Source organism: Pseudophryne corroboree, chromosome 4, assembly GCF_028390025.1.
Source record: "Pseudophryne corroboree isolate aPseCor3 chromosome 4, aPseCor3.hap2, whole genome shotgun sequence".
Taxonomy (NCBI): Eukaryota; Metazoa; Chordata; class Amphibia; order Anura; family Myobatrachidae; genus Pseudophryne; species Pseudophryne corroboree.
In genome coordinates this window covers 312,145,201-312,419,830 of record NC_086447.1, presented here as the reverse complement: position 1 = coordinate 312,419,830, position 274,630 = coordinate 312,145,201, and the positions used below count along the sequence as shown (strand labels likewise).

Genomic DNA, 274,630 nt, shown 5'->3' with positions numbered 1-274,630 from the left:
ATGCTGCGACCGAGTCCACTTGTGGTAGCGTCTGAGATGGAAGCGAGGAAACAGTTCATGGCGGGAGACTTGACGGAAACTGGTCATGAACCGGGGGGAGGGGCGACCAGGAGAGCGTCTGACTCCTCCTGCTGACATCAACCATAGGGATCGCGGCCTCAGGCTATTCCTGGAGCCTATGATCCCTAAGGCCTAGTGCTGGAGCACCCCTTGGTGGCGGCGCGTCAGCTACTGTTTGGTAGTCTCCTTCCCAAAACAGTGTGGCTGTGTCAGTATTCCTCTTCTAAGCGGAACCGAAGCCTTACATTCTCCCCGTGCTCTGGCCACAGCCTAGTAACGTCTGATGGACCTGCTAGTATTTTCGACACAGACGCCCGCCGAAACAGCACTGTACTCGTGGGTAAGCGTTGTCTCGACCCGGCGGAGAGTTGTTGGAGCGACTCTTTCTAATATGCGTATAAGACGCTGTTTAGAAAGATCACTCAAAAAAATAGTAAGACTATAAAAATAAAATAAGAAAGCTTAGGGCTGCTAAAAAACAGCAGCCCTCTGACTGTGGTCCGGCACATGCCGCACCAAACAAAAAACTGATTTGCCTGAGCCAGGGGGCGGGGATATATGGACGGGCCCATTGCATGCTGGGAGGCCGGAAAGCTTTGACTGATTGGTGCAAATTCACTGTCGCTCCATTATAGCCCATTGTTATCCTGTCGATAACCTGCGGACCCTGCCGGAGAAATACTGTCTGCTTTTACATGTAGCACACTAGTATTGGGAAGCCTTATTTTAACAGAGACTTCAAGGTCTCCTAGGACTCATCCTTCTCCTAAACATAATCATATTCAAAATTTTAATCCCCTGCAGTTCAGCAAGCATTTCCTAGGAAGCAAAATTGCACCTTCTGCCTACATTTCCTTCTAACTCTAAAGTAAACCAATTGTGTACAGTGCAACCGGAAAGTATTCACAGCGCTTCACTTTTTCCATATTTTTTTATGTTACGGCCTTATTCCAAAATGGAATAAATAAATTTTTCCCCTCAGAATTCTACACACAATACCCCATAACGACAATGTGAAAAAAGTTTTTTTGATATTTTTGCAAATGTATTTTAAAAAAAACACACACAAAGAAATCAGATGTACATAAGTATTCACAGCCTTTGCTCAATACTTTGTTGATGCACCTTTGGCAGTAATTACAGCGTCAAGTCTTTTTGAATATGATGCCACATGCTTGGCACACCTATCTGTGGTTAGTTTTGCATGTTCCTCTTTGCAGCACCTCTCAAGCTCCATCAGGTTGGATGGGAAGCGTCCGTGCACAGCCATTTTCAGATCTCTCCAGAGATGTTCAATCGGATTCAAGTCTGGGCTCTGGCTGGGCCATTCAAGGACATTCACAGAGTTGTCCTGAAGCCACTCCTTTGATATCTTGGCTGTGTGCTTAGGGTCATTGTCCTGCTGAAAGATGAACTGTTGCCCCAGTCTGAGGTCAAGAGCGCTCTGGAGCAGGTTTTCATCCAGGATGTCTCTGTACATTGCTGCATTCATCTTTCCCTCTATCTTGACTAGTCTCCCAGTTCCTGCTGCTAAAAAACACCCCCACAGCATGATGCTACCACCACCATACTTCACTGTATGGATGGTTTTGGCCTGGTGGTGAGTGGTGCCTGGTTTCCTCCAAACATGACGCCTGGCATTCACACCAAAAAGTTCAATCTTTGTCTCATCAGACCAGAGAATTTTGTTTCTCATAGTCTGAGAGTCCTTCAGGTGCATTTTGGCAAACTCCAGGTGGGCTGCCATGTGCTTTTAACTAAGGAGTGGCTTCCGTCTGGCCACTCTACCATACAGGCCTGATTGGTGGATTGCTGCAGAGATGGTTGTCCTTCTGGAAGGTTCTCCCCTCTCCACAGAGGAATGCTGCAGCTCTGACAGAATGACCATCGAGTTCTTGGTCACCTCCCTGACTAGGGCCCTTCTCCCCCAATCGCTCAGTTTAGACGGCCGGCCAGCTCTAGGAAGAGTCCTGGTGGTTCCGAACTTCTTCCATTTCCGGATCATGGAGGCCACTGTGCTCATTGGGACCTTCAAAGCAGCAGATATTTTTCTGTACCCTTCCCCAGATTTGTGCCTTGAGACAATCCTGTCTCGGATGTCTACAGACAATTTCTTTGACTTCATGCTTGGTTTGTGCTCAGACATGCACTGCCAAGTGTGGGACCTTATATAGAAAGGTGTGTGACTTTCCAAATCATGTCCAGTCCAAACTGAATTTACCACAGGTGGACTCCAATTAAGCTGTAGGAACATCTCGAGGATGATCAGTGGAATCAGGATGCACCTGAGCTCAATTTTGAACTTCATGGCAGTGACTACTTATGTAGATGTGATTTTAGTTTTTTTATTTTAAATAAATTTGTAAAAATCTAAAAAAAAAACTTTTTTTCATGTGGTCATATGGGGGTATTGTGTGTAGAATTCTGAGGGAAAAATGAATTTATGCCATTTTAGAATAAGGCTGTAACATAACAAAATGTGGAAAAAATGAAGCACTGAAAACTTTCCAGATACATAATTACTTGATTATTGCATTTTTCTAGTTGCTGTTGTTGGCATTGTTGTATTATCAATTTTAGGGCACCACAAGGTGTCTACAGCACTGTAGTAATAACACAATTCCAGAAATATTGCAAAAATATATTAACAAACAAATACAGTGGAGATGTAGGGGACTTGATGGTAGGATAGAGAGCCTCACTACAGCTTGTAAAAGCAAGCAATGCTTGCACAGGAGCAAATAGCACAAAATGAGAGTCACTGGTGTAAAAAATAGAAACATGGGAACATAGGTGCACTGGTGACAGAATAGTGCTGTAAGGGGAGAACAAAGGAAGAGGACCCTGCCCGTAAGGGCTTGCAGTCTAAGAGGGAGATGAGAAACCAGGAAATTGAACTGGAAGAGTATGTGGTTGGTTAGAGGTGCTGAATACAGTTATGATAGCGGATAGGCTTGTTTGAAGATGTGGAGGCTATCTAGAGCAAATAACTTTGTTCCAGATGGAAAAAATCTTGGATACATGAGTGAGAGGAGGTGACAAGAGCAGAGACAATGCAGGGTCTGTGGAAGAGTGGAGAGGGCAGAAGGGAGTGTGAATGGAAATGAGGTTGGAGATATGAGGGGGTGAAGTGAGGCTTCATACTGTAAGTGAGGCTGAGAAGTTTAAAGTGGTATTTTGCAGTGGATGGGGAGCCAGTGAAGCAATTTGCAGAGGGAAGAGGCTGACAAAGTGGTGAGAGAGGTAAATGAGATGGGGGACTGTATTCACTATAAGCTGCAATGTCAAGAGTCTAGCAAAAGGAAGGCCAGTAAGTAGGAGATTGCAACAATATAGGTGGGAAATGATCATGAATACGAGTTTTGGTGGCATCCATGATGAGAAATGGTCTAATTCTACAGATAATGCGAAAGTGGAATTGGCAAGATTGTAAAATATACTGAATGTGGAGATGTGTTAAGTACTTCATCCATGTAGAGGACTTGATGGACAGAAGTGATTGTGGAGCTGATAACAGAGAGTGGGGGAGGTGAGGGGTCCTTGATGGAGGGAATACAATAACTTCGTTTTTAGACATTTAGAGTCTGAGAAAGCTATGGGACATTCTGGAGGTAGTGGCAGAAAGACGGAGACATGAGAGGATTGGGCTGAGAGAGGTCAGGTGACTAAAGATTAACTTGGGTGTCATGAGCATATAGGTGGTATTAGAGCCCGAAGAAGTTGATGAGATCTTCAAGGGAAGAGCTGTGAAGTAGAGAATGGGACAAGAACAGACTTTTGGAGAACACCAATAGGCAAGAAGGGGGGAGGGGGTTTAGTAAGAGGAGGAGACTGAGAAGGAGCTTTTAGGGGCAGAAAGAGGACAAACAAGAAAGGGCAGAGTTGTGAAGACCGAAGGGCAAGAGACTGAAGGAGGATGGTCTACAGTAGGGTGGCAAATAATGCAGGGATTTGAATCCCGGGATTGGAGCCTCCAATCCCGGGATTCACGGGATTCTACTGCGCATGCACACTATTGATTCTTTACCGGGTAGCACCGCTGAGCACTAGTGCTCGGCTCAGCCTCAGACGCTTCCCGGCTGCCCTGATGTGTGCAGCGTGACGTTAGCAAGGTCACACTGCACAGCCCCTTGCCAGCTAGGCCCGCTCCTTCAGCCGCGTCTATTCTCCAGAGCACCTGCCCTCCAGCCCGACATCATTTTAAGCGGAGAACTCTACATTCAGAGCCTAAAAGCAGGTGGACTGCTAGTGACACATGACGAGGTGACAGTGTCAGTGTTACTCATGCTGTGCTGCTTTGCTGCCTGCCTCTAAACCTCTGTGACCCCTCTACTCCATAGTGAATATATTCTTTTATTTTTTTAAATTATGAACTTGAAACGGGGGTTAATTGAAGTACAGTACAATCTCGGAATACCAGGAATCCCACGATTGAGCATTTTTCAATCCTGAATCCCGGGATTGAATAAAAATGGCCCGGGATTGGCCTCCCCAGTCTACAGTATCAAAGGCTGCCAAATAAGTTGCTTGTACAAGGTAATCCTGGTATTGAGGGACTTTTAGTCTTCACTGATAGTCATGCATTCCCTGTTAATGTAAAGCATGATACAGATGGTTGATGCATTGAGTACATATGCATCAATGTGAAATAATACCACTTCCCTTACTTATGAGACTCACAATAAGCCAGTGGTCCCCAAACTCAGTCCTCAAGGCACCCTAACAGTCCAAGTTTGAAGGATAGCCATGGCTCAGCACAGATGGTTAAATAAAATTGGCTGAGGTACTAATTTAGTCACCTGTGGCCAAGGAACGTTAGGGTGCCTTAAGGACTTAGGTTTGGGAACCTTTGCAATAAGCAATTTACATCAGACAAGCTAAAAATGCTAAAATCGACTTGGGCAAAACAACATAACCAAATATCCAGCAAACACAGTGATTTTATTTTAGGTATTCAAATAAACATTGGGGGGGAAAAACACAAAACATTTTACATCATCAGTATTTTTAGTGAAACAATAAATAGCTCAACAAAAGCAAAGATGATCAAAAAGAATACAGAGCATGAAGGAGGAAGGAAATGTGGAGGGAGAGGGCCACAAGAAATCAGAATCAGCTTTATTGGCCAGGTATACTTGCGTATAATAGGAATTTGTCTTCGGTTTGCTATACAACAGCCAAGTAGGTAACATACACATAGGTATACCGTAGGGATACAAGTGAGTTACATGTACGTCTAGTCAGTCAATGTTCAGGAGTTCAGCAGGCGGACCGCGTGGGGAAAGAAACTTTTGAGGCTTCTGGTGGACCCGGCTGGGACGGCCCTGTAACGCCTGCCTGAAGGAAGCAAGTTAAACATGCTGTGGCTGGGGTGTAGCTGTTCGTTTACTATCTTCGTTGAACGCTTTTTAGCTCTAGACAGGTACAGGTCCTGGACTAAGGGAAGGTCGGCCCAGATTATTTCTCTGCGGTTCTGACCAACGTTTGGAGCCCACATCTGTTCCTCGCGCTGGCAGAGCTGTATCATACCAGTATCGGAGCACAGTACAGACTCCACAATCGAGGAGCAGACGTTTCTGTGGGATGTTGTACTTCCTTAGTTGCCTGAGGAAGAACAACCTCTGCTGCACAAGTTAAACATGCTGTGGCCAGGGTGTAGCTGTTCCTCTACTATCTTCGTTGCCCACTTTTTAAATCTGGACAGGTACAGGTCCTGGACTGAGGGAAGGTCGGCCCAGATTATCTTCTCTGTGGTTCTGACCACCTTTTGCAGCCTGCATCTGTCCCTTGTGCTGGCGGAGCCGTATCATACTAGTATCGGAGCACAGTACGGACTCGACAGTCGAGGAGCAGAAGTTTCTGTGGGATGTTTACCTTCCTTTGTTGCCTGAGGAAGAACAACCTCTGCTGCACTTTTCCGACAGTGGCATCAGCGTTGGACCCCTATTTAAGGTCCCGGGAGATTGTGGTACCTAGGAACTTGAAGGAGTCCACTAGCGATACCACACTGTCAGCAATTGTTAGCGGAGGTGCACTAGCTGATTTCTTCCTGAAGTCCACTATCATCTCGACAGTTTTGAAGGGGTTGAGCTCAAGGTTGTTGTATCTGCACCACTGGGCCAACCTTTCTTCTTCCGGTCTATTTCCCGTCTATAGGCCAATTTGTCCCTGTCCTTGATGAGGCCGATGACGGTGGTGTCGTCAGTGGTAAATTTGATGATCTTTACTGATTGCGCCTCTGAGGTGTAGTCATTTGTGTACAGGGAGAAGAGCAGGTGTGAGAGGACACAGCCCTCAGGGGCCCCTGTACTAATGGACTGTGCTTGAGAGGTGAATTCCCCCGCTTTCACCACCTGTGTCCTATCTGTCAGGAAGTCTACTAATCAGGGACAGGTAGCTTCTGAGACCCGTAGGTGAAGTTATTTGGGGTGGAGGATGCTGGGGATGATTGTATTGAAGGCCGAGCTGAAATTGAAAAACAGGACCCTCACGTAGGTACCGGGAATGTCTAAGTCCTGTAGAATGTAGTGCAGGCCCAGGTTGACTGCATCCTTGATCGATAGGTGTACTGTAGGTGGTCCAGTCAGAGTTTTCAGGTGATTCAAAACCAGACGCTCAAAAGTTTTCCTGGCCACAGACATCAGTGCTATCAGCCTGTAGTCGTTCAGGTTCGTGATAGAGGGTTTCTTGGGGACTGGGACGATAGTGGACCTTTGAAGGCAGGAAGGGACTTTCTGTAGCCGCAGCGATTTGTTGAAGATCTTGGTGAATTTGGGGGCGGGCTAACCCTCACATGCTCTCAGGACAGATGATGACACTCTGTCACAATAAATCCGGAGGAGCCCAATTTGCAAACACACATAAAAATAACCAGGACCGAAGTACAAAAAAATAAGCAGTCAGCTGAGAAGATTCATAGAGGCTAAATTGTGTCAGGTAGGGGGATGGGGGTGTCAGGTTGTAGTGGTGGGGTGTCAGAGGCAAAGCGAGAAGGGAGTACTCACCATCAATGGCATATTCATGGTATCTAAACCAGTTCTTGAAGGGAAAGGTAGTAGCAATACAAAACAAAAGGTTAGAATACCAACAGTTTCCAGGTCAAAATGAATCTTTGTGAACACAATTTAGACTGGACAAGCCATATAGTGTAACTGATTGGGTGTGAGGTAAAGGTTACAGAGAAGCTTAACTTGCATTTAAGAGTGACAAACATTTATTCATAATATACAATGTAGAATATTTGAGAGTAAAGCAAAAAATAGGATTTTAATTACCTACTGGTAAATCCTTTTCTCGTAGTCCATAGAGGATACTGGGGATCCATTTAGTACCATGGGGTATACACGGGTCCACTAGAAGACATGGGCACTTTAAGAATTTGATAGTGTGGGCTGGCTCCTCCCTCTATGTCCCTCCTACCAGACTCAGTCTACGAAACTGTGCCGAGGAGACGGACATACTTTGAGAGAAGGATATAAAAGGATAGTGGTGAGATTCTGAACCAGCACACACAAACAAGAGGAAAGCCATGGTAACCAAACTTGAAACAGGAACAGCAACAGCTGAACCAAACAACAATACTTAACCAAGTAACAGTGCAGTAAGAATGAAGCACCGGGCGGGCACCCAGTACCCTCTACGGACTACGAGAAAAGGATTTACCGGTAGGTAATTAAAATCCTATTTTCTCTTACATCCTAGAGGATACTGGGAATCCATTTAGTACCATGGGGCTGTACCAAAGCTCCCAAACTGGGTGGGAGAGTGCTGAGGTTCCTGCAGAACTTATTGACCAAACTGAAGGTCTTCAGAGGCCCAAGTATCGAACTTGTAGAACTTTGCAAACGTGTTCAAACCTGACCAAGTAGCTGCTCGACAAAGCTGTAAAGCCAAGACACCCCCGGGCAGCCACCCAAGAAGAACCCACCGACCTAGTCGAGTGGGCCTGTACAAATTTGGAACCGGCAATCCTGCCATGGAATAAGCATGCTGGATAGTAAATCTGATCCAGCGCGCAATGAACTGCTTTGAAGCAGGACACCCAATCTTATCGGCATCATAAAGAACAAACAGCGAGTCTGACTTCCTGTGACGAGCTATTTGCTTTACATACACCTTCAAAGCCCTCACAACATCCAATGACTTTGAAGTAGCAGAGGGGTCGGTAACAACCGGGACAACAATAAGTTGGTTGATGTGAAACGCAGACACCACTTTAGGAAGAAATTGCTGACTAGTTCTGAGTTCAGCTCTGTCTTCATGGAAAATAGGGGCTTTTGTGAGACAACGCCCCCAGCTCCGACACACGTCTTGCTGAAGTCAAGGCCAACAGTGTGAAGGTCTTCCCCGTAAGGTACTTTACGTCTACCTCCTGTAACGGTTCAAACCAGTCCGATTGGGGGAACTGCAGCACCAAATTGAGATTCCCAAGGTGCCGTGGGAGGCACAAAGGGAGGTTGGGTGTGCAGCACACCTTTAAAGAACGTCTGGACTTCAGGGAGTGAAGCCAATTAGTTCTGAAAGAAAATGGACAAGGCCGAAATCTGGACTTTTATGGAGCCCAGATGTAGGCCCACATCTACACCCGATTGGAGAAAAAGTAGGAAACATCCCAGATGAAATTCCACCGCAGAAAATGTTCTGCTCTCACACCAAGAGATGTATTTCTTCCAAATACGGTGACAATGTTTAGATGTTACCCTCTTTCTGGCTTGGATCATAGTCGAGATAACCTTGTCAGGAATCCGGCTAGAATCAGCCATTCAACTTCCATGCCGTTAAACGTAGCGGCGGTAAGTCTTGACAGACCAACGGGACCTGTTGCAGAAGATCCTTGCGAAGAGGTAGAGGCCACAGATCATTGAGGAGCATCTCCAGAAGATCCGCGTACCAGGCCCTTCTTGGCCAATCCAGAGCAATGAGTATTGCTTGAACCTTTTCCCTTTTTATTTTCTTTAGAATTCTTGAGATCAGAGGAAGTGGAGGAAACACGTACATCTGATAGACCCATGGAGTCGTCAGAGCGTCTACTGCCACTGCCTGTTGGTCTCTCGACCTGGAACAATACTGCTTGAGCTTCTTGTTGAGACAAGAGGCCCTCATGTCGATTTGTGGATATCTCCATCGACTTGTCAAGCACCTGAACACTTACGGGTGAAGGCCCCACTCCCCCGGGGGCAGGTCATGTCTGCTTCCCAGTTGTCTACTCCCAGAATGAAGACTGCTGACAATGCCACAGCGTGTTTTTCTGCCCAGAGGAGAATTCTTGACACCTGTGTCATTGCTGCTCTGCTTTTCATTCTGCCCTGTCGGTTTATGTACGCTACTGCCGTAACATTGTCCGACTGGACCTGAGTGGCCCGATCCTGAAGGAGAGATGAGGCCTGCAGAAGGGCGTTGTATATGGCCCTGAGTTCCAGAATGTTGATTGGAAGGATAACTTCCTGACTTGACCATCTTCCTTGAAACTGCACCCCCCCAACCTCAGAGACTTGTGTCTGTGGTTAGCAGAATCCAATTCTGAATTCCAAACCTCTGACCTTTGACGAGGTGAGAAGTCTGTAGCCACCATAGAAGGGAGATCCTGGTTTTAGGCGACAGACGGATGCTCTGGTGCATGTGAAGATGCGATCCGGACCATTTGTCCAACAGATCGAGCTGGGTCTTGCGTGAAACCTTCCTTACTGAAGTGCCTTGTAAGAGGCCACCATTTTCCCCAGAAGGCGAATGCATAGATGCACCGATATCCGGGTTGGCTTCAGGACACCCCGAACCATTGACTGGATTACTAATGCCTTTTCCAATGGTAGGAACACTTTCTGCGACTCTGTGTCCAGTATCATTCCCAGGAAAGGAAGCCTCCGTGTTGGCTTTAAGTGAGATTTTGGAAGGTTCAGAATCCACCTATGATCCTGGAGATGTTTGAGAAACCAATGCTGTCCAGCAACCTCTCCCTGGACGGTGCCTTTATCAGAAGATCGTCCAGGTACGGAATTATGTTCACTCCCTGTTTTCTGATGAGAAACATCATCTCTGCCATCACCTTGGCAAACACCCTCGGTGCCGTGGAGAGACCAAACGGCAGGGCCTGGAACTGGTAGTGACAGTCCTGCAGTGCAAACTGTAGATAAGCCTGATGAGGCGGCCAGATCGGAATGTGAAGGTACGCATACTTGATATCCAGAGACACTAGGAATTCCCCCTCCTCCAGACCTGAGATCAATGCTCTCAAAGACTCCATCTTGAATTTGAACACTCGTAAGTACGTGTTCAACAACTTGAGGTTTAGAATTGGACGTACCAAACCATCCGGTTACGGTACTACAAACAAGTTGGAATAATATCCCTTGTTTTGCAGATGAGGTGGAACTGGAACAATGACCTGAGTCTGTACCAGTTTTTGAATAGCATCCTGTAAAGTTATGCTTGCCTCTTGCGAAACTGATAAGCCTGATTTGAAGGATCTGTGAGGTGGGAGCTCCTGGAACTCCAATCTGTAACCATGGGAAATAAGATCTATGACCCAGGGATCCTGGCATGATGTTGTCCAGATGTGGCCGAAGAATTTTGGTTGGGCTCCCACCTGCCAGTCCTCCAGGCCTCGCGGTCCACCGTCATGCTGAAGGTTTTGAGGAAGCAGAGCTTGAGCTCTGTTCCTGAGAACCGGCGGTTGCTGGTTTGCATGGATTACCTCTAGCACCTCTGTTGGCTGTAGAAGCACTTCTGGTTTTGCCCTTAAACTTGGCCGTCCAAAAGGACTGTAAATTCAAAGCTGAGTAAGTCTTCCTGGTTGGGGGAGCTGCGTAAGGAAGATATGTAGACTTACCCGCAGTAGCTTTGGAGATCCATTTGTCTAATTCATCTCCAAATAAGGCCTCTCCTGTGAATGGTAGGCCTTCCACGCCTTTCCTGGAGTCCGCATCAGCAGTCCACTGGTGTAACCATAAGCCCGTGCATGCTGACACTGCCATAGCAGTGGTGCATGCATTAAGCAAGCCTATCTCTTTTATGGCTTCCACCATAAAGTTTGCAGTCCTGTATATGTTGCAGGAGTAAAACAATCTCCCCACCTAGATAAGGAATCTAATTTCTCAATTAGGTTACCTGACCATTTCGCAATGGCTTTAGTAATCCACGCACATGCTATAGTGGTTCTCTGGGCCACCCCAGCAGCTGTGTACAAGGATTTGAGTGTAGTCTCAATTTTACAATCAGCCGTGTCTTTCAGGGTGGCTGCACCAGGGACAGGCAATACAATCTTTCGTGACAGCCTGGACACTAATGCATCCACTGTCGGTGGACTTTCCCATTTTTTCCTATCCTCAGGAGGAAAAAGGAAAAGATGAGAGTAACCTTGTAGGGATTTGAAATTTCTTATCAGGATTTACCCACAGTTCTTCAAACAGGGTATTCAATTCCTTTGACACAGTAAAAGTGACTGAGGACTTCTTTTTTACATTAAAATAAGATGCCTCATACACCTCTGTCACCTTATCAGGAATTTTCAGAACGTCTCTGATAGCTTCTATAAGAGCCTCTATTCCCTGTGAAAGAGCAGCATCCCCCTCCCACTGAATCCATCTCCCCCTCCTCCATGTCTTACCCCTCAGCGTCTGAGTCAGACTGCAGGATATGGGCTAGAGTTTGTTTTTGTGGGCAAAAACTCATCAACAGACTGTCTAAAAGTATTACGTCTCTTTCTCATTGCGGGACAATTTATTAGAAATATTGGAAATCATTCCTTTAATGGAATCCAGCCACACTGGTTCAGCCCCGCTATTCTGGGAAGGTGCACTACACTGAGTACATAGTAATGAGCTACCTGGGGAAGAGCAACACTCTGCCATACATGAAACACACTGCTTTGCCTGACATATTGTAAATGTGACAACACACACACACACACACGAAAAGGTTAAAAGCACAATTAACCCACAAAGAGCCCTTCCAGGGAGACACAGAGATATTTTGGAGCCAGCACACAGCGCCCTCATCGCTAATGCCAAGCTTAGCTGGATCGCAGACTAAGTACACAGATTGGGGACTTAGTACACTAATAATCTCTCCTCCCTTGCTATGACCTCCTGGTACCGCTGAGGTAATCTGGAGTCACACCGGAGGAGCTGCGTGTCTCTGTCAGTCAGCGTCTGTGTCCATTGCAGAGGGAAAATGGCGCTGGTGAGCTGCTGGATCCGCTCATAGTGAAGTCCCGCCCCCTCAATGGCGCGCAGTCTTCCCTACTGGCTGAGGTAATTTAGTGCATAAAATGGAGTCAGATCCGCTTTAAGGCTTTGACGCGCAGTCTTTTATACTGGCTGAGGTAATTTAGTGCATAAAATGGAGTCAGATCCGCTTTAAGGCTTTATTTGCCAGTGTGGGTACTGTGTACAGTGTACTTAGACGCAATTGTGTACTGAGTCAGGAGACGCAGTCCACCCCAGGTTGGAAGCCGTGTGTCTCCGTACCCTCATGCTGCCATAATGGCTGGCGACCCGCTAACCGGGATACCAGCTTAGTACTCACCACTCTTCTGGCTCTGTTAGGGGTAGCGGCGTGCTGTGGGAATGTACGCTCGCTGTGGTGGGGCTTGCGAATAGTTCCCTCAGGAGCTAGTGTCCTGTCAGCGGGGAACAGGACCATTAACCCTTCAAGAGGTTGGACCGTCCCCCCGTCCCCTTCATAATTCCACGAAGCAGGCAGGCTGGTACCATCCAGTCCTTCCTGAAAACAACAAACAGATAAAATAAATGCAGAAAAGTCTTCAGGAGCTTCCATAAGCGTGACCAGCTCCTCTGGGCACATTTTCTAAACGGAGTCTGGAAGGAGGGGCATAGAGAGGGGAGCCAGCCCACACTATCAAATTCTTAAAGTGCCCATGGCTCCTGGTGGACCCATCTATACCCCATAGTACTTAATGGATCCCCAGTATCCTCTAGGACGCCAGAGAAAAAAAAAAGCACGTAACTGTGCACCTGGCAAATCATGTTGCAATGCAAGGGTTGCAAATAATTGTATTCTTTCTGCATGCAGTGGAAATACTGGCTGCTTTTGTATGTAGCCCTCAAGTACTGGGCAGTTTTATTTTTACACTGGCTCACATGGTTTTTGCAACATGGTTTTACCAAGGTGCAATTACTTGCTCTTTTACGCTTTACCCTCAACTAGGACGATATGCGATTAGGTAGTTTTTTTATTTTTTTATTGTTTATTTAATTTTCAGATTATAAGGGACAACAATGTCCCCCCACAGCGTGGGGAGAATAAATCCATAAAACAACATCATATATAGAATAGACATACAACCTTAGTAAGTAGGTCATGGGGTTCCCAGAGTAAAAAACATTACACTGATAATAAAAGGAACAGAGAAACAGGCGTCGTGAGTAACAGAAGCAGACCATTTAAAGAGGAACCAAATAATAGTCTCGTAACTGTACAAGTAAAGAACGGAAGGATGAAGAAAAGGCAAGAGAAGAAGAGAGGGGCGGAAAGAAGAGGAAGGTATAGAGGAGAGGGGAAAGAGACAAAGGTGGAGGAACCGCCGGTACGTCTCCGTTCAAAACAAAATCAACTTGCACAACCAATCCAAGGTTTGAGGAACTAGCTGAGATACACGAAAAGGTAATATAAAGAACGTCCTCAGAGCTACTCGATATGTCAGGAGTTAATATATGTCACAGGAGGAGTGCCAGAGAGCTGCTAGAGGAGCGTGATGTATGTGTGGGAGCTTGAGATTTGATCCATATGTCCCATGTCAGTAGAAACTGGAAAGATCTGTTATGGAGGTATGCAGTGATTTTTTTCCATGCTTGCTAAGTACCATGCTTTATCAATGACCCGCCTAATAGGGGAAGCCTCCCTATGTTTCCAGTGGAGGGCAATTTAACATCTAGCAGCGTTTAAGATCTGTGTTGTCAGTTTACAGGAGTTTGGAGGGGTATTTGCAATGGGGAGGGCCAGTAGGAAAGACCAAGGATCTTTAGAGACCTGGGTGTGGAGCACTGTATTTATCAGGTGTGCGACCGAGTCCCAAAATAGCGCGATCTTAGGACAAGACCACCAGATATGGAGGAAAGAGCCTTGATCGCTGCAGCCTCTCCAGCACATAGGCGAAGAGGAAGGAAACATTTTATGGAGTCTAGAGGGGACAAAATACCACCTATATAGTATTTTGTAGGCATTTTCTTTTACCAGGGTAGAAATGGAAGATTTCGCGACAGCAGTAAAGATATCTGACCAATCGTGGTCAGCAGGCGGCGGGCCCAGATCCCGTTCCCATTGAAGCACAAATGACGGGGTCGATGACTGACCCCAATCCATAAGGAGGGAGTATAGTATGGAGATAATTCCTTGAGCAAGCGGTTTATGGTAGCAGTAAGACTCCAGAGTGGATAAGGGTTGAAACGGGGAAGAGTTCTTTAGAGAGGAGACAAAATGTCTTATCTGGAAATAGGTGAAGGGATTTGCCTCTGGGAAGAGATATTTTGTCATGAGATCCGATAAAGGCGTGCAGGAGCCCTCGGACAGAACATCTAGGACAAAGCGGATATTCTTGTCCAACCATAGACGAGAGCAAGTTAAAGAATGACCCGGAGTGAAAGAAGGATTGTCCCATAAAGGGGTAAGCGAAGAGGGGGATGACAGCAGGTTAAAGCGAAGTGTGCAGTAGTCCCAGATCTGGCAAGAGAATTCCAGCACAGGGTGTAGTTGCAAGTGAGAAGGTCTGGATCTAGAGGGGGATAAGAGCAAGGACGTCAAGGAAATAGTGTGGCATATCGCAGATTCCAGCTGAAGCCAGCGAAGGCTCTGAACTGGGGCAAACCAGGCAATAGCTTGGCTGAGATGAATGGCCAGATAGTAAAGGCAGATATCCGGGAAGCCTCTACCACCGTCCTGCACGGGTTTGCGCAAGGTGGAGAAACCTATTCTAGGGGCCTTGTTTCTCCAAACAGAGCGAGCGAACCAGGAGTGAACTGGTGCCAAGACAGAGTCCGGGACTTTCACTGGCAACGTTTGAAACAAATAAAGTAGTCGGGGAATAATGTTAATTTTGAGGGCAACAATACGACCCAGCCAAGAGATAATCAGAGACTGCCACTTATGGAGATCGGCCTTAATATTTATAAGTAAAGGGGAGAAGTTCTCTTTATACAGATCTCCATAGCGGCGTGTAATATAAATCCCCAAATATCGGATTTTAGAGGAACACCAAGAAAATGCATAGTTGGTTTGCATAAGGGTCAGGTGGCTAGGAGGAATGTGGAAGGGAAGAGCTTCCGTTTTAGACCAATTAACTTTATAACCCGACACATGTCCATACTCAGACAGAAAACTGAAAAGCGATTAGGTAGTTTTTGAAGACTTATGTTTACACACTTAAGAGGACAATGAAGACTGCAACTTGACAATGTATTTCTTGGCAATGGAATAAGGAAGGCTACAACATAAATACATCAATTTGTGGAGTAGCTTCAAGAGCTTGTAGAGCTCCAGTCCTCAATCTCTAATACTGGAAGGATGATAACCTCAAAAATAATATCTAAAGTAGGAGGTATCTTTATACCTAGGTAACAGCGGGATTTTTATTTGCAAGCATAACAAAATGTAAACGGCTGTACATGAATAGGAAGAGCTTCAGATTTGAAGGTAAATTTACTAAGCGTTGATTTAGCAATCCTCATTTGTTAAAGGCCAAACCCATTGAGAAACCGATCAAATGACTGACTTTAGAACACAATAGAATACAGGCATATCAAAGTTTTTTTTTTTTTTTAAACATGATTAGAAACCTCTGATTACTATACAAACCTGCCCAAATAATACTGCATTCTGTACCTGCAGACATCTCTATAATCTATGCAGGCACTATAAATAAAAGGTGCAACATTTTAAAAAATAGGTGAGACTCAATGCTGTTTTTGCCCCTAATTTTTAATTATCGGCCTAGACTGAGGGCTGAGGCTGACTTGGGGAGGCCTCAGGCGTAGTGGCTGGCGTGTACGTGAACCTGGGTGGTAAGTATGGGGTTCCTGGACATGCAGGGAACCCTTAGCAGCGGCGCCCGAAGGTGTGACCAAGGTGACAATGTAATAAAAGTTAAGTTCTTTATTAAGCACACAGTTGACTAATCACAACGGCAGTCAGAAGCAAGAATCAATGCTCTGCAATTGGTATTCACAGTACACGTGTAGCAGCACAGTTCCTCTGATGTGGTAATCAGTATGCTGTTTGGTATGGTAAGAACTCAATATGGCACCGTCTTGGAAGACACAGAGGGTAAGTCCATAGAGAGAATAGCTAACCACTGTACTGACAAGATGAACTGATACTGATCATAGATGACTCCAAGGTTGGATTGACCCACAGGGGTACAGGGGAAACCACTGGTGGTCCCCACTGCCTGGGGGCCCAACTCCTCCTCTAGGGGTCAGGTTTCAGACTGTGCACTTGAATTATACATTATAAATGTTACCTTATACTGCACATTACTATGGTGTATTTTTATAGTGCTTTGCAGTTATTAATGTGGTACATTAGCATGCATGCACTATCAGCATTTACTATATCTATTTATCAAGGGGCCCAGAGCATGCACTCGCTAATGGTTAGCCAAGCCTCTGACAGCTGGCCACACCCCCTCTGGAAACTGGCCAAACCCCAAAATATGGGCCCCTTCATGCCCCAGTCTGACACTGGATGACTCACTGGAAGCTGGAGTCGGTGACGGAGCACAGAGGTAGGCTGAGAGCTGGAGGATTGCCGAGGATGCTGGGTAGAACTGGCACAGATGGTGAGGATGCAGTGGAACTCACTGATGGTGACAAAGTTCGATGTTGGAACACCGATGGTGAACTGGAGTTCGATGTGGGGACACCGCTGACGAGTGGAAGTGATGTAGGAACACCGCTGACGACTGGAGACTGTAGAAACACTGCTGGTAACCGAAGGCAATGTGGAAGCACCGATGATAGCTGGAAACGATGTGGGCACACCGCTGAGAGCTGGAGATGGAACAATGCTAGTAACAGAGGGCAATGTGGAAACACCGCTGGAGTGAAACAGGTGCAGGTCTCTTTTAGTGGAGCAAGGTCACAGGAGCTGGAATACCTGGAGACAGCAAGCAGGAACAACCACAGAACACAGAGACATCCAACAGTGGGTTAGACAACCATAGCACTGACAACTGAGAGCTGGAGGACTGTCGAAGATGCTGGGTAGAACTGGCACAGATGGGGAGGATGCAGTGGGTGATGATGAGAATGTTCAATGTTGGAACACCGATGGTGAACTGGAGTTCAATGTGGTGACACCGCTGACGAGTGGAAGTGATGTAGGAACACCGCTGACGACTGGAGACGGTGTAGTAACACTGCTGGTAATCGAAGGCAATGTGGAAGCACCAATGATAGCTGGAAACTATGTGGGCACACCGCTGAGAGCTGGAGATGGTGATGGAACACTGCTGGTAACAGAAGGCAATGTGGAAACACTGCTGGAGTCCGGCAACACCGCAGGATGGAAACAGGTGCAGGTCTCTAAGCGGATCAAGGTCACAGGGTCTGGAATACCTGGAGACAGCAAGCAGGAACAACCACAGAACGCAGAGATATCCAACACTGGGTTAGACAACCATAGCACTGACAACAGGGAGTCTTGGTTCAGGATACTTATACCTGCTGGCTGAGCAATCAGAGAGGATTCTGTGTACAATGGATTGACTGTAGAGAGTCATGTGACCAGAGCCGGCCCTAACCAATATGATGCCCTAGGAAAGATTTTGGCTGGTGCCCCCTAGCACCACCGCTGGTTCTGCCTCTGACCTTGCACGTCTTTCCCATCACCATCACCCCTCACCCATAGCAGTCCTTGTACCCCCTATATTTTAAATAGGAACAGTTCGCACATTTGACGCACAGCCTAAAAAGGGGCATCTTCTTGCTGGGAAGGGGCATGGCCACACAATAGTAACCCCAATTCCAATTACGCCACACAGTACTGCAACTTTATTCACATTTTATCTTGCGATAGTGTCCATAATTCATCCCACAGTAGTATCACTTTACCTTATAAACGTTACTCCTCACAGTAGAGCCCCTTATTCACATTACATCACACTGAATTGCTCCTTATTCACATTACACCACACCTTATTGCTCTTTATTCACATTAGACGACACAGTAGTGCCCATTCTATATGCAACGCAACATAGTAGAGCACCTTATACACACAATTCCACTCAGTAATGCCCCTTACACATGAGACACATTAATGTCCTTATAAACATAATGCACGTTACACATTATGACAACCTTTATTAATGCCCTTTTACACAATGTCCCTTACACATATGCCGCACATTATTAATGCCCTTATACACATAATGACACACATAGCGCCCCCTACACATTTGCTGCACATTATTAGTGCCCCTATACATATAATGACACACATACAGTAGTACCCTGTTACACATATGCCGCACATTATTAATGCCCTTATACACATAATGACACACATAGTGGCCCTTTACACATATGTTGCACATTATTAATGCATTTTTACATGACACACATAATGCTCCTTACACATATTCCGAACACTACTGCACAAACAACCCACTCACATGCACACAACACTCACACTTCCACTAACACTGTGACCTCTGCCTCTGCTTGGATACAGATGTGTCCTCACAAATCTTGCATCAATGCTAATGTCGGGCACCTTTTTTTATGAAAATACATCTTATTTGCATTGCTATGTGCCTAGGATGCACAAGCAGCTTCTGCTGATTAAACGGATATGCAGCATGCCTATATACTGTGTGAGACTGTGGCTGTATCTGCATATGAAATGCTACATACAGAATATAGGCATGCCGCATATCATTTGAATCAGCAGAAGCTGATGATGCCCCTAGGCATATCAAATGCCATAGGCAATTGCCTAGTTTGCCTATGGCCGGCTCTGCATGCGACTAGGCCAAACATGGCTGCTCTCATGTTTGGTTCTGGAGGGAAAAGTCAGTTTGTAAACAGCCTGTGGAAACTTGTAATGATGGCGGCAGAGGCTGCGGAGAACAGGAGACGCCATCCTCCGGAACAGAAGGAACATGCTGAATAGCTGTCATGACAGCGCTGCCGGGATCGCTGAGGAGAGACTGTGGAGATACAGTGCAGCGCGCTTCATGCAGAAAGCACAGATGGAATCCAGGCATGGAGCGCAGGTACAGTCTCAGAAGGCACTTGGATGTAGGTAAGCGTGTTCAGTCACCTGGATCGTGACACAGAGGCCCAGGGTTGGTTAATGATTTTGGGAAGAAACAGGGAGGGGGTGCATGCAATTTTTTAAAATTTTTTTGCACCTTTTAAAATAAAGGAGGGTATCCTATTAGTAGTGGTAATTTTCAACTGCTAATATGTTCACTGGGGGCTATCCAATTAGTCCCGCTAACTGGCACTTATCTGGTGGTATACTTTGGGCTGCCTCATGCACCTGAAGCATAATCTGCAATAAGGAGCCCTCGGAGCTGCAATAAAACATGGGATTGGGAACTTATCCTAGATCCCATGTGTTATAGCATAATTGCGAGTCATTTTTTAACAAATAAAAACAACCTATAATTGTATAGCCTTATAATAACCATTGGTCAGAAAGCACAATATCAGGCTGTATTTATCGGCCAAAAAATGTTCAGGCCTTATTGGATACCGCTAAAGCCTGCATAGATCATAGTGATCTTTGCAGTGCTTCACAATGCACCGCAGGTTGACAACTTAATCGCGTCGGAAACAGGGGCTTCCAAATCGATGCTTAGTAATGCTTGCTTTTCAGGACTAAGCCTTATCATACTGCTAGGGCACATGCCCTACAACCTATCAAGTTACATATCTAAAATCAAATTTAAATCTCTTAAGAGAATTGTAAGACTCTGCCACTGTCCAAAGGCTTTGTGCTTCCAAAGGCCAGGCGATGTGCTGCAAGTTATGCATCATAAGGTGGAGGCAGTGTCTATGAACGCTGGTGACAGTAAGACAGGTCACAACAGACTCAAAATTACTCTTTAGGGTCCAGCACCTAGAATGCTGTTTTGATCAGCTTGGGGATGGTGATGCCAAAAGTTAATGGCAAATATGGGAGCTCCACAGAAACACATCCAATTAGTATGACTACATCAACCTGAAAAATATACATTTCAACTGTAAATTTTTATTTAAGTTTCCAAAAACAGTCAATGTTATTGCTAATTTAATAACTAGTCATAGTACCAATAATCATACGTACCAAATTTAAGTATATAAACAACCATGTGGGTGGTGCAAACTGGGTAATGCAATCAGATCAGCCCTACACACTGTTGTTCAAATCTGTAATTGTGCAGCAAGAGGTAGGGACACAATCATATGATTCAACGTGGGAAGCTGGCCTATTCTCTGTGGAGTCCTGGAATGAACCCATACATTTGGGAGTCTTCCAGACATTCCAAGACCGTTAGAATGACAAGAGTTCCTCAGGAGTGCTAACAAAGCAAAATATTTAGAGGGAATGAAGGAGCTGCTGTACATCGTACGTGGGAGTGGAGGAACTGCTGTACATCGCACGAGGGAGTGGAGGAGCTGCTGTATATCGCACGAGGGAGTGGAGGAGCTGCTGTATATCGCACGAGGGAGTGGAGGAACTGCTGTACATCGCACGAGGGAGTGGAGGAGCTGCTGTATATAGCACGAGGGAGTGGAGGAGCTGCTGTATATCGCACGAGGGAGTGGAGGAGCTGCTGTATATAGCACGAGGGAGTGGAGGAGCTGCTGTATATAGCACGAGGGAGTGGAGGAGCTGCTGTATATCGCACGAGGGAGTGGAGGAGCTGCTGTTCATCGCACGAGGGAGTAGAGGAGCTGCTGTACATCGCATGAGTAATGACAACTCAGTATTGAACACTAGACATTCTGGACATTTTCTGTAATATTTAAAAGTCTGTCCCTGGTTTTGTTTCAGGACAAAAGGCTATGAATGCAGACAGATCAAATATATGTATGTGTGTGTATGCATGGGCAAATGCTGAGTCAGATGAACCTCTGCCATTTCTTGCTGTACAGGAAATGGGCATTTCTAGATGGCAGCTGGCCATGTACACAGAAGAGAACCGTGCCGTCGGTGGCCAATTACCATTCTAAATTGTGCCTATGTAATGTGAATCCAGTATCTCCTACACCCAGCATAGAGTAGGTATAAAACAGAATTAATTATATTTCCACTGGCCAAAATAATTACCAACCTGATATCTCTAACACTGATAACTCATCAATCAACCCTACCCCACAAGCTCGCTGCGTAGATGTCATTCTTGACTCTGAACTGTCCATTGTTCTGTCTCAAAATCATGTTACATACTTCTAAAAAACATATACAAAATACGACCATATCTTACACAAGACACTGCAAAAATAAGATTTTAAACCTACCGGTAAATCTTTTTCTCGTAGTCCGTATAGGATGCTGGGACTCCGTAAGGACCATGGGGATAGACGGGCTCCGCAGGAGACATGGGCACTTTAAGAAAGACTTTGACTCTGGGTGTGCACTGGCTCCTCCCTCTATGCCCCTCCTCCAGACCTCAGTTAGAGAAACTGTGCCCAGAGGAGACAGACAGTACAAGGAAAGGATTTTTGTAATCCAAGGGCAAGATTCATACCAGCCACACCAATCACACTGTATAACTTGTGATATACTACCCAGTTAACAGTATGAAAAACAACATGGCATCAGTCCAAGACCGATGAAACTATAACATAACCCTTATGTAAGCAATAACTATATACAAGTCTTGCAGAAGTAGTCCGCACTTGGGACGGGCGCCCAGCATCCTCTACGGACTACGAGAAAAAGATTTACCGGTAGGTTTAAAATCTTATTTTCTCTAACGTCCTAGAGGATGCTGGGACTCCATGGGGATTATACCAAAGCTCCCAAACGGGCGGGAGAGTGCGGATGACTCTTGTCGAAGTCAGAAAAATATCTCTATGCACACTGCCATATTTGCACCTCACCCTGGTCCGCGCTGCGCATGCGTGCGCTTTCCCGTGATAGCGCATACCCGCTGATGCGTGCACCCGCTCGCATCGGTATGCGTATTTACGGTAAAGAGTATGTAGTCGTAGCGTGCGACCCAATCGTTACATATTTTCACAATTAATGTAGTTTGTAGATCATGGTCCCTTTGATAGATTCTGAAAGTTTGGTTAATATAGAATGTCCCTGAACGGAGGAATCCCTCTTTGTATTGTAGGAAGGGTCTAACAGGAGTCATACAGTAGTGTTTGGTACCCATCGGAAGAGTATTTAAATAGCAATATTCCGGTGTTGGTTTGGAGCGTATTAATCGCTCGTGCGAATAGTTATGGACATAAGAAGTTTATGTCCATTACTATTATTTACTCTTACTCAGGTATGCGGCGGGAAACCTAGTTTCCCACCCACCTGAGCTGTTTGAAATCGTCACAGCCCACCTGTATGAATCACCCTATGACCTTTTGTTATAATGCGAAGCCGAATTCCTGCGTCCAATGGACAATGAGGTTGTAGGAACCATTAGATTGCATTGTGTGAGTAGCATAAAAGATGGGCCTGTGGCATCCAGCTTTCACTTCTCATCAAACGGTTTTCATTGCTGATAATCGGGAAGCTGGATGTCCAGAGGCGCATGCGATCGTTTCCCCTTGTGCGTAAGTTTCTCTCCGTAATCATATTGTCTTACTGTGAGCCATTTCTCTCATCTCTATCTCTCTCTCTCTCTCTCTACTCTTTCTCTCGTATTTTCCCTTGATTAGATTGTATTGTATTGTATTTATAGTGTAGTTATTTGGTTAGGAAGTCTCTGTTATATTGTAGTGTATCATTTGTACTGTGATTCCTTTTTACAAGTATATTAGTTATAATACATTTAATAGGCTTTGGACCCTAAACAAGTATCTGTGTATTTTCTCATAGTGTTAAGTGTTCACAGAGCGTCGGTGACGCTCAAGCAGCTTTGTAGTTAATCAGGTTACACCAGGTTGCACTTACACACTGTCTCTACATAAAGGTATACTGTGTATCTAATAGTTAAAGGTATAGATATCAAGGTATAGCGTTGTGAGCGTCGGCGCCGCTGGTGATCTCCTCGTGGTCTCAAGCGTCCGCTACGCCATAGCGAATCATTACGTTTGTCTGTAGCCAATAGTGTGCCAGTCTGTGATCTCTGGGCCGTGAGCGAACGCGACGCTTGAGCGTCTCGCCTACGGCTGAGCGATCGTTACGCAAGTAGCGTACCCTTACGGTACTTCTTACGTAGTCAGCGTACAGTGTTCTAAGACCTCATAAAGGGTTATTTATACGATAAAGGAATACAGCTTTATCAATTGGGGACTCATCCGGTCCTTCTCATATCTGCACTAGGTAGATCAGCAGACATTATCCCTCAGCAAAGGGCGGGAGGTTGTCTCGTAGTGCTGGCGGGATAAGCGTCTGCTTCGCTTAGATAACGAGTGCTGAAGGAATCCGGGAACCGGAGGTAAGAACAAAACGCTAGTGTCTTTTAAAACTGTTCATTTGTCTTCTGTCTTGCGTACACACGCACGCATAAATACATCTGCATTTCTTTTTCATCTGTGTATTTCATTTTTCGTATATCACTATCCTGTTTGCCAATTTTATAGTTGATAGAAAAGTGCTAAAAGAGACTTGCTGTTATTTCATAGTTTAAGAATAGAGGTAATAGTTAAAAGTGTAGACAAACACACAGGTTTGCCTGGGAGATAAGGCAAAGCCAGTGGGGTACGCGGTGGATGATCAGGGATCATCTACATTGATAAAAGTATATTGTGTTACGGTGGATCTTTGCTTTTCGTACACGTGTCTCTAACAAAGACTAGTGTACGCAATCCAAAGGCTGACGCACGCAGCGTTCATTACGCAACGGAGCGTCCGGTTACGCCCACGTAGCTCAAGTCACGATAAGTTGAAGTAACGCAAAGGCGATAAGTAACGCACAGCGGTAGATAACGCGACGCGGTAAATAACGCAAGTCTATTTTTGGTGTCCGAAATTTAATTAACAGATCCTGCTCCTAATTGGTAACACAGCTGGGCTAAAGAAAAATTTCTGCGCAGAAATAGAAGCAAAAGTGTACATGTGGTGAGTGAGTGTGTTTTTATTATTACAAGTTTATATAACTTAAAGGTTGAACCACAAGAAAAGTCGAGTACTCGTGAGGTACACGCGTGTAAGTGACGTGCACGGTGGCTAGGGAGGCATCCTTGGTTATACATAATATTTGAGCATTAGAGTATAGCGGACCAGTATAGAACAAGACCAGGAGGTCAGACCAGGAGGTCGTACAGAACAAGACCAGGAGGTCATAACAGACCAGGAGGTCATAAGGAGACAAAGAAGTCCGCTATAAAGGTAAGAGGCACAACCCCGGGGGTTGGTGCAGAACCCATATAGGCCATATAAGCTCTGGCTGAAGGAATTCGCAGCCGAAATTTTCGATTCCATTGATCTCTCAGTACATAACAAGTAGTGCTTATGTACTGAACGATTGTACCGCACGTCATTGTGTGCATTAGTAAACCTGATTAGTATCATTTTGCGTACAAAGGTCATAAACGCTAGTTGTACATTCTGACGTGATTTGTGTAATTTTTTATTTTTGGAAGGGAAGTTCGCTGGTCACTCAGGAACTATCTAACAACCCCACCTTTACTGGAAAGCGTAAGTGTCCTGCGGGTAACCCTCACATGTTCCAGTAAACAGAAGGTTTTTGGTAGGTGCTCTAGGTCGAGTACGCCAGCACCATATCGGTGTGACCAGGTCGTATTGGTCGACGTGAGCGAGTGAGTGGGGTACTCGGTAAACCGCCACCGCCGGCCTATTTTGAATAATTTGGTTTGCTGTAAGGGTTCGCTGAAGACCGTGATATAAAGATCAAAGGAGTAGTAAGCAACGCCTGCAGATTATGGGGGCCAGTTGTTCAGGTAGGGGGCGATCAACCTCGGTTCGGGTTGATTCCGTGAACCGACCAGTTGGATCGGCACGATATGTAATGTGTGAGAAATATGGAAGTCACACAGAAGCTTTATGTGATGAATGGGAGAGAATGACTGAACAAGACAGGGAGAAATTCCCAAGAATAGGTAGCTTCAGCCCAGAAGTGTTACAAAATATAAGGAGGAGGATATGTCTCATAAAATCGACAAAGAGACGAATTCAGCATCATGATTATTTACAGTTGTGGCAACAGGAAGGTGAGATACAGAGAGGTTTGGCTCTGGCGGCGGGATCTGGGGCAGTCAGGAAACTGATAGCCACAGCCCCACCTCCACCATACATTACAGGAGAGAAGTTGATTGCGGAGAAAAGCGCACTGGGGTGTAAAACACAAACTCTTAGCAACCCTGTAAATGTTAATGATGTTAACCAAGTAACCCATGCAATTATTAATCCGTGCAAGTTGTACCCTGTTTTGAACTTTCCTCAGGAGTGTGATCAAGAAGACGATTCGGCAACAATTTCAGCGCTCTCTCTAGCGGCCACCATATCAGAAACCACAGTAGGAACTGCTCCACTCACGAGATTAGTGAAGGCCCCTAGCGGAGGGATAGGTGAGGTCGTGTCAACGGGTAAGTACGGCACCATGCATTATGCTGAGACAATTGTACCACAACAAGCTGTAGAATCTACACAGAGTGAAGCTGTTAGAATTAATCCAGTTAAGGTGATAGTAGTTCCCAATGGGAAAACAGATGCATCAGGAGCCACACCCGTTAGGAACATTGCCATGTATTGCCCATTTACTAGAATGGAATTGAGGACTATAGTGTCTGAATTCCCAGACCCCAGAAAAGATTTAGTTGCAAGCCAAAAATACATCAGGGATCTAGGAAACACTTTAGAGCCCAATAATAAGGATTGGCAGATAGTACTAAGAGCTTGCTTACCTTCAAATGTCGACTCAGTTCAATTCTTAGCTGATTGTGGACTAGATAAAGATGTACCGCTTACAGATGTGTACGACAAAGATAATGTAAAAAGGATAAATTTACAGCTAAAAGAGTATTTCCCAGCCGTTGTTAAATGGAATAAAATATTCTCCATTAAGCAAAAGGAGTCCGAAACGGCAGCAGAATATTTTCACCGGGCACTACTAGAAATGGCAAAATACACTGGTATAGAAGACATTAGGACCAACCCAAACCATCAAGAAGTAGCAGTATCTGTACTGATGGATGGTTTAAAGGAAACATTAAAGGCTAGGGTACAGACCACGCAACCATGTTGGCGAGGTCTGTCAGTGTCCACTTTGAGAGAGGCTGCTATTGATCACGACAGAAACATCACCAGGCACAGAGAATCGCAAAGTGATAAGTTAATGTCAGTAAGTATACAGGCGCTGACCACAAAGCAGCCTGCGTATATACCATCGAATCCTGTAAGTAAGTCAACTGTAATAACTTGTTATTCCTGTAACAGACAGGGACACTATGCACGAGACTGTAGAATAAAGAGTGTACAAAGATCTTTTCAACCCCCTAGACAACGACACAACGCACGACATTGGGAGCAGGGTCCACAGAGGCGGAGTTTTGAGCCACATACAGGGGAAACAAAAAGATACCCCCCGAACAGAGATTGGCATGCCTCTGGTAGTTCCCAGCTAACTCCCTCACAAGTAGTTGCTGCCAGCGGGATTCAGGGAGGTCAACATACCCAATAGGGGTGTGGCCATACCTGTAATCTGCAGCCAGTGAAATTGATTGCCAATCTGGGAAGTGAACCTGAGATCGCAATCAATGTAGCTGGTAAAACTTTAAACTTTCTTGTAGACACAGGGGCGGCCAAGTCAGTGATAAATTCGACAGTGGGCATGAGAACCACTGGTAAGACAATTCCAGCCATGGGAGTAACAGGAGTAGTCCAGCATTACCCTGTTAGCAAACCAGCCGAGATTACAATAGGGCCTTTGCATACCAAGCATTCCTTTTTGCTGGCTGCATCGGCACCAACCAATCTCCTGGGAAGAGACTTACTATGTAAAATGGGGTGCGTCATTTATTGTACTTCTGAAGGTGTATTCTTGGACATACCTGAGAATCACGCTCAGGAAGTACGAGACATGTTAGACTCCCCATCAAAATTAATGTCACATTCCATTATGACAAATAGGAATCCGTCCCAAGTAGAAGAGATGACTTCCCAGATACCAGAGTCACTTTGGACAAAAGACGGACAAGACACTGGATTAATGGCAAACGTAGCTCCAGTAGTTGTACAAGTAAAAGATGGTAGGATAGCTCCAAAAATCCCACAGTACCCTCTGAAGCCAGAGGTGGAGTTAGGAGTTTTTCCAGTAATAGAGCGCTTGCTACAACAGGGCATTCTGGTAAGAACGTCCAGCACAGCCAATAGTCCCATCTTCCCTGTTAAAAAGAGTGGGGGGAGGGGTTACAGACTAGTGCAGGATCTAAGGGGGATTAACAAAATAGTTGAGAGTCAGTTCCCCGTAGTGCCAAATCCAGCTGTCATCCTAATGCAAATTCCTCCCACTGCCAAATTTTTCACTGTTATTGACCTCTGCTCCGCTTTCTTTTCGGTACCTCTGCACCCTGACAGCCAATATTTGTTTGCATTCACATACAGAGGAGTCCAATACACGTGGACTCGATTACCCCAAGGTTTCATAGATAGTCCAAGTATATTTTCTCAGGCTTTGCATGATTGTTTACAGTCTTTCCAACCGGAGAGTGAATCAGTATTGATACAGTATGTGGATGATTTACTGCTGTGTTCAGATTCACTGGAAGCATCTCTGAAGGATACGAAACAGCTCCTGTTTCATCTTTCAGACACAGGTCACAAGGTTTCCAAAGACAAGTTGCAATTATGCCAAACTAAGGTAAAATATTTGGGACACTGTCTAACACAAGGACTGAGACACCTGACCGCTGATAGAATCCAAGCAATTAGAGACATGACCCTACCACAAACCCAGCAACAGATCAGAACGTTTTTAGGAATGTGTGGGTATTGCCGTAATTGGATCCCAGGGTTTTCCATATTGGCGCTACCTTTGCAGGAAATGGTCTCCTCAAACAAACCTGATAGGATTTTGCATACAGACGAATCCGAAACAGCATTTGAGAGACTCAAACAGTGCCTAACGCAGGCGCCAGCGCTAGGTATGCCAGACTATGGGAAACCCTTTGAACTATACGGAACAGAAAGTGCTGGTTGCGCAGCAGGTGTACTAACCCAAAAACACGGTGATGCCAGCAGACCAGTTGCATACTACAGCGCTCAGCTAGACACGGTAGCGCGATCCCTCCCCACATGCTTGCGAAGCGTTGCTGCAATAGCATTGCTAGTAACAAAAAGCGAAGATGTCGTGCTAGGCCACAACCTCACAATCCATACACCACATGCAGTGTCAGCCTTATTGAATTCTGCCCAAACCAGACACGTCTCATCAGCGAGGTTTACAAGATGGGAATTGGCACTAATGGCCCCAGTAAACATCACCATAAGGAGATGCAGTGCATTAAATCCTGCAACATATCTCCCAGGTGTGCCTGGTCAGGCACAAAGGGTGGAAGGTGAGAGTGATGGGGAAGGAGGATTTAATACAAAGGAAGATACACATGATTGTATGGAATATTTGACCCAAAATTTTACCGCAAGGCCTGACATCAGTGACAATCCACTGGAAGATGCAGAACTCACGTTCTACACGGACGGTAGTTGTCACAGACAGTCAGACTCGGGAGACTTGTGTACTGGATACGCAGTCGTAGATGACCAAGACACCATAGAAGCGGAACCGCTAGGCCCACCTCACTCAGCCCAGGTTGCTGAACTGGTCGCCCTAACCAGAGCATGTGAATTGGCTAAGGGTAAGTCAGCCAATATCTACACCGATTCTAGATACGCATTCGGGGTAGTCCATGATTTCGGAGCCCTATGGCGCCTCAGAAATTTCATGACGGCAGCTGGTACACCGATAGCGCATGCAGCTCACATAAAAAGACTTCTAACAGCGATACAGGAACCCGACAGAGTGGCTGTTATCAAATGTAAAGCACATACATATAGTCAAGACCCAGTATCACTTGGTAACAGCCGAGCAGACGAAGCTGCTAAGTTAGCAGCTGCTACCCCCATACCGACAGACACCACACAACTGATGGTATTCAATACCATCAACACACAAAAGTTGTGTGAGATGCAGAATTTGTGTTCCACACAGGAAAGAGCAGTCTGGAAGGCAAAGGGATATGGCCAGGAGTCCTCAGGGCTCTGGACGGATGGACATGGTAAACCAGTGGCCCCCAGAGCATATCTTCCATGTCTGGCTGAAGCAGCTCACGGGCTGACTCATCTAGGCAAGGAGGGAATGTGCAAATTGGTAAGAGCATACTGGTGCGCCCCAGGATTCTCCTCTCATGCGAGTAAAAGAGCAATGTCATGCCTTACCTGTCTGAGAAAGAATATTGGAAAGGCAATACCTACAGAACCATCCCATATCCCACCTGCCGGCGGCCCTTTTCAGGTAATACAAATTGACTTCATTCAATTACCCCCTTGTCGAAATTTGAAATATGTACTTGTTTGTATAGATGTTTTCTCGAATTGGGTCGAAGCATTTCCAGCGGCTACAAATACCGCTATGTTTACAGCTAAGAAAATTGTGCAGGAATTTGTATGTAGATATGGTATCCCTAGAATAATCGAAAGTGATAGGGGTACCCATTTTACAGGTGATGTCTTTCAAGGAATGTGTAAGTTGATGGGAATTGATAGCAAGCTGCACACTCCGTACCGTCCACAGGCGAGTGCGAAGGTCGAAAGAGTGAACAGCACTATTAAAAATAAATTGAGTAAAGTAATGGCAGAGACAGGATTGACGTGGCCAGAAGCTTTACCCATTGTTTTGTATAGCATCAGAACCACTCCCAGGTCCCCTCTTAATCTGTCCCCCTTTGAAATCTTGTTTGGTCGACAACCGCATGTCATGATTAACCCTCAGGATGATTTGAAATGTAACAATGAAGTAACTGTAAAGTACTTGATTAACATGAGTAAACAGTTGAGGAATCAAAATGATAATCTGAAGTTAGTGATTCCTGATCTACCTGATAGTAATTGTCATGACATTGAACCTGGGGATTATGTAATGATACGAAATTTTCTACGCTCAGGTTGTCTTATTGATAGATGGGAAGGACCATACCAGGTCTTATTGACTAGCACCACAGCATTGAAGGTTGCTGAGAGAGAGACTTGGGTCCATTCATCCCACTGCAAGAAGGTTGCTGATCCAGAGAAGTCCCGTGATAAGGAACAGACGGTAGAGGTTGTATCACTGGAGTGTCTGTTCCAGGAGGACTGAGGCGGCACCTGAGCCTTGAAGACCGAAAGCAGTTGTCGACTCCCCAATCCCTTTTATTGTTTTTCTCCACTTCCCATCCCCTCTCCCTTGAAATTTCTTTCTCCCCCTTCTCATTCTTCTCCATTTCCTCCTCAAAGATGGACTTGCCCCAAGAGACTGTGATCCGGATTTTCCTGTTAACCATGATGTTGACTAGAGCAGTCTGTTCCGGCGAGAGTACCATGGAGGTCGAGAGAGGTTCTGGAATGGGTTCCGATTATGATGATGGAGGCGTAGTTTTCCAAGATCAACCTAACCAACAAGCAAAGGCGAGTATCAGAAAGCGATCCGATAGCATTGATCATAGAAGAAATTGTGACGGATTGTTAGCTGAAGAAAACTGTATCTGCAGGCTTTGTAACAATGTCATTGAGGATGGGTGCATAAAGAAATGCCAATCCAGTTTTAATATCCATATGGACCGGCATCCATTGAGTGACTATCACTCCTTAGTGGGTAATGTGTTAAACAAAACAGATTGTTGGGTATGCTCTCAAGTACCTCAGGGTCATAGCAAATCAGGGCTAGTACCATTTCCTTTAACGATAGGGGAGGTACTTGAGTTAAATGGTGGGAGACCGGTGGACAGGAGGTTTAATATCTCCAGCCCTCCTAGTTTGAAGCTCCACCAATACCATGTGGATAGGTCCCTCTTATGTTTTAACATCTCCAATCCCCGACAGCCGGGAAATTGGGAAGTGTCATGGAGCAACCTGACCGTGACCTTCTCGCATAGAGCAGATAGAATGCCTACAGATACAGAGCTTGTACGCCACATAGCCAGTAGAGGAAAATCTTTCAGGTATAGATATACCTTAGGAAATAGGATTACTAGAGTTGGAGAAGTATCACCAGGATACTGTGCACATATCGTACAACCTGATACGTGTATTAAGCAGATGGAAGAATTAGGGTCAGGAGATTTCACCTGGAAGGTATGTAATATGGTAATGTCCTACTCCGTCCCATATGTTCTCCCCGATGATGCTTATTTCATATGCGGGAGAAAGGCGTACAAGTGGCTTGCCCCAAACTCTGAAGGATTGTGTTATATTGGAAAAGTATTGCCTGAAGTGATGACTGTAACACATGATAAAATGAAAGACATACACCGTGGTGCCCAAGCTCCTTATACTCACACTCATTACGAGCACCGAGTTAAAAGACAACTGTCAGAAAGGTTAGAGCATCCGGCCTCTGATCTGATCCATGAATCCACCGGGATTCAGGTTCTGGTGGCGTTAGATTTCACTCGCACCGCTCGAGGAGTGATGAATTATAGATACATCTCTGCGCTTGCAAATTTGTTAGATAATATCACTGAAATGTATGATGACACGTTTAGATACACTGGAAGAGAACTCCAAGCTTATAAAACAGAACTGGTACAGCATAGAATGGTTCTTAATTACCTCACAGCAGTGACAGGCGGATATTGTGTTACATTGGCAACACAGTACGGCGTGAAGTGTTGCACGTATATCACAAATAGCACCGAGGATCCGGTAGAGGTCATAGACCAAAAGATGGATGATATTCTCCAATTAAAGTGGGAATTTCGCCGAAAACACAATCTCACTCTTGCTGCTGTAGGTAATGAGCTGACTGGTTGGGTGTCATGGTTGAACCCGCGAAATTGGTTCTCCGGTTTAGGAGACTGGGCTCAAGGAGTCATAATGGAAGTTGGAAAGTTTCTCCTATGTATTTTAGGTGTTGTTATATCTATTGGATTGATATTTAGATGCGGGCAGGCTTTAATGAGGTGCAAACAAAGTACAAGAGTGATGAGTTTGAGGAGTGAGGAAACTGTAATTAACCTGGATTTGATTTATGACCCAATGATAGAAACCAGGATGTGATGAAAATGCGATTATACGGTCCGTTTCTTTCACCTGTTTTTCTGCTTTTCTCCAAGATAACAAGACCCCCTTGGACGAGGAAGTTGACGAGACGCTATACAGACAACGGATGGACCAAAGAAAGAGTTTTTGACAACTTGAGAAATGGACACTTGATGAACTTTGCCATGGATCCCCAGTTTCCCTAGTATTTTTAAACTCACGCTAGCCCAACATTTTTTGTAAATCTGATGGCACTGACAAAGCTTGTTGCTCATGCCTAAGGAGCAAAACAGCGCAAAGAAGACGACTTTCAACTGATACCGAACAAAACTTCGACGACAGATGTACATTTACCTGACATAGAATATCATTGCATTTTCCATAAGTGTTCTTCATCTTCATCTCTACAACCCTCAGGTAATAACACACATAGTATAGGGAATACAGGCACAGATATCAGCAATCACATATTCCCCCATTCATGTATCATCAACTAAAATGTGCTCCCCATTTTGTTCAAAAGCCGAAAAGAGCTCGGTAAAGTTTGACAGCCCATCCACAGACCTGTACCACGGGATAAGAAGGAATTCAAATGTATACTTCGCAATACCTCGAAGCTTGATTTACAACACGTTCGGCACGATGATACATGACCCCCCAAACATGGACTCATACACACATGCTTCTGCTATCTCACTAGGTCATACCCTTTTCACACCTACTCCTCTCTTCTTCCTTACCCAACCATGGAAATGAATTAACCCCTGACTTATATTTTTCTCCTTTTGAAATGTTTTAGAAGGTGGCAGTTATTATTGACTGCCAAAGGGTGGACTGTCGAAGTCAGAAAAATATCTCTATGCACACTGCCATATTTGCACCTCACCCTGGTCCGCGCTGCGCATGCGTGCGCTTTCCCGTGATAGCGCATACCCGCTGATGCGTGCACCCGCTCGCATCGGTATGCGTATTTACGGTAAAGAGTATGTAGTCGTAGCGTGCGACCCAATCGTTACATATTTTCACAATTAATGTAGTTTGTAGATCATGGTCCCTTTGATAGATTCTGAAAGTTTGGTTAATATAGAATGTCCCTGAACGGAGGAATCCCTCTTTGTATTGTAGGAAGGGTCTAACAGGAGTCATACAGTAGTGTTTGGTACCCATCGGAAGAGTATTTAAATAGCAATATTCCGGTGTTGGTTTGGAGCGTATTAATCGCTCGTGCGAATAGTTATGGACATAAGAAGTTTATGTCCATTACTATTATTTACTCTTACTCAGGTATGCGGCGGGAAACCTAGTTTCCCACCCACCTGAGCTGTTTGAAATCGTCACAGCCCACCTGTATGAATCACCCTATGACCTTTTGTTATAATGCGAAGCCGAATTCCTGCGTCCAATGGACAATGAGGTTGTAGGGACCATTAGATTGCATTGTGTGAGTAGCATAAAAGACGGGCCTGTGGCATCCAGCTTTCACTTCTCATCAAACGGTTTTCATTGCTGATAATCGGGAAGCTGGATGTCCAGAGGCGCATGCGATCGTTTCCCCTTGTGCGTAAGTTTCTCTCCGTAATCATATTGTCTTACTGTGAGCCATTTCTCTCATCTCTATCTCTCTCTCTCTCTCTCTACTCTTTCTCTCGTATTTTCCCTTGATTAGATTGTATTGTATTGTATTTATAGTGTAGTTATTTGGTTAGGAAGTCTCTGTTATATTGTAGTGTATCATTTGTACTGTGATTCCTTTTTACAAGTATATTAGTTATAATACATTTAATAGGCTTTGGACCCTAAACAAGTATCTGTGTATTTTCTCATAGTGTTAAGTGTTCACAGAGCGTCGGTGACGCTCAAGCAGCTTTGTAGTTAATCAGGTTACACCAGGTTGCACTTACACACTGTCTCTACATAAAGGTATACTGTGTATCTAATAGTTAAAGGTATAGATATCAAGGTATAGCGTTGTGAGCGTCGGCGCCGCTGGTGATCTCCTCGTGGTCTCAAGCGTCCGCTACGCCATAGCGAATCATTACGTTTGTCTGTAGCCAATAGTGTGCCAGTCTGTGATCTCTGGGCCGTGAGCGAACGCGACGCTTGAGGGTCTCGCCTACGGCTGAGCGATCGTTACGCAAGTAGCGTACCCTTACGGTACTTCTTACGTAGTCAGCGTACAGTGTTCTAAGACCTCATAAAGGGTTATTTATACGATAAAGGAATACAGCTTTATCACTCTGCAGCACCGATTGAGCAAACAGTAGGTCCTCCTCAGCCAGGGTAACAAACTTATAGAACTTTGAAAAGGTGTTTGACCCCGACCAAGTAGCAGCTTGGCACAGCTGTAGTGCCGAGAGCCCTCGGGCAGCCGCCCAAGACGAGCCCACCTTCCTAGTGGAATGGGCCTTAACCGATTTTGGTAACGGCAATCCTGCCGTAGAATGCGCCTGCTGAATCGTGTTACAGATCCAGCGAGCAATAGTCTGCTTTGAAGCAGGGCCGCCAACCTTGTTGGCTGCATACAGGACAAACAGTGCTTCTGTTTTTCTGATCCTAGCCGTTCTGGCCACGTAAATTTTCAAAGCCCTGACCACATCAAGGGACTTGGAATCCTCCAAGTCACGCGTAGCCACAGGCACGACAATAGGTTGGTTCATATGAAAGGATGATACCACCTTAGGCAGGAATTGAGGACGGGTCCGTAATTCCGCTCTATCCATATGGAAAACCAGATAGGGGCTTTTATGTGATAAAGCCGCCAATTCCGAAACTCGCCTAGCCGAAGCCAAGGCTAACAACATGACCCCCTTCCAGGTGAGATATTTCAACTCCACTGTCTTAAGTGGTTCAAACCAATGTGACTTAAGGAAACTTAACACCACGTTAAGGCCCCAAGGTGCCACCGGAGGTACAAAAGGAGGCTGAATATGCAGTACTCCCTTCACAAAAGTCTGTACTTCAGGTAATGAGGCCAATTCCTTTTGAAAGAAAATGGATGCCGGAATCTGAACTTTTAATGGAGCCTAATTTTAGGCCCAAATTCACTCCAGTTTGTAGGAAGTGAAGAAAACGGCCCAGGTGAAATTCTTCCGTAGGAGCATTCCTGGCCTCACACCAAGAAACATATTTTCTCCGTATTCGGTGATAATGTTTAGATGTCACGTCCTTCCTAGCCTTTATTAGCGTAGGAATGACCTCATCCAGAATACCTTTAGGATCCGGCGTTCAACCGCCATGCCATCAAACGCAGCCGCGGTAAGTCTTGGAACAAACAGGGACCTTGTTGTAACAAGTCCTACCTTAGAGGAAGAGGCCACGGATCTTCTGTGAGCATTTCTTGCAGATCCGGATACCAGGTCCTTCGTGGCCAATCTGGAACAATGAGAATTGTTCTCACTCCTCTTTTTCTTATTATCCTCAACACCTTGGGTATGAGAGGAAGAGGAGGAAACACATATACCGACTGGAACACCCACAGTGTCACTAGGGCGTCCACAGCTACCGCCTGAGGGTCTCTTGACCTGGCGCAATACCTTTGTAGCTTTTTGTTGAGACGGGATGTCATCATGTCTATTTGGGGTAGTCCCCACCGACTTGCAATCTGTGCGAAGACTTCCTGATGAAGTCCCCACTCTCCCGGATGTAGAGCGTGTCTGCTGAGGAAGTCTGCTTCCCAGTTGTCCATTCCCAGCAAAGAACTCTGGTGGCTTCCGCCATTGCCACTCTGCTCCTTGTGCCGCCTTGGCGGTTTACATGAGCTACTGCGGTGATGTTGTCTGACTGGATCAGCACTGGTCGATTGCGAAGTAAGATCTCCGCTTGACGTAGGGCGTTGTATATGGCCCTTAGTTCCAGGATGTTGATGTGAAGACAAGTCTCTTGACTTGACCAAAGTCCTTGGAAATTTCTTCCCTGTGCGACTGCTCCCCAACCTCGGAGGCTCGCGTCCGTGGTCACCAGGATCCGGTCCTGAATGCCGAACCTGTGGCCCTCTAGAAGGTGAACACTGTTTAGCCACCACAGGAGAGATACTCTGGCCCTGGGGGACAGGGTGATCCGCTGATGCAATTGCAGATACGATCCGGACCATTTGTCCAATAGGTCCCATTGGAAGGCCCTTGCATGGAATCTGCCGTATGGAATGGCTTCGTACGTTGCCACCATCTTTCCCAGAACTTGAGTGCAATGATGTACTGACACTTGTTTTGGTTTCAACAAGTTCATGACTAGAGTCATGAGTTCCTGCGCTTTTCCCTTCGGAAGAAAAACCCTTTTCTGGTCTGTGTCCAGAATCATGCCCAAGAAGGGCAGACGAGTTGTAGGATTCAGCTGCGACTTTGGAATATTGAGAATCCAGCCGTATCGCTGTAACACATTCAGTGAAAGTGATACGCTGCTCAGCAACTTCTCCCGTGATCTCGCTTTTATGAGGAGATCGTCCAAGTACGGGATAATTGTGACACCCTGCTTGCGCAGGAGCACCATAATTTCCGCCATTCTCGGGGCCGTGGAAAGCTCAAATGGCAACGTCTGAAATTGGTAATGACAATCCTGTACCGCAAATCTCAGGTACGCCTGATGAGGATATATGGGGACATGCAGGTATGCATCCTTTATGTCCAGAGATACCAAAAAATCTCCCCCTTCTAGGCTGGCGATGACCGCCCTGAGTGATTCCATCTTGAACTTGAACCGTTTTAAGTAAAGGTTCAGGGATTTTAAAATTTAAAATGGGTCTGACCGAACCGTCCGGTTTCGGAACCACAAACAGAGTTGAGTAGTACCCCTGCCCTCTTTGAAGCAGGGGAACCTCTACCACCACTTGTTGCAGACACAATTTGTGAATCGCATGTAACACTATCTCCCTTTCCAGGGGTTGTTTCGGTAGGGCCGATTTGAAAAACCGGCGTGGAGGCACTCTTCGAATTCCAGCTTGTAACCCCGGGAAACAATTTCTATTGCCCATTGATCCACCTGTGAATGGACCCTGATAAAGCTGAATTCCTTTATCGTATAAACAACCCTTTATGAGGTCTAAGAACACTGTACGCTGTTTACTTAAGAAGTACCGTAAGGGTACGCTACTTGCGTAACGATCGCTCAGCCGTAGGCGAGACGCTCAAGCGTCGCGTTCGCTCACGGCCCAGAGATCACAGACTGGCACGCTATTGGCTACAGACAAACGTAATGATTCGCTATGGCGTAGCGGACGCTCGAGACCACGAGGAGATCACCAGCGGCGCAGACGCTCACAACGCTATACCTTGATATCTATACCTTTAACAATGAGATACACAGTATACCTTTATGTAGAGACAGTGTGTAAGTGCAACCTGGTGTAACCTGATTAACTACAAAGCTGCTTGAGCGTCACCGACGCTCTGTGAACACTTAACACTATGAGAAAATACACAGATACTTGTTTAGGGTCCAAAGCCTATTAAATGTATTATAACTAATATACTTGTAAAAAGGAATCACAGTACAAATGATACACTACAATATAACAGAGACTTCCTAACCAAATAACTATACAAGAAATACAATACAATACAATACTAATCAAGGGAAAATACGAGAGAAAGAGAAGAGAGGGAGAGAGAGAGATATGAGAGAAATGGCTCACAGTAAGACAATATGATTACGGAGAGAACTTACGCACAAGGGGAAACGATCGCAAGCGCCTCTGGACATCCAGCTTCCCGATTATCAGCAATGATAATCGTTTGAAGAGAAGTGTAAGCTGGATGCCACAGGCCCGTCTTTTATGCTCCACACACAATGCAATCCAATGGTCCCTACAATCTCATTGTTCATTGGACACAGGAATTCGGCTTCGCATTATAACAAAAGGTCATAGGTTGATTCATACAGGTGGGCTGTGACTATTTCCAACTGCTCAGGTGGGAGGGAAACTGAGTTTCCCGCCGCAAGGGTAATAAAGTGCAAATAAAGTAAATGTTCATAAACTTCTTATGTCCATAACTATTCGCACGAGCGATTGATCTGCTCCAAACCAACACCGGAATATTTCTAATTAAATATTCTTCCGATGGATACTAAACACCACTGTATTACTCCTATCTGACCCTTCGTATTAAACAAAGAGGGATTCCTCTGTTCATGAACATTCTATATTAACCAAACTTTCAGAATCTATCAAAGGGACCATGATCTACAAAATACATTATTAGTGAAAATATGTAATGATCGAGTCGCACGCTATGATCGCATAAACTCTACCGTAAATACGCATACCATGCGCCTGCGGGTGCCCGCGACTGTGAGTATGCGCACGTACGGGAGAGCGAACGCATGCGCAGCACGGACCTGTGTGCGGTGCAAATATGGTAGCGTGCATAGAGATATTTTTCTGACTTTGACAGTCCACCCTTTGGCAGTCAATAATAACTGCCACTTCCTGAAAACATTTCAAAAGGAGAAAAATATATGTCAGGGGTTAATTCATTTCCATGGTTGGGTAAGGGAGGAGAGAGGAGTAGGTGGGAAGAGGGTATGACCTAGTGAGATAGCAGAAGCATGTGTGTATGAGTCCATGTTTGGGGGGTCATGTATCATCGTGCCGTACGTGTTGTAAATCAAGCTTCGAGGTATTGCGAAGTATACATTTGAATTCCTTCTTATCCCGTGGTACAGGTCTGTGGATGGGCTGTCAAACTTTACCGAGCTCTTTTTGAACAAAATGGGGAGCACATTTTAGTTGATGATACATGAATGGGGGAATATGTGATTGCTGATATCTGTGCCTGTATTCCCTATACTATGTGTGTCATTACCTGAGGGTTGTAGAAATGAAGAAAAGACATAATTACGGTAAATGCGGTGGTATTCTATGTCAGGTTAATGTACATCTGTCAGTTGAAGTTTTGTTCGGTATCAGTTGAAAGTCGTCTTCTTTGCGCTGTTTTGCTCATTAAGCGTGAGCAATAAGCTTTGTCGATGCCATTAGATTTACAAAAAATGTTGGGCTAGCGTAATTTTAAGAATTCTAGGGAAACTGGGGATCCATGGCAAAGTTCATCAAGTGTCCATATCTCAAGTGGTCAAAACTTCTTCTTTGGTCTATCCGTTGTCTGTATAGCGTCTCATCAACTTCCTCGTCCAAGGGGGTCTTGTTATCTTGGAGAAAAACCAGAAAAACAGGTGAAAGAAACGGACCGTAGAAATCGCATTTTCATCACATCATTGTTTCTATCGTTGGGTCGTAAATCAAATCCAGGTTAATTACAGTTTCCTCACTCCTCAAACTCATCACTCTGGTACTTTGTTTGCACCTCATTAAAGCCTGCCCGCATCTAAATATCAATCCAATCGATATAACGACACCTAAGATACATAGTAGAAACTTCCCAACATCCATTATGACTCCTTGAGCCCAGTCTCCCAAACCGGAGAACCAATTTCGCGGGTTCAACCATGACACCCAACCAGTCAGCTCATTACCTACAGCAGCAAGAGTGAGATTGTGTTTTCGATGAAATTCCCACTTTAATTGGAGAATATCGTCCATCTTTTGGTCTATGACCTCTACCGGATCCTCGGTGCTATTCGTGATATACGTGCAACACTTCACGCCGTACTGTGTTGCTAATGTAACACAATATCCGCCTGTCACTGCTGTGAGGTAATTAAGAACCATTCTATGCTGTACCAGTTCTGTTTTATAAGCTTGAAGTTCTCTTCCAGTATATCTAAACGTGTCATCATACATTTCAGTGATATTATCTAACAAATTGGCGAGTGCGGAAATGTATCTATAATTCATCACTCCTCGAGCGGTGCGAGTGAAATCTAACGCCACCAGAACCTGAATCCCGGTGGATTCATGGATCAGATCAGAGGCCGGATGCTCTAACCTTTCTGACAGTTGTCTTTTAACGAGGTGCTCGTAATGAGTGTGAGTATAAGGAGCTTGGGCACCACGGTGTATGTCTTTCATTTTGTCATGTGTTACAGTCATTACTTCAGGCAATACTCTTCCAATATAACACAATCCTTCAGAGTTTGGGGCAAGCCACTTGTACGCCTTTCTCCCGCATATGAAATATGCATCATCGGGGAGAACATATGGGACGGAGAAAGACATTACCATATTACACACCTTCCAGGTGAAATCTCCTAGCCCTAACTCTTCCATCTGCTTAATGCACGTATCAGGTTGTACGATATGTGCACAGTATCCTGGTGACACTTCTCCAACTCTAGTAATCCTATTTCCTAAGGTGTATCTATACCGGAAAGATTTTCCTCTACTGGCTATGTGGCGTACAAGCTCTGTATCTGTAGGCATTCTATCTGCTCTGTGTGAAAAGGTCATGGTGTGGTCGCTCCATGATACTTCCCAATTTCCCGGCCTTCTGGGATTGGAGATGTTGAAACATAAGAGGGACCTATCCACATGGTATTGGTGGAGCTTCAAGCTAGGAGGGCTGGAGATATTAAACCTCCGGTCCACCGGTCTCCCACCCTTTAGCTCAAGTACCTCCCCTATCGTTAAAGGAAATGGTACTAGCCCTGATTTTGCTATGACCTTGAGGTACTTGAGAGCATACCCAACAATCTGTCTTATTTAATACGCTACCCACTAAGGAGTGATAGTCACTCAATGGATGCCGGTCCATATAGTTATTAAAACTGGATTGGCATTATTGTTACAGAGCCTACAGATACAGTTTTCTTCAGCTAACAATCCTTCAAAGAAAATGTTTACAGATAACATGGTTGTTAGATCGTGCCCGGTACTCGCCTTTGCTTGGTGATTGGGTTGCTATTGGAAATTTACACCTCCGTCTCAGTCATTAGAACCTTTCTGGATCCTTTCTCGACCTCACTGGTACTCTCACCGAAACAGACTGCTCTGGTCAACATCATGGTTAACGGGAAAATCCATATCACAGTCTCTTGGGGCAAGTCCATCTTACAGGAGGAGAAAAGAAGACATTTGTAAAGGGGGTATAAGAAAATCGGTTTGAGGGGGAGAGAACTCGTTACGATAATAAGTTCTCTCGTCTTGTTGTTCTTCTTGTTCTGCTGTCCTCTCAAAAGGTGCTGTCTCTTCAGTCTTCCAAACGAACATTCTGGTGATGCAATATTCCTTCCTAATCAGCGATCTTTCTGTAAGGAGCAAAAAAAATCTGGCATTACCATTGGTCCAACTGAGGGGTGACATACCATCTTTAAACCATGAAAACATGAGTGAGAAGAGAGAGTCAAAAAAAAACAAAGAGAGAGAGAGAACACTTCATGTGCATATATATATATTACATAACTTAACAACAAACAACAATAGGAAACGAGAAACAAAGCATTTTTATCAAACATTTTTCAACATTAAGAAAACATTGTTAGCATTATCAGGCTGTCATATCTACGTGTCTAATGGTCTCCTTGAGCAGTCCCTCCCCACCAGCACCTGCATTACTCCACTGTTTGTATCTGGCCAGAAATACATTGTGGCGGATAGGTCCTGCTGGGGTTTGGTAGACTTCTGCAAGGACAAAGTGGATATGCAATGTGTGAATTCTTACCGATAATCGTCAAAGATGGGGATAGAGAGAGAGAGAGAGAGAAAAACATTTTTCTTCACAAATACATTTACAACGTTTCACCTGGTCATTCCTGTGTCTTCAGTGAATGACCTCCCACTTTATTAACCGTTACCTCAGGCTTACCATCCGTCGTATGATCACCTTTCTTGACTACCTATCATGGGTGTGGCTCAAAATTCCTCCTATCTGATCTCTGATTATAATGGTGTGTGTTGTAATTTTGCTCATTTCTTGGTCTAGGGGGTCTAACTTTATGTGGGTTATTACAGTTGTTGGCATAATGCCCTTCTCTTCTACAATGGTAACAAATCCTTGGCTTTCTCCATGTGCTAGGGGCCTGGGGTTCCGGTCGACTTGATGCATCCTCTAGTGCTTGGATGTTCAGTGTCATCAACCGCTCTCCCTGCGCTTCCCTGGTTCTTTGGATATTTCGGTCATGCTCGATAGCGGACTCTCTTAATGCCGCCACCGAGATACCTCTCCAATGAGGTATTGAAGTTTGTACCCTAATTTTTAGTGTGTCTTTTAAGTTGTTCGCTAATACGGACACAGCTACCTCTCTGTGGTGTACATTAGTTTCAATGTCATCTATACCTGTGTACCTAGCCATATCCTGCAGAGCCCGGTGAAAATACTCTTCTGCGGATTCACCTTCTTTTTGTCTTATTGTATAGATTTTATTCCACTTTACTACTGTAGGAAAATATTCTTTCAACTGTAGATTGATTCTTTTTACATTATCTTGGTTATACTTGTTTGTTAGTGGCACTTCCTCATCTAGCTTACAATCAGTGATAAATTTCAATGAATCAACATCGGGGGGTAAACATGCCCTCAAAACTGTCCTCCAATCTTTGTTACTTGGCTCTGCAGTATGTCCTAGCACTCTAATGTATCTTTGACAAGCAACTAAGTCTTTCCTGGGATCAGGAAATTCAGACAGAATTGCTCTTAATTCTGTTCGGGAAAAAGGGCAGTACATGGCGATGTTCCTGACAGGAGTGATTCCTGAAGAGTCAGTTTCCCCATTTGGTACTGCAATTACCCTGACAGGATTAAGTCCAGTAATGTCATTCTGAATTGATTCTAAGATATAAGGTACATTTGTTTGTGCGTGATGTATAATACCATACATACCTGTGGACACGACCTCACCTGACCCTCCATTAGGGGGTTTGATTACAGTTTTTACCGACTGGGTCGCGTCCACCTGGACGTCTTGTGTGATGGCTTCTGGAAGAGGTGCCGACATCGTTCTGGGTTCACTTTCTGGTTGGTGTTCCTGAGGAAAGTTTAACATGGGGTGCGACTTGCATGGGTTAATAGTTGTACATTCAACAGTATTACAATTATCTTTGTTACATTTATTACACTTATTCTTATCATCTATACTACAGTTGCTAAGAGCGTTTTTATTGTTCACCCTTGTGCTTTTCTCCGCAACCACAATCCCCTCCATTGCCATCTCTCTCCTCTCAAGATGAAAGTTAGGTAAGTAAGTTACATTTCTTTGCATTTCACCCTCCTGTTGCCATATCTGTAAACAATCATAATGCTTGATTCGTCTCTTTGCTGATTTAATGAGACATATCCTTCTCCTTAAATTATGCAACACCTCTGAGTCAAAACTACCTATCCCGGGAAATGGTACCTTATCCCCCGCAGTCATTCGTGTCCATTCATCACAAAAGGTCTCAGAGTGGGGACCATATTTCCCCCACATTACTAACCGAGCAGACCCTCGGTGTCTGCAAGCCTCTGGAGTCTGAATCCTGACCTCCGACCGTCTCTGTATTGTGCACTTGGCTGCCATTGTGGACCTTTTTAACACAGAAAAACTTCCTAAAATGCACCAAACACAGAACTTCGTTGGAAATCCTTAAAGCTCTTCCACTGAACTTCTTCTGCTCCGGGTATCTCCGTTCCGCCTTCTAGCAGACACGTGTAGCCGTTGCAGGCCCTATTTTTAGAGATTTTCCTGAGAAAATTCCCTTCCTTTTTCTTTACACAAATCACGCTTGCATGTGCTCCCTACAACACGTATGAGGGCAAGATTTACGCATGGATATACGACCTCATATCACGTTGCGTTATTGGTCACACATACAACCGTGAGGTCCAATAGTACCACTTATAGACACTTGTTGCCCATAAATGGAAGGATCATTGGAGTCTCCCTACTGTGCTCCAAAACAGCCAGAGCGTAATACAACGAAAACTTTATCACACTCTGTTGCACGTTTTCACTCAGATCGTGCTCATCACGTTCCACATAGATCACAAAGTTCACAAAGCGGGATTATCACATAGATCACAAAGTCCACAAAGCGGGATTCAATACACTCATACCGTTTTCAAACCAATATCATTCTTATAGTTTTCTGATCAGAAAAATCATTTCCCGTAGTCTGATAGCTCTCCCCAGAGGTATTACAGTAAAGTAAGGTATTTAAACTAAGTTTTTGGAAAGCTGAAATCAATTTGTGCTATTTATCGCCTTGCGCTATTTACCGCGTTGCGCTATTTACCGCGTTGCGCTATTTATCGCCTGTTAAAGTCAACTTGTGGTTTGAGTTACGTGGGCGTACACAGACGCTCCGTTGCGTAATGTACACTGCGTGCGTCGGCCTTTGGATTGCGTACGCAAGTCTCAGTTAGGGACACGTGTACGCAAAGCAAAGATCCACCGTAACACAATTTATACTTTTATCAATGTAGATGATCCCTGATCATCTACCGCACACCACACTGACTTCGCCTTATCTCCCAGGCAAACCGTGTGTTGGTCTATACTTTAACTATTACCTCTATTCTTAAACTATGAAATAACAGCAAATCTCTTTTAGCATTTTTCTATCAACTATAAAACTGGCAAACAGGATAGTGATATACGAAAATTTTAAATGAAAAGGAAATACAGATGTATACGTGCGTGTATACGCAAGACAGAAGAAAAATACAGTTTTAAAAGACACAAGCGTTTTGTTCTTACCTCCGGTTCCCGGATTCCTTCAGCACTCTTTATCTAAGCGAAGCAGACGCTTATCCCGTCAGCACTGCGAGACAACCTCCCGCCCTTTGCTGAGGGATAATGTCTGCTGATCTACCTAGTGCAGATATGTGAAGGACTGGACGGCCCCCACTTGATAAAGCTGAATTCCTTTATCGTATAAACAACCCTTTATGAGGTCTAAGAACACTGTACGCTGTTTACTTAAGAAGTACCGTAAGGGTACGCTACTTGCGTAACGATCGCTCAGCCGTAGGCGAGACGCTCAAGCGTCGCGTTCGCTCACGGCCCAGAGATCACAGACTGGCACGCTATTGGCTACAGACAAACGTAATGATTCGCTATGGCGTAGCGGACGCTCGAGACCACGAGGAGATCACCAGCGGCGCAGACGCTCACAACGCTATACCTTGATATCTATACCTTTAACAATGAGATACACAGTATACCTTTATGTAGAGACAGTGTGTAAGTGCAACCTGGTGTAACCTGATTAACTACAAAGCTGCTTGAGCGTCACCGACGCTCTGTGAACACTTAACACTATGAGAAAATACACAGATACTTGTTTAGGGTCCAAAGCCTATTAAATGTATTATAACTAATATACTTGTAAAAAGGAATCACAGTACAAATGATACACTACAATATAACAGAGACTTCCTAACCAAATAACTATACAAGAAATACAATACAATACAATACTAATCAAGGGAAAATACGAGAGAAAGAGAAGAGAGGGAGAGAGAGAGATATGAGAGAAATGGCTCACAGTAAGACAATATGATTACGGAGAGAACTTACGCACAAGGGGAAACGATCGCAAGCGCCTCTGGACATCCAGCTTCCCGATTATCAGCAATGATAATCGTTTGAAGAGAAGTGTAAGCTGGATGCCACAGGCCCGTCTTTTATGCTCCACACACAATGCAATCCAATGGTCCCTACAATCTCATTGTTCATTGGACACAGGAATTCGGCTTCGCATTATAACAAAAGGTCATAGGTTGATTCATACAGGTGGGCTGTGACTATTTCCAACTGCTCAGGTGGGAGGGAAACTGAGTTTCCCGCCGCAAGGGTAATAAAGTGCAAATAAAGTAAATGTTCATAAACTTCTTATGTCCATAACTATTCGCAGGAGCGATTGATCTGCTCCAAACCAACACCGGAATATTTCTAATTAAATATTCTTCCGATGGATACTAAACACCACTGTATTACTCCTATCTGACCCTTCGTATTAAACAAAGAGGGATTCCTCTGTTCATGAACATTCTATATTAACCAAACTTTCAGAATCTATCAAAGGGACCATGATCTACAAAATACATTATTAGTGAAAATATGTAATGATCGAGTCGCACGCTATGATCGCATAAACTCTACCGTAAATACGCATACCATGCGCATGCGGGTGCCCGCGACTGTGAGTATGCGCACGTACGGGAGAGCGTACGCATGCGCAGCACGGACCTGTGTGCGGTGCAAATATGGTAGCGTGCATAGAGATATTTTTCTGACTTTGACAACCCAGACGTGGCTGAACAGTCCCCCCACAGGAGCTGACTCCCTCAGGGGAGCCCCAGCGTCATGCGGTGGATTTACAGAGGCCGGGGAGGACTTCTGCTCCTGGGAACTAGTTGTGTTGTGCAGGTTTTTCCCTCTGCCCTTACCTCTGGCAAGAAAGGACGATCCACGTGCTCTCTTGTTTTTATTGGAACGAAAGGACTGCATTTGATAATGAGGCGCTTTCTTAGATTGTGAGGGAATATATGGCAAAAAATTTGATTTACCTGCCGTAGCCGTGGAGACGAGATCCGAGAGGCCCTCTCCGAACAATTCCTCACCCTTGTAAAGCAACAACTCCATATGCCTCTTTTAGTCGGCATCACCTGTCCATTGCATGTTCCACAGGACACGTCTAGCTGAAATCGACATAGCGTTGACTCTAGAACCCAGTAGACTAACGTCCCTTTGGGCATGTCTTGTGTATGTATATATATATATATATATACACAACATCTGTTACATATATATATATATATATATATATATACACACATACACTAGGGACAATAACATGGTATCCTTATCTAGGGTTTCAATCTCCACTGATAAGGTATCTGTCTACGCTGCTACAGCGCTATAAACCCATGCCAACACAATCGCAGGTCTGAGTAGTGTACCAGAATGTGTGTAAATGGACTTCAAAGTACTTTTACTGCATGCTATCTGCAGGATCCCTGAGGATAGCTGTAAAGTCAGCGCTTCCTTTTTGGGTAAACGTGTCAATGCCTTGTACACCCTAGGGGAAGATTCCCATCGTATCCTGGCCCCATTAGGGAAAAAATACTCACTGAGAATTCTTTTTGGGAAGCTGCAGCTTCTTGTCTGGAGATTCCCGCTCTTTTTCTTCATGAGAGGAGGGAAATTTACCTCAGCTTTCTTCCCCTTAAACATGTGTACCCTCGTGTCAGGGACAGATGAGTCATCAGTGATATGCAAAACATCTTTTATTACAACAATCATATATTGAATACTTTTCTGCCAGTTTTGGCTGTACTTTGCATTATCGTAGTCGACACTGGAGTCAGACTCCATGTCGATATCTGTGTCTATTATTTTGGATAGTGAGCGTTGTGAGACTCTGAAGGTCTCTGTGACATAGGGACAGACATGGGTAGATTCCCTGTCTGTTCTCTGATCTTTTGTGTAATAAATTCATCTTAGCACTTAATTTCACATATCCAATCAGGCGTCGGCGTTGTCGACGGAGACACCACACACACATTTGCTCCATCTCCTCCTTAGGAGGGCCTTTTACCTCAGACATGTCGACACACACGTACCGACACACCACACACTCAGGGAATGCTCTTCTGAAGACAGTTCCCCCACAAGGCCCTTTGGAGAGACAGAGAGAGAGTATGCCAGCACACACCCCAGCGCAATATGACCCAGGAAAAACACAGCAATTAAATGTTTACCCCGTAGCGCTGTTATTATTATCTGCGCCGAATTATGTGCCCCCCCTCTTCTTTAAAACTCTCTCTTCTACCGTGGTATAAGCAGGGGAGAGTCCGGGGAGCTTCCTCTCAGCGGTGCTGTGGAGAAAAACATGGCGCTGGCGAGTGCTGAGGGAGAAGCCCCGCCCCCTCGGCGGCGGGCTTCAGTCCCGCTAAAAGTGTAAAATTGGCGGGGGCTCATGCATATATACAGTGTCCAGCTGTATATATGCTCTCTTTTGACAAATAAGAGGTTTATATTGCTGCCCAGGGCGCCCCCCCCGCGCCCTGCACCCTTACAGTGACTGCCGTTTGTGAGGTGTATGGGAGCAATGGCGCACAGCTGCAGTGTTGTGCGTTACCTCAGTGAAGATCCATGAAGTCTTCTGCCGCCTCTGAAGATCTTTTCCTCTCATACTCACCCAGCTTCTATCTTCCGGCTCTGTGAGGAGGACGGCGGCGCGGCTCCGGGACGAACTCCAGGGTGAGACCTGTGTTCTGACTACCTCTGGAGCTAATGGTGTCCAGTAGCCTAAGAAACAGAGCCCTGAAACTCAGAGAAGTGGGTCTGTTTCTCTCTCCTCAGTCCCTCGATGCAGGGAGTCTGTTGCCAGCAGGCTCCCTGAAAATAAAAAACCTAACAAAAATGCTTTCTTACAGGAAACTCAGGAGAGCTCCTGAAATGCACCTAGCTCCTCTGGGCACAGTATCAAACTGAGGTCTGGAGGACGGGCATAGAGGGAGGAGCCAGTGCACACCCAGAGTCAAAGTCTTTCTTAAAGTGCCCATGTCTCCTGCGGAGCCCGTCTATCCCCATGATCCTTACGGAGTCCCAGCATCCTCTAGGACGTTAGAGAAAACTCAAATCCATGCTCTCATTATCACCCACACTGATTATTGCAATAGTTTCTTCCCAAAAATAGGCTCTCACCACTATAATCCATTTTGAATGCAACTGCTAGGCTGATCTTCCTCGCCAACCTTTCATTGTCTGCTGATCCGCTCTGTCAGTCCCTCATTAGTTACCTGTATTCTACTATATTCAATATCAAATAATTTTACTTACACACAAGACTATTAACCAAACTGCTCCAACATACATTTCTTCGCTCATCTCAAAATATCTCCCTACCCGACCTCTCCGCTCTGCACAAGATCTGCATCTCTCCATCCACATGCATTACTCAGTCCGGCTTAGAATTACAGGACTTTTTCCGGGCTGCACACACTGTTAAATGCCCTCACACATACAATAAAACTCACCACTAGGGGTCTAATTCAATTGAAGTCGGAACTGCCGTCTAATCGGAAAGACTTCAGTTTCCGACTTTTTTAGGTCGTATCATGATTCAACCTATTCAATGGGGCTGCCGTTTTTCCGACTTGTCGGAAAACAGGTGGATCGGCGGATTAGCTGCGGGGCCACCTGTTTTGTCTGATTTGCGGCCAAATCAGTCAGGTTTTAATCCCGTTTTCGACAATGTCAATCTGACTTTAAAAAAAAGTCAAAGAAAAAGAAAAGGCTGAGGTGCTCTGGTAAATGGTTTCTTATGGATATGTCAGCAGCCACTGGGAAAAGGGAATTGACAATCCCCTTCAAAGAACACACTAGAAAAACACAAAACCAAGTAGCGCTCAACAATACCAGTAAAATGGAAACATTTACTAAAAATGGAAACAATTCACAAACAGACCTCCCGGGGGTACAGTACAAATAAAATAATGAAAAGATATTATAACATATTTGGACATTTTAGTACCAAAATAAGTAGTGGGAGCAGTATTTGTGACACTAAGTGATTAAAAAGTTCCTTTTTAAGGTATGAAATAGAAGACCTCAGGCTGACAGAATGAATGGAATATTCCAATGCTGCACCGTGATGAATTATAATGATACAAACAGATATTTATGGGTAGTAGGCAAGTCACTATCTGTGCAGCTCCAGGGCAATCCAATTCCATTTGTGTGCGTGCCGGGTCCAGCGCTCCAATAGGAAGTGATTCCCAATGTGAGTAACGGTGTGATACAGAATACTCTCCACAGATATCCGTTTTTGGGTGCTATAATGAATTCGGCTCCGGTCACCCTGAGTAGAGCATGCAGCAGGGTGAAATAGTAATCGGCTCTGCAAAGTAGGAGGCGGCAGTGGCACTCGTAGCAATAGGACCAGTGTCCGTGTGTGCCGGACAGTGTCGCACTGTCGGAAAGTTAGCAGGACAGACAGAGGGTGCAGTGTGACTGATCAATGTGCAGTCTCTGTTCACCGTGGCAACCCAACACAAGTTCCACTGGGAGATGAGCCGGGCAAGGGCGATTCCTCAGTGGAGATTGTATCTGTGTCCTTTGTGTCCTTAACGCGTTTCAACATCAGCAGGGCGTCTTTTTCAAACTGTGGAGAGTATACTGTATCACATCGTTACTCACATTGGGAATCACTTCCTATTGGAGCGCTGGACCCGGCACACATATAAATGGAATTGGATTGCCCTGGAGCTGCACAGATAGTGACTTGCCTACTACCCACAAATATCTGTTTGTATCATTATAATTCATCACTGTGCAGCATTGGAATATGCCATTCATTCTGTTAGCCTGAGGTCTTCTATTTCATACCTTAAAAAGGAACTTTTTAATCACTTAGTGTCACAAATACTGCTCCCACTACTTATTTGGACATTTTAGTACCAAAATATATGTTATAATAATATCTTTTCGTTATTTTAGGTGTAATGCACCCCCGGGAGGTCTGTTTGTGAATTGTTTCCAATTTTAATAAAGGTTTCCATTTTACTGGTATTGTTGAGTGCCACTTTTTATTTTATTTTTTTAAATCATATTGGAATTGTCAAAAATGGGCAAAACCAGTCGGATTTGCCCGCAAATTGAATACTGCCGGAGAGGATCCAACATGCATTGAACAGACCCCATAGTCTCCATACCTGCAAGCATTCCCTTAAAACTCACCTATTCAGACAGGCTTATTACCCGCATAACCTTCAATGCTTACCTATCTACTTACATCGCCTCTGTACAGTCCACACATAACTACACATATTTTCTCTTTCTTCACTTTCACATCCTCCTGACCCCTGGTCAACATTGCTGTGTGTCCATATCATACAGCCCATTAAGAACCTTTGCAATCTGACCGGCCCATTATGCAATAGGTAGCACCTATCCTTGTGTAACCATGCCTATTTCCCTATAAGCTTGCAAGCAGGGCCTTCCTACCTCTATGTCTGTCTGTTATCGCTGTTGTTCAATTGAAAAGCACAACAGAATATGCTGGGCTATATAAGAAACTGTTAATAAATAATAAATGTCAAGGGTAGTGATGACTGCTCCCGACAGAGCTAATTTTGTTTTGCAAACAAATTATTTTTCCATGAGAAGGACCCACATAACAATTAAAACAATTAACGTGTGATGAAATTCTTTGGCTTCAACTACGGTATAAATTTGCAGTTAAACCCATACTGGGGAGGCTGGGAATTTATATTTTCAACCAAAATATGCAGTCGAGAAACAGTGAAGGTAAGCCATTTTTTTTGCTTCAGCAATATTCAATCACTTCCAAGTTGCAGTGTGGCACTCCTCAATGGGATACAGTAATGTCCATGTCCGAGGTGATCACACACTCCTCTATTCAGGGCACTGGCACATCTACCGCGACTAAACTTTAGAGTTTCATAATCTGGGCTGTATGTCCTATTAGATAAATCGGATTACAGTCTAACTAACACTGTTATCCTGCAAAAACAATGCGTAATCAATGTAATTATTTATGGCTTACTTGCCAGCAATTTCCATAATACATACATGTCTGTGCCTTCTTGATATTAGCGACTGAAGGACGTTTCACAGACTTCAGCTAGACTAGAAAGATCAATAGCCGAGAAAATGGCAGTGTTCTAATACACCAAAGCTGCATAGATGACCAAGAAAGACATATTGAAGAGATTACATCAGTTTAATTGGAAATGTACTAAAAACTTGTTTTGGTAGTACCTATTAGCTTCACTTTATTTGCATATGCTTTGTACTCTCTTACCAACAGCATTCATATAAAACTCAGCGAGGTTGCCAGGGTTCCTCTGCTGGAAAAAGGTAGAGTCCACTGCAAACCAAACTTGGCAGTTACACCTAACACATTGATGACAGTTGGGCATACCTGCCTTTTCAAGGCAATAGAATGTGGTTATGGATTTTATTAGTACTTCATAAACTGGTGGTTGCATTATTTAATAAAGCAGTCAGAAGCAGATCTAGATCAGGACGGGATCCGGTCTGAAGATCGACAGTGTCTAGGTCGACAGTGTCTAGGTCGACCACTATAGGTCGACAGTTACTAGGTCGACATGGATGGAAGGTCGACAGGGTTTCTAGGTCGACATGTGCTAGGTCGACAGGTCTAAAGGTCGACATGAGTTTTTCACATTTTTTTTCTTTTTTTGAATTTTTTCATACTTAACGATCCACGTGGACTACGATTGGAAAGGTAAAGTGTGCCGAGCGAAGCGAAGGCACCATGCCCGAAGCATGGCGAGCGAAGCGAGCCATGCGAGGGGACGCGGTGCACTAATTTGGGATCCCGGTCACTCTACGAAGAAAACGACACCAAAAATAAATAAAAAAGTCCTCATGTCGACCTTTAGACCTGTCGACCTAGCACATGTCGACCTAGAAACCCTGTCGACCTTCCATCCATGTCGACCTATAGTGGTCGACCTAAACATTGTCGACCTAGACACTGTCGATTTGATGAACCACACCCATCAGGACACACCGCAATATCATAATGTGTCCTGTCTTATAGGAGGCCATCAATATCATACCAGTGGACAGGACACATGATTTTTGACCAGAGGTCACGTGACTAATTGTTTATAAATACCTCTCATTTACTATAAATGGGCCCTCAGACTGGAGTGTGTGCAAATATAGCTTGCTTGCCATTTCATATGCAATACACTTATATTAAGCCTTTCTGCTAACATCTTCTGGACAGAAACAAGACAACAAGTAAGCAGCTCGTCAGAGGTTAAAATGCATTTTCCTTTATTCAGGTTGCAGAACCTGGGTAACCAATATAGACATAATATACATTATGGATGACGATGTATAGTCATATTAGCTAATGTAACAGAAATATGCAGGCAGTTTCTTCATCATTTAATGACCAGCTTACTTCAAGTCAATAACAAACATTAAATAACAGAACATGTTAGCAAAACAAGTCTACATAAACCAACTCCCTAACACAAAAATGAGGAGGTTGTTATGATGACTAAACATGGTGAAAATAGACATTATAAATGTTAAAAGTGTAGTTACAAATGCAAACAAGACAGATTTGCCCAGCCAGCCCTGCTGGGGCGATGTCAAACCTTCCTTACCACCAGTTTTTTGGCAACAGAAATGGAAATATGAAAAAGAAAGAAAAAGAAAGAAAAAGAAAGAAAAAGAAAGAAAAAGAAAGAAAAAGAAAGAAAAAGAAAGAAAAGCAAGCAAGCAAGAAAAAGCAGCAATTCACCAGAAATGTAGGTTACAAAAAACAAAACCCAAAAAGGGCTCATCCACATGTGAGTCTTTATGTGTTTTTTCCATTACAAATAAAGAAAAATTAAAGTCAAATGAGACTGGACATCATTCAACGTTCAAACACATTACTCCCATATAGGACTAAAGTCTGCATGAAATAGACAGAAAACCAGCACTTGGATTCTGCATGACCAGGAAGAAGATTAAAAAAAATGCTCACCAATACCAAGTGTAAACCAGCCCCAAAGACAGATCATGTGATGGGAACAAAACACAGAAATTGGAGAGTACCTGATTACATCATAAAAATATCATGTCGCGTGAAAGCAAAAACAGCTTTTTTATGGAACCTAACTAATGGGTGGTTGTAGAGTGGCAAGTTGTGCTGTGCAAGAATCACCAGTAGGCAACGCATGTCTAGCAGACCTCAAAAAGAAACAGAGCAACGTGTTAATATGAAGTCTGCACTATTAGTACTGTGAGAACAGATGGGGATCTACACAATGGCCTTGATTCAGATGTGGAAGCAAGGCAGAAAAAGCATGTAACTTTGTATCTGGAACAAACCATGTTGCAAATGCAAGGGGAATACATTTATATTTTTTCTGTGCAGGGTAATTATTGGCTGCTTTCGCATGTAGCCTACACGTTAGACAGCTTTATTTTTACACTGCAATTTAGATTTCAGATTGAACACACCCCACCCAAATCTAAATCTCTCGGCACATTATAACATGGTTCTGCCCATTAGTGTGCTTTTTATTATTTGCTTCCACATCTGAATATCCCCCAATGTTCACTATCTTTGATCTAGTAAACATGGGGTCACCTTTCAGCAAACAGCACAGTGCAGCACACCACAGTAGGCTCTACAACCTATAGTTTGTTTCCTTAGCAATGAAATAAGCTGACCTTCATTCTCTAAAATACATTACATTAATTGCTTTATCAACATTTTGTTAAATCAAGGAACTCGCTTCACCTATGTGCATGCATGACAATTAGGATAACCATCTCCTCTACAATGTGATTTTTGTGCCACTACAATGTGATTTTTAAGGAACAGAAGTATAAGAAATATAATTGCATTAAAAATTGTTTTCCCAGTATATACCAAAATAAAGTTCATACAAGCTGGCTCTTTTAAGCAGGATACTATCTCACACCACTTACAGCTATTTAAAAAAAAAAGACATGTTATTAATATATTTTTAATGATGTAAGTAAATCGGATTTTAAAATAGCTCTTATGTGGGCCCAGCCCAAGTGTAAAATGTGTAAAACACTTCTGACTGGAACAAATAGCTACTATATATAGCGCAAGAATGAAACACAATATAGGTGTAAGAATTGTATATGGCTCTCATTCTATATAGGATATCATAGTACCATCAATCCTAGCATACGTTCTGCACACTTAGCAGTACCTATAGGATTGATATTTTAGTCCTGAATATGTAAATACACTCAATCACAGAGGGACACAACAGTATCCATTACTACAATTGAGGTAGCTAAACTGAGGACACAATTTGATCTATGTAGCCAATCTATATTCTAAACTATAAAAAAAGGCACAAAATAAATTGAAGTGATTCTTAATACACAATAATTTAATTTTTTTTACCAATAGAAATAAATCTGTTCGCATTACTATTATTTTTTTTAAATATATATACAGTATATATATATATATTTGCACAAACTGAATATAATTTCTGTATAAATTCCTGTTATAACATTTTGCCCCTAGGCTCACACAATACCTGTAACAGAGACGACAGGAGAAAGCTACAGTGAATGGAGGACAAAATGTTAGGTTTTCATACGTGGTTTTATATTTGCAGATTATTTAACAAAAAAAAAAATAATAATTGTGGTTATATTAATAGTTTTCAGTTTGTGTAGAGTGTTTAGTTACAGGCTAGGCACTAGTTGTAGTAATACTTGTTAGTATTAAAATAATGAAAAAATAATAAATGTATTGATAGTATATTAAATAAAAAATAATTACAAATATTGTGTAATAGTTTGGTTCACTTGCAAGGAAATTTCAAACAGAGTTGTCATCTGTCCCTAAGACACTAATGTGATAAAGACCTGCTCTGTTAAAAAAAAAAAAAAAACAACAAACAAACAAGACTTTGTTAAATACCAGCAGTTTAAAATGTGTTTTTCTGGCTGCAATAGATGGCTAGTCCCAGTTTCTGCGTTCAGAACATATTTTTTCTTTTTAAACAATTTTTCAGGGATTTTAGAGTAGAGTACAGGTAACAAAAACATCCAGTAAACAAAGCTACACCCGTGAAGGTCAAACCATTACTAAGTTCCGATAGAAACTCCACAGTCTAAATAGACATGCACACACCGAAAGTAGTTCCACATTGTATCCTATCCACTTAGTTCCCAAATTGGAGTTTAAAAAACATTCCCAAAATGTCAGAGCTCAATCAGGTAGGCTCCCCCTCGGATACTTTCTAATGCTACACAAAACTACACTATAGCTAAATACAAGCAGTGGTAGAGGTTTCCAACATTTATACCTTAAGGTGCATACACACGGTGAGATTTTGACTCTGCTCGATTTTGGCTATGCGATTTCCCTTGAACTCCCCCAGAGCCCAGAAGAACAGATTTTGACTATCTGTGCTTGAGATTTTGACCATGTACGATTTTGACTATACTTTGCGATTCCGATCCCGCGGGAGTGCGCATCGAGATCGAATCGGTATCGCAAGCTGCCTAACACCTTACGATTTCCACTAACTTTTCTTGCGATTTTGACTATATAGTCAAAATCGAAAGGCTATATCTCAGTGTGTACACACCTTTAGTGTTTGCCAAACGATGCCATGAAATGTACATATGCCTAGAAAATCACAATAATGAACGCCTTGTAGTGTGCTAAGTAAACCACTATTGTGAATGTACCAATGGGATTGACTGTAGATGACTGTTGTCACATGACTTCTGGAAACCAATCAGAAATGGACTGCATTTGCCAGGAAGTGCTAATAGCCCTGTATGTAGTATTGCCTTACAGATGGGACAAGCTCTGACTTGCTAATATAGAAACATTCTGATATCTCTCCCCCCCGTCCCCTCAATAAACAACCCCAAGAAAAAGTCATAAGGAGCACAATTCAACATGCTGCCACAAAGTCATGAGAAAGCTTAATGATTATTTCAGAAATAAAGAGACCATGTATCCAACAATAACCAAACAACTATATTCTCCAAATGTTGCTAAATGTTAGAACAAATGCAGCTGATGGTACCTCCAGTGTTTAGAAATGTATTACAGGGTGACAGAAATTGCACACATTTTTAGAAAGTTCTGGAAATAGAAGAATAATTTCCTTTGGGGTGGTAAAAGTACAGTAAAAATGCCAAAAAGCTTTGCACATGCCCTTTTCTACTCTACCTAAATAAACTACACAGCATAAATCAATCAGCAGTTTTAACCTGGTGTTCAAAAAAAAAAAAGAAGGTCTGTCTGATGCAAATAAAATGGTCTTTTAGTCATGTTACCAATTAGCGTTAATTATATTTCTTAGCATTTGTAAAATGCATGAAATAGCATCTCCCTATGCATTGCAGCTATTACTTGTGATGTCATGCACCTTCTTCTATTCATGTGCCACTGGGAAAATACATTACATTAAATCCAATAACACAACAAACTTAGTAAGATATATTATAGAGCATTATGGTGCTAATGGAAAGCACTAACATCAGTGGTTCTTCCAGTGTATAAATACACCCAACTAGACATTGCACACTTTATCCCAACAAAAATAGGAATTACACAAACCCAGATGTAGGGAACACATGGTGAAATCCATATGTATATATATCTCAACTTTCTAGGGCAGATCATAGAGACAATTACAGATGGCAAATACTACAAAGTTTATTACAATGAAGAAGTCAGTGGAATTCATGTTATATTTAATGTATTTGTTGCTGCATTAGTAGTCTTTATAAAGCCTACATGCTGCTCTCAGGTAGCTTAACAAATAGTTCTGCAACTGTGGCAGCTTCTAGCACTTAATGGACAGATTAATAGAAAGTAGGGTCTTGAATCTCAATTTAAAAGTGAATACAACTTTGGGGCCGATTCTGAGGAAGTAACTGCACCTGGAACCAGCCAAGTTACAATGCAAGGGTTGCAAATTAATTATTTTGTTTGCAGGGTAAATACTAGCAAGTGGCTCACAAACGCTTTATTTTTACATTGAAATTTAGATTTGAGTCTGGACACGCCCCTCTGAAATCTAAGTCTCTCTGCACATTTAAGCCTTCCCCACCTGCAGTGCGACATTTTACTGCCAAGGTGCACAGTCACTTGCTTTTTGGCTTTACTCCTTTATATTTAGTTCCTGTTTACTAACAGTTGTAGCTGGGGGTAGTCTGTTACAATACAATGCATTGCTGTTTGCTCTGGTTAAGAGTAGGTATTTGAGTGGATTACCACTGGGAAACACAATATTTGTATACAATGTCATGTATATGGCTGCATGCATGAGCTGCAATGTAGTAATAGCTTCGGTGTGGCTGCTAGAAGTCCCTATTTTTCTCCTTGGTTGCAAACAAAGGTAAATGATACCCTTACATTAGGCGCCTGTCAATAACCTTTCTATGAGCAGCAATGTACCGATGTTCTGCTTGTGTCCCAACATAAAGCATTTAGACACCAACCCAATTTTTGTGCTGGATTCAACATAAATCTGTACTTGAATCAGTACTTATGAGTAAAATCGTTTAGTCCTGAAATTAAAAAATTGCCAATTTCATATAAATGTAAATACCTAACCAAAATGAATTTAAATGATGCAGTCTGTACTAAATTGACATATGGATAAAAAAACACATCCAGTCCTGGGACATCTGACACTACACAGGTCATATACATTGTGCTAACAGGCTGAGGTTTTATCCCCTTTTGTACATGTGTCATTAACCTATACTAAGTGGAAACCACTATTTTGCATGGTTAGACCAATGGGTAGCCCATCAAGTACACTAGCAGTTGTGACATCTGCAGGGGAAAAGGCACAAAGGGCTGGATTTAACAAAAAGTGATATTCTTGTTATCACTTGTTACAAATGATAAATGGTGCTCCAGCCAATCAACTCCTGTCGTTTTTTTTTTTAAACATGACAGTTAGAAGCCGATTGGCTGAAGCACCATTTATCATTCACGAGTGATAACAAGAATACTGTATCATTCGTTGTGAAATCTGCCACAAAGTGTATTATCATGTATATTAGATCAGCCTACAAAACGCTGCCAGCTGTCTGAGCTGGTAACAGTAACCTTAAAGTACAAAGATAACTTATTAACCAATGTGGACTATACCAATGATCAAATTCCCAATTTAGTTAGTGCAGTATACATGTCACTAGCCAGATCAACAGATCAATGAATGACTGCCCAGCCGGGATGACTTGCTTCAACTAAACTGCTCCATAGAACATAACATACATGTGCCATATTCTGTTGGATTTTCTTTCACTATGCTGAGATAAAGGCTATTGTTGTCCCTTATTGGCCTTTGCTACATGGCGTTTAGATACAGTAATCTATACTGGTATTTCTTGTCGTTTAAGGAAATCGTGGTATGTAGTTCAAGTGTGCTTGGATTTGGAATTAGTAGGTCTAATCATTATGGGTATAGTTGGTAGGTTTTCCTATGAGAATACTGCATTTAGAGACTGCAATGTTATCTTTTGCAATAAACCTTTCCTAACAGGAATATATTACTAATATTGTAAATAACAGAATTTCCTTTCTATAACAAATCTACTACTCATAAACCTCCTATAACTTTTCGGTCACTTTCTAAACACACCTATGCATGTACCATTACATAACACTTCTAAGAATTCTTCCTTGATTAAAGTTATACTTGTCTGTCTCAGTACTTAATTACTAGTGCCACAATGCATTGGTGGTGATTTAAATATCCTGCTGGCTGAAGTAAGTGTACCCCAGGCAGGCTGTGGGAGATGCTTTGCAGACTACAGTAACTTGCCTTCCCTATGAGCAGTCAGCTCAGGAGAGTGCTCTAGCTCCATATGATTGCTTTGGCGGCAGCCTAGAGCCTGAAAAAGGGCAACAAACTGGCAGCAGTTTTCAAATCTCCCGCTGCCTGGCTGACTTGGTTTCAAAGAGCAGTTCATATGCCTCCAATAATTAAGTAGTATACATGTCCCTAATAGAATATTTAATTACATTTCTAAAGAGTAAAGGTGTTACTAATTATTTGGAAAGTAAAGACGTAATTTATGAGAATTGATTATTGGTAAGGATATGTCATAATAAGAATTAGTGTAGCCTAAAGCGAAGCATGTAAGAGAAATGTGAAGCAATTCAGGTTTGCCTAAACTGCATACATAAAAACCCAACATTATTATCTTACTGCGTTCTAGCGGAGACATAACCAGAGTAGCTAAAACACCTGCGCCTTTTCTCAATGTTTCCATTTTATAGAAAGCATTTTCTTTTTAAGCTGGAATTGTGCCATCTCTCATCAAGACAAAACTTTACTAATTATCTGTGATCAAGACAAAAACATAATAAATTATTTGCAGGAATAAAATCTTGTCTGTAGCTTTTCAGAAACTGGAACAAAGGGAAATCTGTTATAATGTCTTATCTTTATAATATGTCATTACTACATGCCCTAACGTATACGGAAAACTTTTGTGCAGTGACAATATCATACCAGTACTGGAAATGCTTAATACACTACAGATATTCCCCACTGTTAATAATAATAGAAGTCAACTTAAGGGTGTGTACACACGGCGAGATAAATCTGTGAGATTTTGACTATATAGTCAAAATCTTATGAAAAGTTAGTGCATATCTCATGGTGTTAGGCAGCTTGCGATACAGATTCGATCCCGATGCGCGCTCCCGTGGGGTCGGTATCGTAAGGCTAGATAGACTGTGCAGACAAGTCAATCTTGACTATCTAGTGTACAATCTAGTACAAAGTATAGTCAAAATTGGCACCTAGTCAAAATCGTACATAGACAAAATCTCAAGCACAGATAGTCAAAATCTGTACAATCTGTGCTATCTGGGCGAGTTCAAGGGAAATGGCATAGTCAAAATCAGGCATAGCAAGGATCTCACTGTGTGTACACACATAAGACTTCAGTACCCCTTGAAAAAGGAAAAGATAAATATTGGCAGTGTATCTATGTAAAAAAAGCAAAACAAAAAAACCTAAAACTGTTAGAGCTAATAATTAAGGTCTTTACTATATAATTATTTATTAATGAGATAATTCTCATTACTGTGTAACGATAGACAGAACTACCTTGTAAAGTGGCTTGTTTATCTAGATGACTTGCATGTATTGTGGTTGGCTGATACTCTTGTGATAAAGTGTACCCAGCGGCAGTATTCATAGAGGAAATGCAAGGCTGGACGCAGTAAGGGGCTATTAGACAGAAGTGAAAATACTGTATTAAAACATTGAAACATGGTGTCAAATGTGTTTATCGCTTCATTATAATTTGGTAAAGATAGCCAAAGGCCATGCACAACACAGTGTACAGGATTTCCAGTAGTCCCTACATATCCCCATCAAAACCTGGTAAAATGTCCTGGGCAGGATAAGGTTCATACACTGGCGAAACACAAGAATGAAGCAAGATAATACAGGGACAGTTATAAAAGAGTAAGTGCCTTAAAAAACTGTATGCATACATATAGAAAATGATGTACACACACAAACTCGTTGTACGCGTCTGAAGACAAAACTAACTGCATAACCTCATGTAAAATAAAAAAGAAAACATTCAAACACTTTAACGTGAATATAGATTACATTTGATGCAACCTCTGAAACAAATAAACTAAATCTGGGATTAAATATCAAGTACACATAAAATAAAGAACAAAATTCCTTAACATAGACTAGGAAGACTATAAAAATAAGAGTTTAATAAGAGCAAAATTCTTCAGTGCAATAAGCGGTTAACTTAAAACAACCCCAGTTTTATCTGGTCTCTCATTTTGTAGTATTTTATGTAAGATGAATAAAAAAAAAAACAGATAAGTAATGATGAGTGTCATGTTCATGGACACAAACATACTCAACACACACATTTACTGTGTGAATTTCACACTTATTTATAACTCCAGGAAAGAATGAAACTGTTCTGTTCTTATGAATGGTGCAACTTTTGCAAACTAAAAAACAAAGATAGAAACAAAATGATGGCGAAAGACCAGAACAAGACCATACTTCTCGCATGACTTACATGGTATCACATTTTGAAAGAACTAAAAAATAAAAATGGACACTTGTCAAGCGCATTGAACATTGCATTGTAGTTGAACAATACTGTGAGGCATTTAGGAAGAGCAGTTAGTTCCCTTCAATCAGTTCCTAGTATATTACTGCACCAAAGGTTCAAAAATCAGCGTTCCAAAACACACATGGGAATCACAAAAATATTTCTCTGTGCCAAACTACTGTTTGTATCAAATAGACCATGACCATACATTGGGTACTAAAACGCAAGCAAAGAGGGTTAGCCTCCTGTTTGACATTAAGGCATAATGTTTGAAATCCGGACTGTAGCTCTTGAAATGTATTCCTTTAGTGTTGTTGTAGACCCTGTTAGTGTTAATGGTTCTGGTGCATTCTTATAGCTGCTGTTGTGATAGTAATGCTCTTTGTGGTTTGTGCAATTCCCATGCAGCCGGTCTTTGCTGCCCTTCCACATTGACAGTGCAGTGTAGTACCCACAGAGTGGGTGACAAGTCTGTAGCCTGCTTCCAGCACCCTGCTCAGTTTAAAGCACGCTGTTTTATTGTGTGGAAGATCCAGTCCACTTTTGTTGTCCAGCCGCCATGATGGGCATCATTCATCTGTTTCATGAAATATTCCAAGGCTTCCTGTTCAGTTTTTTCTAGTGCCAGTGTCTTTCGGATGTAGGCAATGTCATCAAAAGACTGCAGTTCAGGCATCCCAGAGCCAAGCATCATGGAAAACAGGTTGATGAAAAGATTGGCGTGCTGGCGAATTGCCAAATAGGCTTTGTAACACATCTCTTGAAACCTGGTAAAAGAAAGCATCATTGTTTGTGAAATAAATCCATCACACCTCCATATGTCGCTTAAAAACCGTGAACAGTGTTTAGATAATCCATGGCTTTCAAACTAGATTTTGCTACTAGTTGTTTTAAAGCTATGACAAATACTTTTGATCATGCACAGATTACTTTTACAGAGCCACAGTGCTGAAGTGTGCTTTACATACAGATCACACCTGCTAACCATGTGCACAACACTGGAAGTTATACCCACACTGTGCAAATAGCAGTTATGTAGATACATCGGGATGGTATCGGAATCCTGCCAATCGGGATCCCAATTGTTCCTGGTAAGTTTTTTTAACCCTACCCAAAACCTCCCTCCTCCTGCAGCCTAACCCTAACCCACTCCCCTCGCAGCCTAACCCACTCCCCTCGCAGCCTAACCCCTCCCCCCCATAGTGCCTAACCCTAATACTTACTGCCAGGATTCTGACCCTGGGATGCCGCTGTCGCCAATCTGACTGCCAGGATATTAACGTTATCCTGTTACATCAAAAAATAAAAAAAAATTCAAAAGTGCACCCAGAGATTCCTGTCTCTACTGCACATTGAATGCTTAAGTGATGGACTAGAATTTTCATATTTTAAGGATTTTCCTTCTCTATATAAAAAGAAAGGTTCCATTGCTCAAGTACTGTCCCCAACCTCAGCCTTGGCATTGCCTTTTATACTCTGTGAAAATGATGTAATGCACAAATATGCTAATCCTATGTCTAAGTCAAAAATGTCTCTTAAATACATTTACATTTTTCTTGAACCCTCCCACATCAAATCACCTGCAATCAAGGTCACTGCCCATTATCTTGCTTCCCACTGCAAGAATAATGGGCCTAATTCAGAGCTGATCGCCCCTTTGCAAATTTGCAGAGGTCTGCGATCAGATAGTCGCCGCCCATAGAGAGTGAAGACCCGCTCCATGCAAGTGTGCGAATGCATGCGTACGCCGTGCGAAAACTTTGCCAGGCAGTGGACAGCTGTAAATCCGTTCGCAACACACTCACCATCTAATGATTTTTCCATTCTGTGTGTAGCCCAGGACTTACAGTGCGATAGAATCAGGCTGTTCGGGGCTGTAGCCGACGTCACACACCCTCCCAGAAAACGCTTGGGAACGCCTGCGTTTTCCTGACACTCCCAGAAAATGCCCAGTTACCACCCACAAACGTCCAATTCCCGTCAATCACCTTGCGTATGCCCAGCGATCAAAATGTTTGCACCATTCTGTCGCTGTTTGGGCTTGCGCCTGCTCATTGCTGTGCTAACGCATGCAAAGTCATTCAATAATCGGGCGCTGTGTGATTTCGCACAAGAGCGATCAGTTCCGAATTAGACCCAATATCCGATGTGAAGTGGTATTCTCTTTCCAGAGCAACAACTAGGCATACTCCGACACCTGGTCCTTATACTGAAGTTGAAATAATGTTTCTACTCTAACACCAATCTCCTCACAAATAAGTCCATTACCTTCTGGTATGTTCATAATAGTGTTAATATCTGGAATCTATTCATCTCTACTGGTACCTTTCCATAATCATTCAATAATGCAGTAGTTACTCCTGTTACTCACGAACACCCTTTTCCCTTACAGTATGTTCTAGTGACTCTACTGAATAAGGTGATCAACAATTTGGCCAATTTTGAATGCACACTTCAGATTTTCATTGCTCTCGTTGCTGTATTTTACACCATCGACAATTCACTTGTACATACAAATACTGCATGTTAGACAATTCACAAAATACAGATGTGCGCACCCCTGGGGTAGTACGGGATAAGTGTTTGAATGTTAATTTTGTATAAACTTGTCAGACATTGATGAGCTTGGAGACGAGTGGTGGGAGGAGTCAGTAGGTGGCGCAGCAGCTGCTCGCAGCAAAGGGAACGAAGAGGAACCCTGCTATGATCTAAAAGGAAGGATTTGAATGTCTGACAAGTTTATACAAAATTAACATTCAAACACTTATCCCGTACTACCCCAGGGGTGCGCACATCTGCATTTTATGAATTGTCTAACGTTTCTTTGGGAGTGGGGGTGACCACTTCAGCGGACGGTGTAGCACTGCTGTTTTGGAGCGCTGGTTTGAAAAACTTTTCTTCACTACGATACAAATACTGCATACCTGGGACTACAGCCCACTGTATTAGTCAGGATCAGATCCCTGGGGTCACTTCCTACTGCCTTCTTATACAATCTGTTGTACCAGAAGACTCAGTCTTCTCTATGGACATCAGTTATACTGGAAAAAAGCTCCTCTATATATCAATAACTTAGGATAATACCCAAATTTATCTATACTCTCCGGATTTCTGTTTGGCAATACACAGTCTTGTTTCATAAGTCTTCCCAATTATTGGCACTATATAAATGGTATTATTAGCTAGATGTCCATCATATATATTATATATATGTATGTGAAGCGGTTAAAATACCGCCGCACGGGATCCCGGAGATCGCAATGCAGACGCCGGAATTTCGGCAAGGTAGGCGATTCTCCCGCTATGGGTGTCCACGACACGCATAGAGAGAGAATATAATCTGTGGCGAGCGCAGCGAGCCACCGTGACCGCAGCGAGCCCACAAGGGGCAGACTTGTGCTCACCCCGCTGCCAGCATACTGGTGGCCGGGATGCCGCTGTCGGTATACCGACAGCAGACATCCCGGCCATTGGTAATTCATACCGAACCCATATATAGCATCTATCCCATGTTATGCAATAATTTGTACAGTTGATTCAACATTTTTTGTAATTTTTGTTTGCAATGCATCTGATTATGTACGAAGTAATGTGCCGTGACCCTTGACTCACCATAAAAATAAATAACAGTAATGATATACCAGAATGTCATACAGTACATCTGCATGCTCGACAAATACAGCAACACAGTCCCATGTCCATAATATACTGCCCTATTATAACACCATATAGTTGAATGCCGTACTCTTTGATTTCATGTTTCAAAGCATGCTTTAATATTGTAAGCAATCTGTTCTCAGTTTCTGTTTACATTAATGTATTAGGTACAGCCTGGATGCTAGAAAGCTATCTGAGGCTGCTGGTTCTCCAGCTGTAGGTATCACAAGTCCCAGCATGCTGTGCGAATAGCAGGACATGCCAGTACCAGCTACTGCACCACACAGGCAGGCTAAGTGACAATCTTATATCCACTGTCGTTTCTCATAGACTAATTGAGATAACTTTGGAATTCTGGCGCATTTCTCCCTAGCTGCCTTTATAGACTCAGTTTATACATATCACATTAACATAATAAAAAACTGTAGAAAAAAAAAAAAAAAAACTAAATAATTTTTTTTTTATTACAATATTACTGCATGCTCTAACACATAAATCCACACAAAGCATCTAGACCATGCATAAAATGCTCAGATGTCGCTCACGCCGATGGTCTACTTAGACAGAGCAACTCCTGTAAAGAGGAGTGTATGTATGTGCTAAGATAATGGCATATAAGCCCATAGCAGTAAGGCCTATGTGGGGGACCACCACAAGGCAATGGGATGCTGCAGATGAAGGATACTATATTCAGGATCCAATGGAGTAGTATAGCTGAAAATAGGATTTTAATACCTACCGGTAAATCCTTTTCTCTTAGTCCGTAGAGGATGCTGGGGTCACATGAAGAACCATGGGGTATAGACGGGATCCGCAGGAGACATGGGCACTTTAAGACTTTCAAAGGGTGTGAACTGGCTCCTCCCTCTATGCCCCTCCTCCAGACTCCAGTTATAGGAACTGTGCCCAGGGAGACGGACATTTCGAGGAAAGGATTTATTGTTAAACCAAGGTGAGCATCTTACCAGCTCACACCTTAAGCATGCCGCAGAACGTGGCATTGAACAGAACACAAGCCAACGGCATGAACAATTGCAGTAACAAGCTGACCAGAACCGTAACACAACATGTGTGTAACCACAAGTAATAACTGCAGACACAGTACGCACTGGGACGGGCGCCCAGCATCCTCTACGGACTAAGAGAAAAGGATTTACCGGTAGGTATTAAAATCCTATTTTCTCATACGTCCTAGAGGATGCTGGGGTCACATTAAGAACCATGGGGTTATACCAAAGCTCTAGAACGGGTGGGACAGTGTGGACGACTCTGCAGCACTGAATGACCCAACTTGAGGTCATCATCGGCCAAGGTATCAAACTCGTAAAACTTAGCAAAAGTGTTTGCTAAATAGCTGCTCGGCAAAGTTGCAATGCCGAGACTCCCCGGGCAGCCGCCCAGGACGAGCCCACCTTTCTAGTAGAATGGGTCTTCACCTAATTCGGTAACGGCAATCCTGCCGTGGAAAGAGCATGCTGAATCTTACCACAGATCCAGCGCGCAATGGTCTGCATGGAAGCAGGACACCCAATCTTGTTGGGAGCATACAGGACAAACAGAGCCTCTGTTTTCCTAATCTGAGCCGTTCTGGCGACATAAATTTTCAAAGTTCTGACCACAGCCAGAGACTTCAACTCAACGAAGGCGTCAGTGGCCACAGGCACCACAATAGATTGGTTCATGTGGAAAGATGAACCACCTTCGGCAGAAATTGTTGACGTGTCCTCAATTCTGCTCTATCTTCATGAAAGATCAAATAAGGGCTGTTGTGAGACAAGGCCACTAACTCAAACACCCGCTTTGTAGATGTCAAGGCCAACAGGATGACCACTTTCCAAGTGAGGAACTTCAACTCCACCTTCTGTAAAGGTTCAAACCAATGTGATTGAAGGAACTGCAACACCACATTAAGATCCCATGGTGCCACTGGAGGCACAAAGGAGGTTGGATGTGCAAGACGCCTTTCACGCAAGTCTGAACTCCTGGAAGGGAGTAAAGAAAACCGATAAGGCTGAAATCTGAACCTTAATTGAGCCCAATTTTAGGCCCGCATCCACAATCCACACCTGCTTGTAGAAAATGGAGAAAACGTCCTAGCAGAAACTCTTCCGTAGGAGCCTACTTGGATTCACACCAAGAAACATACTTTCTCCAAATACGGTGGTAAAGTTTAGATGTTACCCCCCCTTTTTTTTTTTTAGCCAGAACAAGTGTGGGAAGACTACACTGGGAATACCCTTACGGCTAGGATTTGGCGTTCAACTGCCATGCCGTCAAACGTAGCCACGGTAAGTCTTGATACACGCACGGCCCTTGCCGCAACAGGTCCTCGCGCAAAGGAAGAGGCCAGGGATCTCCTATGAGTAATTCCTGAAGATCCGGATACCAAGCCTCTTTGGCCAGTCTGGGACAATGAGGATTGCTCAAAACTTTGTTCTTCTTATGATCTTTAGAACTTTTGGAATGAGAGGAAGCGGAGGAAATACATACACCGACTGAAACACCCACGGTGTCACCAGTGCATCCACTGTTATTGCTTGAGGGTCCCTCGACCTGGAATATCTCTGAAGATTCTTGTTGAGACGAGATGCCATCATTTCTACTTGAGGAACTCCTCAACGACTTGTCACCTCTGTGAAGACTTCTTGGCGGAGGCCCCACTCTCCTGGATGGAGATCGTGTCTGCTGAGGAAGTCTGCTTCCCAGTTGTCCACTCCTGGAATGAATATCGCTGACAGAGCGCTTGTATGTTTTTCCGCCCAGCGGAAAATCTTTGCGGCTTCTGCCATTGCCGCTCTGCTTTTCGTTCCGTCCTGACGGTTTATGTATGCTACTGCCGTTACAGTGTCCGACTGGATCAGTACGGGTAGACCTCGAAGAAGATGTTCCGCTTGTAGAAAGCAGTTGTAAATGGCCCTTAACTCCAGAACGTTTATGTGGAAACAAGTTTCCTGACTTGACCATCTTCCTTGGAAGTTTTCCCCCTGTGTGACTGCTCCCCAGCCTCGGAGGGTTGCATCCGTGGTCCCTAGGATCCAGTCCTGGATCCCGAACCTTCACCCCTCTAGGAGGTGAGAACTGTGCAGCCACCACAGCAGTGAGATTCTGGTCTTGGAAGACAGGATTATCCTCCGGTGCATGTGTAGGTGGGATCCGGACCACTTGTCCAACAGGTCCCACTGGAACACTCTGGCATGGAACCTGCCAAACTGAATGGCCTCGTAGGCCGCAACCATCTTCCCCAGCAACCGAATGCATTGATGGATTGACACTCTTGCTGGTTTCAGAATTTGTTTGACCAGACTCTGGATCTCCAGAGCCTTTCCACTGGAAGAAAACCTCTCTGTAGTTCTGTGTCCAGTATCACTCCCAAAAACGACAACCGCGTCGTTGGGACCAACTCTGATTTTGGCAAGTTTAGGAGCCAACCATGTTGTTGAAGAACGGTCAGGGAGAGTGCAATGTTTTGCACCAACTGGTCCCTGGAGCTCGCCTTTATCAGGACATCGTCCAAGTACGGGATAATTGTGACTCCATGCTTGCGAAGGAGAACCATCATTTCCACCATCACCCTGGTGAAAATCCTCGGAGCCGTGGACAGACCAAACGGCAACGTCTGAAACTGGTAATGACAATCCTGAATTGCAAACCTCAGGTAGCTTGACGCGGAGGATAAATGGGAACATGTAAGTAGGCATCCTTTATGTCTACCAAAACCATGAAATCTCCTTCCTCCAGACTGGTGATCACTGCCCTGAGAGATTCCATCTTGAAATTGAATTTCTTTAGGTAGAAATTGAGGGATTTAAGATTGGTCTGACCGAGCCATCCGGCTTCGGGACCATGAAGAAGCTTCAATAAAAACCTTCTGACTAAGGCCGATTTGAACAATCGGTGAGGGGGAACGTCTTGAAACCCCAGTTTGTACCATTAGGACACTATTTGTAAAACCCACGAGTCCAGGTCCGAAAGAATCCAGAACTGACTGAAGAGTTTTAGACGTGCCCCCACTGGTGCGGGCTCCCACAAGAGAGCCCCAGCGTCATGCGGTGGATTTGGCAGAAGCAGAGGATGATCTCTGCTCCTGCGATCTTGAAGAGGCTGCGGACCTCTTCCCTCTTCTCCTTCCTCTACCTGCAAAGAAAGGGGAATCTTAACTTCTTGCGTATCTATTGGGCCGAAATGACTGCGTCAGATAATAAATGTGTCTTCCTCCGTTGTGAGGGAACATAGGGCAAGAAGGTTGACTTACCTGCGGCAGCTGCTGAGATCAAATTAACTAGGCCGTCACCAAACAAGGTTTCACCTTCAGGTAAGAGACTCCCTTTCTTCTTGGAGTCAGCATCAGCATTCCCTTGGCGAATCCACAACACCCTCCTATCCGAGACCGCCATGGAATTGGCCATGAACCCAAGAGTCCTATATACCTTGCAGTCTCACGTAAGTATGCTGCAGCGTCCTTGATATGACCCAACGTAAGGAGTATCCCATCTCTCCAGGGTATCTATATCGGATGACAAGGTATCCGACCAATTCTTGAATACTACTACTCATCCATGCGCATGTAATGGCAGGTCTAAGTAACGTACCAGTGGTTGCATAACTAGAAATAACGTAGCTACATACACATATAGACCCCTTTGTCAGGAACAGTAGGGTCCTCAGTGACATTAATACGTCCTTAATATCCACAATCATGTACTGAATGCTCCTTGCCAATATTGGATCTAATCAGGAAACATTATGGTCGACATAGGAATCAGTATCCGTGTCGGTATCAGTGTGTAGTAACTTGGCAAAATAAAATTTTTGCGACCCCGAGGGGCCTGAGGGAAAAGAAGCATAGCCATGAACATCACATCTTTTCTCTACGTCTGTGTCTGGGACACAGATTTATTCAACCTTACTCTGATATTACTGAAATTTTCACCCAGTCAGTTATTGGTGGTGCCGACAGGGCCACCATCACATGTCTGCGTCCCTAATATAGTTTCCTCTTGGGAAAAACATTCAGCCACCGACATGTTGACACACATGTACCAAGTACCCACAGACACACCGGCTTATGGGGGACAGACCCATAGTAAATCTGTCAGAGGGACACAGAGGATTTTTCAGCTCACAACCCAGCGGCAAAAGTACACAGTCTGGGAAATAATAAACTCTATAGTGATAGACTTGCAACGCTCTATAGATTAATATCAAGCACCCATATTGCTGTACACCCCCGCCCCCCACCCCCCCGTTTTGCACCCTGATCATGCCAGCAATGAAGGAAGGACCAGCGGCTCTCTGAGGAGAAAATATGGCGCCGAGCAGTGTGCTGGTGAGGTGAGGAAGAAGCCCTGTCGCTGTAATGGCGCGCTTCTGTCCCGCTCAGAAAATAAGAATTTACTCACCGATAATTCTATTTCTCGTAGTCCGTAGTGGATGCTGGGGACTCCGTAAGGACCATGGGGAATAGACGGCTCCGCAGGAGACTGGGCACACTAAAAGAAAGATTTGGTACTACCTGGTGTGCACTGGCTCCTCCCTCTATGCCCCTCCTCCAGACCTCAGTTAGGATACTGTGCCCGGAAGAGCTGACACAATAAGGATGGATTTTGAATCCCGGGTAAGACTCATACCAGCCACACCAATCACACCGTATAACTCGTGATATTCTACCCAGTTAACAGTATGAATAACAACTGAGCCTCTCAACAGATGGCTCAACAATAACCCTTTAGTTAGGCAATAACTATATACAAGTATTGCAGACAATCCGCACTTGGGATGGGCGCCCAGCATCCACTACGGACTACGAGAAATAGAATTATCGGTGAGTAAATTCTTATTTTCTCTAACGTCCTAGTGGATGCTGGGGACTCCGTAAGGACCATGGGGATTATACCAGAGCTCCCAAACGGGCGGGAGAGTGCGGATGACTCTGCAGCACCGAATGAGAGAACTCAAGGTCCTCCTCAGCCAGGGTATCAAATTTGTAGAATTTAGCAAACGTGTTTGCCCCTGACCAAGTAGCAGCTCGGCAAAGTTGTAAAGCCGAGACCCCTCGGGCAGCCGCCCAAGATGAGCCCACCTTCCTCGTGGAATGGGCTTTCACTGATTTAGGATGCGGCAAACCAGCCGCAGAATGCGCCAGCTGAATTGTGCTACAAATCCAGCGAGCAACAGTCTGCTTAGAAGCAGGAGCACCTATTTTGTTGGGTGCATACAGGATAAAAAGCGAGTCAGTTTTCCTGACTCCAGCCGTCCTGGAAACATAAATTTTCAAGGCCCTGACTACGTCCAGTAACTTGGAATCCTCCAAGTCCTTAGTAGCCGCAGGCACTACAATAGGTTGGTTCAAGTGAAAAGCTGATACCACCTTAGGGAGAAACTGGGGACGAGTCCTCAATTCTGCCCTATCCATATGGAAAATCAGATAAGGGCTTTTACACGACAAAGCCGCCAATTCTGACACACGTCTGGCCGAAGCCAAGGCCAATAACATGACCACTTTCCACGTGAGATATTTGAGATCCACGGTTTTAAGTGGTTCAAACCAATGTGATTTTAGGAAACTCAACACCACATTAAGATCCCAAGGTGCCACAGGAGGCACAAAAGGGGGCTGAATATGAAGCACTCCCTTTACAAAAGTCTGAACTTCAGGCAGTGAAGCCAGTTCTTTCTGGAAGAAAATCGACAGAGCCGAAATCTGGACCTTAATGGAACCCAATTTTAGGCCCATAGTCACTCCTGACTGTAGGAAGTGCAGAAAACGACCCAGCTGAAATTCCTCTGTGGGGGCCTTCCTGGCCTCACACCACGCAACATATTTTCGCCAAATGCGGTGATAATGGTTTGCGGTTACTTCTTTCCTGGCTTTTATCAGCGTAGGAATGACTTCCTACGGAATGCCCTTCTCCTTTAGGATCCGGAATTCAACGGCCATGCCGTCAAACGCAGCCGCGGTAAGTCTTGGAACAGACAGGGCCCCTGCTGTAGCAGATCCTGTCTGAGCGGTAGAGGCCATGGGTCCTCTGATAACATTTCTTGAAGTTCCGGGTACCAAGCTCTTCTTGGCCAATCCGGAACCACGAGTATCGTTCTTACTCCTCGCCTTCTTATTATTCTCAGTACCTTTGGTATGAGGGGCAGAGGAGGGAACACATAAACCGACTGGTACACCCATGGTGTCACTAGCGCGTCCACAGCTATCGCCTGAGGGTCCCTTGACCTGGCGCAATATCTCTTTAGCTTTTTGTTGAGGCGGGACGCCATCATGTCCACCTGTGGCCTTTCCCAACGGTTTACCAACAGTAGGAAGACTTCTGGATGAAGTCCCCACTCTCCCGGGTGTAGGTCGTGTCTGCTGAGGAAGTCTGCTTCCCAGTTGTCCACTCCCGGAATGAACACTGTCGACAGTGCTATTATGTGATTTTCCGCCCATCTGAGAATCCTTGCGGCTTCTGCCATCGCCATCCTGCTTCTTGTGCCGCCCTGTCGGTTTACATGGGCGACTGCCGTGATGTTGTCTGACTGGATCAGTACCGGCTGGTTTTGAAGCAGGGGTTTTGCCTGACTTAGGGCATTGTAAATGGCCCTTAGTTCCAGAATATTTATGTGCAGGGAAGTCTCCTGACTTGACCATAGTCCTTGGAAGTTTCTTCCCTGTGTGACTGCTCCCCAGCCTCGAAGGCTGGCATCCGTGGTCACCAGGACCCAGTCCTGTATGCCGAATCTGCGGCCCTCTAGAAGATGAGCACTCTGCAGCCACCACAGTAGAGACACCCTGGTCCTTGGAGACAGGGTTATCAGTTGATGCATCTGAAGATGCGATCCCGACCACTTGTCCAAGAGGTCCCACTGGAAGGTCCTTGCATGGAACCTGCCGAATGGAATTGCTTCGTATGAAGCCACCATTTTTCCCAGGACTCGTGTGCAGTGATGCACCGATACCCGTTTTGGTTTTAGGAGGTCTCTGACTAGAGATGACAGCTCCATGGCTTTCTCCTGCGGGAGAAACACTTTTTTCTGTTCTGTGTCCAGAATCATCCCCAGGAACAGTAAGCGTGTGGAAGGAACCAGTTGTGACTTTGGGATGTTTAGAATCCAGCCATGCTGTTGTAGCACTTCCCGAGATAGTGCTACTCCGACCAGTAACAGCTCCCTGGACCTCGCCTTTATTAGGAGATCGTCCAAGTACGGGATAATTAAAACTCCCTTTTTTCGAAGGAGTATCATCATTTCTGCCATTACCTTGGTAAACACCCTCGGTGCCGTGGACAGTCCAAACGGTAGTGTCTGGAATTGGTAATGACAATCCTGTACCACAAATCTGAGGTACTCCTGGTGAGGAAGGTAAATTGGGACATGCAGGTAAGCATCCTTGATGTCCAGGGATACCATGTAATCCCCCTCGTCCAGGCTTGCAATAAACGCCCTGAGCGATTCCATCTTGAACTTTGATTTTTTTATGTATGTGTTCAAGGATTTCAAATTTAAAATGGGTCTCACCGAACCGTCCGGTTTCGGTACCACAAACAGTGTGGAATAGTAACCCCGTCCTTGTTGAAGTAGGGGCACTTTTACTATCACCTGCTGGGAATACAGCTTGTGAATTGCCTCTAGTACAGCCTCCCTGCTCGAGGGAATTGTCGGTAAGGCCGATTTGAGGAAACGGCGGGGGGGAGTCGCCTCGAATTCCAGCATGTACCCCTGAGATACTATTTGAAGGATCCAGGGATCCACCCGTGAGCGAACCCACTGATCGCTGAAATTTTTGAGGCGGCCCCCCACCGTACCTGGTTCCGCCTGTGGAGCCCCACCGTCATGCGGCGGATTTGGAAGAAGCGGGGGAGGACTTTTGTTCCTGGGAACCTGCTGCGTGGTGCAGTTTCTTCCCCCTTCCTCTGCCTCTAGACAGAAAGGACCCGCCTTTTCCCCGCCTGTTTTTCTGGGTTCGAAAGGACTGCACCTGATAGTACGGCGCTTTCTTAGGCTGTGAGGGGACATGGGGTAAAAATGCTGACTTCCCAGCTGTTGCTGTGGAAACAAGGACTGAGAGACCGTCCCCGAATAACTCCTCACCCTTATAAGGCAAAACTTCCATGTGCCTTTTAGAATCTGCATCCCCTGTCCACTGCCGAGTCCATAAGCCTCTCCTAGCAGAAATGGACAATGCACTTATTCTAGATGCCAGCCGGCAGATCTCCCTCTGTGCATCTCTCATGTACAAGAGTCTTTTATATGCTCTATGGTAAGCAATATAGTGTCCCTGTCCAGGGTGTCAATATTTTCTGACAGGGAATCTGACCAAGCAGCAGCAGCACTGCACATCCACGCTGAAGCAATAGCTGGTCTCAGTATAACACCAGTGTGTGTATATATAGACTTTAGGATAGCCTCCTGCTTTCTATCAGCAGGTTCCTTTAGGGCGGCCGTATCCGGAGACGGTAGTGCCACCTTTTTAGACAAACGTGTGGGCGCTTTATCCACTCTAGGGGGAGTTTCCCAACGTGACCTATCCTCTGGCGAGAAAGGGAACGCCATTAGTAATTTTTTTTTTTTTAAATCACCAATTTCTTACCAGGGAAAGCCCACACTTCTTCACACACTTCATTTAATTCTTCAGATGGGGGAAAAACTATTGGTAGTTTTTTCTCCCCAAACATAATACCCTTTTTTGAGGTACCTGGGTTTATATCAGAAAGGTGTAAAACCTCTTTCATTGCCTCAATCATGCCACGAATGGCCCTAGTGGACATTAAATTTGACTCATCGTCGTCGACACTGGTATCAGTATCCGTGTCGACATCTGTGTCTGCCATCTGAGGTAGTGGGCGTTTTAGAGCCATTGAATTGCCTGGGCAGGCACGGGCTGAGAAGCCGGCTGTCCCGTATTTGGCCTGTCGTCAAATTTTTTATGTAAGGAGTCGACACTTGCACGTAATTCCTTCCATAAGTCCATCCACTCAGGTGTCTGCCCCGCAGGGGGTGACATCACATTTATAGGCATCTGCTCCGCCTCCACATAAGTCTCCTCATCAAACATGTCGACACAGCCGTACCGACACACCGCACACACACACAGGGAATGCTCTTAAAGGAGACAGGACCCCACAAAAGCCCTTTGGGGAGACAGAGATAGAGTATGCCAGCACACACCAGAGCGCTATATAATGCAGGGACTAACTGAATTATGTCCCTTATAGCTGCTATAATATTTACTGCGCCTCAATCTGTGCCCCCCCCTCTCTTTTTTACCCTTTTCTGTAGTGTAGACTGCAGGGGAGAGTCAGGGAGCTTCCTTCCAGCGGAACTGTGAGGGAATAATGGCGCCAGTGTGCTGAGGGAGATGGCTCCGCCCCTTTTTCGGCGGACTTTTCTCCCGCTTTTTTCTGTATTCTGACAGGGGTAATTACCACATATATAGCCTCTGGGGCTATATATTGTGGTTATTTTGCCAGCCAAGGTGATATTATTGCTGCTCAGGGCGCCCCCCCCCCCCCAGCGCCCTGCACCCTCAGTGACCGGAGTGTGAAGTGTGCATGAGGAGCAATGGCGCACAGCTGCAGTGCTGTGCGCTACCTTGGTGAAGACTGAAGTCTTCTGCCGCCGATTTTCCGGACCATCTTCTTGCTTCTGGCTCTGTAAGGGGGACGGCGGCGCGGCTCCGGGAACGAACACCAAGGACGGGTCCTGCGGTCGATCCCTCTGGAGCTAATGGTGTCCAGTAGCCTAAGAAGCCCAAGCTAGCTGCAAGCAGGTAGGTTCGCTTCTTCTCCCCTTAGTCCCTCGTTGCAGTGAGCCTGTTGCCAGCAGGTCTCACTGTAAAATAAAAAACCTAAAATATACTTTCTTTCTAGGAGCTCAGGAGAGCCCCTAGTGTGCATCCAGCTCGGCCGGGCACAGAAATCTAACTGAGGTCTGGAGGAGGGGCATAGAGGGAGGAGCCAGTGCACACCAGGTAGTACCAAATCTTTCTTTTAGTGTGCCCAGTCTCCCGCGGAGCCGTCTATTCCCCATGGTCCTTACGGAGTCCCCAGCATCCACTAGGACGTTAGAGAAATAAATAATTAATTACGCTGGCGGGGTAAGGACAGTGCCCAGGCACTAATGTCCACTTTTGCCAGCCTTTTGTGAGGAATTTATGCTGCCCAGGGTACCCCGGCACCCCCCCTCCGCGCCCTGCAGTGCCTGTGTTTGTGTGGGAGCATGGGGCGTAGCGTTCCGATCGCTGCGCGGTACCTCAGAATGCAGACACTGGAGAAGAAGTATTCTGTTCTTCTGCTACTCACCTGTCTTCTGACTTCTGGCTCTGTAAGGGGGTGACGGCAGGCTGCGGGAGTGAGGATCTAGGCGTACCCAGCGATCAGCACCCTCAGGAGCTAATGGTGTCCTGTCAGCCAGAAGCAGCGCCATTGAACGCACTAGAAGTTGGTCATACTTCTCTCCCCTAAGTCCCACGAAGCAGGGAGACTGTTGCCAGCAGCCTCCCTGAAAATAAAAAACCTAACATACGTCTTTTCAGAGAAACTCAGTAGAGCTCCCCTGTAGTGCATCCAGTCTCACTGGGCACAATTCTAAAACTGGAGTCTGGAGGAGGGGCATAGAGGGAGGAGCCAGTTCACACCCTTTGAAAGTCTTAAAGTGCCCATGTCTCCTGCGGATCCCGTCTATACCCCATGGTTCTTAATGTGACCGCAGCATCCTCTAGTACGTATGAGAAAGTCAGCTGCCGACCTCACATTCCCAGAACTACTAACTTTCATTTATTTTGTTTACAGTTCGATGATGAAATTGTAGCACACCATGCATTTAAAAGGGATAACCCACATATTGCCAATGTTTTATTTATTTATTGCTACTATCTGCGCACTGAGCGCAGGGAGCAAAACATGAAAACGCTAGTAATTTTGTATGCGGAACCATGTTTTGTTTTAATATTACAGGGCATGTGCGGGGCCAGGGGGCCCTCACCCCCCCACAAATATTTAGAAAGAGTCAGTCAAAATAATGGGTCACGGGGCAGGTACTTTTCCATCATGCAATACACATCATGGAGGCGTCTAATTGGCTCCAAATTTATTCTACAGCAACCCTAAACATAGTCAACGTCATTAAGAACAATCTTCAGTGTAAGGAGAACAAGGAGTCCTGGAAGTGATGTTATGGCTCCTATAGAGCCCTGATCTCAACATCATCGAGTTTGTCTGGGATTACATAAAGACACAGAAGGATTTGGGATGTAGTCAATATCCTAGCGGTCGGGATTCCGGCATTCGGGATACCGATGCCAGGATCCCGATCGCCGCTGCCAGCATTCTGGCGGCTGGGACCTCTGTGTCAGTATTGTGATCTCCGGGATCCCGGCTGCCGGCATTCCATCCCCCAATCCAAGGATTTCAGCAAGCCTACATCTACAGAAGATCTGTGGTTAGTACTCCAAGATGTTTGGAACAACCTTCCTGCAGAGTTCCTTCAAAAACTGTGTGTGCAAGTGTACCTAGAGGACTTGATGCTGTTTTGAAGGAAAAGGGTGGTCACACCAAATATTGGTTTGATTTATTTTTCTCTTTCATTCATTCAATTTGCATTTTGTCAATTGATAAAAAAAATAAACTATTAACACTTCTATTTGTGAAAGCATTCTTACTTTGCAGCATTTTTTTTCTCACCTGCCTAAAACTTTTGCACAGTACTGTATTTCCTATTGATAGAATAGTAAAAAGAAAAATAAGACTAACTACCTAACATTGGAAGGCCAGATATGGCTCGACATGAAAGGCACATGTTTAAAGCACGTAACTCTGAGCCCAGGTTTCACGAGCGGTGGGATAGGTGGTGTTGCTCAAGACTGGGTAGGGAGAGAGGGGCTACCGCAACTTCCTGATGATAAGGGGTGGTAGGATGTAAGTATCGAGTGTAACACCTTAACACTGGCTGGTTCTCTTTTGCTCAAATTGCGTTATGACTTTCTTATCTATTATGTATTGGTTTATATGGATGATTGATGAAAAGTATATTTGTTAATATGTGTACTCCCAATGTACGGGCAACCAAACGAAGATGACATAATATAAGGCACACATATAGATTTGTTTATGGATGTGATTGTTTACTGATGGCAATTCATGTTATTGTTGTTAGCAGAGTTTCTGTATTGTATTTTGTGAAAGTTTTCAATAAAAAAATAAGATTTTACTCACCGGTAATTCTATTTCTCGTAGTCCGTAGTGGATGCTGGGACTCCGTAAGGACCATGGGGAATAGCGGCTCCGCAGGAGACTGGGCACAACTAAAAGAAAGCTTTAGACTACTGGTGTGCACTGGCTCCTCCCACTATGACCCTCCTCCAGACCTCAGTTAGGATACTGTGCCCGGAAGAGCTGACACAATAAGGAAGGATTTTGAATCCCGGGTAAGACTCATACCAGCCACACCAATCACACCGTATAACTCGTGATACAATACCCAGTTAACAGTATGTTAACAACTGAGCCTCTCAACAGATGGCTCAACAATAACCCTTTAGTTAGGCAATAACTATAAACAAGTATTGCAGACAATCCGCACTTGGGATGGGCGCCCAGCATCCACTACGGACTACGAGAAATAGAATTACCGGTGAGTAAAATCTTATTTTCTCTGACGTCCTAAGTGGATGCTGGGACTCCGTAAGGACCATGGGGATTATACCAAAGCTCCCAAACGGGCGGGAGAGTGCGGATGACTCTGCAGCACCGAATGGGCAAACTCTAGGTCCTCCTCAGCCAGGGTGTCAAACTTGTAGAATTTAGCAAACGTGTTTGACCCCGACCAAGTAGCTGCTCGGCAAAGTTGTAGAGCCGAGACCCCTCGGGCAGCCGCCCAAGAAGAGCCCACCTTCCTCGTGGAATGGGCTTTCACTGATTTAGGATGCGGCAGTACAGCCGCAGAATGTGCAAGCTGAATCGTACCACAGATCCAGCGAGCAATAGTCTGCTTTGAAGCAGGTGCACCCAACTTGTTGGGCGCATACAGGATAAATAGCGAGTCAGTCTTTCTGACTCCCGCAGTCCTGGAAACATAAATTTTCAGGGCCCTGACTACGTCCAACAACTTGGAAGCCTCCAAGTCTTTAGTAGCCGCAGGCACCACGATAGGTTGGTTCAGATGAAAGGCTGATACCACCTTAGGGAGAAATTGGGGACGAGTCCTCAATTCTGCCCTATCCATATGGAAAATCAGATAAGGGCTTTTACATGACAAAGCCGCCAATTCTGATACACGCCTGGCCGAAGCCAAGGCCAACAACATGACCACTTTCCACGTGAGATACTTCAATTCCACGGTTTTAAGTGGCTCAAACCAATGTGACTTTAGGAAATCCAACACCACGTTGAGATCCCAAGGTGCCACAGGAGGCACAAAAGGGGGCTGAATATGCAGCACTTCCTTAACAAAAGTTTGAACTTCAGGTAGTGAAGCCAGTTCTTTCTGGAAGAAAATCGATAGAGCCGAAATCTGGACCTTAATGGAACCCAATTTTAGGCCCATAGTAACCCCTGACTGTAGGAAGTGCAGGAAACGGCCCAGCTGAAATTCCTCCGTTGGGGCCTTCCTGGCCTCACACCACGCAACATATTTTCGCCATATGCGGTGATAATGGTTTGCGGTTACTTCTTTCCTAGCTTTAATCAGCGTAGGAATGACTTCCTCCGGAATGCCCTTTTCCTTCAGGATCCGGTGTTCAACCGCCATGCCGTCAAACGCAGCCGCGGTAAGTCTTGGAACAGACAGGGCCCCTGCTGCAGCAGATCCTGTCTGAGTGGCAGAGGCAATGGGTCCTCTGACATCATTTCTTGAAGTTCCGGGTACCAAGCTCTTCTTGGCCAATCCGGAACAATGAGTATAGTTCTTACTCCTCTTCTCCTTATTATCCTCAGTACCTTTGGTATGAGAGGAAGAGGAGGGAACACATAAACCGACCGGTACACCCACGGTGTCACTAGAGCGTCCACAGCTATCGCCTGCGGGTCTCTCGACCTGGCGCAATATCTTTCTAGCTTTTTGTTTAGGCGGGACGCCATCATGTCCACCTGTGGCCTTTCCCAACGGTTTACAATCAGTTGGAAGACTTCTGGATGAAGTCCCCACTCTCCCGGGTGGAGGTCGTGCCTGCTGAGGAAGTCTGCTTCCCAGTTGTCCACTCCCGGAATGAACACTGCTGACAGTGCTAACACGTGATTTTCCGCCCATCGGAGAATCCTTGTGGCTTCTGCCATCGCCGTCCTGCTTCTCGTGCCGCCCTGTCGGTTTACATGGGCGACCGCCGTGATGTTGTCTGACTGGATCAGTACCGGCTGGTTTAGAAGCAGGGGTTTTGCCTGACTTAGGGCATTGTAAATGGCCCTCAGTTCCAGAACATTTATGTGTAGGGAAGTCTCCTGACTCGACCATAGTCCTTGGAAGTTTCTTCCCTGTGTGACTGCCCCCCAGCCTCGAAGGCTGGCATCCGTGGTCACCAGGACCCAGTCCTGTATGCCGAATCTTCGGCCCTCTTGAAGATGAGCACTTTTCAGCCACCACAGCAGAGACACCCTGGTCCTTGGAGACAGGGTTATCCGACGATGCATCTGAAGATGCGATCCTGACCACTTGTCCAACAGGTCCCACTGAAAGGTTCTCGCATGGAACCTGCCGAATGGAATTGCTTCGTAGGAAGCTACCATCTTTCCCAAGATCCGCGTGCAGTGATGCACCAACACCTGTCTTGGTTTTAGGAGGCCTCTGACTAGAGATGACAGCTCCTTGGCCTTCTCCTCCGGGAGAAACACTTTTTTCTGTTCTGTGTCCAGAACCATCCCCAGGAACAGTAGACGTGTCGTAGGGACCAGCTGTGACTTTGGAATATTTAGAATCCAGCCGTGCTGTTGTAGCACCTCCCGAGATAGTGCTACCCCGACCAACAACTGCTCCCTGGACATCGCCTTTATCAGGAGATCGTCCAAGTACGGGATAATTAAAACTCCCTTCTTTCGAAGGAGTATCATCATTTCGGCCATTACCTTGGTAAATACCCTCGGAGCCGTGGATAGACCGAACGGCAACGTCTGGAATTGGTAATGACAATCCTGTACCACAAATCTGAGGTACTCCTGGTGAGGATGGTAAATGGGGACATGCAGGTAAGCATCCTTGATGTCCAGTGATACCATGTAATCCCCCTCGTCCAGGCTTGCAATAACCGCCCTGAGCGATTCCATTTTGAACTTGAATTTTTTTTATATACGTGTTCAAGGATTTCAAATTTAAAATGGGTCTCACCGAACCGTCCGGTTTCGGTACCACAAACATTGTGGAATAGTAACCCCGTCCTTGTTGAAGTAGGGGCACCTTTACTATCACCTGCTGGGAATACAGCTTGTGAATTGCCTCTAACACTGCCTCCCTGTCTAAGGGAGTTGTTGGCAAGGCAGATTTGAGGAAACGGCGGGGGGGAGACGTCTCGAATTCCAGCTTGTACTCCTGAGATACTACTTGAAAGATCCAGGGATCCACCCGTGAGCGAGCCCACTGATCGCTGAAATTTTTGAGACGGGCCCCCACCGTACCTGGCTCCGCCTGTGGAGCCCCAGCGTCATGCTGTGGACTTAGAGGAAGCGGGGGAGGACTTTTGCTCCTAGGAACTGGCTGTATGCTGCAGCTTTTTCCCTCTACCTCTGCCTCTGGTCAGAAAGGACGCACCTCTAGCCCGCTTGCTCTTATTGGGCCGAAAGGACTGTACCTGATAATACGGTGCTTTCTTTGGCTGTGAGGGAACATGGGGTAAAAATGTAAACTTCCCAGCTGTTGCTGTGGAAACAAGGTCCGAGAGACCATCCCCGAACAACTCCTCAACCTTATAAGGCAAAACTTCCATGTGCCTTTTAGAATCTGCATCTCCAGTCCACTGCCGAGTCCATAACCCTCTCCTGGCAGAAATGGACATTGCACTTATTTTGGATGCCAGCCGGCAAATATCCCTCTGTGCATCCCTCATGTATAAGAGTGCGTCTTTAATATGCTCTACGGTTAGCAATATAGTGTCCCTGTCTAGGGTATCAATATTTTCCGACAGGGAATCTGACCACGCAGCTGCAGCACTGCACATCCATGCTGACGCAATAGCTGGTCTCAATATAACACCTATATAGACTTCAGGATAGCCTCCTGCTTTCTATCAGCAGATTCCTTCAGGGCGGCCGTATCCGGAGACGGTAGTGCCACCTTCTTTGACAAGCGTGTGAGCGCTTTATCCACCCTAGGGGATGTTTCCCAACGTGACCTATCCTCTGGCGGGAAAGGGTACGCCATTAGTAACCTCTTAGAAATTACCATTTTCTTATCGGGGGAAGCCCACGCTTCTTCACACACTTCATTTAATTCCTCAGATGGAGGAAAAACCACTGGTAGTTTTTTCTCTCCAAACATAATACCCTTTTTTGTGGTACCTGGGGTAACATCAGAAATGTGCAACACATTTTTCATTGCCTCAATCATGTAACGTGTGGCCCTACTGGAAGTTACATTTGTCTCATAGTCGTCGACACTGGAGTCAGTATCCGTGTCGGCATCTGTGTCTGCCATCTGAGGTAGCGGGCGTTTTAGAGCCCCTGATGGCTTTTGAGACGCCTGGGCAGGCACAGGCTGAGAAGCCGGCTGTCCCATATTTGGTATGTTGTCAAACCTTTTATGCAAGGAGTCGACACTGTCGCGTAATTCCTTCCACAGAACCATCCACTCAGGTGTCGACCCCGCAGGGGGTGACATCACATTTATCGGCACTTGCTCCGCCTCCACATACGCCTCCTCATCAAACATGTCGACACAGCCGTACCGACACACCGCAAACACACAGGGAATGCTCTGACAGAGGACAGGACCCCACAAAGCCCTTTGGGGAGAGAGTATGCCAGCACACACCAGAGCGCTATATAACACAGGGATCCCACTATAATGAGTGTTTTTCCCTTATAGCTGCTTATATTATATACTGCGCCTAAATTTAGTGCCCCCCCCTCTCTTTTTTACCCTTATGTAGCTTGTCACAATGCAGGGGAGAGCCAGGGAGCGTCCTTTCAGCGGAGCTGTGAGGGAAAAATGGCGCCAGTGTGCTGAGGGAGATAGCCCCGCCCCTTTTCCGGCGGACTTCTCCCGCTTTTTCTGGAATTCTGGCAGGGGTATATTTACACCTATATAGCCTTCCTGACTATATATGGTGTAGATTTGCCAGCCAAGGTGTCTTATATTGCCCTCAGGGCGCCCCCCCCCAGCGCCCTGCACCCATCAGTGACCGGAGTGTGAGGTGTGCATGAGGAGCAATGGCGCACAACTGCAGTGCTGTGCGCTACCTTGTTGAAGACTGGAGTCTTCTGCCGCCGATTTTCCGGAACACTTCTTGCTTCTGGCTCTGTAAGGGGGCCGGCGGCGCGGCTCCGGGAACGAACACCAAGGTCGGGTCCTGCGGTCGATCCCTCTGGAGCTAATGGTGTCCAGTAGCCTAAGAAGCCCAAACTACCACCAGTTAGGTAGGTTCGCTTCTTCTCCCCTTAGTCCCTCGCTGCAGTGAGTCTGTTGCCAGCAGATCTCACTGTAAAATAAAAAACCTAAAATATACTTTCTTTCTAGGAGCTCAGGAGAGCCCCTAGTGTGCATCCAGCTCAGCCGGGCACAAGATTCTAACTGAGGTCTGGAGGAGGGTCATAGTGGGAGGAGCCAGTGCACACCAGTAGTCTAAAGCTTTCTTTTAGTTGTGCCCAGTCTCCTGCGGAGCCGCTATTCCCCATGGTCCTTACGGAGTCCCAGCATCCACTTAGGACGTCAGAGAAATACCTGATTTAAACATTGGAAGGCCAAGTAATAAAACATTGATTTCCTATGTAACAGCTGAAATCCCATGAGAAACAGTCAATGCTTACCTCTCAAAATCCCTGGTCTTTGTGCATTCTTGTATTCCCTTGCTGATGACAATTAAAAAGTCCTGTGTTAATACAAAAGGTACACGCTCGCGCTTGTAGCCAAACTTCTTTTTTTTGTGATCCAGAAAGTGCCCAAAATCTATGTGAAAAAGCTGACAGAAAATCAATGTTAATAATTGGAAAAACTTTGCTCCATTAAAGTCACCGCGTTCTATTTTTGGTTGCTCTCACTTCATTAGTACCACCTTTCTTAGCGCTGATCAGAATGTTCCCTACTCAGAAAATAGAATGGATTCTGCCTTCCTGCACTATAAACTCACCTCAAATCTACTCCCAAGCTTCAGGAGGTAAGGGACAGGGGTACTAAGTGGGAGAGGCCGCTACTTTCTATTTTCTACCTGATTGGTTGGTTATAATGAAGGGGAGATGGAGGTTTGCAAAAGGTAGGCCAGCATGTTTTTGGCTTAAAACTTACTTGTCCATTGTCTTTCACCATAATGTTACTGTTGTGGCGGTCCCCTATTCCCAGGATAAAAGTAGCAACACAGTAACCAGCACAAGATCGAGTGAACAAGTCAATGGCAGCATCATACCTAGTAGAAAGGAGAGACAGATGGATTAAAGTTTACATATCTTCCCATGTCCGTGCCACGTACTATAGATAATAATCGCATTTCCCTGACATGGATTATATAGTGACACAGGTGACACCAGGGATCACAGTGACACAGCTGGCCAGCTTAAGCTACTTTGCAATATTAGGAACAAAACAAAGTAACAAGCACCTGTGCCAGACTGCAGGTGCTGGAAGGTAAGGTCTGAAATATTTTGCACGGTTCACCTGTCCTGCTAAACACGCAAATGTTGTCAGAGCTCATATTATTCTGATTATCCTTTATTTATAAGGCACCACATGGGATCCGCAGTGCACAGTTACAGAGTACATAAACAAATAAGCAAAACAAGAAAACAGTGACTTAGTGTTCAATACAATACAGGACAAGTACAGGGTATATAAACATAGCTGCGTCAGCAGACGACACAAATAAATATAAGGGAGTATTGAAAAAATAAGATTTTACTTACCGATAAATCTTTTTCTCGTAGTCCGTAGTGGATGCTGGGGACTCCGTCAGGACCATGGGGAACAGCGGCTCCGCAGGAGACAGGGCACAAAAGTAAAAGCTTTAGGATCAGGTGGTGTGCACTGGCTCCTCCCCCTATGACCCTCCTCCAAGCCTCAGTTGGGATACTGTGCCCGGACGAGCGTACACAATAAGGAAGGATTTTGAATCCCGGGTAAGACTCCTACCAGCCACACCAATCACACTGTACAACCTGTGATCTGAACCCAGTTAACAGCATGATAACAGCGGAGCCTCTGAAAAGATGGCTCACAACAATAATAACCCGATTTTTGTAACAATAACTATGTACAAGTATTGCAGACAATCCGCACTTGGGATGGGCGCCCAGCATCCACTACGGACTACGAGAAATAGATTTATCGGTAAGTAAAATCTTATTTTCTCTGACGTCCTAGTGGATGCTGGGGACTCCGTCAGGACCATGGGGATTATACCAAAGCTCCCAAACAGGCGGGAGAGTGCGGATGACTCTGCAGCACCGAATGAGAGAACTCCAGGTCCTCTTTAGCCAGGGTATCAAATTTGTAGAATTTTACAAACGTGTTCTCCCCCGACCACGTAGCTGCTCGGCAGAGTTGTAATGCCGAGACCCCTCGGGCAGCCGCCCAGGATGAGCCCACCTTCCTTGTGGAATGGGCCTTGACAGATTTAGGCTGTGGCAGGCCTGCCACAGAATGTGCAAGTTGAAATGTGCTACAAATCCAACGAGCAATCGTCTGCTTAGAAGCAAGAGCACCCAGTTTGTTGGGTGCATACAGGATAACAGCGAGTCAGTTTTCCTGACTCCAGCCGTCCTGGAAACCTATATTTTCAGGGCCCTGACAACATCTAGCAACTTGGAGTCCTCCAAGTCCCAAGTAGCCGCAGGTACCACAATAAGCTGGTTCAGGTGAAACGCTGACACCACCTTAGGAAGAAACTGGGGGCGAGTCCGCAGTTCTGCCCTGTCCGAATGGACAATCAGATATGGCTTTTGTGAGACAAAGCCGCCAATTCTGACACTCGCCTGGCCGAGGCCAGGGCCAACAGCATGGTCACTTTCCATGTGAGATATTTCAAATCCACAGATTTGAGCGGTTTAAAATGTGATTTGAGGAATCCCAGAACTACGTTGAGATCCCACAGTGCCACTGGAGGCACAAAAAAGGGGGTTGTATATGCAATACTCCCTTGACAAACTTCTGGACTTCAGGAACTGAAGCCGATTCTTTCTGGAAGAAAATTTACAGGGCCGAAATTTGAACCTTAATGGACCCCAATTTGAGGCCCATAGACACTCCTGTTTGCAGGAAATGCAGGAATCGACCGAGTTGAAATTTCTTCGTGGGGCCTTCCTGGCCTCACACCACGCAACATATTTTCGCCACATGTGGTGATAATGTTTTGCGGTCACATCCTTCCTGGCTTTGACCAGGGTAGGAATTGCCTCTTCCGGAATGCCTTTTTCCCTTAGGATCTGGCGTTCCACCGCCATGCCGTCAAACGCAGCCGCGGTAAGTCTTGGAACAGACCTGGTACTTGCTGAAGCAAGTCCCTTCTTAGCGGCAGAGGCCATGAGTCCTCTGTGAGCATTTCTTGAAGTTCCGGGTGCCACGTCCTTCTTGGCCAATCCGGAGCCACGAGTATAGTTCTTACTCCTCTACGTCTTATAATTCTCAGTACCTTGGTTATGAGAAGCAGAGGAGGGAACACATACACCGACTGGTACACCCACGGTGTTACCAGAACGTCCACAGATATTGCTTGAGGGTCTCTTGACCTGGCGCAATAACTGTCCAGTTTTTTGTTCAGGCGGGACGCCATCATGTCCACCTTTGGTCTTTCCCAACGGTTCACAATCATGTGGAATACTTCCCGATGAAATCCCCACTCTCCCGGGTGGAGGTCGTGCCTGCTGAGGAAGTCTGCTTCCCAGTTGTCCACTCCCGGAATGAACACTGCTGACAGTGCTATCACATGATTTTTCGCCCAGCGAAGAATCCTTGCAGTTTCTGCCATTGCCCTCCTGCTTCTTGTGCCGCCCTGTCTGTTTACGTGGGCGACTGCCGTGATGTTGTCCCACTGGATCAATACCGGCTGACCTTGAAGCAGAGGTCTTGCTAAGCTTAGAACATTGTAAATTGCCCTTAGCTCCAGTATATTTATGTGGAGAGAAGTCTCCAGACTTGATCACACTCCCTGGAAATTTTTTCCCTGTGTGACTGCTCCCCAGCCTCTCAGGCTGGCATCCGTGGTCACCAGGACCCAGTCCTGAATGCCGAGTCTGCGGCCCTTTAGTAGATGAGCACTCTGCAGCCACCGCAGAAGAAACACCCTTGTCCTTGGAGACAGGGTTATCCGCTGATGCATCTGAAGATGCGATCCGGACCATTTTTCCAGCAGATCCCACTGAAAAGTTCTTGCGTGAAATCTACCGAATGGAATCGCTTCGTAAGAAGCCACCATTTTTCCCAGGACCCTTGTGCAATGATGCACTGACACTTTTCCTGGTTTTAGGAGGTTCCTGACTAGCTCGGATAACTCCCTGGCTTTCTTCTCCGGGAGAAACACCTTTTTCTGGACTGTGTCCAGAATCATCCCTAGGAACAGCAGACGTGTCGTCGGAAACAGCTGCGGTTTTGGAATATTTAGAATCCACCCGTGCTGTCGTAGAACTACTTGAGATAGTGCTACTCCGACCTCCAACTGTTCTCTGGACCTTGCCCCTATCAGGAGATCGTCCATTTTCTTTGAAGAAGAATCATCATTTCGGCCATTACCTTGGTAAGGACCCGGGGTGCCGTGGACAATCCAACCGGCAGCGTCTGAAACTGATAGTGACAGTTCTGTACCACGAACCTGAGGTACCCTTGGTGAGAAGGGCAAATTGGGACATGGAGGTAAGCATCCCTGATGTCCCGGGACACCATATAGTCCCCTTCTTCCTGGTTCGCTATCACTGCTCTGAGTGACTCCATCTTGATTTGAACCTTTGTATGTAAGTGTTCAACTATTTCAGATTTAGAATAGGTCTCACCGAGCCGTCTGGCTTCAGTACCACAATATAGTGTGGAATAATACCCCTTTCCTTGTTGTAGGAGGGGTACTTTGATTATCACCTGCTGGGAATACAGCTTGTGAATTGTTTCCACTACTGCCTCCCTGTCGGAGGGAGACGTTGGTAAAACAGACTTCAGGAACCTGCGAGGGGGAGACGTCTCGAATTTCCAATCTGTACCCCTGGGATACTACTTGTAGGATCCAGGGGTCCACTTGCGAGTGAGCCCACTGCGTGCGGAAACTCTTGAGACGACCCCCCCACCGCACCCGAGTCCGCTTGTACGGCCCCAGCGTCATGCTGAGGACTTGGCAGAAGCGGTGGAGGGCTTCTGTTTCTGGGAATGGGCTGCCTGCTGCAGTCTTCTTCCCTTTCCTCTATCCCATGGCAGATATAACTGGCCTTTTGCCCGCTTGCCCTTATGGGGACGAAGGGACTGAGGCTGAAAAGACGTTGTCTTTTTCTCCTTTATACGGCAATACTTCCATGTGCCGTTTGGAATCTGCATCACCTGACCACTGTCGTGTCCATAAACAACTTCTGGCAGATATGGACATCGCACTTACTCTTGATGCCAGAGTGCAAATATCCCTCTGTGCATCTCGCATATATAGAAATGCATCCTTTAAATGCTCTATAGTCAATAAAATACTGTCCCTGTCAAGGGTATCAATATTTTCAGTCAGGGAATCCGACCAAGCCACCCCAGCGCTGCACATCCAGGCTGAGGCGATCGCTGGTCGCAGTATAACACCAGTATGTGTGTATATACTTTTTAGGATATTTTCCAGCCTCCTATCAGCTGGCTCCTTGAGGGCGGCCCTATCTGGAGACGGTACCGCCACTTGTTTTGATAAGCGTGTGAGCGCCTTATCCACCCTAAGGGGTGTTTCCCAACGCGCCCTAACTTCTGGCGGGAAAGGGTATACCGCCAATAATTTTCTATCGGGGGAAACCCACGCATCATCACACACTTCATTTAATTTATCTGATTCAGGAAAAACTACAGGTAGTTTTTTCACACTCCACATAATACCCTTTTTTGTGGTACTTGTAGTATCAGAAATATGTAACACCTCCTTCATTGCCCTTAACAAGTAACGTGGCCCTAAAGGAAAATACGTTTGTTTCTTCACCGTCGACACTGGAGTCAGTGTCCGTGTCTGTGTCGACCGACTGAGGTAAAAGGACGTTTTAACGCCCCTGGCGGTGTTTGAGACGCCTGGACAGGTACTAATTGGTTTGCAGGCCGTCTCATGTCGTCAACCGACCTTGCAGCGTGTTGACATTATCACGTAATTCCTTAAATAAGCCATCCATTCCGGTGTCGACTCCCTAGAGAGTGACATCACCATTACAGGCAATTGCTCCGCCTCCTCACCAACATCGTCCTCATACATGTCGACACACACGTACCGACACACAGCACACACACAGGGAATGCTCCGATAGAGGACAGGACCCCACTAGCCCTTTGGGGAGACAGAGGGAGAGTTTGCCAGCACACACCAAAAACGCTATAATTATACAGGGACAACCTTTATATAAGTGTTTTTCCTTATAGCATTTTAATATATATATAGTCATATCGCCAAATAAGTGCCCCCCCTCTCTGTTTTAACCCTGTTTCTGTAGTGCAGTGCAGGGGAGAGCCTGGGAGCCTTCCCACCAGCATTTCTGTGAGGGAAAATGGCGCTGTGTGCTGAAGAGAATAGGCCCCGCCCCCTTTTCGGCGGGCTTCTTCTCCCGTTTTTCTGAGACCTGGCAGGGGTTAAATACATCCATATAGCCCCCAGGGGCTATATGTGATGTATTTTTAGCCAGAATAAGGTACTATCATTGCTGCCCAGGGCGCCCCCCCCAGCGCCCTGCACCCTCAGTGACCGCTGCTATGAAGTGTGCTGACAACAATGGCGCACAGCTGCAGTGCTGTGCGCTACCTTATGAAGACTGAAGTGTCTTCTGCCGCCGGTTTCTGGACCTCTTCACTTTTCGGCATCTGCAAGGGGGTCGGCGGCGCGGCTCCGGGACGAACCCCAGGGTGAGACCTGTGTTCCGACTCCCTCTGGAGCTAATGGTGTCCAGTAGCCTAAGAAGCCAATCCATCCTGCACGCAGGTGAGTTCACTTCTCTCCCCTAAGTCCCTCGATGCAGTGAGCCTGTTGCCAGCAGGACTCACTGAAAATAAAAAACCTAACAAAACTTTTACTCTAAGCAGCTCTTTAGGAGAGCCACCTAGATTGCACCCTTCTCGGCCGGGCACAAAAATCTAACTGAGGCTTGGAGGAGGGTCATAGGGGGAGGATCCAGTGCACACCACCTGATCCTAAAGCTTTTACTTTTGTGCCCTGTCTCCTGCGGAGCCGCTGTTCCCCATGGTCCTGACGGAGTCCCCAGCATCCACTAGGACGTCAGAGAAATAAGAATTTACTTACCGATAATTCTATTTCTCATAGTCCGTAGTGGATGCTGGGGACTCCGTAAGGACCATGGGGAATAGCGGCTCCGCAGGAGACTGGGCACATCTAAAGAAAGCTTTAGGACTATCTGGTGTGCACTGGCTCCTCCCCCTATGACCCTCCTCCAAGCCTCAGTTAGGATACTGTGCCCGGACGAGCGTACACAATAAGGAAGGATTTTGAATCCCGGGTAAGACTCATACCAGCCACACCAATCACACCGTATAACCTGTGATCTGAACCCAGTTAACAGCATGATAACAGAGGAGCCTCTGAAAGATGGCTCACAACAATAATAACCCGATTTTTGTAACAATAACTATGTACAAGTATTGCAGACAATCCGCACTTGGGATGGGCGCCCAGCATCCACTACGGACTATGAGAAATAGAATTATCGGTAAGTAAATTCTTATTTTCTCTAACGTTCTAAGTGGATGCTGGGGACTCCGTAAGGACCATGGGGATTATACCAAAGCTCCCAAACGGGCGGGAGAGTGCGGATGACTCTGCAGCACCAAATGAGAGAACTCCAGGTCCTCCTCAGCCAGGATATCAATTTTGTATAATTTTACAAACGCATTTGCTCCTGACCAAGAAGCTGCTCAGCAAAGTTGTAAAGCCGAGACCCCTCGGGCAGCCGCCCAAGATGAGCCCACCTTCCTTGTGGAGTGGGCATTTACAGATTTTTGGCTGTGGCAGGCATGCCACAGAATGTGCAAGCTGAATTGTACTACAAATCCAACGAGCAATAGTCTGCTTAGAAGCAGGAGCACCCAGCTTGTTGGGTGCATACAGGATAAACAGCGAGTCAGATTTCCTGACTCCAGCCCTCCTGGAAACATATATTTTCAGGGCCCTGACAACGTCTAGCAACTTGGAGTCCTCCAAGTCCCTAGTAGCCGCAGGCACCACAAATAGGTTGGTTCAGGTGAAACGCTGAAACCACCTTAGGGAGAAACTGAGGACGAGTCCTCAATTCCGCCCTGTCCGAATGGAACATCAGATAAGGGCTTTTTCAGGATAAAGCCGCCAATTCTGACACGCGCCTGGCCCAGGCCAGGGCCAACAGCATGACCACTTTCCATGTGAGATATTTTAACTCCACAGATTTAAGTGGTTCAAACCAATGTGACTTTTGGAACCCAAAACTACATTGAGATCCCAAAGTGCCACTGGAGGCACAAAAGGAGGCTGTATATGCAGTACCCCTTTTACAAACGTCTGAACTTCAGGGACTGAAGCTAGTTCTTTTTGGAAGAAAATTGACAGGGCCGAAATTTGAACCTTAATGGACCCCAATTTCAGGCCCATAGACACTCCTGTTTGCAGGAAATGTAGGAATCGACCCAGTTGAATTTCCTCCGTCGGGCCTTACTGGCCTCGCACCACGCAACATATTTTCGCCAATTGCGGTGATAATGTTTTTGCGGTTACATCCTTCCTGGCTTTGATCAGGATAGGGATGACTTCATCCGGAATGCCTTTTTTCCTTCAGGATCCGGCGTTCAACCGCCATGCCGTCAAACGCAGCCGCGGTAAGTCTTGGAACAGACAGGGTCCTTGCTGGAGCAGGTCCCTTCTTAGAGGTAGAGGCCATGGATCCTCCGTGAGCATCTCTTGAAGTTCCGGTTACCAAATCCTTCTTGGCCAATCCGGAGCCACGAATATAGTGCTTACTCCTCTCCATCTTATCAATCTCAGTACCTTGGGTATGAGAGGCAGAGGAGGGAACACATACCCTGACTGGTACACCCACGGTGTTACCAGAGCGTCTACAGCTATTGCCTGAGGGTCCCTGGACCTGGCGCAATACCTGTCGAGTTTTTCCCAACGGTTTATAATCATGTGGAAGACTTCTGGGTGAAGTCCCCACTCTCCCGGGTGGAGGTCGTGCTGAGGAAGTCTGCTTCCCAGTTGTCCACTCCCGGAATGAATACTGCTGACAGTGCTATCACATGATTTTCCGCCCAGCGAAGAATCCTTGCAGCTTCTGCCATTGCCCTCCTGCTTCTTGTGCCACCCTGTCTGTTTACGTGGGTGACTGCCGTGATGTTGTCCGACTGGATCAACATCGGCTGACCTTGAAGCAGAGGTCTTGCTAAGCTTAGAGCATTGTAAATGTCCCTTAGCTTCAGGATATTTATGTGAAGTTTTGTCTCCAGGCTTGCCCATAAGTCCTGGATATTCCTTCCCTGTGTGACTGCTCCCCAGCCTCGCAGGCTGGCATCCGTGGTTACCAGGACCCAGTCCTGAATGCCGAATCTGCGGCCCTCTAGAAGATGAGCACTCTGCAACCACCACAGGAGGGACACCCTTGTCCTTGGTGACAGGGTTATCCGCTGATGCATCTGAAGATGCGACCCGGACCATTTGTCCAGCAGGTCCCACTGGAAAGTTCTTGCGTGGAATCTGCCGAATGGGATTGCTTCGTAGGAAGCCACCATTTTACCCAGAACCCTTGTGCATTGATGCACTGAGACTTGGCTCGGTTTTAGGAGGTTCCTGACTAGCTCGGATAACTCCCTGGCTTTCTCCTCCGGGAGAAACACCTTTTTCTGGACTGTGTCCAGGATCATCCCTAGGAACAGAAGACAAGTCGTCGGAACCAGCTGCGATTTTGGAATATTGAGAATCCAACCGTGCTGCAGCAACACTACCTGAGATAGTGCTACACCGACCTCCAACTGTTCCCTGGATCTTACCCTTATCAGGGAATCGTCCAAGTAAGGGATAACTAAAATTCCCTTCCTTTGAAGGAATATCATCATTTCGGCCATTACCTTGGTAAAGACCCGGGGTGCCGTGGACCATCCATACGGCAGCGTCTGAACTGATAGTGACAGTTCTGTACCATAAACCTGAGGTACCCTTGGTGAGAAGGGTAAATTTTGACATGAAGGTAAGCATCCTTGATGTCCCGAGACATCATGTAGTCCCCTTCTTCCAGGTTCGCAATCACTGCTCTGAGTGACTCAATCTTGAATTTGAACCTCTGTATGTAAGTGTTCAAAGATTTTAGATTTAGAATCGGTCTCACCGAGCCGTCCGGCTTCGGTACCACAACAGTGTGGAATAATACCCCGTTCCCTGTTGCAGGAGGGGTATCTTGATTATCACCTGCTGGGAATACAGCTTGTGAATAGCTTCCAAAACTGTCTCCCTGTCAGAAGGAGACATCGGTAAAGCCGACTTTAGGAAACGGCGAGGGGGAGACGTCTCAAATTCTAATTTGTACCCCTGAGATATCACCTGAAGGATCCAGGGGTCTACTTGCGAGTGAGCCCACTGCGCGCTGAAATTTATTGAAACAGGCCCCCCACCGTGCCTGATTCTGCTTGTAAAGCCCCAGCGTATACTGAGGGCTTGGCAGAGGCGGGAGAGGGTTTCTGTTCCTGGGAACTGGCTGATTTCTGCAGCCTTTTTCCTCTCCCTCTGTCACGGGGCAGAAATGAGGAACCTTTTGCCCGCTTATCCACGAAAAGACTGCGCCTGATCCCCTTAATAAGGCAATACTTCCAAATGCCGTTTGGAATACGCATCACCTGACCACTGACGTGTCCATAACCCTCTACTGGTAGAAATGGACAACGCACTTAGACTTGATGCCAGTCGGCAAATATTCCGCTGTGCATCACGCATATATAGAAATGCATCTTTCAAATGCTCTATAGGCAAAAATATACTGTCCCTATCTAGGGTATCAATATTTTCAGTCAGGGAATCCGACCACGCCAACCCAGCACTGCACATCCAGGCTGAGGCGATTGCTGGTCGCAGTATAACACCAGTATGTGTGTAAATACATTTTAGGATACCCTCCTGCTTTCTATCAGCAGGATCCTTAAGGACGGCCATCTCAGGAGAGGATAGAACCCTTACAAGCGTGTGAGCGCTTTATCCACCCTAGGGGGTGTTCCCTAACCTCTGGCGGGAAAGGATATAATGCCAATAACATTTTAGAAATTATCAGTTGTTATCGGGGGAAACCCACGCATCATCACACACCTCATTTAATTTCTCAGATTCAGGAAAACTACAGGTAGTTTTTCCTCACCGAACATAATACCCCTTTTTGGTGGTACTCGTATTATCAGAAATGTGTAAAACATTTTTCATTGCCTCAATCATGTAACGTGTGGCCCTACTGGAAGTCACATTTGTCTCTTCACCGTCGACACTGGAGTCAGTATCCGTGTCGGCGTCTATATCTGCCATCTGAGGTAACGGGCGCTTTAGAGCCCCTGACGGCCTATGAGACGTCTGGACAGGCACAAGCTGAGTAGCCGGCTGTCTCATGTCAACCACTGTCTTTTATACAGAGCTGACACTGTCACGTAATTTCTTCCAACAGTTCATCCACTCAGGTGTCGACCCCCTAGGGGGTGACATCACTATTACAGGCAATCTGCTCCGTCTCCACATCATTTTTCTCCTCATACATGTCGACACAAAAGTACCGACATACAGCACACACACAGGGAATGCTCTGATAGAGGACAGGACCCCACTAGCCCTTTGGGGAGACAGAGGGAGAGTTTGCCAGCACACACCAGAGCGCTATATATATACAGGGATAACCTTATATAAGTGTTTTTCCCCTTATAGCTGCTGTATAGTTAATACTGCGCCTAATTTGTGCCCCCTCTCTTTTTTAACCCTTTCTGTAGTGTAGTGACTGCAGGGGAGAGCCAGGGAGCTTCCCTCCAACGGAGCTGTGAGGGAAAATGGCGCCAGTGTGCTGAGGAGATAGGCTCCGCCCCCTTATCGGCGGCCTCACCACCCGTTTTTTTATGTATTTTGGCAGGGGTTAAATGCATCCATATAGCCCAGGAGCTATATGTGATGCATTTTTTGCCATCCAAGGTGTTTATTATTGCGTCTCAGGGCGCCCCCCCCAGCGCCCTGCACCCTCAGTGACCGGAGTGTGAAGTGTGCTGAGAGCAATGGCGCACAGCTGCAGTGCTGTGCGCTACCTTGTTGAAGACAGGACGTCTTCTGCCGCCGATTTTCCGGACCTCTTCTGCCTTCTGGCTCTGTAAGGGGTCCGGCGGCGCGGCTCTGGGACCCATCCAAGCTGGGCCTGTGATCGTCCCTCTGGAGCTAATGTCCAGTAGCCTAAGAAGCCCAATCCACTCTGCACGCAGGTGAGTTCGCTTCTTCTCCCCTTAGTCCCTCGATGCAGTGAGCCTGTTGCCAGCAGGTCTCACTGAAAATAAAAAACCTAAACTAAAACTTTCACTAAGAAGCTCAGGAGAGCCCCTAGTGTGCACCCTTCTCGTTCGGGCACAGAGATCTAACTGAGGCTTGGAGGAGGGTCATAGGGGGAGGAGCCAGTGCACACCAGATAGTCCTAAAGCTTTCTTTAGATGTGCCCAGTCTCCTGCGGAGCCGCTATTCCCCATGGTCCTTACGGAGTCCCCAGCATCCACTTAGGACGTTAGAGAAAAGAAGATAGGTTAAGTCAGAAATGGAAATGCACATGAGGGAAGAGGGCCCTGCTTGTGAAAGCTTATATTCTAAAGGGGAGGGCCACACAGGGGTGATACAGATGAAGTCGAAAGTGAGCGTGGGACTGAGGACTTAGGATGTGAGACAGCTGAATTTGGTGAAGAAGTGGGTCTTGAGAGACCGTTAGAAGTTCTGTATAGAGGTGGAGAGTCAGAGGGAGAGGTAGAGAATTCCAGAGAAAGGGAGCAGCACGTGAAAAATCTTGGAGATATGAGTGGGAGGAAGTAATCAGTAGGCAGGAGTGGTGACGTGCATTAGCGGAGCGAAAAGGACGGGCAGGAGTATAAAGGGAGAGAAGGTCAGAGATGTAAAAGGGTAGAGGAGTGGGTGAAGGCTTTGGAGGAGACTGTGAGAAGCTTTAAATGGATTCTGAATGGGAAGGGTAGCCAGTGAAGGTCTAGTAAGAGAGGGGAGGTGCACGCAGTACGTTTGGTGAGGAAGATGAGCCGGGCAGCAGCATTGAGGATAAATTGAAATGGAGAGAAGGATTTGTCAGGGAGGCCAGATAAAAGAACATTACAGTAGTCCGTCTAGAGATGACCAGTGAGTGGATGAGGGTCTTAGTAGCATCCTGGGTGAGAAAGGGTCTGACCCTAGAAATATTTTTGAGATGAAAACGACAGGTTTAAGAGAGGTGCTGAATGTGTGGTTTGAAGGAGAGGGAGGAGTCGAGGATTACTCCAAGACAGCGCACTTGGGGGCTAGAGGAGATAGTAGTGCCATCAATACATAATGACATTGTGGGAGGTGAGGTAGTGTGATAGGGTGGGAAGATGATCAGCTCAGTCTTAAGGTGCATAGACACGGTGAGATTTTGACTATGCGATATTGTCTATGTGTGCTTGTGATTTTGGCTGTGTGCGGTTTTTACTATGTGCCAAATTGACTATACTTTGTACTAGGTAGTCAAAACTGACTTGCCTGCACAGTCTATCTAGTCTTGCAATACTGACCCCGCGGGAGTGCATATCGATATTGAATCGGGGTCACAAGGTGGCTAACACCTTGCAATTTGCGCTAACTTTACTTGTGATTTTCACTATATAGTCAAAATCGAAAGGCAATATCTCACCGTGTGTACACACCTTTAGACATGTTAAGTTTAAGAATGTGCTGGGACATCCAGAAAGAAATAGCAGAGAGACAGCTGGATACACGAGTGAGGAGAGCGGGGCAGAGGTCAGGGAAGGAGAGGTAGATTTGAGTATCATCAGCATAGAGATGATATTGTAAGGCAAAAGAGGTAATGAGCTCACCTAAAGGTGATGTATAGAGAAAGAAAATTAGCAGACCAAGGAGGTGATTCAGACCTCATTGCTAGGCTGCTAAAATTGTTGCCCTGCGATCAGATAGTCGCCGCCCAAGGAGTGTGTATAGTCGCCGTACAAGTGTGCGATCGCATGTGTACGCTGAGCAGCTAAAAATCACTCAGTCAGTGGACAGCTGCAAATCCGTTCGCACCTCACACCAGTGAATGGTGTTTAGTGTGCGCAATCTGTGCGCAGCCTACAACTTACTCCTACAGTGCGATCAGAACAGGCTAATCGGGGCCGGAGCTGACGTCACACACCCTCCCTGAAAATGCTTAGGCACGCCTGCGTTTTCCCTGACACTCCCAGAAACCACCACAAATGGCCTCTTCCTGTTAATCAGCATGCGAATGGCTGTGCGATTAGAATTTTCACACCAACCTGTCGCTGACCGGCGATGCCAGTTGTTGTTTGCTGACACGCGTGCGCATTGCGGTGCATACGCAGTCAATCGCTGATCGCCCACTGGGCGAAAGCGCACAGCAGCTATTAGGTCTGAATCGGGCCCCAAGAACAGAGCCTTGGGGGCGGCCCTACAGTTAGTGAAAGTGGGGGGCAAGGTGGAGTCATGAAAGGAGATGGAGAAGGTACAGTCAAGAGGTAGAAGGATAGCCAGGAGAGTTAGTATCACACAGACCAAGGGAGTCAAGGATTTGGAGGAGGTGGTCCACAGTGTCAAAAGCAGCAGAGAGAATAAGAAAAGAGTAGTGGCTCTTGGATTTAGCAGAAAGGAGGTCATTGCAGACTTTCGTGAACGCAGTTTCAGTGGAGTGAAGGGACGGAAGCCAGACTGGAATGGGCCAAGCAGTGAGTGGAAGCAAAGAAAGGCAGTAAGGCTGTTGTAGACAAAAAGTTCAAGGAGTTTGGAGGTAAGAGAGAGGAGAGAGATGGGTCTATAGTTACAGTGTATGGATCAAGGGTAGGTTTTTTTTAAGAATAATGGAGACGAGTGCATGGTTGAAGGCAGAGGGGACAGTGCCAAATGAGAGGGAGAGATCGAGGAGATGGGCAAGATGGGAACAGGTAGCGGAGGAGGCGGCTTAGGATAGGGACAAGTGGGGAGGTGGGGGCGACAGATGAGGACCCTGACTTCCTCACCAGATACATGAAGGAAAGATGTCAGAGTTGCTAAGAGGGATGGGAAGGGGTGGTAAGGGAAAGGAGGTGGCTTGTTGCTGATGGTTTGGTTGGGTATAATGTCCTGACGTATGGAGTTAATTTTGGAAGTGAAGTAAATGGTAAAGTCAAGAGCAGGAGGTTGAGAAGTGGAGACGAGGCGGGGGTGGGCAGAGGAGGGAGTTGAAGGTGGCAAATAGGTACTGGGGGTTCGAAGACCGTGAGGAGATGAAGTTCTTGAAGTATGACTGTTTAGCGAGGGAAAGGACAGCACTAAAGGATGAGAGAATAAGTTTGAAATGGAGGAAGTCTGCCTTAGAGTGTGACTTCCTCCACTGTCACTCAGCAGTATCCGGTGCATTTGGTGTGCCAGGGCAGAGGTGTTGATCTGCGAGGGGGAATAGTGGTTGGTGGAGCAACAGAGTTAAGAGCAGAAGTAAGGGAAGCATTGTATAGGGAAGTGGTTTGTTCAGGGCATGAGAGAGACGGTATAGGAGAGAGAAATGAGTCGAGCAGGGAGGATAGGGCAGTGGTGTTGATAGCCTCAATATCACGTTTAGTGATGGTAGCCTTAGGAGATACAGATAGAGTAGCAGAGAGAGAGAGAAATGGAAAGAGAGCAGGTGATGGTCGGTGAGAGGAAATGGGGAGTTGGAGAAATCAGAAATATTAAAGACGATTAAAGGGAATGGGAGGATAACTGGTAGGTTGAAGGTTGAAACGGTCACACTGTCTTACATTGGTCAATATGCTAAACTGTATGTATATAATAAAAAATCAGAGCAATACATGCAATAAAAAAAAAAAGTTATATAGATTTAACATGAATAAATAAACTCACGTTTCTCCTTTGTTTTTATCCCTGAGCCACTGGTGTAATGTATGGCTGTTGAACTGCAGAGCACCTTTTAGACCTCCTTTGCACTGAATTTGCATAATAGTATGAGAACATCTGACCACCTCAATGAGTCCTACACAGTCGCCAATAGACAGGCAACCATACGGCAGCATCCTATAAGGGAACACAATACTGTTATAAATACTGGGCATGAAAAGGTCAAATAAGAATACCAGTAAATTATACATAAATCTATGTCTATCATCTATACGCACTATATTTTCCATAGGCTATTCTATTTCAGAAGCAGCTCTCCAGCAAATAATGTTTGTGGAACCAATTCTAATACTTCTGCCAGGAGTGTCAGTGTACACAATGTTTTTATAAAAAGAAGAAACCGTACTCAATACAATATAATTTAACATGCTGGATTTTGCCGATCTGCTAACAAATTGCCTAAAAGCATCAGGAGAACAGGGAATTAGGCTCGGAGATGAATTTGAATGGCCCACGTAACTCTCAAATGGGTAAAAACATTTTTTTTACATTTAACAGGACCTATTGCCCTGAAAGAACAGGGTCTGTCTGCGGCTTCCGATCTCGTTGTGTTGCCACTGTGTCCAGTGGGGGAGCGGATAGATGATGTCACTCGGTGGGCGCCAGGTCTGCCGGACGGCAGTCTCTCTTTCCTCAGTTCAACCACTAGTCACCAATGCGTTTCGTGCATGTAACGCACTTTCTCTTACGTCCTAGAGGATGCTGGGGTCCACATTAGTACCATGGTGTATAGACAGGTCCACCAGGAGCCATTGGCACTTTAAGGGTTTGAGAGTGTGTGCTGGTTCCTCCCTCTATGCCCCTCCTACCAGACTCAGTTTTAGAAAATGTGCCCGGAGGAGCCGGTCACAGCTAGGGGAGCTCTCCAGAGTTTCTCTAGTAAAGTTTATTTTAGAGTTTATTATTTTACAGGGAGGCTGCTGGCAACAGCCTCCCTGCTTCGTGGGACTAAGGTGGAAGGGGGGGGGGGAATAGTGTCCGCCCTGAAGGGTCTGAGCCACTATCTCCGCTGACAGGACACTGAGCTCCTGAGGGGATAGATTGTTCCCCGCCACAGGAGATCGCTCACCACGGCAGCATGCCGCCACCCCCTTACAGAGCTGAAGATCAGTGGCGAGTGAGTCACCGACCACCCTAGCAAGCGGGGGGCCGGTGTGAAGACGGCGGCATCAGGGTAGGAGCGCAGTATTAACTGCGCTCCGGAGGCTCAGCGGTACATAGTGCTGCGCTGTGAGGGGCGCCCGGGATCTCAGCCAGCATAAATCCTCAGGCCAGTATAATCATATGAAGAGCGGGCAGACAGCGCCATTTTGGGGGGCGGAGTGTCTCCTCAGAGCGGACTGTGTGACCTATTAAGGTGCACAGTCAGCGCTGAAAGGAGGTCTCCCTTTATATTAAGAGCGCTGTGTGTGGGTTGGCTCCAATCTCTGTCTCTCTTTTGCCACTCTTGGGGGTGAAACTGTGTGTGTGTGTGTGTGTGTGTGTGTGTGTGTGTGTGTGTGTGTGTGTTATCCTCTATCAAATCTATGATTTCTCAGATTTCAAATAGGGTTGCACAAAATGAATCTGCAACTCAAGCTTTACAGAACTCTATGGCAGTCTGGCCCAGTTCTGGTACATCAGGGCTCCCCGTTGTATATTCATGTAAATGTGCTCTTGCACAGATCCTGCAGGATGATACCGATACCGATACTGCAGACGGTGACGGGGATGTGTTGCGGGGGGCAGCATTTCTTGCAAAAGGGGTGCAGTTGATGATAGAGGCTATTAGGGATGTGTTGAATATTGCTGATACAACACCCGAGCAGGTTGAGGAGGCTTACTGCTATATTTGAAAAGGCTTGGGAAAACCCGGATGAAAAAATAAGAATTTACTTACCGATAATTCTATTTCTCGTAGTCCGTAGTGGATGCTGGGGACTCCGTCAGGACCATGGGGATTAGCGGCTCCGCAGGAGACAGGGCACAAAAGTAAAAGCTTTAGGATCAGGTGGTGTGCACTGGCTCCTCCCCCTATGACCCTCCTCCAAGCCTCAGTTAGGATACTGTGCCCGGACGAGCGTACACAATAAGGAAGGATTTTGAATCCCGGGTAAGACTCATACCAGCCACACCAATCACACTGTACAACCTGTGATCTGAACCCAGTTAACAGCATGATAACAGCGGAGCCTCTGAAAAGATGGCTCACAACAATAATAACCCGATTTTTGTAACAATAACTATGTACAAGTATTGCAGACAATCCGCACTTGGGATGGGCGCCCAGCATCCACTACGGACTACGAGAAATAGAATTATCGGTAAGTAAATTCTTATTTTCTCTGACGTCCTAAGTGGATGCTGGGGACTCCGTCAGGACCATGGGGATTATACCAAAGCTCCCAAACGGGCGGGAGAGTGCGGATGACTCTGCAGCACCGAACTCCAGGTCCTCCTCAGTCAGGGTGTGCCCCTGACCAAGTAGCTGCTCGGCAAAGTTGTAAAGCCGAGACCCCTCGGGCAGCCGCCCAAGATGAGCCCACCTTCCTTGTGGAATGGGCATTTACATATTTTGGCTGTGGCAGGACTGCCACAGCATGTGCAAGCTGAATTGTACTACACATCCAACTAGAAATCGTCTGCTTAGAAGCAAGAGCACCCAGTTTATTGGGTGCATACAGGATAACAGCAAGTCAGTTTTCCTGACTCCAGCCGTCCTGGAAACCTATATTTTCAGGGCCCTGACAACATCTAGCAACTTGGAGTCCTCCAAGTCCCTAGTAGCCGCAGGTACCACAATAAGCTGGTTCAGGTGAAACACTGACACCACCTTAGGGAGAAACTGGGGACGAGTCCGCAGCTCTGCCCTGTCCGAATGGACAATCAGATATGGGCTTTTGTGAGACAAAGCCGCCAATTCTGACACTCGCCTGGCCGAGGCCAGGGCCAACAGCATGGTCACTTTCCATGTGAGATATTTCAAATCCACAGATTTGAGCGGTTTAAACCAATGTGATTTGAGGAATCCCAGAACTACGTTGAGATCCCACAGTGCCACTGGAGGCACAAAAGGGGGTTGTATATGCAGTACTCCCTTGACAAACTTCTGGACTTCAGGAACTGAAGCCAATTCTTTCTGGAAGAAAATCGACAGGGCCGAAATTTGAACCTTAATGGACCCCAATTTGAGGCCCATAGACACTCCTGTTTGCAGGAAATGCAGGAATCGACCGAGTTGAAATTTCTTCGTGGGGCCTTCCTGGCCTCACACCACGCAACATATTTTCGCCACATGTGGTGATAATGTTGTGCGGTCACCTCCTTCTTGGCCTTGACCAGGGTAGGAATGACCTCTTCCGGAATGCCTTTTTCCTTTAGGATCCGGCGTTCAACCGCCATGCCGTCAAACGCAGCCGCGGTAAGTCTTGGAACAGACATGGTACTTGCTGAAGCAAGTCCCTTCTTAGCGGCAGAGGCCATGAGTCCTCTGTGAGCATCTCTTGAAGTTCCAGGTACCAAGTCCTTCTTGGCCAATCCGGAGCCACGAGTATAGTTCTTACTCCTCTACGTCTTATAATTCTCAGTACCTTGGGTATGAGAAGCAGAGGAGGGAACACATACACTGACTGGTACACCCACGGTGTTACCAGAGCGTCCACAGCTATTGCCTGAGGGTCTCTTGACCTGGCGCAATACCTGTCAAGTTTTTTGTTCAGGCGGGACGCCATCATGTCCACCTTTGGTCTTTCCAAATGGTTCACAATCATGTGGAAGACTTCCCGATGAAATCCCCACTCTCCCGGGCGTCGGAATGAACACTGCTGACAGTGCTATCACCTGATTTTCCGCCCAGCGAATAATCCTTGCAGTTTCTGCTATTGCCCTTCTGCTTCTTGTGCCGCCCTGTCTGTTTACGTGGGCGACTGCCGTGATGTTGTCCCACTGGATCAATACCGGCTGACCTTGAAGCAGAGGTCTTGCTAAGCTTAGAGCATTGTAACTTGCCCTTAGCTCCAGTATATTTATGTGGAGAGAATTCTCCAGACTTGATCACACTCCCTAGAAATTTTTTTTTTTTTTTCCTGTGTGACTGCTCCCCAGCCTCTCAGACTGGCATCCCTGGTCACCAGGACCCTTCCTGAATGCCGAATCTGCGGCCCATTAGTAGATGAGTACTTTGCAGCCACCGCAGAAGAAACACCCTTGTCCTTGGAGACAGGGTTATCCGCTGATGCATCTGAAGATGCGATCCGGACCATTTTTCCAGCAGATCCCACTGAAAAGTTCTTGCGTGAAAACTGCCGAATGGAATCGCTTCGTAAGAAGCCACCATTTTTCCCAGGACCCTTGTGCAATGATGCACTGACACTTTTCCTGGTTTTAGGAGGTTCCTGACTAGCTCGGATAACTCCCTGGCTTTCTTCTCCGGGAGAAACACCCTTTTCTGGACTGTGTGCAGAATCATCCCTAGGAACAGCCGATGTGTCGTCGGAAACAACTGCGGTTTTGGAATATTTAGAATCCACCCGTGCTGTCGTAGAACTACTTGAGATAGTGCTACTCCGACCTCCAACTGTTCTCTGGACCTTGCTCTTATCAGGAGGTCGTCCATTTTCTTTGAAGAAGAATCATCATTTCGGCCATTACCTTGGTAAAGACCCGGGGTGCCGTGGACAATCCAAACGGCAGCGTCTGAAACTGATAGTGACAGTTCTGTACCACGAACCTGAGGTACCCTTGGTGAGAAGGGCAAATTGGGACATGGAGGTAAGTATCCCTGATGTCCCGGGACACCCTATAGTCCCCTTCTTCCTGGTTCGCTATCACTGCTCTGAGTGACTCCATCTTGATTTGAACCTTTGTAAGTGTTCAAATATTTCAGATTTAGAATAGGTCTCACCGAGCCTTCTGGCTTCAGTACCACAACATAGTGTGGAATAATACCCCTTTCCTTGTTGTAGGAGGGGTACTTTGATTATCACCTGCTGGGAATACAGCTTGTGAATTGTTTCCAATACTGCCTCCCTGTCGGAGGGAGACGTTGGTAAAGCAGACTTCAGGAACCTGCGAGGGGGAAACGTCTCGACTTTCCAATCTGTACCCCTGGAATCCTACTTGTAGGATCCAGGGGTCCTGTACGGCCCCAGCGTCATGCTGAGAAACTTGGCAGAAGCGGTGGAGGCTTCTGTTCCTGGGAATGGGCTGCCTGCTGCAGTCTTCTTCCCTTTCCTCTATCCCTGGGCAGATATGACTCTTATGGGGACGAAAGGACTGAGGCTGAAAAGACGGTGTCTTTTTCTGCAGAGATGTGACTTAGGGTAAAAACGGTGGATTTTCCAGCAGTTGCCGTGGCCACCAGGTCCGATGGACCGACCCCAAATAACTCCTCCCCTTTATACGGCAATACTTCTTTGTGCCGTTTGGAATCTGCATCACCTGACCACTGTCGTGTCCATAAACATCTTCTGGCAGATATGGACATCGCACTTACTCTTGATGCCAGAGTGCAAATATCCCTCTGTGCATCTCGTATATATAGAAATGCATCCTTTAAATGCTCTATAGTCCATAAAATACTGTCCCTGTCAAGGGTATCAATATTTTTAGTCAGGGAATCCGACCAAGCCACCCCAGCTCTGCACATCCAGGCTGAGGCGATCGCTGGTCGCAGTATAACACCAGTATGTGTGTATATACTTCTTAGGATATTTTCCAGCCTCCTATCAGTTGGCTCCTTGAGGACGGCCCTATCTGGAGACGGTACCGCCACTTGTTTTGATAAGCGTGTGAGCGCCTTATCCACCCTAAGGGGTGTTTCCCAACGCGCCCTAACTTCTGGCGGGAAAGGGTATACCGCCAATAATTTTCTATCGGGGGAAACCCACGCATCATCACACACTTCATTTAATTTATCTGATTCAGGAAAAACTACAGGTAGTTTTTTCACACCCCACATAATACCCTTTTTTGTGGTACTTGTAGTATCAGAAATATGTAACACCTCCTTCATTGCCCTTAACAAGTAACGTGTGGCCCTAAAGGAAAATACGTTTGTTTCTTCACCGTCGACACTGAAATCAGTGTCCGTGTCTGTGTCTGTGTCGACCGACTGAGGTAAATGGGCGTTTTAAAGCCCCTGACGGTGTTTGAGACGCCTGGACAGGTACTATTTTGTTTGCCGGCCGTCTCTGTTGACATTATCACGTAATTCCTTGAATAAGCCATCCATTCCGGTGTCGACTCCCTAGAGAGTGACATCACCATTACAGGCAATTGCTCCGCCTCCTCACCAACATCGTCCTCATACATGTCGACACACACGTACCGACACACAGCACACACACAGGGAATGCTCTGATAGAGGACAGGACCCCACTAGCCCTTTGGGGAGACAGAGGGAGAGTTTGCCAGCACACACCAAAAACGCTATAATTATACAGGGACAACCTTTATATAAGTGTTTTTCCCTTATAGCATTTTAATATATATAGTCATATCGCCAAATAAGTGCCTCCCCTCTCTGTTTTAACCCTGTTTCTGTAGTGCAGTGCAGGGGAGAGCCTGGGAGCCTTCCCACCAGCATTTCTGTGAGGGAAAATGGCGCTGTGTGCTGAGGAGAATAGGCCCCGCCCCCTTTTCGGCGGGCTTCTTCTCCCGTTTTTCTGAGACCTGGCAGGGGTTAAATACATCCATATAGCCCCCAGGGGCTATATGTGATGTATTTTTAGCCAGAATAAGGTACTATCATTGCTGCCCAGGGCGCCCCCCCCAGCGCCCTGCACCCTCAGTGACCACTGCTATGAAGTGTGCTGACAACAATGGCGCACAGCTGCAGTGCTGTGCGCTACCTTATGAAGACTGAAAAGTCTTCTGCCGCCGGTTTCTGGACCTCTTCACTTTTCGGCATCTGCAAGGGGGTCGGCGGCGCGGCTCCGGGACGAACCCCAGGGTGAGACCTGTGTTCCGACTCCCTCTGGAGCTAATGGTGTCCAGTAGCCTAAGAAGCCAATCCATCCTGCACGCAGGTGAGTTCACTTCTCTCCCCTAAGTCCCTCGATGCAGTGAGCCTGTTGCCAGCAGGACTCACTGAAAATAAAAAACCTAACAAAACTTTTACTCTAAGCAGCTCTTTAGGAGAGCCACCTAGATTGCACCCTTCTCGGCCGGGCACAAAAATCTAACTGAGGCTTGGAGGAGGGTCATAGGGGGAGGAGCCAGTGCACACCACCTGATCCTAAAGCTTTTACTTTTGTGCCCTGTCTCCTGCGGAGCCGCTAATCCCCATGGTCCTGACGGAGTCCCCAGCATCCACTTAGGACGTCAGAGAAATTCCAGATACCCAAAAGGGTTCTGGTAGCATTTCCTTTCCCGGTAGAGGAAAGGAAAAAATGGGAAAACCCGCCACGCGTCAGTATCCAGACTCTCTCAAAAGGTGGTTTTACCTGTTCCAGGATCTACCGCCTTGAAAGAGCCGGCTGATCGTAAAATTGATAATACTCTCAAATCCATGTACACGGCTTCTGGGGCAATACTACGTCCCACTATTGCCAGTGCTTGGATTGCCAAAGCTATAGTAAAGTGGTCAGCCACGTTACTTGAGAACTTGGATACTATGGAGAAATGTGATGTTGAATTGTTTTTACGCAACATTCAGGAATCAGCAGGATTTCTGGTAGAATCCATGAAAGACCTGGGTTCCATGGCTGCGGGTATTTCCTCCATGTCAGTATCAGCTCGTCGAGGACTGTGGTTGCGCCAGTGGTCTGCCGATGCGGAATCAAGGAGAAGTGTGGAGACCCCACCCTACACAGGTCAGGCTCTCTTTGGGGAAGCGTTAGATGCGTGGTTCTCCACAGCTACGGCTGGTAAGTCACCCTTTCTTCTCTCAGCTACACCTGCTCCGAAGAAACCCTTTTCTTCAGTTACATCACAGCCCTTTCTGTCTACCAAGCCCAGAAAGGCCAAGCCGTCCAACACCTTCTTTCGGGGAGGTCGGCCCAAGACCGAGAAACCTGCAGCTGCAGGTTCCAAGGAACAGAAACCTGCTTCAGGTACACCAAAGTTCTCCGCATGACGGTAGACTGCACGCCCCGGAGGTGGGGCCGGTGGGAGCGAGACTCAGACATTTCAGTCATATCTGGGTGTCCTCCGGCCTGGATCCCTGGGTGCAAGATATTGTGTCCAGGGGTACAGGCTGGAATTTCAAAATCTCCCCCCTCATCGATTTTTCAGATCAGGCTTGCCAGCTCTGCTGGCAGACAGGACTGTCCTGCAAGAAGCCGTCCAGAAGTTGGTGGAGGCACAGGTCATTGTGCCAGTACCACCTCATATGCAAAACAAAGGTTACTATTCAAACCTTTTTGTAGTACCGAAACCGGATGGTTCGGTCAGGCCCATTTTGAACTTAAAATCACTAAACCCCCTTTCTGAGGGAGTTCAAGTTCAAAATGGAGTCTGTAAGGGCAGTAATATCAGGCCTGGAGGAGGGGAAATTCCTAGTATCCCAGGATATCAAGGATGCGTACCTCCACATTCCGATTTGGATGCCGCATCAAGCTTATCTTCGATTCGCACTGTTGGACTGTCATTTTCAGTTCCAGGCCTTCTCATTCAGCCTCTCTACAGCACTGAGGGTATTCACCAAGGTGATGGCAGAAATGATGATTCTCCTCCGCAGACAGGGGGTGAACATAATTCCATATTTGGACGATCTGCTGATTAAGGCATCGTCCAAGGACAAGCTCTTTACGGTCCATAGCACTCACAATCCAGATTCTCAGGGAACATGGTTGGATCCTGAATCTTCCAAAATCACATTTGGAACCAACCAGGAGGTTGTCCTTTCTGGGAATGATCCACGACACGGAGGTGCGGGGGGTGTTACTCCCAGAGGAAAAGGCGTTGGTGATTCAAACGATGGTCCGGGATGTCCTGAAGCCAGAACGGGTGTCAGGTCATCAGTGCATTAGCCTTCTGGGGAAGATGGTGGCCTCTTACGAGGCTCTGCAGTACGGGAGGTTTCACGCTCGGTCCTTCCAACTGCATCTCCTGGACAAGTGGTCCGGATCCCATCTACACATGCACCAGAGAATACGTCGGTCGCCAAAGGCCAGGATTTCACTCCTCTGGTGGCTGCAATTACCTCACCTTCTGGAGGGCCGCAGGTTCGGGATTCAGGACTGGATCCTTCTAACCACAGATGCAAGTCTCCGGGGCTGGGGCGCAGTCACTCAAGGGGTAACCTTCCAAGGAAGGTGGTCAAGTCTACGGACTACGAGAAAAGGATTTACCAGTAGGTAATTAAAATCCTAATTTTTTTTACCTAGGTCCCAATTGGATTCCCCCATGGTATTCATGTGAAATGAAAGCCATTTCAGCAACACACTTACTTACATACCGTAAATCAAGCCCCTGAGTTTGCCAAATGTTTTCCATAATTCTTAGGATTTGCAGCGTCAACATATCTTGACGCAAATCTGTGGGAAGAGCAAGAATAACAAAATCAGTCTTGGGTATAATGAAAAATCACAAACCAATTTAGAATAAAGTTTCAAGATGAATGTGAAGTGATGAAAAGCTCAGGCCAATAAAATTAGTATATTTAACTGCTGTTAAAGATATTGTAACCAAATACAACTGCCCTCTTACCCGACCATTTAAATTCTCTTTTTTGAAAATCCCAGTTAATCACGCTCTATTCACATGCAAAACCTAAGCCACCCCTAACCACGTGCATCCCTCAGCCTCTACTAACCACGTGCATCCCCCCAGCCTCCCCTAACCATGTGCTTCCCCCACCCGCCCCTAAACACGTGCATCCACCCCAGCCGCCCCTAACTACGTGCATCCCCCCCAGCCGCCCCTAACCACGTGCATCCACCCTAGCCGCCCCTACCCATGTGCATATCCCCCAGCCACCTCTAACCATGATCATCCACCAAGCCTCCCCTAACTATGTGCATCCCCCCCAGCTGCCCCTAACCACGTGCATCCCCCCCAGCAGCCCCTAACCACGTGCATCCCCCCAGCCGCCTCTACCCATGTGCATATCCCCCAGCTGCCCCTAACCACGTGCATCCACCCAGCCGCCCCTAACTACGTGCACCCACCCAGCCGGACCCTAACCGTGTGCATCCACCCAGCCGCCCCTAACCACGTGCATCCCCCACAGCTGCCCCTAACCACGTGCATCCCCCCAGCCACCTCTACCCATGTGCATATCCCCCCCAGCTGCCCCTAACCACGTGCCTCCACCCAGCTGCCCCTAACCACGTGCATATCCCCCAGCTGCCCCTAACCACGTGCATCCATCCAGCCGCCCCTAATCACAACTGATAGCTGTTGCGACTAAATAGGACGGACCTCTTTCAGAGATTTGGGGGTAAAATACTTTCTTGAAAATCCCAGTTAATCACAGTCTTTCATATGCCTTGTCAAATTGTTTAATTGGCACAACATGTCACAAATAAGAAGAATGCCTCCAATTTTTCAGTAAAGTCTAGGCACCGACACTCAACCATTCAATTAGAATGACTAACCCCACAGTTGAACCATGATAGCACCTAACTGTTGTGCCCTATGTAGACAATTTGTGCAATGCTCTTAGTAACAGGTTACATTTTATTTGCTTTTTGCATAACTATTTGTGTGTGCCTCCATGTTTTTGTAACCCTCACCACTCTCTTTTCTGTACTTCTGAGTTTTGACTGGAAAATATGGTTCTCCATAACAGCCTTTAATCACTCCAAAAGAAAATAAGATTTTGCTTACCGGTAAATCTATTTCTCGTAGTCCGTAGTGGATGCTGGGGACTCCGTAAGGACCATGGGGAATAGACGGGCTCCGCAGGAGACATGGGCACTTTAAGAAAGAATTTGGATACTGGTGTGCTCTGGCTCCTCCCTCTATGTCCCTCCTCCAGACCTCAGTTAGAGAAACTGTGCCCGGAAGAGCTGACAGTACAAGGAAAGGATTTTGGAATCCAGGGCAAGACTCATACCAGTCACACCAATCACACCGTATAACTTGTGATAAACTTACCCAGTTAACAGTATGAACAACAACGGAGCATCAGATCAACCCTGATGCAACCAAACATAACCCTTATTTAAGCAATAACTATATACAAGTATTGCAGAAGAAGTCCGCACTTGGGACGGGCGCCCAGCATCCACTACGGACTACGAGAAATAAATTTACCGGTAAGTAAAATCTTATTTTCTCTAACGTCCTAGTGGATGCTGGGGACTCCGTAAGGACCATGGGGATTATACCAAAGTTCCCAAACGGGCGGGAGAGTGCGGATGACTCTGCAGCACCGAATGAGCAAACACAAGGTCCTCCTCAGCCAGGGTATCAAACTTGTAAAACTTTGCAAAAGTGTTTGAACCTGACCAAGTAGCCGCTCGGCAAAGCTGTAATGCCGAGACCCCTCGGGCAGCCGCCCAAGAAGAGCCCACCTTTCTTGTGGAGCGGGCTTCTACTGATTTTGGAAGCGACAATCCAGCCGCAGAATGAGCCTGCTGAATCGTGTTACAGATCCAGCGAGCAATAGTTTGCTTTGAAGCAGGAGCACCCAGCTTGTTGGGTGCATACAGGATAAACAGAGACTCTGTTTTCCTGACTCTAGCCGTTCTGGCTACATAAACCTTCAAAGCCCTGACCACCTCTAGTAACTCGGAATCCTCCAAGTCACGAGTAGCCACAGGTACCACAATAGGTTGGTTCATATGAAAGGATGACACCACTTTTGGCAGAAATTGTGGACGGGTCCGCAATTCTGCCCTGTCCATATGGAAAACCAGATATGGGCTTTTATGTGACAAAGCCGCTAATTCTGACACACGCCTAGCTGAAGCCAAGGCTAATAGCATGACCACCTTCCACGTGAGAAATTTTAACTACACGGTTTTGAGTGGCTCAAACCAGTGTGACTTCAGGAAACAACACCACGTTAAGATCCCAAGGTGCCACTGGAGGCACAAAAGGAGGCGGAATATGCAGCACTCCCTTTACAAACGTCTGGACTTCAGGAAGAGAAGCCAGTTCTTTTTGAAAGAAAATGGATAGGGCCGAAATCTGGACCTTAATGGAACCCAATTTTAGGCCCAAAGTCACTCCCGACTGTAGGAAGTGAAGGAACCGGCCCAGCTGGAATTCCTCCGTAGGGGCATTCCTGGCCTCACACCAAGCAACATATTTTCGCCATATACGGTGATAATGTTTAGCCGTCACGTCCTTCCTAGCCTTTATCAGCGTAGGAATAACCTCATCCGGAATGCCTTTTTCTGCAGCCGCGGTAAGTCTTGGAACAGACAGGGCCCCTGTTGCAACAGGTCCCGTCTTAGAGGCAGAGGCCATGGGTCCTCTGTGAGCATTTCTTGCAGCTCTGGATACCAAGTCCTTCTTGGCCAATCCGGAACAATGAGTATTGTTCTCACTCCTCTTTTTCTTATGATTCTCAGCACCTTGGGTATGAGAGGAAGAGGAGGAAATACATAAACCGACTGGAACACCCACGGTGTCACTAGTGCGTCTACAGCTATCGCCTGAGGGTCTCTTGACCTGGCGCATTACCTCTGTAGCTTTTTGTTGAGGCGGGATGCCATCATGTCCACCTGTGGCAGTTCCCACCGACTTGCAATCTGCGCGAAGACTTCTTGATGAAGTCCCCACTCTCCCGGGTGGAGGTCGTGCCTGCTGAGGAAGTCTGCTTCCCAGTTGTCCACTCCCGGAATGAACACTGCTGACAGTGCTCTTACGTGATTCTCCGCCCAGTGAAGAATTCTGGTGGCTTCCGCCATCGCCACCCTGCTCCTTGTGCCGCCTTGGCGGTTTACATGAGCCACTGCGGTGATGTTGTCTGACTGAATCAGCACCGATTGGTCGCGAAGCAGGGTCTCCGCTTGACTTAGGGCGTTGTATATGGCCCTTAGTTCCAGGATATTGATGTGAAGGCAAGTCTCCTGACTTGACCACAGACCTTGGAAATTTCTTCCCTGTGTGACTGCCCCCCACCCTCGGAGGCTTGCATCCGTGGTCACCAGGACCCAGTCCTGAATGCCGAATCTGCGGCCCTCGAGAAGGTGAGCACTCTGCAGCCACCACAGAAGAGACACCCTGGCCCTGGGGGATAGGGTGATCAGCCGATGCATCTGTAGATGTGATCCGGACCACTTGTCCAACAGATCCCATTGAAAGGTCCTCGCATGGAACCTGCCAAAGGGAATGGCCTCGTATGATGCCACCATCTTTCCCAGGACTCGCGTGCAGTGATGCACCAACACCTGTTTTGGTTTTAAGAGGTCTCTGACCAGTGTCATGAGTTCCTGAGCCTTCTCCGTCGGGAGAAAAACCTTCTTCTGGTCTGTGTCCAGAATCATGCCCAGGAAGGGCAGACTAGGGTAGGAATCAGCTGCGACTTTGGAATATTTAGAATCCAGCCGTGCTGGTGTAACACTTTCCCGAGAGTGTGCTACGCTGATCAGCAACTGCTCTCTGGACCTCGCCTTTATGAGGAGATCGTCCAAGTATGGGATAATTGTGACCCCTTGCTTTCGCAGGAGCACCATCATTTCCGCCATCACCTTTGTAAATATTCTCGGTGCCGTGGAGAGACCAAACGGCAACGTCTGGAATTGGTAATGACAATCCTGTACCACAAATCTGAGGTACGCCTGATGAGGTGGATAAATGGGGACATGAAGGTATGCATCCTTTATGTCCAGAGACACCATAAAATCCCCCCCTTCCAGGCTTGCGATGACCGCTCTGAGCGATTCCATCTTGAACTTGAACCTTTTCAGGTATATGTTCAGGGATTTTAAATTCAATATGGGTCTGACCGAACCGTCCGGTTTCGGAACCACAAACATGGTCGAATAATAACCCTTTCCTTGTTGAAGGAGGGGAACCTTGACCACCACCTGCTGAAGATAAAATTTGTGAATTGCAGCTAACACAATTTCCCTCTCTAAGGTGGAAGCTGGCAGGGCCGATTTGAGGTATCAGTGAGGGGGCATCTCTTCGAATTCCAGCTTGTATCCCTGAGACACAATCTCTATTACCCAGGGATCCACCTGGGAGTGAACCCACTTGTGGCTGAAATTTCGGAGACGCGCCCCCACCGGGCCTAGCTCCGTCTGTGGAGCCCCAGCATCATGCGGTGGATTTAGTAGAAGCCGGGGAGGACTTCTGTTCCTGGGAACTAGCTGTGTTGTGCAGCTTATTTCCTCTACCCTTGCCTCTGGCAAGAAAGGACGCACCTCAGACTTTCTTGCCTTTTTGTGAACGAAAGGACTGCATTTGGAAATACGGTGCTTTCTTAGGTTGTGAGGGAACATATGGCAAAAAATTTGACTTTCCAGCAGTAGGTGTAGAGACCAGGTCCGAGAGACCCTCCCCAAACAATTCCTCACCCTTGTAAGGTAAAACCTCCATGTGCCTTTTTGAGTCGGCATCGCCTGTCTATTGCCGAGTCCACAGGACCCTTCTGGCAGAAATCGATATTGCATTTATTCTAGAGCCCAGTAGGCTAATGTCTCTTTGAGCATCTCTCATATACAGGACAGCGTCTGTTATATGCCCCAGGGTCATTATAAGGTATCCAGGTATCCAGATCCTCAGATAAGGTATCCGTCCATGCTGCTACAGCACTACACACCCAGGCCGACGCAATTGCCGGCCTTAGTAAGGTACCTGAATGTGTGTAAATGGACTTCAGGGTACCCTCTTGCTTTCTATCCGCAGCATCTTTTAGGGTGGCCGTATCCTGTGACGGCAGGGCAACCCTCTTGGATAAGCGTGTTAGAGCTTTGTCCACCCTAGGGGAGGATTCCCAGCATAACCTGTCCGTTGGCGGGAAAGGATACGACATAAGCATCCGTTTGGAAATCTGCAGTTTTTTATCTGGAGATTCCCAAGCCTTTTCACATTTAGCTCATGTGAAGGGGGAAAGGTCACCACCTGCCTTTTTTCCCCATACATATGAACCCTCTTGTCATGGACTGGGGTTTCCTCTGTGATGTGCAACACCTCCTTCATTGCTATAATCATATAACATATAGCTTTAGCCAATTTAGGCTGTAACTTTGCATCATCATAGTCGACACTGGAGTCAGACTCCGTGTCGGTATCTGTGTCAACAATTTGGGATAGTGGGCGCTTCTGAGACCCTGACGGCCTCTGCGACATAGGATCAGGCATGGGCTGCGACCCCGACTGTCCTAAGGTTTCAACTTTATCCAACCTTTTATGCAAGGAATTAACATTATCATTTAAAACCTTCCACATATCCATCCAATCAGGTGTCGGCGCTGTCGGCGGCGACCCCACATTCATTTGCTCCCGCTCTGCTTCCACATAGCCTTCCTCGTCAAACATGTCGACACAAGCGTACCGACACACCACACACATACAGGGGATGCTCTTTTTGAAGACAGTTCCCCCACAAGGCCCTTTGGAGAGACAGAGAGAGAGTATGCCAGTACACACCCCAGCGCTATATGTCCCAGGAATCACACAGTAACTTAGTGTTAACCCAGTAGCTGCTGTATATAAAGCTGTTGCGCCTAATTTATGTGCCCCCCCTCTCTTTTTACCCTCTTCTACCGTGTTTCTGCAGGGGAGAGCCTGGGGAGCATACTCTCAGCGGAGCTGTGGAGAGAAAATGGCGCTGGTGAGTGCTGAGGAAGAAGCCCCGCCCCCTCAGCGGCGGGCTTCTGTCCCGCGTTTCTGTGTAAAATAATGGCGGGGGCTCATGCATATATACAGTGCCCAACTGTATATATGCTCACTTTTTGCCAAGAGGTACCTAATTGCCCCCCCCCCCCCTGCGCCCTACAGTGACCGGAGTATGTGGGTTTAATGTGGGAGCAATGGCGCACAGCTGCAGTGCGCTACCTCAGTTTGAAGACTGGAGTCTTCTGCCGCCGATTTTGAAGTCTTCTTGCTTCTGTCACCGGCTTGTCTTCTGGCTCTGCGAGGGGGACGGCGGCGCGGCTCCGGGATCGGACGACAAAGGGTGAGATCCTGTGTACGATCCCTCTGGAGCTAATGGTCTCCAGTAGCCTAAGAAGCAGGACCTATCTTCAGCGAGTAGGGCTGCTTCTCTCCCCTCAGTCCCACGCTGCAGAGAGTCTGTTGCCAGCAGATCTCTCTGAAAATAAAAAAAACCTAACAAAATACTTTCTTATAGCAAGCTCAGGAGAGCTCACTAAGTAGCACCCAGCTCGTCCGGGCACAGATTCAAACTGAGGTCTGGAGGAGTGACATAGAGGGAGGAGCCAGAGCACACCAGTATCCAAATTCTTTCTTAAAGTGCCCTGTCTCCTGCGGAGCCCGTCTATTCCCCATGGTCCTTACGGAGTCCCCAGCATCCACTAGGACGTTAGAGAAAGACAGGTTATACAATTTGCAGCAGATTGATTTAGAGGTAAAGTAGGAGGATGCTTGGAATGGAGGATGGAAAAGAAAAAAATGTGAAGTTGGTGTTTGATGAACATTTTGAAATTTGAGTTAGCTTAAATGACTGCCTTTTATTCTGCACTGTGAATCCTCATTAGATGTACGAAATAAAGTTCTTAGGGGTATATTTACTGAAGTGTAGACTTTTAGAAGCGGAGATGATGCTGACAGCAACCAATCTGATTCCACTTATCTTTTGTTAGCACCTTCTAGAAGACAATAGCTAGAATCTGATTGGTTTCTATGGGCAACATCTCCACTTCTAAAACCCCACACTTTAGTAACTACCCCTTAGGCAACTGAGAACATTTCTCAGAGGCAGCAGTGTAAGACTTAAACCTACCATCTCCATTTTTAAAGATGATCTCATTATTCAGAAACAGCATCTCAGACATAATATCTGGGTTTTCCCAGTTTAGCCACAGCGGCCTTTTTGCAGAGGACATTATTCTGCATTCTTCAAGCCTACAAAACAGATCATAGACAGGTCAGAGCAGTTGCATATTTATACAACTGGAATTCATTTAAAAAAAAAAAAAAAGCCATACTTTGTAATACCTGAGATTTCCCAATTGGTGAGCAGGGTTGAGAGGTGAGGTAAAGCCTTGTAATGCGTCCATGAAATCAGGCCTCTTCATTTGCTCAACTAGAAACTTCATCTGCACCTAATACACACACCATTAATATATTGTTAAAAATACTCTTAGCTGCAGGAGTGAAACAAAAGGTCCATGAGAGGTGGAGAAGGATGCATGGTCTTTGGAGGGTGAGGGGAAGGGAGTCTGCAATCTGCGGAAGACCCCTACAAATGAGTCGTATGTATGCCTTTAGCTCATTTAAACATCCCAAACAATGAAATCGCTGCATTGCACTGCTATCATTGGTGCACTTGTGCACCTACACTGCATCCTATCAGTGACGTCACCTCTATTCTGGTCTACACATCTATGCAGCACGTCCCCAAGTAACTAGGTGCTCGTACAAATCTGTGTGTGTGTGTGTGTGTAACATCGCTAAAAAGCATTATATTCACAGCTCATGAACCCTTAATTAGTGGCTTAAATAGCTTAAGGTTTCCTTTTCCTTTACAATAGAAAAGGACTGCTCTCCTATCCATTACAAGTACAGCATAACCACAACAGAAATGGCACAGTTCATGTGGCAGCTGAATATTTTTCTCCCTAGGCAACCATGAACTTGGATGTCCCGGACAGAGAAATCGGTGTTTACCTTGTGAGGCTCATCCTTCTTCTCCTGCTTGAGGATGTCAGTGAGGTTGATGAGTTTTTCCATGGCCTCCACCTGTCTACTCAAATGCTTGAGGTACATCCCACAAGCACGGCAGTACGATTCCAGCAACAGTCCAAACCTCTGACTGACTGTCTTGTTGTGCATTTCGGACCTGATAAGAAGTATTTACAAAAGTCTCAAGATCCAATTACTTTTAAATGTGCATTAATTTCCAATAACATAGGAAGGTAAACATGTACTACAACTACAAACATTTTTTTTAAATAGAATTCTCCTTTTGTAGAACAGATTTGTATTGGGTTTTTTGTATTACACCAAAATTATTTTGAATTAATTAGCTGAATTAAAATACAGGATGGAGGTGAACCAACAGTCACCCCTTACACCTGTGAACCACCTGTTACATATTTGATGTAAGATGTTATAAAGTAATGCTAGATGTTTATCTTTTTACCTATAATAACGTATCTGGTAGTTTTGTGTCCTGTAATACATTTTCATTACAGCACTGCCTTGCTTTCAAAACGATCATCTTGTGATCCCTATTTAACTAATGTACAGTATATCAGGAATCATGGATTTGTAACTTATGGAATTATTAAAAATTCTGTATAGAAGCAATATTCTGGACAACAAGCCTAATTCAGACCTGATCGTTAGCAAGCGATTTTTGCACTTCTGCGATCAGATAGTCGCCGCCTACAGGGGGAGTGTATTTTAGCTGTGCAACCATGCGAACGCATGTGTAGCAGAGCTGAACAAACAGATTTTGTGCAGTCTCTGCGCAGCCCAGGACTTGCATCAGCCGCTGCGATCACATCAGCCTGTCTGGGACCGGAATTTACGTCAGGAACCTTCCCTGCAAACACATGGACACGCCTGCGTTTTTCCAGACACTCCATGAAAACGGTCAGTTGACACCCACAAATGCCTTCTTCTTGTCAATCTCATTGCGATCGCCCATGCGAACAGATCCATCGCACAAACCAATCGCTGAGCGGCGATCTGCTTTGTACCTGCGAATTGCGGTGCATATGCAAGCTCAGTTTGGACCTGATCGCACGCTGTGTGAAAACATATATCCAAAACCATTTCTGGCATATTTTCACTGCAGGCCAAATTAACATGAATGGCTTAAGAAGGGTTAAGAGGGGGTATCCAATTAATCACAATGCAGTTTCGGACGCTCAAAACAGCTGGATATCCAGAGTAATGACCGATGGTCATTATTGCGTTACTCAATTAGAGCCCATTTTGATCGCCTAAAATTGGACCAGCAATCATGCCAAAACACATGGGATCATGGATAAGTCCCCAATCCCACGTGTTATTGTGGCTCTGTCAGGCTACTTATCGCGGATTATGCTTTGGGTGCCTGACACTTAGGTTAGTGGGGTCATCTCTCAAGGTTTACTCTCTGAAGTTATTTGAACGTCAGCCTCAGGCGTTCTTTGCCACGGGCCTTCTGGAGGATCCCGGAAAAGTTGAAAGCTCTACAGGAGTCATTGTGCTCTATGCTGGCTTCCAACGTTATTGTCATGGTCCCCCATTTTGAGGACTCTGTTTATTACATCTTTATTCTGGGAAAGAAGCCGCATGGCTCTTGCGTCCTGTCACCATTTTGAAGACATGTATTTTCTCAAGTTTTGTATGAAGTCTTTTGTCTCCATAGTTCTGGTTGGACCCAGGGGACTTTATAGCATATTTGCACATTCCAACCGGGCCCAGTAATCAATAATTCCGCAAGTGTTTACCAAAATCTTGGTGGACATGGCAACACGCCTGAGTGCAGAGGTGTCAAGATCTTCACTTATCTGGATCCTCATCGTCGACCGTTTTGAATCCAAGTTCAGGTAACTGTGAATCTTCTAGGTCTCCCGGAGGGAAGATGAGTTGGCGCAGCTCGTCTCTAACAGGGAGCACTACTGGATCCTCGTTTCCAGAGAGTCTTCCTCCTGCGGTACAAGATTCTGGCCCTACCTCTGGCATTGCAGGGGGTCCATCCATACTTGTATGCGGCTTCTGGAATCAATGGTGGCCATATTCAACAGGGTGGAGTACGCTCACTTTCACTCCCGTCCTCTTCTACTGCTGGTTCTGGCCAGGTGAAACGAATCCTATCCACACAGCAAGTAACAGTCCATTCACCTCTCACAGGAGGTACGCCACTCCCTCACGTGGTGACTGCTTCAGGCCAATCTGAACCCCTTCTGGATTCCTGACTGGGTCCTTATCACCACCGATGCCTGTGGTCATCAGACATATCAGAGATGCTGCTCGGCTCAGGAGATCTTCATAACACTTTGCTCGGCCCAGCCTCTCCTCCAGGGATGTCCCGCAAACTAAAGCCTAACAATGCGACGGCCATCGCTTACGTAAGAGACGGCACTCTCTGTTGAGGTACCATAAGGGTAGTAAAAACACATCATCCATCGGGCAGAGCATCATCTACTCTCTTTAGGCAGTATTCATCCCCGGAGCACTTAACTGAGAGGCAAACTTTCACAGTCGCCAGGCCATATACGTGCAGGCGGGTGGGCCCTGCATCCAGAGGTGTTGCAGTTGCTGGTCTGCCATTGGGGCCTCCAGGCATCGATATGAATATGCCCTGTCACACATTTCAGATGATGGGTACTTCGATGCAAGGGATCCCACTGACTTATTGACCGCTCCATGGCCGTTCCCACTCCTTTACATCTTCTCTCCAGTTCAGAGGATACTGCGAGTCCTTTGCAGGTTCCAATGGGAAGGCAACACGATTATACTGATGGCCCTAGATTGGCCTAGTTGAGGATGGTTCGCTGATCGTCAGTCTCTGTATCGACACTCCGCTGCTTCTTCCTAGGAAGCTGGATCTCCTATCTCAGGGCCCCTGCCTTCATCCGAATCAGGAAAGTCTAGTTTTGGCGTGGTGGCTCTGGAGACATCGGTCCTAAGGGAAGGAGGTTCTTACAACAGAGCCATACAGACTATGCTCATGAGCCAGAAAACCTCCCTCAGCCAGGATTTATCATCAGGTTTGGAAATCTTACTTTGCACGGTGCTCTCCTCTCTTTTTTTCTAGTCCTACTTCAACAAATTTGCCTGGTGCTCTGCCTGAAGGTTCAGCCCACGAGCATTCCAGCTTTCCTGCCTACTAGCCCTTCTCAGGACTAGTCAGGATCTGGGTCTCAGACTTTCCTTGTTTGCGGACAGGTCTCTGCCCTTCTGTACTGTTTCAGCATCTGCTGGCTCAATTACCAGATGTCCGGACCTTCTTACAGAGGGTGCTGCATGTCCAGCTACCAGTTCAGCCTACTGTTGACCCACAGGACTTGTTCCTGGTTCTTTGGGTTTAAAAAAAAAAATTTTTTACTTACCGGTAAATCTATTTCTCGTAGTCCATAGTGGATGCAGGGACTCCGTAAGGACCATGGGGAATAGACGGGCTCTGCAGGAGACATGGGCACTTTAAGAAAGAATTTAGATTCTGGTGTGCTCTGGCTCCTCCCTCTATGTCCCTCCTCCAGACCTCAGTTAGAGAAACTGTGCCCGGAAGAGCTGACAGTACAAGGAAAGGATTTTGGGAATCCAGGGTAAGACTCATACCAGCCACATCAATCACACCGTATAACTTGTGATAACTTTACCCATTTAACAGTATGAACAATCACAGAGCATCAGATAAACCCTGATGCAACTATAACATAACCCTTATTTAAGCAATAACTATATACAAGCATTGCAGAAGAAGTTCGCACTTGGGACGGGCGCCCAGCATCCACTACGGACTACGAGAAATAGATTTACCGGTAAGTAAAATCTTATTTTCTCTAACGTCCTAGTGGATGCTGGGGACTCCGTAAGGACCATGGGGATTATACCAAAGCTCCCAAACGGGCGGGAGAGTGCGGATGACTCTGCAGCACCGAATGAGCAAACACAAGGTCCTCCTCAGCCAGGGTATCAAACTTGTAGAACTTTGCAAAGGTGTTTGAACCTGACCAAGTAGCCGCTCGGCAAAGCTGTAATGCCGAGACCCCTCGGGCAGCCGCCCAAGAAGAGCCCACCTTCCTTGTGGAATGGGCCTTAACTGATTTAGGCAGCGGCAACCCAGCCGCAGAATGAGCCTGCTGAATCGTGTTACAGATCCAGCGAGCAATAGTTTGCTTTGAAGCAGGCGCCCCAAACTTGTTGGAAGCATACAGAATAAACAAAGATTATGTTTTCCTGACCTTAGCCATTCTGGCTACATAAACCTTCAAAGCCCTGACCACATCCAGTGACTCTGAATCCTCCAAGTCAGTAGTAGCCACAGGCACCACAATAGGTTGGTTTATATGAAAGGATGAAACCACTTTCGGCAGAAATTGTGGGCGGGTCTGCAATTCTGCTCTATCCGCATGGAAAACCAGATAAGGGCTTTTATGTGACAAAGCCGCCAATTCTGACACACGCCTAGCCGAAGCCAAGGCTAATAGCATGACCACCTTCCACGTGAGAAATTTAACTTCCACCGTTCTGAGTGGTTCAAACCAGTGTGATTTCAGGAAACTCAACACCACGTTAAGATCCCAAGGTGCCACTGGAGGCACAAAAGGGGGCTGAATATGCAGCACTCCCTTTACAAACGTCTGAACTTCATGCAGAGAAGCCAGTTCTTTTTGAAAGAAAATGGATAAGGCCGAAATCTGAACCTTAATGGAACCCAATTGAAGGCCCAAAGTCACTCCCGACTGTAGGAAGTGAAGGAAACAGCCCAGCTGGAATTCCTCCGTAGGGACATTCCTGGCCTCACACCAAGCCACATATTTTCGCCATATACGGTGATAATGTTGAGCCGTCACATCCTTCCTAGCCTCTATCAGCGTAGGAATGACCTCATCCGGAATGCCTTTTTCTGCTAGGATCCGGCGTTCAACCGCCATGCCGTCAAATGCAGCCGCGGTAAGTCTTGGAACAGACAGGGCCCCTGTTGCACAAGTCCGGTCTTAGAGGCAGAGGCCACGGGTCCTCTGTGAGCATTTCTTGCAGATCTGGATACCAAGTCCTACTTGGCCAATCCGGAACAATGAGTATTGTTCTCACTCCTCTTTTTCTTATGATTCTCAGCACCTTGGGTATGAGAGGAAGAGGAGGAAATACATAGACAGACTGGAACACCCACGGTGTCACCAGTGCGTCCACAGCTACCGCCTGAGGGTCTCTTGACCTGGCACAATATCTCTGCAGCTTTTTGTTGAGGCGGGATGCCATCATGTCCACCTGTGGCAGTTCCCATCGACTTGCAATCTGCGTGAAGACTTCTTGATGAAGTCCCCACTCTCCCGGGTGGAGGTCGTGCCTGCTGAGGAAGTCTGCTTCCCAGTTGTCCACTCCCGGAATGAACACTGCTGACAGTGCGCTTACGTGATTCTCCGCCCAGCGAAGAATTCTGATGGCTTCTACCATCGCCACCCTGCTCCTTGTGCCGCCTTGGCGGTTTGCATGAGCCACTGCGGTGATGTTGTCTGACTGAATCAGAACCGGTTGGTCGCGAAGCAGGGACTCCGCTTGACGTAGGGCGTTGTATATGGCCCTTAGTTCCAGGATGTTCATGTGAAGGCAAGTTTCCTGACTTGACCACAGCCCTTGGAAATTTCGTCCCTGTGTGACTGCCCCCCACCCTCGGAGGCTTGCATTCGTGGTCACCAGGACCCAGTCCTGAATGCCGAATCTGCGACCTTCGAGAAGGTGAGCACTCTGCAGCCACCACAGGAGAGACACCCTGGCCCTGGGGGATAGGGTGATTAACCGATGCATCTGAAGATGTGATCCGGACCACTTGTCCAGTAAATCCCATTGGAAGGTCCTCGCATGGAACCTGCCGAAGGGAATGGCCTCGTATGATGCCACCATCCTTCCCAGGACTCGAGTGCAGTGATGCACTGACACCTGTTTTGGTTTTAATAGATTCCTGACCAGTGTCATGAGCTCGTGAGCTCTCTCTATCGGGAAATAAACCCCTTTCTGGTCTGTGTCTAGGATCATGCCTAGGAGAGGCAGATGAGCTGTAGGAACCAACTGCGACTTTGGAATATATAGAATCCAGCCGTGTTGCCGTTACACTTCCAGAGAAAGTGATACGCTGTTCAGCAACTGCTCTCTTGATCTCGCTTTTATGAGGAGATTGTCCAAGTACGGGATAATAGTGACACCTTGCTAGGAGCACCATCATTTCTGCCATAACCTTGGTGAATATTCTCGGGGCCGTGGAGAGACCAAACGGCACCGTCTGAAATTGGTAATGACAATCCCGTACCGCAATTCTGAGGTACGCCTGATGAGGTGGATAAATGGGGACATGAAGGTATGCATCCTTTATGTCCAGAGTCACCATAAAATCTCCCCCTTTCAGGCTTGCAATGACCGCTCTTAGCGATTCCATCTTGAACTTGAACCTTTTTAGGTATATGTTCAGGGATTTTAAATTCAATATGGGTCTGACCGAACCGTCCGGTTTCGGGACTACAACATGGTCGAATAATAACCCCCTCCTTGTTGAAGGAAGAAACCTATACCACCACCTGTTGAAGATACAATTTGTGAATTGCAGTTAACACTTTCCCTCTCGTGGGGGGAAGCCGGCAGGGCCGTCGGTGAGGGGGCATCTCCTCAAAGTCCAGCTTGTATCCCTGAGACACAATATCTATTGCCCAGGGATCTAACAGGGAGTGAACCCACTTGTGGCTGAACTTACGAAGGCGTGCCCCCACCGGGCCTAGCTCCGCCTGTGGAGCCCCAGCGACATGCAGTGGATTTTGTAGAGGCCGGGGAGGACTTCTGTTCCTGGGAACTAGCTGTGTTGTGCAGCTTCTTTCCTCTGCCCCTGCCTCTGGCAAGAAAGGACGCACCTCGGACTTTCTTGTTTCTTTGTTCGAAAGGCATTTGATAATGTCGTGCTTTCCTAGGCTGTGCAGGAATAGAAGGCAAAAATATATATTAAAGATGCTGTCTTAAGAGATATAAATATAAAAACATGCCCAAAGAGACATGAGTCTACTGGGTCCTAGAGTTAAAGCTATGTCGATTTCTGCTTGACGTGTCCTGTAGAATATGCAATGGACAGATGATGCCGACTTAAGAGGCATATGGAAGGCTGAGGATTGTGTGGAGAAGGGTTCTCGGACCTGGTCTCCACAGCTATAGCTGGTAATTCTGATTATATTATATATATATATATATATATATATATATATATATACACATACATACACACATATATATATATATATATATATATACACACATATACATACTAGGGTCTCAATCTCTGCTGATAAGGTACCTGTCCACGCTGCCACAGCGCTATAGACCCATGCCGACACAATCGCCGGTCTGAGTAGTGTACCAGAATGTGCACGCTATCTGCAGGATCCCTGAGGATAGCGGTTACGTCAGGGCTACCTTTTGGGCAAACGTGACACCCTAGGGGAAGATTCCCATCGTATCCTGGCCCTAGTAGGGAAAGGATACTCCCTGAGAATTCTATGTGGGAAACTGCAGTCTCTTGTCTGGAGATTCCCGCTCTTTTTCATCATGAGAGGAGGGAAATTTACCTCAGCTTTCTTCCCCTTAAACATGTGTACCCTTGTGTCAGGGACAGATGAGTCATCAGTGATATGCAAATCATCTTTTATTACAATAATCATATATTGAATACTTTTCTGCTATTTTGGCTGTAACTTTGCATTATCGTAGTCGACACTGGAGTCAGACTCCGTGTCGATATCAGTGTCTATTATTTTGGACAGTGATCATTGAGAAACTCTGAAGGTCTCTGCGACATAGGGACAGACATGGGTAGATTCCCTGTCTGTTCTCTAATCTTTTGTGCAATAAATTCACCTTAGCACTTAATTACACATATCCAAACAGGTGTCGGCGTTGTCGACGGAGACACCCTCTCACACACATATTTGCTCCATCTCCCCCTTAGGGGAGCCTTTTACCTCAGACATGTCGACATACACGTACCGACACACCACACACTCAGGGAATGCTCATCTGAAGACAATTCCCCCATAAGGCCCTTTGGAGAGACAGAGAGAGAGTATGCCAGCACACACCCCAGCGCTATTAACCCAGGAATAACACAGTAACTTAATGTTAACCCAGTATCTGCTGTTTATATTGATTTTTGCGCCTAATTATGTGCCCCCCCTCTCTTTTTACCCTCTTCTACCGTGTAACTGCAGGGGAGAGGCTGGGGAGCTCTCTCTCAGCGGTGCTGTGGAGAAAAAACATGGCGCTGGTGAGTGCTGAGGAAGAAGCCCCGCCCCCTCGACATTTTTTTTGGCGGGGGCTCATACATATATACAGTGCCCAACTGTATATATGCAAACTTTTGCCAAAGAGGTCTCTAATTGCTGCCCAGGGCGCCCCCGCCCCTGCGCCCTGCACCCTTACAGTGACCGGAGTATGTGGGTGTAGTGTGGGAGCAATGGCGCACAGCTGCAGTGCTGTGCGCTACCTCAGTGAAGACTGGAGTCTTCTGCCGCCGATTTCGAAGTCTTCTTGCTTCTTTCACCCGGCTTCTGTCTTCCGGCTCTGCGAGGGGGACGGCGGCGCGGCTCCGGGATCGGACGACAAAGGGTGAGATCCTGTGTACGATCCCTCTGGAGCTAATGGTGTCCAGTAGCCTAAGAAGCAGGACCTATCTGCAGAGAGTAGGGCTGCTTCTCTCCCCTCAGTCCCACGATGCAGGGAGTCTGTTGCCAGCAGAGCTCCCTGAAAATAAAAAAACCTGACAAAATACTTTCTTATAGCAAGCTCAGGAGAGCTCACTAAACAGCACCCAGCTCGTCCGGGCACAGATTCAAACTGAGGTCTGGAGGAGGGACATAGAGGGAGGAGCCAGAGCACACCAGAATCTAAATTCTTTCTTAAAGTGCCCATGTCTCCTGCGGAGCCCATCTATTCCCCATGGTCCTTTACGGAGTCCCCAGTATCCACTAGGACGTTAGAGAAAAACCCTTTTTTGAACCTCGGGATACAATAGATTTCCAAAATCTCATGAGGAAGACCCTTTACCTTTTGGTCCTCTCCTCAGCCCGACAGTTGTCGGCTCTCAGTGCCTTTTCCTGGAGCTCACTCTCTCTGGTCTTTCAATCGGACATGGTAGTCCGGCGCACTTGTTTGGGCTACCTACCCAGACTGGTTTCCAGGTTTCATGTTAACCAGGAACTAGTGGTTCTAGCTTTTGCAGATGGTTTTTCAGAGGAGCTCTTTCAGGATGTTACGCAGGCTCTATGCATTTGGGTGAACCGGACTAGAGATTTTCGTAACTCGGATTCTCTATTCATCCTGTAGGCTTCCCACAAACAGGGCTGGATGGCTTCAAAACAGTACTTTGCCAGCTGGCTTTGTTGGATTATTTGCCAGGTCTATTTGGCAGCGAGACTTCCGGTCGCGGCCAGGGTCATAGCTTATTCAACACATCCCTTTGGAGCTCTTTGGACGGCTAGCAGTGGGGCCTCTGCTAAGCAGCTTTGCATGGCGGCCTCATGGTCCCCTGCCCAGATGCGTTTGACACTTTTACAATGCTGCTTTTGGGCGTAGTGTCCTTAGTGCAGTCCAGGAGAGTCTCCGTCCTTCAGGGGACGGCTTTAGGATGTCCCAGCATAGTTCTCCTGTGCCTCCTAGGAGACAAAGAAAATGGGATTTATGGATTTACCTGGTTAAATCCTTTTCTCTGAGTCCATAGGGGGCACAGGACGCCCTCTTTGATGCACCTGACGGGCTTGTCTTCCTGTTACTAGGCCAGTTGTCCTGTGTGTCTGTGTGTGTGTTGGTCTCCCTTCCCCGCTCCTGCCCTGGGCTTGCTAACAAAACTGGGGGGCCGGGACACACAGGGTACAGGAAATAGGGAGACCAAGGCACGCTGGGTACAAAAATGTGACCCTTTAGTGCCTGCTCACTCCCTCACCATATACTCCTGTGCTCGTTATGGACTCAAAGTAAAGGATTTAACCAGGGAAGACCATAAACCCCATTTTTCAACTCTATCCACATATATTATATGGGAGGTAGATTTGGATTCTTTGCAAACCCATCTAGTCTGTCTACCAATAATTACAATAACCATTTTGTCATGTAGTCATTACTAACCACAAAGGTTTATTTTAAGAGCTGACACTCTAACAAGAAGTCTTAGTTGTCTGAGTAAGTGGAGTAACCTAAGAATTTATATACCAGTACCACTACAATTAGACTTTCAGTCAATTAAAACCCAAAAAGGGAATGCTAATTGATCACATTACTTTGCCTCATAAGCATACTTCTTCAGACCAGACTAGGAGACGGCAGAGTGCATGCTAATGGTGGTTTACAACAACCTTTTATGACATCTCCTGCACATTCAATCCACTGGGGAATTCATAAAAGTGAAATATTCCTTCATCATTCATTATAGAATTAATATTTTATTATTATTTCACCACCATCTGTCAGTCACTATGTGACATACAGACAAATGAAATGTGATAAGATCAGTTACATTACTGAAGACAATGTGTTATTACTACATCATAACTATGGTGTCAGTGTTTCATTTAAAAATGTGTTATGGGTTCTCTTCACCGATTATACATACAGACATTGATACAAGTATGAATTGCGAACATTATTATTTTTTTATATGTATAGTGTTCCTTCTAGGCTGTTTTAGCAGGGTGCTGCACCCTGCCCATTTTTGAAATGTGAAAAAGCACCCTGCCCTTTTTCAGTGCACCCTGCAGGATCATAAATCACCCCCTTGTGTACACAAAGCAAAAGTCAGAGTGCATGTTACAATGTAGTTGTCTACTCCTTGCCTACCTCTGAAATTGGAAACAATTCTATCCTTAATGAACTGGATTGCAGAGGAGGCACTGTAAATGGCATCACTGCTGTGGCTGCCTGCATAACACAGCACTCTGATATAGAAAGAACAGGGTAAGCACTGAGCATGTACTGCTTACACCAGTGGTTCCCAAACTGTGTGCCTAGGCACCCTGGGGTGCCTTGAAGTACTTGCAGGGGTGCCTTGGGTTGGTGGTCCAGGGCCAAATCAAATTATTTATGGTCAATAAAACAGGCAAAACCAGTGCTAGTGGCAAACAATCAAGATATATGTAGAAGATAATAGAAGAAAATCCTGTCCCTTAGCACATAACTGACCCTAAGGATGACATATAAACACAATTTATTTAATTTAATATTTGTTTTTGAATTCCTCAATAAGAAATATTTGGCCTAGGGGTGCCTTGATACGTTTTTGATGGTCTAGGGCGCCATGATTCAAAAAAGTTTGGTAACCACTGGCTTACACTATTTCCTTAGTAGAAGAACAGACTTATTTTGTACCTACACTGTATATTTTAACCCTCTGCTTAACTTTTCTGTTTTATAACACATAGGGATTATAACTACTTCAGCAGTGGAGGAAATATTTATTATTATCTACTTATGTATATACTGTAGCCGTTCTTTCAAGAAGACTGGACAAATACAGTATTTTTCTCAGTACAGATGTTGGGTGTTACATGGGTGTCCTATATGTATGTAGGGGTAAATGATACATTAAAAGGGAAAATATATGTATAAAAACTATAAACATATGCGCTATGCTTTGTGCACAGAGCCCCATCAAAAATGTGCCCTCCTCAATGATCAGCACCCTGCCCTTAAAAAATCCTAGAATGAACACTATATGTATTTCCATGGTATCCGGACTCCAGGTCGACAACAAAAAGGTCGACACACCTTAGGCCGACACAACTTATGTCGACATGGACAAAGGTCGACACGAGTTTCACAATTTTTTTTTCTTTTTTTTTTAAAAAAAAACCTTTTCATACTTAACGATCCATGTGGACTACGATTGGAACGGTAATCTGTTCCGAGCGAAGCGAGACACCTTGCCCGAAGCATGGCGAGCGAAGCGAGGGGACGCGGTGCACTAATTGGGGTTCCCGGTCACTGTACGGAGAAAACGTCACAAAACCCCCCAATAAAAAACTTATGTTGACCTTTTTCCATGTTGACCTTGTTCATGTCGACCTTTTGTCCATGTCGACCTTTTTGGTGTCGACCTGGAGTCCCAGACCCATTTCCATTTCTTTTGAAAATATAGGACATACTGGACTTGGTGTCCCATTTGGAACTTCAAACTTATGAAAATGTAATCTGCTGACAACTTTGGCGTGGCTCCTTCACATCAGCCCTCAAGCTGTGGCGAGGCCACCCAGTGAGCCAACTATACAAACATCCTAATGAAACATTCTTGCTAAGTGACCAGACTATCACCTTCATACATAACCAGTGCTATTTTTCAGCAGGAAGCAGCAGAAACTCCGTTCCTGAACCTCTCATATGACAATCAGGAACTGGGTTCCTGAACATGTCTCGGACCAAAATGTATTTTCCATAAGATAAGTTTTTTTTTTATTTTAAAGTTGATTTTAAGCGCCTTCTTTTCTAAAAACTATTGTTTTATTTTAAAGTCCATTTTGAGTGTGTTCCTTTCTAAAAACGCTCTATAACTTTTTTTAATAGCACCACCACCAGACCCAAATTTCCTGAACCTACGTTTCCATATAAATAGTATTGTATATAACATTCAGCTTAGATGAAGCGGTGCCATTTCAGTATTTATGCATGACACGCTAAAACTTAGTAAATGCTTATGCTTTTTGCAATTTATTCCATTGCAAACCAAGGAATACATATGGGTATATAAAATTATTTTTAGAAAATCTGCAATGGCACCAACATTTTTGGCCACACTATCTATCATAATCACTAGCGACCATTAAAAAAAACACAACAGCACACACTAGCTCAGTGGTTTCCAAACTTTTTTGAATCACGGCTCCCTAGACTATCAGATTTTTTTTTCATGGCACCCCTAGCCCAAAAATTTCTAATTGAGAAATTTAGAAAGAAATATTACATTAAGTAGATTGCGTTTATATGTCATACTTAGGGTCAGTTGTGTGGTGAGGGACAAGATTTGCTTCTGTTTGGCCACATATTGTATGACTGGCAGCCACCAGCATTGATTTTGCCTATTATGTTGACCATGAATAATTTGAATTGGTCCTGGACCACCAACCCAGGGCACCCCTGCAAGTGTCCCGAGGCACCCCAGGGAGCCACGGCACAGTTTGGGAACCTCTGCACTAGCTATACACACCAATCAATAATTTACTCTCACCTTCCTTATTAAACCCTAGGAACATTCAATTCATTTTTTTTTAAACTATGCATGCATTACTTCACGATTTCAAATAAATAGGTTTGTGCATTGATGTACTGATAAACAAACCCTTGTGTAAATAGAATGGAGAAATATACTACAGTTTGTATTTGTGGACCTACTTCAAGTGCCAGAAGAAGAAGTGCCCAATTCTTTGATTCGTTAGTGCCTTCTTCAGTAGAAACCTCACTAGTAAATTGTCCAAGTATTGCTCATACTTTAGAACCTGTTCAAAACAGACAACAAACAAAAATTGATACACAACCGACACCCTTGTACACAAATATAAATCTATAGGAATGCAGACGTAGCAGTAAAGAGATTCATTCTACAAGGTTTTTGTCCCAATTTATACATACGAGTATGTATTAACAGTGGCAAATTTCCAATTAGGTGGCACTTGGATGCTTGTGTTGGTACTGTCAGCCCAAAAAAATTGATACACAACCGACACCCTTGTACACAAATATAAATCTATAGGAATGCAGACGTAGCAGTAAAGAGATTCATTCTACAAGGTTTTTGTCCCAATTAATTATACATACGAGTATGTATTAACAGTGGCAAATTTCCAATTAGGTGGCACTTGGATGCTTGTGTTGGTACTGTCAGCCCAAAAAGTACCAGTAACTGCAAAATATTTCCACTGTACTGGACCATATGCCACCTTGAATAGAGTGTAAACAGCTAAGACAAGGGGTTCCCAAAAATTTTTGAATCACGGCGCCCTGGAGTATCTATTTTTTTCATGGCACCTCTAGGCCGAAAGTTTCTTATTGAGAAACTTAGAAAGAAATATTTAAGTAAACTGTTTATATGTCATTCTTCGGTTCAGTTATGTGAAGATTTGCTTCTGTTTGTCCACATATTTTACGATTGGCAGCCACCAGCACTGGTTTTGCCTATTACATTGACCATAAATAATTTGAATTCATCCTGGCCTACCCACCCAGGGTGGGATCCGGTTTATATATCTACACTAAAAAGGTCTACAGTCAATAGGTCGACTACTAATGGCCGACATGCATTAGGTCGACAGCGTCAAAAGGTCACACTTTTTTTTTAGGGTCTTTTACATTTTTACTGTATTTAATATCCATGTCAGAAACTATTACCTTTAGTAATCTTGTGGCGAGCAAAGCGGAGCGAGCCACCGAGCCCCGAAGCGGGCCGAGCAAAAGCAAGGGGACGCATTTCATCAAATTGACTATCCATGTCACAAGCCATCACCATTAGCAACCTTGCGGCAAGCAAAGTGAGCCAGGGAGGGGACGCATTTAAACAGATACGGATTAAAAAAAGGTTAAAAACACAAAACAGCCAAAATTTGTGTGTGTCAACATTTTGACCAGGTCGACCTTTTGACCCTGTCGACCTAATGACTGTCTCTCTTTTTAATGTCTATCTTCTGTATCACAACCCCCAGGGCACCCAAAGCTGCGCTACCACTTAAGTCAAATATTTCATTGAAGTGACCATCAACTTTGTACCCAGGGCTCTGCACAACAATTAAGCTAACCAACTTAAAAACATAACAGTGTAGAAAAAGGAGGGGAAAGGGGTGGAGGGCTGGGCGGGAGGATGACAAACATACTGTAAGCCGCAATATAACGACTGCAGCGTTGGTCACTATAGTCAAAGCTTTTACTAAATGGTAGTGCAGCTAACAAAACATTTTATATAGGTCAGTTGTTTGCTTTATGTCATTGACACTTTATGAAACATTAGCGTCACTCCATTACAACAGTGAACGGACCATCAGAGTGATGTGGTCATATAACATCAACAGGTAAGCATTGTGCTTTGTAGTAAATACATTCTGAAACGTAATTTTTTCATTTATATTTTGCTATACAGTAACATCATGACAAAACAAAGAAACATTTTAACTTGTAAAAATATGCATCTGCATGACAAACACTTTAAGATTTCTTTTCACATACAAGACAGTACACATGGCCACATAACAGCTCCAGGAAAGTACCTGTACTAGTTGGATTAAATACTGTGACAGCTTGTCATCTGTCAAAAACTTCTCCAGGCATGTAACAGCAAACGAGCGTACTACTCGGTCTGGGTAATTAAAATCTAGCAGTTCCATTGCTTGCTCAGGTCGGATTGCGGGCCAGTCTTTAAGCAGACAATACATCTATAAATCAGGAACAATAAGAATATTAAACACACTTTATGAAACCTAACATTTACTTAGCCTAGGGCTTAACAGTTTTTTCTTTTTTACAGTCTAGTTGCGAACAACCAAATAGGAACCATGAAAAATGTGAAGACTTATTATATGGGGCCTGCTAACAAACAGCTCACTAGGCAAATAATGCAGATTTTTTTTGTCTCAGCATAGTGATGTTAATGATAAGAGTATGTGTCGTGCAGTCACCACTAGGATTAGTAATAGTGTAGTGGAGATAATGGTATGTAATGTCTATATGAGGGGTGAACTGTATACAGAAAAAAAAAAAACCTGGTATATTCATAACTGACCTTGCTATTCAGCATCAATATTAACACTCCATCAATAACCAGCCATCCCTCCATCATAAAAGCTAAAGAAACCTAAGATTTGATAGCAGATAAGAACCACTTGGCCCATCTAGTCTTCCCTTTATTTTTAACTTCTCACCCACCATAATTCCTAGTAGGTAACAAATGATGCTGTATATCGCTTCCCGTAGCATGCACCACTGAGCAGGCTTAATCACACAGTAACTAATCTGTGATCAGGTCCCCTCTGAGCTATGAACAATTTGGTTGTAAACAATGCTGGGCCATGCACAGGGCTTTCTGGGGGTCAGTCAGACAGAATGCTCATTACAGAGCTCCCTGCAGCCGCCTACACTATAGGGGGAATTCAATTAGCTGTGGAAAATTACCGTGGCTAACTGATCCCTGGGTGGTAATTCAATTCCTGGCCGGAGGCAGGAAAAACAAAATCCACGATAAGTGCCATATTTTTCTTGCCCGCTATCGTGAAAACACATGAATCTGGGAACTTATCAAATGTGCTGGTTCACACAGGGCAGGTTCCCCAGGAGTTAGGTACCCAATACTTAGTAACCACAGTGACCTGGTGCTTTATGCTTATATAGAATATAAGTACAGGAACTTGTATTCATTTCAAAGCCCGATAAAAAGTTTTTTCCCCATTTCTAAGATCCTTCAGATGGTTTTCAGCAATGTCTTTAGATCGCCAGATGAAATGATTTTATTTACCCAGAAGTATGAAACAGAGCTGTTTGGATAGAAATGTAAAACCTGCACAGGGTACAGCATACAGGACTGTAGGTGCGCCCCATCACAGTGCTCCACATTACAAGCCTGATAACTGCATAAAGCAAAGCATTTACTTATAGTTACAGGTATGTACAAGTCATCTGAAAATGCACAAACCCTTTAAGAACTGTGCTTTTGAATCACAGTTTATGAGGATTTAGTTTCTATACATCAGGGCACAACCATTTAATGACCAGAGGCTCATAATTGTATTTTCAGATAAATAATCTTTTATGTTATGGTAAAAAAAAATCACTCCAAACCTGTCAGAATGAATTTCAAGTGTTTCATTAGCTGACTCATGAGAACACATTTAATAATTCATTTAGATGTGTCTAGCTGCAAGCTCTCTAAACCAAGTAATAGGTATGGCAGGCATGAGATATGATTGCTGACTGCTTCTTCGTATTATTCTCTGGTAGAAAACAATATCATACACTACCTGTGCAACATCATCCCTGCAATTCCATTTCACAGCTAAGAGCAGCTTAGGAAGAATTTCTGGCGTATTCCGACAATAATGCCTGCAATGTAAAATATACTGGAAATCACTAACATATGACCAGGTGAAAAGCTGCCATTGCCTATGACAACGATGTCATAAATCCAGACATGATCAAAGCCCTTATATGGAAAAGTGCCAAGCCTTCTGGATAATAGATCCTGTTCCCTTAACAATATAGAACAAGACATACTCACAATAGGTCTAAAATAACAAACCCAAAAAGCATAATTGCCCAGAAACGTATTTGCACAAATACGTTTCTAATATTAAATTAAACTGAAAGCAATTCAGAAAATGCCTCTACTTCAACTACTGATTTTAATATGAAAACGTGTAGAAGGGATCTTTCGGAGCTATTTCTACTAACTGAGACACTCTACAGCACATGGGGGGGGGGGGGGGGGGGGGGTGTCATTCCAAGTTGATCGCTCGCTGCCGTTTTTCGCAGTGCAGCGAGCAGGTTACTACTGCGCATGCACTGCAATGCACAGGCGCGTCGTACGGATACAAAGTGGATCGCTGCTGGGCGATGGATTTAACGAAGAATCCATTCGCACAGCCGATCGCAAGGAGATTGACAGGAAGAGGGCATTTGTGGGTGGTAACTGACCGTTTTAAGGAAGTGTTTGGAAAAATGCAGGCGTGTCCAAGCGTTTGCAGGGCGGGTGTCTGACGTCAATTCCGGGACCAAAAAGACTGCTCCCGCCCCTGCTGGCCCGTGGCCACACAGCAGCTTCACTGGTGGATCGCACCTCAAATGCGGTGGAAGCCGGCTGTGGGACCCGCTCCGCCTCCGCCACACAGGCCACACAAGCTGTGAGCCTGTGAGAGCACCAAGCTGCAGGTTGGTTACACACTGAAAACGAGTTTTATGGTAAGAACTTACCTTTGTTAAAACTCTTTCCGCGAGGTACACTGGGCTCCACAAGGAATGGACAATGGGGTGTAGAGTAGGATCTTGATCCGAGGCACCAACAGGCTCAAAGCTTTGACTGTTCCCAGAATGCATAGCGCCGCCTCCTATATCACCCCGTCTCCCTGCACAAGATCTCAGTTTTTATTTAACCAGTCCAATGCAGTAGCAGGAAAAGACGACAACGGTTAGTAGCCACAACACCGCATTCTCACGACAGGAGACGTGTCAGCGGCCAAAGAAGCTAAGTGCGTCAGGGTGGGCGCCTTGTGGAGCCCAGTGTACCTTGCAGAAAGAGTTTTAACAAAGGTAAGTTCTTACCATAAAACTCGTTTTCTGCTGCGGTGTACACTGGGCTCCACAAGGAATGGACAATGGGGATGTCCTAAAGCAGTTCCTTATGGGAGTGGATGCACTGTAGTGGGCACAAGAACCCGGCGTCCAAAGGAAGCATCCTGGGAAGCGGCGGTATCGAAGGCATAGAACCTTATGAACGTGTTCACAGAGGACCACGTAGCCGCCTTGCACAATTGTTCAAGGGTCGCACCACGTTGGGTCGCCCAAGAAGGTCCAACAGACCGAGTAGAATGGGCCTTAATGTGATCAGGAGCAGAGAGACCAGCCTTCACATAAGCATGTGCAATCACCATTCTAATCCATCTGGCCAGAGTTTGCTTGTGAGCAGGCCAGCCCCGTTTGAGAAACTTAAACACAACAAAAAGAGAATCAGATTTCCTAATAGGAGCAGTTCTCTTCACATAGATACGAAGAGCCCGTACCACATCCAAAGACCGCTCTTTGGGAGACAGATCAGGAGAAACAAGTGCCGGAACTACAATCTCCTGATTAAGGTGGAACGAAGAAACCACCTTAGGTAGATAGCCGGGACGAGTCCTAAGAAGCGCCCGGTCACGGTGAAATATCAGATATGGGGAACTACAGGACAAGGCACCCAAATCAGACACTCTTCTAGCTGAAGCAATAGCCAGCAGAAACACCACCTTAAGGGAAAGCCACTTAAGGTCAGCTGAACCAAGAGGTTCAAACGGAGACTCTTGTAACGCCTCCAAAACCACCAACAAGTCCCAAGGAGCCACAGGCGGGACATAGGGAGGTTGGATACGCAACACGCCCTGAGTAAAGGTATCGCAATTTTTCTCTGAAACCACACCGACAAGGCATATATTTGAACCTTGAGGGAGGCCAGACGCAGGCCTAAGTCCAGGCCCTGCTGAAGAAAAGCCAACAACTTGGCTATACTAAACTTGGAAGCGTCATAATCGTTAGATGCACACCAAACAAAGTAAGAATGCCAGACCCTATAGTAAAACCGAGCCGAAGCCGGTTTCCGGGCCCGCAATTTGAATGACCGCCTCAGAAAACCCTTCAGCCCTTAAGACGGAAGCATCAAGAGCCACGCCGTCAAAGACAGCCGGGCTAGGTCCTGGTAAACACAGGGGCCCTGAACGAGGAGGTCTGGGCGTTGTGGAAGTAGAATTGGACGCTCTGACGATAGGCCTTGCAGGTCTGAGAACCAGTGCTGTCTGGGCCACGCTGGGGCTATGAGAAGCAGAATTCCTTTTTCTTGCTTGAACTTCCGAATTACCCTGGGCAGGAGTGACACCGGAGGGAACACGTATTGCAGCCGAAACCACCACGGTACCGCCAGCGCATCCACGAATGCTGCTTGAGGATCCCTTGTCCTTGCTCCGCAGACCGGAACCTTGTGATTGTGTCAAGACGCCATCAGATATACGTCTGGAAGGCCCCACTTTTCCACTAGGAGTTGAAACACTTCTGGATCGAGGCCCCACTCGCCGGCATGCACGTCCTGACTACTGAGAAAGTCCGCTTCCCAATTCAGGACTCCCGGAATGAATATTGCCGATATGGCCGGTAGATGGTGTTCTGCCCACTGTAGAATCCGTGAGACTTCCTTCATTGCTAGGCGGCTTCGAGTGCCGCCTTGATGATTTATGTAAGCCACTGTGGTGGCGTTGTCCGACTGTACTTGAACAGGACGGTTCTGAATTAAATGCTGGGGCAGGTTCAAGGCATTGAAGACCGCCCGCAACTCCAGAATATTGATCGAGAGGAGGGACTCCTCCTTGGTCCACCGCCCCTGAAAGGAGTGTTGCTCCAGCACCGCGCCCCAACCTCTTAGACTGGCATCTGTCGTCAACAGGACCCAGTCGGATATCCAGAACGGATGGCCCTGCACAGTTGTTGGTCCCGGAGCCACCAGACGGACCTCCGGAGTCAATGAGATCATTTGAGACCTGATCCGGAGAGGCAGGCCGTCCCATTTGGCTAGAATCAGCCTCTGGAGAGGGCGGGAGTGAAATTGAGCGTACTCCACCATGTCGAATGCTGACACCATGAGGCCCAGCACTTGCATCGCCGAATGTATCGACACTTGCGGACGAGATAGGAAGCAACGAATCCTGTCCTGAAGTTTCAGGACTTTCTCCTGAGACAGGAACAACCGCTGGTTGTGAGTGTCCAATAGTGCTCCCAGATGCACCATGCTCTGAGCAGGGATCAGGGATGACTTCTTCCAGTTGATGAGCCACCCGTGGGCTTGCAGAAACCGGACCATCACATCTAGATGACGCAGGAGAAGTTCTGGGGAATTTGCCAGGAGTAACAAGTCGTCCAAATACGGCAGTATCCTGACCCCTTGACGGCAGAGTACCACCGTCATGACTTTTGTAAAGACTCGCGGAGCCGTTGTTAAACCAAAAGGTAACGCTGAAACTGGTAATGGCAGTTGCCAATCGAAAATCTCAGGTATTGCTGATGAGACACTGCTATAGGAATATGCAGGTAAGCATCCTGTATATCCAGGGAGACCATGAAGTCCCCAGGTTCCAAGGCCAGAACTATAGAGCGAAGGGTTTCCATCCGGAACTTGGAAACCTTCACAAACCTGTTCAATGCCTTGAGGTTGAGAATGGGCCAGGAGGACCCATTCGGTTTCAGGACTAGAAACAGCGGAGAATAGTACCCCCGGCCCCTCTGCGCAAGAGGCACCTGTACTACGACTCCTGTATCCAGGAGGGTCTGTACCACCGAATGTAGAGTGTTTGCCTTTGTCTTGTCCAACGGGACATCTGTCTCGCAAAATCGATGAGGGGGTAAGTTTTTGAAGGCTATGGCGTAACCTCGAGTGACGACTTCCCATACCCAGGCATCTGAAGTGGTCTTCAACCATTCCTGGGTATACCCTAGAAGCCGGCCCCCCACCCTGGGATCCCCGCCCCGTCATGCGGCAGGCTTATCTGTCTTGGAAGCTGGCTGACGGGCCACCCAGGCTCTTTTGGGCTTAGGCTTACCAGGTTTGGAGGTGCGTGCCTGCTTGTTGTATGCCTGACCTTTTGCTTTACCTGAAGGACGAAAGGGGCGAAAGGAAGTACCTTTAGCCTTCGACACAGAAGGAGTAGTACTTGGCAGACAGGCAGTTTTGGCAGTAGCCAAGTCAGCCACAATCTTAGTGAAATCCTCCCAAACAGAATATCTCCCTTAAAAGGGAGTACCTCCAGGGTTATTCTAGAGTCCGGATCTCAGCCACAATATCCGGCGAGCCAGGACTGACGTAGTAGAGGCCTTGGCTGCCAGGATACCGGCATCAGAAGCCGCCTCTTTAATATAACGAGAAGCTGTGACAATATAAGACAAGCATTGTCTAGCATGGTCAGAGGAGATTTCAGCATCTAACTCCAAGGCCCATGCTTCAATGGCCTCTGCAGCCCAAGTAGCTGCAATAGTGGGCCTTTGTGCAGCACCCGTGAGGGTGTAAATCGCTTTCAGACAACCCTCCAGACGTTTATCCGTAGGCTCTTTTAGAGACGTGACGGTGGTGACCGGTAGAGCTGAGGAAACCACCATCCTAGCCACATGCGAGTCCACTGGAGTAGGCGTTTCCCAATTCTTAGTCAGCTCCGGCGCGAGGGGATAGCGAGCCAGCATCTTCTTTTGAGGCACAAACTTCGTACCCGGGTTTTCCCAGGGTTCCTGACGTATATCAATTAGGTGGTCAGAGTGAGGTAAAACTTGTTTAGTTTAATCACCTTCTGATGCTTGAACCTACCTGGTTTCTTAGGAGGAACGGATGGCTCGGGATCATCCGTAATCTGTAAAATTAACTTAATAGCCTCCAAAAGATCAGGAACATCCACATGTGAACCACCCTCCCCATCAGCCGTATCAGAGTCAGAACCTGTGGGGTCAGTGTAAGTGCCGTCTTCATCCGACGGGGTGTCAGTGACAGCAGTGGATTGTGAGGAGACAAGCGCTCGCTTAGAGGACCCCTTAGACGTAGGCGAGCAACGGTCAGAATTTTTAGTAGTCAGGAACTGGTTCAACTTCTTTATTTGAGCAGATAAATCGTCCGCCCATGGCGGGTTAGCTGCAGGGACCACAAACGGTTGCACCGGCATTGGGGGTCCCATAGGGGGTGTTAGTTTATGAACTAGCGTATGCAGAAGCGTGGAAAAAGCGGCCCACGGCGGGTCATTATTTTCCCCCGTTGCCACCGTCCCACTGGGGGGCAAGGAGCCCTCAGAACCAGAGCCCAAAGCTGCTATATTCTCCTCATAGGTATCTGCGGCTTCAGCAACACCAGCAGTGTGTTCAGTCCCAGAACCGTTACCCTCAGAAGCAGACATGATATAACTTGCAGTGTCAGCTAACACAGTACAATTTGTCTGCAGCACAATACCTCTAGCCCAAACCCCTGCGCAGTGTAGTCAACACCAGCAGAGATAAAGGAGAGATATGGTGACTAAATCACAGAGAAAAATACGTAATACAGTATATCTTTGTGAAAATCCTATATTAGATAAAACCTGACGCACCAAGCCCCCTCAGGTTATAGAATATAGGGAGAGCAGGTTGAGTGAAAGATACGAAATGGACACCACTCAGCTATCAAATGCACACACAAATAGTCACAGTCTGTACGATGCAGAGGTTATTACTAACAATAATACTGCACTGGACTAGCGTACACAGCTATATAACAATAGATATAACCAGAGCCGGCCCTAACCAATATGATGCCCTAGGCAAGATTTTGTCTGGTGCCCCCTAGCACCACCGTTCGTTCCACCTCTGACCCTGCACCCCTTTCCCAGCACCATCCCCCCCCACCCATAGCAGTCCTTTTTTTTTTCCTACCCCCTGTAATTTAAATAAGAACAGTGTGCACATTCTGTGCACAGCCCAAAAATGTATGTATTTTTGCTGGCAAGGGGCATGGCCACACAATAGTACCCCAATTCAAATTATGCCTCACAGTAGTGCAACTTTATTCACAATTTATCATGCGATAGTGCCCCTTATTCACATTATATCACACAGTAGTACCACTTTACCTTATATACGTTACTCCTCACAGTAGTGCCCCTCATTCACATAACATCATACTGAATTGCTCTTTATTCACATTACACCACACCATATTGCTCTTTATTCTCATTACACCACACCATATTGCTCCTTATTCCCATTACACCACACCATATTGCTCTTTATTCACATTAGGCCACACAGTAGTGCCCTTTCTATACGTTACGCCACACAGTAGAGCACCTTATACACATAATGCCACACATTCGCAATGCATTTATACACATAATACCACACAGTAATGCCCCTTACACATGACACACATTATTAATGTCCTTATAAACATAATGACACACATAGTGCCCCTTACACATATGTTACACATTATTAATACCCTTATACACATAATGACACATATAGTTCCTGGCGTGAGTCAACTGGCAGCTCTGCTAACGTCGGGTGCCTATTTTTTATGAAAATGCATCTGATTTACATTGCTATGTGGCTAGGATGCATAAGCAGCTTATGCTGACTAAAAGGATATGCGGCATGCCTATATACTGTGTGCGACTGTAGCTATATCTGCATACGAAATGCTACACACAGAATATAGGCATGTTGCATATCATTTTAATCAGCAGAAGCTGCTTGTGCCCCTAGTCATACCAGATGCCCTAGGCAATTGCCTAGTTTGCCTATGGCCGGCTCTGTATATAACAGTACACAGTAAGAACTGGATGTATATCACAGGGTAATTGTACTAGGAAAACCTGACTTAGTGCACTCTTTCTTAACTAACACTGACTAAAAAAGGCAGGTAGAATACTTAAGTGTCTTGTAAAGTCACAGCACTGACAAACAGGCGGCTTTACATAGGAGGATTTGCCCAAGCATTCCCAGGAATAGTGAGCTGAGGGATAATGGCGCCGCAGACACTGCCAGGGATTGAGGGAGAGACAGATATGCAGCTCCAGGGCGGGAACATTTGCAGAAAATGGCGCCCTGGGGCTGGGGGAGGGGCTTCAGGTCCAAGCTCAATCCCCCTGCTGGCAAAACCACCGGGTACTGCGGGCTCTGATAAAACGGTTTAGAGAGAAAACCTGACCTGTCCCATGCCCTGGTGATCTAGTGGGATCGCCTGTATCGCCAGTGTCCACCGCCAGCGTGCGCGGCCTGCCTCCCACTGACCGCGCTGGATTGCGATAAAGACCGGGTCCCGTGAGCGGGACCCACTTACCACCTCCCGAAGCACAGCCACGCGATCCCGGAGAGCCCCCGTCGTGTGTGCCTGACAAGAAGAAAACCGGAGCCTCCTGCTGTAAGTTACCCGGCAACCAGGGCTCGGGAGTGTACAGCGCCGCTGGGGAGAGCTGGAGCTGCAGCAGTGAATGTCCACTGACATGTAACACTGCTGCTGCCCTTGAAGTCTTCACTTTTTTCCTCAGAAAAAAAGCTCTTCTTAGGGCTGCCTGGAGCAGCCCCCTCTGTTAAGTGCCTGCTACTGCAGCACCAACTACAAAAACGGAGATCCTGTGCAGGGAGGCGGGGTGATATAGGAGGCGGCGCTATGCATTCTGGGAACCGTCAAAGCTTTGAGCCTGTTGGTGCCTCGGATCAAGATCCTACTCTGCACCCCATTGTCCATTCCTTGTGGAGCCCAGTGTACCCCACAGCAGAAATGGGGGTTATTTTAGATTGCAGGTTTTTTTTTCCTGTGGTGCTCCCCCTCTCAGTCCCTTTCTCTCCCCACCTCACTCTCTACCCCCAACATCACTCGCTCTCCCCCGCATCTAGTCTCTCTCACTCTCTCCCCCAAGTCTCTTCTGTCGCTCTCCCCCCCAAGTCTCTTCTGTCGCTCTCCCCCCCAAGTCTCTTCTGTCGCTCTCCCCCCCAAGTCTCTTCTGTCGCTCTCCCCCCCAAGTCTCTTCTGTCGCTCTCCCCCCCAAGTCTCTTCTGTCGCTCTCCCCCCCAAGTCTCTTCTGTCGCTCTCCCCCCAAGTCTCTTCTGTCGCTCTCCCCCCAAGTCTCTTCTGTCGCTCTCCCCAAGTCTCTTCTGTCGCTCACCCCCCAAGTCTCTTCTGTCGCTCACCCCCCAAGTCTCTTCTGTCGCTCCCTGTCTTCCCTACGCATCTTTCTCCTCCATGTCTCGTCTCTAGCTCTCTCCCCCACGTCTTGTCTCTCACTGCCTTGTCTTGAATTGGTATTTTTGACCACGCCCCTTCCCCATGAAGCCACTCCCCTACACTTTTGGTGCACGCCTGCAGCGCGCACTGACCCTGTTTTATATTATTTTGGGGGGGCGCTGTTTCTTGCACACAGCGTTGAAATGTCTAGTTACGGCACTGCTATTTAGTATTGAGAGATCATTATAATCAAGAAATTTATTTAGCAGTAGCCACTCTATGTGTTAAGTAGCCCTAAGCTACGAGATGTACAAGTTTCCAAACTTTTTTTTAATAAAAGACTGTTCTTTTGTAATTGATAGTTACTGTAACCACTATTTCCATATATCTGGAGACACCACAATACAATTTAATATTAGCAATTTATTTGTGGATATTATTACGAGGTATTTCTGGCCAATTATGCTTTTTGGGTTTGTTATTTTAGACACATTATGAGTATGAGTATTGTTTTATGGAACAAAGTGGTATATTTATATACTCCTTTTCACAGCTATTTTCTGATTTGTGTGTGGGTTACAGCTGACTGCAGCGCTGCGTCAGCATGTGTCTGTTTAGATGTATAGAATCCGGCTTCTTGACATTTTAGAAAAGTGCATTAGTGCAAAACCCAAAACAGCAAAATAGGCACAGTAGCAAAGGGATTAAAACCGGGGTATTCAATGTGCAGCCCTCCTGCTAACGTGGAACTACACATCCCAGCATGCCCTGCCACAGTTTTAGCATGACCCAATAGCAAAGCTGTGGCAGGGGATGCTAGCATTTGTAGTTCCACAGCATCTACATGGCTGCATGTAGAATACCCCCGGATTAAAACAGTTACAATTTTTAAATAAAAGACAAGCTGAGAAAAAAAAAAATGAAACAACAATAATCAGCAAATGATCTGCCACCGGCACACCCGCCCTAATGCTTCTGCATTGTTAAATGTAAATAATAAGATTTTACTTACCAGTAAATCTATTTCTCGTAGTCCGTAGTGGATGCTGGGGACTCCGTAAGGACCATGGGGAATAGACGGGCTCCGCAGGAGACATGGGCACTTTAAGAAAGAATTTGGATTCTGGTGTGCTCTGGCTCCTCCCTCTATGTCCCTCCTCCAGACCTCAGTTAAGGAAACTGTGCCCGGAAGAGCTGACAGTACAAGGAAAGGATTTTGGGAATCCAGGGTAAGACTCATACCAGCCACACCAATCACACAGTATAACTTGTGATAACTTTACCCAGTTAACAGTATGAACAATAACAGAGCATCAGATAAACCCTGATGCAACTATAACATAACCCTTATTTAAGCAATAACTATATACAAGCATTGCAGAAAAAGTCTGCACTTTGGGCGGGCGCCCAGCATCCACTACGGACTACGAGAAATAGATTTACCGGTAAGTAAATTCTTATTTTCTCTAACGTCCTAGTGGATGCTGGGGACTCCGTAAGGACCATGGGGATTATACCAAAGCTCCCAAACGGGCGGGAGAGTGCGGATGACTCTGCAGCACCGAGTGAGCAAACGATAGGTCCTCCTCAGCCAGGGTATCAAACTTGTAGAACTTTGCAAACGTATTTGCACCTGACCAAGTAGCAGCTCGGCATAGCTGTAATGCAGAGACCCCTCGGGCAGCCGCCCAAGAAGAGCCCACCTTCCTAGTGGAATGGGCTTTCACTGATTTTGGCTGCGGCAATCCAGCCACAGAATGAGCCTGCTGAATCGTGTTACAGATCCAGCGAGCAATAGTCTGCTTTGAAGCAGGAGCACCAAGCTTGTTGGATGCATACAGGATAAACAGTGACTCCGTTTTCCTGACTCTAGCCGTTCTGGCTACATAAACTTTTAAAGCCCTGACCACATCTAGTAATTTGGAATCCTCCAAGTCACGAGTAGCCACAGGCACCACAATAGGTTGGTTCATATGAAAGGATGAGACCAATTTTGGCAGAAATTGGGGACGTGTCCTCAATTCCGTTCTATCCATATGAAAAATCAGATATGGGCTTTTGAGACAAAGCCGCTAATTCTGAAACGCGCTTAGCCGAAGCCAAGGCTAATAGCATGACCACCTTCCACGCGAGATATTTCAACTCCACTGTTTTAAGTGGTTCAAACCAGTGTGATTTCAGGAAACTCAACACCACGTTAAGATCCCAAGGTGCCACTGGAGGCACAAAAGGAGGCTGAATATGCAGCACTCCTTTCACAAACGTCTGAACTTCTGGCAGAGAAGCCAACTCCTTTTGAAAGAAATGGAAAGGGCCGAAATCTGGACCTTAATTGAGCCTAACTTCAGGCCCAAATCCACTCCTGACTGAAGGAAGTGAAGGAAACGGCCCAGCTGAAACTCCTCTGTAGGAGCATTGCTGGCCTCACACCAAGAAACATATTTTCGCCATATCCGGCGATAATGTTTAGCTGTTACGTCCTTCCTAGCCTTTATCAGCGTAGGAATGACCTCCTCCGGAATACCCTTTTCTGCTAGGATCCGGCGTTCAACCGCCATGCCGTCAAACGCAGCCGCGGTAAGTCTCGGAAGAGACAGGGTCCCTGTTGCAACAGGTCCTGTCTTAGAGGAAGAGGCCACAGATCCTCTGTGAGCAATTCTTGCAGATCTGGATACCAAGTCCTTCGTGGCCAATCTGGAACAATGAGAATTGTTCTTACTTTTCTTTTTCTTATTATCCTCAGTACCTTGGGTATGAGAGGAAGAGGAGGAAATACATAGACCGACTGGACCACCCACGGTGTCACCAGGGCGTCTACAGCTACCGCCTGAGGGTCCCTTGACCTGGCGCAATAGCTCTGTAGCTTTTTGTTGAGGCGTGACGCCATCATGTCTATCTGTGGTAGTTCCCACCGACTTGTAATCTGTGTGAAGACTTCATGATGAAGTCCCCACTCTCCCGGGTGGAGGTAGTGTCTGCTGAGGAAGTCTGCTTCCCAGTTGTCCACTCCCGGGATGAACACTGCTGACAGTGCACTTACGTGATTTTCCGCCCAGCGAAGAATCCTGGTGGCTTCCGCCATCGCCACTGTGCTCCTTGTGCCGCCTTGGAGGTTTACATGAGCCACTGCGGTTATGTTGTCTGACTGAATCAGAACCGGTTGGTCGCGAAGCAGGGACTCCGCTTGACGTAGGGCGTTGTATATGGCCCTTAGTTCCAGGATGTTGATGTGAAGGCAAGTCTCCTGACTTGACCACAGGCCTTGGAAATTTCTTCCCTGCGTGACTGCCCCCCACCCCCAGAGGCTTGCATCCGTGGTCACCAGGACCCAGTCCTGAATGCCGAATCTGCGGCCCTCCAGAAGGTGAGCACTCTGCAGCCACCACAGGAGAGACACTCTGGCCCTGGGGGATAGGGTGATTAACCGATGCATCTGAAGATGTGATCCGGACCACTTGTCCAGGAGATCCCATTGAAAGGTCCTCGCATGGAACCTGCCGAAGGGAATGGCCTCGTATGATGCCACCATCTTTCCCAGGACTCGTGTGCAGTGATGCACCGACGCCTTTTTTGGTTTTAATAGGTCTCTGACCAGTGTCATGAGTTCCTGAGCCTTCTCCATCGGGAGATAAACCCTCTTCTGGTCTGTGTCCAGAATCATGCCCAGGAAGGGCAGACAAGTCGTAGGAATCAACTGCGACTTTGGAATACTCAGAATCCAGCCGTGCTGTCCTAACACTTCCAGAGAGCGTGCTACGCTGATCAGTAACTGCTCTATTGATCTCGCTTTTATGAGGAGATCGTCCAAGTATGGGATAATTGTGACCCCTTGCTTCCGCAGGAGTACCATCATTTCTGCCATCACCTTGGTATATATTCTCGGTGCCGTGGAGAGACCAAACGGCAACGTCTGAAATTGGTAATGACAATCCTGCACCACAAATCTGAGGTACGCCTGATGAGGTGGATAAATGGGGACATGAAGGTATGCATCCTTTATGTCCAGAGACACCATAAAATCCCCCTCTTCCAGGCTTGCAATGACCGCTCTGAGCGATTCCATCTTGAACTTGAACCTTTTCAGGTATATGTTCAGAGATTTTAAATTTAATATGGGTCTGACCGAACCGTCCGGTTTCGGTACCACAAACATGGTCGAATAATAACCCTTCCCTTGTTGAAGGAGGGGAACCTTGACCACCACCTGCTGAAGATACAATTTGTGAATTGTAGCTAACACTACTTTCCTCTCTAATGGGGAAGCTGGCAGGGCCGATTTGAAGTATCGGTGAGGGGGCATCTCTTCGAATTCCAGCTTGTATCCCTGAGACACAATCTCTATTGCCCAGGGATCCACCTGGGAGTGAACCCACTTGTGGCTGAAATTTCGGAGACGCGCCCCCACCGGGCCTAGCTCCGCCTGTGGAGCCCCAGCGTCATGCGGTGGATTTAGTGGAAGCCGGGGAGGACTTCTGTTCCTGGGAACTAGCTGTGTTGTGCAGCTTCCTTCCTCTGCCCCTGCCTCTGGCAAGAAAGGACGCACCTCGGACTTTCTTGCCTTTTTGTGATCGAAAGTACTGCATTTGGTAATACAGTGCTTTCTTAGGTTGTGAGGGAACATATGGCAAAAAATTTGACTTTCCAGCAGTAGCTGTGGAGACCAGGTCCGAGAGACCCTCCCCAAACAGTTCCTCACCCTTGTAAGGTAAAACCTCCATGTGCCTTTTTGAGTCGGCATCGCATGTCCATTGCCGAGTCCACAGGACCCTTCTGGCAGAAATCGACATTGCATTTATTCTAGAGCCCAGTAGGCTAATGTCTCTTTGAGCATCTCTCATATATAGGACAGCGTCTTTTATATGCCCCAGGGTCATTAATATAGTATCCTTGTCTAAGGTATCAAGTTCCTCAGACAAGGTATCCGTCCATGCTGCTACAGCACTACACACCCAGGCCGACGCAATTGCCGGCCTTAGTAAGGTACCTGAATGTGTATAAATGGACTTCAGGGTACCCTCTTGCTTTCTATCCGCAGCATCTTTTAGGGTGGCCGTATCCTGTGACGGCAGGGCTACCCTCTTGGATAAGCGTGTTAGAGCTTTGTCCACCCTAGGGGAGGATTCCCAGCGTAACCTGTCCGTTGGCGGGAAGGGATACGCCATAAGCATCCTCTTGGAAATCTGCAGTTTTTTTTCTGGAGATTCCCAAGCCTTTTCACATAACTCATTTAGCTCATGTGAAGAGGGAAAGGTCACCTCCTGCCTTTTTTCCCCATACATATGAACCCTCTTGTCAGGGACTGGGGTTTCCTCTGTGATGTGCAACACATCCTTCATTGCTATAATCATATAACGGATGGCTTTAGCCAATTTAGGCTGTAACCTTGCATCATCGTAATCGACACTGGAGTCAGAATCCATGTCGGTATCTGTGTCAACAATTTGGGATAGTGGGCGCTTCTGAGACCCTGACGGCCTCTGCGACATCGGATCAGGCATGGGTTGAGACCCTGACTGTCCTAAGGTTTCAGCTTTATCCAACCTTTTATGCAAGGAATTAACATTATCATTTAAAACCTTCCACATATCCATCCAATCAGGGGTCGGCGCCGTCGGCGGAGACCCCACATTCATTTGCTCCCGCTCTGCTTCCACATAGCCTTCCTCGTCAAACATGTCGACACAAGCGTACAGACACACCACAAACACACAGGGGATGCTCTTTATTTGAAGACAGTTCCCCCACAAGGCCCTTTGGAGAGACAGAGAGAGAGTATGCCAGCACACACCCCAGCGCTATATGTCCCAGGAATCACACAGTAACTTAGTGTTAACCCAGTAGCTGCTGTATATTATGTTTTTGCGCGAAATTTATGTGCCCCCCCTCTCTTTTTACCCTCTTCTACTGTGAATCTGCAGTGGAGAGCCTGGGGAGCTTCCTCTCAGATGAGCTGTGGAGAGAAAATGGCGCTGGTGAGTGCTGAGGAAGAAGCCCCGCCCCCTCGACGGCGGGCTTCTGTCCCGCGTTTCTGTACACTATTATGGCGGGGGCTCATACATATATACAGTGCCCAACCGTATATATGTGTAACCTTTTGCCAAGAGGTCCTAATTGCTGCCCAGGGCGCCCCCCCCTGCGCCCTACAGTGACCGGAGTATGTGGGTGTAGTGTGGGAGCAATGGCGCACAGCTGCAGTGCTGTGCGCTACCTCAGTGAAGACTGGAGTCTTCTGCCGCCGATTTCGAAGTCTTCTTGCTTCTTTCACCCGGCTTCTGTCTTCCGGCTCTGCGAGGGGGACGGCGGCGCGGCTCCGGGATCGGACGACAAAGGGTGAGATCCTGTGTACGATCCCTCTGGAGCTAATGGTGTCCAGTAGCCTAAGAAGCAGGACCTATCTTCAGAGAGTAGGGCTGCTTCTCTCCCCTCAGTCCCACGATGCAGGGAGCCTGTTGCCAGCAGATCTCCCTGAAAATAAAAAACCTAACAAAATACTTTCTTATAGCAAGCTCAGGAGAGCTCACTAAATAGCACCAAGCTCGTCCGGGCACAGATTCAAACTGAGGTCTGGAGGAGGGACATAGAGGGAGGAGCCAGAGCACACCAGAATCCAAATTCTTTCTTAAAGTGCCCATGTCTCCTGCGGAGCCCGTCTATTCCCCATGGTCCTTACGGAGTCCCCAGCATCCACTAGGACGTTAGAGAAAAGGGATGACCCGAAAGTGGAGTGTTCTGCAGCACTAATAGACCAAGCCTAAGCAAGATCTAATTATAGGCAATATGCTAAATGCCATCTTATCAAATGTACTCAAAATCTAATTGCGCTAGCAATAACAAACTCCAAAGATCTCCCAACGAGTAATTAAGGTTTCTCCTTTGGTAACAAAGTTAATTATACAAATTTGGAATACCTAAACAATCAATTACAGTAGTGAATTACACCGTGGAAGTACATTTCTGTATTCAATGAATGTAAGGAAACGTGGCAAAAATCAAGGCAGTGTGTATTTTTATTTATCTTAGGTTCTCCTTATATACTGCACACCTATTACATATTTATTTACTACGTTACCGAAACACAAACATACTTATGTCTGCTGTATTCAACACCGTGCAAAATGGTGATAATTATTGCTGATACTGAGCGACTAAATAGACTGTCGTCAAGGGGTTAACAATCTGAGACAAATTAACTACAAAGGAGGGGCACAATCTGTATGAGCAACTAATACAAATGCTCTCTCCTTTTAACTGCCTGGTAACAAATATTATTAAATCTGTTAATTGTAGAAAGGTTTTATGTTGTGGTGATTAAATCGTATTATATAAACGGAGCTGTGGCCTGGAGAGTGTATTCACAGATTTACTCTGGGTCCTGGACAAAGAGAAAAGGTTCTGCACTTCCTTACTGGAAATGCAGTTGTTTGCTTGGACCAATAGGGAAGGATAAACAATACCTGTGGCTCCATAGGAACTCTTTTTCTTGTTCAGTTATTTCTGAAAGAGGGTCCCGAGTAGATATGGCTTTCAGCTGTTCTTTATCGCTTTCAAGGACTTCATTATCTCTGGCTATTCTGCTAGTCTGCAATATCAAGTTGTCATAACACATTAAAATGGTAATATTTTCAAAAAAAGAACCGCAGTGTCTTTAATAGTGAAAATACCTGTTTTCTCTGGATATGTTAGTTGTGCCTCATGGCAGGTTGCCACCTACAGATGAGTCCTCATATGCTACGCTGTGTATGATGTGCATGATGCCTGGCGTTAGTGTGCCACCATGTCCTGTTGAACTCTGCTAACATCAGGCATATTTTTTATACTGAAAATGCATCTGTTGCAATGCAATGTGACTATGACGCACAAGGAGACTAATTTGATTAATTTGATATAGGACACTTGTATATTGTGTAGGAGTCTGTGGCTGCTACATAGTAGTCCTTCGTGAACAGATTCAGAGCCTCAGTCACACACAGATATACAAGTGTCGCATATCAAATTAATCAGCACAGTCTCCTTGTGTGTCGTAGCTGCATTGCTGTGCGACTAAGAGGCGTTTTTGGTAAAGAAGAAGCAATAGAAGATTCTCAAGAGGAGCCGTTTGGTGTGAATTGCAGCAAAGATGTATGAGGACATATCTGGATGTAATACAGCCCAGTCAGTGACCCCCATGCCACATCTATATCTATCTATACATATTATCCAAAATGATTGAGACCAGAAGTAATTTGGATATTGGATTTTTCCGTATTTTGGAACAATTGCATACCATAATGAGATATCATGGCGATGGGACCTAAGTCTAAGCACAGAATGAATCTATGTATCATATACACATTATACACACAGCCTGAAGGTCATTTTAGCCAATATTTTTAATAACTTTGTGCATTAAACGTTTGTGTACATACACACAATTCATTTATGTTTCATATACACCATATACACACAGCCTGAAGGTCATTTAATACAATATTTTTACTAACTGTGTATTAAACAAAGTTTGTGTACATTGAGCCATCAGAAAACAAAGTTTTCACTATCTCACTCAAAAAATTCTGTATTTCGGAATATTTGGACATGGGATACTCAACCTGTATGTGCACACACGCACAACCAATGCAGCTTCTAAAAGCACAAGTAACATTAAGTATATGGACTCTAAATGTAAATATCATATGTGACAATAATATAATCAGTGTACTGCAATACTGAGCAAATGTTTAAAGTAGATTATACAGTAGATCCAGTGTTGTCCCCAGGCTTAAAGTTTCGGGCGGTCCACCTGGCAAGATACGAGATGCCACAGGGCACACACGGACTCTGAGTCCCCTACCACCCGGCACTCTTGCTAATTAGACCTTGTTGCAGGTGGACGCTGTTTCCGGACGGACCGCCCGATGGGAAGATCATATAACTGACACGGCCGAGCTACACAGACGTCAGTGTCACATGATCTTTCCATCGGGCGCTACAAATGAGTGTCCACCTGCAACCAGGTCTAATTGGCGAGAGTGACGGGTGTCAGGGAACGGACTCCTTTCGCTACAAGGTCAGTGTTGTGGGCGGCAGGAGGCGGGCACGTGGCCTATCACAGTGCAGGGTGAGGGCTGCGTTCCCTCCCCCGTGAATAAAATCAAGGGAGCGCTGTTCAGGCGGGAACAGTCGCCTGACTGAGTAGCAGTAAACACAGTTTCAGTGTCTCTCTGTTCTGTGTAGTATATGCTTGGAGCTGTTAAAAAAACAACAAAAAAACCAGAAAAAAAAAAAACTAAGTGGTGCCAGAAAGTTAGGGCAGCATCTGGGAGCTGCTTAGCATTCTGTGGTGCCAACTAGTGGGAGGATTATCTGGGAGCTGCTTAGCATTCTATGGCAGGGCAGTAATTGTGTCTGTGACAAACTAATTGTGCAGTATTAAGTATAATATTAAGTATTAGGTCAGGATTTAAACACTTTATTATTGCGAAGACCCCCACCCGGCTACTTCTTGATGCCACCAACTAGAAAAAAATGCTGGGGAGAACACTATGATCTGTGTGCTATAATTTACATGACAGCAGAAATATTACTGTCCAGGTGTTTTTTTGTTTTCTCTGTATATATTTGAAGTAGGTCTTAATATATTTATGACAATGTATGACACAAAATGCAAAAATCAAACAGGACTCTACAACGAATTCTGGAAATAGGCAACATAAGACCACCCAGCACATCAGCACCATTACTAAGAATGCCTCTAGGCAGTTAGAATTATACATATGATACGCTCATTCTACATGTAACGCAGAGGTTAGCTTACAGATAAAAGGTGGCATGCCATTTGCATAGTTTGGAGAGGTTTTCACACATACAAATTCTGTATATTCTCCATAACTGGGCAAGTGAGGATACAACAGAAACCTTTTCCTCTTTATTTTCATATGACCATATAAAGGCTGAATATATTTTAACCCGACAAGAGATGGTTTAGAATTTGAAAAAAATTAAAAATTTAAAAAATTAAAAATAATTAAAAAAAATAAATAAAAAAAAAATCTATAATAGAGTATCCTTTTTCCTTTGACATTTAAAAACAAAAATAATACTACATTTGTTGTGTATGACATCATTTTCCTTACATATATACATATAAAATATTAATATTTACCAGTCCAGAATGGCTGTAATTGTATCCCATTTCTCTATCTAAAACTTTATTTGCGTGATCTTCTATTGCCATCATATCTGGGAACTTCACAGGGCTACTGAAACTGTCAAATTCTAGCTCCAAGCAGGGGGTTTCCTGAAAATAATACAAAACCAAACCGCTGAAAACAATGCCCACAAACATGACAGTGCAAAACAAACGTTAAACTGTGACCAAATTGTGACAAAAGGGTGCCTGTTACCTTGTTTGGGTTGGACCCTGTGACACCAATAGGGTTGAGCAAGTCTTCTAACCCATGAGGTACAGGCCATAGGTTCAAGGCCATTTTTCCAGAAACGAGTGTATCCGTGTAATCAAACAGGTTTATATTTCCCCAGGCTAATGGGCAGTGCTCCTACAGAGACAGAAATGTAAGGAAACACATGGGTATGTTAAACTAGAATGAAACAGATTTCATTATAACTGAACAGCCTAAGATGTTTTAAGTACTTCCCTCTTAGGACATCCTCCATCACAGAGTGTGCAGCTAATTTGCTGGTCTATAAGGGTAGGGAGGGGAGAAAGCTGCAACAGCCAACTGTACAAGCATGGAATTTGCATGAGGCTGTTCTCTTCAAAGTAAAGTGGCCAGTGTTTTTAATGTGGGCATAATTTCTCTAAGGAAATAAGCTCTGTGCTGCAAGGACATTATGGCAGGGTTTCCCTGCTGTAATCCGAGCAGCACAGCTACTGTTTAATTGCAAAAACAACATTCTGTGTCTTTCCCACCATCTTAAACTTCACGTCTAAAACCGAGCTAATCTTCTTCCAGCCCTCCCGCATATCCTCACCTCCCACAATCTTATTATCTATTGATGGCACGACTATCTCCTCTAGCCCCCAAGTGAGCTGTCTAGGAGTAATCCTAGACTCCTCCCTCTCCTTCAAACCACACATTCAGCACCTCTCACAAACCTGCCGTTTTCATCTAAAAAATATTTCCAGGGTCAGACCCTTTCTCACCCAGGATGCCACTAAGACCCTCATCCACTCACTGGTCATCTCCAGACTGGACTACTGTAATCTCCCCCTGACTGGCATTCCTGACAAATACCTCTCTCCACTCCAATCTATCCTCAATACTGCTGCCCGGCTCATTTTCTTCACCAAACGCACTACGTCCACCTCCCCTCTCTTAAAAGACCTTTGCTGGCTCCCCTTCCCTTTCAGAATCCATTTCAACCTCCTCACAGTCACTTACAACTTCCCTCACCCACTTCACTCCCAGTTACATCTCTAACCTTATCTCCCTTTACACTCCCACCCGTCCTCTTTGCTCTGCTAATACATGCTGACTCTTCCTGCTTACTGATTACTTCCTCCCACTACCTCAAAGATTTTTCACTTGCTGCTCCATTTCTCTGGAATTCCCTACCACTCACCCTCAGACTCTCCACCTCTCTACAAAACTTCAAACGTGCTCAAGACCCACTTCTTCACCAAACCCAGCCAAATCTCATCCTAACCATCTGTTCCACGCTATGTACCCCGTCTGTGTCACCCCTGTCTGTCTACCCCTCAACTTTAGCGCTCGCGCGAGTAGGGCTCTCTTCCCTCATGTGCTTCTCCTTTTTCTTACTTTAATAATCTTCAACTGCACCAAATCCAGCAGTCTTCTGCCATCTGATACTTATTCCAGTGTCATCTGCTGATGTAGCAATGTTTATTTACCCTGTACTTGTCCTATATTGTCTTCAACTGTAAGTTGCTGTTTTCCTGTTTGATTTATATACTCTGTAATTGGGCGCTGCGGAACCCTTGTGGCGCCATATAAAGGATAATAATAATAATAATAATAATAATAAAATGTGCAACAATGCTCAATCGCACTGAACTAAAACACAAACCATATGTAACATTTGTGGGAAACGGGTCTTGAACAATGCTACATTGTAGTTTTATGACACATAACACAATATAATATAACATAATAGCTTGTTTATTTTAGCAAGGGAAAAGAACAGTTTCACAAGGACTATAGGCCTGATGTTAAGTTGGATGGCAATCGGCTGTATGTTGCTCTGGCACTGTGCACATGAAAAATAATGTGCATACTAACCCACTTGCAAAGTTGGATACATCCTAGCACACCTCGCATGTACTTGGTTTGCTAGTAACTATCTTCATCATTGCACACTTGCACTTACCCTATACGTGATTTAAAAAGATACGACTGGATAGCTACACTTCCATACAACTCGCATTTCCAACAACATGCCCTATGTTTTTCCTACGTGAGAATTCCATGTCACAACCCTCTTCCGTTTCTTCATTCAGAAGTGGAGAGGCAGAATTACATATGATTCTGCATCGCCTGACTTGTATACGCTCTGTTTTAGTACACGTGCAAGGTGAAGCACACAAGACTGCACCACAAACTAGTGTCAATTCATATTAAAATGCAATGATCTGGTAAAACACTGTACATTAAGGTTTTGTAAACTCTCCACCTCGCATGTACTGTATACTCCTTTTATTGGTAATGACATGCTCACAAAATAAGCATCATCTACAGATAATTCTTTTTAAGTTCATTGCTTTTTGGATTTATGTTTTGCTTGTTTCTTATTTTTTAATAAGGTGTAGTTATTCTCAGCCGCCACTTGTGACCTTCGAATAGTAATAAAAATACTTAAAAACACAACAGTTGTGTTATATAGCTATATAATTTCAAATGTTAGATCGCAATAACCACGGGTAAGCAGAATATAAAGCCTCCTGTTCAGCCTTCATCAGTGGCTCTGTCTAATGAACTCATCACACAATTGTGTGATATAAACAAATATCAGGCCAATTAGCCACCAGTAATGGGGGGTACTAACGGAGCTATCGCTGCTTAAAATCTAAGCAATCTGACTAGATTGCTTAGATTTTAAGCATGATCGCTCCGTGTGTACCCCCAACAGCGATAGCGATGCGCAGCCCCACGCATCGCTATCACTGGTGCTAGATTGGCCTGCCGTGCAGGCCAATCTAGCACGTCGCTCATTTCACCCGCTGGGTGAAATGAGCGGCCCCCCCCGTCTCCCCCCGCACGCTCAGCACACATCGCGCTGTGCTGAGCGGTGGGAGAGATGTGGGCTGAGCGGTTCGCTCAGCACACATCTCTCTCACATCGGGCTGTGAGTACTGGCCTTACCTCAGTAATTTCTCGGATTCCTAGCAAAAAGATAGGCTGTAGAAAGATATTAACATGCTGTGTAGGTGACCGGTGCATTCATAAACAGAATAGTGACAGGAGAAACAGATTATGAAATAAAGGCACTACAGCCACAGTAGCAGACCAGTTCCATAGTAGATGAAACATCACTCATTATTTAGCGCACTTTTTATGACTATTTCATATAACAAAATATAGAAAAATAACTGAACCACTTACTTCTTTAGCTCCTTTTCGCCCCTTCACTGAGCAAATAGAAAGACAGAGACGAGCTGCCCTGGGCAGATCAGGGATGAACATATCATACAAAAGCCATTCACTCCACCTGTGAAGAAAACAATTACACATAGTGAAAAAGCACACTCGTATATGGTTTGTTTATAATACACCAAGTGTGTAGAATACTTGCTGAACTAACAAAACGAACATCTAGGGCCCCATTACTTATGGGAAACTAAATCACTAGTGCGTAGCATAATGTGTATATACATATATACACATACACACACATATACACACACACACACACATAGACATAATGAAGTGCCAAAAGTCAAAGGACAAGTGCCTAGTATCATGTAGGGCCCCCACTAGCACGGCAAAGTGCAGCAACTCGAAGTGGCATCGATTACACAAGTGTATGGAAGACCTCTGGAGAGAGATGTTGACCCATGCCGTCTGGATAGCTTTCCACAGCTACCTGATACTTGTAGGCATAGGTGCAGATTTATGTTTTTGCTGCCCCAGTAAAGGTAGCCGCCACAGCAGCCCCCGCAGTAGATTGAGACGCGCTGGGGGCTGTGGAAGCACTTACGTACTATAGCAGTGTAAAAAAACACCCTCTTAAAATTCCAGCTGCCGAGGAGACAGGCGCTAGAGGTCAAATGTGACATTTAGCGTCTGTCTCATCCTTGGCTGCAGCCATTTTTGGTTGTTTTTTTACACTGCTCTGGTACGGAAGCGCTTCCGCAGCTCCCAACACGTCACAATCTACTGCGGGGGCTGGGGGCTGCTGCGGCGGCTACCTTTACTGGGGCAGCGGCTCCGTGGGTGCTCGGGCCCAGGAGCACCCACGGAATCGGCGCCTATGCTTGTAGGTACAGGATCTTGGGTGTGAAAGGACTTCACTACGTTCCATAAATGCTCAGTTGGGCTCACGTGGTGGCAATGCCTTCATTGGAACTCTCCAGAATGCTCCTCAAAACAATTGTGGACAACTTGGGAACGATTACATGGTGCATTATCCTGCTTGAATATTCCATCATTGTGGAGGTACATGAAGGGCTGCAAATGGTCACCAAGCACTGCAACATAATGGTTACCAGTCAATGACGTGTTCAGGTGGATCAGCAGACCCAACCCATGCCACGTGGACACCCCCCACACCATTATGGAACTACCACCAGCCTACAAAATGCCTTGTTGACAACTGGGGTCCATGGCCTCATGGGGTCTGCGCCACAGCTGAACACTACCATCAGCCTAAAATAAATGGAACTGCGACTCATCGAACCATGCCACAAGTTCTCAGCCCTCAAGGGTCCAATTAGAGACGCCACAAGCCCAGGTGAGGTGCTATGTCCGGTGTCGTAGTGTTAACAAGAGCATTCTGGTGGGTCTTCTGACCTTCTGAATATGCATCTGGTACCTCCTGCTTTGAATGTGGCTGTGATTTGAGCCAGTGTTGCTTTTCTGTTACCAAAGACAATTCTGGCCAGATGCCGCTGGCCACAATCATTAAGCACCCGTGGCCAGCCAATGCCTTCCATGAGGTATTCCCAGTATATACATTATACTGTAAACTGAGGATTATTGAATATCCGCAGAACTTTAGGAATGTCCCATCCATCAGAGGCTACCACTGTCATGCCCTGTTCAACTCCAATAAATCAAGTTGCCCTGCCATGACCAACCTAGCCGGTGTTCAAACAGACTCAAGAGATTACAACCGATACAGGTCTGTCCATTTCCACAATGTCACAGCATGGTGGCACCACCTACCACCATGACTTTTGGCACTTCAGTGTGTATATATAAAATCAAGCTGGATAAGGTTTAAATAGCTGTTCTTGACCCAATTCAAATCATTAACAACAACAATTTGAGTGTGTTTTTTTTTTAAATATTATCCCACTAAGTGGTTAAAACTGTCTAGGGCTGCAATCATTTCTACAATTTGTAGCAGAAAATAGCAATTTGCAACCAGAACACCACATTTTACAACCATTACTACTTTGTACAACTTCAATTTTATGCATGTTTCATAATATACAACAGATTAGTCAACTTTAACCTGAATTATTTTACATCCTCACATAGTGTCAGTGCCACACACACACACTAAAGTCAGACAAAGAAATGAACGGAACGCTGTTCCGCCATTACTTTATTAATAGGGAAAGCAATATTGGAAGGGACAAAGCCTTATGTGCCAATCTCTTTAGCATAACACAGTTAGTAGATTGCTGTAACACAATAAAAGCATAACCTATGGGGAAATAAAGTGCCTATATTGAAGAAGTCACTTATACTGGAAGTTTGCAGCAAACAAGAAAACATTGTTGACCTGAATTCCAGTTAAGAACAAATAACAGATTCCATAAAAGGCAGGTAGCACTTCAGAAGCAAACACAAAATGACGTGCCTATGATAGAAATAAACGCAAAAGGACATTATATAAAGCATGATAAATTAAATCACCTTGGATTCGAACAGGGAACCCTCTGAGTGTTGACATTGTCACACAATGGCTCAACTCCATGATAAATACCAGTTCGGACATAGATCTAAAGCAGAAACATATTAGGTTTGTACATACTTCTAATGTCCGTGGAAGTAAAAGCAAATCACTGCATGCATAAAAATTACCTTATCAATATCTCGTATGTTTACATTGACGTATGTTGCACACAGAATTTGTATCCTTAGAGTGCTGTTGATAGCCCAGAGAGATTTAGCAGATGCTTCTCCATTCATGTATGGTGTTGCTGTCGAAATCCGTCTTGAGTAGGAGGGCATTGTGAAAGTGTCAACCGGAATCTGGTTGTACAAGCTGTCTTTGGCCATTAACATTAAATTGGGCATCCGACCAAGCATTATGCAACTTCTTATATACTGAAACAAATTAAGCATATTTAAACTTCCATACAGTTGCTGCTGGCATATACTTTCTTTTCTCTTTTACATTAAATGTAACAATTGCTGTTAAATATACTGTTGCTTAGAAGAGATTGATCATATAATAAATTAAGTATCGCACATATTTCGAGGAAAAAGACCTATATCAGTGTTTACCAATCTATTTGGTCTGCCAGGAGTTATTTCATTGCTTATACAAATCAAATCACTTTTGTTTTTTTTGTTTTTTTAGGGCAGAAAGGTCTTTTTATGGTATAGCACATTTGACTGTACAGGTTGAGTCTCCCATACACAAAATGCTTGGGACCAGACAGATTTTGGTTATCAGATTTTTACATATTTTGGAATATTTGCATACCATTATGAAATATATTACGGATAGGACCCAAGTCTAAACACAAAATGCATTTGTGTCATAAACACCTTATACACATACACATAGCCCAAATGGTCATTTTAAACAATATTTGTAATAATTTTGTGCAAAAAAAAACAAAGAAAGATAGTGTATATTCAACCATCAGAAAGCAAAAAAGGTGTCACTACCTCCGTCTCACTCATTGGGGGGTATAAAATTGTTATCACCCCTCATCTCCTGTCTAAAGCGACGGGAGATCACATGGGGCGATATTTAATTGATGTCCCCTATTGCACTGATCCCACCCATTAGTGTCAGATTTAGCCGCATAAAGCAGTTAAACCAGACTAAACTAATGGGCAGCTCACCACCCCCGGGGGTTTTGTGAAATGGCAGCCGTCACCACCCCCTCTCCGCCCCCAAACGGCAGCAGACTTTCAATCAACTGACAGTTTGCAGACTATTTGCTACCAGTACGGGTCCTACACATGCACAAAGTACCGAACATTGGTACTTTGCGTTACGTGCTGCACCTACTAACACATCTGAATCAGGCAGGATATCCCAAAACAGATGTGTGAAATGTTTTTGTGACAACAAAAATTTGGGTGAGAATCAATAAAATTATCACAACCCCATATAACTTTGTTTTGGGATTAGATTTTAATTATAACTTCTCGAAACATTGAATATCATTTCTTTATACTTTGTAAAGGGGACTCAGAGACCCCAAGTAATGGACTCTTAACCCACAGGTAAAGCTGTACTAAGCTATACATTTATCTCTTAAGACTTGAACACTCATGTAATGTAAGAAAACAAAATTAGGATACTGAAAAATGCTATTTTACAAGCTACTTCTCACCTTATACTGACTGAGTGGATACTTTTCCAGCAAGTATTCATCACAACCGCAAACTTTTAATATGTACTTGCCCTGGTACTCCAGAACACATAGCTTTAACTGTTCAGTGGACAGTAACATACTTCTTGTCTTCTTTCTGATGGCTTCTGCTATTACATGTTCAGGGACACAATCATGGTTGATCTTCAAAGAGTACTTCTGCTTCTCATTGTTGGGAGATACAATTACCCAAATAACAACAATTATGTGCCCTGTTGCAATAGAGAAGTCCATATAGATCATTCCAATTCTATATACTTAGAGATAGTCCAATTTATATGTTTTAGTGTAATCACCTAAAATGTTTTAGTGCAAAATGTACATTGTAGAAATAAGATGGTGTTTTTCCCCATGAAAAAGTATAAATCTAAGGGGGTTAGTCAGGTTTGTTAGCAAACAAAAATAGTAAGCAGTTGGGCAAAACCATGTTGCACTGCAGGAGGGGCAGATGTAACATGTGCAGAGAGATTTAGATTTGGGTGGATTGTATGGTTTCTGTGCATGGTAATACTGGCTGCTTAAATTCTACACTGCAATTTAGAATTCAGTTTTAACACTCCCCACCCAAATCTGTTACATCTGCCACACCTGCAGTGCAACATGGTTTTGCCCATTAGTGTGCTTTTTTGGTTTGTTAACAAACCTGAGTAAGGCCCTAAATCTGTATCACTGCAACTGTGGTTAACAACTTAACTGACATGGTCAGATCACATGAGACTGCGCTGCCCCACTATGTACCCCAGTTTTTGACGAGGAGATCGTTCTGCAGATGCGCATAATATAATATTTTTTAAAAAGGAGATTTATGGGAGACTTACCATGGTTAAATCTCTTTCTGCGAGGTACACTGGGTTCTACAGGGAAAACATCGGGGTGTAGAGATGGATCTTGATCCAGAGGCACCGACAAGCTAAAGCTTTAGACTGTCCCAGGATGCATTACGGGGCGTCCTCTATATAACCCCGCCTCCAGGCACTGTGAGCTCAGTTTTAGTTAACTAGTCCAATGCAGAAGCAGGTAAAAGAGAAGGCAGATGTTAGTCACGTTCTCACGACAGGAAAAGGGACAAGCGGCTAATGCCATACAAACCCAAAGAAGCTAAGTGCCCTGTGGAACCCAGCGTACCTCGCAGAAAGATTTAACCATGATAAGTCTACCATAAATCTCCTTTTCTGCAGCGGGGTACACCGTGTTCCACAGGGAAAACATCGGGGATGTCCTAAAGCAGTTCCTCAAGGGAAGGGACGCACCTTAGCGGGTATGAAAACCCGGCGTCCAAAGGAAGCATCCTGGGAGGCGGAAGTATCAAAGGCATAGAACCTAATGAACGTGTTCACTGAGGACCACGTAGCCGCCTTGCACAATTGTTCTGCAGACGCGCCACAGCGGGCCGCCCAAGAAGGTCCAACAGACCGAGTAGAATGGGCCTTAATAGCAGCAGGAGCCGGGAGCCCAGCCTGCGCATAAGCTTGTGCAATCACCATTCTAATCCATCAGGCCAAGGTTTGCTTATTCGCAGGCCAGCCACGTTTGTGGAAATCAAAAAGTACAAAAAGGGTATCTGACCTCCGGAAAGAGGCAGTCCTCTCCACATAAACACGGAGAGCCCTTACCACATCCAAAGACCGCTCTTTGGAGGACAAGTCAGAAGCGATGAACGCCGGAACCACAATCTCTTGGTTAAGGTGAAAAGATGACACCACTTTAGGCAAATAACCGGGACGAGTTCGGAGAACTGCGCGGTCACAATGAAATATCAAAAAGGGTGGACGACAGGACAAAGTGCCTAAGTCCGACACCCTTCTGGCAGAGGCAATAGCCAATAAGAAAAGGACCTTAGCCATAAGCCATTTAAGGTCCACTGACTCAAGAGGTTCAAATGAAGGACTCTTGCAGAGCATTCAGGACAACAGACAGATCCCATGGAGCCACAGGAGGGACATAGGAAGGCCGAATCCGCAGTACGCCCTGAGCGATTGTATGAACATCGGGAATAGACAAAAATTTTCTCCAAAACCACACAGACAAGGCAGATATGAGAACCTTGAAGGAGGCCAGACAAAGTCGTAAATTCAGGCCTAGTTGCAAAAAAGCCAGAAGTCTGGAAGTACTAAACTTGTAAGCATCTTAATTCTTAGCAGCACACCAGGTGAAGTAAGAATTCCAGACCCTATAATAAATCCGTGCAGAAGCCAGTTTGCGGGCCTTTAGGATAGTTTGGATAACCGCCTCGGAGAATCCTTTGGCCCTCAGGAGTGAAGCTTCAAGAGCCACGCCGTCAAATCCAGTCTGGCCAGGTCCGGGTAGACACAAGGGCACTGAACGAGGATTTCTGGGCATTGAGGAAGTAGAAGAGCACGCTCTATCGATAAACCCTGCAGGTCTGAGAACCAATGCCGTCTGGGCCACGCTGGAAGTAGTATTTCTCCTTCTTGCTTGAACTTCCGTAGTACCCTGGGCAGGAGTGACACTGAAGGGAACACGTAGGGCAGCCGAAAATTCCATGGAATTGCCAGTGCCTCCACGAACGCTGCTTGAGAATCCCTCGTTCTTGATCCGAAGACCGTAACTTTGTGATTGTGCCAAGACGCCATCAGGTCTACATCTGGTAGGCCCCATTTGTCCACTAGGAGTTGAAAGACTTCTGCATGAAGACACCTCTCTCCAGCGTGCACGTCCTGACGACTGAGGAAGTCCGCTTCCCAGTTGAGGACCCCCGGAATGAACACTGCCGATATTGCTAGCAGATGGTGTTCCGCCCAACAAAGGATATTTTACACTTCCATCATTGCCATGCGGCTTCGCGTGCCGCCTTGATGATTTATGTAAGCCACTGTGGTGGTGCTGTCTGATTGTACTTGAACAGGCCTGATCCGTATCAGACGCAGGGCAAGAGTCAAAGCATTGAACACTGCCCGCAATTCCAGATTGTTTATCGGGAGGAGAGATTCCTCCCTGGCCCACCGACCCTGGAGAGAGTGTTGCTCCAGCACCGCGCCCCAACCCCTCAGACTGGCGTCCGTAGTCAGGAAGACCCAGTTGGAAATCCAGAAGGGACGGCCCCTGCTTAACTGCTGGTCCAGTAGCCACCAGGTCGGTGACAGACGAACCTCCGGAGTCAAGGAGATCATTTGAGACCTGATCCGATGAGGCAGGCCATCCCACATGGAAAGGATTAACCTCCGTAGAGGGCGGGAATGAAACCGAGCGTACTCTACCATATTGAATGCAGACACCATGAGGCCTAGTACTTGCATCGCCGAGTGTATCAACACTCTTGGGTGAGAGAGGAAGCATCTTATCCTGTCCTGAAGTTTCAGGACTTTCTCTGGAGACAGAAAACAGTCTTTGACTGTGTGTGTCTAGCAGTGCCCCCAGGTGTACCATGCTCCGAGCAGGGACCAGCAAGGACTTCTTCCAGTTGGAAGAGCCACCCGTGGGCTTGTAGGAAGTTTACAGTCAGTTGTAGATGACTGAGAAGGACATCTTGGGAGTTCGCCAGGATCAGCAAGTCATCCAGATACGGCAGGATCCCGATTGCCTGACGACCAGATGAGTGGCCATGACTTTGGTGAAGATCCGAGGGGCCGTGGCCAGTCCAAATGGCAGAGCCTGGAACTGATAATGGAGGTTGTCAATAGCAAACCACAGATATTGCTGATGCGATATAGCAATACGTATATGCAGATAGGCATCTTGTATATCCAGGGATACCATATAATCTCCGGGTTCCATAGCCAGTACAATCAAGCGCAGCGAAACTAGGACACTCTCACAAATGTGTTCAGTGATTTTAGGTTGAGTATAGGCCGGAAAAACCCATTGGGTTTCGGGACAAGAAACCGGGTCGAGTAGTATCCTCCTCCACTCTGGGACAGGGGTACCGGCGCTAGGAGGGAACGCACAACCAGGTGTAGAGCTTGCGCCTTCAATGGGTCCAAAGGTATAATCGTCGTTCGGAACTGGCGAGGGGGATGTCTCTTGAAAGAAATAGCGTACCCGTGAGAGACGACTTCTCGCACCCATGGGTCCAGGGGAGGCCCGCCCCGTCATGCAGCAGGCTTGTCTTGTTTGGAAGCAGGCTGATGGGCAGCCCAGGATTGTTTTGCTTTGGGCTTAGTGGTTTTGGGAGCACAAGTTTGTCTCGGGTATGCCTGACCTTTAGCTTTCCCTTGAGGTCGAAAGGAACGAAAAGTGGTACTCTTTGCCTTCTGTGCAGAAGGATTAGTATTTGGGAGAAATGTAGTCTTAGCAGCCACTAAGTCAGTTCCAATCTTACTCAGATCTTCCACAAACAGGATGTCTCCCTTAAAAGGGAGCACCTCCAAGGTCTTTTTGGAGTACAGGTCCACCTTCCATGACCTCAACCACAGAATTCGTCGAGCCAGGATGGTCGTAGTCGACGTCTTGGCCGCCATTACACCTGCCTCAGAGGACGCCTCCTGAATGTAGTGGGAGGCGGTGGCAATATGTGACAGATATGGTCTGGCAGTGTCAGATATATCCTGAGGCAGCTCTTCCACTATTGCCTGAACCTATGCTTCAATTCCTTTTACGGCCCAGGAGGCAGATAAGTGGGTCTATGTACAGCACCTGTAAGGGAGTAAATAGACTTCAGGCATCCTTCGACACGCTCATCTGTCGGTTCCCTCAGTGAGGTGACAGTGGTGACAGGTAGAGTAGATGACACCACAAGACGGGTGACATGGGAATCCACCGGCAGTGGATTTTCCCATTTGTTACACAACTCAGTGGAAAGAGGATAACGAGCTAGCATCTTTTTAGACAGGGAGAATTTCTTTCCTGGAGAAGACCACGGTTCCTGACGTATGTCAACCAAATGGTCAGAATGTGGTAAGACTACTGTACTTTAGTTACCTTCTGATGTTTACATTTATCAGGTTTCTTAGACGCAGTAGTGGAATCTACATCTTCATCGATTTGTAGAATCAGCTTAATAGCCTCCACTAGGTCAGGGACATCAACTTGCGTTGTAGTTTCCATGTCAGAAGCGACTATCAGTGTCTGACGGATCAGTATACTCCGAATCCTCATCAGAAGTATCATCTGAGATATTAGTGGATTGTGAGGAGGAGGCGGCCCGCTTAGATGAACCCTTGACCGCAGAGGGACGTGGGGTAGGTTTTTGTCTAACCAAAGATTGATTCAATTGTTGTATCTGGGTAGACAGAGTATCCGCCCAGGGCGGATTAACCATAGGGACAATATGTGGCTGCAATGGAAAAGGAGGTCCCATAGGCGATAAGGTGTGCCACAAGCGTATTAAGCATATTTGAGAACGCAGCCCAAGGTGGCTCCCGATTGGCTACAGGAGCAGTGAACTGACTGGTAGATGTATGGCACATATTACACAGACCATCATTCAAAGTTTCCCCCTCAGGCAAATCCCTGGCGCATGCGCTGCATGATACAGGAGCATCTGCGTATTTCCCGCCCTTTGTGTTAGACATTTCAGTGAATGTAACCACAGAGCGTATGAGTACGATACAGCCAGACAGAGTATAATACCTACAAATAAATCCTGTAGTATGCGACAGCGTACACAGTACACAACACCTGCATCTAAATTCGGTACTATATGACTGCGTACACAAAACCAGCAAATAAATCCGGTATGATGTGACTGAGTACACAGTAGAATACACTCAAAGGTAAATACTGTGCAGTACTATTTATGAGACCGTGACGCACCTAGTCCTAGGGTACAGAATACAGGGATATACTGAAAGTGAAATCCACACGGCAGATACAGGCATACACAGTCACAGTGACATATACATACATACATTATATATATATATATATATATATATATATATATATATATACACACACATACATACATACTGTCAGTTAGCGGCACTCCTTAGTGTGCAATATACACAAATTGCTAAACGCCGGTGCCCTCCATTGGTGACCATGCAATCACCCATATATAGCAAATTCTCTGTAGGCGGCACTCGCGGCTCCAAGGAAAGGAAGACAGGACACTGTTGATACGAGCCAGACAGTGTCCTGTCTTCCTTTGCTTGGAGCCGCGAGTGCCGCCTACAGAGAATTTACTATAATATTATATATATATATATATATATATATATATATACACACACATATACATACACACACATACACATATATATATATATATATATATATATATATATATATACATATACACACACACACAGGTTGAGTATCCCTTATCCAAAATGCTTGGGACCAGAGGTGTTTTGGATATCGGATTTTTCCGTATTTTGGAATAATTGCATACCATAATGAGATATCATGGCGATGGGACCCAAGTCTAAGCACAGAATACATTTATGTTACATATACACCTTATACACACAGCCTGAAGGGAATTTTAGCCAATATTTTTAGTAACTTTGTGCATTAAACAAAGTGTGTATACATTCACACAATTCATTTATGTTTCATATACACCTTATATACACAGTCTGAAGGTCATTTAATACAATATTTTTAATAACTGTGTGTATTAAACAAAGTTTGTGTACATTGAGCCATCAGAAAACAAAAGTTTCACTATCTCACTCAAAAAAGTCCGTATTTCGGATATGGGATACTCAACATGTATGTGTGTGTGTGTGTGTGTGTGTGTGTGTGTGTGTGTGTGTGTGTGTGTGTGTATGTATGTATGTATGTATGTGTGTGTGTATGTATGTATATATATATATATACATATATATACATATTATATATATATATATATATATATACACACACACACACACACACACACACACACACATATATATATATATATATACATACATACATACATACACACACACACACACACACACACACACACACACACACACACACACACACACACACCTACCTGTCAATGCGGATGTATATATCAGAATACTCGTACAATATATTCTGGTAGAGGTACACTTGTTCTTAACACGGTCTTAAAATGACATGTAGAATACTTAAGTGTCTGTAGGATCACAGCGCTTATAAATCAGGCGGATTTACAGAGGGGACCTTGCCCTGAAGTCCCGGAGACCAGTCGCAGCTACTGTGAGAAGAAGGCGCCCAGCGTCTCAATCAGGGCGTGAGGGAGAGTGTGAGGCAGCTCCAGGGCGGTTACACCAGCAGTAGATAGCGCCCGGAGCTGGGGGAGGGGCTACAGGTCAAGCACCTTATACCCTATGCTGGTCCTCATCACCTGGTACTATGGAGCCTTATTATACATGGATAATGTATTATCCAACTGTGCTCCCCTGCCCTGGTGGATGTAGTGGGGTCCCTGTACGGCCACAGTGTCCACGCCAGCATCACGATCCGTCTCCGGATACCGCGACCGGAACGCGATTTAATGGCGGGTCCTGCCTGGGGGACCCTCTTACCTACTCCCTTAGAAGCAGCCAGTAGAGAGTCTGCGGTGGTGTGCCTAGGAACCGGAGCGTCTCCGCCGCAAGTACCCAGGAACAGAGCAAGCGGGAGTATGCGATGCCGTTAGGGAGGTGATGGAGCCGAACTGACATATGAAGTGCTGCAGCCCTTGAAGTCTTCTAAATAGCTTTTTCAGGGCTGCCTGTGCAGCCCCCCCATGTTAAGTGACCTGCTTATGCAGGCACCAACTCTAAAATGGAGCTCACAGTGCTTGTAGGCGGGGTTATATATAGGAGGCCCCGCAATGCATCCTGGGACAGTCTAAAGCTTTAGCCTGTTGGTGCCTCTGGATCAAGATCCATCTCTACACCCCGATGTTTTCCCTGTGGAACACAGTGTACCCTGCTGCAGAAAATACATTTTATACTATATTAAATAAAAAAAGGTAAAAAAAATAATAAGATTTTACTCACCGGTAAATCTATTTCTCGTAGTCCGTAGTGGATGCTGGGAACTCCGTAAGGACCATGGGGAATAGCGGCTCCGCAGGAGACTGGGCACAACTAAAGAAAGCTTTAGGACTACCTGGTGTGCACTGGCTCCTCCCACTATGACCCTCCTCCAGACCTCAGTTAGGATACTGTGAACGGAAGAGCTGACACAATAAGGAAAGGATTTGGAATCCCAGGTAAGACTCATACCAGCCACACCAATCACACCGTATAACTCGTGATATTATACCCAGTTAACAGTATGAAATATAACTGAGCCTCAGTAACAGATGGCTCAGAACAATAACCCTTTAGTTAGGCAATAACAATATACAAGTATTGCAGACAATCCGCACTTGGGACGGGCGCCCAGCATCCACTACGGACTACGAGAAATAGATTTACCGGTGAGTAAAATCTTATTTTCTCTGACGTCCTAGTGGATGCTGGGAACTCCGTAAGGACCATGGGGATTATACCAAAGCTCCCAAACGGGCGGGAGAGTGCGGATGACTCTGCAGCACCGAATGAGAGAACTCTAGGTCCTCCTCAGCCAGGGTATCAAACTTGTAGACTTTTGCAAAAATGTTTGAACCCGACCAAGTAACAGCTCGGCAAAGTTGTAAAGCCGAGACCCCTCGGGCAGCCGCCCAAGAAGAGCCCACTTTCCTCGTGGACTGGGCTTATACAGATTTAGGGTGCGGCAGTCCAGCCGCAGAATGTGCAAGTTGAATCGTGCTACAGATCCAGCGAGCAATAGTCTGCTTAGAAGCAGGAGCACCCAGCTTGTTGGGTGCATACAGGATAAATAGCGAGTCCGTTTTCCTGACTCCAGCCGTCTTGGAAACATATATTTTCAGGGCCCTGACTACGTCCAGTAACTTGGAGTCCTCCAAGTCCCACGTAGCCGCAGGCACCACAATAGGTTGGTTCACATGAAAAGCTGATACCGCCTTAGGAAGGAATTGGGAACGAGTCCTCAATTCCGCCCTATCCATATGAAAATCAGATAAGGGCTTTTGCATGACAAAACCGCCAATTCTGATACACGCCTGGCCGACGCCAAGGCCAACAGCATGACCACTTTCCACGTGAGGTATTTTAGCTCTACGGATTTAAGTGGCTCAACCCAATGCGACTTCAGGAAATCCAACACCACGTTGAGATCCCACGGTGCCACTAGAGGCACAAACGGGGGCTGAATATGCAGCACTCCCTTAACAAAAGTCTGAACTTCAGGCAGTGAAGCCAGTTCTTTTTGGAAGAAAATGTACAGAGCCGAAATCTGGACCTTAATGGAACCCAATTTTAGGCCCGTAGTCACTCCAGACTGTAGGAAGTGCAGAAATCGACCCAGTTGAAATTCCTCCGTTGGGGCCTTCCTGGCCTCACACCAAGCAACATATTTTTGCCATATGCGGTGTTTTTCAATCACATCTTTCCTAGCCTCAATCAGCGTAGGAATGACTTCCTCCGGAATGCCTTTTTCCTTTAGGATCCGGTGTTCAACCGCCATGCCGTCAAACACAGCCGTGGTAAGCCTTGGAACAGGCAGAGCCCCTGCTGCAACAGGTCCTGTCTGAACGGCAGAGGCCATGGGTCCTCTGAGATCATTTCTTGAAGTTCTGGGTACCAAGCTCTTCTTGGCCAATCCGGAACCACGAGTATAGTTCTTACTCCTCTCTGTCTTAGTATTCTCAGTACCTTGGGTATGAGAGGCAAAGGAAAGAACACATACACCGACTGGTACACCCACGGTGTTACCAGAGCGTCCACAGCTATCGCCTGAGGGTCCCTTGACCTGGCGCAATATTTTTTTTTAGCTTTTTGTTGAGGCGGGACGCCATCATGTCCACCTGTGGCCTTTCCCAATGGTGTACAATCATTTTGAAGACTTCTGGATGAAGTCCCCACTCTCACGGGTGGAGGTCGTGCCTGCTGAGAAAGTCTGCTTCCCAGTTGTCCACTCCGGGAATGAACACTGCTGACAGTGCTAACCCATGATTTTCCGCCCATCGGAAAATCCTTGTGGCTTCTGCCATCACCATCCTGCTTCTAGTGCCGCCCTGCTGGTTTACATGGGCGACCGCCGTGATGTTGTCTGACTGGATCAGCACCGGCTGGTGTTGAAGAAGGGGTCTAGCCTGACTTAGGGCATTGTGAATGGCCCTTAGTCCCAGAATATTTATGTGTAGGGAAGTCTCCTGACTTGACCATAGTCCTTGGAAGTTTCTTCCCTGTGTGACTGCCCCCCCAGCCTCGAAGGCTGGCATCCGTGGTCACCAGGACCCAGTCCTGTATGCCGAATCTGCGGCCCTCTAGAAGATGAGCACTCTGCAGCCACCACAACAGCGACACCCTGGCCCTTGGGGACAGGGTTATCAGCCGATGCATCTGAAGATGCGACCCGGTCCACTTGTCCAACAGATCCCACTGGAAGATCCTTGCATGGAACCTGCCGAATGGAATTTCTTCGTAAGAAGCTACCATCTTTCCCAGGACTCGCGTGCATTGATGCACCGACACCTGTATTTGTATTAGGAGGTCTCTGACTAGAGATGACTACTCCTTGGCCTTCTCCTCCGGGAGAAACCCTTTCCTGTTCTGTGTCCAGAACCATACCCAGGAACAGTAGACGCGTCGTAGGAACCAGCTGCGACTTTGGACTATTCAGAATCCAGCCGTGCTGTTGTAGCACTTCCCGAGATAGTGCTACTCCGACGAACAACTGCTCCCTGGACCTCGCCTTTATAAGGAGATCGTCCAAGTACGGGATAATTAGAACTCTCTTTTTTTTGAAGGAGTATCATCATTTCGGCCATTACCTTGGTAAATACCCTCGGTGTCGGGGACAGACCAACGGCAACGTCTGGAATTGGTAATGACAGTCCTGTACCACAATTTTGAGGTACTCCTGGTGAGGAGGGTAAATGGGGACATGCAGGTAAGCATCCTTGATGTCCAGTGATACCATGTAATCCCCGTCGTCCAGGCTTGCAATAACCGCCCTGAGCGATTCCATTTTGAACTTGAACCTTCGTATATAGGTGTTCAATGATTTCAATTTTAGAATGGGTCTCACCGAACCGTCTGGTTTCGGTACCACCAACATTGTGGAATAGTAACCCCGGCTTTGTTGAAGGAGGGGTACCTTGATTATTACCTGCTGGAAGTACAGCTTGTGAATTGCCGCCAGTACTACCTCTCCTCGAGGGCAGCAGGCAAGGCTGATTTGAGGTAACGGCGAGGGGGAGTCGCCTCGAACTCCAGCTTGTATCCCTGTGATACTACTTGCAGAACCCAGGGATCCATCTGTGAGCGAGCCCACTGGTCGCTGAAGTTCCCGAGACGCGCCCCCACCGCACCTGGCTCCACCTGTGGAGCCCCAGCGTCATGCGGTGGACTCAGAGGAAGCGGGGGAAGATTTTTGATCCTGGGAACTGGCTGTCTGGTGCAGCTTTTTCCCTCTTTCCTTGTCTCTGTGCAGAAAGGAAGCGCCTTTGACCCGCTTGCTTTTCTGAAGCCGAAAGGACTGTACCTTATAATACGGTGCTTTCTTAGGCTGTGAGGAAACTTGAGGTAAATTTTTTCCTTCCCAGCTGTTGCTGTGGATATGAGGTCCCAGAGACCATCCCCAAACAATTCCTCACCATTATAAGGCAGAATCTTCATGTGCCTTCTAAAGTCAGCATCGCCTGTCCACTGCCGGGTCCCTAATACCCTCCTGGCAGAATGGACATTGCATTAATTCTGGATGCCAGCCGGCAAATATCCCTCTGTGCATCCCTCATATATAAGACGACGTCTTTAATATGCTCTATGGCTAGCAAATAGTATCCCTGTCCTAACAGGGTAATAGACCACACTGCAGCAGCACTATCCATGCTGAAGCAATTGCAGGTCCCAGTATAGTACCTGAGTGTGTATATACAGACTTCAGGATAGCCTCCTGCTTTTTATCAGCAGGCTCCTTTTTGACAAACGTGTGAGCGCCTTATCCACCCTAGGGGATATCTCCCAACGTGACCCATCCTCTGGCGGGAAAGGGTACGCCATCAGTAACTTTTTAGAAATTACCAGCTTCTTATCGGGGGAACCCACGCTTCTTCACACACTTCATTCACTCATCTGATGGGGGAACAAAACACTGTCTGCTTTTTCTCCCCAAACATAAAACCCCTTTTTGGTACCTGGGTTAATGTCAGAAATGTGTAACACATTTTTCATTGCCGAGATCATGCAACGGATGTTCCTAGTGGATTGTGTATATGTCTCAACCTCGTCGACACTGGAGTCAGACTCCGTGTCGACATCTGTGTCAGCCATCTGAGGTAGCGGGCGTTTTTGAGCCCCTGATGGCTTTTGAGACGCCTGGGCAGGCGCGGGTTGAGAAGCCGGCTGTCCCACAGCTGTTACGTCATCCAGCCTTTTATGTAAGGAGTTGACACTGTCGGTTAATACCTTCCACCTATCCATCCACTCTGGTGTCGGCCCCACAGGGGGCGACATCACATTTATCGGCATCTGCTCCGCCTCCACATAAGCCTCCTCATCAACCATGTTGACACAGCCGTACCGACACACCGTACACACACAGGGAATGCTCTGACTGAGGACAGGACCCCACAAAGTCCTTTGGGGAGACAGAGAGAGAGTATGCCAGCACACACCAGAGCGCTATATAATGCAGGGATTCACACTACCCACAGTGATTTTTCCCTTATAGCTGCTATAATACACAGATTTGCGCCTAAATTTAGTGCCCCCCCTCTCTTTTTAACCCTTTGAGCCTGAAAACTACAGGGGAGAGCCTGGGGAGCTGTCTTCCAGCTGCACTGTGAAGAGAAAATGGCGCCAGTGTGCTGAGGGAGATAGCCCCGCCCCTTTTTCGGCGGACTTTACTCCCGCTTTTTTATAGATCCTGGCAGGGACTACATATTGTGCTTATTTTGCCCGACAAGGTGTTAATATTGCTGCTCAGGGCCCCCCCCCCCCAGCGCCCTGCACCCATCAGTGACCGGAGTGTGAGGTGTGCAAGAGGAGCAATGGCACACAGCTGCAGTGCTGTGCGCTACCTTGTTGAAGACCGAAGTCTTCTGCCGCCGATTTTCAGGACCATCTTCATGCTTCTGGCTCTGTAAGGGGGACGGCGGCGCGGCTCCGGACGATCGAGGTCGGGTCCTGTGTTCGATCCCTCTGGAGCTAATGGTGTCCAATAGCCTAAGAAGTCCAAACTAGCTGCAAGCAGGTAGGTTCGCTTCTTCTCCCCTTAGTCCCTCGTAGCAGTGAGTCTGTTGCCAGCAGATCTCACTGAAAATAGAAAACCTAAAAATAAGAATTTACTCACCGATAATTCTATTTCTCGTAGTCCGTAGTGGATGCTGGGGACTCCGTAAGGACCATGGGGAATAGCGGCTCCGCAGGAGACTGGGCACAAAAGTAAAAGCTTTAGGACTACCTGGTGTGCACTGGCCCCTCCCCCCATGACCCTCCTCCAAGCCTCAGTTAGGATACTGTGCCCGGACGAGCGTACACAATAAGGAAGGATTTTGAATCCCGGGTAAGACTCATACCAGCCACACCAATCATACCGTACAACCTGTGATCTGAACCCAGTTAACAGCATGATAACAGAGGAGCCTCTGAAAAGATGGCTCACAACAATAATAACCCGATTTTTTGATAACAATAACTATGTACCAGTATTGCAGACAATCCGCACTTGGGATGGGCGCCCAGCATCCACTACGGACTACGAGAAATAGAATTATCGGTAAGTAAATTCTTATTTTCTCTAACGTCCTAAGTGGATGCTGGGGACTCCGTAAGGACCATGGGGATTATACCAAAGCTCCCAAACGGGCGGGAGAGTGCGGATGACTCTGCAGCACCAAATGAGAGAACTCCAGGTCCTCCTCAGCCAGGGTATCAAATTTGTAGAATTTTACAAACGTATTTGCTCCTGACCAAGTAGCTGCTCGGCAAAGTTGTAAAGCCGAGACCCCTCGGGCAGCCGCCCAAGATGAGCCCACCTTCCTTGTGGAATGGGCTTTTACAGATTTTGGCTGTGGCAGGCCTGCCACAGAATGTGCAAGCTGAATTGTACTACAAATCCAATGAGCAATAGTCTGCTTAGAAGCAGGAGCACCCAGCTTGTTGGGTGCATACAGAATAAACAACGAGTCAGATTTTCTGACTCCAGCCGTCCTGGAAACCTATATTTCCAGGGCTCTGACAACGTCCAGCAACTTGGAGTCCTCCAAGTCCCTAGTAGCCGCAGGCACCACAATAGGTTGATTCAGGTGAAACGCTGAAAACCACCTTAGGGAGAAACTGAGGACAAGTCCTCAATTCCGCCCTGTCCGAATGGAAAATCAGATGAGGGCTTTTACAGGATAAAGCCGCCAATTCTGACACGCACCTGGCCCAGGCCAGGGCCAACAGCATGACCACTTTCCATGTGAGATATTTTAACTCCACATATTTAAGTGGTTCAAACCAATGTGACTTTTGGAACCCAAAAACTACATTTAGATCCCAAGGTGCCACTGGAGGCACAAAAGGAGGCTGTATATACAGTACCCCTTTCACAAACGTCTGAACTTCAGGGACTGAAGCTAGTTCTTTTTGGAAGAAAATTGACAGGGCCGAAATTTGAACCTTAATGGACCTCCATTTCAGGCCCATAGACACTCCTGTTTGCAGGAAATGTAGGAATCGACCTAGTTGAAAATTCCTCCGTCGGGGCCTTACTGGCCTCGCACCACGCAACATATTTTCGCCAAATGCGGTGATAATGTTTTGCGGTTATATCTTTCCTGGCTTTGATCAGGATAGGGATGACTTCATCCGGAATGCCTTTTTCCTTCAGGATCCGGCGTTCAACCGCCCTGCCGTTAAATGCAGCCGCGGTAAGTCTTGGAACAGACAAGGTCCTTGCTGGAGCAGGTCCCTTCTTAGAGGTAGAGGCCACGGATCCTCCGTGAGCATCTCTTGAAGTTCCGGTTACCAAGTCCTTCTTGGCCAATCCGGAGCCACGAATATAGTGCTTACTCCTTCCATCTTATAATTCTCAGTACCTTGGTTATGAGAGGCAGAGGAGGGAACACATACACTGACTGGTACACCCACTGTGTTACCAGAGCGTCTACAGCTATTGCCTGAGGGTCCCTTGACCTGGCGCAATACTTGTCGAGTTTTATAAACATGTGGAAGACTTCTGGGTGAAGTCCCCACTCTCCCGGGTGGAGGTCGTCCACTCCCGGAATGAATACTGCTGACAGTGCTATTACATGATCTTCCGCCCAGCGAAGAATCCTTGCAGCTTCTGCCATTGCCCTTCTGCTTCTTGTGTCACCCTGTCTGTTTACGTGGGTGACTGCCGTGATGTTGTCCGAATGGATCAACTCCGGGTGACCTTGAAGCAGAGGTCTTGCTGAGCTTAGAGCATTGTAAATGGCCCTTAGCTTCAGGATATTTATGTGAAGTGATGTCTCCAGGCTTGACCATAAGCTCTGGAAATTCCTTCCCTGTGTGACTGCTCCCCAGCCTCGCAGGCTGGCATCCGTGGTCACCAGGACCCAGTCCTGAATGTGCGGCCCTCTAGAAGATGAGCACTCTGCAACCACCACAGGAGAGACACCCTTGTGCTTGGTGACAGGGTTATCCGCTGATGCATCTGAAGATGCGACCCGGACCATTTGTCCAGCAGGTCCCACTGGAAAGTTCTTGCGTGGAATCTGCCGCATGGGATTGCTTCATAGGAAGCCACCATTTTTCCCAGAACCATCTCATTGATGTACTGAGACTTGGCTCGGTTATAGGAGGTTCCCGACTAGCTCGGATAACTCCCTGACTTTCTCCTCCGGGAGAAACACCTTTTTCTGAACTGTGTCCAGGATCATCCCTAAGAACAGAAGACGAGTCGTCGGAATCAGCTGCGATTTTGGAATATTGAGAATTCAATCGTGCTGCCGCAACACTACCTGAGATAGTGCTACATCGACCTCCAACTGTTCCCTGGATCTTACCCTTATCAGGGAATCGTCCAAGTAAGGGATAACTAAAATTCCCTTCCTTCGAAGGAGTATCATCATTTCGGCCATTACCTTGGTAAAGACCCGGGGTGCCGTGGACCATCCATATGGCAGCGTCTGAAACTGATAGTGACAGTTCTGTACCATAAACCTGAGGTACCCTTGGTGAGAAGGGTAAATTTGGACATGAAGGTAAGCATCCTTGATGTCCCGAGACATCATGTAGTCCTCTTCTTCCAGGTTCGCAATCACTGCTCTGAGTGACTCAATCTTGAATTTGAACCTCTGTATGTAAGTGTTCAAAGATTTTAGATTTAGAATCGGTCTCACCGATCCGTCCGGCTTCGGTACCACAACAGTGTGGAATAATACCCCGTTCCCTGTTGCAGGAGGGGTACCTATGATTATCACCTGCTGGGAATACAGCTTGTGAATGGCTTCCAAAACTGTCTCCCTGTCAGAAGGAGACATCGGTAAAGCCGACTTTAGGAAACGGCGAGGGGGAGACGTCTCGAATTCCAATTTGTACCCCTGAGATATCACCTGAAGGATCCAGGGGTCTACTTGCGAGTGAGCCCACTGCGCGCTGAAATTCATTGAGACGGGCCCCCACCGTGCCTGATTCTGCTTGTAAAGCCCCAGCGTCATACTGAGGGCTTGGCAGAGGCGGGAGAGGGTTTCTGTTCCTGGGAACTGGCTGATTTCTGCAGCCTTTTTCCTCTCCCTCTGTCACGGGGCAGAAATGAGGAACCTTTTGCCCGCTTGCCCACGAAAAGACTGCGCCTGATAATACGGCGTCTTCTCATGTTGAGAGGCGACCTGGGGTACAAACGTGGATTTCCCAGCTGTTGCCGTGGCCACCAGGTCTGAAAGACCGACCCCAAATAACTCCTCCCCTTAATAAGGCAATACTTCCAAATGCCGTTTGGAATCCGCATCACCTGACCACTGTCGTGTCCATAACCCTCTACTGTTAGAAATGGACAACGCACTTAGACTTGATGCCAGTCGGCAAATATTCCGCTGTGCATCACGCATATATAGAAATGCATCTTTTAAATGCTCTATAGGCAATAATATACTGTCCCTATCTAGGGTATCAATATTTTCAGTCAGGGAATCCGACCACGCCAACCCAGCACTGCACATCCAGGCTGAGGCGATTGCTGGTCGCAGTATAACACCAGTATGTGTGTAAATACCTTTTAGGATGCCCTCCTGCTTTCTATCAGCAGGATCCTTAAGGGCGGCCATCTCAGGAGAGGGTAGAGCCCTTGTTCTTACAAGCGTGTGAGCGCTTTATCCACCCTAGGGGGTGTTTCCCAACGCACCCTAACCTCTGGCGGGAAAGGATATAATGCCAATAACATTTTAGAAATTATCAGTTGTTATCGGGGGAAAACCACGCATCATCACACACCTCATTTAATATCTCAGATTCAGGAAAACTACAGGTAGTTTTTCCTCACCGAACATAATACCCCTTTTTGGTGGTACTCGTATTATCAGAAATGTGTAAAACATTTTTCATTGCCTCAATCATGTAACGTGTGGCCCTACTGGAAGTCACATTTGTCTCTTCACCGTCGACACTGGAGTCAGTATCCGTGTCGGCGTCTATAACTGCCATCTGAGGTAACGGGCGCTTTAGAGCCCCTGACGGCCTATGAGACGTCTGGACAGGCACAAGCTGAGTAGCCGGCTGTCTCATGTCAACCACTGTCTTTTATACAGAGCTGACACTGTTACGTCCTAAGTGGATGCTGGGGACTCCGTAAGGACCATGGGGATTATACCAAAGCTCCCAAACGGGCGGGAGAGTGCGGATGACTCTGCAGCACCAAATGAGAGAACTCCAGGTCCTCCTCAGCCAGGGTATCAAATTTGTAGAATTTTACAAACGTATTTGCTCCTGACCAAGTAGCTGCTCGGCAAAGTTGTAAAGCCGAGACCCCTCGGGCAGCCGCCCAAGATGAGCCCACCTTCCTTGTGGAATGGGCTTTTACAGATTTTGGCTGTGGCAGGCCTGCTACAGAATGTGCAAGCTGAATTGTACTACAAATCCAACGAGCAATAGTCTGCTTAGAAGCAGGAGCACCCAGCTTGTTGGGTGCATACAGAATAAACAACGAGTCAGATTTTCTGACTCCAGCCGTCCTGGAAACCTATATTTCCAGGGCTCTGACAACGTCCAGCAACTTGGAGTCCTCCAAGTCCCTAGTAGCCGCAGGCACCACAATAGGTTGATTCAGGTGAAACGCTGAAAACCACCTTAGGGAGAAACTGAGGACAAGTCCTCAATTCCGCCCTGTCCGAATGGAAAATCAGATGAGGGCTTTTACAGGATAAAGCCGCCAATTCTGACACGCACCTGGCCCAGGCCAGGGCCAACAGCATGACCACTTTCCATGTGAGATATTTTAACTCCACATATTTAAGTGGTTCAAACCAATGTGACTTTTGGAACCCAAAAACTACATTTAGATCCCAAGGTGCCACTGGAGGCACAAAAGGAGGCTGTATATACAGTACCCCTTTCACAAACGTCTGAACTTCAGGGACTGAAGCTAGTTCTTTTTGGAAGAAAATTGACAGGGCCGAAATTTGAACCTTAATGGACCTCCATTTCAGGCCCATAGACACTCCTGTTTGCAGGAAATGTAGGAATCGACCTAGTTGAAAATTCCTCCGTCGGGGCCTTACTGGCCTCGCACCACGCAACATATTTTCGCCAAATGCGGTGATAATGTTTTGCGGTTATATCTTTCCTGGCTTTGATCAGGATAGGGATGACTTCATCCGGAATGCCTTTTTCCTTCAGGATCCGGCGTTCAACCGCCCTGCCGTTAAATGCAGCCGCGGTAAGTCTTGGAACAGACAAGGTCCTTGCTGGAGCAGGTCCCTTCTTAGAGGTAGAGGCCACGGATCCTCCGTGAGCATCTCTTGAAGTTCCGGTTACCAAGTCCTTCTTGGCCAATCCGGAGCCACGAATATAGTGCTTACTCCTTCCATCTTATAATTCTCAGTACCTTGGTTATGAGAGGCAGAGGAGGGAACACATACACTGACTGGTACACCCACTGTGTTACCAGAGCGTCTACAGCTATTGCCTGAGGGTCCCTTGACCTGGCGCAATACTTGTCGAGTTTTATAAACATGTGGAAGACTTCTGGGTGAAGTCCCCACTCTCCCGGGTGGAGGTCGTCCACTCCCGGAATGAATACTGCTGACAGTGCTATCACATGATCTTCCGCCCAGCGAAGAATCCTTGCAGCTTCTGCCATTGCCCTTCTGCTTCTTGTGTCACCCTGTCTGTTTACGTGGGTGACTGCCGTGATGTTGTCCGAATGGATCAACTCCGGGTGACCTTGAAGCAGAGGTCTTGCTGAGCTTAGAGCATTGTAAATGGCCCTTAGCTTCAGGATATTTATGTGAAGTGATGTCTCCAGGCTTGACCATAAGCTCTGGAAATTCCTTCCCTGTGTGACTGCTCCCCAGCCTCGCAGGCTGGCATCCGTGGTCACCAGGACCCAGTCCTGAATGTGCGGCCCTCTAGAAGATGAGCACTCTGCAACCACCACAGGAGAGACACCCTTGTGCTTGGTGACAGGGTTATCCGCTGATGCATCTGAAGATGCGACCCGGACCATTTGTCCAGCAGGTCCCACTGGAAAGTTCTTGCGTGGAATCTGCCGCATGGGATTGCTTCATAGGAAGCCACCATTTTTCCCAGAACCATCTCATTGATGTACTGAGACTTGGCTCGGTTATAGGAGGTTCCAGACTAGCTCGGATAACTCCCTGACTTTCTCCTCCGGGAGAAACACCTTTTTCTGAACTGTGTCCAGGATCATCCCTAAGAACAGAAGACGAGTCGTCGGAATCAGCTGCGATTTTGGAATATTGAGAATTCAATCGTGCTGCCGCAACACTACCTGAGATAGTGCTACACCGACCTCCAACTGTTCCCTGGATCTTACCCTTATCAGGGAATCGTCCAAGTAAGGGATAACTAAAATTCCCTTCCTTCGAAGGAGTATCATCATTTCGGCCATTACCTTGGTAAAGACCCGGGGTGCCGTGGACCATCCATATGGCAGCGTCTGAAACTGATAGTGACAGTTCTGTACCATAAACCTGAGGTACCCTTGGTGAGAAGGGTAAATTTGGACATGAAGGTAAGCATCCTTGATGTCCCGAGACATCATGTAGTCCTCTTCTTCCAGGTTCGCAATCACTGCTCTGAGTGACTCAATCTTGAATTTGAACCTCTGTATGTAAGTGTTCAAAGATTTTAGATTTAGAATCGGTCTCACCGATCCGTCCGGCTTCGGTACCACAACAGTGTGGAATAATACCCCGTTCCCTGTTGCAGGAGGGGTACCTATGATTATCACCTGCTGGGAATACAGCTTGTGAATGGCTTCCAAAACTGTCTCCCTGTCAGAAGGAGACATCGGTAAAGCCGACTTTAGGAAACGGCGAGGGGGAGACGTCTCGAATTCCAATTTGTACCCCTGAGATATCACCTGAAGGATCCAGGGGTCTACTTGCGAGTGAGCCCACTGCGCGCTGAAATTCATTGAGACGGGCCCCCACCGTGCCTGATTCTGCTTGTAAAGCCCCAGCGTCATACTGAGGGCTTGGCAGAGGCGGGAGAGGGTTTCTGTTCCTGGGAACTGGCTGATTTCTGCAGCCTTTTTCCTCTCCCTCTGTCACGGGGCAGAAATGAGGAACCTTTTGCCCGCTTGCCCACGAAAAGACTGCGCCTGATAATACGGCATCTTCTCATGTTGAGAGGCGACCTGGAGTACAAACGTGGATTTCCCAGCTGTTGCCGTGGCCACCAGGTCTGAAAGACCGACCCCAAATAACTCCTCCCCTTAATAAGGCAATACTTCCAAATGCCGTTTGGAATCCGCATCACCTGACCACTGTCGTGTCCATAACCCTCTACTGTTAGAAATGGACAACACACTTAGACTTGATGCCAGTCGGCAAATATTCCGCTGTGCATCACGCATATATAGAAATGCATCTTTTAAATGCTCTATAGGCAATAATATACTGTCCCTATCTAGGGTATCAATATTTTCAGTCAGGGAATCCGACCACGCCAACCCAGCACTGCACATCCAGGCTGAGGCGATTGCTGGTCGCAGTATAACACCAGTATGTGTGTAAATACCTTTTAGGATGCCCTCCTGCTTTCTATCAGCAGGATCCTTAAGGGCGGCCATCTCAGGAGAGGGTAGAGCCCTTGTTCTTACAAGCGTGTGAGCGCTTTATCCACCCTAGGGGGTGTTTCCCAACGCACCCTAACCTCTGGCGGGAAAGGATATAATGCCAATAACATTTTAGAAATTATCAGTTATCGGGGGAAAACCACGCATCATCACACACCTCATTTAATATCTCAGATTCAGGAAAACTACAGGTAGTTTTTCCTCACCGAACATAATACCCCTTTTTGGTGGTACTCGTATTATCAGAAATGTGTAAAACATTTTTCATTGCCTCAATCATGTAACGTGTGGCCCTACTGGAAGTCACATTTGTCTCTTCACCGTCGACACTGGAGTCAGTATCCGTGTCGGCGTCTATATCTGCCATCTGAGGTAACGGGCGCTTTAGAGCCCCTGACGGCCTATGAGACGTCTGGACAGGCACAAGCTGAGTAGCCGGCTGTCTCATGTCAACCACTGTCTTTTATACAGAGCTGACACTGTTACTTAATTCCTTCCAACAGTTCATCCACTCAGGTGTCGCCCCCCTAGGGGGTGACATCACTATTACAGGCAATCTGCTCCGTCTCCACATCATTTTTCTCCTCATACATGTCGACACAAACGTACCGACATACAGCACACACACAGGGAATGCTCTGATAGAGGACAGGACCCCACTAGCCCATTGGGGAGACAGAGGGAGAGTTTGCCAGCACACACCAGAGCGCTATATATATATATACAGGGATAACCTTATATAAGTGTTTTTCCCTTTATAGCTGCTGTATCTTTAATACTGCGCGTAATTAGTGCCCCCCCTCTCTTTTTTAACCCTTTCTGTAGTATAGTGACTGCAGGGGAGAGCCAGGGAGCTTCCCTTCAACGGAGCTGTGAGGGAAAATGGCGCCAGTGTGCTGAGGAGATAAGGCCGCCGATAAGGGGGCGGAGCCTATCTCCTGTTTTTCTATGTATTTTGGCAGGGGTTAAATTCATCCATATAGCCCAGGAGCTATATGTGATGCATTTTTTGCCATCCAAGGTGTTTTATTGCGTCTCAGGGCGCCCCCCCCCCCCCCAGCGCCCTGCACCCTCAGTGACCGGAGTGTGAAGTGTGCTGAGAGCAATGGCGCACAGCTGCAGTGCTGTGCGCTACCTTGTTGAAGACAGGACGTCTTCTGCCGCCGATTTTCCGGACCTCTTCTGTCTCTGTAAGGGGGCCGGCGGCGCGGCTCTGGGACCCATCCATGGCTGGGCCTGTGATCGTCCCTCTGGAGCTAATGTCCAGTAGCCTAAGAAGCCCAATCCACTCTGCACGCAGGTGAGTTCGCTTCTTCTCCCGTTAGTCCCTCGATGCAGTGAGCCTGTTGCCAGCAGGTCTCACTGAAAATAAAAAACCTAAAACTAAACTTTTCACTAAGCAGCTCAGGAGAGCCACCTAGTGTGCACCCTTCTCGTTCGGGCACAAAAATCTAACTGAGGCTTGGAGGAGGGTCATGGGGGGAGGGGCCAGTGCACACCAGGTAGTCCTAAAGCTTTTACTTTTGTGCCCAGTCTCCTGCGGAGCCGCTATTCCCCATGGTCCTTACGGAGTCCCCAGCATCCACTTAGGACGTTAGAGAAATATACTTTCTTTTCTAGGAGCTCAGGAGAGCCCCTAGTGTGCATCCAGCTCAGCCGGGCACAAGATTCCAACTGAGGTCTGGAGGAGGGTCATAGTGGGAGGAGCCAGTGCACACCAGGTAGTCCTAAAGCTTTCTTTAGTTGTGCCCAGTCTCCTGCGGAGCCGCTATTCCCCATGGTCCTTACGGAGTTCCCAGCATCCACTAGGACGTCAGAGAAATATATTGTTATGAACAGTTGTGAAGGACAAATTGTGAGTTAAGTGGTTAATACAACTGCAGAATATTGTGACGTTTCATATGCACCCAGCATTATCTGCTTGTGTGGTCTTAAACCCCAGTATGGCCTAAAAAAAGTCTGCAGATATTAAACAAAAAAATATATGAATAGCGCTCCCCAATTGGGATAAATATCACCAAAGCGTAATGTCCATCAGATTCTTACAAGGACCTTGAAAGACTTTATGTTGAAACGCGTTGGTGGATCAAGGCAGAGACTGATACAGCGTGGAACCTTGAAGGGCAGAACAACTGGACCGTGGAGGAGTTACACCCGGGATTAACCCTTTCATGTGCAACACATGCCTTGTATAGGCCCACTCTGGTACGCAGTTACTCTGTATGGTGGTGGATAACTGATTGATTGTTATCATATGAATTTTTAAAGTTTTAGATTAAATGGAAAAATTGTTTTACGCTATGAGAGGCGTTTTTTCTAATCTCATTTGAGGTATCTTGGACGTCTATGTGAGAAGATATCAGAACGTGAATTATTGTCATCATTATTCCTTGCAAGAATCTGATGGACATTACGCTTTGGTGATATTTATCCCAATTGGGGAGCGCTATTCATATATTTTTTTGTTTCATATATGCACTTAGGTTTGTGGTAACCTGTTGAGTAGCTGCACCCCTTGCATTTCAGCGCAGTTGATATATTTCTCTGTTTGCAGATATTAAAGCATACAAAAGATTCAAATGGTGATGAGAGACTAGATGGGGGACCTCCGAGGGTATCTAACCATTAAGGAAGCCCACCTTTTGTGGGAGCCACTGCATCTCACATTATTAAAAGACTGCTAAACTTAAAATACAAGTTGCCTAATACAGAATAGTTACTATTAACAATCACAGACATGTATGATAAAGCTCCCATACTTGGAGATAACCAGTTGTTTTACATTGCAACGTTCTGTCATCAGCAATTTCAGGCCCACTGTTCTTCAATACACGTGAAAACATTAAGGGGGGGGGGGGGGGGGGGTATTTATTAAAGCTCATAGACAGATAAAATTGTGAGAAATAACATACCAGCAAATCAGCTTCTGCCTTACAATTTACAGGCTGTGTTTAAAAAATGCAGGCGCTGATTTGTTGGTACTTTACCTCTCACTATTTTATCTCTCTCCAAGCTTTGATAAATACCCCCCCCCCCCAACTCACTCAAGTATGGTGTGAAAGAGATGGGATCCTGAAGACAGAGTCTGAGTACCACTGTACTAAATTAATACATGTGAATGTTACTACAGGTTGAGTATCCCTTATCCAAAATGCTTGGGACCATAGGTATTTTGGATATGGGATTTTTCCGTATTTTGGAATAATTGCATACCATAATGAGATATCATGGCGATGGGACCTAAGTCTAAGCACAGAATGCATTTATGTTACATATACACCTTATACACACAGCCTGAAGGTCATTTTTGCCAATATTTTTTATAACTTTGTGCATTAAACAAAGTGTGTGTACATTCACACAATTAATTTATGTTTCATATACAGAATATACACACAGCCTGAAGGTCATTTAATACAATATTTTTAATAATTTTGTGTATTAAACAAAGTTTGTGTACATTGAGCCATCAGAAAACAAAGGTTTCACTATCTCACTCTCACTCAAAAAAGTCCGTATTTCGGAATATTCCGTATTTCGGAATATTTGGATATGGGATACTCAACCTGTATTAGATATTTTATATAGGACAGTTTGTTTTTTATTATTTAACTGTCTTTTAAGATTGGAGACATTCTTGGGTACATACAAAACTATTCTTCATTCCTTTTCTGCTATAGTAGAAAAACATACATTAATGAGAATATTCACACCGTTTCTAAGTATAGATTTAAAAACGTATAACCTGCAAGAGAACAGCATAGACAGCCCCATGGACACATTTATTTGCACAGCCTAGCAGAAAATAGTTGATTTTGCAGACATTAAAATTAGATAATGGGGTTAAAAGCGTGTATTTTTGTAAACGTTCTTTGCCATATCCACTTGTCCTAAAACTAGTTTAGAGCAATTACTATATTTTTTATGGGACAAATTTTGTGCCCTAGTTACACTATGGCTTAAGGGCTATACACACTAGAAGATATTTTTCAAAGATCTGAAAGATAATGACGATTGTGAACGATATATCGTTCGCATCGTCTAGTGTGTATGGCCCTCCAATCAACGTTAAGCGCACCCGCGCTCGTTGATTGGAGGTTGGCTGTGCTGCCTGCTCAATGTGAGCTATGTCATTTGTGACATCGCTCCTCACGGCATGTGTTACGGCGCCTCGATGAGCACAATGTGACATTGCTCACTTCCTCTCCAGCGGTTCCCTCCCCTTCAGTGGCTCCGTCCCCACCAGCGGCTTCATATCCGAGCCGCTGATCGCTCAGCGTCTCCGTCCACTGCCCCACCAATGAAGTTATAAACCCACTGTGCCACCAACCCACTGTGCCACCAACTTAATATAAAGTTAATTATAATGGGTTTAATAATAAGAATTTACTTACCGATAATTCTATTTCTCGTAGTCCGTAGTGGATGCTGGGAACTCCGTAAGGACCATGGGGAATAGCGGCTCCGCAGGAGACTGGGCACATCTAAAGAAAGCTTTAGGATCACCTGGTGTGCACTGGCTCCTCCCCCTATGACCCTCCTCCAAGCCTCAGTTAGGATACTGTGCCCGGACGAGCGTACACAATAAGGAAGGATTTTGAATCCCGGGTAAGACTCATACCAGCCACACCAATCACACTGTACAACTTGTGATCTGAACCCAGTTAACAGCATGATAATAGAGGAGCCTCTAGAAAAGATGGCTCACTACAACAATAACCCGAATTTTTTGGTAACAATAATTATGTACCAGTATTGCAGACAATCCGCACTTGGGATGGGCGCCCAGCATCCACTACGGACTACGAGAAATAGAATTATCGGTAAGTAAATTCTTATTTTCTCTGACGTCCTAGTGGATGCTGGGAACTCCGTAAGGACCATGGGGATTATACCAAAGCTCCCAAACGGGCGGGAGAGTGCGGATGACTCTGCAGCACCGAATGAGAGAACTCCAGGTCCTCCTCAGTCAAGATATCAAATTTGTAGAATTTTACAAACGTATTTGCTCCTGACCAAGTAACTGCTCGGCAAAGTTGTAAAGCCGAGACCCCTCGGGCAGCTGCCCAAGATGAGCCCACCTTCCTTGTGGAGTGGGCATTTTAAGATTTTTGGCTGTGGCAGGCCTGCCACAGAATGTGCAAGCTGAATTGTACTACAAATCCAACGAGCAATCGTCTGCTTAGAAGCAGAAGCACCCAGTTTGTTGGGTGCATACAGGATAAACAGCGAGTCAGATTTTCTGACTCCAGCCGTCCTGGAAACATGTATTTTCAGGGTCCTGACCACGTCAAGCAACTTGGAATCCTCCAAGTCCTTAGTAGCCGCAGGTACCACAATAGGTTGGTTCATGTGAAATGCAGAAACCACCTTAGGTAGAAAATTTGAGGACGAGTCCTCAATTCTGTCCTTTCAGAATGAACTATTAAGTAAGGGCTTTTATATGATAAAGCCGCCAATTCTGACACCCGCCTGGCTGAAACCAGGGCTAACTCGTCACTTCCATGTGAGATATTTTAAGTCCACAGTGGTGAGTGGTTCAAACCAATGTGACTTTAGGAAAACTCAACACAACATTGAGATCCCCAAGGTGCCACTGGAGGCACAAAAGGAGACTGTATATGCAGTACCCCTTTTACAAATGTCTGAACTTCAGGCACTGAAGCCAGTTCTTTTTGGAAGAAAATCGACAGGGCCGAAATTTGAACCTTAATGGACCCTAATTTTAGGCCCATAGACAGTCCTGTTTGCAGGAAATGGAGGAAACGACCCAGTTGAAATTCCTCTGTAGGGGCCTTCTTGGCCTCACCCCACGCAACATATTTTCGCCAAATGCGGTGATAATGTTTTGCGGTTACGTCTTTCCTGGCCTTGACCAGGGTAGGGATCTTCAGGATCCGGCGTTCAACCGCCATGCCGTCAAAACGCAGCCGCGGTAAGTCTTGGAACAGACAAGGCCCTTGCTGGAGCAGGTCCTTTCTTAGAGGTAGAGGCCACGGTTCGTCCGTGAGCATCTCTTGAAGTTCCGGATACCAAGTCCTTCTTGGCCAATCCGGAACCACGAGTATAGTTCTTACTCCTCTCCTTCTTATGATTCTCAGTACTTTTGGTATGAGGGGCAGAGGAGGGAACCCATACACTGACTGGTACACCCACGGTGTTACCAGAGCATCCACCGCTATTGCCTGAGGGTCCCTTGACCTGGCGCAATATCTGTCTAGTTTTTTGTTTAGACGGGACGCCATTATGTCCACCTTTTGTTTTTCCCAACGGTTTACAATCAGGTGGAAGACTTCTGGGTGAAGTCCCCACTCTCCCGGGTGAAGGTCGTGTCTGCTGAGGAAGTTTGCTTCCCAGTTGTCCACTCCCGGAATGAACACTGCTGACAGTGCTATCACATGATTTTCCGCCCAGCGAAAATCCTTGCAGCTTCTGCCATTGCCCTCCTGCTTCTCGTGCCGCCCTGTCTGTTTACGTGGGCGACTGACGTGATGTTGTCCGATTGGATCAATACCGCCTGACCCTGAAGCAGGGGTTTCGCTTGACTTAGGGCATTGTAAATGGCCCTTAGTTCCAGAATGTTTTTATGAAGAGATGTCTCCAGGCTTGACCATAAGCCCTGGAAATTCCTTCCCTGTGTGACTGCTCCCCAGCCTCGCAGGCTGGCATCCGTGGCCACCAGGACCCAGTCCCGAATGCCGAATCTGCGGCCCTCTAGAAGATGAGCACTCTGCAACCACCACAGGAGGGATACCCTTGTCCCTGGTGACAGGGTTATCCGCTGAAGCATCTGAAGATGCGACCCGGACCATTTGTCCAGAAGGTTCCACTGTGCGTGGAATCTGCCGAATGGGATTGCTTCGTAGGAAGCCACCATTTTTACCCAGAACCCTTGTGCATTGATGCACTGAGACTTGGTTCGGTTTTAGGAGGTTCCTGACTAGCTCGGATAACTCCCTGGCTTTCTCCTCCGGGAGAAGCACCTTCTTTCTGGACTATGTCCAGAATCATCCCTAGGAACAGAAGACAAGTCGTCGGAACCAGCTGCGATTTTTGGAATATTGAAAATCCAATCGTGCTGCCGCAACACTACCTGATATAGTGCTACACCGATCTCCAACTGTTCCCTGGATCTTACCCTTATCAGGGAATCGTCCAAGTAAAGGATAACCAAAATTCCCTTCCTTCGAAGGAATATCATCATTTCGGTCATTACTTCAGTAAAGACCCGGGGTGCCGTGGACCATCCCTACGGCAGCGTCCGAACTGATACAGTTCTGTACCATAACCTGAAATACCCTTGGTGAGAAGGGTAAATTTTGACATGAAGGTAAGCCTCCTTGATGTCCCGAGACATCATGTAGTCCCCTTCTTCCAGGTTTGCAATCACTGCTCTGAGTGACTCAATTTTGAATTTGAACCTCTGTATGCAAGTGTTCAAAGATTTTAGATTTTAGATTTTAAAATCGGTCTCACCGAGCCGTCTGGCTTCGGTACCACAATAGTGTGGAATAATACCCCGTTCCCTGTTGCAGGAGGGGTACCTTGATTATCACCTGCTGGGAATACAGCTTGTGAATGGCTTCCAAAACTGCCTCCCTGTCAGCGGGAGACGTCGGTAAAACAGACTTTTGGAAACGGCGAGGGGAATACGTCTCGAATTCCAATTTGTACCCCTGAAATATTATCTGAAGGATCCAGGGGTCTACTTGCGAGTGAGCCCACTGCGCACTGAAATTCATTGAGAACGGGACCCCACCGTGCCTGAATTTGTAAAGCCCTAGCGTCATACTGAGGGCTTGGCAGCGGCGGAAAAGGGTTTCTGTTCCTTGGAACTGGCTGATCTCTGCAGCCATTTTCCTCTCCCTCTGTCACGAGCAGAAAAGAGGAACCCTTTTGTCCGCTTGCCAACCAGGACTGCGCCTGATAATACGGCGTCTTATTTTGAGAGGCGACCTGGGGTACATCCCCTCTTTTAAGGCAATACTTCCAAATGCCGTTTGGAATCCGCATCACCTGACCACTTTACTGGAATAATTGGACAACGCACTTATACTTGATGCCAGTCGGCAAATATTCCGCTGTGCATCCTGCATATATAGAAATGCATCTTTTAATTGCTCTATAGGCAATAATATACTGTCCTTATCTAGGATATCATATTTCCAGTCAGGGAATCCGACCACGCCAACCCAGCACTGCACATCCAGGCTGAGGCGATTGCTGGTCGCAGGATAACACCAGTATGTGTGTAAATACATTTTAGGATACGCTCCTGCTTTCTATCAGCAGGATCCTTAAGGGCGGCCATCTCAGGAGAGGGTAGAGCCCTTGTTTTTACAAGCGTGTGAGCGCTTTATCCACCCTAGGGGGTGTTTCCCAATGCACCCTAACCTCTGGCGGGAAAAGGTATACTGCCAATAACTTTTTAGAAAATATCAATTGTTATCGGGGGGAAACCCACGCATCATCACACACCTCATTTTATTTCTCAGATTCAGGAAAACTACAGGAAGTTTTTCCTCACCAAACATAATACCCCTTTTTTTGGTGGTATTCATATTATCAGAAAAGTGTAAACTTTTTCCATTGCCTCAATCATGCAATGTGTGGCCCTATTGGAAATCACGGTTGTCTCTTCACCGTCGACACAGGAGTCAGTACCCCTGTCGGCGTCTGTATCTGAGGTAACGGCCGCTTTAGGGCCCCTGTATGAGACGTCTGGACATGCACAAGCTGAGTAGCCGGCTGTCTCATGTCAACCACTGTCTTTTATACAAAGCTGACACTGTCACGCAATTTCAACAGTACATCCACTCAGGTGTCGACCCCCTAGGGGGTGACAACACAATTTCAGACACTCTACTCCGTCTCCTTATCATTTTTCTCCTCATACATGTCGACACCAACGTACCGACACACAGCACACACACAGGGAATGCTCTGATAGAGGACAGGACCCCACTAGCCCTTTGGGGAGACAGAGGGAGAGTTTGCCAGCACACACCAGAGCGCTATATATATACAGGGATAACCTTATATAAGTGTTTTTCCCTTTATAGCTGCTGTATTGTTATATACTGCGCCTAATTTGTGCCCCCTTCTCTTTTTTAACCCCTTTCTGTAGTGTAGTGACTGCAGGGGAGAGCCAGGGAGCTTCCCTCAAACTGAGCTGTGAGGGAAAATGGCGCCAGTGTGCTGAGGAGATAAGGACGCCGAGAAAGGGGCGGAGCCTATCATCCTTTTTCTGTATGTTTTGGCAGGGGTTAAATGCATCCATATAGCCCAGGAGTTATATGTGATGCATTTATTTTAGCCATATAAGGTTTTTTTATCGATTTATTGCGTCTCAGGGCGCTGCCCCCCCCAGCGCCCTGCACCCTCAGTGACCGGAGTGTGAAGTGTGCTGAGAGCAATGGCGCACAGCTGCGGTGCTGTGCGCTACCTTATCTGAAGACAGGATCGTCTTCTGCTGCCGATTTTTCCGGACCTCTTCGCTCTTCTGGCTCTGTAAGGGGGACGGCGGCGCGGCTCCGGTGACCCATCCAGGCTGAACCTGTGATCGTCCCTCTGGAGCTAATGTCCAGTAGCCTAAGAAGCCCAATCCACTCTGCACGCAGGTGAGTTCGCTTCTTCTCCCCTTAGTCCCTCGATGCAGTGAGCCTGTTGCCAGCAGGTCTCACTGAAAATAATAAACCTAAACTAAAACTTTCACAAAGAGCTCAGGAGAGCCCCTAGTGTGCACCCTTCTCGTCGGGCACAGAAATCTAACTGAGGCTTGGAGGAGGGTCATAGGGGGAGGAGCCAGTGCACACCAGGTGATCCTAAAGCTTTCTTTAGATGTGCCCAGACTCCTGCGGAGCCGCTATTCCCCATGGTCCTTACAGAGTTCCCAGCATCCACTAGGACGTCAGAGAAATTATATATTACAGTGGGTTGGTGGTACAGTGGGTTTATAACTTCATTGGTGGGGCAGTGGACGGAGACGCTGAGCGGTCAGCGGCTCAGCTAGGTGCAGCACCCCTAGCAGCCTGAATGAAGGACAACAGCAGGGCATGCGTGTAGACAACGTTTCAATGCCTTTATTGCGGCATTGTCATCAGGTCTTTTATGCCGCAATAAAGGCATGGAAACGTTGTCTACACGCATGCCGTGCTGTTGTCCTTTACTCAAGCTGCTAGGAGTGCCGCACCTTTGGACTTTATGCGATTATTATTTGTTGAGGCACCCGGCGCAGTAACGCGGTCTTAATGGGAGAGCCGAGCACTCTGGTCTGTATATATTTTATATATATTGAACCCATTATAATTAATTTTTTATTAAGTTGGTGGCACAGTGGAAATTGTGGGCAGTGGGTGAAAAAAACTTCACTGGTTCCCCCTTCTACAGCCCTGCCCACACACCCAGAAATGCCTCCCCAACATTAAAATATGTAAAAAAGGTGCCAATTCCAAAGATATCTTTCAGATTGTTTGAAAAATTGCTTAAGGGCCCTACACACTAGAAGACATGACCAATGTGAAAGATGAACAATGTGGTAGATGAGCAATTTCCCTTGAACTTCCCAGAACCCTAATGGGCCCTACTCACTGGCCGAGGTGCCCGACGGCCGATACGGCCGACGAGCGACCCGGCGGCGGGGGGGGCAGTGACGGGGGGAGTGAAGCTTCTTCACTCCCCCCGTCACCCGGCTCCATAGACGTGCAGGCAAATATGGACGAGATCGTCCATATTGGCCTGCATGCACAGCCGACAGGAGACCAGCGATGAACGAGCGCGGGGACGCGCATCGTTCATCGCTTAAGTCTCCACACTGAAAGATATGAACGAGATCTCGTTCATTTATGAACGAGATCGTTCATATCTTTCAAAATATCGGCCAGTGTGTAGGGCCCATTACAAACGAAATTGAGTATACACACTAAAGGGCCCTACACACTGCGTGACCTGCCACCGATACGGCAGACGGGCGACCCAATGGCGGGGGGGGGGTGAAGTTTCTTCACTCCCCCCGTCACCCGGCTCCATAGCAGTGCATGCAAATATGTCCGAGATCGTCCATATTGGCCACATGCACAAGCGACAGGGCACCAACGATGAACGAGCGCGGGGCCGCGCATAGTTCATCATTGCTGCCTCCACACTGAAAGATATGAACGGTATCTCGTTCATTAATGAACGAGATTGTTCATATCTTTCAGTAATATCGCCCAGTGTGTAAGGCCTATAAGTGTGAACACTCAATTTCGTTTGTCAGGGATCTGGGAAGTTCAAGGGAAATTGCTCATTTTCCACATTATTCATCTTTCACATTAGCCATGTCTTCTAGTATGTATGTGCCTTTAGAAGTTGATTTTGAGTTTGATCTCTGCTTAAGCAGTTAAAGCTAAAATAGAGAGAGTTTAAAAGGCAATGACTAGTATCATGATAAAGTGTGACATAGTGGTGTGTACGAAAATTACTCATGTTAATAAAATATATGGCATGTTTGTAACTCATTTGTGAACTCTTCAAATTTGCAAGAAACCAACAGAACTGGAAGCTCATTTTAGCATTACATCTTAAGAACATAATACGAGTAAACAATGCAGCAGTTAAAAACAGTCAGAATCCGGAGGCAGTTATAGAATGTTCCATATTTACTGTACCTTTGTCTAGTTTGCTTTCTATGTGCTTGGGAAGCTCTGAAGAGGATTCTACATTAGGTGGGTAAACATAAAGTGCTCTACTAATAGGTCCATTTGCATCACGAAGTTCTACTGCGTCTTTACAAACATTGAGGATATTTTTCCTGAAGTCTTGAACCTCTGGATTCTTTACCATGTCAAATTCACAAACAGGCATTCCTATGGCAAAACCTTAAGAAGAAGAAAAAAACAAAGTTGCGGTCACTGAAATATCAGACCTGGGGTTTGAGGTATTTTTAAGGAATACAATCCAATTATCCCAAAAAGTTTTTGAATACCAAAAATACTGGGATTATAATAATTAAAATCCCGGGAATTACGAAATTCCAAACTCAGATTGGATTGGGAGCAGTGGGATAATACTTATGTTCTCAGTTGCTGCTGCATTGTCCAGTCCTCTTTCAAGGTCTCCCATCTGGTCGCCGTAGAATAGATAATAGGATTTTGGTACTTACCAGGTAAATCCTTTTCTTTGAATCCATAGGGGGCACTGGAGTACTCTTGGGATATGGACGGGCTTCCGTAGGAACAGCACTGAATATTTAAATTTAGTAACACTCCACCCCTCCATATCCCCGAGCACATCTCAGTGTTTTTTACTGAGCCGAACAGGAATTAAGAGAGGTTGATAATGGAGTATTACATATAACATAACTGACACTAACGTTGTTAACACATAACGTTACTGACAACTAAACAGTTGACACCCTAACCAGCACTTGTAACTTGAACCAGTCGGTGAAAGTGTGTTACCATAAGATCCTCAGAACTAACCACAAGTAGGTAAAACTGCTCTGGGTGGGCGTCCAGTGCCCCCTATGGATTCAAAGAAAAGGATTTACCTGGTAAGTACCAAAATCCTATTTTCTTTTTCATCCACTAGGGGTCACTGGAGTACTCTTGGGACGTACCAAAGCTTCCCCCGTGGGCGGGAGAGCTGTTTGGCACTTGTAACACTAGGCGGCCAAAGCTAGATGCTGATGCCGCAAAAGTATCAAACTTGTAAAAGCGCACAAACGTGTGCACTGAAGACCATGTAGCCGCCCGGCAAAGCTGCGTCGCAGAAGCCCCACGACCAGCTGCCCATGAAGTTCCCACAGAACGTGTGGAATGAGCGGTTACTGACGTAGGCGGTTGTAACCTAGCATGAAGGTAAGCCTGACGTATGGTCAGTTTTATCCATCTGGATAAAGTTTGTTTAGATGCTGGCCAACCAATCTTGGCAGCATCATAAAGAACAAATAACATATCCGTCTTACGAACTGAAGACGTTCGGGATACATAAATGCGTAATGCGCGAACCACATCCAGAGTTCCAGAATGTGCTGTCAACACAGGAACTACTATTGGTTGATTGATGTGAAAAGATGACACTACCTTTGGTAAGAAGGCGGGATTCGTCCGAAGTTCCGCTCTGTCATCATGAAACACCAAATACGGTGGCTTGCATGACAAGGCACCCAAATCCGAAACACGCCTTGCCGAAGCTAAGGCTAAGAGAAAAATTGTTTTCCAAGTGAGAAACTTTATATCCACTTGTTGTAAGGGTTCAAAATATGAAGACTGTAAGAACTCCAAAACCAGATTCAAGTCCCATGGCGCTGTAGGTGGAATGAATGGAGGCTGTACCCTGAGTACACCTTGGAGAAAAGTGCGTATAGACGGCAATAGAGCCAATCGTCTTTGAAAGTAAATTGACAAAGCCGATACCTGCACCTTTAGTGTAGATAAACGCAATCCTCCATCTAACCCTGTTTGTAGAAACAACAACAGGCGGCATACTTTGAAAGCTGATGTCGGAAATTGCCGAGCTTCACACCAACCTATATATGCACGCCATATTCTGTAATAATGAGCTGCCGTAACCGGCTTCCTAGCTCGTAACATGGTTGGTATAACTGAATCTGGAATGCCCTCTCTTCTTAAGAGGGCGGTCTCAACAGCCACCCCGTCAAACGCAGCCGCGCTAAATCGGGGTAAAGAAACGGACCCTGTTGTAACAGGTCTGGACGTATTGGGAGCGGCCACGGATCGTCTGCGAGTAATCCTCGAAGATCCGAGAACCAAGCTCTCCGAGGCCAATGAGGCGCCACTAGTATGACTGTGAGCGACTCTCTTTTGATCCGTTTTAGCACCAGAGGGAGCAGCGGAAACGGTGGAAACAGATACACAAGACTGTACGGCCACGCGACAGTGAGAGCATCCACCGCGACTGCCTTTGGATCTCTTGTTCTGGACACATACTGGGGCGTTTGATGATTGTGTCGAGATGCCATCAGGTCCACCTGAGGATAACCCCATCGCTGAACCAACATGTGAAACACTTCTGGATTTAATGACCATTCGCCTGGGTGAAAATCCCGACGACTGAGATAATCCGCTTCCCAGTTGTCCACTCCCGGAATGAACACGGCCAACAATAGCACCTGGTGGCATTCCGCCCAATTGAGGATTCGAGCTACTTCCCGCATTGCCATGCGGCTTCTCGTTCCTCCTTGTTTGTTGATGTATGCGACCGCTGTCGCATTGTCCGACTGCACTTGGACAGGCTGAGAGCGAATCATGTGCACTGCTTGTCGTAGCGCATTGAAAATTGCGCGGAGTTCTAGAACATTTATAGACAGCAATTTCTCGTGATCCACCCAGAGACCCTGGAGCTGACAATTTTGAATTACCGCTCCCCAACCTCTGAGACTGGCGTCCGTAGTTAGAATTATCCAATTGCAAACTCCGAACCGTCTTCCTGCGATTAAATTGTGTTCCTTGAGCCACCATAGCAGAGATACTCTTGCTATTGGTGACAACCTCACCCTGTGGTGAATCTGCAGATGCGAGCCCGACCACTGGGCAAGCACGTTCAGCTGAAATGGACGAGAGTGAAATCTTCCGAACTGAAGCGCCTCGAAAGCTGCCACCATTGTGCCTAACAGGCGAATGCACAAGTGTACCGACACTGTGCGTGGCTTGAGCACTAATTGTACTAGATGGCGTAGCATTTGTACTTTCTGTTGTGGTAGGTAAATCCTTTGATTGACCGTATCGAGAATCATACCTAGGAACTGAAGGCGTTGAGACGGAATTAGATGTGATTTCTTGAAATTTACAATCCAACCGTGGTGAACCAGTACATTGTATGTTAGCAGCGCATGTTGGGTAAGTATCTGTTGAGACGGAGCTTTGATGAGCAGATCGTCTAAATACGGAACTATTGTCACTCCCAGGGATCTGAGGTGAGCTATCATCACAGACATTACTTTGGTGAATACCCGAGGCGCTGATGACAGGCCAAACGGCAGAGCCTGAAACTGGTAATGGTTCTGGCGTATTGCAAACCGTAAGAATTTCTGATGAGGCTGCCAAATTGGAATGTGTAAGTACGCATCCTTGAGGTCTAAGGCAATCATAAACTCCTTGGTCTCTAACCCCGCAATCACCGAACGTAGAGACTCCATTTTGAATCTGTAGTAAGTTACGTACTGATTGAGGCCCTTTAAGTTCAATATTGGTCTGACTGAGCCATCCGGCTTCGGGACCACAAACAGGCTTGAATAATAACCCTGACCCTGTTGGTGTACAGGGACCGGAATCAACACTGCCGAATCCAGTAAGGACTGAATGGCAATTTGCAAAACTCTCCTCTTGTCGTCCGACAGAGGCAATCCTGTCTTGAAAAACCGCAGAGGCGGCAGACAGTCGAACTCTATTTTGTAACCTTTTAACACTAAATTGCGAATCCAGCCCTCCGCGGATGTGTGGAACCACGCCCCATGGAACGTCTGAAGGCGTGCTCCCACAATTGGAGAACCGAGATGGGCTGGTAACCCGTCATGCCACTGGCTTGTCGGTAACCTTAGCGTCTTGGCGAGTTGTGTTGGTTTGATGGAAACCACGTCCTCGACCACGTCTAGCAGGCGTGGCTGATCCTCTGCCACGTCCTCGAAAGGGCTGAGGTCTAAAGGATTTGAACGAAGGTCCAGCGTACCTTCTTCTTGGCGCAGGTGGAGGCAATGGTAAGAAAACAGACTTACCTCCCGTAGCCTCCTTAATCCATGCGTCCAATTCTGGACCAAACAACTTCTTGCCATCGTAAGGCAACGCCTCTATACTTCGTTTGACCTCTGCCTCCGCTTGATAAGTACGCAGGTAGAGTGCTCTTCGTGCCGTAACTAGCGAAGATGAAATACGAGAAGTGAGCTGACAGACGTCAGTAGACGCTGTACAGAGATACTCTACAGCCTCAATCATTTGATTTACCAGAACTATCAGGTTTTCGTCCTGTAAAGCAGATTTGAGTTCTGTAAGCCATATTATGAGCGCCTTAGTTACCCAAATGCCAACCAATCCAGGTCTTAGCATCACACCTGCTGCTACATACATGGTTTTTAGCATAGTTTCTATCTTGCTGGCACTGGTATGGTTAATTTCTTGGTAAGCTTTGACACTGAAGAATCAACTATTGGTGGATTCTCCCATGTACACGTTACCGAGTCTGGAAACGGATAACTAGACTTAAATCTGCGAGGTATAGAAAACCGTTTATCTGGATTCTGTCGTGTTTCTACTAACATCTGATTTAGAGAATCCGACACAGGAAAACTTACTGGCGTCTTCCGTCGTTTAGTAAATACGACCTGATCATTGGTGAGAGGCTGCTCAGCTTCAGGAAACCTTAGAGACTGCCGTACCGCTCTGATGAGATCATCAATGCCGGAACTGTTAACATCCTCGTTATCTGACTCCACTTCGCCTTCCTCACCCTCATCGTGTTCCGTGAGGTCTGGCATGGAATCGTCAGAATGCAACATAGCAGACACTGGAAAATCATAAGACATATGAAAATTATCCCGTTTGCCCAAAATGGATTTGGACCTTACGCAAGGCTGAGACGCCTCCGGTAGTTCTGGCGGTCTCACCCTAGACTCAGATCTTAACGTTTCTCGCTCCAGACGAGCCGCGGTCATTTCTGTCTGAAATCTCTCCAGTACATTTACTAACATACCCCACGGAGGGTCCGGTGAGGAAATTGGTTGTAAAACCGGAGCAGAAATGGTATTCTGAACGGAATCCACAAAACATACTTTACATGTGGTAGATGCATCCGGTAACACACTGCCACATACTTTGCAAATATGCTTTTTAGTTTTTGCTGGTGCCTTACTCATTATGGCGACAGACAATACAATACACAAAAAACAGACACCTGCACGACTCAGTAAAATAGCAATAAGGTGTCTCTGTATATATATCTGGCCCAGTGCAGTACACGTGACCAGTACTATGAAATGTGATCCCAAATTCCCACTAACACCCCTGCGCCTCCGGTGGAGTAGAGATGTAGGACAGGAACGTTCTGGAATCACAGCAGGAAGACACAGGAAGCATGGTTAAAAATGGCTGCCCTGCTAACTTATACATATAATCCTAGTGCTGGTTACATTCACTGATTATACTGTAACACTCCCTGCAGCCTCTTATCTGCTGCTGCAGTATTTCTCTGCTTCATTATTATTGGTCCCCCCTGTAATGGCTGCCTGCTCTTTTAACTTAGTACAGCGGCAGCGCAGCGTGTGGGCCCCCAGCGGGTATCGTAGAGCGCTATGTGCCTCGTGTTTCCCAGCGGTGGGCTCCTGTATAATAGCGTCAGCTAATCAAGCTAGCGCTGCGGCGGCCGGCGGCCTGTGAGAGTCGATCAGAGGTGCCCGCACGGAGGTCTGTGGCCGAACGTGCGGGCGCCTGAGCGGGGAGAGCCGCGGTGCCTGCACGGAGGTCTGTGGCCGAACGTGCGGGCGCCTGAGAGGGGAGAGCCGCGGTGCCTGCACGGAGGTCTGTGGCCGAACGTGCGGCGCCTGAGAGGGGAGATCAGCGGCGTCACCAAGCACTATGTACCCCCACGTCGGGGCGGCAGCGGGAGCTGACCGCCCCGTTTCACATACCTTACTCCTGCAGACGTGCGGAGGCTCCGACGGGGCTTCTTAAACAAGCGCCGGCCAGCCTGTGCAGGAGGATGTGTGGGCTGTGAGGGAGCTCTTTCAGAGAGGCCCGACACGCCCGTGCTGCTATCAGCAGCTGCACTATCCCTGACCCTGCCTTTTGGAAGGGGGAAAGGGATGTGTCCAAATAGTAGAAAAAAGAAAAAGAAAAAGAAAAAATAAAAGTTTCTTCAAAAAACCGTGACTTCAGTTATTCAGGTGTTGCCACGTTCAGCACAGAAAAAACACTGAGATGTGCTCGGGGATATGGAGGGGTGGAGTGTTACTAAATTTAAATATTCAGTGCTGTTCCTACGGAAGCCCGTCCATATCCCAAGAGTACTCCAGTGCCCCCTAGTGGATGAAAAAGAAAAGAGTAGTGTGAAGCTGCTGCTCTCAGTCAACGACAGCAAGTTGCACGTGATCACTGAACTGAACAACACCTCCAAGCCAATCAGTGACAGAAAGCAGCCACATCACAGCAGGGTTCCAGCTCACTACTGCAGCAGTGCTGGGGAGAGTCCAGACAATGCGCCGGATGAAGAGAGATCATCTTCTGAGTACCACTATACGACTACGGCAAGTGAAAGAGGGGGAAGGGGGGGGGGGGGGGTGGATAGCATGGAGGACAGGACGGGAGATGCGTGGCAGAAAATCACAGAGGCGGGGTTAGACGGATGGCAGGGAATATGGGGGAGGGGAGCAGGTGGCAGGAAACACAGCTGATAAATCAATTTGGTTCTGACTCTGGACTCACTATCAAACAGGCAAATATCCTATATTCTTCTAATTAAGGGTAAATGAACTGCCTCTTCTCCCCATGACACTTTTCTAGGTATCTGGATATCTAAAATCACACAAGGTTAGGTGGTCCTGAATGTACAGCCCCACACAGATTACCCTGGATCTGCTCCTAAGGTTTACTATAGAGTAAACTGCCTTCAACATTTTACCTTAGTTATAAAGGTAGCATAGCACAAACTGTTATATGTATTTCAACAAGCCCTTATCTTTCCTCTGGATAGACAGCCTAGTTTCCACTTTGGACGGGGTGGATTGATGTGCTCTGCTGAATGTCCTTACTAGTACCTGAGTGTTTGAAGGTCTGGTGTTGTTGTATTGTAGGTTTTATTACGATGCTGGTTAGATGGCCCACAAGTAGCCCAAGTCACACCTATATCAAGGCATTATTAAGTGGGAGGGATCTAGATCGGGCATCCCCTTGGTCACTCAGGCAATACAGGTCTAGAATTCTTAGGGCATGGGAACTGTTCCAGATACACCTCTATTGAATGCTTGGGCAGCTGTCTGAACTTGCAAAGCTGCAGAGCAGAGTGCTATAGTGCAGGTGGGGAGTGGTCTCTATAGGACAGTTACCATACATATCTCCTAAGTGCTCAAATCAACTCCAAATTAACTTTGGAATCCCCTTTGCCCAAATTTTATCAGTTCCTAAAGCTCAGACATGATCTTCTGGTCAGATTCCAAAAGCCCCCTCCATACATGGGAATCTCCTCTCAAGAAATGTATGGTTACAATTTCATTATTGCACCCTGCACCTAATCAGTGAGGTGGGCATACTTTCATTTTTAAGGGCAAAACTGTATACATGATTATTGCTACAGTAGCGATACATTACATCTAAAATTTTTCACTTCAAAATTAAAATATGCCCTCCTCACTAATTATAGGTACAGGGTGCTAGAATGAACATTAGTCACAATCAGCCCCCACCATACTGTATCTTGTGTGCCTACCTTTATTATGCAAGACCATTATATTGAAGAGATGCCTGTCACAGTGTTTAATGAAAGGCAGAACACCACGTTCCTGGGTAATGAGGAGTGGACTCCCCAGGCCTGTACTACTTCAATATGCTTCTAATAACTACAACTGCTTATTTTACACAAAGAATACTTAACCCCTGTTTATTTGTGCAAATTCAAGGGCATGTCCACGTCCACATGAGCTAAGTGTGACGCACCCTAGAGGGCATTTTGGGACCTGCTCTGGAAATGTCCTGTGGGTCAAGACTTTTGGGATAAGGTCATTATAGTGGTTTCATCGACAGAAGCCCCCTGTTCTATATGGACCCCTATGGTTTGCTCCCTGGGTATAGTACTTGAAGGTATCTAAGACAGGTTTACAAGACAATATGTCCTTCATATTTGTACACTGACTAAAGTTAGTATTGCCCGCCCGTGGATGGCTTCTACGGGTCCTGAATTCAGCACCTGGCACTCTCTAGTCAAAGCTACTATGAGCCATGTTATTTGGTTAGAAAGGCAGAAACAAAGTTTGATTGCATTTGAACAAAATAGTTTTTTTTACCCCATATACTAATCGTCAAAATAAGAGGGGAAACGTCCCTATTGCCTGACAGGCCAATCAAGCACCAGCGATAGCGACGTGGGGGGCATACACACGAGAGATCCGTGCTTAATTTCTAAGCAATCTAGTCAGATTGCTTAAATTTTAGGCACGGATCTATCCGTGTGTACCCCCCTTACCTCTTCATATATTGCAGACAGGCAGTACACAGAAGGGGAATGGAGTTAACATATACTTAATATAAGTAAACAAATTATAGCATCAGATTCGTTATTTAATAGCAACACCTCATATTGTGTTCACCTACAGTACATCCGGAAACTATACACAGTGCTTCACTTTTTCCACATTTTGCTATGTTACAGCCTTTTTCCAAGATGCAATAAATTCATTTTTTCCCTTAAAACTCTACACACAATACCCCATATTGACAACGAGAAAAGTTTGAGATTTTTGCAAATTTCTTAAAAATAAAAAACTAAGAAATCACATGTACATAAGTATTCACAGCCTTTGCCATGAAGCTATAAATTGAGCTCAGGTGCATCCAGTTTCTAATAATCATCATTGAGATGTTCCTACAGCTTAATTGGAGTCCACCTGTGGTAAATTTAGTTAATTGGACATGATTTGGAAAGGCACACAACTGTCTATATAAGGTCTAACACTTAACAGTGCATGTCTGAGCACAAACAAGCATGAAGTCAAAGGAATTGGATTGTCTCGAGGCACAAATCTGGGGAAAGGTACAGAAAAATATCTGCTGCTTTGAAGGTCCCAATGAGCACGGTGGCCTCCATCATCCATAAATGTAAGAAGTTCGGAACCACCAGGACTCTTCCTAGAGCTGGCCGGCCGTCTAAACTGAGCAATCGGGGGAGAAGGGCCCTAGTCGGGGAGGTGACCAAGAACCCGATGGTCACTATCAGACTTACAGCATTCCTCTGTGGAGAGAGGAGAACTTTCCAGAAGGACAACTATCTCTGCAGCAATTCACCAATCAGGCCTGTATGGTAAAGTGGCCAGACGGAAGCCACTCCTTAGTAAAAGCACATGGCAGCCCGCCTGGAGTTTGCCAAAATGCACCTGAAGGACTCAAGACTATGAGAAACAAAATTCTCTGGTCAGATGAGACAAAGATTGAACTCTTTGCCGTGAATGCCAGGCATCATGTTTGGAGGAAACCAGGCACTGCTCATCACCAAGCCAATAGCATCCCCACAGTGAAGAATGGTGGTGGCAGCATCATGCTGTGGAGATGTTTTTCAGCAGCAGGAACTAGGAGACTAGTCAGGATAGAGCACAGGTTCTCAAACTCGGTCCTCAGGACCCCACACAGTGCATGTTTTGCAGTTCTCCTCACAGAATCACAAGTGAAATAATTTGCTCCACCTGTGCACCTTTTAAAATGTGTCAGTGAGTAATTAATACACCTGTGCACTTGCTGGGTGACCTGCAAAACATGCACTGTGTGGGGTCCTGAGGACTGAGTTTGAGAACCACTGGGATAGAGGGAAAGATGAATGCAGCAATGTACAGAGACATCCTGGATGAAAACCTGCTTCAGTGCGGTCTTGACCTCAGACTGGGGTGATGGTTCATCTTTCAGCAGGACAACGACCCTAAGCACACAGCTCAAAGGAGTGGCTTCGGGACAACTCTGTGAATGTCCTTGAGTGGCCCAGCCAGAGCCCAGACTTGAGTCCGATTGAACATCTCTGGAGAGATCTGAAAATGGCTGTGCACCGACGCTTCCCATCAACCTGATGGAGCTTGAGAAGTGCTGCAAACAGGAATGGGCGAAACAGCCCAAAGATAGGTGTGCCAAGCTTGTGGAATCATATTCAAAAAGACTTGAGGCTGTAATTGCTGCCAAAGGTGCATCAACATAGTATTGAGCAAAGGGCTGTGAATACTTATGTACATGTGATTTCTTAGTTTCTTTTATTTTTAATAAATTTGCAAAAATCAAAAAAATAAAAATAAGATTTTACTTACCGATAAATCTATTTCTCGTAGTCCGTAGAGGATGCTGGGGACTCCGTAAGGACCATGGGGAGAGACGGGCTCCGCGGGAGACATGGGCACTTTAAGAAAGAATTTAGTTCCTGGTGTGCACTGGCTCCTCCCTCTCTGCCCCTCCTCCATACCTCAGTTAGAGAACTGTGCCCAGAGGAGATGGACAGTACGAGGAAAGGATTTTTGTTAATCCAAGGGCAAGATTCATACCAGCCACACAAATCACACCGTATAACTTGTGATAACAATCCAGTAAACAGTATGACAATAACATAGCATCAGTTCACGCCCGATGCAACCATAACGTAACCCTTATTGAAGCAATAACTATATACAAGTATTGCAGAAGAAGTCCGCACTTGGTACGGGCGCCCAGCATCCTCTACGGACTACGAGAAATAGATTTACCGGTAAGTAAAATCTTATTTTCTCTAACGTCCTAGAGGATGCTGGGGACTCCGTAAGGACCATGGGGATTATACCAAAGCTCCCAAACGGGCGGGAGAGTGCGGATGACTCTGCAGCACCGATTGAGCAAACATGAGGTCCTCCTCAGCCAGGGTATCAAACTTATAGAATTTTGCAAAGGTGTTTGTACCCGACCAAGTAGCAGCTCGACACAGCTGTAGTGCCGAGACCCCTCGGGCAGCCGCCCAAGAAGAGCCCACTTTCCTAGTGGAATGGGCCTTGATCGATTTAGGTAACGGCAATCCTGCCGTAGAATGCACCTGCTGAATCGTGATACAGATCAAGCGAGCAAGAGTCTGCTTTGAAGCAGGGCCGCCAAGCTTGTTGGCTGCATACAGAACAAACAGTGCTTCTGTTTTTCGGACTCTAGGCGTCCTGGTTACATAAATTTTCAAAGCCCTGACCACATCAAGGGACTCGGAATTCTCTAAGTCCCGTGTAGCCACAGGCACCACAATAGGTTGGTTCATATGAAAGGATGAAACCACTTTTGGCAGGAACTGAGGACGTGTCCGCAATTCCGCTCTATCCATATGGAAAACCAGATAGGGGCTTTTATGTGATAAAGCCGCCAATTCCGACACTCGCCTAGCCGAAGCCAGGGCTAATAACATGACCACCTTCCAAGTGAGATATTTCAACTCCACCGTTTTCAGTGGTTCAAACCAGTGTGACTTTAGGAAGTCCAAGACCACATTAAGGTCCCAAGGCGCCACTGGAGGCACAAACGGAGGCTGAATATGCAGTACTCCCTTAACAAAAGTCTGAACTTCTGGGAGAGAAGCCAATTCTTTTTGAAAGAAAATGGATAGGGACGAAATCTGGACCTTAATGGAGCCTAATTTAAGGCCCAAATCCACTCCAGTTTGTAGGAAGTGAAGGAAACGGCCCAGATGGAAGTCTTCCGTAGGAGCATTCCTGGCCTCACACCAAGAAACATATCTTCGCCATACACGGTGATAATGTTTTGCTGTTACTTCCAGTGATCGCAAAAACGCGCCATAGCGCGTTTTTTACCCATTTTTGAAGACACGGGACTCCAGTATGCAAAGTGGGAGGGTCCCCGGGGACGCGCTCCTCATTCCGCGAATCCGTAAGGGGGATTTGTTTGATTGACATGCTGGCCTCGTGGTGAATGCTAGAAAGAGGAGGTGGAGCCAGTTTCCCCTCCTCTTTGGCGCCTGGCTGCTTGCGGAGGCCGGCTGACTTGCGGTGACTGTAAGTGTATCGGGGGGACGGGGGCTGTCACAGGGATGAGAGGTGCTGGCAATGTGCAGGGATCGGCGTCCGTGATCTAGTGGCTAAAGCTGGGCAAAGTGACTGGGGCTTCCCGCGGTGCCGTCTGAGGCAGTGGCCGCGCTGCCGCTCTTGCCTTTGATGTGTTCTCTCAAAGCAAGAGCGGCAGCGCGGCCACTGCCTCAGACGGCAGCGCGGGTAGCCCCAGTCACTTTGCCCAGCTTTAGCCACTAGATCACGGACGCCGATCCCTGCTGACAAGGTGCGCTCGAATCCCGTGAGTATGTCCGCTATGGAGACCCGGTGAACTTGGTGGCGGTAATGTATAGCTGCGGCCGTGACGCGTGTTAGTCACGGCCGTGTCAGTCACTATGCCTGGGTTTGCTGACTGGTGTCCGGGGTTCCCGCCGGGAGACTAAGTTGTCAGTAATTGCAGGCGCTGTAAAGGTTCCTTGGCTGGCTGGCGTCTTCGGTGGGAGGGAGGGAGGAGGGGGGCTGGAGCTGTGGTCGGCTGTGTTTTCCCCCATCACTACAGGTTATGTGGTGAATCACCACCTACCCCCTACTACTACTGCACCCATCCCGCTACCACCACTACTGCACCCATCCTGCTACCACCACTACTGCACCTATCTTACCCCCTGCTACCACTACTGCACCTATCCTACCCCCTACTACTGCACCCATCCTGCCCCCTGCTACCACTACTGCACCTATCCTACCCCCTACTGCACCCATCCTGCCCCATGCTACCACCACTACTTCACCAATCCTGCCCCCTACCACTACTGCACCTATCTTACCCCCTGCTACCACTACTGCACCTATCCTACCCCCTACTGCACCCATCCTGCCCCATGCTACCACCACTACTGCACCCATCCTGCCCCCTACCACTACTGCACCTATCTTACCCACTGCTACCACTACTGCACCTATCCTACCCCCTACTACTACTGCACCCATCCTGCCCCTGCTACCACCACTACTTCACCAATCCTGCCACCTACCACTACTGCACCTATCTTACCCCCTGCTACCACTACTGCACCTATCCTACCCCCTACTGCACCCATCCTGCCCCCTGCTACCACCACTACTGCACCCATCCTGCCTCCTACCACTACTGCACCTATCTTACCCACTGCTACCACTACTGCACCTATCCTACCCCCTACTGCACCCATCCTGCCCCTGCTACCACCACTACTTCACCAATCCTGCCCCCTACCACTGCTGCACCTATCTTACCCCCTGCTACCACTACTGCACCTATCATACCCCCTACCACTGCTGCACCGATCCTGCCCCCTACCACTGCTGCACCTATCCTACCCCCTGCTACCACTACTGCACCTATCCTACCCCCTACCACACCTATCTTACCCCCTGCTACCACTACTGCACCTATCCTACCCCCTACTGCACCCATCCTGCCCCCTGCTACCACCACTACTGCACCCATCCTGCCCCCTACCACTACTGCACCTATCTTACCCCCTGCTACCACTACTGCACCTATCCTACCCCTTACTACTACTGCACTCATCCTGCCCCTGCTACCACTACTGCACCTATCCTACCCCTTACTACTACTGCACTCATCCTGCCCCTGCTACCACTACTGCTCAAATCCTGCTACCAGTACTGCACCTATCCTACCCCCTTCCACCTCTACTGCACCCATTCTATCCCACATACCCACACAGTGCCCATTATAAACACCCCCATACCCACACAGTGCTCATTATTCACAATGCCCAGTATACACAGCGCCCATCATACGCGCACCCATACCACACAGCGCCCATCATACGCGCACCCATACCACACAGCGCCCATCATATGCACACCCATACCACACAGCGCCCATCATATGCACACCCATACCACACAGCGCCCATCATATGCACACCCATACCACACAGCCCCCATCATATGCACACCCATACCACACAGCGTCCATCATGCGCACACCCATACCACACAGCGTCCATCATGCGCACACCCATACCACACAGCGTCCATCATATGCACACCCATACCACACAGCGCCCATCATATGCACACCCATACCACACAGCGCCCATCATGCGCACACCCATACCACACAGCGTCCATCATATGCACACCCATACCACACAGCGCCCATCATGCGCACACCCATACCACACAGCGCCCATCATACGCACACCCATGCCACACAGCGCCCATCATATGCACACCCATGCCACACAGCACCCATCATACGCACACCCATGCCACACAGCGTCCATCATGCGCACACCCATACCACACAGCGTCCATCATGCGCACACCCATACCACACAGCGCCCATCATGCGCACACCCATGCCACACAGCGCCCATCATACGCACACCCATGCCACACAGCGCCCATCATACGCACACCCATGCCACACAGCGCCCATCATACGCACACCCATGCCACATAGCGCCTATCATACGCACACCCGTGACACACAGCGCCCATCACACGAACACCCCTATACCACACAGTGCCCATTATACACACTTACAATGCTCATAGCACCCTCTATACCCACACACTGGCCATCATACGCACCACCCATACCCACACAGTGCTCATTATACACCCCTCCCCCCCCCCCCCAGCGCCTAGCATATGGGTACTCCATACCCACAGTGCCCATGATACATCCCCCCATACACAGTGACCAGCAAACAAACTCCCATATCCATACACAGTGCTCAGCATAGACACAAACAATCCCCAAACCAAAGCAGTGCCCAGCATATGCACACACCTCGTGTTATAGCGGTAAGGCTTCAACAAGGACACAGAGAAGCTGATCTTAAAAGTTGACGGGGAGCAGGACTCACCGAATCCTGGGTACTGATGCCTCCCTACCCCTAACACTGCCTACAGCACTTCCTGCACCTAACCCCCCATTTGCCCCGCAATACTGCCATAACTGCTGTCTACCATGTGGGGTGGTCTAATGCTATGTGGGGAGGCATAAGGGGAGCTCAAAAGCATACATTGCTATGGGACCCAGAAACTGTGAAGTAGGACCCCAATTTTTTAAAGTGAGGGGTCCCCGGGACCCACAATTTTTTCTGCACAGCGCGATCACTGTACTTCCTTCCTAGCCTTTATCAGCGTAGGGATAACCTCAACCGGAATACCTTCTTCCGCTAGGATCCGGCTGTCACAACTGAGGGTTTAGGCTGACGGGAGGAAGCCTCAGTTGTAGGGGCTGAGATGAAGTTAAACCTGGGAGGTTTAATCAGACCCCTGGACATGTAAGTGCAGATTGATTACCCGAAGGTGTGACCATGACAACCAGTTTAAAATTCAAAATAAAAGTTTATTTAACAGACTCCGTGAAATGACAAGCAGCATTCAAAGTAAATCAAAGACAGTGGCAAATAACACAGTTCCTGGAACACGTAACCGTAGAAGGTATTGCAGAGCACTGGTAGGTTAGAACAGATGTTAAAGTCCTTTGATAGAAATCCTTACCAGGCCTGGTTGTAGTAGTGGAGATAGCCGAGGAACATGCCAGTAGTTGTAACAGGTGAATCTGGTAATTTGAGTAAGCTGCTGTATCAGCTGGATGGAACCAGCCAGGTGGTAAAACACGGAGTGGATGCTGAATGGAATCAGCCAGGTAATGAAACACAGAGTGGGTGCTGAATGGAATCAGCCAGGTACTAAAGTCACGGAGTGGGTGCTGGATGGAACCAGCCAGGTGATGAAATATAGAATGGATGATGTGAGATGCTAGTGAGCGTAGAAACAGAATAGCTGATAGTTGATTACCGGTGGTAGTGGATACTGCTGATAAGATAGGATCCGCTGGATCAGCACCGGTGTTTGGTAGAAGCTGGAATCAGTTGAAAGCTGGCTGCTTGGAAGCAGATAGTAGATAGCTGGAAACTGGACAGCCACGGAAGGCTGTAGAGTCAGGCTGCACTGCAAGATGGAAAGCAGGTGCGGGTCTCTTTGTGGATGCTGGAGACAGGAACTGGAACCTGGAGAAACAAGCCACAGGAGAGAGAGACTGGAACAAGGTATGACATTCAAAGCACTGACATCTATCTGGCCTAGACACAGGATACTTATACCTGCTGCTATGCAGGCATTGGCTAGGCAATTATGCAGATTCCAGAGATGGTGGATTGGAGGAATTGGAGCATGTGATCAAATCCAACATGGCTGCGCCCATGCTGGAACCTGGAGGGAAAACTGGTTTGAAATGTAATGTGCAAACATAGTGATAATGGCGGCGCCAGCCGCGGAGGACAGGAGACGATAGATGACAGTTATATGCTGAGACACGTGGAGGACAGCGGAGGCCGCGGCAGGCATAATAAACCACTCTGAGAACCTGCAGCAATATTACAGGAACGGCGGCAGAGGCCGCGGAGGACGGGAGACGCCATGTTGGATTCAAACATGGCGTCGCTGTAGTAGTGTCTCAGAACGACAGGAGGGATGCACAGAGTGTGGACACAGATGAGATCCGGACTTGGAACGCTGAGCCAGTCTCAGAAGACATCTGAACAGCAGGTAATGGCGTCCAGATACCCGGATCGTGACACCGGCGTTCAACCGCCATGCCTTCAAACGCAGCCACGGTAAGTCTTGGAACAGACAGGGTCCCTGTTGCAACAGGTCCTGCCTTAGAGGAAGAGGCCACGGATCTTCTGTGAGCATTTCCTGCAGATCTGGATACCAGGTCCGTCGTGGCCAATCTGGAACAACGAGGATTGTTCTCACTCCTTTTCTTCTTACTAATCTCAACACCTTGGGTATGAGAGGAAGAGGAGAAAATACATAGACGGACCGGAACACCCACGGTGTCACGAGGGCGTCTACCGCTACTGCCCGAGGGTCCCTGGACCTGGCGCAATACCTCTGTAGCTTTTTGTTGAGGCGGGACGCCATCATGTCTATCTGTGGCAGTTCCCACCGACTCACAATCTGTGCGAAGACTTCTGGATGAAGTCCCCACTCTCCCGGGTGTAGGTCGTGTCTGCTGAGGAAGTCTGCTTCCCAGTTGTCCACTCCCGGAATGAACACTGCTGACAGTGTGCTTACATGATTCTCCGCCCAGCGAAGAATCCTGGTAGCTTCCGCCATTGCCGCTCTGCTCCTTGTGCCGCCTTGGCGGTTTACATGAGCCACTGCGATGATGTTGTCTGACTGGATCAGAACTGGTTGGTCGCGAAGTAAGGCCTCCGCTTGACGTAGGGCGTTGTATATGGCCCTTAGTTCCAGGATGTTAATGTGCAGACAAGTCTCTTGACTTGACCAAAGACCCTGGAAATTTCTTCCCTGTGTGACTGCTCCCCCACCTTGGAGGCTTGCGTCCGTGGTCACCAGGATCCAATCCTGAATGCCGAATCTGCGGCCCTCGAGAAGGTGAGCACTCTGCAGCCACCACAGGAGCGACACCCTGGCCCTGGGGGATAGGGTGATCAACCGATGCATCTGTAGATGTGATCCGGACCACTTGTCCAACAGATCCCATTGGAAAGTCCTCGCATGGAACCTGCCAAAGGGAATGGCCTCGTATGAGGCCACCATCTTTCCCAGGACTCGAGTGCAAAGATGCACGGACACCTGTCTTGATTTCAAAAGGTTCCTGACCAGAGTCATAAGTTCCTGGGCTTTTTCTATCGGAAGATAAACCCTTTTCTGGGTCGTGTCCAGAATCATGCCCAAGAAAGGCAGACAAGTCGTAGGAACCAACTGCGACTTTGGGATATTGAGAATCCAGCCGTGTTGTTGTAACACTTTCAGTGAAAGAGATACGCTGTTCAGCAACTGCTCTCTTGATCTCGCTTTTATGAGGAGATCGTCCAAGTACGGGATAATTGTGACACCCTGCTTGCGCAGGAGCACCATCATTTCCGCCATTACCTTGGTGAAAATCCTCGGAGCCGTTGAGAGCCCAAACGGCAACGTCTGAAATTGGTAATGACAGTCCTGTACCGCAATTCTTAGGTACGCCTGATGAGGTGGATAAATGGGGACATGAAGGTAAGCATCCTTTATGTCCAGTGACACCATAAAATCCCCCCCTTCCAGGCTGGCGATGACCGCTCTTAGCGATTCCATCTTGAACTTGAACCTCATCAAGTATAGGTTCAGAGATTTTAAATTCAATATGGGTCTCACCGAACCGTCCGGTTTCGGAACCACAAACATGGTCAAATAATAACCCCTTCCCTGTTGAAGGAGGGGAACCTCGACCACCACCTGCTGAAGATACAATTTTTGTATTGCATTTAACACTATCTCCCTCTCTAGGGGGGAAGACGGTAGGGCCGATTTGAAAAACCGGCGAGGTGGCACCTCTTCGAATTCCAGCTTGTAACCCTGAGACACAATTTCTATTGCCCAGGGATCCACCTGGGAGTGAACCCACATGTGGCTGAAATTCCGAAGACGCGCCCCCACTGGCGCCGACTCCGCCAGTGGAGCCCCAGCGTCATGCGGTGGATTTTGCAGAGGCCGGGGAGGACTTCTGTTCTTGGGAACTAGCTGTATTGTGCAGCTTCTTCCCTCTGCCCCTACCTCTGGCAAGAAAGGACGCACCTCGGACTTTGTTTCTTTGTGAACGAAAGGACTGCATTTGATAATGCGGTGCTCTCTTAGGCTGTGAGGGAACATAAGGCAAAAAATTTGACTTTCCAGCCGTGGCTGTGGAGACCAGGTCCGAGAGACCTTCACCGAACAATTCCTCACCCCTGTAAGGTAAAACCTCCATATGCCGTTTTGAGTCGGCATCACCTGTCCATTGCCGAGTCCACAGGACCCTTCTGGCAGAAATCGACATAGCGTTTATTCTAGAACCCAGCAGACTAATGTCTCTTTGAGCATCTCTCATATAAAGGACAGCGTCTTTAATATGCCCCAGGGTCAATAAAACAGTATCCCTATCTAGGGTATCAAACTCCTCTGATAAGGTATCAGTCCATGCCGCTACTGCACTACAGACCCAGGCCGACGCGATTGCCGGTCTGAGCAAGGTACCTGAATGTGTATAAATGGACTTCAGGGTACCCTCCCGTTTGAGCTCAGCAGCATCCTTGAGGGTAGCCGTATCCTGGGACGGCAGGGTTACCTTTTTGGATAAGCGTGTTAAAGCTTTGTCCACCCTAAGGGAGGATTCCCATCGTAACCTGTCTGTTGGCGGGAAAGGATACGCCATAAGAATCCGTTTGGAAATCTGCAGTTTTTTATCTGGAGATTCCCAAGCTTTTTCACATAACTCATTCAGTTCGTGTGAGGGGGGAAAAGTTACCTCAGGTTTCTTTCCCTATACATATAAACTCTTGTGTCAGGGACAGGGGTTTCCTCTGTGATGTGCAAAACCTCCTTAATTGCTATAATCATATATCGGAGTGATTTAGCCAACTTTGGCTGTAACTTTGCATCATCGTAATCGACACTGGAGTCAGAATCCATGTCGGTATCTGTGTCAACAATTTGGGATAGTGGGCGCTTATGAGACCCCGACGGTCCCTGCGACATAGGATCAGGCACGGGTTGAGACCCTGACTGTCCCAATGCATCAGCCTTGTCTAATCTTTTATGCAAGGAATTTACATTATCATTTAAAACCTTCCACATATCCATCCAATCAGGTGTCGGCGGAGACACCACGTTCATTTGCTCCCGCTCCTCTCCCACATAGCCTTCCACATCAGACATGTCGACACAAGCGTACAGACACACCACACACACACAGGGAATGTCGTTTCTGAAGACAGTTCCCCCACGAGGCCCTTTGGAGAGACCGAGAGAGAGTGTATGCCAGCACACACCCCAGCGCTATATAACCCAGGAATAACACAATAACTTAATGTTAACCCAGTAGCTGCTGTTTATATACTTTTTTGCACCTAATTATGTGCCCCCCCTCTCTTTTCAACCCTCTTCTACCGTGTATCAGCAGGGGAGACTCTGGGGAGCTTCCTCTCAGCGTGCTGTGGAGAAAAAAATGGCGCTGGTGAGTTCTGAGGGAGAAGCCCCGCCCCCTCGGCGGCGGGCTTCTGTCCCGCTTAAATTTTATTTATTTGGCGGGGGCTCCTACATATATACAGTGCCCAGCTGTATATATGTGTTCATTTGCCAGAATGAGGTCCCAAATGCTGCCCAGGGCGCCCCCCCCCCTGCACCCTAACAGTGACCGGAGTATGTGTAGGTGTGTGGAGCAATGGCGCACAGCTGCAGTGCTGTGCGTTACCTCCAGTGAAGGTCACGAAGTCTTCTGCGGCCTGTGAAGTCTTCTTGCTTCTCATACTCACCCGGCTTCAGTCTTCCGGCTCTGCGAGGGGGACGGCGGCGCGGCTCTGGGACGGACGGCGAGGGTGAGATCCTGCGTACCGATCCCTCTGGAGCTAATGGTGTCCAGTAGCCTAAGAAGCAGGACCTAGCTTCAGAGAGTAGGGCTGCTTCTCTCCCCTCAGTCCCACGGTGCAGGGAGTCTGTTGCCAGCAGAGCTCCCTGAAAATAAAAAAACCTAACAAAAAACTTTCTATCAGCAAACTCAGGAGAGCTCACTGAAAAGCACCCAGCTCCTCTGGGCACAGAATCAAACTGAGGTCTGGAGGAGGGGCAGAGAGGGAGGAGCCAGTGCACACCAGGAACTAAATTCTTTCTTAAAGTGCCCATGTCTCCTGCGGAGCCCGTCTCTCCCAATGGTCCTTACGGAGTCCCCAGCATCCTCTAGGACGTTAGAGAAAAAAAAAATTACTTCATGTTGTCATGGGTGTTGTGTGTAGAATTTTGAGGGGAAAAATAAATGTATTCCTTTTTGGAATAAGGCTGTAACATGACAAAATGTGGAAAAAGTGAAGCGATGTGAATACTTTCCGGATGCACGGTACATGATGCCTATATTATTCACTGACAAATTAATAAGTTTGTGCCACATGTTTACTATTTAATATTTTGTGTTGAGGTGGCATGTACTTCTATTGTTTTGTTGCTTTTCTTTTATTGTTCTGTAAGTAGGTTCAATAAAAAATTACTTCATTAAAACAATGACCAAATCTATGCTTTAGTAGGGTACTAGGAAGATACTTATGCCAGAGTGTAAAACCCCAATAAAATACTGCCGGGGCCCTGACAGAGAAGGGGCCTGCACCTGGCTCACAGCAGCATATTTTCAGGGCTAAAATGGTTCGTGTATCTCAGGGGGCTCCACACTGCGGCAAACACTGCCCTGAACACCAGGTCCCTGTACTGGCAATGCAATTCATGTAGGTTTGGTTTCCATCTCTATAGTGAGTGGGCACTACTGATTATTGCAGTCCTGCACCCTCATGGACATAATGCCGCAATTCGCAAGTATATGTGGAAGGGGGCGGGACCTAATGCTGTGAAGTGTCCACCCCCATTATAGACCTGCTGCTATAACAGAGTGTCTCATCTGTCTGTCTCGCTGTCTCCACCAGTCTCCCCCACTCTTCCCCTTAGTCTCCCACTTTCTCACCCTCAGTCTAGTCTCGCTCCCTCCCTATTCGCTCTCTCTCAGGTAGCTATAGATATATACACAGGGCCATAAAGGGGAGTGGACCGGAAGGACTACTATATTCCCATAAACCTCTGTGAGAATCCTCTTCCTCTGTATTAATTACATGACTCTCATATTGCCTCGCATGTGTAGCATGGTGCTTATAAAATGTGATCGCTTCTCATTCTTTTTCCTGTATCCCTTTTAATTTTTGAAACTTCAATAAAAATGATAGAAAGAATACTATAAAAATAAAACAGTGTGGCATCTATCTTTAATGCAGTTATATATCCTTACTGGCTTTATCTCTAGAAACAAAAAAAAGTAAAAAAAAAAACCAATCACTTTTAAGGAAGGTATCCTATTAGCCCCGATACGATTTCAGTTGATGGTCATTATTGAGGTATCCAATTGGAGGCCATGTGTTATCGTGACCCTGGCGGCTGCTTATCGGGGATTATGGCATCCGATGTATAATGCACGATAAGTGCTGGCATCGCATGACAACAGAGCCGGCATCGGAGCTAACAGAAAAGACCCCGGCAATGCTATTAGCGGCGGTATTAAAGCGTAACATTTATCAGATCTTACCAATTTCCCGATTTAGAATTTTCTCTTCCCTGTTCCCTACAGGCTCAATGACTTTGAGGAAAGGTTGGAACAACCTAAGATCACAAAGGCGGCGAGTCTCATCGAAGAATTCTTCTCTTTCTGCCTCTTGTGTAACACTGACAAAAATATAAGAGGACTCATCTTGGAGTAAGTGGTGAAGAGGGTACTTCCTGGCCTCTTTAAACAACTCATGCTTAATGTTCACAAGAGTAGCCTCACGACAACATTCTAATGTCACCATCATTCCATTGGGCAATAAGCAATCCACCAGGATGCTAGGGGGCATCAAGTGCATCCCCCATAATTCTCCGGAGGAAGGTCTTGGTGGCATGATTGCCAAACTTGTTTGGTTATCTCCTCTCTAGAAGACAATTATCACAGCATTGATTCTGCATAAAGAACCTGAAAAAATTAGAAAATATGTTTAGATTTTTTTGCTTCCAGTTTAGTTTTCTTCCTCAAAATCCTAAAGCCCCTACTAGCACTGTCCTATCAGTGCTGCGCATAAAAGGAGTTCTACTTCCAGGGTCAGGATGCTACTAAAGAATACGTCAAACATATGTGACCGTGCAGGATCCTGGTCGAGCTAGTTGCAAAATAAAAATGGAGGTGAGGATCTACCCCACATACAGCTCTTGTTCAGCAAAACAAATAAATACAGAAACAAAAAAAATTAAAAAAGAAATATAACTGGAAAATTACAGGCATTTAGCATGGAAATTATTTCTGCTTTCATCATAAGAAATCTTTCTCTGCTAAAGGATTTTTAAAACTCTACAGTACCATTTTAAACAGGATAATGTGTGATGAATGAGCCGAGAAACTCCCCATAACCAACAGCTAAAGAATACAATTAATATTGACATAATGGAAAGTTATGTGACCTATTCCACAAAGACTGCATCGATTGAGAGAGGGAAGTAAGTGGTGTCATTTTAGATTACGCATTTGAGTAGCGGTCAGAAATACTTGTGTCAATAACATCCATATTACTTATAACTGTGTCAATAGCATCCATGATATTTATAAATGCCCCAGACAAGAAGTGTGAAAAAATGGACCAAAATACTAAAGGGAAAGACAAAGAAAAAGTCCTTGTTTCCCTGCAAATTGTCCCCTGAGGAAAGACCATTCTGGATGCACTGCACAAACAACACGGTTAACCCCTTCTTTTGAATATGCATCTGAATTGTTATTTTCAGCTACTGATTGCATACCTAAATACAAGTACAATGTACAGATGTCCTTTTGGAACACAGTTCATATTTGGACTACAGACCAATGTCCTAACCCCCAACAGGACAGATTAATTTTTTTTTGTCAGCCATGAGAATTAAAACATCATCTTATAACAAACAGCAATTTCTATCTTGTATTAGATACATAATTCCAGATTTCCAAAATAACTGAAAACTTATAACATTTTGGCAACATCTGGAACAAAAAAAAAAATTCTGTTGTAGAACAGCAACCTGATTCCTTCCAGGATGTACATTCAAAAAAAGAGCCGAAATTAATTCCTGTAAACAAGTATATCCTGTTTGCAAATAATACTACATTCCCTACTAATAAAATGCAAGGTACTGTTTTGGTGCGACCATTAACTCTTTCTACACTTCAAAAGTAAAGCCTCTACCCAAATGACTGGCAAAGGTTGATTTAGCAAAATGTACGAAAATCTAAAATAGTTTTCTATAATATATTGATAATGCTAGTTCCAAATCTAGTACTATAATGATTAAATGATCTGATTCCTGTTTTATGATCTGTTTTTACTTACTCTGTAAAAAAGGAAACCATTAAATATTTAAAACATATTATGTAAGATTAATGGTTTCAAGTCGCGGTTTATTTTATTGTGAAACATAGACTCATTACATATTAAGCAGCAGGGCCATAATTGAATTACCCAATAAACCAAAAATTACTTTTCGGCCAAACAAAACTATCTGCAACAGACAATTAAAGCCATATTAAAGTTGTTGTTTTTTTTGTTTTTGTTTTTTTTAATTGTCCTGAGTTTTACCTACTGTAGCTTCTATAAAAGATGTTACTATTATGCCTGTTATCACATTTTTGTCTCTCCATTATCTACAGCGTTGAACAATCTTCACAGAGAATAGTCAATAGTAAGTGAAAGTTATGCAGACATATATTCTGCATTCTCCTAGAAGCCTAATGAGATAATAAGACTTTGTAAAAGAACTTTCCACCTGTCAAAGACACTATTAAGCAGACTGACGCCAGATTTAAAAAATATTAGAAAAAATATTCTATATAAAGAAAATGTTTTTAGTAAATAAGGTTGATCTAATGCAATGACAGACAACCTAATACACTTCACGGACCGAATAGGTGGGCCCTCTAAACTCCAAAACGGAAAAAAATTTACCTTTAATTTCAGTAATAAAGCAAACCAATAGGTTGGGTAATTCAGATAATTTTAAAGGAAAAATCCACTTCACAAAAGTTCTTTGAAACAAATACATGATAAGCAAATAATCACAACTGCAACTATTAATAAATCACCTACTACTCTGGAAAAGTACCTGAGTTTTCTCTGTTAAAGCGACTTCTGTTTCAATGTTAAATGTACCTGTGAGTATTCATTATTCAAACCTGACATGTGGCGTTTTTCATAGCTGGAGAAATCGTGTCCCCTGTAAAGACTCTGCTATATTTACAGGTGGCACTTATTGTCTTTATTATTCACTGGGGACACGGCCTATTGTTATTTTACTAGTGAACTGTATAGGATGAGATAGCACTTTTATGATTTTATTTTCTGCTGGTGGCATTGCCCATTGTTATTGCACTATTGTAATGTATACTTTGTATTACATGCGATGCTTCAATAAAAACGTTAAAAAAAAAAATAAGATTTTACTTACCGATAAATCTATTTCTCGGAGTCCGTAGTGGATGCTGGGGTTCCTGAAAGGACCATGGGGGGGGATAGCGGCTCCGCAGGAGACAGGGCACAAAAAGTAAAGCTTTTCCGATCAGGTGGTGTGCACTGGCTCCTCCCCCTATGACCCTCCTCCAGACTCCAGTTAGGTACTGTGCCCGGACGAGCGTACACAATAAGGGAGGATTTTGAATCCCGGGTAAGACTCATACCAGCCACACCAATCACACCGTACAACTTGTGATCTAAACCCAGTTAACAGTATGATAACAGCGGAGCCTCTGAAAGATGGCTTCCTTTAACAATAACCCGAATTAGTTAACAATAACTATGTACAACTTATGCAGATAATCCGCACTTGGGATGGGCGCCCAGCATCCACTACGGACTCCGAGAAATAGATTTATCGGTAAGTAAAATCTTATTTTCTCTATCGTCCTAGTGGATGCTGGGGTTCCTGAAAGGACCATGGGGATTATACCAAAGCTCCCAAACGGGCGGGAGAGTGCGGATGACTCTGCAGCACCGAATGAGAGAACTCCAGGTCCTCCTTAGCCAGAGTATCAAATTTGTAAAATTTTACAAACGTGTTCTCCCCTGACCACGTAGCTGCTCGGCAAAGTTGTAATGCCGAGACCCCTCGGGCAGCCGCCCAAGATGAGCCCACCTTCCTTGTGGAGTGGGCCTTTACAGATTTAGGCTGTGGCAAGCCTGCCACAGAATGTGCAAGTTGGATTGTGCTACAGATCCAACGAGCAATCGTCTGCTTAGACGCAGGAGCACCCATCTTGTTGGGTGCATACAATATAAACAACGAGTCAGATTTTCTGACTCCAGCTGTCCTTGCAATATATATTTTTAATGCTCTGACAACGTCCAGTAACTTGGAGTCCTCCAAGTCACTTGTAGCCGCAGGCACTACAATAGGCTGGTTCAGATGAAATGCTGACACCACCTTAGGGAGAAAATGCGGACGAGTCCGCAGTTCTGCCCTGTCCGAATGGAAAATCAGATATGGGCTTTTGTAAGATAAAGCTGCCAATTCTGACACTCTCCTGGCAGAAGCCAGGGCTAGAAGCATGGTCACTTTCCATGTGAGATATTTCAAATCCACCTTTTTTAGTGGTTCAAACCAATGAGATTTTAGGAAGTCCAAAACCACATTTAGATCCCACGGTGCCACTGGAGGCACCACAGGAGGCTGAATATGCAGCACTCCCTTAACAAAGGTCTGGACTTCAGGGACTGAAGCCAATTCTTTTTGAAAGAAAATCGACAGGGCCGAAATTTGAACCTTAATAGATCCCAATTTGAGACCCATTGACAATCCTGATTGCAGGAAATGTAGGAATCGACCCAGTTGAAATTCCTCCGTCGGAGCACTCCGATCTTCGCACCACGCAACATATTTTCGCCAAATTCGGTGATAATGTTGCACGGTTACTTCCTTCCTTGCTTTAATCAAAGTAGGAATGACTTCTTCCGGCATGCCTCTTTCCTTTAGGATCCGGCGTTCAACCGCCATGCCGTCAAACGCAGCCGCGGTAAGTCTTGAAACAGACAGGGACCCTGCTGAAGCAAGTCCCTCCTTAGAGGTAGAGGCCACGGATCTTCCGTGATCATCTCTTGAAGTTCCGGGTACCAAGTCCTCCTTGGCCAATCCGGAACCACTAGTATCGTTCTTACGCCTCTTTGCCGTATAATTCTCAATACTTTTGGTATGAGAGGCAGAGGAGGAAACACATACACCGACTGGTACACCCAAGGCGTTACCAGCGCGTCCACAGCTATTGCCTGCGGATCTCTTGACCTGGCGCAATACCTGTCCAGTTTTTTGTTGAGGCGAGACGCCATCATGTCCACCATTGGTCTTTCCCAACGGGTTACCAGCATGTGGAAGACTTCTGGATGAAGTCCCCACTCTCCCGGGTGAAGATCGTGTCTGCTGAGGAAGTCTGCTTCCCAGTTGTCCACTCCCGGGATGAACACTGCTGACAGTGCTATCACATGATTCTCTGCCCAGCGAAGAATCCTTGCAGCTTCTGCCATTGCCCTCCTGCTTCTTGTGCCGCCCTGTCTGTTCACATGGGCGACTGCCGTGATGTTGTCCGACTGGATCAATACCGGTTTTCCCTGAAGCAGAGGTTCTGCCTGGTTTAGAGCATTGTATATTGCTCTTAGTTCCAGAATGTTTATGTGAAGAGACGTTTCCAGGCTCGTCCATACTCCCTGGAAGTTTCTTCCTTGTGTGACTGCTCCCCAGCCTCTCAGGCTGGCGTCCGTGGTCACCAGGATCCAATCCTGTATTCCGAATCTGCGGCCCTCCAATAGATGAGCACTCTGCAACCACCACAGAAGAGACACCCTTGTCCTTGGAGACAGGGTTATCCGTAGGTGCATCTGAAGATGCGACCCTGACCATTTGTCCAACAGATCCCTTTGGAAAATTCTTGCGTGGAATCTGCCGAATGGAATCGCTTCGTAAGAAGCCACCATTTTTCCCAGGACTCTTGTGCATTGATGTACAGACACCTTTCCTGGTTTTAGGAGGTTCCTGACAAGCTCGGATAACTCCTTGGCTTTTTCCTCCGGGAGAAAAACCTTTTTCTGAACCGTGTCCAGAATCATCCCTAGGAACAGCAGACGAGTTGTCGGCATTAACTGGGATTTTGGAATATTCAGAATCCACCCGTGCTGTTTTAGCACTTCTTGAGACAGTGCTAATCCCATCTCTAGCTGTTCTCTGGACCTCGCCCTTATTAGGAGATCGTCCAAGTATGGGATAATTAATACGCCTTTTCTTCGAAGAAGAATCATCATCTCGGCCATTACCTTTGTAAAGATCCGAGGTGCCGTGGACAATCCGAACGGCAGCGTCTGAAACTGATAGTGACAGTTTTGTACAACGAACCTGAGGTACCCCTGGTGTGAGGGGTAAATTGGAACGTGGAGATACGCATCCTTGATGTCCAAGGATACCATAAAGTCCCCCTCTTCCAGGTTCGCTATCACTGCTCTGAGTGACTCCATTTTGAACTTGAACTTCTTTATGTACAGGTTCAAGGACTTCAGATTTAGAATAGGCCTTACCGAGCCATCCGGCTTCGGTACCACAAAAAGAGTGGAATAATACCCCTTCCCTTGTTGCAGAAGAGGTACCTTGACTATCACCTGCTGAGAGTACAGCTTGTGAATGGCTTCCAACACCGTCTCCCTTTCGGAGGGGGACGTTGGTAAAGCAGACCTCAGGAAACGGCGAGGTGGATCTGTCTCTAATTCCAACCTGTATCCCTGAGATATTATCTGCAGGATCCAGGGATCTACTTGCGAGTGAGCCCACTGCGCGCTGTAATTTTTGAGACGACCGCCCACCGTCCCCGAGTCCGCTTGAGAAGCCCCAGCGTCATGCTGAGGCTTTTGTAGAAGCCGGGGAGGGCTTCTGATCCTGGGAAGGAGCTGCGTGTTGCTGTCTCTTCCCTCGACCTTTGCCTCGTGGCAAATATGAATAGCCCTTTGCTCTCTTATTTTTAAAGGAACGAAAGGGCTGCGGTTGAAAAGTCGGTGCCTTTTTCTGTTGGGGAGTGACTTGAGGTAGAAAGGTGGATTTCCCGGCTGTAGCCGTGGCCACCAAATCTGATAGACCGACTCCAAATAACTCCTCCCCCTTATACGGCAAAACTTCCATATGCCGTTTTGAATCCGCATCGCCTGTCCACTGTCGCGTCCATAAAGCTCTTCTGGCCGAAATGGACATAGCACTTACCCGTGATGCCAGTGTGCATATATCCCTCTGTGCATCACGCATATAAAGAAATGCATCCTTTATTTGTTCTAACGACAGTAAAATATTGTCCCTGTCCAGGGTATCAATATTTTCAATCAGGGATTCTGACCAAACTACCCCCGCACTGCCCATCCAGGCAGTTGCTACAGCTGGTCGTAGTATAACACCTGCATGTGTGTATATACTTTTTTGGATATTTTCCATCCTCCTATCTGATGGATCTTTAAGTGCGGCCGTCTCAGGAGAGGGTAACGCCACTTGTTTAGATAAGCGTGTTAGCGCCTTGTCCACCCTAGGAGGTGTTTCCCAGCGCTCCCTAACCTCTGGCGGGAAAGGGTATAATGCCAATAATTTCTTTGAAATTATCAGCTTTTTATCAGGGGCAACCCACGCTTCATTACACACGTCATTTAGTTCTTCTGATTCAGGAAAAACTATAGGTAGTTTTTTCATACCCCACATAATACCCTGTTTAGTGGTACCTGTAGTATCAGCTAAATGTAACGCCTCCTTCATTGCCAAAATCATATAACGTGTGGCCCTACTGGAAAATACGGTTGATTCGTCACCGTCACCACTGGAGTCATCGCCTGTGTCTGGGTCTGTGTCGACCGACTGAGGCAAAGGGCGTTTCACAGCCCCTGACGGTGTTTGAGTCGCCTGGACAGGCACTAATTGATTGTCCGGCCGTCTCATGTCGTCAAACGACTGCTTTAGCGTGTTGACACTATCCCGTAGTTCCATAAATAAAGGCATCCATTCTGGTGTCGACCCCCTAGGAGGTGACATCCCCATATTTGGCAATTGCTCCGCCTCCACACCAATATCGTCCTCATACATGTCGACACACACGTACCGACACACAGCAGACACACAGGGAATGCTCCTAATGAAGACAGGACCCACTAGCCCTTTGGGGAGACAGAGGGAGAGTTTGCCAGCACACACCAAAAGCGCTATATATATATCAGGGATAGCCTTATCATAAGTGCTCCCCTATAGCTGCTTTGTTATATAAAAATATCGCCATAAATTTGCCCCCCCTCTCTGTTTTACCCTGTTTCTGTAGTGCAGTGCAGGGGAGAGACCTGGGAGCCGTCCTGACCAGCGGAGCTGTGAGAGGAAATGGCGCCGTGTGCTGAGGAGATAGGCCCCGCCCCTTTTCCGGCGGGCTCGTCTCCCGCTATTTTGAGAAATCAGGCAGGGGTTAAATATCTCCATATAGCCTCTAGGGCTATATGTGAGGTATTTTTAGCCTTTATAGGTACTATTTTGCCTCCCAGGGCGCCCCCCTCCCAGCGCCCTGCACCCTCAGTGACTGCCGTGTGAAGTGTGCTGAGAGGAAAATGGCGCACAGCTGCAGTGCTGTGCGCTACCTTTAGAAGACTGCAGGAGTCTTCAGCCGCCGATTCTGGACCTCTTCTGTCTTCAGCATCTGCAAGGGGGCCGGCGGCGCGGCTCCGGTGACCATCCAGGCTGTACCTGTGATCGTCCCTCTGGAGCTTGATGTCCAGTAGCCAAGAAGCCAATCCATCCTGCACGCAGGTGAGTTGACTCCTTCTCCCCTCAGTCCCTCGCTGCAGTGATCCTGTTGCCAGCAGGAATCACTGTAACATAAAAAACCTAGCTAAACTTTCTCTAAGCAGCTCTTTAGGAGAGCCACCTAGATTGCACCCTTCTCGGCCGGGCACAAAAATCTAACTGGAGTCTGGAGGAGGGTCATAGGGGGAGGAGCCAGTGCACACCACCTGATCGGAAAAGCTTTACTTTTTGTGCCCTGTCTCCTGCGGAGCCGCTATCCCCCCCCATGGTCCTTTCAGGAACCCCAGCATCCACTAGGACGATAGAGAAAAAAAAGTACCTGTAAGCTGTCTGTTTATCTTTTCCCCCACAGTTTCTAGAACAAGGTAATATGATTCACTAGCTGTCTAGCATCTTGCATGGCATGCAGACTAACATCATAGGCGTACTATTAAAAAATCTAGTACACAGGATCATTAAAGGGCTGGCAAGCATTTGTTGCAACTGGTTATAGCATTCACTGTTTTTAATGGTTGCATTTTCAGAACTTCAGCACAACCAGCTATTTCCAGTGTATCTACTACGGTACGCCGGCGCTCGGGATCCCGACCGCTGGTATACCGGCAGCGAGGCGAGCACAAAAGAGCCCCTTGCGGGCACGGTGGCGCGCCCTCCAGGGGTGTCATGGACACTCCAAGAGGGAAAATAGTTGTCGGTATGCCGGCTGTCGGGATTCCGGCACCGGTATGCTGAGCGCCGGGATCCCGATAGCCGGCATAGCAAGTGCCTCCCATTTCCAGTACAGCACTGGAAGAATTGGTACAGGTCGAGTCTCCCATATCTGTAAACACGATATCCAAAGAAATTGTGCACGTGACTGAGATAGTGACATCTTTGCTTTCTGATTGTTCTATTTACACAAACTTTGTTTCATGCGTACAATTATTAAGAATATAGTATAAAGTGACCTTTAGGCTGTGTGTATAAGGTGTACATGAAACAAATGCTTTTCATGTTTAGACTTGGGTCCCACCCCCAAGTTATCTCATTATGGTATGCAAATACTTCTGGTCCCAAGCATTTTGGATGAGGGTAACTGAACCTGTAGCTATATGCTCAGATTTTGTTTTACATTTATCCAAGTGAACCTGTGAAATATTGCCTCTGTTTTGATTCCAGCATTATCCTATACATACATATGGATAACACCTTATGCTGATGATCACATGATAGATGTTTATCAGAATCATTTGCTGCATGCTCACCCATGTACAGTCCTTTTCTCCAGGCTTTATGGTTCTTAAGCAATCTTTGCTACATTGGCTGCCTTAATAGCGGCATCTTTCACTGGGTGAACTAAAGTGAAAAGAAAATGTTACAGTTAATAAAGTTCAACATTTTGACCTACAGTATTATGGGATCTTAATTTCAACAGTCAACAATTTGTAGAATGCTTCAAGGAGAACGCAATGAGGGGAATTCAATTGTTTTGCGCTGCCTGCAGAGCCCATCTACAGTGACAGCAGCAATTCAATAGTTTGTGCCAATGGGCGCCCATAATTTCTGCTGACACCCTCCTGAGATGGCAAGCATATGCACAAGAAAGTCAGGCTTTTGGGCGCCCAAACGCAGCATACCCAGTATTTTGCACTGGTTTAGCATCTTCACGTGTCTAAACCCAATGCATTTGGGTGCAACATGCATGATAAGTAATGAGCACACAGTAACTTGCACCCTTCGGCACGTAATAATCATTGCCCCGCCACTTTATATGGGAGATCGGGCATTAAAAACAAATGAATTCCTCCCAAACTATAGAGCACATTAACACAATCATGCAAACTTGGGAATATACTTGAAAGCATAGACACAGATTTTTATTTCATCACAGTACATTCTATTTGGCTTAATTAATTATTCAAATCAAGGATAGCAAACAATTAAAGAGAAATAACAGACTGGAACGTATACTGCAGTATTAAATGACGTTATACCCCTGTACTTTTTCATGTACAAATAAAAACCCCAAAAACAATAAACAATGCAATCCATTAAAGGGGCTCATTCTGAGTCAAACACTGCTGCAACCGAATAAGTGTCTTTTGAGTCTGTGATTTTATGCTAATGCTACATTCAGGCCTTCTTCTGATGTAAAGCTGTATGTCTGAATGCGGAAGGACTTGGTGGCCCACTTTGACCAGCTGCAACCATCGGAAACACCATCGCACTTGCACCAGTCCCATGCTAGCTGCAGAACCCTCCGTCAGAGAATGACCTCCAATGTGCATGATCACTACTCCTGCGACACTTTCATAAGACAGAATACCTTTATGCATCTGAGTAGCCACCTCCCAGTTACTACCCAGGAATGCCCAATACATTCTAGCGCCCACGCAGCTCAATTAGGAGCAACGAGACTGTATGCACACAACATGGGGCATACGGCCTGTGTCGTGAGACTGTTGCTGTAAGAAAAAATAGCCAATATACGTAAATATCGGCATTGCACCCAATTCAGAATGAGCCCCAAACGTGGAGAAAAATAAAGTAAGGCCATAATTAGCCCTTCAGATTGTGATTAAACAGCCTCAGAGATATTTCATAAAGACAATACTGTATTTGAGCTATACTGTAAACGAGTCATATATCCTCATCTCCCTCTGTTTCCTCTGTCACAGGAAATAACAAGCAAAGGAATGTATTCCACCTACAATATAGAACAAGAGAAGACCAAAAAAACGGGGAAAAACCTTGAAAAGCCCATCAAAAAGTCAGATTTGACAATTAAATATTACATTTATGTACAAAAAAACGTGTATGGTGTTATGATGTTTAACCTTACTAATCTCTATAGCCAGTCCAATTTGTCATCTCATATAAACCTTTCAAACAATTATTTTGGGAATCAAATTTCAAAAGAAATGATTCAAGATCATTTACATCTATTCTGGTCTTTACTGAGGGCAAATTTTACATAACATTTATTGCTAAAGTAAGAGCAACTGTACATTCAATGCGGACTGAAAATAAGAAAAAGACACGGCGTGACACTAAATGGCTATCCCATCAGTGGCACTACAAATACCACAGATGCCATGCACTGCATGCCGGCCAGGTTCTCCAGCACATGGGATACTTGTGCAAGCAGTAGAGGAAATGAGACAGTGAGGGGGCCAATAGCAGCAGGATGTGCAGCTCCTGGGTGCCGAACCATGGTGGGGGTAAGGCTCCAGGGCCACAAGGCAGGCTGCAGCAAACTCTGGGATTTCGTGTGTGGAACTACTAGTCGCTTCGTGCCGTACCACCTGACTGGCATGCTGGGACTTGTAGTGTGAGGTGGTTTCCCCCGTATACAACCATCACACAGGATGTACGACCAAAACAGTGACTGGCACAGGGAGGGGAGGTGCGGGCATCCCCCAGCCGCCCTCATGCACACTGGCCGGGGTTAGCGATGCGGAGCTCTCCTGACACAGCTGTACCGGGGGAGGGGTGACCGGGACACATGTAACCAGGCCCTGGGCTCTTGTACCCCGCTCCGTGCACTGCACTCAGCCCCACTACTACCGTCAAGCTCTCCAGTCTGTCACCGCTGGGACCGTCACGTAGCTTTGTCCATCCCCATCCTCCCCCGGCTGGGGGAAGAGGAGGCTGCCGCGGCCGGCGGGGAGGATCAGCGTCCCGGTCGGTGCCTTCGCCCGGTTCCTGCTCCGTAAAGTCGGCTGTGTTATTTTCCTCCTCCCCAGCAGTAGCAGCCCAGCAGCTTCCGCTCCCGCTTCCGGCATCCGCCGACGTCACCGCCAGTCACTGGCTCCCAGCTCGGGGATTATTATGTTTTACTATTTTTGTTTTGTTTTGTGTTTTTTTTCTTGATGCTTTATTTAAAAATGACATAACGACAATTAAGCATGACCGTGTTTTGGTACATACATACATTACTAAGGTATGAGAGCTCCTGCGTTATGGGAAATCCCCATCATTGTCTTCACATGCAGGAGGTCAGAGAGAAGATTACAATATTTGAAATGATCATTTAAAAGTGTGTTTATAACACTGTACACCCTTCAGCCCTTGAAGTGAATAATATGGGTAATCTTGTTACAATTGCACCTGTCATGGGGTGGGATAGTACATTAGGCCATCGGTTCTGAAACTGTGTGCCGTGGCACCCTGGGGTGCTTCAGGACACTTGCAGGGGTGCCCTGGGTTGGTGTTTCAGGACCAATTTAAATTATTTAATTTATGGTCAATGTAATAAGGAAAACCAGCACTGGTGACTGTCAATCATAAAATATGTTGACAAACAAGCAAATCCTGTCCCTCACCCAGGGCCGTTTCTTGGGGCAGGCGAGCAGTGCAACCGCACTGGGCGCCCGCCGCGACATTAACTGTGGCTCCCTGCTTCCCCCTCCTATTTCACCCCGAGTAACCCGCTCGGGGGGTGGAGTTTCACGGAATGACGCTGTTGCGCTGTTACATCACGACGCAACCCCGACACTCCGCAAAACTCCCCCCCCCCCCCCCCCCCCGAGCGAGGAGCGACTGGTGAGGCGGGCCGAAGAGCGGTAATCGCCTCTGTAAGTATTCTCTCTCTCTCTCTCTCTCTCTCAATGTGTAAAATGGGGACACCTGCCGTAATGTGTGAAATGGGGACTCTTGCCTGCCGTAGTGTGGGGATTTAATGTATCAAGGGCATTGCGGTGTGTGGCATAATATGGTGCAGGGGGCATTACTGTGTGGGGCTCAATATGGGAGAATTTTTTTTTTCCTGTGGTGGTCGTGATCTGTTGGAGCAGGGTCAAAAACTGGATTGTGAGTTAGTCTTTTCAGACGAGGCCATGCCCATTTAAATGAGGCCACACCCATTTAGATGAGGCCACGCCCCCTTGTCGGGTGCGCGCGCAAGTTGTTGTTTTTTATCTGTGTGTAGGGGGGGGGGTCATTTTTTTATGTCATGGGGGGGCGCATTTTTAAATCTTGCACTGGGAGCCAAATTGGCTAGAAACAGCCCTGCCCTCACCAGATAAATTAACCTAAAGGGTCTCATACACTAGAACGATATGTCGGAGGCGATTTCCCTTGAACTCTCCCGGAGCTTCCCGGGAGTGGTTCCATACGATTCCAAACGATTTGGTACATATGTGACTTTTTTTGCATGCGATAGATCGCCTAGCGATATGTCACGCGGCAACATAGTGCAGGCGATTTATCGCAATGCATTCACGTGTACCATAAGATATATGATGGTCTGGATTAGGGTGCTAGGGGGGCTGACCCAAACGCATATTATAACTAGCAGCAGCCATTAGCCCTGTGGACACTGCAGCTATAGAATATGTGATTGGCTGGATTGGTGCTAGGGGGATGGGCCAAATAGGCATATAAATAGCAGCAGCCTTTTTAGCCCTGTGCGCACTGCTGCTCTGTGATTAGTGAGGCTGGTTTATACTAGCGGTCGCCACCGCTTTCTAAGTGGCACGCGTGACGGTGGGAGCATTTTAATATGATGCCGGCCATCAGCCAATCAGAGCTCGCACTGGCTCCTGATTGGCTGTCGGTCCGCACCATATTTCAAATGGCCGCGCGGCCGGAGACGTCAGCGCCGGGGCCCGGGACTTCAGCTGCAGCAGTGAGGACGGAGCAGGAGATGGAGGCACTCGTTGTGCAAGTGCTGCGCTCTCCTCCCCTCAGACACACACAAAAGAGCGGCGGCTGTGGGGGCAGACTCCAAAAACTGTGAGCACTTCTTGCATCTGTCACTGCTGGGGGGCATCAGATGTATGTGTCACTGCTGGCGGGCATCAGATGTATGTGTCACTGCTGGGGTGCATAAGATGTATATGTCACTGCTGGGGGGCATCACATGTATCTGTCACTGCTGTCTGGCATCAGATGTATCTTTCACTGCTTGGGGGGCATCACATGTATCTGTCACTGCTGGGGGGGAAATCACATGTATCTGTCACTGCTGGGGGCATTATTTGTCTATCTGGCACTGCTGGGGGGCATTATTTGTCTATCTGGCACTGCTGAGGGGCATTATTTGTGTATATGGCACTGCTGGGGGGCATTATTTGTGTATCTGGCACTGCTGGGGGGCATTATTTGTGTATCTGGCACTGCTGGGGGGCATTATTTGTGTATCTGGCGCTGCTGAGGGGCATTATTTGTGAATCTGGCACTGATGGTGGTCATTATTTGTGTATCTAGCACTGCTGGGGGGCTTTACTTGTATTTGTGAGGCCACACCCACACACTTTCACAGGAACGCGCGCGCATTGGGGGGAGGGGGTAGCTCTTTCAGGGGTTTTATTTTCCGAAAGTAGCTCACACCCCAATTAAGGGTGGAGACCACTGGTTTATACCTTCCGAGCATTCCACATTGCTAGTGTGCTTTGCATTGTTTGTTTTTTTTGAACAAAGTGCTCTTTATCCTGTTCTCTGATGGATTCCTACAGGTATCAACTTCTGTTAGCCTATGGCTATCTGAAGATGAAATGTGACAGGGATCTGAAACGGAAGAGGCAGAGATCTGTTTGGAGCAAGGAGTGGCTGTTGAAGAGGGGGACTCTCTCTCACATGTCACTCCTGACCGAGATTAGGGAGAACAACCCCGAGGACTATCGGAACTACCTGTGAGCACACTGAGGTAAGACTCCTACATTTGTTTACTATGATAGTCAATATTTGGGGGATTCTCTGGGGTGCGGGGCTCCCTGTACCTGCCGTGGCTGGACGTCCTCAGGGCATCACAATCTAACACTATTTCAATACACTATGGCACTTCAAGTTTGTTTTATATATATGTAACACTTTCACATAATTTTCTTTCACTGCTCACATCACTCACACATGCATCCTACCTCTGTAACCCTTTTTCTCTGACGTCCTAGTGGATGCTGGGAACTCCGTAAGGACCATGGGGAATAGCGGCTCCGCAGGAGACTGGGCACAACTAAAGAAAGCTTTAGGACTACCTGGTGTGCACTGGCTCCTCCCTCTATGACCCTCCTCCAGACCTCAGTTAGAATTTTGTGCCCGGCCGAGCTGGATGCACACTAGGGGCTCTCCTGAGCTCCTAGAAAAGAAAGTATATTTTAGTTTTTTTTATTTTCAGTGAGATCTGCTGGCAACAGACTCACTGCTACGAGGGACTTAGGGGAGAGAAGCGGACCTACCTGCTTGCAGCTAGCTTGGGCTTCTTAGGCTACTGGACACCATTAGCTCCAGAGGGATCGAACACAGGCCCAGCCTCGGTCGTCCGGTCCCGGAGCCGCGCCGCCGTCCCCCTTGCAGAGCCAGAAGCAAGAAGAATGTCCAGGAAATCGGCGGCAGAAGACTCCGGTCTTCATTAAGGTAGCGCACAGCACTGCAGCTGTGCGCCATTGCTCCCTGTGCACACCACATACTCCGGTCACTGATGGGTGCAGGGCGCTGGGAAGGGGCGCCCTGGGCAGCAATTAGAGTACCTTAAGAGTGGCAAATCACACATAATATAGCCTAATAAGCTATATATGTGTAAAATACCCCTGCCACATTATGATTATAAGAGCGGGAGAAGTCCGCCGAAAAAGGGGCGGGGCTATCTCCCTCAGCACACTGGCGCCATTTTCTCCTCACAGTGCAGCTGGAAGACAGCTCCCCAGGATCTCCCCTGTAGTTTTCAGGCTCAAAGGGTTAAAAAGAGAGGGGGGGCACTAAATTTAGGCGCAAATCTGTGTATTATAGCAGCTATAATGGAAAAATCGCTGTGGGTAGTGTGAATCCCTGCATTATATAGCGCTCTGGTGTGTGCTGGCATACTCTCTCTCTGTCTCCCCAAAGGACTTTGTGGGGTCCTGTCCTCAGTCAGAGCATTCCCTGTGTGTGTGCGGTGTGTCGGTACGGCTGTGTCGACATGTTTGATGAGGAGGCTTATGTGGAGGCGGAGCAGATGCCGATAACTGTGATGTCACCCCCTGCGGGGTCGACACCTGAGTGGATGGACATGTGAAAGGAATTACGTGACAGTGTCAACTCCTTACATAAAAGGTTTGACGACATAGCAGATGTGGGACAGCCGGCTTCTCAGCCCGTGCCTGCCCAGGCGTCTCAAAAGCCATCAGGGGCCCTAAAACGCCCACTACCTCAGATGGCAGACACAGATGTCGACACGGGTACTGACTCCAGTGTCGATGACGATGAGACTACTGTACATTCCAATAGAGCCACCCGTTACATGATTACGGCAATAAAAAAATGTGTTGCCCATTTCTGATATTACCCCAGGTACCACAAAAAAGGGTATTATGTTTGGGGAGAAAAAAACTTCCAGTGGTTTTTCCCCCATCTGATGAACTAAATGTGTGAAGAAGCGTGAGTTTCCCCCGATAAGAAACTGGTAATTTCTAAAAGGTTACTAATGGCGTACCCTTTCCCGCCAGAGGATAGGTCACGTTGGGAGACATCCCCTAGGTTGGATAAAGCGCTCACACGTCTGTCAAAGAAGGTGGCACTACTGTCTCAGGACACGGCCGCCCTAGAGGAGCCTGCAGATAGAATGCAGGAGGCTATCCTGAAGTCTGTATATACACACTCAGGCATTATACTGAGACCAGCTATTGCTTCAGCATGAATGTGCAGTGCTGCAGCTGCGTGGTCAGATTCTCTGTACCTTAAGACAGGGACACTATATTGCTAACCATAGAGCATATTAAAGACGCAGTCTTATACATGAGAGATGCACAGAGGGATAATTGCCGACTGGCATCTAAAATAAACGCAATGTCCATTTCTGCCAGGAACTCGGCAGTGGACAGGTGATGCTGATTCTAAAAGGCACATGGAAGTTATGCCTTACAAGGGTGAGGAGTTGTTTGGGGATGGTCTCTCGGACCTCGTTTCCACAGCTACAGCTGGGAAATCAACATTTTGCCCCATGTTCCCTCACAGCCAAAGAAAGCACCGTATTTTCTCTAACGTCCTAGTGGATGCTGGGGACTCCGTCAGGACCATGGGGATTAGCGGCTCCGCAGGAGACAGGGCACAAAAAGTAAGCTTTTAGGATCACATGGTGTGTACTGGCTCCTCCCCCTATGACCCTCCTCCAAGCCTCAGTTAGGTTTTTGTGCCCGTCCGAGCAGGGTGCAATCTAGGTGGCTCTCTTAAAGAGTTGCTTAGAAAAAGTTTTTAGGTTCTTTATTTTCAGTGAGTCCTGCTGGCAACAGGCTCACTGCATCGAGGGACTTAGGGGAGAGAAGTGAACTCACCTGCGTGCAGGATGGATTGGCTTCTTAGGCTACTGGACACCATTAGCTCCAGAGGGAGTCGGAACACAGGTCTCGCCCTGGGGTTCGTCCCGGAGCCGCGCCGCCGACCCCCCTTGCAGATGCTGAAGATTGAAGAGGTCCGGAACCAGGCGGCAGAAGACTTTCAGTCTTCATCAGGTAGCGCACAGCACTGCAGCTGTGCGCCATTGTTGTCAGCACACTTCACACAGCGGTCACGGAGGGTGCAGGGCGCGGGGGGGTGCGCCCTGGGCAGCAATGTACAATACCGGTATGGCGAAAAATACATCACATATTGCCCTTGAGGCTATATGGATGTATTTAACCCCTGCCAGATATCACAAACTCCGGAGAAGAAGCCCGCCAAAAAGGGGGCGGGGCCTATTCTCCTCAGCACACAGCGCCATTTTCCCTCACAGAAATGCTGGTGGGAAGGCTCCCATGCTCTCCCCTGCACTGCACTACAGAAACAGGGTTAAAACAGAGAGGGGGGGCACTGATTTGGCGATATGAATATATATTAAATGCTATAAGGGAGGAACACTTATATAAAGGTTGTCCCTATATAATTATAGCGTTTTGGTGTGTGCTGGCAAACTCTCCCTCTGTCTCCCCAAAGGGCTAGTGGGTCCTGTCCTCTATCAGAGCATTCCCTATGTGTGTGCTGTATGTCGGTACGTGTGTGTCGACATGTATGAGGAAAATGTTGGTGAGGAGGCGGAGCAAATTGCCTGTAATGGTGATGTCACTCTCTAGGGAGTCGACACCGGAATGGATGGCTTATTTATGGAATTACGTGATAATGTCAACACGCTGCAAGCCGGTTGACGACATGAGACGGCCGGCGAACAAATTAGTACCTGTCCAGGCGTCTCAAACACCGTCAGGGGCTGTAAAACGCCCATTTACCTCAGTCGGTCGACACAGACCCAGACACGGACACTGATTTCAGTGTCGACGGTGAAGAAACAAACGTATTTTCCTTTAGGGCCACACGTTAAGGGCAATGAAGGAGGTGTTACATATTTCTGATACTACAAGTACCACAAAAAAGGGTATTATGTGGGATGTGAAAAAACTACCTGTAGTTTTTCCTGAATCAGATAAATTAAATGAAGTGTGTGATGATGCGTGGGTTTCCCCCGATAGAAAATTATTGGCGGTATACCCTTTCCCGCCAGAAGTTAGGGCGCGTTGGGAAACACCCCTTAGGGTGGATAAGGCGCTCACATGCTTATCAGAACAAGTGGCGGTACCATCTACAGATAGGGCCGTACTTAAGGAGCCAGCTGATAGGAGGCTGGAAAATATCCTAAAAAGTATACACACACATGCTGGTGTTATACTGCGACCAGCGATCGCCTCAGCCTGGATGTGCAGAGCTGAGGTGGCTTGGTCGGATTCCCTGACTAAAAATATTGATACCCTTGACAGGGACAGTATTTTATTGACTATAGAGCATTTAAAGGATGCATTTCTATATATGCGAGATGCGCAGAGGGATATTTGCACTCTGGCATCAAGAGTAAATGCGATGTCCATATCTGCAAGAAGATGTTTATGGACACGACAGTGGTCAGGTGATGCAGATTCCAAACGGCACAAAGATGTATTGCCGTATAAAGGGGAGGAGTTATTTGGGGTCGGTCCATGGGACCTGGTGGTCACGGCAACTGCTGGAAAATCCACCGTTTTTTACCCTAAGTCACATCTCTGCAGAAAAAGACACCGTATTTTCAGCCTCAGTCCTTTCGTCCCTATAAGAGTCATATCTGCCCAGGGATAGAGGAAAGGGAAGAAGACTGCAGCAGGCAGCCCATTCCCAGGAACAGAAGCCCTCCAACGCTTCTACCAAGTTCTCAGCATGACGCTGGGACCGTACAGGACCCCTGGATCCTACAAGTAGTATCCAAGGGGTACAGATTGGAATGTCGAGACGTTTCCCCCTCGCAGGTTCCTGTAGTCTGCTGTACCAATGTCTCCCTCCGACAGGGAGCCAGTATTGAAAACAATTCACAAGCTGTATTCCCAGCAGGTGATAATCAAAGTACCCCTCCTACAACAAGGAAAGGGGTATTATTCCACACTATATGGTGGTACTGAAGCCAGAAGGCTAGGTGAGACCTATTCTAAATCTGAAATATTTGAACACTTACAAAAGTTCAAATCCAGATGGAGTCACTCAGAGCAGTGATAGCGAACCGGGAAGAAGGGGACTATATGGTGTCCCGGGACATCAGGGATGCTTACCTCCATGTCCCAAAAATTTGCCTTTCTCACCGAGGGTACCTCAGGTTCGTGGTACAGAACTGTCACTATCAGTTTCAGACGATGCCATTGGATTGTCCAAGGCACCCCGGGTCCTTACCAAGGTAATGACCGAAATGAGGATTCGTCTTCAAAGAAAATGGACGACTTCCTGATAAGAACAAGGTCCAGAGAACAGTTGGAGGTCGGAGTAGCACTATCTCAAGTAGTTCTACGACAACACGGGTGGATTCTAAATATTCCAAAACCGCAGTTGTTCCGACGACACGTCTGCTGGTCCTAGGGATGATTCTGGACACAGTCCAGAAAAAGGTGTTTCTCCCACAGGAGAAAGCCAGGGAGTTATCCGAGCTAATCGGGATCCTCCTAAAACCAGGAAAAGTGTCAGTGCATCATTGCACAAGAGTCCTGGTAAAAATGGTGGCTTATTACGAAGCGATTCCATTCGGCAGATTTCACGCAAGAACTCTTCAGTGGGATCTGCTGGACAAATGGTCCGGATCGCATCTTCAGATGCATCAGCGGATAACCCTATATCCAAGGACAAGGGTGTCTCTCCTGTGGTGATTACAGAGTGCTCATCTTCTAGAGGGCCGCAGATTCGGCATTCAGGATTGGGTGCTGGTGACCACAGAGGCCAGCCTGAGAGGCTGGAGAGCAGTCACACAGGGAAAAAATTTCCAGGGAGTGTGATCAAGTCTGGAGAATTCTCTCCACATAAATATACTGGAGCTAAGAGCAAATTTATAATGCTCTAAACTTAGTAAGACCTCTGCTTCAAGGTCAGCCGGTATTGATCCAGTGGGATAACATCACGGCAGTCGCCCACGTAAACAGAAAAGGGCGGCACAAGAAGCAGGAGGGCAGTGGCAAAACTGCAAGGATTTTTCGCTAGGCGGAAAATCATGTGATAGCACTGTCAGCAGTGTTCATTCCGGGAGTGGACGACTGGGAAGCAGACTTCCTCAGCAGGCACGACCTCCACCCGGGAGAGTGGGAACTTCATCGGGAAGTTTTCCGCATGATTGTGAACCGTTGGGAAAGACCAAAGGTGGACATGATGGCATCCCGCCCGAACAAAAAACGGGACAGGTATTGCGCCAGGTCACGAGACCTTCAGGCGATAGCTGTGGATGTCCTGGTAACACCGTGGGTGTAACAGTCGGTGTATGTGTTCCCTCCTCTGCTTCTCATAACCAAGGTATTGAGAATTATAAGACGTAGAGGAGTAAGAACTATACTCGTGGCTCCGGATTGGCCAAGAGGGACTTGGTACCCGGAATTTCAAGAGATGCTCACAGAGGACTAATGGCCTCGGGAGCTAAGAAGGGACTTGCTTCAGCAAGTACCATGTCTGTTCCAAGACTTACCGCGGCTGCGTTTGACGGCATGGCGGTTGAACGCCGGATCCTAAGGGAAAAGGCATTCCGGAAGAGGTCATACCTACCCTGGTCAAAGCCAGGAAGGAGGTGACCGCACAACGTTATCACCACATGTGGTGAAAATATGTTGCGTGGGTGAGGCCAGGAAGGCCCCACGAAGAAATTTCAACTAGGTCGATTTCTGCACTTCCTGCAAACAGGAGTGTCTATGAGCCTCAAATTGGGGTCCATTAAGGTTCAAGTTTCGGCCCTGTAGATTTTCTTCCAGAAAGAATTGGCTTCAGTTCCTGAAGTCCAGACATTTGTCAAGGGAGTATTGCATATACAGCCCCTTTTGTGCCTCCTGTGGCACCGTGGGATCTCAACGTAGTGTTGGGATTCCTCAAATCATATTGGTTTGAACCGCTCAAATCTGTGGATTTGAAATATCTCACATGGAAAGTGACCATGCTGTTGGCCCTGGCCTCGGCCAGGCGAGTGTTAGAATTGGCGGCTTTGTCTTACAAAAGCCCATATTTGATTTTCCATTCGGACAGGGCAGAACTGCGGACTCGTCCCCAGTTTCTTCCTAAGGTGGTGTCAGCGTTTCACCTGAAACAACCTATTGTGGTGCCTGCGGCTACTAGGGACTTGGAGGACTCCAAGTTGCTAGACGTTGTCAGGGCCCTGAAAATATATATATATATATATATAATTCCATGACGGCTGGAGTCAGAAAGTCTGACTTGCTGTTTATATTGTATGCACCCAAAAAGCTGGGTGCTCCTGCTTCTAAGCAGACTATTGCTCGTTGGATTTGTAGTACAATTCAGCTTGCACATTCTGTGGCAGGCCTGCCACAGCCAAAATCTGTAAATGCCCATTCCACAAGGAAGGTGGGCTCATCTTGGGCGGCTGCCCGAGGGGTCTCGGCTTTACAACTTTGCCGAGCAGCTACGTGGTCAGGGGGGAACACGTTTGTAAAATTCTACAAATTTGATACCCTGGCTGAGGAGGACCTGGAGTTCTCTCATTCGGTGCTGCAGAGTCATCCGCACTCTCCCGCCCGTTTGGGAGCTTTGGTATAATCCCCATGGTCCTGACGGAGTCCCCAGCATCCACTAGGACGTTAGAGAAAATAAGATTTTACTTACCGATAAATCTATTTCTCATAGTCCGTAGTGGATGCTGGGCGCCCATCCCAAGTGCGGATTGTCTGCATTACTTGTACATAATTATTGTTACAAAAATCGGGTTATTATTGTTGTGGGCCATCTTTTCAGAGGCTCCTTCGTTGTTATCATACTGTTAACTGGGTTCAAATCACAAGTTGTACGGTGTGATTGGTGTGGCTGGTATGAGTCTTACCCGGGATTCAAGATCCTTCCTTATTGTGTACGCTCGTCCGGGCACAGTACCTAACTGAGGCTTGGAGGAGGGTCATAGGGGGAGGAGCCAGTACACACCATGTGATCCTAAAAGCTTACTTTTTGTGCCCTGTCTCCTGCGGAGCCGCTAATCCCCATGGTCCTGACGGAGTCCCCAGCATCCACTACGGACTATGAGAAATAGATTTATCGGTAAGTAAAATCTTATTATCAGGTACAGTCCTTTCGGCCCCAGAAAGGCAAGCGGGTTAAAGGCGCGTCCTTTCTGCCCAGAGGTAGAGGGAAAAAGCTGCAGCATACAGCCAGTTCCCAGGAACAAAAATCCTCTCCCGCTTCCTCTAAGTCCACCGCATGACGCTGGGGCTCCACAGGCGGAGCCAGGTACGGTGGGGGCCCGTCTCAAGAATTTCAGCGACCAGTGGGCTCGCTCACGGGTGGATCCCTGGATTCTACAGGTAGTATCTCAGGGGTACAAGCTGGAATTCGAGACGTCTCCCCCTCGCCGTTTCCTCAAATCTGCCTTGCCGACAGCTCCCTCAGACAGTGAGGCAGTGCTGGAGGCAATTCACAAGCTGTATTCGCAGCAGGTGATAGTCAAGGTACCCCTTCTTCAACTGGGACGGGGTTACTATTCCACAATGTTTGAGGTACCGAAACCGGACGGTTCGGTGAGACCCATTTTAAATTTGAAATCCTTGAACACTTATATACGAAGGTTCAAGTTCAAAATGGAATCGCTCAGGGCGGTTATTGCAAGCCTGGACGAAGGGGATTACATGGTATCACTGGACATCAAGGATGCTTACCTGCATGTCCCCATTTACCCCCCCCCACCAGGAGTACCTCAGATTTGTGGTACAGGACTGTCATTACCAATTCCAGACGTTGCCGTTTGGTCTGTCCACGGCACCGAAGGGAATTTACCAAGGTAATGGCAGAGATGATGATACTCCTTCGAAGGAAGGGAGTTATAATTATCCCGTACTTGGACGATCTCCTTATAAAGGCGAGGTCCAGGGAACAGTTGTTGATCGGAGTAGCACTAGCTGGGGCAGTGCTACAACAGCACGGCTGGATCCTGAACATTCCGAAGTCGCAGCTGGTTCCTACAACGCGTCTACTGTTCCTGGGGATGGTTCTCGACACAGAACAGAAAAAAGTGTTTCTCCCGGAGGAGAAGGCCAAGGAGTTGTCATCTCTAGTCAGAGACCTCCTAAAACCAAAACAGGTGTCGGTGCACCATTGCACGCGAGTCCTGGGAAAGATGGTGGCTTCTTACGAAGCAGTTCCATTCGGAGGGTTCCATGCAAGGATCTTTCAGTGGGATCTGTTGGACAGGTGGTCCGGATCGCATCTTCAGATGCATCGGCTGATAATCCTGTCTCCAAGGGCCAGGGTGTCGCTGTTGTGATGGCTGCAGAGTGCTCATCTTCCAGAGGGCCGCAGATTCGGCATACAGGACAGGGTCCTGGTGACCTCGGATGCCAGCCTTCGAGGTTGGGGGGCAGTCACACAGGGAAGAAACTTCCAAGGACAATGGTCAAGTCAGGAGACTTCCCTACACATAAATATTCTGGAACTAAGGGCCATTTGCAATGCCCTAAGTCAGGCAAGACCCCTGCTTCAAAACCAGCCGGTGCTGATCTAGTCAGACAACATCACGGCGGTCGCCCATGTAAACCGACAGGGCGGCACAAGAAGCAGGATGGCAATGGCACAAGGATTCTCCGATGGGCGGAAAATCATGTGTTAGCACTGTCAGCAGTGTTCATTCCCGGAGTGGACAACTGGGAAGCAGACTTTCTCAGCAGATACGACCTCCACCCGGGAGAGTGGGGACTTCATCCAGAAGTCTTCCAAATGATTGTACACCATTGGGAAGGGCCACAGGTGGACATGATGGCGTCCCGCCTCAACTAAAAGCTAAAATGTTATTGCGCCAGGTCAAGGGACCCTCAGGCGATAGCTGTGGACGCTCTGGTAACACCATGGGTGTACCAGTCGGTGTATGTGTTCCTTCCTCTGCCTCTCATACCAAAGGTACTGAGAATAATAAGGAGGAGAGGAGTAAGAACTATACTCGTGGTTCCCGATTGGCCAAGAAGATCTTGGTACCCAGAACTTTAAGAAATGATCTCAGAGGACCCATGGCCTCTGCCGCTCAGACAGGACCTGCTGCAGCAGGGGCCCTGTCTGTTCCAAGACTTACCGCGGCTGCGTTTGACGGCATGGCGGTTGAACACCGGATCCTGAAGGAAAAGGGCATTCCGGAGGAAGTTATCCCTACGCTAATTAAAGCTAGGAAAGAAGTGACCGCAAACCATTATCACCGCATATGGCGGAAATATGTTGCGTGGTGTGAGGCCAGGATGGCCCCAACGGAGGAATTCAGCTAGGTCGATTTCTGCACTTCCTACAGTCAGGGCTGACTATGGGCCTAAAATTGGGTTCCATTAAGGTCCAGATTTCGGCTCTATCGATTTTCTTCCAAAAAGAACTGGCTTCACTACCTGAAGTTCAGACATTTGTTAAGGGAGTGCTGCATATTCAGCCCCCTTTTGTGCCCCCAGTGGCACCTTGGGATCTCAACGTGGTGTTGGATTTCCTAAAGTCGCATTGGTTTGAACCACTTAAAACCGTGGAACTAAAATATCTCACGTGGAAAGTGGTCATGCTGTTGGCCTTGGCTTCGGCCAGGCGTGTGTCAGAATTGGCGGCTTTGTCTTGTAAAAGCCCTTATCTGATTTTCCATATGGATAGGGCGGAATTGAGGACTCGTCCCCAATTTCTCCCATAGGTGGTTTCAGCGTTTCATTTGAACCAGCCTATTGTGGTGCCTGCGGGTACTCGTGACTTGGAGGACTCCAAGTTGCTGGACGTAGTCCGGGCCCTAAAAATCTATGTTTCCAGGACAGCTGGAGTCAGAAAGACTGACTCGCTATTTATCCTGCATGCGCCCAACAAGTTGGGTGCGCCTGCTTCAAAGCAGACTATTGCTCGCTGGATCTGTAGCACGATTCAACTTGCACATTCTGCGGCTGGACTACCGCATCCTAAATCTGTAAAAGCCTATTCCACGAGGAAGGTGGGCTCTTCTTGGGCGGCTGCCCGAGGGGTCTCGGCTTTACAACTTTGCCGAGCAGCTACTTGGTCGGGGTCAAACACATTTGCTAAATTCTACAAGTTTGATACCCTGGCTAAGGAGGACCTAGAGTTCGCTCATTCGGTGCTGCAGAGTCATCCGCACTCTCCCGCCCGTTTGGGAGCTTTGGTATAATAATCCCCATGGTTCTTACGGAGTTCCCAGCATCCACTAGGACGTCAGAGAAAATAAGATTTTACTCACCGGTAAATCTATTTCTCGTAGTCCGTAGTGGATGCTGGGCGCCCGTCCCAAGTGCGGATTGTCTGCAATACTTGTATATAGTTATTGTTTAACTAAAGGGTTATTGTTGAGCCATCTGTTGAGAGGCTCAGTTATATTTCATACTGTTAACTGGGTATAGTATCACGAGTTATACGGTGTGATTGGTGTGGCTGGTATGAGTCTTACCCGGGATTCAAAATCCTTTCCTTATTGTGTCAGCTCTTCCGGGCACAGTATCCTAACTGAGGTCTGGAGGAGGGTCATAGAGGGAGGAGCCAATGCACACCAGGTAGTCCTAAAGCTTTCTTTAGTTGTGCCCAGTCTCCTGCGGAGCTGCTATTCCCCATGGTCCTTACGGAGTTCCCAGCATCCACTACGGACTACGAGAAATAGATTTACCGGTGAGTAAAATCTTATTATTTGTATCACTCTTGCGGTGCCCTGGGGTTGTCTGGCTGGGTGGCTCTGGGGTATCCTGCTCCCCGTACCTGAACCCCTATAGTTAGTGTTGGGGACTTGCCCAATGAGAGGCTACCTTGGCGCAGTGGGTAAGCTCATAGCCCTGGCCAGGATTATGCTAAATGCTTTTGGTTATTACAGGTTGAGCTGGTGTGAGATAGTGCACCTGCAACTTTTCTTCCCCTTGTATACTGTATCAAGTCTCAAGCAGAGTAGCACCTCATTACTTAATTATGGTGTGCAAGCTAGGGCACCCCTCCTTTTGGAACCACTGCATTAGGCATCAAGTGAACATTTCAATGGTGGCTGCAGTGCCAACTACTGTAACTTAGGGGTTATTCAGAGATGAACGCAGCTCGGTGCATGTGCAGCCAGATCTGCGTTCATCTCTGCACATGCTGGGGGCTGCCCAGCACAAGGCAAGGCCGCCCAGCATGTGTGAAGCCGCCTCCCCATGCATTCGCAATCTAATTGCGGACACATCGGAACTAAGGCAAAAAAAAAAAGGAGGATACAACTCTGCGCTGGACAACAAAAGGCATATCTTCTAGTGTTATCAAAACCAGAAAAAACAATAATACAATACAAATGGTGATATTGATTTGCGCCAATTTTTAGCGGTAGATAGGAAAGTTTCTATTATCAGATTCTTACTATAAGTAAATCATCCGTCTTCACAGGTATATCGACTCATCAATAGGAATGTTCATGTGGAGAGAAAACACAAACAAAATGGCCCAATGTGTGGTACTGTCTTAATAATAAGTACAGTCAAGGGGTAAAGGAATAAAAGAAGATGCGAACGGCCAATATATCGGCCAGTATGTACCCAACACAAGGATCTGTGCCACTTTGACATGGTCCAAATTGTGATGGCTAGATGACTGGGTTAGAGCATCTCTAAAATGCCAGGACTTGTGGGGTGTTCACAGTGTGCAACCGCTGACCCAGCGACGGTCATGGCTGCTCAAGGCTCATTAATGCACACGGGTAGCTAGCCCGTGTGATCCTATCCGACAGAAGAGGTACTGTAGCATAAATTGCTAAAAAGATTAATGCTGGCTATGATAAAAAGGTGAAAGAAAAATGCTGATGCACACTCTAAGCACTAAGAACACAAAGTCAAAATAATTTTGATAAACTGTTTTATGAATCAGCATTTTTCTATCTCCTGTATGGTGCTACAAGCCTCAGCATGGTAGCACCTCTTATTATATTTAAAAACAGGGTATACAGTAGTGATGAGCGGATTCGGTTTTACTCGGTTCTCAAAACGGCATCTTATTGGCTCACGGATGTCACGTGTTTTGGATAGCCAATAAGATGCCGTTTTGAGAACCGAGTAAAACCGAATCCGCTCATCACTAGTATGCAGTCCAGTCCACCCCTCTCCCCTCCCTTTATATGATAGAAAGGTCTCAGAACACACAGTGCTTCACATTTTGCTGCATATGGGATTTCATAGTCACAGAATGGAGTTCCCATGCTGATAACTGTCCACCACCAACAGCGTCTACCAATCGACATGTGAGCATTAAAACTGGACAATGGGGCAATGGAAGAAGGTGGCCTGGTCTGATGAATGACATCTTCTTTTACATGCATGTGCATAGTTTACCTGGGAGAGATATGACACCAGGATGCAGTTTAAGAAAAAAAGCAAGCCAGCAGAGGCAGTGTTATGCTCTGGTCAATGATGGGAAACTGGTGAGTCCTGCCATTCATGTGGAAGTTACTGTGAGAAACTTTAGGCAACTTCTCCATGTCCCTTGAAGGTTTGATACCTCTCCACAAAATACAGGTGTGAGGATGCCGGGTATTGAAACCATAGGGCCTAATTCAAGGTTGATTGCAAAACGACATTTTCCTCTAGTGGGCAAAACCATGTGCACTGCAGGGGGGGCAGATATAACATGTGCAGAGAGAGTTAGATTTGGGTGGTGTATATTCAAATGGAAATCTAAATTGCAGTGTAAAAATAAAGCAGCCAGTATTTACCCTGCACAGAAACAAAATAACCCACCCAAATCTAACTCTCTCCGCATGTGGTATATCTGCCCCACCTGCACTGCACATGGGGGGTAATTCCAAGTTGATCGCAGCAGGAATTTTGTTAGCAGTTGGGCAAAACCATGTGCACTGCAGGGGAGGCAGATATAACATGTGCAGAAAGAGTTAGATTTGGGTGGGTTATTTTGTTTCTGTGCAGGGTAAATACTGGCTGCTTTATTTTTACACTGCAAATTAGATTGCAAATTGAACACATCCCACCCAAATCTAACTCTCTCTGCACATGTTACATCTGCCTCCCCTGCAGAGCACATGGTTTTGCCCAACTGCTAACAAAATTTCTGCTGCGATCAACTTGGAATTACCCCCATGGTTTTGCCCATTAGAGGAAAATGTTGTTTTATGATCAACCTTGAATTAGGCCCATAGTTTGCTATGTGGGCTCAGTTCCTTGGGTTCAGCAATCACACGGGTAAGGAGGAGAGAAATGTACAACTGCACCTTTGTTTAATAAAAAGCACACATACAAGTGCAATAAAATAATCTTTATAAGGACTGCACAATGAAATACATTAAATAACATGCCAGGGTATTATAAGTCTCATTTATATCCCCCATTAAGTCTATGTCAGTCCAGGGACAAGTAAGCACAGTTTATCTGACTAGGTAGCAGGGAGAGTCCAGTTCTAAGGATAATCTTGTAAAAAGGCACACTGCTGTCTTCCTCATGCTGCCTCCTATTCCAGCTTTTGCTTAATAGCGATTTCTGCACAATAGCTATCCATGCTGAATCAGGGCTAAAGTCCCCAAATCCCACAGGTGTTGACCTGCCTTTCAGGGCTGTCCAAGGGGTGTTGCTCTCTGCTTATTGGATCTGCAGATGTAGGGGTCGGAGATGAGAGGAAGAAAGGCCAAGTTCAGTGCAGGTTTTCTGCCACATGTCTGCACATGTCTAGCAGGCCTATTTATCAATAAATATTTGTGGCTTATTCCCCGAAAACACACGGAAACATTAGTATCACCACAATGTATTACTGAGGGATAGCGGCAGATATCTCTGATACCTGCTGCGATCCCTTCATTCCTGCCAGCAGGCGCAAGCCCCATAGATGCAATGCTGCCAGATTTACCAACTTCCAGAAACATTCTGGAGATTGGCCCCCGCAGCATGGCGGAAGTCCACTGTAGCCTATAGGCTACAGTTCACGTAATTAGGCAGCAGAGGTTTCCTCTGGAGCCCTTACCAGCATTGCCCACTGCATATATTAGGTCAGCATGCCCATGCAGGACCCCCGGCAGCACACTGAGCCCATCGCAGGGGCAGGCTCCTTTCAGCTCCCCTGTCCCTGCACGTGTGCAATGATACATCCCACCGTAGAAATCTCATACTGCAATGTGATTCTGGGTGCTAATAACACTCCCTGATAACATTGCAAATGTGATTCTTGAAAAATGGGCCCCTAGGAGAGAACAATAGATGTTAACCTTCCTCCAAATCTCAGATAGCGTCCAGTCACTACAAAATGAACCTATTACATGCCTTTGTGACATGCAAGGGATTTCAGTTGCTATTTGTCTGTGAAATCTTCTGGCATATAATTATTTCTATTAACAATAACACACACTGAAGACAGTATAACAAAAACAACTACTGTTCATATTTCAAATAAATTGGATTCATTCTAACCACACTCCTCCAACTTTTATTAAAATATGTTAGGGGGACAAAGGATATAAAGTAGTATAAAAATGAGGTACAGCTTGAATTAGGGATGGCCATCGATGAATCAAAGTTGAATACTTTAGCCATTGATGGGGGCAAACCAGATGGTTTTCTGCCATCAATGGTAAAGACCAACCAGATATTATTTTCCTCCTTCTACATTGTGTCAGGATATGGAGCATAGCTTCGTCCCTGACACACACAAAGCCCCGCCCCCAGTCACTGATTGACCGGCAGCTTACTCCATTGTAAAGAAGGGATGACCATGGGTGGGTGAAACCAACAATGGCTCCCTAGCAGATGGTTGCATACCATCAATGTTAGCCATCAATGGTACCATTGATGGATAACCCCCCGATGGCCATCCATAGCATGATTATGCAATAAGTGACCTCTCACTTTGTCATGTGACCTGTATTTGTGAAACGTAAAAAGGTAATCCTAAACCTGCAGAACAAACTTACTTAATACTTCACCTATAACAACCAATAACAACCTCCTTTCCTAGAACTACTGTCATTCACTGGTACTTGGCTGCTGCCAGGACTTCACCTCTAAGTAGTGCAGACTCAAGATCACACACACACATGTATTTAAAGGGAACAGGACACTTCAGAAAGACTGCATGGCACATAGAATAAAATGCACTAGCTAAATATGCCAACTAAATAATACTGAAACAATAGGGGTAATTCCAAGTTGATCGCAGCAGGAAATTTTTTAGCAGTTGGGCAAAACCATGTGCATTGCAGGGGGGGGGGGGGGGGGGGCGCGATATAACATTTGCAGAGAGAGTTAGATTTGGGTGGGTTATTTTGTTTCTGTGCAGGGTAGATACTGGCTGCTTTATTTTTACACTGCAATTTAGATTGCAGATTGAACTCACCGCACCCAAATCTATCTCTCTCTGCACATGTTATATCTGTCCCCACCTGCAGTGCACATGGTTTAGCCCAACTGCTAACAAAGTTCCTGCTGCGATCAACTCAGAATTACCCCCTATATATAGAAAACAGCTAAGCTGATCTTCAGAATAACACCGTTACTTTACACTGAAGAGTATGCTAGCAGGTTTTCTAAATAACATAGAAAATTGCCCTCCATAGAAGTGCTGGGTTGATCTTCTAAGTAGCACATGTAATTTGCACAGTAGAGAAATTGTAACAGCTCTCTTAAATAGAATAAGTATTTGCTCTATGGAGAAATGCAAGCAATTAATATCTTTTCTGAAAAGCACAGATAATTGCACTGTAGAAAAATGCTGGACAGATCTTCCAAATAGCACAGGTAATTTGCATAGTAAAGAAATGCTGACTGGTAACAGGTGTTAAGAATAGCACAGTTAATTTAACAGAAGAGATATGCTGGCCGGGTCTTCCAAAAAACTCAACTTACTTGTACAGTGGAGAAATACTGGCAGATCTTCAATATAGCGCAGATAAATCAGTTCCACTAAGTAACACAGAGCAGGTATTCTGATTACAACCCACAAAGGGGTGTCAGAAGGAAATCCCTATAAGGGCTGAACAGCCAATCATCACAAACCCAGAAACCAAGCAAGGCTCTGAACACAATGACACCTTGGGGGTAGGGATCCCGGGATTGCAGTAGGGATCAGTGTAGGGAGCAGAGAGAGTATATGTGGAGGGCAGCGAGGGGTGGAAGGCAGCAAGGGAGGGAGGATGGATGTAGGGAGCAAGGGAGGGTGGGTGTAGGGAGCATGTAAGGAGCAGGAAGGGAAGGTGGGTGTAGCGAGCAGGGAGGATGTCAGGAGCAGAGAGAGAGAGAGAGAGAGAGGATGTCTGGAGCAGTGAGGGAGTGTGGCTGTAGGTAGCGATAGCACTTACTAATTGGGTGGGCCGCGGGCAGCAGCCATGGACACACACACACACTGACCGTGCTGGCCGCATTTCAAATGTAGCGCTGGCCGCCAGCCAGTCAGAACTGGCAGTCCGGCAGCCAATCAGGAGCCGCGGCCGCTTCCCTGATTGGCTGCCGGTCTGCCAGCTCTGATTGGCTGGCGCTACATTTCAAATGCCGCCAGCGCGGTCAGTGTGTGTGGAACTACCTCGCTGACAGCCGGGCAGCGCTGAGCTATAGTGCTCAGCGCTGTCCGGTAAAAACTGCGCATGCGCACTCTAATCCCGTGAATCCCGGGATTGGAGGCTCCAATCCCGGGATTCAAATCCCAGCATTTTTGGGCCCAAATCCCGGGATCCCACCGATCCCGGGATTGGCCTCCCTACTTGGGGGTCATTCTGACCCGATCGCAGCGTGCTTTCGTTCGCACAGCTGCCACCGGGTCACTGTGGACGCGCAGGGGCCGTAATGCACACGCGCTGGGCAACGACGCTGACTACGAAGAAAGCGGTCGCAGCGGCGACCGCAAGAAGATTGACTGCAGGAAGGTGTTCCGGGGTGGCAACTCACCGTTTGGAGCCGTTCTTGGGGAGTGGTAAGGAAAACGCAGGCATGTCCAGGCGAACGGAGGGCAGATGTCTGATGTCAAAGCCGTGCCTATCATCGCTGGATCCGTTGCACAGAGTGAGTATGTCCAGGACTGGTCTTGTCTTGTTTTGCAGGAAACTTTTTTAGCATAGCAGGGCTGCACAACCGATCGCAGCCCTGCTATGCTAAAATACACTCCCCCATAGGCGGAGATTAGTTGATCGCACCAGCAGCAAAAAGTTGCTTGGTGCGCTCAACTCGGAATGAGGGCCCTAGTCTGCACAGCTGCTTGGTTGTGAGGAGAATGATTGAGGCCACCAGAGCTAACCTCACTAGGAGCTGCTGAATGATGCTTATGCTTGATTCTAACAAAAGCTTGTTGGGGCAGAAATGGTGCCTATGGGGGTCATTCCGACTCGTTTGCACGCAGCGGTTTGTCGCTGCGGTGCGAACGAGTCTGGAATGCGCATGCGCGGCGGCCGCACTGCGCACGCGCGTCATTGCCCGGTGTCAGGGGTCGCGGACAAAGAAGAAAGCGGTCGCAGAGGCGACCGCAAGAAGATTGGCGTTCCTGGGCGTCACCAGACCGTTGCCTGACGTTTTCGGGGAGTCGTGAAGGAAACGCAAAAAGTTGCTGGCTGCGATCAACTCTGAATGACCACCTATGTGTCGAATTTTGGATTTGTATGTACCCTGCACTTTTGGAAACCTAACTTATGGAGTTGATGATCAGGGATGCACATTCAATATAGTTATGCTTAATGAGGTAGTTTGCATATTTGAATGAGGTTATTAACTTTTGTGTATGTGGATATTTGTGTATCTTCGCATTCAAAAGATAGTAGCCAGAACTGGAGAAAGAGTAAGGACCCTTTCACACTCCCGGATGGCTTTTTGCCATGCCAGGATTGTAATGAATACATAAGCCCTTTCACACGGCACAGACACGGCACTGTCGCTGTTTTGCAACTGGAAATATCCACTGAACAGGACGGCTGCGGGCCGTGGCCGTCCCTGAAAGCAGTGGATTGTGTGTGTGTGAATGGCCTCTTTCATACACACTGTTTTTTTTGTGCCGCTGCTTCTGCTGCTGCGCATGCGCACAGTATTAAACACGACTCAGAGCCGTTGTGTGTGAAAGGCACTGCCGGCAAAAAAAAAATGTGACACAGGCCTTATACTTTGGGTAGGAAAACTGATTAAGACCCAGAGCAGGAGCGCGGGAGCAGGGGGCGCGAAATCTTACCCCACCAGTGGTCTTGATCAGGGATTTCCGCAAGGAAATTTGGGCTCAGCTGCACCCGTCAGGCCGGTCGCGGCCCCCTGTCTAGGTCACCTGTGCTAACACTAAAAAGTAAAAATGGGAATCAGTCTATGGACCGATGACCGAGGGATAGCAGACGATTCCGATGATTGAAGACTTGGGACTGGTACTAGGCTGAAGTAGACAACATAGAGACTAGAACTAGATGCAGCACCGATGCTGGATGACCCTGATGGTGCAAGTACTGGTGGATAGGAATATCAGAGTTGCACCAATGATTAGGAATCTGGAGTATCAGACTTGCACCGATAGTCTGATATATTGGACTTGGACCGATAGTCAGGAATATCGGACTTGCACCAATGGTCAGAAATATTGGCCTTGTAACAATGGTCAGGAATATTGTACGTGCATCGATGGTCAGTAATATCAGACTTGTAGCGATGGTCAGTAATATCAGACTTGTAGCGATGGTCAGGAATATCGGACTTGCACCGAAGGTCAGGAATATACACTGGATTAATACTGGTTTTAACTCTGGAAGAGTCTAGGAACAGACTGGTACAACAGGGGAGCGCAGCTACAACACTCACACATATAGCTGTGTGGTTTATGGAACTGGCAATCTTGGCTCTGCAAAGCAAGAAGCTTTATACCCAAGGCTGTGTCTGGATTAGCTGATGCAATCATCTGATTGACAGACTGAGCAGGTATAGCCAGGATGACATCCCATGATGCTGGACAAGATGGCGCCATCCATGCTGCTGTCTCGGCGGGAACCGATCATGCACGGTTATGCAATAACAATGGCTTCCACGGAGTCTGCCGTGGAGACCTAGAAACATAGAATTTGACAGCAGATAAGAACCAAATGCCCGTTTGGTCTACCCCTTTTTACCATATTTTTACCTCAAAACTTATTTGAGCCTTGTTTCTTTGTAAAGATATCCTTATGTCTATCCCATGCATGTTTAAATTGCTGTACTGTCTTAGCCTCTACCACCTCTGATGGGAGGCTTTTCCACTTGTCCACTACCCTTTCTGTGAAGTAATTTTTTCCTCAAATTTCCCCTGAAAATACCTCCCTCCAGTTTCAGTGCATGTCCTTGCGTTCTCATACTTCTCTTCATTTGACGACATTTTCCTGGACTTTGTTAAAATCCTTGATATATTTGAAAGTTTCTATCATGTTTCCCCTTTCCCTTATCTGCTCCAAACTATACATAATGAGATTTGTCTGGGTATGTTTTGTGATGTAGGCCATGCACCATTTTAGTTGCCCTCCTTTGTACAGTCCCTAATGTATTAATATCCTTCTGAAGATATGACCTCCAGAATTGAACACAGTATTCTAGATGAGGCCGTAGCACTGACCTATACAGTGCCATTATTATTTTTTTCTTTCTGCTGCTAATTCCTCTCCCTATGCAACCAAGTATCTGACTAGCCTTCCTCATTGCTTATTACATTGCTTACCTGCCTTTAAGTCACCTGAAATAGTAACTCCTAGATCCCTTTTTACTCAGTAGTTTCCAGTATAGTGCCATTAATACTATATTTAGCCTTTGGATTTTTGAAACCCAAGTGCCTAATTTTAAATTTTTTGTGGCATTAAACTGTAATTGCCACACTCTTGACCATTCCTCTAGTCTACCTAGATCCTCAATCATTTATTTTACCCCTCCTCGCGTGTATGCCCTGTTGCATACCTTTGTGTCATCTGCCAAAAGGCATACTTAGCGGCAAGAGCTATGTGACCCCTGACCACCGAGCATGCCGGCGTCTCCTGAAACCCCTGCCATGATATATAATCTAAGATGTCCATGTAACAAGACTTATATAGGGAAAACTAAAAGACCTCTGAAGAAAAGACTACTTGAACATCTGGGAAGCATAAGAAATGCGAAAAGGGACAAAGAACTGATGAAGACACTCACACCAGTGGCCCGACATTTCTTGAAATTTCATCAAGGCAACTCTAGAGGCCTGACAGCCTTTGGCATGAAGAAAATAACCTTGAATATTAGAGGAGGCGATATTGACCGGGAGCTTCTTAAACAAGAGACCAGGTTGATTTTTCTAATGGATACCCTTACACCAAAGGGATTGAATGAAGAAAACAACTACACGTCTTTCCTATAATTCAGGGACATTTGTATATCCCATATGTAACCGATGTAATTAAGGGACCTTTGTACATCCCACATATAACCGATTAAATATGTGTAGCCATATCTGAGGGGTTTCTTATATTCTATGAAATATGGATCTAAAAATCTACTCCTAAATGTATTTCTAGGGACTGTTCGTTAATCTATATGCAACCATTATATGCTGAGGATGACCCCAAATTAAATATATTAGAGGGGCTTCATATATTATTAGAATGAACTATATTATCTATAATCAGGTTTATCAATTAAAAAAAAAAAATTCTTTCACTTTACACTTGTGTATTTTATTTTTTGATTAGTTTTGTGATCACGCTTTTATTGAAATCATATGCACGTTTTTTGACTAGTGAGGCTGTCACACAAAATTATTCTTGATACTGTCACTATTTTTTGATTTTTATAATCTGGCCCAAGGAGCTAGCACTTTGAAATTATTTTAGAGATATGAGAGATTATTCTCAATCATTATTCACGTTACTGGGAGTTACTATTTGCTCCTTAATAAGGAGCTTCTATTTCACACTCTTCTTTTTATATTTTTTATTCATGTCGGGTTTTGTTAACCATAGATCTATTAATCAACTTGACCTTGAGACATCTGGGAAATATGAGACCGAGTGCTTCGATGGGATGGAATTAATAACTCATAGATCCATATGGCTACTGGCAGAGTTCCACATGATTTAACGAATAGGATCTATCTGTTGGTCAATTTTTGTCTATCATTGTACACTTTGGCACTTTTTTTTGTTTTTGTTTTTTCCTTTTTGGATACTTTGTAAATTTTGTTTGAATTCACATCAGATTATGCATATCGGGGGGCGTGGCTTGGAGGCTGACTGTGAAAGCTGCACTTCAGATGAGCTCCCAGGGATCTGGGAACTTTTGACTAATAAAAAGCACCAAATTCACACAAACACCTGTACCCTGTGTGATGGGCATTGTAATATAATTGAAGCAGGTGGTGAGTCGGTGCTGCGGAGTCGGGGAGCCGGTTTACTGGCTCTCGCGGACTGCGGCCTACTCACTGCCCTGAAGCCGGGGCCTCAATTTTTGTTCATCCCCGAGGCCGCATTGTTAACACCCCCCGGGACGTCTGGAGAGCCCATCACAACACCTCACCTGCTGTAGACATCTGCGGCCCCCCTGGAGTTTGGGGCTGGCTGGCGGGAGCGCACCGGGACCAGAGCGGGGTCGGACTCTGTGCTCTGAAGATCGGGCGGTGGCCATCTTGGATACGGTGAGACACGGAGGAGACGCAGAGAGGACGTCCGGCGGCCAAGTGAGCGCAGCGGGTGGCAGAGGCTCTGACGGGCTGAGTGCTCCGTCCCTTCCCCGAAGACTCTAGCCACGGCGCCCGTCTCTCGATACTGAGGACGGACCGCTGGCCTGACCGCAGCTCCCCCCGTCCCCCCCCCCCCGCCTGGCAGAAACACAGCGGCTCCCGCTGCAGGTGCCCCCTACATATCAGGGACCCGATAACGGGTCTCCAGGGCACCCTGAGGGTATAAATTAAGGGGAAAAAGAAAAAAAAAACACAAAAAAGAAGAAGAATTAAAATAAATAAATAGGGGGCGTGGCCTGGATGTCCTAGAAAGTGGATGTGAATTCCACAACTCCTACTTCCCTGACCCCCTTATTGGGCCCTATCCTCTTCTTATTGCCGCCAGACTGCTTCCACTCCCTCACAGGGACCCTCTGCACCCGCTGGCACCTGCTGTGGGGGACCCGCGGAATCGGGGAGTGCTTTTAAGCACTCCTGCGGGTTGCGGCCTTCCCCCCCAGCCTAGGGCCTGAGGCTCAGGTTTGGAGCGGGGCCGGACCAGCGGACCGGGATGGACGTCACACGGAAGCCCATCACCTCTCTCCCTCCTTACTCGTGTCCCCCTGCACCACTGAAGCATAGCCGGACGACAATCTGCTCAGCGGAAGCCTCCTGTGTCTACACATTGAAGACGGCGCGGACCCCGGCGGGGGCGCCCGGAGCCCGGACTGCGGTCCCACTAGCCGGAGGGAAGCGGATTCGTGAACGGGCAACGGGGTAAGTTGAGAGGTTAACTCTCCCCGTGCCCCTTGCCCTACGACCCGTCCACCGGTACTGCAGCGGCCCAGGGCCTTCCCTCCGATCCGGGGCCTCAAAATAGACACCTGCCTGCCCGTGACTCGCAGACCCGAAATATCTTCTTCGGAGTCCCCCACAGACACCGGAAAAACCCCTCACCCCTGCTCTTCCTACGGTCACCCACCCCCAGGCAGGCCTTGCCCCTGTTGAATGCTGGAGACCCACTAAAAAAAAAAAAAAAACACATCGAGGCTGACCGCACAGCCTCTTCCCATCAATACTCTCCACGTCTGCAGAGACCCTCTAACCTCTATATTTTTTTTTTCCCTTGCTGACTGGCGCCCAAACATCGCCATGCACTGCCTTGGACTTTTGTTCTCTACTACTCTACCCGGGGCCACCTGATGGCTAACTGATACCAGGCCACGGGGGGATGACCGCTCCCTAAAAGCCATGTCGCTGAATGTATCCTGCTAATCCTGACACATCTTGAGCTACTTGCAAACAACCTCCACACCGTCACTCTCTAGAATATGAGACGTGCCTCGAAATCCTCTAGACGGAGCAAAAACAACCAACCACGGAAAGTCACGAGGTCTCAAGCAGACCTGAGGCCCTTCCTTCATCCCACGATATCCCCACAGATGGAAAGCCGTTCCTCTCCCCGCTCCCAGACCTCCCCCTCTGCTTCTCCGACTTCGATTCCAGCTGACGAGATGGCTGATCCTTCGGTAGCTAGTAGTCGCGAGCTCCGGGATATCCTAACCTTCATGAGGTCCCTTCCCACAAAACAAGACCTTCAAGACACTATCAGGAACGAGCTCGCTTCCATCAAAAGCGACATTTCTCACCTATCCGACCGAGTGGTTACTCTGGAGGAAGACCAAGAAGCCAGTGCTTCCTGTATGTCCCAGCTGAGGGATTCTGTTCTTGCTCAGTCCAAAGAAATCCGAGCTTTACAGTCCAGAATGACGGATATCGACAACAGGGGCAGACGGAACAACATCCGAGTCCGTGGTCTCCCGGAGGAGGTTTCCCGGTCTGGCCTAGTGGACGCCCTGTCCAAGATATTCAACAAACTCTTGGGAACAAACTCTGATAATGTCATCACTTTCGACAGAGCCCACAGAGCCCTTAGACCGAGGGGCCTAGCCACTGACCGACCTCGTGACGTCATTTGCCGGCTCCATTACTTCGCCCAGAAGGAGGAGATCATGTTCAAAGCCAGGCAACTTGATAGCATTGATTTCAATGGCTGCACTATAAGCCTCTATCAAGACCTTTCCTGGTACACACTGCAGCAGCGGAAATCCCTGAAGCCCCTGACGGATGAGCTGCGGAAACGTCAGCTTCGTTACCGTTGGGGATTTCCATTTCACATTCAAGTCTGCTCCTCGGGGAAATGGTACACCCTATCTTCCCACACAGGCCTTATTCCGTTTTGTACCTCCTTAGGCCTTCCTCCATTGTCCATTCCAGACTGGGAGTTTCCTCTTCCGGATATGCCGCCTCCTAAACGGGCTTCTAACGAACAACCATGGCAAGAGGTTCGAGGTACTGGGAAGAGATCCCAGTCTATTACATCTCCTTCCAAAACCGATTAGCTGTAATGGATCCATTTGACTGATATTGCTATTTCCCTCCTACAGGATCGCCTGCTGTTAATGCAATGTTAGAGGGTCATTTTTTCCTCTCTCAAAGGATCCACAACCATGTTACATATCAATCCCTAGTTATTTACGGAGGTTTTTGATAGTTGGTTAACATTCGTGTTTGGGCTGGCCGGCGGGGGGAGGGGGCGGCGGAATTGGCTGCTGCCCTTGCCCCCCCCCCCCCCTATGGCCGTCTCCCTTCTTATCTCTTTCTCCCTCTCCTTTTTACTGTGTCAGTTTAAATATGTTATTGTTGTTATCATGGTTCAGGTTGCGGTCCATCCCCCATTCCCCCATACAATACCCGCCTCTGGCTACATGCCGGTAGGGAGACTGACGAGTTCACGGTTCAGTCTCTCTCCTGCGGGTCTTTTGCTGATGTTATTACATTGTTTTTGTATTTCTTTCTATTCTATCTCTTTTTCTTGCTCTTCCTTCTCTCCTTCCCCCCTCCTTCCACTTCAAGGTTTCTAGGACAAAGTTCTACTTCAACCCACCATGAGTTCCCCAGGGAAGATTAAAGTGCTGTTCCTTAATGCACGAGGTCTCAACTCGCCGGAGAAGAGATCTAGCCTTTTACGTTTGTTAAGATCTGAAAGAGCAGATGTTGCATTAGTGCAGGAGACCCATTTCAAGATTGGAATCCGCAACCCCTCTATCACCAATCGCTACTTCCCAGTAGCGTTTTACAGTAACACCCCAGGTAGCAAATCCAAGGGGGTGGCTATTGTTTTCTCCAGGGACTTACGTGTCTCAGATGCTGTCATACACAGGGTAGTACCGGGAAGGTTCCTTATTTTGACCTGTAAGATCTCTGAGCAAATATTTACCTTTGCGGTGATTTACGCCCCAAACCAGGCCCAGCTATCCTTCTTTAATTCCTTCCTCCCGAAATTGGATTCTCTGTTACAAGGTATCACGGTCTTAGGTGGTGACTTTAACTGGACATTAGACCCCAATACTGACACCTCATCCCAAACCTCCAGATTTGTTGCATCTAAATACCGCCGTGTTAAACACCTACTTCACACACGGCAACTGGCCGACTCCTGGAGAACTCTTAACCCCTCAGGACGTGACTACTCCTTTTATTCACACCCTCATAAGGTTTATTCCCGCATCGACTACTTATTCCTTAGCCATAGACACCTCCCACTTCTTATAGTTGCCACCATTGGCTCTATCACATGGTCTGACCATGCCCCAGTGACTTTGACCTTGACCCTCCCCCACGGCTCTCATAAACAATGGACCTGGAGACTCAATGAGTCTCTTCTATATGACACACTCTGTAAAGAAACCTTAGACAAGACTCTAGACGACTACATCGCCACAAACGTCACGGATGATGTCTCCCACCTCACTGTGTGGGAGGCGCATAAATGTGTCCTTCGCGGCAAGCTGATACAACTGGGCACCCACAAAAAGAAACAGAGGCAATCTCTGATCGTAGGACTTTTACATAAAATCCACACCCTTGAGACAGCCCACAAAGTATCACTGTCAGATGTGACCCTAGTAGAGCTATCAGAAGCCCGCTCTCAGCTGAATAAACTTCTCTCTAACAATATAATTCATTCCATCCGTAAATGTAAACAGAAGTACTACCAGTGGGGCAATAAACCTGGTCGAGTCCTGGCTCATGCTATACGAGCTCAACACTCGGCTTCATTTATTGGCTCGGTGAAAGACGCCAGGGGGACCCCCAAATTTAAATCACCTGAGATTGGGGCTTGCTTCGCACAATTCTACACTTTGCTCTACAATCTAGAGAACACTTCCCCTACTGTAGATCCCCTCCTTTTACACCAAAAAATAAGGGACTATCTAAAGTCCATCGATTACCCTGTTCTCCCACCCTCGGAGCTAAATATACTGGAAGCCCCCTTCACTACCCAAGAGTTAGACCGGGCCATCTCCTCTATGAAGTCGGGGAAAAGTCCTGGCCCTGACGGCTTCACTATAGCATACTATAAGGTGTTTAAAGATAAATTGTTTCCTCTCCTTCTCCGGGCATTCAACTCAATTACATCTGGCTCCCACTTTTCCCGTGACTCATTGGAGGCTCACGTGTCGGTTATACCGAAACAGGGCAAAGATCCTTTGGCCTGCTCCAACTACAGACCCATCTCCCTTCTCAACGTAGATCTTAAAATCTATGCAAAGATTCTGGCGAACAGACTTAATGTGCTGGTCCCTCTTCTAGTCCATAGCGACCAGGTGGGCTTTGTCCTGGGCCGAGAGGCCAAAGACAACACTACCAAAATTCTCAACCTCATTCACCTAGCTGCCCGCAGTACTACCCCTACCATCCTACTCTCCACTGACGCCGAAAAGGCATTTGATAGGGTCAGTTGGAAATTTATGGAAACTATCTTAGAGCACATAGGCTTAGGTCATAACGCACTCGCCTGGATAATGGCCCTATATGAATCCCCGACGGCAAGGGTTCGCGTAAACGGCACCCTGTCAAACCCATTCCCCATAAACAATGGCACCAGACAGGGCTGCCCACTATCTCCTTTGATCTTCGTGCTCTGCATCGAAGCATTGGCCAGGTCCATTCGGGCTAATCAGGCGATCAAAGGTTTCACCGTAGGTGATGGTGAATATAAACTTGCCTTGTTTGCCGATGACCTCCTGGCCATAATTTCACATCCCACTGACTCCCTCCCACACCTAATGAAAGAACTTGATCTATTCGGACACCTTTCCAACTTTAAAATTAATTATAATAAATCTAGTGCTCTTAACATTTCTGCTCCCGTAGACTCCGTCGCAGTCCTTAAACGCACTTTTCCTTTCGCGTGGCAATCTTCCCACATAACATACCTCGGTGTTAAATTGAGCGCTAACGACTCCCAGCTGTTCCCTTTGAATTACTTACCCCTATTGCACGCAATTCGGAATGACTACTCCAGATGGAACATGAAACTTTTATCCTGGTTCGGAAGGATAAATGTAGTTAAGATGAACACCCTCCCTAAATTAATATACTTGATGCAGACCCTCCCGATCCGCATCCCGGAGACCTGGTTTCGATCAATCTCACTCTTGATTCGACAATTTGTCTGGCAACGGAGGAGACCTAGGATTAGTAGCTCCCAATTGACAAAGCCGATTGTAAGTGGCGGCCTTAAGCTTCCTGATATAAAAAATTATTATCATGCCATCCTTTTGAATAGAATTATAGATTGGACAAGATACCGTGAACTTAAACAATGGGTGAAGTTGGAAGGCCTATACATACAACAATTCCCAGAAATATTTCCCTGGCTCCCCTCCCTCCCCAAACTGCTCCTTCCCCACCCCACCATTACTCCTACACTTACTACATGGAAATCATTGCGCACACTACCTTACATCTCTTCTAAATTCAGCCCCCTGACGTCCTTCCTGGCCAACCCTGAATTTGCACCGGGAATCAACCCAGCCCACTTCTCACATTGGGCTTCAAAAGGTTTGTTCAGAGTTGGCCAGATGGTGTCATCAACTGGAGTCAAACAATTCTCAGAACTCAAGGAGAGGTGGGACATCCCCCAACAGGACTTTTGGAAATTCCTGCAAATAAGACACTTCCTGACATCTAGCTCCAGACTCAAAAACGCCGCCAGAGAGATGACCCTTTTTGAGAAGCTTTGCGTTGCCGTACATGACCCGACCCACACTACTTCCACGCTTTACAAAATTGCCTGCCACTCCCAACCTACCGACACTCCATCCTTTGCTGTGGCATGGGAGAGAGACCTGGGCATCTCTCTGTCGTGTAGAGACTGGGAAAAAATATGCTTAAAAACCCATACAAGCTCTGTCTGTGTCCAGGTAAGAGAGACTCAATATAAAGTTATGACGAGATGGTACAGACACCCCTCCCTCCTCCATGCTATGTACCCATCCTCGTCGGCTCTCTGTTGGCGATGCTCCTCCTCATCTGGCACCCTTTTACATATCTGGTGGACATGCTCCCTAATCCAACCCTTTTGGCGGGAAGTTATACGCATCTCTCAGATCATTCTTAAGACCCAAATCCCACATGACCCAGCATTCTGGCTTATTAACCACTCTACAATCCCAATGTCTCAACACAAACAATCCCTGCTACGACACTTAAGCAATGCAGCACGTGCGGTTATCCCGGCTAGGTGGAGATCCCACAACCCTCCTACGAGTCGTACATGGTTCACTAAACTGAATTATTTTATGAGAATGGAGGACTTGTTCCTCACATCGATAGGCAAATCTCGTGAATTCGAATCCACATGGTCCCCCTGGTTGGAATATAAGACCTCCCAGGCCTACTTAGCCACTCCCTTGGATGATAACTGAAATCTTTATTCTTTTCACTCCATTGACTTGTTAAGTGGTAACCCCCCTCCCCCCAACTTCCCTAACCCCCTCTTTCCTTCTCTTACCCTCTCCCTTTCCTACTTCTCACTTCTCTTTATTTCTATCTTATCGCCCTCGGGCGCTCCTATTCTTTTACTCTCTTATTCAATTAATCTATATAAGCATTACATGTGAAAACACTTTTACCTAATGCAGAACAACTCCATTTTCTACATCACTTGGTATATTCTACCCCTATTGCACCCATTCGTCTCTATGGAGTTGTACATTCTCCCTTAGACATCTGTATAACTAGATTGTATTTATTACTGCACACTGTTGATATTGATGTTTTTCTACCTGTATATATATGGGTGTTTTCCATTTTTCTGTTTATACATTGAAAATCCTTAATAAAAATCTGATTAAATAAAAAAAAAAAAAGATTATGCATATCATTTTTTTATATAATTAGGTCATCACATATTAATGAATTGGACCTGATACAATTACTTTAATTATATTTTATCTGGAGAAGTTAGCCTGTGGAGCTAGATATATGCTCCAAGGATATAAAAGATTATTCTGGATCACACTGATGTCACTGTGTATTATCATCTGCTCCATAATAGGAGCATCCATTTAACATCCTTAATATATTTTTATTCACCTGATGTTTTATGTAAACATAATTATGGATTCACATATATTTCTTTCAATATAATTTTATTTAATGCACAAAATTTCAATAATTATATGGGCCTTTTGTTACATTAAAAATTAATAACTAACAAATAAAAATATTAACAATCTCAAAAATATTGAAGATATTGAATGAACTGATTTATTAATTATCTACAATTATCGATCTATGAACTTACTGGGTTTCAACATATATAGTGGAAAAGAGACTTAATTTATGTATGTCAAAATATCTGGGTCCTCTTAGGGATGCATATTGCTTTATGGACAAGATGTATTAGTTTTGAATATATGTTACATTGAGTCAGAGGTCCCGTAGTATGGATAGGCACTTGAAGGATCTAGTCTAAACATCGTGATCCAGCCTGGTATAACTGAAATTGATTGAGACTCCCTGGGACGACGGCATAGGGAAATTCAACGAAGGCCGATCACGTGACCTATACGTCAGTAGATGAGGTGGCATCATACTACTAGACATGTTATCAAGGCAAGAAATTCCGATTGGCGGACTGCGGTAACCGCCGGTATTTAGGGGTAAGCCAGGAGACAATCTGGTTCTGCCTCTGATGAAGTGAACAGCGAAGCGTGCGTCAGGCTAGCTGCGCACTTTAGATAGTCACCGGACATGCATTTATAATGTTAGATTAGGAAAGGATCTCATATATCCAAGTGGAGAGTGTCTTATCCCATGCAAATCGTGGGGTTCATAGATAGGAAGCAGTAGAACCAGTAGTTAATGATATACCCAGTGTGCATATAACACTATACTGTGTGTAGCGAATGGTGTTTGAACAGTGCTGTGAAGGCTGTAGTACACAGCTTTAATACGAATATCACCAGACATCTAATGTGAACATGTGCTCATATTGAGAATTATTAAATAAAGGACTGAACACATGTTAGAATATCAGTGACATGGTTCACATCTACAATGATTTTTCAGTAATCACAGATCTATTCACAGCACATGTTATATGATCACAGATTTTGTGAAACCCTCCTAATAAACATTACAATAAATACTTAAAAATTGTGTATTACTGGGTGCTTAATACACTAAGGTATCAGATTGTATTGATAAAAGGCTGAGTTGCTATTGCATATATACTTTTACGGCTTATCAAAACACAGGAATGAACAGTGTATATATTATGAATTAGCTCACATTCAGATAAGATCAAAGTGAGCCCTCACTATCTCCTGTTATAATAAAGAGGGACTAAAATTTAAATGATCCCATATGGATCATTAAGATATACTGAGGTATAGTGATTTTGAGTAAAACCGTGATAGATAGTAATATTGTGACAAGGGATTACTGATTATTTACTGTCAGCAGATATTTTAGCTGTCAACAAGCCCTAAATTATGTCACAATAAAACTGGGATAATTGTATCTATCACTTATAAACAGCTAAAAAATTTAAGACTATCAGAGCCTAATCTTTGAACTGACAGCTGCTGTTTCCTTTTTAGTGGATACATTCGTATCATTATACCAATGTTTCTCTTTTAGTGGATACAATATTTATATTTATGGAGCTTAGGAGGGCACTTAGATACTGTTGAGACTTATGAAGAGCTAAGTTAGAGTCTTGACACCATTTCTGTGATACAGTGAAAGTACAGCATACAGCATTTGTTGATCACTTTATTAAGAATTACTATTGCTACCATTACACACAGGAAATCATTAAGGTATTATCATTAATATATTATATTACACACAATGATATCTGGAGTCCTGCTTCTTTAATGGTCTCATACCTCAAATCCTGGGAGGGATTAGAAAATTTTGATATTTATTTTAGGAGTTCCTTTACAGCTACCAGAAACGTAATGTAAATACCAACTACGGATATATAGGAACTATATACTCCTGATACACTCCTTACCACCCTGTAACTTTAATAGCAATATATGAGACAATCCGGTGACATCTAGTGCGCAGCAATTTTATTTTTAATCACGATTTCTTTCTTATTTACACTATTCTATTTTTCCTTTTAATATTCGCTGGTTTTATCATATATCATAATAAAAGTGATATTTTAATAAAAGATTGTGTGCACCACTATAGGGCATTTCGAACCCTTTCTCTACCTTTCTCATGCCGGCGTCTCACCAGCAGTTGAGTAGGTAGGGACTTGACTATGGGATTATTACCCAGAGTAGTGACAGTACCCATCCTTTTTGGGTGACCACCTTTTTTTTTTATATTTCTTTTTATTAGACACCCGTAAAGTCACGTCATAAATAACAGGAGATCAACATCAAAAACATTCAACAATGACAGATAATCAAGTTCAAAATGCATAAAATGCAGAGTATTGAAGGCTGTACTATTATTTTTTCTTTTTTATAAGAAGAGAGAAGAAAAAATTGAAATCAAGTATATAATTCAAACACAATTGAATAGCTACAATGCAGAGAAACAGAAGTCATCTAGGTGCATCATTGCCTCAATCAGTGGAAACAATAGTTGTAGAAGATAAACCAAGCATTACAAATGATAGGGAAGAGGAGAGAAAGTAAAAGAAAGAAATAGAGTTAGAAATAGAAAGAGAAAATAAATAAATAAATAAAAATGCCGGGGGGGGGGGGGGGAATCAGAGGAGTCAAACATCCATTCCGGAGGAAATATTAGATCGTGGTTACAGGACAGACGTAATTGTCCGCAATGTCAGGAGGTGGAAAGTCGATATAGAAATAAAGGTCTACAAATCAAACAAACGCCCCACTAAAAGAAAGTCAAGTAATAGTTCCAGCCACACGATTGGTTAAGTACCACGTTGTATCCCGAAAAACCTTCCAGATACAGTCACGCCTGTCCAGAGGTAAACCATCTATATAGGTGCCCCATTTTTTATGGAAAAGCATCACCCCAGTGTCAATCTGGAAAGTAGCCATTCGCCTCTCACAAAACAGTACTTCCAATACATCTGATTCCCATTTTCCTAACGATGCGGCTGTTTTATAAATCCAATGTCGCATTATCACCTGTTTCGCTACCGTGACCATCACGGTCAGTAAAGGAATCACAGGAGTGAGGTCAAACTGCAGCACCCAGGACGAGAAATCCGCAAACACTGCTCTTGGGAGGTTTAATTTAAGTAAACGGGATAAATACTGGAGGATCTTATACCAAAACCGTTTGATTTTCCCACAAAACCAAAGATTATGTGCAAGAGAAGCTCCACTCACTCCACATTTAGGACAAATTCCCAGTTCTCCAGGGCGGAAATGTTGTCTTTGGGAGGGGGACACATACATCCTGTTCATAATCCGCAAATGTATTTCTTGTAATTTAGCGGATTTTAGAGCCCTCAAGACCCACTCAGTGTTCGCAGAAATCTTGTCCATTGTAGGTGCCTCTGGGAATTCCCACTTCCACGAAGCAGAGAGAGGGGACCAGGAAGGGGCTGATACCTCAATCGGGTCATTGTAAAAATAACGAATCTTGAATGGATTATACTTACAAAACATGAGGGTGTCTAGCACAGCCCGAGCAGAAGTTGCCTTACCTAGGGGATCAACAAGAGATTTAATATAATGGCGCACTTGAAGGTACATAAAGAAATTGGAGAGGGGTAAAGAAAATTTATCCTGCAGTTGTGTGAAGCAAAGCATCTGTCCACCAGGATCAAAGACATCCCTGATTGTATGTATTCCCTTACATTTCCATGTATAAAAGTGTCGGTTATCTAAAGAAGAGGGGAAATTGGGGTTGCCCACAAGGTTATATATGGTGATTCAAAAGGGTCATTATGGAACATCTTATGAACAGAGACCCAGGCCTTATAAGTATCCCAGAATAAGACATTCGTCTTAAACTCCTGAGGAAGTTGAGACGGTGGGGTGTGCAGTAACGCTGCCGGGGAATATGGGGAAAATAGTGCCTCCTCCAGTTCCAGGTTTGTAAATAAGCCTGACTGTAATAGCCAGTCTGAGGCAAACTTAAATAAAGCAGATCTAGCAAACATCGTCACATTAGGCATACTCAGGCCTCCCTTTCGTTTATTCACATAAGTTCGGGCTCTGGGCATGCGGGGCTTAGCATTTTTCCAAATTCATTTAGAAAATAATTGTGAGCAGAGTAGGGAATCGTGTTTAGTAATCGTGACGGGGAGCATTTGAAGCACATAAGCTAGTTTGGGGAAGATAACAGCCTTTATCACCGCTATTTTACCCAACAGAGAAAGTTTGAGATCCTTCCAAGTTTTCTAAACGTATGTATTATAGCCACAAATCGTTCGGGAAATCCAAAACGTCTAAGTGTTTCAAACAGGTGATCCCACATCACCAAATCAAACGCCTTTTCAGCATCAAGCGATAATAGGAAAGTGGGACCACCTGCCTCCACACCTCCCAAGAACTGGAGGACCGACAGAACTTTGCGAATATTAGTTACCGAGTGTCTGCCTGAGATAAAACCGGTTTGATCTTTGTGTATTATTTCAGGCAAGACAGATTTCAGCCTATCCGCAAGCAATTTAGTAAACAATTTGTAGTCCACATTAAGCAAGGAGATAGGGCGGTAAGGGGAGGGGAGGAGAGGGTCCTTACCAGGTTTTGGGAGAACACGAATCAGAGCAGAGTTAAAGTAATGTGGAATAGTAAGATTCGAAAAAATAGAATTAAAGAAGGCAGTCAGGGAGTCAGCTATTTTAGGGGAGAGTAATTTAAAGAATTCCCCAGACAAACCATCAGGGCCTTGGGTTTTCAGAGGTTTAAGGGCTTTAATAGCCTCTGTAACTTCAGTGACAGTAACAGGGGCAGTAAGGGAATCCGATTGAGCAGAGGAAATCCAAGGTAACTGTAATGCCAAAAAGAGCATTTACTTGCCTGGTCAATATCACTATGTGAATAAAGATCGCTAAAAAAAGAGTAAAAGATATCAGTCACCACTTTCCCATCAGATTGTACAGTAGAAGTAGAGTCTTTCAGAGCCGTGACATGCTGTCAGCCCTTGTCAGACTGAAGTAAATTGGAAGCATTCGGCTAGGCTTATCCACATATTGAAAGAATTTGTATTTACCCGCAGTAAGGAATCTATTGTCTATATGTGTTAGAGCGTGGTCAAACTGAATCCTAGCATCCCTGAATTTGTTTGTTAGCTAACGTAGGTGAGGATTTAAAAGTTTGAAATGAGGAGGTGAGTGTAGATTGTGCTGCTCTATAAGCAGCATCTTGGTCCCGCCTATACTTTGACATGTATGTAATTATATCCCCTCACAGAACAGCTTTGGCAGTCTGCCAAAACAAGGCAGGGTCAGACATATGTCCTGAGTTACTAAGACAATAAGAATCCCAAGAATCTGTTAGCATGGATTTAAAGCCTGGAGAAGCCGCCAATTTGGCGGGAAATCTCCAATGTGAATTAGTACCCAAAGTGAATTTACCCTGTAATGCAATTGAGATAGGAGCATGATCCAAAATACTTATGGGGTGAATAGCTGCCTCAGTGATCCTGGGGGATAGATCAGTTGGTACAAAAAAATAATCGATACGGGAAAAAGAATTATGAGTTGCAGAGTAATAAGTATATTCCAGTTCAACAGGGTTGTAAAGACGCCATACATCCACCAGGCCCAGCTGTGCAGATACATAATCCAGATTGATCTTGGGAAGTCGGGCCCTCTGAGAAGAAGCACCCCTCCTATCCAAAACCAAAGAGGACACCAGATTCATATCCCCTTCAACAATAAGAGAGGCATGAGAATAAGGTCGAAGAAGATTCGTTATCTCTAAATAGAACAATTTATCATAAACCGCTGGGGTATAGACATTACATAAGGTTAATCTGGTTCCCTCCAAGGTGATATCCAACACAATATATCTACCTAAGGGATCAATAATCTGATGATGAATGTCAAACTCAACCCCCCTGCGGATGAGGATCGCAACTCCCCTCGCTTTAGAAGATTATGAAGAAAAGGCAATAACCTCATGTCTAAGCATAACAAGTTTAACATGTTCAGCGGGGGTTAGGTGTGTTTCTTGGAGCATTGAGATATCCGCTTTCACCTTATTTAAATATGTAAGGATACGTCTCCGTTTGATAGGAGAATTAATACCCCTAACATTCCACGAAAATATATTAAGATGTGACATCTATATCGTCAGCAGGAGAATACAGGAAGATAGCAACATGACTATAAACGGGAGTCAGTCCTAGATAAATAAACCAGCGCATCAAAAACAAAACAAATCCCCATCCTGTCCAGCAAAGCAGCTGCAGAAAAGAGGAAATAGAGAGGAAAGAAGAAAAAGGCAGAAAAGAAAGGAGACAAAAACAGTATATGAGAACATATACAACAGTGTACATCAACATAAACATTCAACATGGAACCGCTGCGATGTAGAACAAAGAACAATTAACAGGCAATACCGAGATAACAAATATAAGAAAACGACACAATGACCCTTACATAAAGAGAATAAAGCGCCATCAAAACCATCGAACTAGGAGTTAAATAAAACCCACCCCGCAATAAACAGGAAATATTAGCAATATCAACGAGTAGGAGAAGAAATGCAAAGTCCCAGAATCAGATGTCAGTCATTAGAATCCATGGATGGAGTAGATGGATGTGAGACCGAGGACGACTGCATTGATCCCTCGATTTCAGCCACAAAATCCTTAGCAGAGTCCACTGATGTGAAATCCTTCAGACCTTGTGAAGTGAAGATGCGCAGCTGCGCAGGATGTAGAAGGGCAAATCGGGTACCGCTTTTCACCAGCTTAGAGCATATTGGAGACATTTCCCTTCTGGCCCTGGAGACCTCCGCGGAATAATCTTGGAATAGGAACAGCCGCTGGCCATCCCATTGGAGAGGACCTTTGTTCCGAGCCGCAGACCATATAATTTCTTTATGTCGGAAGTTCAAGCACTTGAAGATAACCGGGCGGGGTCTAGATTGGTTAGAGTCACGTGGCGGACCCAGTCTATGAGCCCGTTCAATTTCTAACGAAGAGACCTCCTCAGGAATGCCCAAAAGGTCTGGCAAGTCGGAGAGGAGAAATTTTAGAAGATCGGGGCCTTTCAGCAATTCTTTAAGGCCAACAATTCTCAGGTTGTTATGTATCAATCTATTTTCAAGATCGTCCATCTTCATCATCATATGTTGGCGTGAAGAAGCTAGGGAGGCGACCTGTACTTTAAGATCTTCTATTTCCTTGAAGTTAACTCCAATCCTATTCTCGTTCGCCGAGATTCTGCGTGACATAGACCCAAGTTCAGACTTCAGATCCGACACTGCAGTCATGAATTTATCCGCCTGGGCTTGCAACAGAGGCTCCACAGTCTCCTTAATCGCTTTCACTATTTTCGAGTAGGAAGGAGGAGCGGGGGGAGCTTTTGGAGGCATGGTGGGCGATGAATCAGCTGCGGTGTCTAGGTGATCGGATATAGATGACGGTGGCGGGGATTCAGGGCTTGGTTCCCCACGCTTACTACCACTTCTATATCGTTTAGGTTTCGGTGTAGCAGAACTTAAGAATTTGTCCATAATAAGAATTACAAACTCATGAGGGTCGAACAGATGAGACGGTATGCCATTAGTAATAGAAGCTGAAAAAAACGTTACATCACAGCTATGGGTGGTGAGAGATTACATAGCGCAGTCAATGGGGGTCATCAGGAAAAAAGTGGAGCAAGTGTGATCCACCAAGGTGTCAGGAGTATTCAACTGCATTCACCAGGTACAATAATAACACCACCAGTATATATGGGGGAGTGAATAGTGAGATTGAGAGAGCGTGACGAACAGTAGCTATAGCAAAGTGTTTCAATAATCACGGCAATCCGACCAGCAGCATCATCATGTGGGCACGCTAGTTGAGGACAAATCAATAGGTATTGAGACAAACACACACCTCCCGCATATGGGGTGACGGGGAGGGGGGGTAGGAGATATAATTCACTTTGTGGCAACGGACTGGAGAAAAAGTCACTGGCCCTGAAGATCAACAATAAGGGTAATGAGGATGCCTTGAACCACGATAGTACAATCCGGAATGTATTCACTTGTATAACCAGATTTTATACAGCAGGGGATGACAAGATTAAGGACCCTGTATATCTGTGCAGCCACTGCAGGTAATTATATGCAGGGGACCAGGTGTGCTGAACTGGCTACCTTTATCTCTTAATGCCTGCACTCTCCTATTCCCCTAGGTCTTCCTCCTTCCTCCCCCAACTCCATTAGATGAGATATCAAGGGGGGGGGGGGGGGAGGTGCAGGGAAGGTGCAGCTGGATAGGAGAGAATCCGTGACAGGCAGGGGCAGAGCAATGTGAGCGCAGCGCCGGAAGTGCAGACCCACGGCTCTCCCCAGCTGCAACCGCCGGGTCCCGAATCCCGCTCCACAGGGCACCAGCAAGTGATCCTCAAGCTCTGGATCAGGTGAGGAGATGGGAGGGCTCCCAGTGATAACCGGAGGCGCCGGTGATATAGCGCCCCACGGAGCTTCTCAGCGGGCCGGAAGGACAAATCCAATCCGCAGCTCCAGCCCCCCCGTGCAGGCCACAACCCGCAGAGACCGAGTAAACAGTCCCCCGGCTCTGCAGACAAGCACCCGGGTACTCAGAGCCACTGGGAGGATGGGGTGGGTAGTAAGGGGCAACAATCTCTAGTGGCAGCCGATATAAAGGAGTTAGGGAGCAGAAGCCCTGAACTCCTGCATCCAGCCATCTCTCCAGTCAGGCCACGCCCCCCCTTGGGTGACCACCTTTTAGGATTGTGAGGGTATTTGTCATGGAAGGCACAAATGAAACAAGGCACATGAACATCAGAAGCACTAGTCCAAGATCTTTCCTCAGGGCCGTAACCCTTCCAGTCAATGAGGTACTGAAGTTGACCAAACCTACATCGAGAATCCACGATCTTGCCAACCTCGAATTAATTTCTTTGAGTTTCTACCTCCAGGAGGTTTAGGTAATTTAGAATGGAACTGATTCAACACTAGAGGCTTGAGCAAAGAAATATGAAAATAATTGGGTATCCGAAGAAAAGATGGTAACTTGGAAATGGCCCAATATACCACGGAGCATACTTCATGAAAGGAACATGTAACGTCAGGTTATGTGTTGATAACCATACAAGATCTCCTGGCTTCAAACTGGAAATGGCCAGACATCTCTTGTCAGCAAATCTCTTATATCGTACAGGAGCTTTTAGCAGAGACGACTGCACTTGCTTCCAGATCCTGGTGAATCGCTGAAAAAGAGGTGTCAATGGCAGGCATGCTCTGAGACAGCAAAGGTTGGAATCCGGGAATCCTTGGATGATACCCATGGACTGAGAAAAACAGAGTGGTTTGAGACAAAGAATGATAATGGAAATTATGAGAAAACTCTGCCATGGTAGTAGGTCTGGCCAGTCGTCCTGTGACGAGGATATGTACATACGGAGGAATGTCTATTTATTTGCAGAACAGAGAGCTCTCCAAAATTTTGCTCCAATTTGTACGCCCCTGTTCGTAACGATTTCAGTAGGAAGTCCAGGAGTGTGAATATCTCCCAAATGAAAAGATGTGCCAGGACTGGGACCAAAGGAAGACCATTTAAAGGTACAAAATGTGCCATCTCTGCAAAAGAAGTTAGATCCAGAATGGGTTGAACAACAGGAGTGGGACTGGAGACTTGGATTAGCCACTTCTCTAGTTAGGGGAGTGATGGTGCCGCTAGAGTGGAAAATCCATTAATGAATTTATGGTAATAGATTGCCTTCAGCAAAGTAGTAATAGTCCAGTTGTGGATGTCCTGTAATTTTTCTGGATCCATTTGTATATCTGAGCCGGAGATATTATATCCCAGAAACAGTACTGTGGGGACCTCAAAGATACACTTCTCGATTTTCCTGTATAGATGATTCTCATGGAGTCTGTGGAGTATTTCCCTGACATGGGTGTGATGAGTCCTGAGATCAGATCAAAAAATAAGAATATCATCTAGATAGACAATTACACACTTGTACAGTAAGTCTCTAAAAATCGTATTTACAAACTGTTGAAAAACAGCAGGGGCATTGCAGAGACTGAAGGGCATGACGAGACATTCATAATGCCCATCATGGGTATTGAATGCTGTCTTTACTCGTCTCTCTTCTGGATCCAACCAGAAATATATGCCCCATTCAGTTACAATTTAGTAAACACTGAGGCACACGGACTCGGTCCAACAACTCTGCAATAAGGGGTAATGGATACTGATTTTGACTGTGATATCATTGCAACTTCAATAATCTATATAATTTACAAGGATAAAAGGCCTCCATCCTTTTTCTTAACTGCTAGAGATGAAGAGGGTCTTATGAAACCTTTCTTGAGGATTTCCTTGATGTAATCTGACATGGCCTGAGTCTCTGGAAGGGAAAGAGTATACATACGACCCTTGGTAGTAGTCTTTCCTGGAATCATATCTATGGGGCCCGATTACTGGATGCATCAATGTAGACTTGATACACGGCAGGTAGACCAGCATTTTCGGTTGTGGTAGAATGAATGGGAATAATTGATTGCAGACAATGCTTAAAACAGTAGGGACTCAAGGCTGTAACCTGGACGGTAGACCAATCCACTTGGGGATTGTGTCGCCGAAGCCATGGAAGGCTGAGAACAACAATATGAGAGGCTTTTGGTATCACCAGGAGTGAGGTAAATTCAGAATGCGGAACCCCCACCCAGAGCTTCAGAGGGACTGTGCTATGGTTAACTATTGCGTCAGAGATGCGACTGTCATCCACAGTGGTAAGGACCAAAGACTGGGGAAGCATTGTGGGCAATTGATGCTTGACAACATAGTCCAGAGAAATAAATGTGCTGCTCCCCTAGAATCACGCAATGCAGTTATGGTCTCAAGTGCCCTGGGGTGTTCCAAAATAATTTTTAAATCTGCTTCAGGTTTCCTGGTAGATACTGGTTCCTCTCCTAACTTGACCTCTCCTGCAGAAGTTAGGAGTGTGGGTTTCCCGGATGAAGGAAACAATTTTTCAAAAAGTGTTCATATGATCCACAGTAAAGACAGAGATGATCCTTGCGCCATCTAAGACGTTCTTCTACAGAAAGACGGGACCAGTTGGTCTGCATAGGCTCTTCACTTGTAGCTGAAGGGGACACAGGATGAGGCATTGAACAAGGTTTTGAATGGTCAGCCTTAGTTTTCTCCAACATCTGCTCCCTATACCGCAGGTCATCTTTGTTGCATAAAGAGATAAGATCTTCTAGGTAATTAGGAATATCTTAAGTCACTAGATTGTCTGTAATTCTATTGGAAAGACCACTCCAAAATGCAGCAATGAGAGTGTCTTCATTCCAATTTAATTCAGAATCAATAGTCCATAACTGAATGACGTATAGGCCTAATGTCCTCCCACTCGTAATTTCAAAATATCAGTGGCAGCTGAGACGGTTCTACCTGGTTCATCAAAAATCTTCCGGAAGGAAGCAACAAAGCTGGCATAGTTGGTGAGCAGTGGGTCAGACCATTCCCACAGTGGAGATGCCCAATCAAGAGCTTGATCTGTGAGACACGACATAATATCTGCCACCTGTGTTCTTACAGTGAGGAAATTCACTGCTTCCAGCACAAATTGTATCTCACACTGGTTTAGAAACCCTCTGAAGTGTTTGGGATTTCCGTCAAATTTGTTGGGTGCTGCCAAAACTAGAGTAGAACTAGAAGTAGAGGAAGTGGTGACCACCTGAACGGATGGAGAGACTGTAGCTGAAGTCATTGGAGGGCAGATGAGGATAGATTGAATCTAATCTAGGCGAGATATGTAAAGCTAGAGAGTTTTATATAGCTTCTTTGCATTCAGGCGATACAGTAGTAGCCGGAACTACATAGAAGGAACAATACTTTGGGTATGAAAATTAGAGACAGGTAGTTGGCGAATAACCAGAGCAGGGGCGCGGAATCTTACCTATTCACCAGGGATGCCTGTAAGAAAATTTGTGCTCAGTTGCTCCCGACGGGCCAGTCATGCCCCCCTGTCTGGGTCACCTGTGCTAGCACTAGAAAGTGAGAATGGGAATCAGTCTATGGACCGATGACTGAGGAATATCACCAATGATTAGGACTCTGGAGTGTCACGACAGGCCGGCCAATATCCCAGATACCTCAATCTGAAAATCACAGAACATAAACGTATCGACCCCAGACAGTCTTTTGCAGCTATCTGTATCCAGAATTATTAGTTGCAAACTCACTTATACTTCGTTACTAGTCTTGGCCTCACAGGCACGTCGATTCACCAAGAGACATGGAGAGTATGCTAGAATTAATTAACTTTTAACTTGAACAAAATCAAAGGTATGGTTATAAAAATGTAAATATTTTTAAAAATATGCAAACATGGACAGACATAAAATATATAAATCTAATAAAAATAATAGGAGATAATAATTCAGAAGCCCAACACTTACACATGAACTTAGGATCCTGATGTAAGGGATTGCACAGTTGAGCTTATCGATTCACCTCCAGCCTTAGCTGAACCCCATGAGAATGAACACTGACCCCTGTGAGAGAAGTGTGTTTAAAATTTCACAGCTGTACTTCTCCCTCCCATCTTTGTGTTTTTACCCAGCTCAATGCTGGACGCTGGACATGTCAGGGATCATGGGCTTTCTCCACATAGCTGTCTTGCAAGAGATTGGGGAGGGGGACACAAATTCCATTCTCTTTAAGGTGAAATTGTATTATTTTATTACTACTCCTGGCCCTTGTGACCAGACCTGGTTGTTTGGGGAGGAAGGCTTCAGTAAGTTGCTCTGTTTTTTTACAAGCACTTAGAGTCATACAAACTCAGAAACAACTTTGTTATGCGCTCCATACATTGCACCTCATTTTCTCCGATCTGATGATCAAAAACGCTATCACTTGACCTGGATTTTTGTCAACAGGCCCCTTTCAAACTGTGCCGCAACCCGACTTGCAGCACATTCACATGCAATAACCTGGGTTATTGCTGGTGGTCTGAAAGGGGTATGAATAAAAACCTCAATCTCCTCAATGAATGTATGTGCCCAAAATTAGTAGCAAAGTAATTTTTTAGATTAGAGATGGAATACAGTAACTGTAACTACCATCACTAAGCGTAAGATTGAGGCTATCAACACAGTTTCCTTATCCTCACTGTTTGATTCACTTTTCTATCCTATTCTCTCTCTCATGTCCTGAACAAGCTACTTCTCTATACAATGTCTCCCTTACTTCTGCTTTTGACTCTGTTGCTCAGACAACCACTATTCACCCTTGCAGATCAACACTTCAACCCTGGCATGCAAAACTCATCAGATATCTGCAAAAATGTTTACATACTGCCGAGCGACAGTGGAGGAAATCACGCTCTATGGTAGACATCCTCAATTCTATATTTATGCTCTCATCTTCCTGTGCTGCCCTTTCCATCACTAAACAATTGTATTTCAAGAACCTCATCTCCACCCAGTCTTTGAACTCCCGGCATCGCTTTGTTACTGTCAACTCCCTCATTTGCCCACCCCCAACTCAGCTACCCTCCTCACTCTCTGCCCTTGACTTTGCCACCCGCTTCACATCCAAAATTAATTTCATATATCAGGACATCACATTCCACCAGACACTCAACAATCCTCCCCCTTTTTTCAGTGACCACCTTCCCATCTTCCTACCAACCCTGACTTCCTTTTCCCTTGTTTCTGAAGAGGAAGTAATGGCCCTCATCCACCCCTCCACCTCCCAACTTGTCTCTATCCCCTCCCGCCTCCTACCTATTCCCATCCTGCCCACCTCCTCAATCCCTCTTATCACGCACTGCCCCCTCTGCATTCAACCATGCCCTTGTCTCCCCTATTCTTAAAAACATCTACCCTTGATCCTAACACTCTCTCCAACTACTGACCCATCTATCTCCTCACTTATGTCTCCAAACTCCTCGAGTGTATTGTTTACAACTGCATTACTGCCTTTCTCTCCTCCCACTCACTGCTTGACCCACTTTAGTCTGGCTTACATCCTCTCCACTCCACTGAAACTGCCCTCATGAAAGCCTGCAAAGACATCCTTGCTGCCAAATCCAAGTGTGACTACTCTCTGTTTATTCACCTTGACGTCTCTGTTGCTTTAAACAAAAGCCTTCATTTGCTCACTAGTCATCTCCAGATTGGACTACTGTAATCTCCTCAATTTTGGCCTCCCTGACTGCCGCCTCTATC

At 46.3% G+C, this 274,630-nt stretch overlaps 1 protein-coding gene across 1 annotated transcript; it reads right to left on the bottom strand.

Moving 5' to 3' along the window:
• Positions 1–52,984: 52,984 nt before the first annotated feature.
• Positions 52,985–227,783, bottom strand: PIK3CA (phosphatidylinositol-4,5-bisphosphate 3-kinase catalytic subunit alpha). Its single transcript, XM_063916302.1, has 22 exons — positions 227,523–227,783; positions 225,221–225,311; positions 215,722–216,144; positions 193,552–193,761; positions 160,703–160,953; positions 159,210–159,455; positions 159,042–159,127; positions 156,561–156,666; positions 153,384–153,536; positions 153,143–153,277; positions 150,456–150,580; positions 134,555–134,636; positions 132,812–132,976; positions 130,950–131,053; positions 117,549–117,720; positions 116,877–116,983; positions 116,662–116,783; positions 109,252–109,330; positions 99,819–99,989; positions 84,872–84,989; positions 84,397–84,548; positions 52,985–62,577 (listed from the first exon to the last, which is right to left on the bottom strand). Exons 3-22 carry the CDS (start codon positions 216,071–216,073, stop codon positions 62,307–62,309), a joined length of 3,207 nt encoding a protein of 1,068 aa, XP_063772372.1. The 5' UTR covers positions 216,074–216,144; positions 225,221–225,311; positions 227,523–227,783; the 3' UTR covers positions 52,985–62,306.
• Between the last annotated feature and the right edge of the window lie 46,847 nt (positions 227,784–274,630).

Excerpts from the sequence above, each read along its gene's own strand:
- PIK3CA (XM_063916302.1), bottom strand. The coding sequence starts at position 216,073 with ATGCCACCAAGACCTTCCTCCGGAGAATTATGGGGGATGCACTTGATG. Across the intron at positions 153,537-156,560 it reads GGCGAAAAGGAGCTAAAGAA|GAGCACTGCCCATTAGCCTG; the intron begins GTAAGTGGTTCA and ends CTGTCTCTGTAG. Across the intron at positions 62,578-84,396 it reads AAGACCAGGGATTTTGAGAG|GTTTCAAGAGATGTGTTACA; the intron begins GTAAGCATTGAC and ends TTCTTTTACCAG.